Below are 288358 nucleotides of genomic sequence, written 5' to 3'. Positions count from 1 at the left end.
ATATTTTAAATAGGGCAGCCAGAAAAGGCCACGGTGAGAAAATGCATTGACCACCACCCTGAGGAGGGGGGGGTGAGTGGACCACATGGATTCTGGGGAAGGAAAAATGAAAACAGCCAGCAATGCTAATGTGCTGGAAGCAGTCCCAGACAAAGTGTGCTCTGTTTCCATTTAGATGAGTTACCTTCCCTCTCAGAGCCAATATCCGTCTTGTAAAATGAAGGGGTGCCACTCAATTCTCCAAGCTCCTTTTCTAGCTCTAGCATTTCTGAAAGTCTGTGTTCAAGGAGTCTCTCATGTCTTATTCTACGTAGAAGCATATGTGTATATATATACACATATGTGTGTGCATGTCTGTATGCAAATATATATAACATAAAGATGGTGGAACAAAATTTCCTAAACAACACTACCCTAACTGCATACAACATACTCAAATATTCTCCATTAGTTCTCTTCTACCCTATTTCATTTTTGAAAATGCTGGTTGCTCCCACTAAATTGATTTAACTATCTACTAAGAGATCGTAAGAAACCATTTACAAAAAATGAAATCTTAGTTCTGGAGCCACATTTAGCTCCACAATCAGACACGTGTCCAAGACAAAGAAAAGCTTACTCAGTGCCAGAGCCTTCCTCTACCCTCAGCTTCCCGGCAGCCCAGAAAGCCCATATGCCCACAGAGGTCCTGGCACTAGAGGCAGGGCTTAAGTCGGATAGCCCTGGCTTCAAAGCCCAGCTCTGCCACTGCTTTCCTTTTGACCTCATGCAGGCCACATAACAATACTAAGGCTGAAGCTTCCTGTCAGTATAATGAAAAGTGCAATAAGGATTAAATTATAAAAGATAAGTGGAATGGTTAGTCAAGTACCTGGCACTAAATAAACACCTAATAAATTGGTGACAGTGGTGGGCATGGAAGTAAACTAGAACAAAAAGAACAGCTTCATCCCAGGCCCTTAGAATCTAAAATTTTAGACAAACAGAGCTAGATATTGTAAATGCCAGTAATTATTTTTGTAATAAATGCCACAGTAGGGAGATTGCATGCTTCCAAACTGTTTATTTCAGTTCCTTCCCTTGCTAAATCATCTCTTCTCCCTCCTTCAGCAAACTATATAAAAATGGATTTGAAGAAATACAAAGTCATGCATTCAACGGGACAACACTGATTTCACTGTAAGTATGTGCTTATTTTCCCAGCCTATAAATAAAAATGAAATATTACTCTGGGAACCAGATCATATTCAGTCTTCAGCAACTAACTCAGGGCAAAAAAAAAAAAACCTTTCAAGTGGCTAGTCCACCATGCTTCACACATGTTACTAGGCAACTGGCCAGTAGGAAACCCCAGAGTACCCTGATTTCAAAGATAGATGCAGCCTCAGCACACTGAATTTGACAGTTTTCTGAAATATTCAACACTCTATACCTCCTCCATCTTGCAGCCTCCCTCTCTAACTGCCTCACTCAGGTTGTTGGTGTGTTAGAGGCTGCACAAGTTCAGAAAAGAAATAAATTCTCTGTATGGTGAAGAAATCAGGTAACACCTTTTACCAGCTTAATTAGTCACAACAGGCCCAGTCAGAGAGTCCCCTCCTCCTACAGAGGAAAAGGAGGGACCCTCAAGTTAACTTTACATAACATGAGGGTGTTTTGCATATTCAACATGCCATACCCCAGTCACCAATATTAACAACTTTTGCCCACCAATAGTAGCAATTAATTGGGAGCATCCCTATTGTTTCCTTCATCATCTCAACCTCTTTTTCTTTTTGTGACTCCTCTTCTTAAAAGAGTGACACATTCACAAAGCCTGGGGTGCCATTTGAACCTAAATAGGCACAGGAAGAGGAGATGATCTCCCCACAGCGGTATATATTAAATGTATATTAAAAACTAAGAGCTCACATGAAAAGCTCAACCAAAGCCAAAATTAAACAAGCAAAAAAGCTTTTATAATAAGTAAGTCATATAGAACATGATCTGGATCAGTGCTTCTCAAACTTTAACACACATAAGACTCGATTTAAGATTAAGAGACAGGTTCCTGTGTCCTACCCCCAGAGATTTTGATTCAGTAGGTTTAGGGTGGACCTACTGAATTTGCAATTCTAACAAGCTCCTAGGGGATGTTCTTGCTGCCAGACTGAACTTGAGTAGCAAAAGTCTATACAATATACTGTTTATTTTGATTTTATACATTAACCAAAGTTCTTACTACACAGACTCAATGCTAAATAGCTTGATGACTAAAAGGACAGGCTTTAGAGTCAATAACTTGGACTCAAAATCCTGCCCTACTGTTTTATCATCTTGTGTGACTTTGAGCAAAATACTTGCCTATCTAGGGCACTGTGTCCTCATTCATAAAATGGAGCTGCTAACAGGCTTGTTTTGAGGATACCCCCATCAAATGAGAAGATATGTTCTCTAGCGTCAGTACTTAACACTGCCTGACACACAATGGGTGCTTGTTTATTTATTACATTAATTATGGATGAACATATAATTAAATAGGATGATATTTTTGTATGCTTAGCACAGGGAGTGGCACATAGTAAATGCTCAAGAAAGGATAAGTTTAAAAAGTTGCTCTTCCTAACATGGAGCAAATTTTATCCCATTTTCTTGCTGGCTGCATTTTATTGTTGATTTTATTTTAATGAAGGGTTCACTCTGGCCAGTTCAATCTGTTCCTGCTAAACTTAAATCAGAGGCATGTACATCCTCTCCAGCACACTACTCTCAGATGCCTCATTCCATTATTCACTTATTAAGTGTTTGTCAAGCATCAACTGTGTTGAAGGAAGCATGCTATAGTTTGAGAGAAAACAGATAAATAAGTCACAATACTTGCTCTTTCAGAGTTTAGAGCCTAGGAATAGTCATTTCCAAATGGTATATAAATTGTATGCTAAATAGTAACTAAAGTAGAAGGCAAAATATGGCATCTGTCCTCAGAAAGGTAAAGTTGTCGGACTGCAAAGGCAGGAATGAGGAAAGTTAGAGAAGGCCATGTGAAAGAGGCAGACTTTGTGCTGGACAAAGAAGGAAGAAAAATACTTTTGGGTAGAGGATGGCAAGAAGGGCCCAGAAGAGGAGGCATGGGCTATTTTCAAGGAACAGCAAGTAGTTCCTTTTAGAAGGCTCTAGATGTAAGTTAGAGACAAAGTAAGAAGGGCCTTAAATGTCAGAGCAAAGAATTTGGACTCCTTTCAATAAGAAGATGAGACGCTGTTGAAAGCTCTGGGATGGGAAATGTCAGAGTGGTGCTAATCTGCACAGAAAAACAAGTATTGTATGATTCCACTTACATGAAATATCTGCAATAGGCAAAGTCATGGAAACAGAAAGTAAACTAGAGGTTGCCAGAGTGGGGCAGGGGGAGGAAAATAAGGAGTTATTGCTTGAAGGGTACAGAGTTTCTGTTTGGGGGAATGAAAAATTTTGGAAATAGTGCTAATGATTGTACAACATTGTGAATGTAATTAATGTCATTCAGTTGTACAATTAAAAATGGTTAGAATGGCAGATTTTATGTTATATATGTTACCATCATTAATTTTAAAAAAAGTCCATTAGCAGGGAGGACAAAGGGCTGGAAGTGAGCAAGACCAGAGGCCCAAGGCAAAGTAGGCTGTCAGGCAGAGTGGAAGTAAAAATGGATAGGAAGGCGCAAAGTTGAAAAATACTGTGAATGGAGATGGAATTAACAGAACAAAGCAAATTCTTGGATGGAGATAAGCAACAAAAGAGTCAAATGTATAATGCAGATATTTCCAGCATGGATCATAGGTAAAGTAAAAAGAACTTTTGACAGTAATAAAAAAGGAACTAAGGCATATTTGGGGGCACAGGGAGAGTAATGGAGAGAGGACTGTGCAGGGGTCAGGAAGCCCATGTTTTAATCCCCAAGGTACTTGGACAAACCCATACATTTTTGGGCCTCAGTGTCATCATCCAAAAAGAAAAGGATTGAAAGAGATGATCCCCTAGGTCTCCTCAAGTTGAAATGCCCTTGTAGGATATCGTTTTAAGAGGGCCAATAGTTTCCAAGGTGGAGTGACACAGTGGACTAGGGACACAGACTTCAGGTTACTTGAATATAGGTCCTTTGTGGGTGAGGTCATGTGGACAAGAGGAAAAAATATGAGGGCTGAATATAAAATTGGGGGTAAATAAGAGATATGAAAGGGAAGCCAAAGCAAAAACAAACAAATGGGAGGAAAACCAGTAGAATTCATCTTTGGGGGGTCAGGAAAATATGTCTTCAGAAAGGAGGGCTGACATCAGCAGTGTCTCAGCCACTGCAGAGAGAACAGAACATGTGTAAACTTTTAAAAGTCCAAGTAGTCAAAACTCTGGACCCCTCTATACCTCATTACTGAAAAAAAAAAAAAAAAAGGAAAGAAAGAACACAAATCAGTTTGCCAGGAATACAAACTGATTTCATTCAATTATTCATTCAACAAACATTTATTAAGCACCATCAATATGTCAGGTGCTATATCTGGCATTGGGTCTTCAATGGTAAAACAGACACAGTCCCAGCCTCCATGAAGCTTCTGTGCTGGCAGAAGAGATAAAAAAGTAAGTAACTAAAATTATATCAAATAGAAATATATACTATGATGGAAATAACCCATTCTTGAGCTCTGAGAGAATAAGGTGGGTAACCTTGATAAAATAGATAGATAAAGTGCTTGGGGTGGCCCCACCAAGGACATGATATTTAGGTAAAGGCAAAAAGATGACAAGGAGTCCGCTGTGGCAAGAATGAGAGAAAGAGTCCTACAGGAAGAGGGGTATGCATGTACAAGTGTCTTGGAGTGGGATAGAAAAGAAGTTGACACCCTCTAGAGATTGAGAGGACGTGAGTATGGATGGAGAGTCATCAGCTAGGGGAAGACTGGAATGAGCGAAAGGTGGAGCTGGAGGTAGGAGCCAGTCACACAGGACAATGGGGCAAGGGTAAAGTGTTTGCATTCTGTTCTAAGCATGGGGAGACCCCCTGAAGTGTTTAAGCAGGGAGGGCAGAGTAGATTTCAAAGCTGTCAAGCAAATTTTTTTAACTAAATATACTTTCATCCTAGGCTTTGACAAGCCTTCTCACATGTAGGGTTTTCCAAAGTTGTTCAGAACAATGAAATTGAAGTCCTACAAAGTTCTTAAACACCCTTCTTACTAAGGCAGGACAGGGAAAAGAGGGCTTCTGGTTGCCCTTGGGCGCTTTTGAAGGTCTAGTAGTCAGTCCCTGCCATTCCCAGAACAGCCCAGTTAGGAAACCTTGAGCTGGAGTTTTTGGAAGTTCTCCCACCATGCTTCAAAAAGTCATCCAGCCTTGTGCTTCTCACACCTGGAGAGGTATGGTACCTGGGAAAGGGCCCAAAAGTGCCCCTAGGAAAGTGTGGCAGATGGATTTGACTTTATTTTTTATCAAGTTGCATAATGCATTAGTTATCAGTATACAGAAAGATCTGAGTTTTAATAAAACATGTGAAAAGCTCTGTCATGATATCTGAGCAATTAATCTGACCTGGCTGTCATGAGGATTACTTACTCATAGATCCCAGTTTCAATGATTTATGACCATAACAGAAAATAATTAAAACAAATTGACACAGGAAGAAGAAACACAGAAGTTTAGGAAGGGAAATTTCTTTTGATTTAGATTTTTAACACCAATTGACTCTGACAACCTCATCTCTTTGAAAATGGAAGTGCACCCAGGGGGTGGAACGATCTGTGAATGACAGGTGCATTCTGATAAAAGGACTGGGTTTCCAGGGAAAATGCTTAGTTGAAGCATGTGGAAAACAACTATCCAGGGTGTGAGATGAAGGGGCTTTTGCAGTTTTTAAATGCAGGCATGATTTGGAGATGCAGAAGACAATGAAGATGGAAAGCTATAAGATGAGCAAAAGTAACTATTAGACAGGGTATTGGAGGAGGTGGTTCATTGTTGCTTGGCTGGTTGATTGGTTGATTGCTTTGTGAATTGGTTGGTTTTGCCATGTAACTCTTGGTGCAGAAAAATCATGCCACCGTACTAGGAAACGTCTTGACAGCAATGGATGTGCACTGTGCCTACCGTCCAGGGTTTTCCTGGATGTTGTTTGAGGTCACCACCCTACTCTTGTCCACCCAGAGAAGAGCCTGTGCTTGGAGACAGCAGCATCAGGGTCCAGTCAGGGTCACTGGGAAACCTTTCTATCTAAGCAGGTTACTCAGCAGGGCCAGGCTGAGCCGTTTGGAGCAGTGTATCGGGAGCTGCTTTGGGCTGAAGTGTTGAAAAGAAGCCCTCGAATAGCCACTGCAATGGCTGCCTTTAGCTTCTCTCACAGCCTTGAGAGCTGTGGCCCTCAGCCCTTTTGTTTCATACGGCATATACCTGGTGATGATCACAATAGAGACCTGTAGAAATTTTCTACACAGGCTGTAATTCCTCCCCTTTCTCATGTATCTGAAAGCAAAAGGGTGCAAATAATGTTCTGAGAGAAACAACTTTGAATAGATCCTACTCTTTCTTTTTAACTATTTACAAACTTCAGGATATTATTACTTAAAAACTCTATGAGACCTAAAAGGTCATCATGGCTGAGAGACACTGATACAGAGCAGGCTGCCTTTAACCCTTCAAATCTGGCCAAACTACACAGCATTTTTATCCTTGCCCAGCTGTCTGGTTACTCACAAGCTGCCCCACCTGCTTGACCTTCCATTGCCTCTAGTCCCGGAGCACCTGCGGCCTGACCCTTCTACCCTGAGGTGTACACCACACACCTAGTCAGTGGCATCACACATGGAGTTTTTGGATAAAACATCTAGGCATGATTCCAAAATCCAAATTTCAAGCAGAGTCAGTTTCCTTTGCCTACAGGTATTGGTCCTCAATTTACAGCTTACAACAACTATTTGTTGCTTACAACAACTAACTAGCTGCATGCAAAACAAGGCCTTTTGCATAAGCCCATGGTTCTTAGCCCTAGTTATACACTCGAACCATCTAGGGACCAATGAAATTCAGACTCTCAAGAGGTGCGACCTAGGCATCAGACTTGTTTTTTAAGTTCCTCAGGTAGTTCTAATGTGCAGCCATGGTTGAGAACCACTGGTTTAAATGAACCTTCCCTAAGGAAGCACAGATTGAAACCAACTCACAGAGGTGACAATAGCAGGAGATTTATGGCAATTAGTCTCCTTATGGAAAACAGTTAAATTTTGCATGGATGGAGAGGGGTTTTGGAGCCAGTGCTGAGGGCCCACCACAGGGGAGGTCCCTGGAGCCAGTGTGCCCATTTTAAAAACATCAAAGTAACAACTGTGGAGAAGGCAGGGCTATAGGTGAAGACACCCCAGCCGGATGGGGCAGCATTCTCTCTGTCCACCTGGTCAGAGATGCCCTCTCAAGTTGGGCAACACAGTGACTTGGGTTGAGGCATGATGACCTGGTTTCTGCTGGGACTTCCTGAAGTAGACACAGCCCACAGAAAAGAAGAAGGAAAAGGAAAAGTGATGTAGCTGTAAAGAGGAAAAATAAGTTAATGGTCAAAGAAGTGTAATGAAGATAATCCCACAGCGATCACTAACCCTTTTCTTATCAAGATCATCCACACAATCAGCCCTGACACTGACACAGAAAACAATGCACCTACTGGGTGGATGGCAGGGAGGTATGATCTTTTGAGCAGGACCAAGCTTTGTAGTGAGACTGTAGGATTTAAATACACAGTTCCTCTGTAAGAGGAAACACGGGGACTTGAATTCATGGTAAAACTATAATAACTACAGGGGAGGAGGGCCGAGAAGGTGAGTATTTCAAGTTACAGTACAAGAGTTCTATGTAGTGAGGAGGGAAATTGCAGAAAAATAGGTAGAACCAACACACTCCAGCAATTTCACCAAAATATCTACAAGTTTACCCTTTTCCCCTTCTAACCCTGGTGCCAAAGAGATTGGTCCAAACACATGTGGATGCACCTATGACTCTACATAAGATGTACAAACTCCACTAAGGAAAATCTCCTTCTCCACAGGGAGTTAAAGGAAAATGTACACCTGGAGAAGATGCACAATGGAGCATTCCAGGGAGCTGCTGGGCCTCACATCTTGTGCGTACAGTGGTGCTGCCTCCCCTCCCCACCCCAGGGGGCCCCAACAGACCCGCTTGGGGTGTCTGGCCATCTCATCCCCAGTCTGGTCTAAAGAGCATCTGCCTCTCTATCTGAAAAGGCTATGGAAAGACCAAATATGGAGGGCGGCCTTGTGTGCCAGCAGAGGGGCTGCTGCCTGCCCAGCATCCACTGTGAAAGGCACAGCCAGTGATCTCATGGCCCCTGGCACTTAGCTGGACAGCGCTGACCCACTGTGTGTCAGTCAGAGCAAGTCAGTACCAGACGGTGCGAGGAGTGGAGCCAGGTTCCCTCAGTTCATGGGGTTTAGTGTAAGGACACATGGGAGAATTAAGAGGAACAAGAAACTGAACAAATAATCACCCAATGAAGTCTCAGGAAGCCCGAAACATCCCAGAGGGAATAACTGCAGTTGCAGCCAGGTTTCAGGGAGAAATGCAACAAGGTTCCTGACTCTCTGAAGCCTCAAGGCAGGGTGACCATGTCACCCCCTCCTCCGAGGCATCTGCCCCTTACTCCCTTCTCTAGCACACGGTGATTCACTCATTCATCAACACTAATTAAACACAACCCCTATCTATTAGGCAGCTTGCTGGAGAGACAGAGTTGAGCAAAATAGCCCTGGTCCAGGCCTTAAGGGATCATAGTCAGATAGGAAAGACCACAGTACACAGGCACAGAAGTAAACAAAAATGCAATGTTAAAATGAGAAAAGTGCTAGAAAATGGTGAACATGGTAACCGAGTTCACTAATGCATGTTCATTCATTCATTCATTAAATATTTTATAAGCCCACACTATGTGCCAGGTACTGTATTAGTACCAGGGAAATAATAGAGAATTAAAAAAAGACAATCTCAATTAAACTGTTATTAAAAAAAGAGAGAGAAAAGAAAAGACAAACATCTCTGCCTTCACAGAATGGGAAAAGTCAGACAAGCATAAATAAGTAAAATATATAATAATATGCCACATGGTATTCATTGTGGAGGATAAAAATTCAATTTGTTGGAGGAAAAGGGATAATGGGGAGGGGGAGTCGCTTGAAAGCGGATGGTCAGGGAAAACTACCCTGGGGAAGCAAGGTATATGGATGTTCTCAGGAAGAATATTCCAGGTAGAAGGAACAGGAAAAGCAAAGGCCCTGAGGCATGAACTTGCCTTGCATATTTGAGGAACAGCAAAGAGGCTAGTGTGGCAAAATGAGCAAAGAGGAGTGTCAAAGAACCGGATAGAAAGGCAGCAGTCAGGTCACGCATAGTCTTGGAGACCTTTTCCTCTAAGTGAGAAGGGGATGCTTTGAGATTTAAACAGGGAAAGGACATGAACAGACACAGTTATTCTATATCCTAGCTCCTGCCAGTATTTGACTACTTTCTACTTCCCACCACTACCACTATCAATCCAAAACTCTGCCTACTTGCTAGCCCATGCTTGCAACTCCTGCCACACAACTCCTACCACAGAATAACAAGTGTGATTCTGTCTACTTGCTAGCTCCCACAACTATCAACTCCTGGTTTTGTCTATTTCCTAACTCCTGCCACTATCCATTCCTGACTCTGTATACTTTCTAACCCTACCACTATCAATCACCAATACTGTCTGCTTCATATCACCTTCCAGTATCTTCTTTACTCTGTATACTTCTTACTCTCCGCTACCACCAACCTCCGACCCTAATTTCTAGCTTCTATTACTATCAATCTTCTCTACTCTCCACTTGACCATAACTCCAGCATATTATGGCCTCCCTGCCTTGTGGCTCATGTCACTGCCCTTTCTGCTATTTCTCAGTTTCTGCCCACCCGGCCCTAAGGGTCCTTCGCTATATGACTCATATTTGGTGTATGAGAATCATACATTTCTCATACACTCATATTCAGAGTATGAGAATCTCAGGATCTTAGAGGTTGACTGGATACTCTTCAGTCTAACATACATTGTGAGAAAGGCTCTTATAGCCAGCTGGCCACCTGCTAGGCCACCAAGAAGCAAAGCAAGCTGTGTCTGGGTCAGGCACAGAATAGGACAGAGCTTGTGAGTGAGAGTGTTCACAGGACACCCTCCATGACAGTCTTTGGTCAACCTACTTGAAAATGACTGAGGGCACTGCAGGCACCTACACTATCATGCCCAGAAGAAGGGGAACAGACCTACGGGTCTCTTACTTCCTGAGCAGTTGTTCTCATTATGCCCTTACAATCTGAATTTTGTCCAGAAGTTCTCCTTCCACCTACACCCCAGAAATACTCCCCTACTGATCTGTCACTGAGAAAGAAAATCCGTTCTTAAAGATATATTCCTTGGAAATGAAACCTTGCCTATTGTCCAGTTGGAAATGTACCCCTTCAAAAAAAAAAAACAGACAAAAAATGGGTCTACAGATTCGTATACTAAAACATTTGGGAGAAATAACTCTTTAAAGCAGAAAACAGAATGAGAACACTGATTATCCAAATAGAAAAGGATATAAAAGTGGAAAAATCCACAGCCCTGTAAGGTAGAGGCACTAAGGCAAATGCTGCTGCCTTGATTGACCCACTGTTCTAGTTTGCTAGCTGCTGGAATGCAATATACCATAAACGGAATGGCTTTTTTTTTTGTTGTTAATTAAAAAAAAATTAACAAAACATTTAGAAATCATTCCATTCTACATGTACAATCAGTAATTCTTAATATCATCACATAGTTGCATATTCATCATTTCTTAGTACATTTGCATCGATTTAGAAAAAGAAATAAAAAGACAGCAGAATAAGAATTAAAACGATAATAGAGAGAAAAAAAAACCTACACCTCACATGCAGCTTCATTCAATGTTATAACATAATTGCATTACAATTAGGTAGTATTGTGCTGTCCATTTCTGATTTTTTATATCCAGTCCTGTTGCACAGTCTGTATCCCTTCAGCTCCAATTACCCCTTCTCTTTTTTTTTTTTTTTAATTAACGGAAAAAAGAAATTAACCCAACATTTAGAAATCATACCATTCTACATATGCAATCAGTAATTCTTAACATCATCACATAGATGCATGATCATCGTTTCTTAGTACATTTGCATCGGTTTAGAAGAACTGGCAACACAACCGAAAAAGATATAGAATGTTAATATAGAGAAAAAAATAAAAGTAATAATAGTAAAAACAAAACAAAACAAAACAAAAACCTATAGCTCAGATGCAGCTACATTCAGTGTTTTAACATGATTACTTTACAATTAGGTACTATTGTGCTGTCCATTTTTGAGTTTTTGTATCTAGTCCTGTTGCACAGTCTGTATCCCTTCAGCTCCAATTGCCCATTATCTTACCCTGTTTCTAACTCCTGCTGGACTCTGTTACCAATGACATATTCCAAATTTATTCTCGAATGTCCGTTCACATCAGTGGGACCATACAGTATTTGTCCTTTAGTTTTTGGTTAGACTCACTCAGCATAATGTTCTCTAGGTCCATCCATGTTATTACATGCTTCATAAGTTTATCCTGTCTTAAAGCTGCATAATATTCCATCGTATGTATATACCACAGTTTGTTTAGCCACTCGTCTGTTGATGGACATTTTGGCTGTTTCAATCTCTTTGCAATTGTAAATAACACTGCTATAAACATTGGTGTGCAAATGTCCGTTTGTGTCTTTGCCCTTAAGTCCTTTGAGTAGATTCCCAGCAATGGTATTGCTGGGTCATATGGCAATTCTATATTCAGCTTTTTGAGGAACCGCCAAACTGCCTTCCACAGTGGTTGCACCCTTTGACATTCCCACCAACAGTGGATAAGTGTGCCTCTTTCTCCGCATCCTCTCCAGCACTTATCATTTTCTGTTTTGTTGATAATGGCCATTCTGGTGGGTGTGAGATGATATCTCATTGTGGTTTTGATGTGCATTTCTCTAATGGCCAGGGACATTGAGCATCTCTTCATATGCCTTTTGGCCATTTGTATTTCCTCTTCTGATAGGTGTCTGTTCAAGTCTTTTTCCCATTTTGTAATTGGGTTGGCTGTCTTTTTGTTGTTGAGTTGGACAATCTCTTTATAAATTCTGGATACTAGACCTTTATCTGATATGTCATTTCCAAATATTGTCTCCCATTGTGTAGGCTGTCTTTCTACTTTCTTGATGAAGTTCTTTGATGCACAAAAGTGTTTAATTTTGAGGAGCTCCCATTTATTTATTTCCTTCTTCAGTGTTCTTGCTTTAGGATTAAGGTCCATATAACCGCCTCCAGTTGTAAGATTCATAAGATATCTCCCAACATTTTCCTCTAACTGTTTTATGGTCTTAGACCTAATGTTTAGATCTTTGATCCATTTTGAGTTAACTTTTGTATAGGGTGTGAGACATGGGTGTTCTTTCATTCTTTTGCATATGGATATCCAGTTCTCTAGGCACCATTTATTGAAGAGACTGTTCTGTCCCAGGTGAGTTGGCTTGACTGCCTTATCAAAGATCAAATGTCCATAGATGAGAGGGTCTATATCTGAGCACTCTATTCGATTCCATTGGTCGATATATCTATCTTTATGCCAATACCATGCTGTTTTGACCACTGTGGCTTCATAATATGCCTTAAAGTCAGGCAGCACGAGACCTCCAGCTTCGTTTTTTTTCCTCAAGATGTTTTTAGCAATTCGGGGCACCCTGCCCTTCCAGATAAATTTGCTTATTGGTTTCTCTATTTCTGAAAAATAAGTTGTTGGGATTTTGATTGGTATTGCATTGAATCTGTAAATCAATTTAGGTAGGATTGACATTTTAACTATATTTAGTCTTCCAATCCATGAACACGGTGTGCCCTTCCATCTATTTAGGTCTTCTGTGATTTCTTTTAACAGTTTTTTTGTAGTTTTCTTTATATAGGTTTTTTGTTTCTTTAGTTAAATTTATTCCTAGGTATTTTATTCTTTTAGTTGCAATTGTAAATGGGATTCGTTTCTTGATTTCCCCCTCAGCTTGTTCATTACTAGTGTATAGAAATGCTACAGATTTTTGAATGTTGATCTTGTAAGCTGCTACTTTGCTGTACTCATTTATTAGCTCTAGTAGTTTTGTTGTGGATTTTTCCGGGTTTTCGATGTATAGTATCATATCGTCTGCAAACAGTGATAGTTTTACTTCTTCCTTTCCAATTTTGATGCCTTGTATTTCTTTTTCTTGTCTAATTGCTCTGGCTAGAACCTCCAACACAATGTTGAATAATAGTGGTGATAGTGGACATCCTTGTCTTGTTCCTGATCTTAGGGGGAAAGTTTTCAATTTTTCCCCATTGAGGATGATATTAGCTGTGGGTTTTTCATATATTCCCTCTATCATTTTAAGGAAGTTCCCTTGTATTCCTATCTTTTGAAGTGTTTTCAACAGGAAAGGATGTTGAATCTTGTCAAATGCCTTCTCTGCATCAATTGAGATGATCATGTGATTTTTCTGCTTTGATTTGTTGATATGGTGTATTACATTAATTGATTTTCTTATGTTGAACCATCCTTACATACCTGGGATGAATCCTACTTGGTCATGATGTATAATTCTTTTAATGGGTTGTTGGATACGATTTGCTAGAATTTTATTGAGGATTTTTGGATCTATATTCATTAGAGAGACTGGTCTGTAGTTTTCTTTTTTTGTAATATCTTTGCCTGGTTTTGGTATGAGGGTAATGTTGGCTTCATAGAATGAATTAGGTAGTTTTCCCTCCACTTCAATTTTTTTGAAGAGTTTTAGGAGAGTTGGTACTAATTCTTTCTGGATAGTTTGATAGAATTCACACGTGAAGCCGTCTGGTCCTGGACTTTTCTTTTTAGGAAGCTTTTGAATGACTGATTCAATTTCTTTACTTGTGATTGGTTTGTTGAGGTCATCTATTTCTTCTAGAGTCAAAGTTGGTTGTTCATGTCTTTCCAGGAACCCGTCCATTTCATCTAAATTGTTGTATTTATTAGCGTAAAGTTGTTCATAGTATCCTGTTATTACCTCCTTTATTTCTGTGAGGTCAGTAGTTATGTCTCCTCTTCCATTTCTGATCTTATTTATTTGCATCCTCTCTCTTCTTCTTTTTGTCAATCTTGCTAAGGGCCCATCAATCTTATTGTTTTTCTCATAGAACCAACTTCTGGTCTTATTGATTTTCTCTATTGTTTTCATGTTTTCAATTTCATTTATTTCTGCTCTGATCTTTGTTATTTCTTTCCTTTTGCTTGCTTTGGGATTAGTTTGCTGTTCTTTCTCTAGTTCTTCCAAGTGAACAGTTAATTCCTGCATTTTTGCCTTTTCTTCTTTTCTGATATAGGCATTTAGGGCAATAAATTTCCCTCTTAGCACTGCCTTTGCTGCATCCCATAAGTTTTGATATGTTGTGTTTTCATTTTCATTTGCCTCGAGGTATTTACTAATTTCTCTTGCAATTTCTTCTTTGACCCACTTGTTGTTTAAGAGTGTGTTGTTGAGCCTCCACGTATTTGTGAATTTTCTGGCACTCCGCCTATTGTTGATTTCCAACTTCATTCCTTTATGATCCGAGAAAGTGTTGTGTATGATTTCAATCTTTTTAAATTTGTTAAGACTTGCTTTGTGACCCAGCATATGGTCTATCTTTGAGTATGATCCATGAGCACTTGAGAAAAAGGTGTATCCTGCTGTTGTGGGATGTAATGTCCTATAAATGTCTGTTAAGTCTAGCTCATTTATAGTAATATTCAGATTCTCTATTTCTTTATTGATCCTCTGTCTAGATGTTGTGTCCATTGATGAGAGTGGGGAATTGAAGTCTCCAACTATTATGGTATTTGTGTCTATTTCCCTTTTCAGTGTTTGCAGTGTATTCCTCATGTATTTTGGGGCATTCCGGTTTGGTGCGTAAATATTTATGATTGTTATGTCTTCTTGTTTAATTGTTCCTTTTATTAGTATATAGTGTCCTTCTTTGTCTCTTTTAACTGTTTTACATTTGAAGTCTAATTTGTTGGATATTAGTATAGCTACTCCTGCTCTTTTCTGGTTGTTATTTGCATGAAATATCTTTTCCCAACCTTTCACTTTCAACCTATGTTTATCTTTGGGTCTAAGATGTGTTTCCTGTAGACAGCATATAGAAGGGTCCTGTTTTTTAATCCATTCTGCCAGTCTATGTCTTTTGATTGGGGAATTCAGTCCATTAACATTTAGTGTTATTGCTGTTTGGATAATATTTTCCTCTACCATTTTGCCTTTTGTATTATATATATCATATCTGATTTTCCTTCTTTCTACACTCTTCTCCATACCTCTCTCTTCTGTCTTTTCGTATCTGACTCTAGTGCTCCCTTTACTATTTGTTGCAGAGCTGGTCTCTTGGTCACAAATTCTCTCAGTGACTTTTTGTCTGAGAATGTTTTAATTTCTCCTTCATTTTTGAAGGACAATTTTGCTGGATATAGGAGTCTTGGTTGGCAGTTTTTCTCTTTTAGTGATTTAAATATATCATCCCACTGTCTTCTAGCTTCCATGGTTTCTGCTGAGAAATCTACACATAGTCTTATTGGGTTTCCCTTGTATGTGACAGATTGTTTTTCTCTTGCTGCTTTCAAGATCCTCTCTTTCTCTTTGACCTCTGACATTCTAACTAGTAAATGTCTTGGAGAACGCCTATTTGGGTCTATTCTCTTTGGGGTGCGCTGCACTTCTTGGATCTGTATATTTAGGTCTTTCATAAGAGTTGGGAAATTTTCAGTGATAATTTCTTCCATTAGTTTTTTCTCCTCCTTTTCCCTTCTCTTCTCCTTCTGGGACACCCACAACACGTATATTTGTGCGCTTCATATTGTCATTCAGTTCCCTGATTCCCTGCTCAAGTTTTTCCATTCTTTTCCCTATAGTTTCTGTTTCTTTTTGGAATTCAGATGTTCCATCCTCCAGTTCACTAATTGTAGCTTCTGTCTCTTTAGATCTACCATTGTAGGTATCCATTGTTTTTTCCATTTTTTCTTCTTTGTCCTTCACTCCCACAAGTTCTGTGATTTGTTTTTTCAGATTTTCTATTTCTTCTTTTTGTTCAGCCCATATCTTCTTCATGTCCTCCCTCAATTTATTGATTTGGTTTTTGAAGAGTTTTTCCATTTCTGTTCGTATATTCAGCATTAGTTGTCTCAGCTCCTGTATCTCATTTGAACTATTGGTTTGTTCCTTTGATTGGGCCATATCTTCAATTTTCCGAGCGTCATCCATTATTTTCTGCTGGTGTCTGGGCATTTGATCAGATCTCCCTGGGTGTGGGACCCAGCTGGTTGAAAGGTTTTTCTGTGGAATCTCTGGGCTCTGTTTTTCTTTTCCTGCCCAGTAGGTGGCGCTCGTGGCGGTCGTTTGTCTGCGGGGCAGTCGGCCTGGGAAACCGCGCGTGGAGGCGGGGGTCGCTGGCCGTGGCTTGGGGGAGTGCCGGTCCAAATTGCCCAGCTGGCCCGAGACGCCAAGCGTGACGGGAGGGCCCCGCTATCCAATGTTCCCAGTCAGACCGGGGAGCCACGTGCGTGGAGGGGACCCCAGACGCCAGCCACCCCAGCCGGGAAAACGTGCACCCCTCGGGTATCTCACGGCAGTGGATTCTCCCTACCCGTTCAGCCGTTCCAGAATGGGGTACGCTGTCTTTTTTGGTCTCTGTCGTGACTCCGGGAGCTGTTTTGTATTGTTTCTGTTTCTTTAGTTGCTTTTCTGGAGGAGGAACTAAGACCCGCGCGTCTTACTAAGCCGCCATCTTCTCCGGAAGTCCTCTCTTCTTCTTTTTGTCAATCTTGATAGGGGCCCATCAATCTTATTGATTTTCTCATAGAACCAACTTCTGGTCTTATTGATTTTCTCTACTGTTTTCATATTTTCAATTTCATTTATTTCTGCTCTGATCTTTGTTATTTCTTTCCTTTTGCTTGCTTTGGGATTAGTTTGCTGTTCTTTCTCCAGTTCTTCCAAGTGAACAGTTAATTCCTGCATTTTTGCCTTTTCTTCTTTTCTGATATAGGCATTTAGGGCAATAAATTTCCCTCTTAGCACTGCCTTTGCTGCGTCCCATAAGTTTTGATATGTTGTGTTTTCATTTTCATTCGCCTTGAGGTATTTACTAATTTCTCTTGCAATTTCTTCTTTGACCCACTTGTTGTTTAAGAGTGTGTTGTTGAGCCTCCACGTATTTGTGAATTTTCTGGCACTCCGCCTATTGTTGATTTCCAACTTCATTCCTTTATGATCCGAGAAAGTGTTGTGTATGATTTCAATCTTTTTAAATTTGTTAAGACTTGCTTTGTGACCCAGCATATGGTCTATCTTTGAGAATGATCCATGAGCACTTGAGAAAAAGGTGTATCCTGCTGTTGTGGGATGTAATGTCCTATAAATGTCTGTTAAGTCTAGCTCATTTATAGTAATATTCAGATTCTCTATTTCTTTATTGATCCTCTGTCTAGATGTTCTGTCCATTGATGAGAGTGGGGAATTGAAGTCTCCAACTATTATGGTATTTGTGTCTATTTCCCTTTTCAGTGTTTGCAGTGTATTCCTCATGTATTTTGGGGCATTCCGGTTTGGTGCGTAAATATTTATGATTGTTATGTCTTCTTGTTTAATTGTTCCTTTTATTAGTATATAGTGTCCTTCTTTGTCTCTTTTAACTGTTTTACATTTGAAGTCTAATTTGTTGGATATTAGTATAGCTACTCCTGCTCTTTTCTGGTTGTTATTTGCATGAAATATCTTTTCCCAACCTTTCACTTTCAACCTATGTTTATCTTTGGGTCTAAGATGTGTTTCCTGTAGACAGCATATAGAAGGATCCTGTTTTTTAATCCATTCTGCCAGTCTATGTCTTTTGATTGGGGAATTCAGTCCATTAACATTTAGTGTTATTGCTGTTTGGATAATATTTTCCTCTACCATTTTGCCTTTTGTATTATATATATCATATCTGATTTTCCTTCTTTCTACACTCTTCTCCATACCTCTCTCTTCTGTCTTTTCGTATCTGACTCTAGTGCTCCCTTTACTATTTCTTGCAGAGCTGGTCTCTTGGTCACAAATTCTCTCAGTGACATTTTGTCTGAGAATGTTTTAATTTCTCCCTCATTTTTGAAGGACAATTTTGCTGGATATAGGAGTCTTGGCTGGCAGTTTTTCTCTTTTAGTAATTTAAATATATCATCCCACTGTCTTCTGGCCTCCATGGTTTCTGCTGAGAAATCTACACATAGTCTTATTGGGTTTCCCTTGTATGTGATGGATTGTTTTTCTCTTGCTGCTTTCAAGATCCTCTCTTTCTCTTTGACCTCTGACATTCTAACTAGTAAGTGTCTTGGAGAATGCCTATTTGGGTCTAATCCCTTGTGGGTGCGCTGCACTTCTTGGATCTGTAATTTTAGGTCTTTCATAAGAGTTGGGAAATTTTCAGTGATAATTTCTTCCATTAGTTTTTCTCCTCCTTTTCCCTTCTCTCCTCCTTCTGGGACACCCACAACACGTATATTTGTGCGGTTCATATTGTCCTTGAGTTCCCTGATACCCTGTTCAAATTTTTCCTTTCTTTTCCCTATAGTTTCTGTTTCTTTTTGGAATTCAGATGTTCCATCCTCCAAATCACTAATTCTATCTTCTGTCTCTTTGAATCTATCATTGTAGGTATCCATTGTTTTTTCCATCTTTTCTACTTTGTCCTTCACTTCCATAAGTTCTGTGATTTGTTTTTTCAGTTTTTCTATTTCTTCTTTATGTTCAGTCCATGTCTTCTTCATGTCCTCCCTCAATTTATCGATTTCGTTTTTGAAGAGGTTTTCCATTTCTGTTCGTATATTCAGCATTAGTTGTTTCAGCTCCTGTATCTCATTTGAACTATTGGTTTGTTCCTTTGACTGGGCCATATTTTCAATTTTTTGAGCATGATCCGTTATCTTCTGCTGGCGTCTGCGCATTTAGACAGATTTCCCTGGATGTTGGATCCAAAAGTTTGGAGGATTTTTCTGTGAAATCTCTGGGTTCTGTTTTTCTTATCCTGCCCAGTAGGTGGCGCTCGTGGCACACGTTTGTCTGCGGGTCCCACCAGTAAAAGGTGCTGTGGGACCTTTAACTTTGGAAAACTCTCGCCATCCGGGAGGTTCGCTAGCCGAAGCGGCTTGGAAGAGTGCCTGCCGGCCCAGGGTCCGAACGCGGGGAGGGTCGCTGGCCGCCGCAGCCCGGGAAAGCACCCGTCCGAATTTCCTAGTCGGCCCGGGGCACCAAGCGTGGCGGAAGGGTGCCAGTCGCAGCGGCCCGCCCGGGAGAGTGCACCGTTCCCGGGGAGTCACGGGTTTGGAAGGGCCCCCCCACCTCGTCACCGTTCTCCGTGACCTGGGGATTTCCGATCCAATTCTCTCAGTTGTTCCGGGGGGCCACGCATGGTGTGGGCGCCAGCCGCCGCGGTTTGAAGGGACCACCTGTCCAATTCTCCCAGCCGGCCCGGGAAGGGGGAAGGGAGTGACTCCGGCCGCTTCCCGCCCCGCCCGGTGAGGCCCGCGCGCCTCGGCGATCTCACCAGAGCGGGTTCTCTCAGCCAGCCAGCCGTTCCAGGATGGGGTACGCTGTCTTTTTTATCTCTGTCGTGGCTTTGGGAGCTGTTCTGTATCGTTTCTACTCCCTTAGTAGCTGTTCTGGAGGAGAAACTAAGCTCCACATGTCTTACTAAGCCGCCATCTTCTCCGGAAGTCTCCGGAATGGTTTTTAACAAGGGGAATTTAATGAGTTGCTAGTTTACAGTTCTAAGGCCGAGAAAATGTCCCAATTAAAACAAGTCTATAGAAATGTCCAATCAAAGGCATCCAGGGAAAGATACCTTGGTTCAAGAAGGCTGATGAAGTTCAGGGTTTCTCTCTCAGCTGGAAGGGCACATGGTGAACACAGCATCATCAGCTAGCTTTCTCTCCTGGCTTCCGGTTTCATGAAGCTCCCCGGGAGGCGTTTTCCTTCTTCATCTCCAAAGGTCACTGGCTTGTGGACTCTCTGCTTCGTAGTGCTGCAGCATTCTCTGCTCTCTCTTAATCTCTCCTTCTCCAAAATATTTCCTCTTTTATAGGGCTTCAGAAACTAATCAAGACCCACTCAAATGGGTGGAGACATGTCATCCCCTAATCCAGTTTAACAACCATTCTTGACTAAATCACATCAACCAGGGTGATGATCCAATCACAGTTTCAAACATATGGTGTTGAATAGAGATTATTCTACCTTATGAAATGGGACTTATATTAAAACATGGCTTTTCTTAGGGGGCACACTTCCTTTCAAACCAGCACACCCACCAAGGGGCCTATCCTAGTCATCATATCATATTGCCAAGTCCATCTGTCCATAGTCACCTTTTGCTTCCCTCCCATGTTCTGAGCACTGGAGCTGCAGAATTCTGGGGTTAGTGGGGGAAGTAGACTTGGAAATAAAAAGAGCTGAAGTCAAGTTTGCAAAGAGGAAACATTTAATTATATCAGAAGTAGGTTTCCCAGAGAAGGTACCATTTGATGTATGCCCGGAAGCCTAAATTAAATTAATAGGGAAACATTAATAAGGATTACAAGGAGCAAGGGATTCTGTGTAGGGGATACCATGTGCAAAGGCTTAGCAGAAGCTTGGTGAGACAGTGAATCCTGTTCAGAAAGCCTTGTTCCTGGAAGGGCAGCAGAGGTGAGGCTGTCCTGGCAGGTGAACCCAGGAGGTGTCAAATCTGCAGTAGCCAACTAGCCAACGGCCATGCAGGCTTTGGCGTCAGGGAAGCCCGGCCACTGGAAGGGCAGCAGAGGTGAGGCTGTCCTGGCAGGTGAACCCAGGAGGTGTCAAATCTGCAGTAGCCAACTAGCCAACGGCCATGCAGGCTTTGGCGTCAGGGAAGCCCGGCCACAAGTTGCAGGAACTGCTGCTGACTGGGAGAACGCCAGTCCCCAGAAAGACTTGTAGAAGGGAAGCTGGATCCAGAAACTCGGAGAACTGTGCACTTGGCAGGATCCCAAGGCTGCAGACCAAGAACAAGAACAGAAGCTCCAGACAGGATCAAGAGCCAGGAAAGAGCCTAGTCCTGTGACCCCAAACCTACAACCAGAGGCCCATAATCTTGAGTCCAGAGACCTGATAGTATGAACAACCTTCAGTTTCCCCTGACTGGGAACAGCACCAAGACTAGAACTGGAAGGAGCTATGGTGGAGGTTGAAGGTCACGGGGCTGGGAACCAGGTAGGGAATACAACCCGCTTGGCCCCTGTGTCGTGCCAGCACTGGGCCAGGCTCTCCCAGCAATTCTTCCCAGCAACCTGGTCTCTCTTGCTGCTGTTTCCACCTCTGCAAGCAGTCAGGGCATATGGATAAAACCAGTGCTCTCCCACCCTCCCTCTACTTCCCTAGAGGCATGAGTCTCACAGACCATTACCACAGAAAAGAAACTGGTCTAGAGCCAACTTAGATTAGGCAGTAAATAAATAATGATTATCACCTATGGCAGGTCCCCTCTGTGTGTCCATCTGGCATAAGGACTGACCCTCTCTGTCCTCCCCATTGGACTAAACTACTCAAAGGTATGAGGGTCAGGCTTTAGTAAACTTTATATTCCTAATGCCAATGCCTGGCACATATGGATATTCAGTAAATGAGCAAGTGAGTGAGTGAGCTTTTCCAGACCAAGGTTTGGCCAATAACCACCAACATCTCTGACTCCAACAGCTGCCCAGTGTCATGTACTTGGGACACTAACCACACACAAATACTTTCCTCCCAATCTCTCTCTCTCTCTCTACCCCCTTACCTCTACCGCTACCCTCTACCCTCTCTCTCTATTCTCTAGCCTCTACCTCTGCCTCTACCTCATTTCTCATACTTAGGGAACCCCAAGTTGTAAAACACCAAAGAATAGGTAGCATTCAAAATGAAACTGGAAAATAAATAGGCAGGCAAGCCAAGGAAGGATGTAAGAAAAGATCAAATGTTCCCTGCTTTCAAAAGACCTCGAGGCCTTTCCCCGGAGGACCCTCCATTCCGCCCCATATCTCCTTCCTTCCTTCCGCTGAAATTCAGTCCTACTAAACTCCTGCAGTTTTTCTCAGCAGCTACACTCTCTTCTGCTGCCAGGTCTTTACATTCGCTCTTCTCTCAACCTGGAACGCCCTTTCTTCTCACCTCACTCACCTCAACCCCTCCCCTTTAACTGACACTCAACTCCTTCTTAACCTTCAGGACTCCTCTTAAATGTTACCTCCAACTGGAAACCTTCTCTGGCTCCCCCAAAACTTGATTAGGTGCCTCTCCTAGGTGCTCTTTCCTCAAGGCAGGGACAGTGTCTTAGTCATCACTGCATCTCAGTGCCAGGATGGAGCATGGAGCATAGTACATTCTCAATGAATAGCTATTATCATGCATGTAAAACATTAAAAAAAAAACAAAGCTTGGTGCCCGGCTGAGGAGGATTGAGGTCCCAATAAGTGGCACAGTACTCAAACCCTACCAGTATTGGGATAGATTGCTGAGGAGGGCTGTGCTGTTGGAAAAGCTTCATGGGATAACAGCAGCAGCCACTAGAAGATAAGAAAAAAATTTCAATTACTGCCGACTCTTCTTCCTGACATCTAACTTATTGTAATGTTCTTTGACATGGCCTCAAGTTTAGTAAAACTGAAGAGTTCAGGACTGAACTTCCCACACAGCTCTGCTTGCTAGACATGTTTGCTTGCTTTGGACAGATAAGTCCAATTTGCCTTAAGAGGACGTTCATTTGCTTCCCAGGTGGAAGATGGCTAATGCCACACAGCGGCTCTTAGTAACGTAACCAGCCTGGGCTTCATAGAATGTTCCCTGCTGGGACTGATCACTCAAAGGCTGAGCTATTTGAAACCCTGAATATTTCCTCCTGGGGTAGAGCACAAAAGCTGATGCCACTGCATGCACCTGCCGTCTCATAAAGCAAGTACTTTATCCTGTTAAAGTGGAGAGACAGAGAGGGAGGTTGAAGAGGAGAAAGAGAGAAAGGAAGAGAGAGGGCAGAAACAGAGAGAAAATCCTAATAAATGTATGCCAAGTACAAGGAGTTATACTCAACCTTGAAAAGAATTGGCTGCATGTGAGGAATAAAGCATGGCATAGCTTCTTTGAATTCAGATCTTAATGAATAACTGAAATGGAGAATTAAAGGGAAAGCAGGATGGAGCAAAGTGGGAAGATTCCTCAGAACCTAGACTGATCCTATGGTTGAGGGAAGGCTCATCTTATGAATCAACCATATAAAATAAAAAACCTTTCTCCCCTTTTTTATTTAGGGATATTTCTTCCACTAAACTGCAGACTCTGCCTAGCTATGGGCTGGAGTCCATTCAGACGCTAATTGCCACATCATCCTATTCTCTTAAAAAATTGCCATCAAAAGAAAAATTTACCAATCTCCTGGAAGCCACATTGACTTACCCCAGCCACTGCTGTGCTTTTAGAAACTTGCCAACCAAAGAGTAAGTAAAAAACAAAAGGCAAAACCTGTCAAATTGTGTCAGAAACTCAGATTTCAAAATAGCCAACTGGTCAATGGCGGTCTGCCTCCTAGGTTATGGGGCCACTTTGAGACAGACAAGAAGAAAATGAAATGTCCTGTTTCCTCCTGGGAACTGCTGCCAAATAGTCGATTTCACCCTGCAGCCAGAGGCCTTTGTGCCAACTCTGAACTAATTGAATTATAGTCCATTTGAGCAACTGCAAAATGGAGTGCAAAATAGGCACCTCAAAGATGAATTAGCTCTAATCCTTATCAACAGCAGCATTTGAAAGAAGTGGGGGGAGTAGGCTCAGGAGGGTAAAATGTACCCATTGTTTCAGTCTTCAAGAAGAAATAGACACAAATACTGAGAAGGTTTTTATTTTTTAAAAGCTATTTCCCTCCCAGTAGAAGAACACCTTCCATTTTAGAACAGGATCCCAGCTCCCCAAGAATTATTTTTGTACGGCAAGACAGGGGGCATAAGCTCCTGCCTGGTTTGTCTCCAGTAGAAGACATCTGATTCACTCCAATCTTGATGGAATGGCAGGGTGGCAGGACTTCATTCTTTCCTTAGAGTAGTGTTTTGCAAACTTTTTTGACTGACGTGTAGGGAGAAACACTCTTTTACATTTAACCCAGCACACATGTAACATGTGTAACTCAAACAAGACAAAGCAGTACTTAATTCTTATATGTAATACATTCTGATGTCTTCTTGTCCATTTGTTTTTAATGGGTCACCACTCACAATTGGAAAAACACTGCCCTGAAGGGTTTTTATTCAGCCAAAGGAGAAATTCTCAATTCCTGTTAATTCTGTTATTAGATAAGGCAATGAGAGAGTAACATTGGAATTCTACTTTGTTTGGAATCAACCTACTTATAATTAATCAACTAGCAAGTATTGTATACTTACTTTGTGTCTTGCATTGGTACATGTAGATCTACCTGAAGCTTTCTGTATAACTGCAAAGACAAAGTTACTCACTATGCTCAAAGACCTAGCACCATTAAACCCTAAAATTGAGCTTCAGGGAACACTAATTGAGCACTTACCATGTTCCAAACACTGTGCTAAAACCTGAAGATACAAAGTTGAGTGAGAGCTCATCCCACTCCCCAGGAGTCACAGAGCTTTGAGGTGGTGGGGCAGGGGTGTGGGAGGGACAACAAAAACAATATTTAAATACAATATGGAGAATATTATGATGAACCTGAAGCTATGAGAGCACAGGGGAAGAGCTTTAAACAGCAGCAGCATTTATGGAAGGCTTCCTGAGGGAGGTGACACGGGCTGAGCCTTAAAGAAGAGGTAGGGGTTGGTGGATGGGTTGCTAGACAAAGGCGGTGAATGCTTTTGCCAGATGTGCTCAAATGACCAATTCCTGAGAAACTGGGGTTTCAAAGAGGGAAAGAGTTATTGCTAGGTGTGAAACAGGAGATCAGATGGCCTATCGGCTGAAAATCTGTCTCCCTGAACTGTAGTATTTTTTATAGTTTTATAGTATCAAAAGATGGGCAGGTTTTGGGATAATGAATACAAAGTCTCCAGATAATGTAATTAGAGGTGATTTAATTTTTCAGCATGTGCAGATTGATTACAAGCATAGTCACAGAACATATGTAAGAAAATGGTAGCCTTAATATGATGATGTGCATGCTTTTTAGTGTTATAGTGAGGTAGAGGTGACTTATAGTTAATATCTAAGCTACTGCGCATATCAGGTGGGCCAATTTTGGTTAAATCCAGCTTTGATTATCAAGATAACTTTGGACTTGGGGTGGGTTAGTTCTGGGCTGACCCAAGTCCCATCATTAATAAACATTAGGGGCTGTCTTTAGTGATCACAAGACTCCAAAGTCAAAAAACCAGATAAAATGGGTTCAGGTGAGAGTCATTCACAAGGGTTTTACAATCACAAAGACATAAGATAAAGGCCATACAATCATTATCAGAGATCAAGATTTCAGGTATTTCTTCTGGTTTACTCCAATATACCAGAAAGAAAAAAGGAATATCTTTATAATGATTCAGCAACCATAATCATCCCTTAAATCCTCAATTACAGACGGGTGTGGGGAAAAGCGTTCCAAAAAGATAGAATTACTTGTGTTAAGGAATAACTGGAACAAGAATACTTATGAGTATATGGAGGAAGATGAATCAGGAGAGGAAGCAGGGAGAGGTGGGCTCTAGTGAGCTCTGAGTGTCAGGTCAAGAAATTTAGAGGATGGGGAACTGCTGAAGAATTTAAAGCAAGATTACTCAGACTTGTTTGTATAAAATGTTCTGGAAGCAGGGTGGAGGATAGGTTGGAAGTAAGGAAAGCTGATGAGAGACAAATTAAGAGACTGGTACAGAGGCTTGTTTATGATAATGCTAATTCCAGATACCTCTGTTTTCATGGCAGGGAGGTCACTTCTCTTCTGAAATCACTCCCATGTAAAAAGTTTAGTTTGGGGGATTTTAATTCCAGTAGATGAAAGAGATTGCCCACGAGGCAGAAAAAAAAGGGAGAGGGAAGGGGAATTATGTCATTGTGGGTCTGTATCAGAGTGAGAAAGGAATGTAGTTATATGGAGGATATCTTGATTTGAATTACAAACTTTGACTCTAAAGCTCAAAGCCTTGGGTGCCAATAAGGATGGACGGCCTCAAGGATGGAGTATCTGTGCAAATTATGAGTCACCCTCTGCCCTGAAATTGCTGAGTCTGGATAAAGCACACAGCTGCTGGGACTGCTGGCCCCAAAGGCCTCCTTGGTATCTATGATTAAAATTTCAACAAAGAGGGTAAATGGAACCCTCTGCTATTATCTTAAGGTCAAGAACAGTCACATTAAAAAAAAAAAAAGAATACTCACATTCCCACTAACCATAGATTTGCTCACACACAATAAATACCTCTAAGTCTCAGATGTGGAGCTAGCATCAAACACATCCATACACGCACACACACACACACACACACACTGTGCTAGTTCATCCAAGTTTGAGGATTTACAATCATGACCCAAAATAACAGTAGATTAATTTTTTTTATTTAAGAAAACAAATACACTTAGAAGCACCAAAAAATGGATATCTTAGTCAACTTAACCATAAGCATATTTAAATAAATATCCATATAATCATTGTAAAGCTTGTGTTTGCACAGTGTTTCATAAACCAATTTAAAATTAAGGCAACAAGGAAAAAAATCTACAAATTCAGATAGCAAAGTTCTTACATTCTAAGTATTAAACACTAACTTAGATACCATTTGATCAGCTGTCAAAACTGAATGTTCTCAAAATATCAAGTTGAAAGTTCTTACAAATAGATTAATTTTTGAAAGTGAATCCAGTAGGTCAATAATTCTGATATATTCCCCACCTTTCAGCTTTTGTACAAAGTTATTCCTACAAGGAATCATCTCATTAATATTGGAGAAGAATAAATAAAAACATGCAGTTTGAATTAACTCATTTCTCCTTCCTCCACAATAAATGTTGAGGTTTTCAGAGCCTGCTCTCTTTTCCTTTGTACCTTCCTTTGTTTCATCTTTGGAATGTAAGTGCAGGCATTCTTTTATTTTGACATTTGCCGCCCACCCCCCACCCCCCATTTCCATGGGATAATCTGCTTGGAGAGAAAAATGGAGCAGTAAAGAACACCTACATGTATTTTTTTCACATAAGCAAAAAGCATAAAATTCACATCATAATGATAGGTTCAGAATCTTCAGATCCTCACCTAAGAGTTTTCCAGTTAAAATTCAAAGTCATGAACTCAGAATGGTTATTTGGGAATCAAGGCCAATGGAAAGTAGAGCGGTGAGGAGTATACCTAATATACAATAAAGATAGCTTTTAATGAGCATTGAAAAAATCCATGATTCAATATGACAAATCTAAGTTTTTTCATCTTTAGAGCCCACACAAAACACTTAGCATTCAGAAGCATTTTATCTAAGCTGGAAGCACTCTAATGACAATTCAGAAGCCTTTACTTTCTCCCCAGGAAGCATTTCAGTTAGGACAATGGTGCAGAACAGGATGCCTTTGTAATAGGTAAAGAATTTGTATGAACAAAGCATAAATAGTCATGGTCAAGTTTAGTTTAAAGACCAAAAGCTCAACTCCTTTATTTTTCACCTCTTCTCTTTCAGGCAGAATTTTTCATTTTCTATTTTTGAAAACTTTTCCAAACAATGTGAAAGCACAGCAAGGAAACTAAATAATGAAACACTGTAAGTATTTGCACGCAAAGAAACTCAGGAAGTCATATCTTGTTCTGTGTGCAACTTATTATTATCAGTGCCAATGATTTTCTTTTGATAAGTGAAAAATCTTGGTTGGGGGGATGTTTGCAGACTATTTTTTTAATAGTTTTAAAATGGAAATTTTTCTTTGCATATGTCAACCAGTTGATCAGGTTTCTCTTTCAACTGTTGAAAAAAAAAAACTCTTAAAAATGTACCTAATGTTCATTCTGCAATTATATTAAACTCTCCTCAGAAATTAAAATTTTATTTGCATGTATTTTGATGTCACTGAGGGTATAAATGATAGCTTATTTTCAGGAATTTGCCCTAATAACATGGTCAGCATTCCACAAAGACTGTTGGATTAACTGACTGCAGACAGAGCTTCCAGAAGTAACCATTTCCCTTCAAAGAGACCTAAGCCATCTTAATCATTATGCTCCAGAGTAAAAAATTATTCAGTCTCGGTGTTATCACTAACATACACTGGACAAGAGTTACAATTCTATTCTATTCACTGCCTTTTAACATAAAAGCTGGCTGTCTTGGCATTTCTACTTACCTTCAAATGTAAAAGAGGATGCCTCAAATAATAATCCCCAGTGTTCTGGTGGCACATTTACCAAGATTTAGAAATGTTATTATTCATCCCTATGTGTCTTTCAGGCTACAAAACCAGATTGCCCTTCTAAGATACCTTGCCAATCTCTATTCCTTCTTCTAAGACATTTTTATTTCCTCTCAATCTCCAAGTTAGATAGGGGCAGAAGGTGGTGAGGTGGAAGGACTCCTGGGCTCTGAGGTTCCTCAGAACTCCAGATGAATCCTTGGCAGTAACATTTCTGTAACACTGAGTATCCCTGCACAATAACATCCTTTCTGTGATCTCTTTCCTCACCTCTAAGGAACAGCAAAAATATCATTTGGCTTTCAGAACCTTAAGGATCAGGGAGTTGATAAAGAACTTGCAAATAGCTAGGACAGACAGTAGTTTGCTGTCTCCTTTTCCTTTCCTTTCCTTAAGGTCTACGTCACTTGTCCTCTAGTGTTCCTTTCCCTCACCCTTTCTACTCCGCTCTCTCTCTTGATAGTCTCTCAATCACTCACCTTTCCACATAACTTTTTGGCAACCATATGCCTTATTTACATCAACAGGAAACCATTTCTGGGTACATTCAGCGGTGGCACCAAGTGGTGGTATGGGGAGAGGGAGGGCTTTAGCTTTCCCCAATAATCCTCATTGGTCTCTGCCACAAGCCTTCCCAAATGAGCATACAGTCCTGAGCTTGCTATGCTAACACTGATTTAAGTGCCCTAATCGCCAACATCATCTCCAAACTATCTAAAATTAATACATACTCTAAGTAAAAAGAGTGTGCTCATTGGAAAACATTTTTTTAATGATAAATCTCCTACCTCCCACTTCCCACCAGAATGCCATTCCTGAGTTTCTAGAGTACAAAAATACTAGAGCAGCCATTAAGCCTTACCTGCTCTCTCCAAGACATCACTGTTTCTCCACTATCTCTGGCCTCATTGTCCTCTTGAAATTCCCATCTTGCTCCTTTCTTTCTTCATTGTGCCAGGGCAGCAGTGCTCTGTCTTCTTCCATTAATTCAATATCGCTACCCATGCAAGCCCATTCACATTCCCCATCATAGCCTACATTGCTAAAGACAGCTCTGTACTGGACTTTGTCAATATCATGATGCTGCCTATAGCAGTCATTCCAGGTCATAACAAGTAGTAACAGGTGGGTATTTGGTCTGAAGACAGATCCCCAAGGAGAAAAACTGCTAGACATATACCCATTAGGGCCAAAAATGAAAGGGCAAAGGACTGGAGGAAAAACATGTTTGACCTTTTGTTGATATAAATTTATTCAGAAATCATGGCAAAGTTTTCAGAAGTTTTAGATCAGTGTTTCTAACAGCCGAAATAAGTCCTGATAAGGAGAAAGGAGAAAAGGAGGAAAAGGGAATCAAGGCTATAATAATTGGAAAGTTTCCACCTGGTTTAATAAAGGCTACTATTTTGTGTAAAGTTCATCCAGGGAATTTGCTTAACAGACAGATTCCTGGGTTTTGTCCCTAGAGATTATAATTCAGGGTTTGGGACAAATCCAGGACTCCGCATTTTTAACAAGCACTCTGAATGATTCTGATGGAGTGGTCCAAGGACTATGCTTTGAAAAGCACTACCTGAGAGACAGGGAAGTAAAATAAAGGCTGGATATGAAGGCCTAGTGGGGCCACACATGCCCCTTTCTCCCAAGGACCTTGGGCAAGTCACTTATCTTCTTTAACTTTGGTCTCCTTATCAATAAAATGAGAGGTTCATTCAGATAGTCTTTTTTGTATATTGATTGTTTTTATTTTTTATTGATATATAGTACATATTCACATACCATGTAATCATCCAAAGTGTACAATCAATGGTTCACAATATCATATAGCTGTGCATTTATCGTCACAATTTTTTCTTTTTTGTGAAAAATAACATACAAAAAAATCAATAAATTTCAAAGCACATTGCAACAATTAATTGTAGAATAGATTTCAAAGTTTGGTATGGGTTACAATTCCAAAATTTTAGGTTTTTACTTTTAGCTTCTCTAAGATACGGGAGACTGAAAGAAATATCAATATATATTCAGCAATCATACTCATTTGTTAAACCCTGCCTTCTCAGTGTAACTCCACCATTACCTTTGATTCATTCAGACAGTCTTTAAGCGAACTTTTTAATCCTAAAAAATGAATGAACTTTTGATTCAGTTTCCTAAGGCTGACATAACAAATCACACGAATTTGGTGGCTTCAAACAACAGAAATTTATTCCCTTACAATTCTGGAGGCCAGAAATCAAAGTGTCAGCAGAGTTGATTCCTTCTGGAACCTCTGAGGTAGAGTCAGTTCCATGCTTCTCTCGTAGCTTCTGGGGGCTCCAGCAATCCTTGGCATTCCCTAGCTTGTAGATGCATCACTCCAATCACTGTCTTCATCTTCAATGGCTTATCCCATGTTTGTCTTCATTTGTGTCTCTTATAAGGACACATGTCATTGTATTTAAGGCCCACATTAATCAACTATGATCTCATCTCAAGATCCTTACCTTAATTACATCTGCAAAAACCCTTACTCCAAATCAGGTCATGAGTGGACAAATCTTTTGGGGAACACAATTCAACCCACTACACCTTTTTCTTTAATAATTCTTTATAACCACCTTATCTCTTTAACGATAGAAAAAAAAATCTGTCATTATATATTGATGTCCATGAGATGAAAATGAAATGTGATGCTTATAAAGATATTTAAGAATAAAACTGGTGAGGTTCCTATACAACTTCAGCACCTAGCAACTGCCCTTCTCAAGATCAAAATTGGCCTCTAAAATATTCTAAAACCTTTTTGGAGTCCCAAATCACAGATTTCTTTCTTTTTTAACCTGCATTCTTGCACTTTAATAATTGTATTGGTCAAATACATTATTTCATTCATTCACTGTATTAGGTTCACTTCCTAATATAGAACATGAGAAGGTAAGTTTTAAGAGAATAAAATACTCTTGTAATGTGTGAGGAATCCTAATAAAATACATATTTATTATGGCCTTGAGCGGTAAATTATGCCCATTTTTCCAGCTTCTAAGATTGTATTAGCAGACCGTAGGCAAGAAAAAAAATTGTTGCGTTTACATGCATCATGTTAGATACTCTCCCTGCCCCTGTCTCCTCTCAGAATCAGAATCTTTATCACCTGGCTTAGATTTATTAGTTCTACAAACATTCATTGAATGGACACTCTGAGCCAAAACTGTGAGAGGCACTGGGATTTCAGAAATGAGTAAGATCCATTCTGCTGTCTTCAAGAAGTTAATAGTCTATTCAAGAAGAGAAAAAGATTATTAAAAAAAGTCTTCAGATAATTGCAATATGGTTTGATAATTGCAGTAGTAGTGAATGCAACCCTGGCCCAGAAGAGGGGTGATAATTCCTTAAATGAGTAGAATCAAGAAAACCTTCACAGATGAGTTTGTCTTTAAGAATAAGGAGGAATGCAGTACAGAGATGAAGGAGTAAGGAAATTTTAAGCAGAAGAAATAGCACTTGGCAAAGGAGTGATTAACATTAATCCTTAATCCTATGAGGGAAATATGATTGTTGTCCCTATTTGGAAAATGAAGAACTCAAGGCACAGAGATGTTAAGTAACTTTCCCAGGTTTATACAACCTGCAGGTAACTTAGTCAGGACTGGAACCCAGGGAGTCTCACTCCCTGAGACCAGTCTCAGGATTGCCAGCTCTACTCCTTCTTAGAGCTGAGACTGAAGAGATTGGCAGAGGCTAGACCAAGGAGGTCTAAAATGTCATTAAAAGGAGTCTGGATTTTATCCCACAACCAATGAGAACCTAGTAAAGGTTTGAGTTGGTTAAGTAAAACCAACATATTTGTGCTTAGGAAAGGTCATTCCAGAAAGAATATATAGGATGAGTTGGGGAAAGAGCTAAGAGTATATAAGGATGCTAGGAAGAAAACTAATATAAATGTCCCTTAGGGGAGGATGAAAACCTGAACTCAGAAAATAGCAGAAGGGATGGGAGTGGCAAGGAACAGACAATTCCTTCATTTAAGGATGGGGCCCATCTTCAATCTACCCTGTCTTTGACTCATACCCCTAAAGAATATCGACTTTCACTGTTTTTTCCTATTGTCTATGATATTTGCTTCTTCCTCTGACCCTAGGTTTCTGATAATCCATACTTGGTTTCTATTTCACAAATGAGCTATTTGATTACCCAGAGTCTTAAATGCAAAAAAGTACACCAGTAGCTGACAATTTTCAACAATGCTCATCTTACTATTTGTACTCTACTATAGACAAACAGCTTGGTAGCAGCTTGGTTGGCAACTAAATGAGATAAATAGCTAAGAAAATGCCAAGAAAGGATTCTTCTAGATTTAGCAAGCATATATTGTGTCTCTAAGTTTGTCTTCCAAAGAAAATCATCCTCTGTAAACAGCTTCATTAAGCCTTTGTATGAATGTGTAAAATCTGTTAAAAAAAAAAAGTTTAAATGACTTTTCGTTCCCTTCTTAAGGAACTCCTACATCAATTCAAAGTCCTGAGATAATTTAACAGATTTAAGGCTGAAGCTGTTGTAGCTGTGTTCCCTTTTGCTTCTTAATCTTTTTTAAAAATACTAAGAATAATTCTTGAAAATCTTAATAATTAACTCAGAATCACAGAAAATCTCTTAAATTTACACTGAAAAATATTATTCTTACAGTTATTCTGCCATCTTTGCTGAGAGTGAACTGAGTGGCTGGGATTATGACTATGGTTTCTGCTCACCTAAGACTCCCCGCTGTGCTCCTGAACCAGATGCTTTTAATCCCTGTGAAGATATTATGGGCTATGAATTCCTTAGGGTCCTTATTTGGCTGATTAATATCCTAGCCATCACGGGAAACATGACTGTTCTCTTTGTCCTCCTGACCAGTCGTTATAAACTGACAGTGCCCCGTTTTCTCATGTGCAATCTCTCCTTTGCAGACTTTTGCATGGGGCTCTATCTGCTGCTCATCGCCTCAGTTGATTCCCAAACCAAAGGCCAGTACTATAACCATGCCATAGATTGGCAGACAGGGAGTGGGTGTAGTGCCGCTGGCTTTTTCACTGTTTTTGCAAGTGAACTTTCTGTCTACACCCTCACAGTCATCACATTAGAAAGATGGCACACCATCACTTATGCTATTCAGTTGGACCAAAAACTGCAATTAAGACATGCCATCCCAATTATGCTTGGAGGGTGGCTCTTTTCTACTGTAATTGCCGCACTGCCCCTTGTTGGTGTCAGCAATTACATGAAAGTCAGCATTTGCCTCCCTATGGATGTGGAAACCACTATCTCACAAGTCTATATACTAACCATCCTGATAGTCAATGTAGTGGCCTTCATCATCATTTGTGCCTGCTACATTAAAATTTACTTTGCAGTTCAAAATCCAGACCTAATGGCTACCAACAAAGATACAAAGATTGCTAAGAAAATGGCAATCCTCATCTTCACTGATTTCACCTGCATGGCACCTATCTCCTTTTTTGCCATCTCAGCTGCCTTCAAAGTACCCCTTATCACAATAACCAACTCTAAAGTTTTACTGGTTCTTTTTTATCCTGTCAATTCTTGTGCCAATCCATTCCTCTACGCAATTTTCACAAAGGCATTCCAAAGAGATTTCTTTCTGTTGTTGAGCAAATTTGGCTGCTGTAAATATCGAGCTGAACTTTATAGAAGAAAAGAGCTTTCAGCTTATAATTCCAACTGCAAAAACTTCACTGGATCAAACAAACCTTCCCAGTCCACCCTGAAGTTATCCACATTGCACTGTCAATATACAGCTGTTGTAGACAAGACTTGCTGCAAAGAGTGTTAACTGTTGCATTAGTTAATTGTGCTAATGAATTGTACCTATACATACTCCTGTAAAATTATCTTATTTATAAGCACATAGAGCAAAAAAGGACCTCTACCTAGTTCCAAATGTTGTCCATGGACTGATATCTGAAGATTGCCTAGTACCCGAAAACATAAAATACAGAATTTGAAAGAAGTCTATAGAAACTTATAGCATGTTTAAAAACAATTTTATGTCTGTTGAACGTAATTTTAAAAATAAAGTAGTATTTTTTCATCTAGTTTTTTCTCATTTCATTTTTGTTGTAATTTTTATTGCACTTTACAAAATTAGTCTAGAACAGAGTGGAAATTTTTTTTTTAACCTGGTCTTTCACCTCAGTTTAAGAAACACACTCTACAGATGCACTCTCCAATCCAGTAGCCACTAACTAGATGTGTTAGTTACAATTTAAAATGTAGCCTAGCAATGTTCCTATCAGTCCACATCCATACCAGCATTTAGTGTTCACAGTGTTTTGGATTTTAGTCATTCTAGTTGATGTATGGTGATATTGTTGGTTTAATTTGAAGTTCCCTATTGATATATGATGTTCAACATATTTTCACATGCTTATTTTCCATCTGTGTATGTTCTTTAGTGAGGTAGCTGCTCAGACCTTTTGTCCATTTTGTAATAGGCTTGTTTTCTTATTGTTGAATTTTAAGAGTTCCCCATATATTTTGGATATAAGAACTTTATCAGATGTGTTTTACAAATATTGTCTTCAGCTATGGCTTTTTACATTATATTTACTGTGACTTTCACAGAGTGGATGTCTTAAAATTTTTATTAAGTACAACTTACCAATTTTTTTCTTTCATCAATTATATTTTGGTGTTGAATCTAAAAATTAATCATCAAAAACATGGACACCTATATTTTCTCCTGTGTTATCATCTATAAGTTTTATAGCTTTGCATTTTACATTAGACCTATAGTCCATTTTGACTTGATTTTTGTGAAAATATAGAGTCTGTGTCTAGAATAATTTCTTTTCGTTGGATGTCTATTTGTTCCAACACCGTATGTTTGCTGCAAATAATACCCTTCCTCCATTGAATTGCTTTTTTTTCCTTTATTAAAGGTTGTTTACTAAAAAAAAAAAAAAAGTAGCCTATCCATTGCACTCGTCATATTTCAAGTGCTCAAGGGTCAATATGATTAGTGGTTACTCTTTAAGTCAGTGCATATGTAGAACACTTTTCATCATCACAGATGATGGAAGCACTTTCTCCCTTGGATAGCACTTTCTCCTTGTCTAGCTTCTATTTATTTAAAATGTAAGGTAAGGTGAGCATCTTAAAGTATACTTCAATCTATTTGCTTACTAGTTCAGTGTTTAGCCTCTAAAGAGCAAAAAAACATTAACTTGTAGACTGTAAGATCTTTGCTCGTAGGGACCACGTCTCACGCAGTTTCATCTCCCTGTCTTGTAGTCCAGGTCTTTGGCAATGGTAACAACAAACGGCACTAAATTGCATTAAAGTTAATGAAATCAAAAGGAAAAGTAAGAAAATATTTAAAGACACAATAACTTTCATCATTTTTATCCTTTGGGGACATAGAAAAATATGCAATATCTGCTACAAAGTGTTTTTATTAGAATTGACTTCTGTAGGATAATGATATGGCTTTAATTAGTGCTTTTAAATACTGCTTTGAAACTTTTAATAACTTACTGAAAGTTCATTATATGCCAAATATCTTGGTAAATATTTTATAACAACCCATTTAATCTTCACAAAACACCATAATGTACAGAAATTATTCACATTTTACAGGAGAGAAAAACCTATTATAATTTGACCAAGATCTCAAAACTAATAAAACATTCAACTAATAGGATTCAACCTCAAGATTCTATGATTCATGGCTTCAGTCTTTTAATCACTGTTTTACCACCTTCCATACTGATAAAACAATCACCCAAAGGTTTAATGTGTGTTAAAGTTCCTTAAATTTTTCCCATTTTATTATGAACATTTTCAAACATACAGAAAAGTTGAAAGAACAGTGAACATCCATATACTTACCACTTATATTCAACAATTAATATTTAACTACATTGGCTTTATTATATATCTACCTAATCATCTATCCATTATTTATCTCTCTATTCACCCATCAATTCATCTTCTATGATACATTTCAAAATAAGTTGCAATACTATTAGCCCTAAAACGCTTCAGCATGTGTATCATTAAACAAAGTTCAATACTTGTTTTCGCTTTTAGGTAAAATTTACATTTGGTCAAATGCACAAATGTTAAGTGTACCATTCAGTGAGTCTTGAGAAATACATACATCCATGTAATCCAAACTCCAATCAAGACATAAAACATTATTACCCCAGCAAGTCCCCTCATTCCAAGTCAATGCCCTACCCTCACCCTTAGAGGTAACCATGACTCTAATTATTTTCCCCATAGATTAGTTTTGCCTATTCTAAAACTTCACCAAAGGAATCATACAGTATGTGGAACCTTATCTGAGGCTTCTTTGACTCAACACAACGTGTTTGCTATTCATTAATGTTGTTACTTGAATCAGTTCATTCCTTTTGATTGCTTTTGATAAACTAACTCGTATATACATGCAATAGAATACTATTGTGTATATATACCAGTTAGTAGTCCATTCTCATATTGTATATCTAGCTACTTTAACTCTATTGACATCAAACATATAGTCCTAACTAGACTCTACATATCCAGTCTGCTTTCAATCTTTACACCATTGTGCAAAGTACTCAAAATATATCAAGATGATAAACTTTACAAAATATCTCCTCTGGCTTTCTGACTTTCCTACTCCACAGCCAGTTACTTGTCTTTATTTGGATGTAGTCCTCTCCTCAGAAGCTAGTGTTCAAGAATTTATCTGAGATATGACAATACTAACCATATTTCTGTAAAAATACAAAATGAACTTTTTGATTCATAGATAATCCCAAAACCAAAACTAAGAAAAAAAGCAGAATGTCAAGGGAAAAAGTAATAAAATCTATTCTCACGGAGAAACTATTTAAAATATGCACCCTTGAGCCAAAGTGCTAATATATATAATCTGAAAATAACTTTCATGACCTTTTGCACAAATATTGCTTTGTTTTCTACGTTATAATCTTCTAAATTTTAATAGGAGTCAGATTTTACGGTTCCCCCCTCCCCTACTCTCATTCATGTACCCTTTCAGTCACTACGACTAACCAGTTTTTTCTTTGAATTGTCTTCCACCATCAGTTCTTTATTTTGCATTCCTAGTTCCACACCCACATGTCAGGCCATTCCCCCAACCCTGCTTTCCCTAGACTATTATCGAATCTCTCCATATCCAATCTGTCCCATGTTCACATGCTCGTACCCACCACCACCTGATTAATCTTCCTAAAATCCCATTTCATTACATGCCTGCACAAAAATCTCAAGTAACTTATCAGTACCTATAAACTTAAGTTTTAATTTAGCCTAACACATTCAAAAAATCTCCAGAATCCATCCTCAAATCTGCTTACTTTATCTGTTTCCTACATGAAACAAACTGTTTTACTACCTTTTCCTCAGCCATGCTCTACCTTATCTCCATACCAATACCATGCCATTCTGACCACCTGAAACATCTCCTTCCTTACTGTCTCTTATTCTGCATCCTTTTAAGCCCCAGCTAAAGGTATATCTTCTTTTCAAGCTCTGCTTAATCCCCTCCTAACCACTACAGTCAATCCTCTAGTCCTTTTGGAATTAAAGTTGGGCATAAATGATAAATACATCATCTACAATAGTCTCTCTCTTTGGAATTCTTAAGCATTTATCAACTGTATCACACATTTTGTCTTTTACCCTACACAGCTTGGTATTAGTAATTATCTTTATATGTACATTTCATATTTCACCTAACTATATTATAAATGCCTTTAGTGATAGATCAATCTCTTACTTTGTTTCTCCCACTGTATCTACTCTAGTACTTACACATGGTAAATGTTTAATGATTTTTTTTTTAGGTAATACACTTCTATAACTGAAATATGACAGTCTCTGTTAAGAGGCATCTCCCTTATGAGATGGTTCCATAGAGAGCTTTTGTATTCTTATTCTGTGTATCTCTTACACATAAACATCAAATGCTCAAGAAATTTGTATTTCTATTTTGTATTTTTCTTTTACCATGTTTAAAATGGGTTAATCAATCTGAAATAATGCATCTAAACTTACAAAATATCTTTAAAAGGCATTAATACTTTGTCGTCTATCATATTTGCTCTAAAGGTCTTGGTTGTAATTTCCTCAAAAATGTGTTACATTCACATGTAAATTAGGAATCTCTGTCTCAAAGATTTCAATATTATGTGTTTATACTTCAAAATAATTTGTCTTCAAAATGTGCAATATTTTTATTAAAATGCTTTCTTTCTCCTGGAGTTACTACCATGAGCTTTCTACTTATAATTTAGCTTTATAGCTATAAATCAGAAAGTACCCACATGGCTTAAAGTATATTTACAAGAAAATCAGCATAATATTAACCTAACAGGAGTCAAAATAAAATCCCCCACAAAACTCCCCTGCTCAACACCCCAATTAACTGTTGCTATCCCCTCTAAGGTTTTCCCACACAACTTAAACTGCTAAAAATGAGTGCTTCAGAACTGGAGTCCAGCTGCCCTAAGGAGTCTGAGCTATACAGGTTATTTACATGTATCACCAACTCAGGGTGTTCTGCACATTAAATCACACTAAAGCCAGCATGATTTTCTGAAACTCCTGTTTCAGCTGTGTTGGTATAGGTGCACGTAAACATATACTGGGTTAAGTGTGGATCCTGGTGGAGTAATTTTGACAACTGCTCCTAGAACTTCTCAAGAACTAGGATTTCTTTCTAGAATGATTAGATACTAAAAGGGAACCAAGACCAAAATAATTTGGGAATTTTAGTTCTCTCTTCAGTCACCACTGACTGAAACAGGTAAAGGAGGTATCCCAGACAAGGTCAGTTGATCAGTCCCTAAGAAACTAACTTTGTATAAAGCTCAACAAGTTCTTCTTGGCCTACAAGGAGAGATGGAAAACTTTTCAGAAAGTATTATAGGGCATAGGCCGAAAAATTTTGAGAAATTCTCAAAGTATACTGGCCTTGGAATTAAGAAACTAGATACTTTTCACAAATTTTATTTAACCCTGGGCAAACTATAAACTCTGAGACTTGCTCTGCCTATAAAAGCACATAGGACAACACTAGCCAAGGTATAGCATTTATAAGACCTTAGAAACCTACTTGATAATATTTAGAATTTTATAATGTTCATAAAATGTAACAGGGAATGTTTTAGCATGGACATGAAGAGGAGGTTCCTGAGAGTAAAAGCAACACAATAGTAAAGCCAAGTCTCAGGTAAACTTCCCTAACTTATATGGCTTAATAGATTATTTTCTCTTTTAAAATGAACCAAAATTTGCCCCACTTCATTAGTTACATAGGTTAAAAAATTTTTTTTAAACTATGGGTCATGACTTATCAGTAGGCAGTGAAATCAATTTAGTGTGTCAAGACCATCAATTTTTAAAAAATTAAGTAGAAGAAAATCTAATAGAAAACACAGAAGGGCATCATGTGCTGAGGCCAGATGATTTTCTGAAATTTCTGTTGATCCTATACTATATTGGAACTGAACTTGGAAATCTTTGCTGAAGCTACGATCCCCATAGTAGGGCTATCTGCCTCCAAGGAACCATTTGGGCTTCCACAATCAGTATAATACCAATAACCAATGCAGAATGAAGACACAAATAACCTTTCTTCAATATCTTGCTATTGAGAAGATTTCCCAGGATGTTTTGGTAACATGGTACAGGAGAGGTATAAAGAATATCAATCCCGGTCAAATTGGAGTCTGATTTAAATTTTACTTCAAGAAGAAAGAAATGTGACATTTCTTCATGCTCCATCACAACAAATGCATTTATGTTTTTAATGGTGTAGATGAGAGTGGAAAAAAAAGAAAACTTATTAACAATAAACAAGAGAAATACAAAAATGTACACTGGTGTCTGCGTTTGAATTATAATTTTATTAAATTTCATACAATGAACCAAAAATTTGAGCAACTCTCTGTTGGACCATATTTAAAATAAAAATAAGTTTTACAGCATGTAATATAGTCCCACTGATGTTTACAAAGTTGATACACTGAGCTCATAAAATTTACCACTCTGCATCACCGATGGCTTTTGCAAATACATAGTCTCTCCCTCCAAAACACATAACACCATCTTTCAAATAGAATTTCCATTTGTTCTTGCTTCGATGAATCTGGAAAGAGAACAACAGTCTAAATTGATTAATTTTACCAGTTAAGAGAATCATTTCTATTTCTTTGCTATATCACATGGGATTATTCAGACCCTAAATGCAAGTTCTTAAAAGTAAAACCATCCATCTGAAGATAGATTGTTCAGTTATTCAACAAATATTTCAGTTCCTTATGTGTCAGATACAGTTTTAGGCATTGGAGATTCATCAGTTTAAATATATATACATTAAATACAGTACACACACTTATTTAATGTGTGTATATAAAACAGACAAAACTAATGCCTCTGGAGAGTTTACATTTAAGTAAGGGGGAGGTGGAAACAAAATAAATGAGTAAATTATATAAAATAAAGATAAGTTGTATGAATAAAAAACAGAAAAGGATCACAAATATAGAGGTGGGGTTGCAATTTTAAATTGGACAGTCAGGGTGGGGTTGAATAATAAGACAACATTTAAGCAAAAACTTGAAGAAAGTAAGGATAAAGCCAGGCAGATATTGACTCAAGAACATTCCAGGTAAACAGAAAAGCAGCACAAAGGCCTTAGGGAGAAGCATGGGTGGATTGTTTAAGAACAGCAAGGAGACCAGTACCTCTGCAAACAAATAAACAGGGACATATGCTGTAATATCATCACATTTTTTAAAAGTGGTGTTTCATTATAAAGAAGAAAGTCACAATGCAGGCATACCTCAGAGATGTTACTCAGTTCCAGACTACTGCAATAAAGCAAATATCACAACAGAGCAAGTCCCATAAATCATTTTGGTTTCCAGTGCATATAAAAGTTATGTTTATACTACACTGTAGTCTATTAAGCAACTATATCATGTCTAAAAAAACAATGTATATACCTTCATTTAAAAATACTTTATTGCTAAAAAATGCTAACTATCATCTGAGCCTTCAGCTAGGTGTAATTGCTTTGCCAGTGGAGGGTCTTATCTCAACATTAATGGCTATTGAAGGGTGGTGGCAGCTGAAAGCTGGGGTGGCTGTAGCAATTTCTTCAAATAACATAACAAGGAAGTCTGCTGTATCAATTAACTCTTCATTTCACAAAAAAGATTCCTCTGTAATATGCAATGCTGTTTGATAGCGTTTTGTATAAAGTAGAATTTCTTTCAAAATTGGAGTCAATCCACTCAAACCCTGCTGCTGCTTTATCAGCTAAGTTTATATAATATTCCAAATTCTTTGTGGTCATTTCAACAATGTTCACAGCATCTTCATCAGGAGTAGATCCATCTCAAGAAACCATTTTCTTTGCTCATCCATAAGAATTAACTCCTCTCCCGTTCAAGTTTTTATGACTGCAGCGATTCAGTCACATCTTTAGGCTCCACTTCTAACTCTAGTTCTCATACTATTTCTACTGCAGTTACTTTCTCCACTGAAATTCTGAACTCCTCAAAGTCATCCATGAGGGCTGAAATCAACCTCTACCAAACCCTTGTTAATGTTGATATTTTGACACCCTCCTATGAATCATGAATGTTAACACTGATGTTTTGACACCCTCCTATGAATCACAAGGCACTTAATAACATCTAGAATGATGACTCCTTTTCTAGAATATTTTCAACTTATTTTTCTCAGATCCATCTGAGGAATTACTATCTATAGCAGCAATAGCCTTATGAAATGTATTTCTTAAATAAGACTTGAAAGTTGAAATAACTCCTTGATCCATGGGCTACAGAATGGATGTTGTTTTAGTAGGCATGAAAACAACATTCATCTCATTGTACATCTCCAGCAAGACTCCTGTGTAACCAGGTACATCGTCAATGAGCAATAGTATCTTGAAGGGAATGGGTTTTTTGAGGATTAGGTGTCAACAGTGGACATAAAGTATTCAGTAACCCATGCTGTAAAGCAATGTGCTGTCATCCAGACTTTGTTGCTCCTTTTCTAGAGCATGGATAGAATAGATTTAGCATAATTCTTAAGATCTCTAGAATTTTTGGAACAGTCAATAAGCATTGGCTTCAACATAAAGACTTAAAGTCACCGGGTGTCAGTATATTCTCTGAAGCTTTGAAGGCAGGCATTAACTTCTCTGCTCTAGCTATGAAAGTCCTAGGTGGCATCTTCTTTCAATTGAAGGCTTTTTTGTCCACATAGGAAATGTGGTGTTTAATATAGCCATCTCCATCAATGATCTTAACTAGAGCTTCTGGATAACTTGCTGCAGCTTCTATATTAGTACCTGCTGCTTCACTGGGCACTTTCATGTTATAGAGAAGGCTTCTTTCCTTAAACTTCATGAACCAACCTCTGTTAACTTCAAACTTTTCCTCTGCTACTTCCTCACTTCTCTCAGCCTTCATATAACTGAAGAGAGTTAGGGTCTTGCTCTGGAGTAGGCTTTGGCTTAAAGAGATGTGGTAGCTGGTTTGATCTTCTATTCAGACTACTAAAACTTCCTCCATAAAAGCAAAAAGGCTGTTCTACTTTCTTTTCAACTGTGTGTTCATTGAGGTAAAATTTTTAATTTCCTTTAAGCACTTTTCCTTTAGTGTTTCAGTAGTCTTGATTCTTGAAGATGATTGTATAACTATATAACTTGTACAATGTGACCGTGTGATTGTGAAAACTTTGTGTCTGATGCTCCTTTTATCCAGGGTATGGATAGATGAGTAAAAAAATAAGGAAAAATAAATAAATAATGGGTGGGATAAGAGGTAAAAAAAAACAAATTGGTAGATTGAAATACTAGTGGTCAATGAGAGGGAGGGGTAAAGGGTATGGGATGTACGAGTTTTTTCTTTTTGTTTCTTTTTCTGGAGTGATGCAAATGTTCTAAAAATGATCATGGTGATGAATACACAACTATGGATGATATTGCTAGCCAGTGATTGTATACTGTAGATGGACTATATGTATGTATGTGAAGATTTATCAATAAAAATATCAAAACAAAAACAACTTTGCCTTTATATTCACAGTTAAGTGACAGAAGAGGCCTAGGTGTCAGCCCATCTCAGCTTTTGACAAGCCTTCCTCACTAAGCTTAATAACTTCTAGCTTTTGATTTAAAGTAAGAAAAGTGTGACTCTTCCTTTCAGTTGAACACTTAGGAGTCACTGTAGGGTTATTCATAGACCTACTTTCAATATTGTTGTGTATCAGGGAATAGGGAGGCCAGAAGAGAGGGAGAGAGATGGGGGAGAAATACTCAATGGAACAGTCAGAACACACACATTTATTGTGCATCATCTAATACAGGCACAATTCATGGTGCTCCAAAACAATTACAAGAGTAACATCAAAGTTCCAGATCACTATAACAGATATAATGATAATGAAAAAGCTTGAAATGTTGCTAAAATTCTTAAAATATGACAGACACATAAAATGAGCACATGCTGTTAGAAAAGATGGCACCAATAAACTTGCACCACACAGGGCTGCCACAAGCCTTCAATTTGCAAAAATCACAATATTTGCAAAGTACAATAAAACAAAACATGCCTGTAAAGCACTGAGCAAGATCAAAAGATAGTTTATAATCTAGTAAATTCTGCTGGTTGTTCTTAGGATTCAATAAGTCAACTTAGACACAGACAAAATTAAAAAATAGTAAATCCCACCTACATTGAAAGTTATCAGTGTAGACTAAAGATCCAGAGAAACCATCTTAAATATCTTGCTATTTAGGAGATGCCCTAGGACCTTTTGAAATACGGTTTGGGGAGAGACGGGGAGAATACTGGCCCCAAACTAATAACTGATTTTACCATGAAAGGGAATTTCATGGTAAATAAATTCCATAAAGTTATTGCTATTATGGTAAAGCACAAGACTATTTAAAAGCCTTGGAAATATATAATAAAGGGAAAAATTAAACCTAGTTGTTGACTATAAATAGTCAAACCCAAGCAAAGAAGACTATGACTATTAGATGCATTTTGTGACACACAAGAATCAATAAAGTTTAAACCCCTACTTGTGTAGGGGAAAAAAAGTCATAAAAATGGGAAACTGTCTGAATTTGACTCCCAAATTTACACTTTCAGAGGTCTTGAAAACACCCTGGAACACAAGAGATACAGAAATCAGGAGAACAACAACAAAAACAAATCCTCATGCAGGTAGCTTTATTAAGTAACTACATTTATTCTAGATATGCAGTAAAGGTTCAATACTAGGAATTTGTTAATATCAAAAATAGTATTACTAGAGCTAAGAAGACAAATCATATGATGTTGAAAAAGTATTTGATAAAACGTATGCATTTTAGATTTAACTCAATATAAGAATGAAAAACTAGGTCTCACACACATGCACACATGCTCAAACATATACAGACACCCTACATTGTCCCAAAAGCCAGAAACATTTTTTTTTTACATGAGCAGACACTGGGAATTGAACCCGGGTCCTCTGGCATTGTAGGCAAGCATTCCTGCCTGCTGAGCCACTGTGGCCCACCCCAGAAACATTCTTAATGGGGAAAAAACTTGAAGCATTCCCACTAAAATCAAGACACAGACAAAGATCCCCACTATTAACCAACTACTAAGCACTCTAGAAGTTCTAGCCAATAGAAGTACTAGCCAATACAACTAGAGAAAAAAAAGTATTGAAAAAAAATATTGAAAAAGATGAAACAAATTCACAGATGCAATAATTGTATATCTGAAAAATCCAAGATAATCAATAAAATTTATTAAATAGAAATTCAGTATTAATACAAAATTAATAGCCTTCATGTATACAAGCAAACAGAAGATATAGCTGAAGACCCCATTTACCTCAGCAACAAGGGAAAAAATAGCTAAGGTAAACTTAAGAAATATGAAGCTTTCTCACTCCTTATACCATGGAAACTGGTATCCCTTTCACTTTTCCACTGTTCTCCACCAACTATCTTACTTCTCTCCTTCCCTCTATATTAACACTCGAAAAGAAATATCAACTCTTGCTAGTTTTTCACCTTTCATTCTTTCTTGAATCCATCCAAATCAGGCTAATCAACTCCAACACTATACTGAAATAGCAAGGTTACCAACAACACATCAGTAAATCCAACTGTCAACCCACAGTCTTCATTTTACTTGACCTACTGGCAGCAATCAACATACTCCTTTTGGAATGCTTTCTTCACTTGCTTCCAGAACACTTCCAATTTTCTTCCTAATTCTCTGGCCACTGAGTTTCCTTTTCTGATTCCTTCTTTTCTTTCCTACCTCTCAATTTTAGAGTGCACCAGGACTCTTTCTGTTTATATATTCACTCCTTAGTGATCTCATACAATCTCATGGCTTTCAACACTATCTTATAAATCCGTGACTCCCCAAATTTTATAACTGCAGCTCATACCTCTCCCCTAAACTACACATTCTCATTCAATTGCTTTGGCATCTTCTTATGGATGCCTAAAAGATATCTTGAGCAAGTTTAAAACTAAAACATTTCTCCCCAGATCTCACATTCTTAACTATCTCAGTAAATGCCACTCATTCTTCTAGGTGCTCAGGCAAAAAAGCCTTAATGCCCCTTCTTCATGGTCCATATATGGATCCAACCACAAATGTTAGGTTTACCTATAAAGCGTATTCACAGTCCAACTACTTCTACTACTATTATTCTTGTTTAAGCCACCATCCTAACTCCCCTAGATTAGCAGTCTCATAACTACTCTCCCTGTTTCACCCTTGTTCCACTGCAATCCTCTAGTAAGTACAACAGCCAAAATGATCCTGTTAAAAATATAGGTCAGGAATTCCAAGAAGATGGCCGAACAGGGTAGATCAAGTTCAGTTGTGCTCTAAGGAAACATTAGAGAAAGAAGGGGAAGGCAACTGAGACAGAGATTCAGGAGTACAGATGACCTAGGAGAGCATTCTGCACCACACAGGGCAACTCTGATTCCAGAGGCTGAGGAAATGAGAGACAGAGGACTGGAGCCGAATGGGGAAGCATGGATCCCAGAGGATTGCACCTACAGTGGGGAGACTGGACGGGAACTCGGAAGTAAGCCAAGCTGCACTCCTTGAATGCACTACCCTCATGAGTACAGTGCCATGACCCGCAATTCAGCCCACACCCAATATACCTGAACCCCATCACCCACCTGCTCTGGCACTCCAAGCACCCCCGCCCCACCAACCCCAGCGCTTGTACATGCCCCCCACCCCCAAGTGCAGCCCAACCCACCTTTCCTGTACCCCTCCGGAGCACTACTGCCCTCTCCCTGCTCCCTGTAGGCTGTTGCCAGTACATGAAGGCTATGGGCACAAACCTCCATACCCAGGCTATACCTGCCCCCTGCCCATAAATTTGTACAGCCTCATGCCACCCCACCCCCGAGGTCTGTATATCAATTTACAGCACTCCCAGACCCGCGCATGCACTCGGTCCCCAATCACACCCCTCAGCTCTGGGAACATCAGTTTACAGTACTCCTAAACCCTTGCATACGCGGACCCCAATCACGTCCTTCAGCTCTGGGAACATCAGCTTATGGCACTTCTAGATCCGCGCATGTGCATAGCCCTCATGAAAAAGCCCTGACCTGCATAGCTGGGTCATATCCACCCCCAGCCCAGGAAGGCATAACCCCAACCCGCAGTCTTGGCTCTGCGCATACGCACAAAGGGCCCCACACCCTAGACCAGCACACACCAGGGTTATAGCCTCCCAAGCCTGTGCACCTGCACAGTTACATCCTCCGTGATCACTGAGCACCCATGTTCACAAGGGGCATCAGCACAACATCCCCAACCTGCGCCTATAACTGCGCTGGGATGCATCACCACACCGTTATGCCCCACCTTGTACACTGCACCTTCTACACATCCACCCTGAAAACACAAGGCTTTAGACTACTGAAGGAAATCAACAACCAAAGTAAATCAATCAAGATATTTACATGCAATGAAAACAACAGAGGATCACTAACCATATCACAATCCACACAGATAGAGCCCAGCCTAACAAACAAATTAAAATACCAGAGGAGACACAGACATTGGAACAACTAATCAAAGATGTTCATATAATTCTACTTGATAAAATAAGTGGGATGGCTAATGACATAAAGGAGATCTAGAAAACGCAGAAGAGCATAAAGAGGAATTTGAAAGAATAGAAAAATATCAGATATCACAGAGATTAAAGATTCTGTTGACCAAATAAAAATGTACTAGGGGGCATGGGTAGCTCAGTGGTTAAATGCCGGCCTTTCATGAGGGAGACTCAGGTTCAATTCCCCGACCATGCCCCCCCCCCCCAAAAAAAAAATACTAGAGGCGGGCCGCGGTGGCTCAGCGGGCAAGAATGCTTGCCTGCCGTGCCGGAGGACCCCGGTTCGATTCCCGGCCCCAGCCCATGTAAAACAAACAAACAAACAAACAAACAAACAAAAAATAATAAAATTAAAAAAAAAAATTAAAAAAAAAAAAAAAATACTAGAGGCCAGGATGACCAATTTTAAACACTCAAAACAGCAAATGGCAAAAAAAGATGAAAAAATTTGATTTGGATTTCAGGGAAATGATAAATAAAACAAAGTGCACAAATATAAGAATCATTGGTGTCCCAGAAGAAGAGAGCTGTAAAGGCTATGAAGAGTAGTTGAGGAGATAATGGGGGAAAACTTCCCAACCTTATAAAGGACATAAATATACAAGTCAAAGAAGCCCAACAAATTCCAAACAGAATAAATTCCAATACACCTTCCCCAAGACACATTCTAATCAGTCTGTCAAATTTTGAGGAGAAGCAGAAAATTCTGAGAGTGGCAAGAGAAAAGCAATCTACTACATACAAGGGAAACTACATAAGACTGAACTCAGACTATTCAACTGGCACCATGGAGGCTAGAGGGGCCATATCAGTGATATAATATATTTAAGAACCTGAAAGAGAAACACTTCCAGCAAGAAGTGTTTGTATCCCACCAAATTGTCCTTCAAAAGTGACAGAGAGATTAAAATCTTCACAGACAAACAAATCCTGTAAGATTAAAGAGACTGGCCCTACAAGAAATACTAAAGGCAGTTCTGCCAGTCGGAAAAAAAAATACAGGAGAGGGAGGTCTACAGGAGGGCACAGAATTGAATACTACCAGTAAGGGTAACTTAAAGGACAAAAAGAGAGAAGGGGGAAAGAATAAATACTTCTGACAAATAAACTAAAAAAATTAAGATGGCGGATTCAAAAAATACTTTTTCAGTAATAACTTTGAATGTTAATGGACTCAACTTACCAATTAAAAGATGCAGACTGGCAGAATGGATTAAATATAATTTTACAAAAGACTCATTTTAGACACAAGGATATAAATAGATTCAAAGTGAAAGGATGGAAAAAGATGTTCCATGCAAGCTATAAACAAAAGAAAGCAGGAGTAGCTATACTAATATTAGACAAAATAGACTTTAAATGTACAGACATCATAAGAGACAAGGACACTATATATTAATTAAAGGGACAATTCACCAAGAAGATATAACAATCATAAATGTATATGCTCCCAATCAAGGAGCTCCAAAGTACATGAGACAGACAGTAGCAAAACTGAAGGGAGCTATCGATGTTTCAACAATAACAGTAGGAGACTTCAATATACCACTCTCCTCTATAGATAGAGCAACCAGACAGAAGATTAACAAGGAAATAGAGAAGTTAAACAACTTGATAAATGAATTAGACGTAACAGACATATATAGGTTACTGCACCCCAAAACACAAGGATATACATTCTTCTCTAGTGCTCATGGAACATTCTCCAGAATAGAGCATATGCTGGGGCACAAAACAGGTCTTTATAAATTTAAAAACATTGAAATTATTCAAAGTACTTTCTTTGATCACAATGGAATGAAGCTGGGATCTCAATAAAAACCTAAGAATGAGAATATTCACAAATATATGGAGATTAACACAATCTTAAACAACCAGTGGGTCAAAGAAGAAATTGCTAGAGAAATCAGTAACTATCTGGAGATGAATGAAAATAAGAATGCAACTTATCAGAACTTATGAGAGGCAACAAAGACTGTGCTGAGAGGGAAATTTAATGCCCTAAATGCCTATATTATAAAAGAAGAAAGAGCAAAAATCGAGGACTTAACTGCTCACCTGGAGGAACTTGAGAAAGAACAGCAAACTAACCACAAAGCAAACAGAAGAAGAAAAATTAAAATTAAAGCAGAGTTAAATGAATGGGAGAACAAAACAACAATAGGAAGAATCGATAAAATCAAAAGTTGGTTCTTTGAGAAAATCAATAAAATTGATGGGCCACTAGCAAGGCTGACAGAGAAAAAAAGAGAGAGGATGCAAATAAACAAAATCAGAAATGTGAAGGGATGCATTATCACAAGTCCTGAAGAAATAAAAGAAATCATATGAGGATACTCTGAACAACTATATGCCAACAAACTAGCCAACTTAAATGAAATGGACAAATTCCTGGAAACACACAAATAAGCTACGCTGACTCAGGAAGAAACAGAAGATCTCAACAAACCAATCACAAGTAAAGAGATTCAATTAGTCATCAAAAATCCTCCTACAAAGAAAAGTCCAGGGCCAGATGGGCTGCACAGGGGAATTTTATCAAACATTCCAGAAAGAACTAACACCAATCCTGCTCAAACTTTTCCAAAAAATTGAGGAAAAAGGAAGTCTACCTAACACATTTTATGAAGCTAATTACCATTTTTTTCTTATTATTTCTTTTACTTTTCTTTATTCTTGTATTTTTTATTATTTTTATTGTTTTTGAAGCTAATATTTTAATACCAAAACCAGGTAAAGATGCTATAAGAAAGGAAGACTTCCTAATGTTCTATGTACCTAATGTCCCTATGTTCTCCCTAATGAACACAGGTGCAAAAATTCTCAACAAAATATTAACAAATTGAATCCAACAACACATTAAAAGAATTATATGCCACGACCAAGTAGGGCTTATACCAGGAATGCAAGGATGGTTCAACACAAGAAAAAAATCATTTAATATAATACAGCGCATTAACAAATTGAAAGGGAAAAAAATCACATGATCATCTTGATTGATACTGAAAAAGCATTCACCAAAACTCAACATCATTTTCTGATAAAAACACTCCAAAAAAGATAGGAATCAAAGGTAACTACCTCATTTTAATAAAGGGAATATATGAAAAACCAATAGCCAACATTGTTCTCAGTGGAGAAAGACTGAAAGCTTTCCCCTTAAGATCAGGAACAAGACAAGGATTCCCACTGTCACCATTATTATTCAACACTGTGCCAGAAGTTCTAGCTAGAGTAATCAGGCAGGACAAAGAAATAAAAGGCATCCAAATTGGAAAGGAAGAAGTAAAATTCTCATTATTTGCAGATGGCATGATACCATAATGGGAAAATCCTGAGAAATGTACAACAATGTTACTCGAACTAAAAAACAAATTCAGCAAGGTGGCAGGATATAAAATTAATGTGCAAAAATCAGTAATTTTTCTATATGCAACCAATGACCTAACTGAAGAGTCAGTTAAGGAAAAAAACCCATTCAAAATAGCAACTAAAAGAATCAAGTACTTAGGAATGAACTTACTAGGGATGTAAAGGACTTGTACACAAACCTAAATAACATTCCTAAAAGAAATCAAATATCTAAATCAGGTGGAAAGACATTCCCTGCTCATGGACAGGAAGGCTAAATATAGATAAGATGTCAATTCTACCCAAATTGATCTACAGATTCCACACAGTACCAATCAAACTTCTAACAACTTACTTTGAAGATTTGGAAAAGCTAGCTACCAAATTCATCTAGAAGTGAAAGAGACCCCAAATAGTTAAAAAGCATCCTAAAAAAGAAGAACAAGGTGGGAAAATTAACACTCCCTGACTTTAAAACCTATTATAAAGCCACAGCAGCTGGAACAGCATGGTTTTGGCACAAAGATAGAAGCACTGACTACTGGAATCGAATAGAGAGTGCAGAAATAGACCACTAAACTGATTTTTGACAACCCCAAATCCTCTGAACTGGGACAAAATAGTCTTTTCAATAAATGGGCATGGATTGGAAGACCTGGATATAAACAGTCAAAAGAATGAAAGAGGACCCCTACCTTACATGCTATATAAAAATTAACTCAAAGTGGATCAAACACCTAAATATAAGAACACCACAAAGCTTTTTCAAGACCTAGTAATAAGAGGTAGCTTCCTAAACTTTACACCCAAAACACAAGCAACAAAAGAAAAAATAGACAAATGGGAATTCTTCAAAATCAAATGCTTCTGTACCTCAAAAGACTTTGTCAAAAAGGTGAAAAAGCAGCCAACTCAATGGGAGAAAATATTTGGAAATCACATATTGGACAAAGGTTTGATATTCTATATACACAAAGAAATCATACAACTCAACAACAAAAGAACAACCAACCCAATTATACAACAGGCTAAAGGTATGGACAGGCATTTTTCTGAAGAGCAAATATAAATGGTTCAAAAGCACATGAAGAGGGTGGACCACAGTGGCTCAGCAGGAAGAGTTCTCACCTGCCATGCCAGAGACCCAGGTTTGATTCCTGGTCCCTGCCCATGCAAAAAAAAAAAAAGAAAAAATCGTGATGATGGATGCACAACTATATGATGATATTGTGAACCTCTGAGTGTATACTTTAGATGATTATATGGTATCTCAATAAAGTTACATTAAAAAAAAACATAGGTCAGATATAATTTCTCTGCTCAAAACTCTCCAAAGACTTTCCATCCAAAAACGAAGCCCTTCCAGTGAACTATAAAATTCTCACTTCACCTCACTTACTGTAGTGGCCTCCTCACTGTTCTTTGAACACAAAGGCATTCTCCTACCTTAGGGCTTCTGTATTTGCTATTCCCTTTGCCTGAAATACTTTCCCCCAAATATCTTCATAGTTAATTTCCTTATCTCCTTCTGATCTTTACTCTATCATGTTCTCCATAAGGTCTCCCTTGGACAATCCAACTAAAATTGCAACTACCCTCCCCAACATCATCAAAATATTAAATTCTATAAACATGACCCAAATAAAAATTCTAGTAGGGCTTTGTTTGAACCAGACAAGCTTAATCTGAAGTTCATATGTAAAATAAACAAGAATATCCAATGAAGATGTACTATCCCTACCACATGTTAAAACCTCAAAGTAATTCTGTGTACTACAGGCCCAAGGACAGACAAACCAATGGAACAAAACAGAAAGTAAATACGCAAATGTATTTAAAAATTTGGTAGTTTCCAGTGCCTGCCAGTGCAAAAAAAAAAACCAATCGGTAAAAGATAAAGAAATCATCTCTTGTAAGTAGAGACGAGATAAGAGTTTTCAATAAATGATATTAGGACAACTAGGTAGCCACCTAGGAAATAAATCTGTAACCTATATGTCACATTATATACCAAGATTAATGCCAAATGGATCAAGACTTAAATATAATAGAAGAAACCAAATGTTTTATCTGATAGCATTAGCAAGGCTATAGGAAAAGAGGGACTATCAAATGTTGCTAATAGTAGTATATAATGGAACAACCCTCTTGGACAGCTTTTTTTTTAAAAAATATTTTTATTGACAAAACAACATACAAACACAAACATTCCTAACATACAAACATTCCATACATGGTACACAATCAATGGCTCACAATATCATCATATAGTAGTATATTCATCACCATGATCATTTTTTTTAGAACATTTGCATCACTCCAGAAAAATAAAGGAAAAAAAACCACTCATAACATACCATACCCCCTTACTCCTCCTTCTCATTGACCACTAGTATTTCCATCTACCCAATATAGTTTAACCTTTGTTTAACCCCTATTTTTTTAATTCATATTTTTTATTCATCTGCCCATACCCTAGAAAAAGGGAACATCAGACACAAGGTTTTCATAATCACACAGTCACACTGTAAATGTTCTATCTTCATACAATCATCTTCAAGAAACAAGACTACTGGAGAACAAACAGCTCTACAGTTTCAGGTACTTCCCTTTAGCCACTCAAATATACCATAAACTGAAAAGGGATATCTATATAATGCATAAGAATAACTTCCAGGATAACCTCTCGACTCTGAAATATCTCAGCCACTGACACTTTATTTTGTCTCATTTTTCTCTTCCCCCTTTCAGGTGAGTAGGTTTTCTTAATCCCTTGATGTTGAGTCCCAGCTTGGAGAGCATTTTGACAATTTCTAACCAAATACATTTCCCCTTTGACCTATCAATCCGACCTCTGAGGGTTTAACAGATGTACCTTAAAATATACAAAATTTCTTACGGACACAGTAATTCAATAGCAAAAGACTGTATTTTTCAGTCTTTTGATAACCCAAACAGCTACCAAAAGGAACTGTTAAAATAAATTTTAATACATCCTACAATGGGATATTACACAGCTGTAAAAATATTATCACAAGGATAACGTCCTTATATGAAAAGATCTCCAAGATACAAGAGTTAAAAAGGCAAGATACAGAATATAGTGTTGTCTGTGCTACCTTTTGGTCTTATACTTAAAAAAAGAAACAGTAAATATATTAAGAAACAATTACAACTGATTACTTAGTTGCACTCAGGCAGAACCAGGGAGATACTAATAGGAATGTGCATACAGTGAAGGGGTGGGAACCAGCCTTTTCACTGTATGCCTTTTTACAATGTTTGATTTTTTTTAACAATGTGACTGAACTATTCAAAAAACAAAAATACACATTAAAAATGTCTGCGCTACACACACTTACCAATTAATCATTGCACTGCCATCTAAGGTACAAAGCCAACAATAAAACAAATGTTTGATAAACTGTTAAATGAAGATACAGCATATTCAAAACGTTTTCACATCCCACTGTAAAGTGTTCTACAGCACAGAACACTCCCATCAATAGTAAAACGTTTTACCATTAATCATCCCTATCATATCATTATTAATCCTTTGTTAATCTTAGGCATTTTCTAGGCCTCTTGAATAACATTCCACACCTTTTAACTAATTCTTACCCAGGATGTATATCAGTGGCCTTCACTGGCCCTTTTCCATTACATGTTAATATTTTAATATTAAGCAATTAATATTGATTAATAAAAGCCATATGAAATTTTTAAAAAGTGCTTCTTAAACTTTAATGTGCCTACAAATCACCTGGTTGCCTTGTTAAATTGGAGTGGGACTCAAAATTCTGCATTTCTAATATCTCCCAGGGGGACTGATGCTACTAAAATATAAAGCTCTAAAAGACTATTCAAAAATATCTCAATTTACTTGAGTTCGGTTTCAATACTACTTAAAACAAGTCAACACATAGCTAGAATCAGAAAGCTTTTTTTTTATAAAAATTCACTGCCCTTTTTGACCTTTCAGATATATTCTCTTTATCTTACTTCATCATTCCTCTTTAAAACATTTTAATCAGAGAATAGGGCCAAAATGGTGGCTTAGCGAGTTGTGAGATTTAGTTCGTCCTCCAGAGCAGCTAATAAGTAGCCAGGAACAGTAAGCACAGAACAACTACTGGGGTCACAACAGTGACCAGACACATAGCGTACCCAGTCTGCACCAGCTGCAAGCCCACCCAGAACCATGAGTTCTGCAAACCACGGCAGCCGGTGCCCCTCCCCTACAGGCTGCTTCTAAGAAGGGAAAGAGTTTACCAGCAGCAGGGGCTGAGTACAACCAAGCTCCAATTGTGGAATTAATTAACAAATTCTGACTACTAAAAATACGCCCCCAGCTCAGCTGAACCTCAAGTCAAAGCGGAAGTCGCTGGTTTTTGCCCAGTGCAGAGGGGGCAGGGCTGACAGAAAAAGGAAAAAAAAAAAAAAGAGTTTTTTTTTTTTTTTTTTTCTTTTTTGGATTTGTAAAGGTCTGAGCCATGAAGGAAAAGAGGGGGCAAATAGGACCTGGAGATACACAGAGCAACGTACCAACTTAAGCTCTTGATCGACAAACCCAAGGAATTGGGGTCTTGCTCTGAAAAGGATTTTTCTCTTCCGTTTTGGTGGCTGTGTTTCTGGTGGGACCTGCAGGCAGACAAGATCCATGTACTGGGCAGGATAGGAAAAATGGAGAGCCCAAAGGCTTCATAGGAAAACCTTTCCATCTGATGGGTCTCACCCTCAGGGAAAACTGGCACAGGTGACTCTTTCCTCCTGACAGGAGGCCAGTTTGGTCTGGGAAAATCTGGCTGGAGTCTATAATACCTAAGTAAACCCTTCTAAGGGGGGGAAAGGGCACCATACAGGCAGGGCAAGAAACAAAACAAGAACTGAAAAATTCTGATCTGTTAAACAAAACCTAAGCTAAAGGTCCAGAATGAGCTGAACTGAATGTCAAAGAACAGAGGCAACAAAGTCATTGAGCAAGAAAATCCTAGGTAATAAAACTGAAAACAATCTCCAGAATAAACTAATTAAGGTAATTAAATGCCTAGACACCAGCAAAATATAACTAATCATACTAGGAAAATTGAAGATATGGTCCAGTCAAAGGAACAAACCTTTGAGATACAGGAGTTGAAACAATTAATTCAGAATGTTCGAACAGATATGGAAAACCTCACCAAAAATCAAATCAATGAATTGAGGCAGGATATAAAGAAGGCAAGAAATGGACAAAAAGAAGAAATCAAAAGTCTGAAAAAACAAATCAGAGAACTTAAGGGAATGAAAGGCACAGCAGAAAAGATGAAAAAACAATGGAAACCTACAATGTCAGATTTCAAGAGGCAGAAGTAGGATTAGTGAACTGGAGGACAGAACATTTGAAATCCAACAAGCAAAAGAAAATATAGGGAAAAGAATGGAAAAATATGAGCAGAGACTCAGGGAACTGAATGACAACATGAAGTGCACAAGTATAATGTTGTGGGTGTCCCAGAAGGAGAAGAGAAGGGAAAGGGAGGAGAAAAACTAATGGAAGAAATTATCACTAAAAATTTCCCAACTCTTATGAAAGACTTAAAATTACAGATTCAAGAAGTACAGCATACCCCAAACAGAATTAATCCAAACAGACATACTCTAAGACACTTACTAATCAGAATGTCAGATGTCAAAGAGAAAGAGAGAATCTTGAAAGCAGCAAGAGAAAAGCAATCCATCACATATAAGGGAAGCCCAAGAAGACTATGCATAGATTTCTCAGCAGAAACCATGGCAGTGAGAAGACAGTGGGATGATATATTTAAATTACTAAAAGAGAAAAATTGCCAACCAAGAATTCTATATCCAGCAAAACTTTCCATCAAAAATGAGGCAGAAATTATAACATTCACACGAAAAATCACTGAGAGAATTGGTGACCAGGAGACCAGCTCTGCAAGAAATACTCAAGGGAGCACTAGAGACAGATATGAAAAGACAGGAGAGAGAGGAGTGGAAAAGACAGTAGAATGAAGACTATCAGTAAAGGTAAAAAGAAGAAACATTAGATATGACATATAAACTCGACAGTGTAGATGAAATAGACAACTTCCAAGAAAGGCAAGAACAAACAACATTGACTCAAGAAGAAAGAGACAACCTCAAAAAACCAATCATAAGAAACTGAATCAGTCATTGACAAGCTCCCCAAAAAGAAAAGTCCAGGACCAGATGGCTTCACGTGTGAATTCTCCCAAACAGTCAAGAAAGGATTAGTACCAAACCTGCTCAAACTCTTCAAAAAAATTGAAGAGGAGGGAAAGCTACCTATCTCATTCTGTGAAGCCAACATCACCCTCATACCAAAGCCAGACAAAGATATTACAAAAAAAAGAAAACTACAGACCAAACTCTTTTATGAATATAGATGCAAAAATCCTCAACAAAATTCTTGCAAATTGAATCTAGCAGCATGTTAAAAGAATTATACACCATGACCAAGTAGGATTCATCCCAGGTATGCAAGGATGGTTCAACATAACAAAATCAATTAATGTAATACACCATATCAACAAATCAAAGCAGAAAAATCACATGATCATCTTGATTGATGCAGAAAAGGTATTTGACAAAATTCAACATTCTTTCCTGTTGAAAACACTTCAAAGGATAGGAATAGAAGGGAACTTCCTCAAAATGATAAAGGGAACATATGAAAAACCCACAACTAATATCATCCTCAATGGGGAAAAACTGAAAACTTTTCCCCTAAGATCAGGAACAAGACAAGGATGTCCACTATCACCACTGTTATTCAACATTGTGTTGGAAGTTCTATCCAGAGCAATTAGACAAGAAAAAGAAATTCAAGGCATCAAATTGGAAAGGAAGAACTAAAACCCTCACTGTCTGCAGATGATATGATACTGTATGTTGAAAACCCTGAAAAATCTACAGAAAACCTACTAGAGCTAATAAATGAGTATAACAAAGTGGCAGGTTACAAGATCAACACTCAAAAATCTGTAATATTTCTATACACTAGTAATGAACAATCTGAGGGGGGAATCAAGAAAAAAATTCCATTTACAATTGCAACCAAAAGAATAAAATAATTAGGAATAAATTAAAGTAAGGATAAAAAAAGACCTATACAAAGAAAACTACAGGAAATTGTTAAAAGAAATCAGAGAAGACCTAAATAAATGGAAGGACATACCGAGTTCATGGATTGGAAAATTAAATATAGTTAAGATGTCAGTTCTACTTAAATTGACTTACAGATTCAATGCAATACCAATTAAAATCCCAAAAACCTACTTTTCAGAAATAAAAAAACCAATAACCAAATTTATCTGGAAGGGTAGGGTGTTCCGAATAGCTAAAAGTATCCTGAGAAAGAAAAATGAGGTCGGAGGTCTCACAGTACCTGACTTTAAGGCATATTATGAAGCTACAGTGGTCAAAACAGCATGGTACTGGCATAAAGATAGATATACTAACCAACAGAATCAAATAGAGTGTTCAGATATAGACCCTCTCATCTATGGCCAATTGATCTTTGATAAGGCAGTCAAGCCAACTTACTTGGGACAGAACAGTCTCTTCAATAAATGGTGCCTAGAGAACTGGATATCCATATGCAAAAGAATGAAAGAAGACCCATCTCTCACACCCTATACAAAAGTTAACTCAAAATGGATCAAAGATCTAAACATTAGGTCTAAGACCATAAAACAGTTAGAGGAAAATGTTGGGAGATATCTTATGGATCTTACAACTGGAGGTGGTTTTATGGACCTTAAACCTAAAGCAAGAACACTGAAGAAGGAAATAAATAAATGGGAACTCCTCAAAATTAAACACTTTTGTGCATCAAAGAACTTCATCAAGAAAGTAGAAAGACAGCCTTCACAATGGGAGACAATATTTGGAAACGACATATCAGATAAAGGTCTAGTATCCAGAATTTATAAAGAGATTGTTCAACTCAACAACAAAAAGACAGCCAACCCAATTACAAAATGGGAAAAAGACTTGAACAGACACCTACCAGAAGAAGAAATACGGATGGCCAAGAGGCACATGAAGAGATGCTCAATGTCCCTGGCCATTAGAGAAATGCAAATCAAAACCACAATGAGATATCATCTCACACCCACCAGAATGGCCATTATCAACAAAACAGAAAATGACAAGTGCTGGAGAGGATGCGGAGAAAGAGGCACACTTATCCACTGTTGGTGGGAATGTCAAAGGGTGCAACCACTGTGGAAGGCAGTTGGGCAGTTCCTCAAAAAGCTGAATATAGAATTGCCATACGACCCAGCAATACCATTGCTGGGTATCTACTCAAAGGACTTAAGGGCAAAGACACAAACGGACATTTGCACACCAATGTTTATAGCAGCATTATTTACAATTGCAAAGAGATGGAAACAGCCAAAATCTCCATCAACAGAAGAGTGGCTAAACAAACTGTGGTATATACATATGATGGAATATTATGCAGCTTTAAGACAAGATAAACTTATGAACCATGTAATAACATGGATGGACCTAGAGAATATTATGCTGAGTGAATCCAGCCAAAAACTAAAGGACAAATACTGTATGGTCCCACTGATGTGAACGGACATTCGAGAATAAACTTGAAATATGTCATTGGTAACAGAGTTCAGCAGGAGTTAGAAACAGGGTAAGACAATGGGTAATTGAAGCTGAAGGGATACAGACTGTGCAACAGGACTAGATACAAAAACTCAAAAATGGACAGCACAATAATACCTAATTGTAAAGTAATCATGTTAAAATACTGAATGAAGCTGCATCTGAGCTATAAAAAAAAAAAAAAAAAGAATGAAACCCTATACAAAAATTAACTCAAAATGGATCAAAGACCTAAACATAAGATCTAAGACCATTAAACTGTTAGAAGAAAATGTAGGTAAATATCTTATAAATCTTATAATAGGAGGCGGTTTCCTAGACCTTACACCCAAAGCACAAGCATTGAAGAAAGAAAGAAAGAAAGAAATGGGAACTCCTCAAAATGAAACACTTTTGTGCATTAAAGAATTTCGTCAAGAAAGTAAAAAGACAGCCTATACACTGGGAGACAACATTTGGAAACGATATATCAGATAAAGGTCTAGTATCCAAAATATACAAAGAGATTGTTCAACTTAACAACAAAAAGACAGACAACCCAATTACAAAATGGGCTAAAGACTTGAACAGATACTTCTCAGAAGAGGAAATACAGATGGCTAAAAGGCACATGAAAATATGCTCAACTTCCCTGGCTATTAGGGAAATGCAAATCAAAACCATAATGAGATATCATCTCACACCCATCAGAATGGCCATTATCAATAAAACAGAAAATGGCAAGTGCTGCAAAGATGTGGAGAAAGAGGCATACTTATCCACTGTTGGTGGGAATGTCAAATGGTACAACCGCTGTAAAAGGCAGTTTGGCGGTTTCTCAGGAAGCTAAGTACAGAACTGCCATATGACCTGGCAATACCATTGCTACTCTGAGTTATCTCCTCAGAGGATGTGAGGGCAAAGACACAAACGGACATGTGCACACCAATGTTTATAGCAGCATTATTTACAATTGCCAAGAGATGGAAACAGCCCAAATGTCGACAGACGAGTGGCTAAACAAGCTGTGGTATATGCATATGATGGAATATTATGCAGCTGTAAGACAGAATAGAGTTATGAAGTATATAACAACATGGAGAGACCTTAAGGACATTATGCTGAGTGAGATTAGCCAGAAATAAAAGGACAAATACTGTATGGTCTCACTGATATGAAATAACATTAATGAATGAACTTGGAGAATTTCAGTTAAGAACAGAGGTCATCAGGAGATAGAAATAGGGTAGAGATTGGGTAATTGGAACTGAAGGGATACAGATTGTGCAATGGGACTCATAAAAATTCAGACATGGATAACACTACCTAACTATAATAAAATAATGTTAGAACACTGAAAAAAAAACATTTTAATCATTCTCCATTGTCCTGGTTTCCATTAATTTAATATTATTATTAAAATATCCTCTAATTAGAATACTCTCAGACAACTAGATCTGTAATCACTATACATATAATATCACTGCTATCTATATCCACAAGGTTGTTGCAAGAAGCAAAAGATGATGTATCAGGGGTGCACGGGTGGTTCACTGGTAGAATGCTCACCTTTCATGTGGAACACCCAGGTTTGATTCCCGTATCATGCACCCAAAAAAGAAATTAAAAAAACAAAAAAGATGATATATCAGAAAACATTTTGAAAAATACAAAGTACTATATAATTATGAACTATCTGCCACAATGCAGCACAATAAAAGAGACCATATCCATAAAGGTCTAGCAAATTATTTGTGTCTGTATGAAATTCATATAAAATTTAGTGCCTGTGCTGGTCTGAAATATCTATGTACCCTGGAAAAGCCATGTTTTAATCCTAATCCCATTTTGTAAAGGCAGCCATTTCTTCTAATCCCTATTCAGTATTGTATGTTTGAAACTGTAATAAGATCATCTCCCTGGACATGTGATTTAATCGAGTGGTTGTTAAACTGGATAAGGCTGAGGCTGTCTCCACCCATTTGGGTGGGTCTTGATTATTTTCTGAAGAGGATATATAAAAAGGAAATATTTTGGAGGGTGAGAGATTCAGAGAAAGCAGAGGAGAAAGGCATAGCCACGAGAAGCAGAGTCCACCAGTCAGTGACCTTTGGAAATGAAGAAGAAAAATGCCTCCCAGGGAGCCTCGTGAAGGGAAGACAGTAGAGAAAGCCAGCAGATGACGCCTTGCTTGCCATGTGCCCTTCCAGCCGAGAGAGAAACTGTGACTGTGTTCGCCATGTGCCTTCTGATTTGAGAGAGAAACCCTGAAATTCATTGGCCTTCTTGAACCAAGGTATCTTTCCCTGGATGCCTTTGATTGGATGTTTCTATAGACTTGCTTTAATTGGGACATTTTCTCGGCCTCAGAACTGTAAACTAGCAACTTATTAAATTCCCCTTTTTAAAAGCTATTCCATTTCTGGTATATTGCATTCCAGCAGCTAGCAAACTAGAACAGTGCCCTATAATGTTTTCTGTCAATAAAAAATTAAAATAAGTTTCAAACTGAGAACTAACACTTTCTATTGTCTATTCTTTCTTATGTTCATATTTCCCACTATCTAATTGTCTCTTCTACCTGTATAATATGTAATAGGTGAGACACTGATTTCATTTTGTAGAGAAAATTCTATGATTTAGATTCTCTAGAATTGTTACACAATTCAAAGCATTATCCTTGGTTTCCCCTGAGAATATTTAAAAAAAAACAAAGATGCAAATATGCATGAACAAGGACAAAAGCTGACCAATCCATCTTCTAGTACATAATCATAGCAGCAGTTTTTCATTTTCTTTTTACACAAAAGTAGTAGTATTGCTTTTTAATTGTTAAAGTTAAAATGCTACTAACTCAAAACCTGACAAACACTTTCAACTCTCCCTTGCCCATTATTCTCTAATATCCAACTAATCACTAAGTCTCACTGATTCTTCTGTCATAATCTTTGCCTCTTCCTTGTTCTACACTGCCATCCTTAGTCTGGACTCTTGTTATTTCATATCTGTAGTTTACTTACCATCTGCCTCTTCTAAACACTGTCAGTTTTTAAACCCAATTACAATTTGCTCAATAACCTGCTCAGAAGGGTAATGTCCATCAGACCAACTTTGGATTTCTTCCACAAGGAAACTACAAACTACTTCCCCTACTACCACCACCCACCCCATCCCACAAAGCTTCATTTCCTAATACATCCCAAAAGAAAACACTTCATTCAAGGCAGAGCTGTCTTTTCACTGTCCCTTGCACAGACTACATTCATTCAGTTCTCTGCCTTTTTATCAGGCTATTCTACTCTGAATGTTTCCTCTTCACACTTATCTATATCATAAAAATCATTCAAGGCCCATTTCAAAGCTCCACATCGCCCATGAATGATTTGTGAAGAACTCCAACTACAAATGATTTCTTGCATTTTCTGGCCACTTCTAGGACTTACTCTCTGTGTCACACATCTTACTATTCGACTTACATCCTACTTATCATAGTGTTTGATTTGTAGGCCAAAGTTTTACCATTTGATTTAGCAGTTACATATTTTAGCATTCAATTTACATGCCTTCTTATTGTATGCCAATATATTCTTTTATAGAGAAACATCTTCTTTCAATAAGACTGTCACCTGCTTAAGACAAAAGACTTCATTTTTTTGTATCATGAGGCACAGCACAGTGCTAGACCCAAAATATACCCTCAATTTATAGAATTAAATAGCTGTTTCAAGATTAAGTTATCTGTGAATTGAAATTTACCATCATATTTCCCATGATTTTACATACCTTTCTACTATGAAAGCAATTAAACCCAAAGTACAAGAGGTGAATACAGTACCTTTTCATACTGACAGACTATTACATTATCTGTGTCAAACAGGTCTGGCACATCCTGTTCACTAACATCATCTCCAGAATTTAAAGGGTCCTAAAGATGAAAGATGATCACATTAAAGAATTTCATGGTGCTTTGAATTTTTTAAAGAGTGACACATATAGAAATAAAAGAACCTGGTCAGAATGCAGGGTAAAGGATGATATTGTCTATATTTTCTAACCTCATCTTCTGTGTGAGACCAAAGGAAAAGATGTTTATTTGGTCCAAAAGTTAAATTTTTTTGTAGCACACTGACTAATTTAACTTGTCTGGTCAGTTTATTTAAACAACCTGTAGTAGTTAAGTTCAGGTGTCAACTTGGCCAGGTGATGCTGCCCAGTTCTAGTGCTGAGGACCTAATCAGCATGTGAAATTCATCTATAACTGATTACATCTGCGGATGGCTAATAGGAGTGCCTTCCACAGTGAGTAATGTTTAATTTAATTATCTGGAGGCTTAAAAACAGAGAGGTCAGAAGACAGTTCAGTACAATTCATTACAGCTCAGTACAATGCAGTTCAGAGCTCAGAGACAGCTCAGACCTAGACATTTGGAGATGTAGAAAGGATACACTCTTGGGAAAGCCATTTGAACCCAGAAGCCTGGAGAGAAGCCCAGCAGACATCTCCATATACCTTCCCAAATTAATGAATTTGTAAGTAAATGAATCTCCTTTATAAAAGCCATTTCATTTCTGGCAGCATTCGTCAACTAAAACACAACCTAATTATATGGAACCTAGAACAGGGAATGAGATCTTATTATTCTGTACAGCTTAATGAAATATCTGGATACATTCCTGAGTAGTATAGGTAGAAAATAAAGTATTTTCCAAGTCCCCTTGAGGAACTGGGGAAAAATGAGGAACAATTAGGCTTCCCCACTTGGGGAATTCCTGGTAGTTTCTCAAACATGAGGGACTTCCAATTTAATAGGCCAAGCCCCTGATCATGAAGTTTACCCTTATGAAACTTACTTCTATAATGGCAAAGCTAGGCCTGCTTATAATTATGTCTATCACCCCAGAGAGCCTCTTTTGTTGCTCAGATGTGGCTTCTTTTTTTTAAAGCCAACTCTGCAAATAAACTCACTGCCCACCTCCACCCCCCCCACCCCCCCACCCCCGCTCATCTGGGATATGACTCCAAGGGGTACAAGCCTCCCTGGTAGCAAAGGGCATGACTCCCAGGGATGAGTCTGGCCCTGACACCACGGAATGGAGAATGCCTTCTTAACAATAAAGGAGAAAATAAATGGACTAAAATAAAACTGCAGTGGCTAAGAGATTTCAAATAGAGTAGAGAAGTCATTCTGGAGGTTACTCTTATGCAAGCTTCAGCCAGATACAGCAAAGTACCACAGAATGCCAAGCCCAAACAACAGTACTCCTGAAATCCTAGGGAGTTCTCTAGGCTCTATCTAAGTCTCATCAAGGTTTTCTTAGTAAGTTTATTAGTAATCCCTGGAGATTGAGAGGAAAAACAAATGACAGGGAGGAGGTCTAACTGAGAAATTAGGATGTAACAAATGGCAGTGACTACAGACTCATCATAGAGATTTTTTTTCTTTTTGTATCTAGTGTTTTAGAATAGCCAGAAGGAAATACCTGAAATTGTTGAACTGTAATCCTGTAGCACTGGTCTTTGATAATAATTGTAAAACTATATATACGTGTGTGTGTGTGTATGTATAACAATATTATACTCTCTTATAAACCTACCTCTATTGTAAGTCTTAAAATTGGGTACAGTGCTAGTGGTCTTTTTCTACAGTAATGCGAATGTTCTAAAAATGATCATGGTGATGAATGCACAACTATGTGATGATACTATGATCCACTGATTGTATTTTTTGGATGGACTGGATGGTGTGTGAACATATCTCAATAAAATTACATTTTTTTAAAAAAGAACTTGGAGAATCCTTATGGTTTTGTATTATTTTTGCAATTTTTCTGTAACTTTGAAAGTATTCCAAGTAAAAAGTTAAGGGGAAAAAAAGAACTTGGAAAGACAGAATAGTATTGTACTTAAAAACTTGAGTTTTAGAGTCAAACAGCCTAGTTTGAATCGTAGCTTGGCCACCCAATAACTACATGGCTGACCATGGGCAAGTTACTACAACTCTCCTTATCTCAGTTTTCTCATCTGTAAAATAAGGACAGTAATAATAGCCATCATATGCTGTAAATATTAAATAACATAAGCAAAGTAAGACTTAGCATGGTACCTGGCATATATGTAAGGTCACCATAAACAACAGCTAATAACTATTTACACACTTCTTAATTATCAGATTCAACTCAGATTTTACCACATTTAAAGTAGATCCTATATGCTCTACATACAATTGTATGTAGAGCATACTGCCTTTTTTAATTTCCACTCCAACCTCCTAAATTCCTCCACTATCTATAATCAAGACCAAAAAATACAGAAGCCAATTCCTAAATATTCAACACAGGTCTTAATTACAGTTTAAGATTAAAAGTTTAAATCCTAACAAACAAACAAGTCTCATTTAAAAGGCTAAAGACAAGGTTAATCTTAAGTATTATTCCTCTTGGCTCCTAAGTACAAATATAAATTTAATAAAGAAAGTCTCAGCTCAGAAGTTATCCTTACCTCTTCCACCGTGTCTATTTGAGAGTCTTCATTATCACTGCTATTAACAGTTGAATCTTCATTTGATAGACTGTCACCTTCTTCTTCAAGTACCTTCAGATCTTCTACATCAATAATCCCTAGAAATTCATTCTCATCTACATCTCTTGTATTTCCTATGTCTTCTTTGGAAGATGTATCTCCAGTTCCATCTATTTGAATTATTTCATTAATATCATCAGGTGACTGAATTCTTAAATCCAACTGAGAATTAGAATCCTAACAGAAAAAGAGAGTCAAGGTTTGTCGGGGATTGAATCATGTCCTCAACAAAAGGCATGCTCAGCTCCCAATCCCTGACCCTGTGAGTGTGAATCTATTTGTAAATAGGACTTTTTAAGATGTTATTAGTTAAGATATGCCCAACCAAATGAACGATGGGGGCCTTAATCCAATATGGCTGAAGTTCTTACAACCAAAAGGGATTGATCACAGAGAAAACCCACAGGAGAAGCAAGAATCTGGAAGACAGGGAAATCCTGAAGACAAAGGTGAAAATACTACATGCATTGCCGTATGACAGAAAATCAAAAAAACCCAGACTGCTGGCCAGCCACAAAACAGTAACCTCAGGAGGAAGCAACACTTCTAATTTCTGAGGCCATAAATCAAAAAATTATTGTTTAGCCCTAAAAATTTTATAATTTTTAATTTAATTTAAATGTTCCCTGAAATTCCCCCTAAGATCAGGAACAAGACAAGGATGTCCATTATCACCACTGTTATTCAACATCGTGTTGGAGGTTCTAGCCAGAGCAATTAGACAAGAAAAAGAAAAATACAAGGCATCAAAATTGGAAAGGAAGAAGTAAAACTATCACTGTTTGCAGATGATATGATACTATACAGCCACTCACTGTATGGTATTTGTTTTAGCATTTAGGAAACTAAAACAAGGTTCTCCATATCAAACAAACCATGAAATAGAAAAACAGTGAACCACATAGAATTTCAAGTTACTTTATATCAAACCTTCCACAAGTGAGCCCTTAAAATATATTCCTGCTCTATAAAATGTTCCCTCCAAATTTTGAATCTTAGCATTCCTACATAATACAAGAATAATTTTTTAAAGTGTAAATAAATTAAACCTACTTAATCATATACAGACAGTAAATGAGTACTTTGCTTTTAGGTACCAGTTTTAGTATATAACCCCTTGAATATTTATAGTACATGAATTATATTATATAGTACATTTTAGTGCTTATCTACTTCATTTTAAACAATAACTTAAAGTAGAAAACACAAATAACATCATTCTCAATGAATAAATAAAAAGATATTAATGAAATTCAGTAGTCACCTTGGGCTACACAGATACCATTATCTTTATCTAGGGCAGCTAACAAAAGAGTATCTGCTAAGCACTTACAGGCATTTTCTAATATAAGCCGAGAAACAGCATGCAAAGAAGTAGAATGCTGTGGTTTAAAAAGGTCAGAAAGCTAGAAAGAGGTGAAGCAGGATTCAAACCCAAGTTTGATTTCTCAGATTACACTTTTAAGTACCAGGCCATACTGCTTTCCAAGTGGTTTGTCACAGGCAGGATAAAAATCAACAAAACTACAAAATCCCTTAGGAGCAAGGACATTTTAAACAGGGATATTCCACAGAATCTACATCAGTTCTCAGCCATTTACTGAGGACACAGACCCTTGAAAACTTGGTAAAAGCTCCAGTTGCAATAAAGGAATGTATGATACTATTAATTGTTTTGAAAGCACATACTCAGGCCAACACAGATTACTTTAGCTTTGAGGATGGACTACAGAGGTATAGCTCAAGGAAATGGAAAGGATAGCTTTAGAGCATTTAGTATACCTTCATTGTATCAGCCTTAGATGTCTTGGGAAACCGCAAGGTCAAAAAAGCTAAAGACATCCCCCATTAGGGCCCAAGAAATTCTAAGGTCTGAAGAGATGCCCTTTCTTTAAATTTCCTCTAAGTCTGAGAGACACATATGATGCTTAAAACAATAAGACATTTCAGTGCATCAACTTAAGATATAACTTTATTCAGTAATCAAACCAGCATGTTACTAGTATAAGGACAGATATTTAGATGAATGGAACAGATTTGAGAATCCAGAAATAAATCCATATGTCAACTGATTTTCAGCAAGGGTGCTAAGTACATGTGATGGGAAAAGAATAGTCTCTTCAACAAATGGCACTGGGACAAACATATCCACATGGCACAAGAATGAAGTTGGATCCCTACCTCACACCACACCTAAATATAAGCGTTAAAACCATAAAACTCTTGGAAGAAAACACAATATACAATTATAATATTACCCAGCAATTCCACTCCTAGGTATATATAGAAAAGAGATAAAAACGGGAACTCAAGCACATGTACAAAATACCAACAGGTGGAAATATTCCAAATTCCCATTAATGGATACATGGATAATCAAATTGTGTGTGTTTGTGTGTGTTATATATAATGGAATATTATTCAGCAATAAAAAAGAATTAAGTACTGATACATGGTACAACTTGGCAGAACCTCACAAACATTATACAAAGTGAAATAAGTCAGACACAAACGATTCACATACTGTATGATTCTAATTATATGAAATACCTAGAATAGGTAAAACCTTGAGACAGAGTCAAGATTGATAGTTACAAAGGGGAGGACAAAAGGGGGGAATGAGGAATACTGCTTAATGATTAAGGGATTTCTTTTTGAAGTCATAAAAGTATCCTAGATTTAGATGCCCCAACAAACCTACACAGAAAAATACAATTTAATAAACTACAAATAGCCAATCTTACATGCAATTAATTTTTACTACATTGGAAACAGATTACCTTCACAGACAGACTATAAGGAATATTAGACTTAAACAAAAAGTAATGGTTACATCCTCAAAATGGAAATAGCTCCAAATTGTAAAAAAAAAAAAAAAAAAAAGCTGAGAACATCAATACCACTCTAACAACCAGCAAAAGTTGAAACTACAAAATCACAACTTTTCTTGAATCCATCACAGATCTAGGGTCACAGGAAAGCCAAGTAACCTGAAATCTAAGGAATGTTAACCCTTAGAATGCAGGACATATAGACCTATCTCCCATGAGAAGAAAAATACGCAAATGAAAGTATTATTTACCTCAGCTTCTCCTTTTTTATATAAGATTTCTGGCATTCCATCAAAAATAACAAGGCAAACAAAAAGGCAAGAAAAACAACCATCAAGAAACTAAGCAATCAACAGAACCACACTCGGAGATGTTAGAACTGTCAGATTATGATTAATGTGTTAAAGGATCTAGTGGAAAAGGGGAACAACATGCATGAAGAAATGGGGAATTTCAGTTGGGAGATGAAAACTATAAGAGTTAAATGGAAATGCTAGAAATAAACGTCATTATACCAGAGATGAAGAATTCACTTGAAGAGGTTATCAGTAGATACAACATAGTCAAGAAAAGAATCAAAAGCAAGCAGAAAAAAAAGGAAAACAGAAAACTAACAAGTTTTTAAATAATGACATTGCATATATATAATTAAACACATCAACTAAAAGAGAGAGATTATCAGACAGGATTAGAAATGCAAGATCCAACCATATGCTGTCTGTAAAAAATTCAGTTTAGATATAATGAATTTACAGATAAATTAAGAGAAAAAAAAAAAAGAAAAAAGATGCACCATGCAAACACAAACAAAATAAAGCTAGAATAACAACACAGATACCCAAAAAAAGTAAACTTCAGAACAAATATTACCAGAGATAAAGAAGAACATTACATAATGTTAAAGGGATCAATTCAAAAAGACATCAATACTTATAAATGTTTACAAATCTATCAACATCGCTTCAAAAATACATGAAGCTAAAAGTGATAAAATTGGAAGAAACAAATCCACCACCATAATTTGAGACTTCAACATTCCTCTCCAGTAATAAACAACAAAAAGGACTGAACTTCAGTAAGGATTTAAAAGACCTGAACAACACAATCAACTAAAGATCAAAGAGACATTCATAGAATATTCCGCCCAAGAATCTCTCTAAATGCACCTTCTTTTCAAGTGAACACAGAATGTTTACCAAGATGGACCAAATTCTGAGCCAAAAAAAACAAAACTTAATAAATTTAAAATATACAAAGTATGTTCTCGGGCCATAATGAAATTAAACTAGAAGCCAGTAACTAGAAAATCCCCAAATATCTGGAAATTAACACACTTCTTCATGACTAAACAAGTCATAATGGAAATTAGAAAATAATTTTAATTGAATGCAAACAGAAATTCACTATATTAAAATCTCCGAGTTGCAGCTATAGCAGTGCCTAGGAGGAAATTTATAACATTAAATAATTACAAAAGAAGAACAATCTCATATTGATGATCTAAGATTCCAGATTAAGAAACTAGAAAGGAGGCTCAAGTTAAATCCAAAAGCAAACAAAAAATTAAAAAAAAGAAAAAAACAAAACAAAAGCAAACAGAAAGGAGATAAGATAAAATAGAAATTAATGAAACTGAGAACAGAAAAAAAACACTAAGCAAACCACACCTTGGTTCTTTGAAAATCAGTAAAACTGAAAAAAAGACAATATTGGGAATTAAAGACACATCACCATAGATCCCACAGTCATTGAAGGGATAAGGAAATATCATGAACTTTATTTCAATATATTTGAAGAAAAAAAATTCCTTGAAAGGAACTACTCAAAAAGAAACAGATAACCTGAATAGTCCTATATCTAAGATAGAAATTTAAAAACCTTCCCACAAGGAATTCTGTATTTTTATCTGTATCTATCCAGATAGATACATAAACCCTTGTAGAGGGTGGTGTGATGGTGGCTCAGTGGCAGAATTCTCGCCTGCCATGCTGGAGACCCAGATTTGGTTCCCATTGCCTGCCCATGTTAAAAAAAAAAAACTCTTCCAGAATACAGAAGAGGTACAAATGCCCTAATACCCAATACAAAAAAAGAGAACTACAGGCCAAAATTCCTCAGTAACACTGAGGCAAAATCCTCAACAAGATTTTATCAATTAGAACCCAACAATATATAAAAAGGGTAATATATCATGATTAAATTAGATTTATCCTGGGAATGCATTTGAAAGTTCAACATGTGAAAGTCAATAAATTTCATCATATGAACAGATTACAGAAGGAAAATCATTTGGTTCCAATAAAGAAAAAAAGCATTTGAAAAATTCAACACCAACTCATGATCAAAACCCTCAGAAATTTAGGTTAAAGAGAACATCATCCACCTGATAAAGAACAACTACAAAAACCTACACAATACTTGGAGGTGAAAGACTGAGTGCTTTACTCTGGGTTCAAGAACAAGATGTGTGTTCTCTCCACTCATACTTAACTTTGTACTGGTGTCCCAATCAGTGCAATAAGGGAAGGAGAAAAAAAAAGAGATGTACTGATTGGAAAGGAAGAAGTTAAACAGTTTCTATTCCCAAAAACATTAAAAAACATCCAGAGAAATCTACTGGGGGGGGGGGGGGAACCACTAAAACTAACCAGTGGCTTTAGCAAGGTTGCAGGATATAAAATTATTTTATAAAAATCAATTGTATGTCTATATACTAGCAATGAACTGGAAATTTACATTTACAACAGTACCCAAAACCATGGAAAACTAGGTAAACATCCAACAAAATGTGCATGCTAACAAATACAAAACACTAATGAAAAAAAATCAAAGGCCTAATTAAATGAATGATGCATCATGGTCATGTATTGGAATACTAAACATTGCAAAGATATTAATTTCCCCATATTGACCTATAAATACAGCACAAACCAAATCAATGTCCCAGAAGTTTTTATAGAAATTGACAAGCTGATATTTAGGGAAAAACAAAGTAATCATAACTGCAAAAACATTTTTTTTTAAAGAACAAAGTTGGAAAATTCATATTCCTTCATTTCCAAATGTATTGTTATAGATCTACCAAAACCAAGATCAGAATTACCAAAAAAAGACCAAAATCAAAACTAGATATATAGATCAATGGAACAAAGTTAAAAATCCAGAAATTAATCAACACAAATATAGTCAACTGATTTTCATTAAAGGTAACAAAAAAAACACATGGAGACAGGGTAGTCTTTTCAACAAATGATGCTGAAACAGTTATATATTTATATGTAAAAACATACTGATCCTAACCTCGCACCATATACAAAACTTAACCCAAAGTAAATCATGGACATGAATGTAACACCTAAAACTATAAAATTTCTAGTAGAACACATGAGAAAATCTTTGCGACTTGTGTTTAGATAAGACACAAGAAGCAGAAATCCAAATTGTAGGTGGCACCTTTTGATTAGATTATTTCCATGCAAGTATGGCCCTGTCCATCCAAGGTGGACACAGATGATTGGAGATGCAGACAGAAGACATCCCAGGAGATGCCAGAAGAATCCACAGGACCCAGAAGCCAGGCGAGATGGACAGCAGACATCACCATGTGCCTTCCCATGTGACAAAGAAACCCCAGACATGAGTGGCCTTTCTTAAGTGAAGGTATCCTCTTATTGATACCTTAATCTGGACATGTTCATAGCCTTAGAACTGTAAACTTGTAACTTAATAAATCACCTTTGTAAAAGCCAAAAAAAAATAGATAACAAATTAAATTCAATCAAAAGGATAAACTTCTTTACAAAAGACAGTGTTAAGTAACAAGGATGTGATGGAACTACAACTCTCATACATAAATGGTGGAAATGAAAAAAAGATACAACCACTCTGGAAATGAGTTTGGCAGTTTCCTATAAAGATAAGCATACCTGTATTGTATAACCTAGCAATCCTACTCTGAGGTATTAAATAAAATTAAATTAAAAACTACATGCAAATGTTTTAGAGACTTTTCACAAATGCCCAAAACTGTCAACAAACCAAATGCCCAACCAGTGAATGGATAAACAAACTGTGGTACATCTACACAAGAGAAGGTATTACAACATGCAATAACATGAATGAATCTCAAAGGTATTGTGCTAAAGCTACATATTGTATGATTCCATTTATTCAACTGGGAAAAGCAAAACTATAGGAAAAGGAAAGACTGGCGGTTACCACAAATTGGGGATGGGGGGAGAATATTAATTACAAAGGAAAGTAAATTGTGCGAGTGGCTGTATAACAGTATATGCTTATCAAAATTCAAAATACTATAGATGTAAAAACTAAACACCTAAAAAAAAAAACCAAAAAAGATGAACTTTACTTGTAGGTAAATTATACTTCAATAAATATTTAAGTAAATTATATAATGTTAATCTTAGACCTCAGTAACATGTTGAAAGTGGCTTTTCATTTTTTTAGCCACAAATAACTGAAAACTTAACCCACTAAATCTTTTGCTGCAAAATGAATCTGAACTCTCATGGTATATTATCAGATGAGTACAAGTTTGTAAAAGAATATTAAAAATTCCAAGACTCTTCTAATTGAATTCATGTAATATCTTCTTTTACACTCAAATTGATGAGGTCTTCTATATGTTAGGAGTGGAAAATTAGTCTCAAAATTAGTACCCTTAACTGTAAGAGTTTTGTCATCCTCAACTTCTTTCTTCAGAAGTGCTTCTGCCAAGCACTGAAAAGTTCACATGACTATCTGACTTTAATTTCCTCTTCCAAGATATCAAGCTGACCAAAATAGCTATCAGTTTTACAGCAACATCTATAATTGTTACTAAACAATCATAAATAGAAAGATTTAAGTTTTTCACATGGCAAACATCTACCACATAGATCAAGTTTCTCCAGGTCAAACTGTTATGACGGGGCTTTCATTCTCTCCCAAAAATATTAAATATCTCCCCCAGGATCAATCAGAGCTTCAAGTCTTGTTCTTTGGAAAGCCAGGAAAATTCTACATGAAGAAGAATTTCACATTTTACCCACATTTTTTGACAAACATCTTGGAAAAGATAATTAATTCAAAACCTTGGCTCTATTTGAATTTCATAGCAGCACACAAGACTTAATAATTTTTAAAGAAAATTATTTATTAGTGCTGAGTCTTAGCACTAATGCATGCCAGCGTGCTGAAACAGACAGCCATACTTTCTTTACTGAAGCAGCAAAACTATGTGTTGCCAAGTACCTCAAGATCTGAACAGGGTACAAAGCACCAAATTTTGCTAAGCAAAAAAACTTCATTATTTCAAACATATCAGCCTTTCCAGTTTCAAAAAAGGGGGCGGGGTGGGAACTTACAACATAGGAATCCTTTGATGGTGTCAGTGTGCAAATAGTGATTAAAATTGGATGCTAGCAGCACTGAAAAACAGCTGTATTTTTATCCTGAATGTTAAAGGAAAGTCACATAGCTGCTGATTCTTCTACGAACTGCTGCCAAATATGAAAAAAATGTCAGCAGTTCCAGTGAATATGATATCATCTGACAGAGGCAGTGCTTCAATTTCTTTCTCTGCTCTAAACCTTAAAAAGCTAATGATTTCCAGGGTTCTCAATTACACTAAGGTCTCTCCAGTTATATAGAGCTTCTTTTGCTGGGTAGTACAATCGGCAAAATAGGCAAATGCATAGGATGCTGTAATATGCATCTTTGTTCATCAAATCCAGCTTCCAATCTTTTCAATTTGATCTTTCCCCTAATGAAAGAGCCACAGCTTTCCACAGCTAGTCAGGGCTGATGGAACCTTGCACCCATGTATGGGAATAAATATATATAAGGAGACACCTAAAAATACTTAATTTTGACATTTTTCAACCTAAACTATGTCAAATTTATTTGGCTATACTCATAAATGCCAGGGCATATCTTTAATTCTTAACAGGAAATCAATCTACACATCTACTCATAGCATGGTGGAAATGATGACCATGTACAGTACCTGTACCTGACCACATACTGTAGCATCCCATACCATTCAACTCTTATTTGGCATGAAATAAACCTTAACATATTTGACATACAAAAAATAATTTTACTAAATTGATTTTCCACATACCTGGTTTAAGAATCCAATTTAGCCATTTTAGAGATGACCTATAGCAAACTTAAAAAGAAAGCATTCAAAATTGTAACCCATGTCAAACTCTGAAATATGTTCAACAACTGTGGTGCCGTGCTTTGAAATTTATAGCTTTTTTTCACCAAAAAAAAAAAAAAAGGAAAAAAGTTGATTGTGATGATAAAAAAATATTTAAGCCCTCTAGCCTCCTATATTCTTGAGCAGATAAAAGGAAAAATATAAAAGGATCGTATGATAGCCCATGACAAACTCTAGGATCTGTTCTGTAACTGCTTGTTGAAGAGTACTCTCAAAATTACTGTTTTATTTATATATTCTGCTTTGTATGTTATATATATTATATTGTATGTAGTATATAATAAAAAAGTTAAAAATAAAAAAAACATTAGGGACACCCAAATCAATAGGTCAGCCCTTGATATTGAGGCTTGCTCTTGTGAAGCTTATGTTTGTAGTGGAGAAGCTTAGCCTACCTACAGATGTGCCTTAAGGGTCATCTCTGCAGGATCTCCTTTGTTGCTCAGATGTGGCTTCTCTCTCTCTAGCCCCAACTCTCCAAGTGAAATCATTGCCCTCCCACCTACACTGGACATGACATCCAAGAGTGAACGTCTCCCTGGCAGCATGGGAGATGACTCCCAGGAATGAGCCTGACCCTGGTACCATGGGATCAACAATGTCATCCTGATGGGGGAAAAGAAGTGTAACAAATAAGGTATCAGTGGCTAAGAAAGTTCAAATAGAATCAAGAGGCTACACTGGAGGTCACTCTTACACATGTGTCAGTTAAGACACTGCTACCTATCATAGCTTGCCAAACCCCAACCAAAACCATTCCTGCCAATTTTAAAGAATATCTAGGGCATTATAGAAGATTCTACAAAGATTCCATGCACTAGGGTAACTTTCCAAAAACCTATAATCTCTTGATGGGTCCCTAGACCAGATATGTCCTGAAATGCAAAGGAGCTAGCCTCTCCAGAACATCATTATCCATCCCCCTAACCCACATTATCAATAGTCCCTTCCAAATGAAAAAGTTAAGAGTCAGCATATCTCAAATACCCCTAAAGAGTAGGAGAATACAGAGTTATACAGAGAAGGTAGGGTTGAACAAATGAGTATGACTGCTGAAACATATTGATATTTCTTTTAATCCTAAGCGTCTGGGAGCAACTAGTCGTAAACCTAAAAATGTGGTATTGTAACCCATACCAAACTCTGAAATCTGTTCTACAACTAATTGTTGCAATTTGCTTTGAAATTCATTGCTTTTTTGTATATGTTATTTTTCACAAAAAAAAAGAAAAAAGTTGATTTGTGATAAAAAAATTAACGAAAAAGAACCACAAAATAACATTTTTTTAAAACTAGGAAAAAAATAATAAGTGTTCAGTTTAACTGAATTCTGAATTCAAAGAACCACTGATATGACATTTTAGCATCAGAATGGATCTGGAAAAAACATTTTTAATCTCACATGAAATTATTATTCTCTTATGCCCTCCCTCTATCCATTTTTTTCATTCACACATTGATTTTAACCTAGATCAGTGGCCCTGGCTACAAACTACAATCACCTCAAACACTCTCAAAAGCTGATGACGGATTGGTCCCTGGACTAGATAAGTCCTGAAACCTAGAGGGCCCAGCCTCTCCAGAACCTTAGCTAATTCCATCTCCCTACCCCATATTGCTGGCAGCTGCTTCCAACATGAAAAACTTAAAATGGCCATAGCCCAAATACCCCTAAAGAGTGGGACAGAAAGATCAAAGATGATGCTGGAGTTATATAGAGAAGGTAGGGTTTAACAAACAAATATGATTGCTGAATCATTACACTGTTATTTCTTTTAGTCTCCAGTATCTTAGAGCAGCTAGAAGTTAAAACCTAAAACTGTAGAATTGTATCCCATACCAAATTCTGAAATCTGTTCTACAACTAATGGTTGCAATGTGCCTTGAAATTTTATTGCTTTTTTTGGATATATGTTATTTTTTGCAAAAAAAAGCCAATTGTGATGATAAAAAAATATTCCTTCTAGCCTCCTATATTTTGGAGCAGCTAGAAGGAAAAATCTGAGATGATGGTATGGTAGCCCATGACAAACTCTGGGATCTGTCCCGTGAGCGTGTTGAAGAGTGCTTTGAGAACTATTGCTTTTTTCTGTCTTTGCTTTGTATATTTTATACTGTACAACAAAAATGTTAAAAAAAAAAAAAAGCTGATGATGGCTTAGGGCCTTGTGTTAAGCAATAGTTCCTTAGACTTTACACACAAAACAGAAGAAACAAAAGAAAAAATCAGCTAAACGGAACCTCATCAATATTAAAAACTTTTGCACCTCCAAGAACTTTATCACGAAAGTAGAACGACAAGCTACACAATAGGAGAAAATATTTGGAATCCAGATATCCACTAGAGATTTAATATACAGACTACAAAAAGAACTCCTTCAAATTAGCAAAAAGACAATACAATTTAAATATGGGCAAAGACTCGAACAGACATCTATCCAAAGATGATATACAAATGGCCAGAAAGCACAGGAAAATATGCTGACCATCATTAGCTATCAAGGAAATGCAAATCAAAATCACAATGAGATATCATTTCACACACATTAGAATGACTGCTATTTAAAAGGAAAAATAAGTGCTGGAGCAGATGCAGAAAAATATCCTCTGCAATCACTGCTTGTGGCAATGTAAAATGGTACAGCTGCTACGGAAGACAGCTGGGCCATTCCTCAGAAAGCTAAGTACAGAACTACCATATAACCTGGAAACCCCACTTCTAGGTATATACCCAAAAGAACTGAAAGCAGGGATTCAAAAAGATATTTGCACATCAATGTTCACAGCAGCATTATTCACAAATGCCAAAAGATAGAAGCAACACAACTGATGAATGAATAAATAAAACATGGTATATACGTAGAATGGAGTATTATTCAGCTGTAAAAGGAACTCAGTGCTGATAAACATGATAACATGAACAAACCATGAAGATATCATGCCAAGTAAAATAAGCCAGAAACAAAAGAACAAATATTATATGATCTCACTTGAAATACCCGAATAACAAGCTCAAAGAGTCATAATCTACAATAAAGGTTACCAGGGACTGGGGTGGGGATAAGGAATGGGAAGTTCAGGCTTAAAATGTACAGAGTTCCTATTCAGAATAATGAAAATGTTTTTGTAATGGACAGTGGTGATGGTAGCACAACACTGTGAATGTAAACATTTTTAAAAATCCATGAAACTGCTCTTCACGAATAGTGAACCCTAAGTTAAACCATGAACTATAGTTAATAATGCAACTGTAAAAATGTGCTATCAACAAATATAACAAATGTTCTACACCAATGTAAGCAACAACAATGCAAATTGTTAACACTAGGGTGGTATATGGGAATCCTGTATTTTATGCATGATTGCTTCATAATACCACAACTTCTCTAATAAATGAAAAAAAATCTGATGTTGAACCCCACCCCAGATTTAATAGTTCCAAATCTTTAGAGATATCTGAGCATTACTGTTTTCTAATTGCCCCTATGATTCTAATGTTCAGTCAGGATTGTGAACCCCCAAGCCAAATAAGCTAAGCTTTGATCCTATTCTTTAAAAACTTATTATCAAGTATACGTAAGTGTATATACAATCTTAGTTCTGGTATAGAAAACGAATAAAGTATACCTCTCAATGAATGCAGTTTTTAACATAGAATTTAATTATATCTTGACAAACACATACTTAGGGCGCTATGACAACACAGAAGAGGTACATCCAACCTAATCGTGACTGGGAGAGAAGGTGGGTAGAATGATACTTAAATAACATTTCTGGAGGAGGTAATAAATGGCGAAGTAGAAATTAACCAAGGGAAAAGATGGGGAAGAAATTCAAGCACCAGGCATGAGAGAAAACACAGAGAAAGAGACTGAGACAACAAGGTTAATACAGAATCCTCACACTCAGATGCACCAAATAGAGTACTAGGCAGGAAATACAGAATATTACGTAAGAAATTTTAGCAGAGAAAGAACATAGAGGTCCTTGCAATGTTAAAAAGTGTGAACTTTATTCTGTAGGTGATGGACAGTCAGTGATGTTTTAAGGTGGGAAAGGTCCTGGTCACGTTGCATTGAGATAGATCTCTGGTAGCTATGAGGAAGAGAGATACGAAGTAACAAGCACTGAGCACTCAGTATGTGCCAGACAATGGGCTGCTGAGCACTTCACATTGACTATCTCAAAGTTGATCCTCCCATCACAACTCTGTTAGATACCATTATCTTATTTTATGATTGATGAAACTGAGTAACGAGTCTGTTACGTCCAAGTTACAGACTGATTAAGGGATAGAGAAGGGATTCAAAACAATTTTGACCCCAAGACCTAAGCCTTTAACTTCTAGGGAGAACGACTGGGTGAGACGGAATGAAAAACAGCAGAGGAGATATCTATATCTATACATATCTGATAAATTAGTTTAGGAAACTATTACATAAGCTCAAATGGGGACAATTAGGGCAACAGTAGTAGGGATGGAAAAGAAAGGACATATTCCAGAAATATAGAAGGAGTATAATGGAAAAGAAAAAGCCAAAATATAATTCCATTCCTTAGCTCAGGAGACTGGTGTGTAGTGACACTCTGCAGCATCTCTGATGAGGAACAATGAATTGAGGCTTTTAGGTGGAGAGGCACATAAGGCATCAGACACAGAAATGCAGCTCAGGGGAGTAATAGGGTTGGAAATGTAGTCATCAACAAACAGTTGATAGTTAAAACCATGACAATGTATGAGACTGCCCAGGGAAGTCAGGAAGAAAAATAGGCTGGGGATAGAACCTGAGGAAACACTGGGGGCAGTTAAACAGGAGCTCATAAAGAAGATAAGAGGATGCCGTCAGAAGCATAAGATAATTAAAAGATAAGGCAACAGAAATGACAATATTTGGAGGTGGGGTAATGAGGGTGGTGGTGAGGGCAGGTAGGGGATATAAAGGAATTAAAGAGGATATAAAACTATATGAATTTCTCTCCTTCTACTCTACTTTTCAGAGTTCCAAAGAACTGAGGTTCTAGTTCTCTACAGCATTTTAAGATTAGAAAAGAAAATTCCTAGACCAAGCAAAAAGTTAACATAGTAATATATAATTTACAGTCAGAGCAAATCAAAAATTGTCAAGAAAATATTTTATAAAACAGCTCTTAAACCCACACAGTCCCTAGTTTTTAAACTTGTATCGATCCTGAAAGCTCTCTGGGAGTCTACAAAGGAAAAGTAAACAAGAATAACTAATTGCAGCTTACAATAGAAGTTCTGAAAATCTTATAAATTTTTTGAAAATAGTATCAGCTTAAACTGTGCCAGATTGTGAAATCTCTTAAAGGTATGTTTTAGTTTCCTGGCTGCTAAAACAAATACCACTCAGTAACTTGGCTTAAACCATAGGAATTTATTGGCTCACAGTTTTGAGCCTAGGAAAAATCCAAATCAAGGCATTAGCAAGGCAATGCTTCTTCCTCAAAGACTGTGACATTCTGGGGGGCAGGCTGCTAGTGACCTTCAGGTCCTTGGCTTTTCTGTCGCATGGCAGTGCATGTGACAGTCTTCTTTCTATTCTGGGGTCCTACTGACTCCCAGTCTTCTCCTCGAAGTGGCTTTCTGTGTGTCCAGTTTCCTTTCCTTAAGACATGCTGAATAAGGCCTATCCTTATTCATTTTGGGCACACCTAACAACATCTTCAAAGGTCCTATAAACAAATGGATTCACATCTACAGGACCAGAGGCTGGAACCTGAGCAAGCTTCTTATAGGGGACATGATTCAATTCCCAAATGTATCCTACAGTAAATTAACAGAGAAACTATAAAAGCAAATATTATTATAAGTTTGGATTTTTATGTCTTTGCTATAGATCTTTTTTAAGATTATTATACAAGTTATATGGAAAATTGCACAATACAGCACAAGTCCACAAAGCATAGCACTAACCTAAAGCTATGATGTCAGCAGCTATTAAATATTCAATGTTCATCATCTCACATAATCCTAAAAATTATAAGGTTGGTATTATTCCCAGTGTATAGACTTTAATTAAATTTCAGAGACTAACAGTGCCAGGCTTGCTTGTAAGAGGTGAATCTGAAATCTCAATGTAATTGTGGCTTCAAAGTTCATGCTCTCAAACACTACTACCAACAAAAATCACTATCCTAAATAACCTTCATTATTCTCCCTTTACCAATCACCAATCTTTCCCCCCTTATGAACAAAGTACAAGATGACATCTAATGAGTAATAGGAGCATAAATCCTTGACTCATCACACCAAAAATCTGCAAAGCTCATACAGAGTCCAATGGGAGGATACATCTAAAATAAGTGCTGAGAATTAACACTTTTTTTTAACCTCAAAACCAAATGTTTCATAATTTTAAGTTTAGCCTATACTGATTTTTAAGATTTTTATATTATTATATGGAAGTTATCAGGAAAAATACTCAAAATAAATCTTAGTATTTAACACTAAAACTAAAAATAGACTTGCAAAAAATCTTGAACAGGCATCTTCGAATACCTGAAATATTCTAAAACAGATCAAACAGTTTCTGACATTTTCTCTTTTCATTGTACCCTATAACACCTTCCCTCATCTATCTAGGACATTTAAACATTCTTAGAATAACACGGTATGATGGCACTTAACTACCCATTACTACAGATATGTACAATAATTCTAGAGAATCAATAAGCCAGCAGCTAGACCTTTATTTGTCAAGTATTATTAAGTCTTATAAATGGAATCAGCTATAAGGCATATTTTACATCTGAACTAGATAACGCAAGTTGTTTTTTTTTTAATGTTCATGAGACAAAATTCTCCATGAATTTTCTGTCATCACAATGAATTCCTTGGAAATTAGTATCTCTGACCTATTTTCAGTAAGGAAAGTTAATTAAAAGCTATTTTTTAGTGGTCTGTATTCCAAACAATTTAAAATCAAGTAAGACTAGTATTTTATCAGGCAGGGAGAAGCAAAATATTTACTAGAAAGATAATTCTTCACACAGGGAAAGCTTTCATATGGGATTTTAGGAAAATTAGGTAGAATAAGAAAAAAACACTTTGGGCTTCTTTTGTATATTAAGTACGACAATAAAATTACCTCAAAATACTTATTTACTTACTGGGACGTATTTCTAGGTCTTTTTAATTTTGTATACAGGTAAAAAAGCAATTCTCATAATGTAAAGCAGAAGTAAAACAGACTTCCTTAAATGGATTTTCTTTTAAAAAAAATATTCTACCTCATTGAAATAAGTTTAGAAATGCTAAATATGAATACTTTAAGAAATGATGGTTATATTAAAAACAACACTAAAGAAGTAATCGCCTAGAGAAATAAAAAACATAGTTCTGATTAATCTTACACCTTAAAAAGAAAAACTCAGGAAGTCTAACCACCAGCTACTGTCTGTCCCCTAATACCATTAGTTGAACACAGAACTACCTTTTCCGAGATAGGTAGGCTGCTGGATGCCTCTGTATTTCTTTGCTGCTTCACAGAATCATATCCATACATAGTATTTTTAATAACATGAAGCTGAACATCAGACATATGTTGATGCAGAGCTCCCTGAGGGACCATGGAGAAGGGCCCACCATGCATATTCTGAGCCACACTAGCTGAAACACTGAGCATTGGCTCCAAGTTAGAACCTGTTTGAGAGACTGGTGGAGCAATTACAACACCTGGAAGATTGATATACTGAGAGCTATCCTGAGGATTCAATAAAGCTTTGGACATGATTCTATACTCATTTTCAGGAGATACAAGTACATCACTGGTGGCATTTTCTAAGTGTTTCCTATCTACTGTTCCAGAATGTAGAATTGTGGGTTGCTGTAGTACAGTTTCCAATCTCTGTGATTTTTCAGTAGTTGATTGAACAGAAGATGGGTTCAACTGTGGAACACTGGTCTGTATTATTGAAGGCTGCCCAAGTTGATGAACTATTTGCTGAATTGGCTGCTGAAGAATACTTGCTCTTCCAGAAGTCTGTGTCACCATAATTGGTACATTGATTTTATAAAGGTGACCTTTAAAAGGAAAAAGCAAAACTAAGCATAACAGAATCCTAATTTCTTGGAAAAAAAAAATTACAGGCACAACAGGCTTACCAATATGCTAACAGTGATTATCTCTAGGAATTTTTATTTTATTCTTTGGACTTTTTGTATTTTCTACAATGGATACATATTATTCTTATTTTTAAATAATTAAATGTTTTCCTTTAACTCTAGCCTTTTCCAACTACTGTCTGTCACATTTCATGATAAATTTATAATCACCAATATTAATCTGATGGGCTTCTTTCATTATTTAATAAATAAATTAGTGTTTCCAATTCAAATGGGATTTTAAACAATTATATACAATATATTTCACATATTTAAGATACCACACAACTGCAAGTCTATCTAAAAAAAAGTTTACGAATTTCAAAAGTTATGAAATTCTTTTTTCCCCTCTTTCCTCTAAATTACTAAGAAGAAAAGAGGAATTTATTTTTGAGCATCAAGTTAGGTGCTTTCCTTAAACAATAAGTGTTATACTCTTCCACATCTAGATCAATGCTCTGAAAGGCAAAGGTTGGTTAACGTCTAAACTTATGTGTGTTCTACTATACCATACAGTCTCTGATAAGGAAGGTGATAAAGATTATCAGTTAATCTTATTTAATTTCCCTTGATTAGAGCTAACAGATACCAAGATGTGTTAGTTTATTTTGTATTTGTTAAAATGTATATAATTGCCTTAAATTAAGAGAAAAAACATACATAAAGCATTTTACACAAAACTGGGAAAGAGATATGGGAATGAAATACAGGATAGGCCTCATCTATGATCTTTGTGAAAGGTATTTCCTTTGCAATAACCATTTATTATTACTTTATAAATATGTTTAAGACTTCCTATAAATCTAATATATACGTCATCAAAAATTATGAAACTTAGTATCCAGGAAAGTCAATGCTAAAAACAAAATATTCTTAGAACATACTCTCACCAGATACAGTTTGCAGCGTTGCACCTGCTGGTACATGAATATGATAACCAATACTAGAAGGAAAAGTCAAGTTTGCACTGGAATTTGAGGTACCCTGGATAGGAAACAATTACAGGAGAAAGTCAGAAAAGGACTTGTACTTCTATTTTTATTTCCCTGATCTCACGGGGGCCAAAAAATATAATTCAGGACAGGAGGACAATAGTTTTTGACAAGTTCATTAGGGCTGAGTTCTTTGAACAAAACAGCTTTTTTAATATTTGATTTAGGTCATCTCATTAAGGATCAAGAGCAGTTCTGTTCTACAGATATTAGCAATGAACCAGTAAGTCTTAATAAATAGAACGCACATTAATTCATAAGATTTTCCCACTGTATAACTTTACCTTGGCCAGTGATTATCAAAGTGTCAAATATAAGGACCCCTGCTATTTATAAGGCTCTCCTAGTCTGTAAGTCCATCACTTATGGTTATTTTCATGTAGATAATATGATAGTCCATAACTTTGATTTTGGTATAATTAAACCCAGATTTAAAAACAAGAACTGCTAAATCAAAAGACAAACATTTTTGCCTATCAGACTGGCAAAAATTTGAAAGATTGATAAATAATACCCAATGTTGGAGAGGATGTGATTTCAAAAAAAAAAGTTCTTTTAAACTACTGGTTTTTGTAAGTGTATATTGTTACAATCCTTTTGTGTGGTTATTTTGCAATATCTATCAAAACTGAAAGCATGCATGACCACTTGGCTCAGAAATTCTACCGCCAGGAATTTATCCTGATTGTCACACAATTAAACAAAGACCTATGGGCAAGTATATTCAATGGAACGCTACACTGGAAAAATGTGGAGATAATTTAAATGCCCATCAATAAAACATTGGTTAAACCAGAGTTCATCCATAAGGTCAATTTATATTTAACAACATTGAAAAGGGTCCAACTATAATTGTTAATAAAAAAAAAATTACAGAAATAGTACAGAGAGTAATCCGATTCCTATTTTTACCCTAAAAATTAATATAATATTCACAAAGAAGTCCAAATGGATATACATAAAAAAATTATAATAGCTATCTTCAGAATGTTAAGACTAGAAAACGCTTTTCACATTTTCTTATAAATCTTTTCTTTTTTTTTTTTTTACTTTTTACAAGTATATATTATTTCTATAATCGGGAAAAATATTTTCATAAATTTAAAAAGCAGAGATATTTTTTCATTGGTTTCCTATCAAAAGCAGGATCATTCTCTATATCCTGGTAAGGGGGCGTGGTTTTGTTTTTAAAAAAGAAATGGGAGTAAATGGCCCCCCAAACACTTTACCCTAGAAAGATAGCCCAAGGGCTGAAAAAATGAAAAACTGGATAATAAATCATTCAATGACGGACAAAAATGGAAAGAGAAAAATCACTAATCTTCCTCACCTGAAAATCCACTAAATTTTCTATGCACAAGTTGTAATTATATTTAAAAATGGCTAATCTTCCTCACCTGAAAAGCCATTCAATTTTCTATGCACAAGCTGTAATTGTATTTCCTGTTTCCAAATCCTAACAGGGAAAAAAATCTATAAACTCTACTTCACAAAACATTTCACTTAAAAGGGAAAATTATTGTTTCAACTCTAAAAAAAAAAATCAAAAGAAGATACCATCTCAAAATTACTTATTTAGGATCCACTAATTATATAACATTACATAGGACATTAAAATAGCACATAACTTCAGACCTGTCCTAACCTTGTAGCTATAATCTTTGCACATGCTAACAACTACCCTGGAAGATAGGAAAAGTTGGTTAAGAAAATGTCCATTCTGCAACTCCTGAGTTTTTGCGCCATCTATGTTCTAGAAGCTATCCCTGTCTCCCAACTCCTCACCACATTTTTTCCCATTCAAGATTACAAATTACATTTATGCTCAGCATTCTTTCATCATTCACTAAAAGTGGGGAATATCTTTTAAAGTATATTTTAAATAAATTACATACCAGTTCTGTTGTGGTTAGACTGGGGATAGTTCTACCAGGAATAACTAAAGATGCTGTACAGAAAACATAATAAAAATTACATATTCATTAGAATTTACCAATTTAACACAATTGCAAAGTACGACTTTATATATACCATATATATTTCCATCACTAACTTGGTTTGATCACAGTAAATTCAAAACTTCCCGATTCCGAGTGATACAAAAAAAATAAATTATATCCTTTCAACTTTAAAGATTTTACAACTAAATTACTTTAAGTACCAAAAGAAAGTATCTTATAATCAAGTATTTTAGAATTCCATAACAAAAGACCTAGGTTGTCTTTCAGTAAGTTAATGTAGCACTAAATCTCTATTAAAACTTTTCATCATATATGCAACTATGTGATGATATTGTGAATTGCTGAGTGTATGTGTTGGGAATATTTGTTTCTTGTAATTTTTTTTAATTAATAAAAAATTTTTAAAAAAAAAACTTTTCATCAGGTGCCCTGATATCTCTTGGAGTAGTCTGAGCAGAGAATAAAAAAGTATTTGCAAGGTTCCCTTGCAGGACTAGGAAGAAAGGAGTAAATACCAAACGTCCCCATCTGGGGAATTCCTGGTATTCTTGTAGGCAGTGGGGGTGACCAATTCAATAGACTGAACCCTCAATCTTGGGGCTTGCCCCTATGAAGTTTGCTCCTGCAAAGGAGAGGCTAAAGCTACTGATAATTATGCCTAAGAGTCACCCTCACAGAACCTCTTTTGTTGCTCAGAAGGCAACTCTCTCTAAGCCAATTCAGTAGGTGAACTCAATGCCCTCCCCACTGTGTGGGACATAACTCCCAAGGGTATAAATCTCCCTAGCAATGTAGGACCTGACTCCCAGGGATGAACCAGGACCTGGCCTCGTTGGAATGAGAGGGACTTCTTGACCAAAAGACGGAAGAGAGAAATTAGACAAAATAAAGTCTCAGTGGCTCAGAGATTTCAGAGTCAGGAGGTTATCCTGGAGGTTGTTCGTGTACATTATATGAATATCCCTTTTTGGTTTGTGGTACATTGGGGCATCTAGAGAGAAGTGCCTGGAGCTGTGTTCCAGTGACCTTGGTTCTTGCAGAGGACTGTGTGATGGTGTAGCTTTTGCAGTGTGACTGTGCGATTGTGAAAGCCTTGTGTCTGATGCTCTTTTTTACCAGGGTATGGACAGGTAAGTAAAAAAATAAGGATAAAAAAGAAATGAATAATGAGAGGAGATAAACGGTGGAAGTTGGGTAGTTTGATAAGCTGTGGGTAGGTAAGAGGGTTGGGGTGGAGGGTATGGGATGTATGAGTTGTTGTTTTTTTTCCCCTTTTTGTTTCTTTTTCTGGAGTGATGCAAGTGTTCTGGAAGTGATCATGGTGAGAAATGCACAGTTTTCTGATAATGCTGTGAGCCATTGATTGTATAGTATGTTTGGACTGTATACATGTGGATATTTCTCACTAAGAATATTTAAAAAGAAAAAAACTTTTCATCAGGGAGATAAAGTAATAATTATTAAAGCAGCACATTTCTAAGACACTATAGTATTGAGCAGACATATGTAACCCAATGCAGACCCATTCTAAATTTTATAGGTTCAAAATAAATTTCAATTCCTTCATTTCAGGAAAAGTTATTCTGGCCAATTAAACAAGAATGGGTACACAGTTTTAGGAATAAAAAAATAAAAACATGACTGCATGAAACAGATAAACCTGCTAAGAAAAATATGAGAGAACAAATTCTCAGGAAAACAACTCAACCTATATTGTAGGTGCAATGCAATATATCTTTCCTTTATTTTCTATCAATTTTTATGCTAGCTCTCCCTTCATCTAGAAGGTTTGACCAATTGGTGATAAATGCAATCTATCATTAAAACACAAGTTTAAAGAACAAATAGTAACCACAAAGAATGATCTCAGTTGATCAATGTAACCATAATTTTTAATGCTCAAGGTTAGTTTTATTTAGCTGAACTTGACTTTTATAATGTCATTTTGCCACTTATAAAAAGAACTTTTTAGCATATTTATACAGCACATATATATTAAGTATAATGTTTATTATGCCCTGTTTTTCACATGCTGCATCAAGGAAATGTTTCTGATGCTAAGATGGCTCCATTATATACAACAAACAGCTCAGAAGAAAAAACATTTTTTAAACTAACCATTCTTTCCACGTTAAAACAACAGAAGTGAGGCTGTAGAGACTGACGGTTAATGAAGCACAGAATTATTTTTATCCTCTGTTCATCTATGGCTTTGCTTATTAACAGGCATTCTTTCAGAAAGGCTAAATTAGAAAGAATTGGAGTAGCAAGAACACAATGGTATTAGTCTTAATTAGCTGGAATGAGCAAAGCTTAAGCTGCTCCAGTTTAAGCCATAGCCTGAGAGGAAACAAAAAATCTGTTAATACACTGTCTAAAGCAATTAAATGAATTTCTTGAGGAAAAATAGTAGCAATCCTCTTTTAAATACCTTGCAATAGATTCTAACGGCGAATGCTCTATATTTAAGAAATCAGATCTATAAGAACATTTTAAAATTCTTTATAGCCATCAGAATAAAATCACTGAACTAACAGTTTTATAGTGAAGTTTCACTCAGCTCCCACTTTATTTTGACACTAAAATCACAAATTATATAATCCATTTAAGTTCACAAGTTACATACACCATTAAATGTGCCTGAAACACACTTTTAAAAAACATTCAAGATGGTTTTAATAACTAAATTTCAACCGAATGTATCTTTTACCAAATCTAAAAGTGGGAGAATATTAGAATATACACATATTCTGGAAACATTAACCTTACATTTCAAGCAGTTTTATAACGCATAAAAAATCAACAAACACATTTTAAGAAATGTACACGATTATATGACAAAACAGTATTCACATATAAAAGTATTTTTCTCTACCCACCATCGAATATTCTTTGACATTGCGGCAGGTAAATTTCACAATTCTCAGTCCTGCTTTTCGAACCCTTCCAAATCCAAGTCACATGATTCAAAAGGTGAAGAGAATGACCTGGAGTCAATTTCTTCTTTGTGACTAATCATTAGTCACATTGGTCCCAATGACCAAACAAAATATTCTAACCCTCGAATTTCCTAAAGAACCACAACACTGTTGAAATTATCACTAAATAGAAGTTCAAGAACAATTCGACATACTGTATTCACAGTTTATGGGTATTAATGATCAAAAATGAAAGCCTCACAAACTTTGCAGTGTTTCTGTTCTGCCCCCCATTTCTCCCATGATGACTTATAGTTTCATTAAAAATACTATTTAACATGAAGATTAAATAAAAGAAGCCTATTCAAAATCCAGTTTGCCAGAATAGTCCTGCTTTGAATGCTATTCTGGGGAAATTATTAATAGAGCCCTGTTTCTCTTTCAAAAGTAGGTTGTAAATTATACATAATCACCTTAATTACGGAACAGCAGCTCTCAAAGTGGAGGGTATAAACTCCTGAGGGTCACCAAGATATTTGAGGAATATTCAGAGGTCAAAACTATTTTCCTAATACTAAGGCAATATATGCCTTTTTGCTATGTGGACATTTGCACTGATCATGCAAAAGCAATGAGTAAAACTGCAGGCACCTCAGCATGACAAAGCAGTAGCACCAAAACTTGCTTGCAGTCATTGTACTCTCCATTGCCACTCAATTGCAGTTAAAATAAATAAATAAATAAATAAAAAGCAAAACAAAAACAATTTCATTTAAGATGGTCCTTTACGTAATAGTTAGAATTACTATTTTTACAATATTTCAACAATCAAGTACAATTGTTTTTTTAATATTCTGTGTGATAAAATGGGAACAAAGCACTTCATCAGTATGCCAAAGTAAAAGGAAGTACCAAGAGAAGCTCTGTGGTATTGTTTCAAATTGGGAGCTGACCTGGCCTCTCTTTCCATAAAACACCATTTTTATTTGAAAGAATAACCAACAGAAACTATGGTTATTCAAATTTGGATATATGGCAGACATTTTTTCAAAAATTAACTAAATATGCCCATCACTTCAAGGAAACAACTAACAGTAATTTTTCGCCAATGATAAAATTCAAGTTTTCAAGCAAATATTAGAATTTGGTTAAATGTGTATCTACTACAGTAAACCTAACCGCTTTCTAAAACTTCCACTCTTTTCTAATAGATGTGAAGTGATATTAATGAATGTGATTTTCAAAATCTTACATAACAGTGTGTTAACAGTATAACTCAGTGAACCAATATTTTCCAAATAACTAATCACATAAAACAAAATTACATGGGGCGGGCCGCGGTGGCTCAGCGGGCAAAGTGCTTGCCTGCTATGCCGGAGGACCTCGGTTCGATTCCCGGCCCCAGCCCATGTAACAAAAAACGGAAAAACAAAATACAATAAAACAAGAAAATGTTTAAAGATGTTTCCCTTTCTTCCTTCCTTCCTTCCTTCTATCCTTCCTTCCTTCTCTCTCTGTCTTTCCTTTAAAAAAAAAAAAAAAAAAAAAAAAAAAAAAAAAAATTACATACAGAATGTGAAAACCTTGTGTCTGATGCTCCTTTTAGCTACTATATCAACAGAAAAGTAGACCATATGGAATAAAAATAAATAATAGGGGGAACAAATGTAAAAATAAATTTAGTTTGAAATGCTAGTGGTAAATGAAAGCGAGGGGTAAGGGGTATGGTATGTATTATCTTTTTTTTCTCTTATCGTTTTATTTCTTTTTCTAAATCAATGCAAATGTTCTAAGAAATGATGAATATGCAACTATGTGATGATATTAAGAATTACTGATTGTATATGTAGAATGGAATGATATCTTAATGTTTTGTTAATTTTTTTAATTAATAAAAAAAGTTAAAAAAAATTACATACAGATTTAAGAACCATTCAAAACGCAAGACAGACCAACGGGTTTTAATGCAACATAAAAAGTTCAATGGTATGGTTTTAGACTACACCTTACAAGCTAACCTTGTCTAATTTTGATGTACTATCAAATTATCCAAAAAGACTACTGATTCCTCCCTTTTCCAATTATATACTCAAGACTACATTTTCTTCACATATTTTAACCAAAACAACATATTCAACTGTCTTGTATTAAGCCAGATATTAATAAGATTTGTAAATAATTAAAACAGTGCCATCCTCACTACATATTTTTGTTCTGGAAAATAACATGTTTTTTATTAAAAATAACTATGTTAGCCTGTAATCTGATTTAATTATTTAATAAGTCAACCTTTAAAACAATTTCTCAGTTTTAATTTCTAATATGATAAATAGATACTTATAATCTACAGAAAAGAAAGCTCTTTGGGGTGCCCAATTTTTAAGAGTATAAAGGGATCCTAAGACCTAAAAAGTTGAGACCAAAAGACATAGAAAGTTACTAAGCAAATGGATTTTACAGTAAAAGAAAATATGGTAAGGCAAACAAATTCTCAAAGTCGAACAAACAAATTCAAATGCCTTATTTCCATTATACAGTGAATTTGAACTTGTCATCAAAGGAGATAAGGTTGTAGACATAAATTAGTTTAGGTTATTTTAATCAAGCTTTTAAAAGCATGCAATGTGGAGATATAATTAAGATGTATTTCAATTTTATGAGGATATTTACTTTGAGAATCTTATTGTGCGATGCCCTAAAAGCCAAGAGGGACAGGAACAAGGCCTGTAATGTACTCTTCAAAGACTACATGCACTTCCTGAACCACTTCGTTATAAATGATGTAGAAAATAAGGAAAACTGTCTTGTTTAAATATAATTATTTCTATTATTCCAACTTCTAAGACAGAGTAAGGTACTTACTGATTGAAAACCAGCTAACAGATCTTTGTGATTTAAATCACTGGTAATAATACCATCTTGTGGCAAAATCACGTACTGCAATTTTGAATGACAAAGACCCTGAGATGTGCTAACTATGCTTTGAATAAAAGATAGTCAAGTATTTTCCTCTTACAAGCTCACGCTCAGCACCTCCATCCACTCCTCAGCAAAAAAAAAAAAAAAAAAAAAAAAAAAAAACAAAAACTTTGTCCTTTAATAAATAAAATAGAATTAGAGGAAAAAAGTTCAAAATGATGTTAAACAGGCAAGTAAAATGGATGTCCTGATAAAATTGTAAAAGTTCAAAATGAAAGCACAGGTAAAAGCTCAAATGATGAAAAATGTTTCAATATGTTAGCTTCAATACGTCAAATTCTTACAGAACAAAGTTATAGTTCATAGGCACAATATTAGATAAAACTTGTGTTTAATAATTCAATGTTCATTATCAATTTATTTCATTTTTATAAGCTGTCACACTTGTAACCTGGAAGCTAGGATTTAAGAAATGACTATGATTACTAAATAATTATATAGATATTTTTTACTTTCTAGTATATTAGAATAGTCAGAGGGAAATACCTGAAACTTCTGAACTGTAATCCAGGTGCTCTGATCTCAGATAATGACTGTACAACTATATAGCGTTTATTTTGATTGTAAAAGTCTTGTGTCTGACTCTCACTTGTATACCCTTCATTCTGTTTTTCAACTTTAGAGTCCTATGATCACTAAAGACAGCCCCTAATGTTTTATTAATGAAGAGCCTTCTGTAACCTTGTCATCTCAAACCACTGTGCTCATTATCCTAAGACCTGCCCAGTTTTTGATACTATAAAACTATCAGTTACTGCAGTTCAGAGAGACATTTTTAGGCTGCTCGGCGGTCTGGTCTCCTGCTTCATACTTAACAATAAACTCTCTCTTTGAAACTCCAGTGTCTCAGTAATTGATCATTTGAGCACACTGGGCAGAGAACCCACTGCTTTTAGTTTCTATCACACTTACCTTACTGTTTTTTATTGATAAAGATACTACTACCTAGTCTATTTTCTCTTCACTTTGACCCAATTAATTTTCATGTGAACTTACCCTAGCATATAATGAACAGTCTAGATATTACTGACAACCTAATTCAAAATGTTAGCCCACACTTTTGCAGACACTAATCTATCTCAATTACACTGTGTGTGTGTGTGTACACATATATATAAATACACTAGAGTGTTAAAGGTTATAATAAGCAGAGGAGAAAAGAAGGACTAAAACTTTGAAAGACAGAACACTATCAGTTTTATCTTTTATCAGTTAGTCACTTCCAGTTTTAAAAGATGCACATGAAATGGACAAATATTTCCTTTAAAAGGAGAGGTCTAGATTCAAGAAGTTCACTAATATAATATGCATATAGTCAATTTCTAGTCATCATTTTAGCTATCCAAAACAATGAAGTAGCCTGAATAATATCCATATTCTTGTTAATGTTCCATGTCTTTCCAATATAATAATAAATATATAATACATAAATAGGTGTGTGAGAGAGAGAGATTGAGATTGAGAGAGAGAATGCATAACCATGCAAGAACCCATCTTTCCCTCTGCTGCTTCAGCTCAATGGCAGCTGGATCACTCCTTAAATAGACCCAAACAATTTAAGATAATCAATGGGTGCTCCCAATAACTCATACTATACAACATGTTTCTCTAAAGTAAGACTTTATTACCTTTACAAAGTTCGATATAAAAAAACTACTAGTTTGAGTAATCCAATTTTTTGAGCTATAGCTATAAAGTGTCTGTTTATTCCATGTTCATTTAAAATAACTTTGAAGTACAAGCCCTTTCACCTTAAAAACATTATACTGTTAATTACAAAACACCAGCAAATGAATGTGTTCTGAAGATCCAAATAATACTAATTTACTAATTGTATCCAACCTGTTGATGTCTGCAAAGTTTGGTGCAAGCTATGTGGCAACTGAAGGGTGAACGAATGGATGGTATTACTGAAAAAGTCTTCTGTTGCTTTAGACTGCAAAACCTTGGTTTCCCAGAGCTGCAGAGAGGAAAAAAAAAAAGTTTGATTTTAAAAAACAAACAAAAAAAGCATTAGGAAATTGAGATGTTTTTAAAAAGCTTTTTAAATTAAATTGTCAGCTGAAGGCACAATGAATGGGTAAGCACAATGAAGGTGTTATAACTATAACTTATCAGTTTAGCTGGGAAAAAAAGAGAAGAAAAACTTGTATTGTTTACAAACCTGCTTCAAGTCCTTTAAGACTTGTTCCTCTATACCTTCTTCAGCAAATAGATCCCGTACTCCTTCAATTACATCTTCAATTACAGATCTGTAGAGTTTAGGCTACATAAAAGCAATAGTTAAAAATTAAAATTCTCAAGTTTGAATATATTTAGGTTTAAAAGTTTGCAGTGTACTCTAATTTTTAGGTTTGCAGTGTACTCTAATTTTTTAGTTTAAAGAAAAGAAAACCACCATAATGATTTTTACTAAGTACCTCCTATTCCCAGTACCATCTTAGCTTACCATAAATTGTTTTAGCTTCAGACCCAAAGTCTCAGGCTATCTGCAAGGCTGAACTGCAGGACTACAATAAAATATGAGTAAGAATCTCCATAAAGATATATGGGCTCTCATGTTAGTTGTCTTTTGTGTTAATATTTAACCTCCTCAACTCCTTTGTAAAAAGGCAGCAGAAAATAAATCTTCTGTTTTCAATTTACCTTTCTCTCTTACAGAGTTACCTTCTGTAACTCTCTCACAAAGAGATCAAAAGAGCTTTCTTAGGGGTTACTATATTACTTCCACAAATGTATATAAATCCCAAACCATAAGGGGGCAAGCACTTATGATAGAATAAACAAAGCCCCTCCCACTGCCAAAATATGCATGTTTCCAAAAAAAAATGTTCTGAAGCACTGTCAAATAAAAGTACTACTGCAACAAAGTAGATTTCTATCAGAAACTAAGAAGGACCTGAATTAACCTTACCCTTCCACAACCTGCACATTGCATAGACTAAGTAATATTCTAAAACACTTCCCAGGGGGGAAAAAATGCCACGACAGTAACACTGAGCAGATTTCTACTAGATTAGACATTGGTTTGAGCAATAGAATGGTGGGCCTGCAAAATAAACTCAAGACTTTCAAATCTATGAAAATTGTGCTCCACTCTCTCTGGCCCAAAAGTGGCAATGCTAAGTGGGCTGACAATACTGACCCAGTGGAAGTTCTACTGATACAGACAAAACAGGAATTTATTTGAGTTACTCATTGCTTCATCAAAATGAGAACTGTTCTTTTTTTTTTTTTTTTTTCAGGCTACCTGATAAATACTCTAGAAACACCTGCTCATTTCAACAGCAGCAAGGTTTTAAATTAACCCTTCCAAAGAGTCAGATTAAGTCTATGAATAGGCCAATGAGTAATATTTAAGTAATATGTTATTTTTCACAACCATATCCATTAAGACTAAGTGTCCCTAGTGTAGTTGCTGCTTCTAAGCAGTTTACCCTGATAAAGGCAAACTAAATCATTGTCAGTGTTAGTCCCGGTTAAAGTGACTGGATTTAAAGTTAGGGGAAAACTCCTAGGAGTAAAACATCTTTGAGATCTGCCCTCAAAGTGTAACAGCAGTGGTCAAAAAGAACCCATTAGAACACAATTTCTCAAATGCAAAATAGGTGTTCAACATACTTCTCTTCTGGGACTAGGTTAAACCTTTTATTGCTTTCCCTTCCTGGTATCTGTATTAGAACTATGTATAGTCCAGGAAATCCATTTTAACCCCTTCACTATTCAATGAAAACAATCACACACACCTTTTTCCCCTCAGATAAAATGGTACACATGGTAAACTTATATTCAAACATAGAATTTTATCTCAAAACACATTAACATCAGAAATTGGTACACATTAAAATATGACCCTAAAAGTGGAATCTTTTATGGAAGCACATGCACACACAGAACCCATGAAATAACACAGATATGAATACATTGTCTTTCCCAAAATGTGAAATTTGTTTAGATCAACTGAAAATAAAGGTGAATCACTGATTTTTTTTTTTTTTTAAAGATTGATAGAAAGTCTCACACGTGCCATTTATCCTGTAAATTCTGTGAGGTTTACACAGCCATTAGAGGTGGGAGGTCAATGTTTTGTGTTTATCTTTTATTCAAATTGTACACGAAGGCATTAAGATGCTAAAGGATGGGAAAAACCTGGAGTGAGGACAGTACAAATAGTGGCTGACTAACAAGAAATGTCACATTATCTGTTATTTCATATTAATAAATAATACAGCTTGGAGTCAAAGCTCGCACTAAAATTTTAGGATAAAGAGTACAACTGAACTAGGGAATTTTCTAGACATATAAGAGAACGGGAGGATGGAGAGTCATCACATTCCAAGCACCCCAACCTAGACAACCTAACTTTGGGTGAGGTACGTTAGGGAGCAAAGGGGTACCCTTGTTCTTCCGGTGGGCCACGCTCACTTCCGGTCGAAAAAACTACCGGACCTCCTAGGCCTTCCTTCCACACAGAGGTGGAAATGGGTCAGAGCCAGCAAAGGAGAGGAAGTCTGAGAGAGGCCAGGAGGAAGAAAAATGTGTGCTGGAGTCCGCTAGAGAAAGTCCTGATTCCAGCGGGCCGGGGCTCTCCCTCTACACAGACCACAGGCCGAGAGGCCCGGAGTACCTTACCACGGGGTTGACGTAGGCCATAACCGCTACTTCAGCTCTGAGCGCCTCAGGCCTCCTTGGCGCAGAAGTACCGCGCGCCTCTGGGCGCGTTTTGAACGCCGAGTGAGCCTGCTGCGCAGCCGCAGAAGGATGTAGGGGCGGGGTTAGCGAGGTAAATGAATTGCGCAGGTGCGAGGCTGGGACGAAGTGGGCCTGAGAGAGCCCGGGGAAATCTCGTGACTCAGGGGGTTTTAGACCAGTTTGGGGCTGTTCATATTACTGTTAGCGCCTTTATATTCTCCATCTGTGAAAGACTAAGCAAAAAAGGGAGGAGCGATGGAGTGCTTTGAAGGAAAGTGAGAGGGAAGACTGGTGTTTTCTCTCCTCTCTTTGTGTCCCAATTTTCATTCTTCCTGCAACACCCCACACTCAGCTGAACTCCAGTAAAAATATCCTACAGCCAAACTCTTCTAAAACAATAGTTTACAAGGTGTAGTCGGGAGACCAGAATCCACAGCAGCATCTGGGAACCTGCTAAAAATGCAAATTTTACAGACTTAGAAACTCTGAGACTAGAACCCAGCATTCTGTAATTTTTAATATGCTGTCCAGGTGTTTCTGATGGACACTAAATGAGTCTCAGCTAAATTGAACATTAAAATCACCTGGGAAACTTAAAAATTAAGTTTAGTGTCTGAGTCTCATCCCAATTAGTTTGGGATACAGCCTGGGCTTCGGAATTTTAAAGGCTCCCTAAGGGTTTCTAATATGTGGCCACGGTGGAAAACCAAGAGCTGTGCTAAAACAGTCAACACTATCATTACAGGCTCCTTTTCTCCCTCAGGCTGAAATTACCATCTCTTGACCTGCAATAATTCCCTCCCTTGAGGTGCGACATTTAGGAGCTTAAATTGCCTGGGGTTGAGGGTGTGTGTGCATAGATAATGTGGAGGGTTAGAAAAAGGAAGAAACCTTGTATTGCTACTTCCCTGCCTTTAAATAGCCTTTCTAGCCAACAGATGGGTCTTGACCTAACTAGATGGCTAAATTATTTGATTATTAAAAATCCTATTAGTTTTAAAATTGGTTATTTATTTGTGAAGATAACTGCAACAGAGCTATTCATACACTCTGTTTGCTTTGCCTGGTTCATGTACCTTATGGTTTGTGAGTTTTGAACAGCTGATTTGTACAGAGCCCCTTGGAAGACGTTTTTAAGTTAAAAAGGACCTGAAATTTCTTTTTTGAAAAAAAAACAAGAGTTTTTATATAGTAATTTTTAATGGTTGTATCTCTACGTGGCAGTTTACTACTAAAAATATTCAAAGTGACTTATCTTTCACCCAAAATAGAAAAGCTAAAAGAGTCATTGATTCCTACTCATATTATAAACCAATTAAATTATTCAAGCTGAGATACAAGACAGCTGAAAGATCTCGTTTTCTGTCTTTTCCCTAGGCAGGTTTTAAACTTTATTTCTAAATGCATAGGTTGATAATCACGTTTTTGTGACAGCAGTTTTATTTTACTTTATATTATACTACACCCTTCTCATGCATTTTTTCTAAATTAAATTTGAACCGTGATATCCATGAAAAGTATAGCAAAGAGTTGCACTGTTATTGCTTAGTGACTTAGTGTACTCAGGGTACAGAGATTATGCACCTTTGGCAAAGAAATGCCAGCAAGTTTCCCAATATCCCTTGGGGTCTGCCTGAATGATCACTAGTAGGCTCAGCAGTAATTTCTTCCCCAAAATAGACAATGGTCATTAGATGAGGCATACTTTAACCCAAGTTCTAGGTGAATTCAAGTTGCAAACCTACCCTGAACCTGTGGCAGCCCGCCTCCTATTATTCTCAGCCTGCTAGAGACCCCTCCTACATTGTATTGTAGCGCGAAGACCAGGAACGAGGCCGCAGGCCTCCAGGAACATTCTGCGAAGTTAGAACAGGCTGAGACTAAGGATCCGCAGTTTCGGGAAGCAGGTTTTATTAGCTCGTGCGCACGAGGGCCCAGCTAAGTCACCTCAAAAGTCTGAGCCCCGAACAAAAGGCAACCTTAGCTTTTATAGACTTTTTGACATGATAAAGACAAGGTACACAATTGGCTGATTTAAGTTAAGAATGGCCCAGAGCTGAACCGTTGAGGGGCCCCCACCCCAGGAATGTCTTCTTTTGCCCATGTGCATTTTTACCAGTTCCTGAAGGCTAGGGGAGGGGGTTTCTATACCAGGAAATGTGCTTTATCTCACTTGCCTGCAAGGGGAGGGGATTTTCCACAGAGAGCACAGTTAAACCAGAAAGAGGGCAAGGCCTGCCTGCTACAGTATCAAGGTTTATCTGTGTGACCAATAGACAGACAGAAGTTGTCTGTATATACTATCACTTCTGAAATTAGCTTATAAATGGCTGTAGCTTTTTTCTTGGGCATCTATCTTAGATCACTTGTTCAGGGGAAAGCCAGCTGTCATGTCCAATTAGCCTCTGGAAAGGTCTATGTGGTAAGAAACTGAGGACTCCAACCCAAAGCCAGGAAGGATCTGAAGCCTACACAAAACCATGTGTGAGTGAGCTTAGAAGTGGATCCTTCCCCAGCCAAGCTGTCAGATGACTGCATCCTTGATTGGCAGTCTGAATGCATCCTTGTGCAAGACCTTGATCCAGAACCACCCTCCATGCAGCTCCCTAAATGCTGATCTTCAGAAACTGCATATGATAATAATATTTGTCATTTTAAGCAGTTAAGTTTTGGGGTAATGTGTTAAGCAACTTTAGATAACTAACACAGGAATCATTCCCTGATTGGACTCTGTCCTTCAGGAAAAGGGAGACACCAAAGAGATGTCAGCCCACTCCAAGACAGGCCACAGGGTCGCCAAAGGAGCACGATTCATGTAGCACTGGGTGGAACAATGTTTGACTCACATAGAGAAGAAACAGGGAAGTCAGCTTCACTAATGGGCACTGGTTCCCCAGAGCCAGTGGGTTTCAACTGTGGCAGATGCAAGATGTTCTCTGCACAGCACCCCCCTCTTATGTGTGTGTGCACCTTAGTATAAAAATCCTGATCCCTCCCTGTCAGGAACAGACATGCCAAGGGGGGCTGAGCTGGATGCCATAGTTCATGCCCACCTTAATCAGCCTGTCTCCAGTGACTATTTCCATATGCTCAGGACAATAGGGGAGAAATGCACCTGCAGTAGATAATGCATCTCTTATGTGTTTTATCTCCTGCAGAGAGATAAAAACAGATCTGGTCCTGAGTACAGGATGTATTTGTGAATCCCAGAGAAAGGCAGAAGACTGAGGACTCTCTCTTACCACAGACTGTAACTAGAGGAGGCTTAGTTTTCCCTCATTGCAATCTCAGTATTTAAAATTTTTGAGCACCCTCATCAGGTACAAGAGCATTTGAAAAGTCTTAAAGGAATCTTTACAGGCCGATATTTGACAGTGTTGCCCCAAGATTATCATGAAACAAGCAGACTGTTGTACTCATGTAATGGTCACATTTCTTTTGTCAATTTTTCAAACTCAGAGGGGAAGAGTGTTGCATACAGAAAGCACTTTTGATGTTAAAGCTGAAATTTCAAAATCCCAAAGCCTCAGTGAAGCCATTTGACACAGACAAATTTTTTATATCAGTACATAGACAATAAAAAAGGAATGCTGAGCTTTGGCCCTTCAGTATGTAGTTCTTTGAAATTACACTTGTGCCAAAGCATAAAATTCTTCCCCTACTGCCCATCACGGTTCAGAGCATCCACTTTTCATTTCTCCTGCTTTGTTTAGAGGATTGTAATAAATATTTCAGGTAGCATTGGTAATCAACACCAGTTTTGCAACATTTAACCAAATTTTAATAACCAGAATAATTATTTTGCATTCTGTATGTCTCATTACTTTTGCAAAGAGTTATCAGTGATTCCATTAGAAAAAGTAAAGAAACAATTTCACTTTGCTTATTGTGAGAAAAGGCCATTTCTGTGAAGTCCTTTTTTCAGATAAGAATATAAAAAAAAAATTGTACATTGGAGAAAGACCATTATCTTTTACATATTAAATTTTAGTCATATGCAGTATGTTTCAGTAACTGCATAGACTCTAAATAATATGTTTATCTGTAATGAAAAATACAAGCTTGCCTATGAGCACAAGGCTCAAGGCAGCAAACATTCATAATTAATTTCTAGACATTTTGCAACCAATGCACAAACCCAGCAGTATTGTGTTTCTTTGCCTCTGTTTCATCCTTAACATCTTCCAGGAAATGAAAATCCAGATAATCCCGACCTCACCCTTTAACTTTGAAACGGTTACAGAATAGTTCTGCTTTATTTATACTCTGCACCTTTTGTAACATTTTCCATTTTCTGATACAACTTCAAAATCAACTTGCATTATTAGAACATCAGATACAGTTCCACCATGATGGGTCCCTCTACCCACAATAAGATTTCAGTTAAAGTGACTTCATGACACAATGTTAATGATCACATTTCTGCCTGTTTCAAAATATTTTAATATTAAAGGATGCATATGCTGTATATATATGAAATGTGCTTATAATTACCTCATGGAACGTATACAGGATAATTTCAAATATATTTTACCCCATCACCATATTTTTCATATTCTCACCAGGGTTTTAATAAATAAGGATTCAGTAATTTCTTAACTAACAAATGATTCTGCTTCCATTTCTTTAGTCATGATATGTATATTCATACATGAACATGAAACATTATCCAGTTTAATGTTCACTCTCTCCAGCTAATTTTTCAAACTAAATTTCTACTAGAGAAGATGGAGGTAAAGGGCAATAAAAATGAACTTGAGGAGAGAACCAACCTGATTTTTTCCAAAATAACTACATTTCTGCATTACTAATTTGTCTTATTTTAGAAGAAGTAAATGGGAGCATCTTGAACATTCTATATTGTTGTCTTAGGTGCTTTCAAATATCAGGAGAGGCAGGAACAACATGGAATAAACACACCTTTCCCTATTCCTTTTGCCAAGTACAGCTGAAAAGCCTGGCATCCTATATAAAATAAAGATTAGAAGATTCTAAAATGTGGAAAGAACAAGTCCATATCATAAGGACCTCCAGACCTGGGAAATGGCACATCAGTTAGTTCCCTTGGTTTTCTCTTTGGCTCCTATAGCCCAGACTTGGAGCAGAAGATGGCAATTCATAAATGCCAGTGGTCACAGATTAAAAAAAAAAACAAAAAAAAAAACCCCAACAAAAACCTGCTCTTTTCAGGCAAAGGCCAAGGAAAGGGGCTGCCTCTCATGACAGAAAACTTTTAGACAATAACAGTTCTAATCCAGCCAAACAGGAATGGAAAATGCTGCAGCCCCACCCTAACCCCTGTCAGCAAAGGCCAAGTTGGGAGTTCAGACTTCCACTCTTGTCCAAATGAAATGGGGTGCCACCCCCACACAAACTGAAGCCACATGGGAACCTGGACTTCCTCACACACACACACATAGCCGTTTCGTTTTGCTAAGACTGTCAGAATGCAATATTCCAGAAATGGATTGGCTTTTACAAAGGGTATTTATTAAGTTACAATTTACAATTCTAAAGCTGTGAAAATTTCCAAATTAAGGCACTAGCAAGAGGATACTGTCTCAGAGGAAAGGCTGCTGGCAACCAGGGTTCTCTGTCACATGGGAAGGCAATGGAGATGTCTTCTGGTCCTTCTCTCCAAAATGTCTCCATGGGCCTTTTTTTCTCTCTTAGCTTCTTTCTGTTCTGAGCTCTCTCCAAAATGTCTCTTCTTTGAAGAACTTTAGCAAGCGGACTAAGACCCACCTTGAATGATGGGGTCACATCTCCATGGAAACAATATAATCAAAAGGTCCCACACAACACTAGGTCGGCTTCCACAAGATTGAATTAAAATAATATAGGCTTTTCTGGGGTACATAACAGATTCAAACCAGCACGTTCCACCCTCTGGACCCCCAAAAGATATGATCTTTCCATATGCAAAACACATTCATTCCATCACAATATCACAAAAGCTTAAATCATTTCAGCAGCAATAAATAAGTACTAAGTTTTATCAAAATCAGTTACAGGCATGGTTTGTCCTAAGGCAAAAATCTTCTCAGGCTGCGGACTTATGAAATGTTGAATAATTATCTGCTTCCAAAAAAAAAAAAAATAGGATGGACAGTCCTAGGAGAAATATTCCCATTGCCATAGGGAAAAATTGGAAGGAAAACAGGAGACAAAGATCCCAAACAGTTCCAAAAAAACTGCAGGGCAAACACCATTAGATATCAAGGACATTTTATCCATGGGTCTTGAGAGAGTAACTCCAAGGGCTTATGCAGTGGCCCTGCTCTCTCTAAACATGGGTGAAGTCTGCAACATTGGGGAGCATTGGGAAGACCACCTTGTTCTCCATTCCACCCTCATCAAGCTTCTGGGTGACACCCGGATTCTCTGCCATCTTTGGAGCACAGGTTCAACCTCTTCAGAACAATGGGAAGGTGGCCAGGCTCTCCCCAACCCCCAGGGAATGTGCTCCATCCTCTGAAAACTCCAAGTCAAACTCACCCTCTCCATGTGCATGAGTGAGTCCACTCTCCTAGCCTAAGGTTTTTTGCTCCACACCTCAGTTTCCATTGTTCTGCCTTTGAAGTTATTTCTTCTTCACTCTGTCCCTTTTCTGTCCCTTTTAGTCTAGACTGGCAATGGTTCCATTTCTACAGATCCCACAGCAAACCAGTCAGTTTTCCATGTAGCAAACAGGGATCCCAACCATAAGACAATAGGACTTTCCACAGATCCTTCCTGGATAACTGCATTTCCTCCAGGCTTTTCCCAAAATGGCTGACTCTTTCCATGTTTGGTTAAATCCTCACATGAAGTACTATTCTCTGGGGTCTCACTTTCTGGAAGCCCAGGATTTTCCAAATCATCAATTTCTAATTTCCTTATACCCAAGAGTTCGGTTCACAGCTTATCACTTTCCTGTCACATTTTACTATAAGTTGCAAGAAGAAGGATGCATTTTCCACATGTAATTTGGAAATCTTTTCAGCTAAGTATCTCTGCTTGTCACTTTCAAATTCTGCTATTTGTCCAATACCAGTACTCAATTTTGCCAAATTCCCTGCCACTTTAAAACAAGGGTCAATCTGTTTTGGTTTGCTAAATGCTGCCAGAATGTAGTATACCAGAAATGGAATGGATTTTTAAAAGAGAATTTGTTATGTTACATGTTTACTGTTCTAAGGCCATAAAAATCTCCAAACTAAGGCATCCAGAGAAAGATACCTTGACTGAAGGAAGACCAATGTCTGTCACATGGGAAGGTACATGGCTGTGATCTGCTGGTCCTAGTTCCTGGTTCCTTTGCTTCCAGCTTCTGCTGCCAGTGGTTTCCTCTCTAAGTGTCTGTGGGCCTTTACTTAGCTCCTGTGAGATACAACTCTGGGTTATGGCTTGCTTAGCATCTCATGGGAAGGCACATGGTGATGTCTGCTGGGTTCTGCTTCTCCAAATGTCCATGTCTAGGTATCTTCTCTCTCTATCAGCACTCCAAACATCTTCAAATATCTGCATTTCTGTTGGCTCTGAAGCAATTGTTCTCCACACATCTGCATCTCCTCCTAGCTTCTGATTTCAAATGGTTCTCTCAGCCCCTGTGGTTCTTTCTGGATTCTGAGCTCTCTCTGAAATGTTTCCCCTTTAAAGGACTCTGGTAAACTGATTAAGACACAACTTGAATGGATGGAATCACATCTCCATCTAATCAAAGGTCACACCTACAATTGGGTGTATCACATCTCCATGGAAACAATCCAATCAAAGTTTTCACCCTACAGTAATGAGTCAGGATTAAAAGAAACATGGCTGCCCCCACAAGATTGAGTCAGGAAAATGGACATGCCCTTTCTAGGGTACATACAGCTTCAAACCAGTACACCTTCTTTTCAGTTTGCAATGGCATGGTCACCATTTCTGTATAAGGCCTCATTGAAAATATCTTTAGAGTCTACATTTCTACCAATAGTCTCTTAAAATATTCTAGGCCTTTCCTATTTAGCTCCTCACAATTCTTCCAGGATCTTCCCCTTATCCATTTAAAAACTCATTTCAGCATTTTTGGTATTTGCAAATCGTAGCACCCCACTTATCTAGTACCAAATCTGTTTTGGTTTGCTAAGGCTATTGGAATGCAATATATCAGAAATAGATTAACTTTTACAAAGGGGATTTATTAACGTACAAGTTACAATTCTAAGGTTGTGAAAATGTCCAAATTAAGTCACCAAGCCTTTTCTCGGAGGAAAGCTACTGGTACCTGGGTTCCTCTGTCACACAAGAAGACATATGGAGAAGTCATCTGGTCCTTCTCTCCAAAATTTCTCTTCCTTGAAAGGCTTCAGCAAGCAGGTTAAGACCCTCTTTGAATGAGCAGGGTCACATCTCCATGGAAACAACCTAATCAAAAGCTCCTGCCCAACAATAGGTCTGCCCCTACAAGATTGGATTAAATGAACATAGGCATTACTTTTATGTATAATATGTTATTTTCACAAAAATGAAAAAAAAGCCAATTGTGATGATAAATGCACAACTATATGATGATATTGTGGCCCATTGATTATACACTTTGGTGACTATGTGATATGTGAATATATAATACATATCAATAAAAAAATAAATAATTTTTAAAAAGAACATGGACTTTTCTAGGGTACATGACAGATTCAAACCAGCACACACACACCTACACACACAATGAGAAAAAGAGACTTAAAGAAAAGTAAGATATTACACTTCACGCAAACTGGTATAAATGTTAACTAAGAAAGTTATGTATAACAATCCCTGAAGCAATTGCTTAAAAAAGCTACATAAAGAGATAACACTGAAAATCACTATATACAAATCAAAATGAATTCTTCAAAAAGATACAATGACCAACAGGAAGACAGGAAAAAGAAAAGAGAAATAAAGAACAGAGAAAAACAATAAGAAAATGAAAAGACAGGCAATAGCAAGTATGGGCAATGATGTGGATAAACTGAAATCTAGTGGGAATGTACAATAGTGCAACTACTTTGAAAACAGTTTAGCAGTTTTTTTTTTTTAAGTTTAATATAAATTCACCATATGAACCAGCAATTCCACTCTTGGGTATCTATCCAAAAGAAATAAAAATCTAATTCCACACAAATAATTGAACATAATGTTCAATGCAGCACTATTGGTAACAGTTAAAAAGTGGGGAAAAAAGTCCTTCAACTTATGAATGGATAAATGAAATGTGGCATATTTATACAATGGAATACTAGTCAACAATAAAACATTATGAAATATTGATACATGCACGAACCTGGGTGGATAAACATGGATGAATCTCAAAAATACTATAGTAAGTGGAAGACAGTTGACACAATAGGCCATATAGTGAATGGTTCCATTTATGTGAAATGTCAAAAATAAAAAAGCAAATAAGAGAGAGACAGAAATTAGATTAATAGATGTCTGGGGGCTGGGGTGGGAACATAGAGGGACTGAAAATGGGTATGAGGAATCTTTTGGGGGTGATAGGAATGCTCTAAAATTGATTATGGTGATGGCTCCACAATTCTATTAATATATTAAAAACTATTGTTTAATATACTTAAAACAGGTAAATTTTATAATATGTAAACTAGTCCTCAATAAAGCTGTTTGAAAGTATCAAGGAAAGCTCTTTCTCTAGAGTGGACCTAAGTATTTAATTCCTTTAAAATAAATAATGAGAGGGGGAATGTCAGTACTCCAAGAGACCTTGAGTGCCTTCTCACCTCATTGGGAGACTAATCTACAGAGTCTGGCCCACAACTGGGCATACGCTTCAAATGGGGGAGGTATTTGGAACAGCTTTGGTGGTCAGTCTCCTTTCTTTAGCAGCAATATTAAAAAATCATGCTGGATGTTACTGTGTGATTATGAAAACCTTGTCTGATGCTCCTTTTGTCTACAGTATGGACAAAGAGTAAAACATATGGAATAAAAATAAATAATGGGGGAACAAATGTTAAAATAAATTAAGTAGATTGAAACGCTAGTGATCAATGAAAGGGAGGGATAAGGGGTATAGAGAAAATAGGGGAAACAAAGGCTAAAATATATTGGGTAGATGGAAATACTAGCAATCAATGAGAGGGAGGAGTAAGGGGTATGGTGTGTATGTGGTTTTTTTCTTGTATCTTTTTATTTCTTTTTCTTAATTGATGCAAGTGTTCTAAGAAATGATCATGGTGATGAACATACAACTATGTGATGATATTGTGAGTTACTGATCATATACCAAGAACGGAATGATCATATGGTAAGAATGTTCATGTTTGTATGTTGTTATGCTCTTAAAAAATTAAAATAAAATAAAAAACATCAAGTAAAGAAAAAAAATCATGCTGGGTGGAGGTGCGAGAGTAGTTCAGTGGTAGAATTCTCGCCTGCCATGCAGAAGATCTGGGTTCAATTCCCAGTCCATGCACTTCCCAAACAAACAAAAAGACAAACAAAATACACCAAAAAATAAAACAGTAACTCAACAAATGATGCTGCAATAAGAGGATATTCATATGGAAAAAGAACCAAATATGACCCCTGCCATAGAGCATACAAAAAAAGAAATCATGCTGGCACTGTTTGGGGCTATCTTTCTGAGAATGATACACATGTTTAATAGTTAAATTTTGTTATTTCTGCCTTTTACTCAAGAGAGATGGGGAGAAAATGGTAAATGCACGATGGTGAGTTTGGTTAAAGGGGCTTCAGGCCATAAAGGGGAATGTGACCTAAGGTCTGCTAAAGCACTAAGCCGTCTCAAGCTCCAGTTATTCACTAAGGATTTCTTACTCACCTAGAATTTATCTTATTTATTGACAATATACCTGGGTTTTTTTATTGTTGGTCGATTTATAATTGCGTTTTGCTTTGGCTTTTGTAATGGCCACCATCTGGTCCCATAAGTGTACATACATTGTGATCTGTATAATTCTATCTGTTCCCTAAGTGATAGCACCCAGCGTTGTCCTGGCCCTGTAAGAAGTTCCTAACGAATACATATTTGCATGAGTGTGTTTACTTGGATCAGCTTATCTTAATGTTTTTCATTAGGGGCTACATTTTATCCTTATATGAACAGGTCAAGAGAAATTAAGCACGTGTAATATTTCAAGTGCAGAGAAAAAACCTTCTCCACCTACATAATGGTTCTAAAAAACTTTTAACAACAGGTATCTTCATTTCACAATTGAAATAACACTTACCTTACTTTACCGGCATTAGATAGGAAAATGTAATAAAGTATCCAGCACAGCCCCTGGCACATACTAGGTGCTAAAAAGCTGAGGATGCATCCTTTCCACTTTCAGCAGCTTTCAAAAGTCAAATTTAAAAACAAATGTTTTAATCTTTTCAATCCCTTGAAGACATGTGTGTGTGTTTATTAGGAGAAAGGTAGATTTCTAATCATATTAAGCATGATAGATTTTAAATTTCTTGTGGCTGAATCTATGTATTATTCATTTGTATATGCCCCCTGAGTTTCTAGCACAGTACCTCAGATGTGGCAAGTATTCATTAAATGTCACTGATTTGAATTTATTGTTAAACTTCTATAAACTGGAATTTCTAGACTACTTGTAGGAAAAAATTAATGCAGTAAAATGCAGCTATCCTTGGGAGAAGTAGTGCATTGGTCTAAGTTCATCCTCTCATTTATTCATTCATTCGATACTTCTTATTCAACATACAGGTCATGAGCTCTAGCCAAAGGATCAGAACCACAGCACGGATGGCTACCACCATCTCCTGCCACCACCCCCATACATGGGCCTCTTCCCAGAAAATGGGAAATCACTGTGGGCAGAGACACCCTTGTCAAAATCCCAGATAGGGGAGGAGAAATAAAGAAAATAAAGGAACAATTGCAATGATAATAGTTAGTAATAAAACTAAAAATTACTTATGAGGGGCACCTAACCTGAATGAGGAGGGTCAGAGAAGGGTTCTTGAAGCAGGAACCCTAAAGTTAGATCTATGGAATAAGTGAGAGACCAAGGAAGGGGACAGGGAAAAGGGTTACAGGCAGAAGCCCTGCCTGGGCCAAAGCTGGGCATGTGAGAGAGGACATGGTGGGTTTGGGAAATGACACAGCTCAGATTGACCAGAGGATAAACAACAAGGCAAGCTGTGGCAAAAGCTAATGCTGGCTGATAAGCAAGCTCCAGACAAAGTGTGCCTCATCGGGGGCAGCATGGAGGGTGACAAGCAGTTAGAAGTAGGCAGCGTATGGAAGAAGGAGCAGCTGTGCTAGAAAGAGCTACAGAAGCAGCAACATCCACAGGGAAGAAGACTGAGATCTAAGTCACAATGCAAGTCCTTTCCTGGGACTCCATCTTATAAGGCAAAAGGGAAGAAAGGGGGAAGAACGCAAGAGCCCTGAGGGGGCAGGGGATGAAGCATCCATTGATGAGAGAAAAGGCAATAAAAAGAGGGCTTCTGTCTAGTTCACAATTTTACCCAAGGCCATTTCTGATCCCAGTGTGAGTTTTATATAGAATTTGTCCTTTTCCACAATGAGGACTTAGCAAAGCCTTTGAAAAGTGCTCCAGAATGTCTTAAAATTATCCACTGGAGAGGCAGGCTATTGGCATTTAACAATGCTACTACTGTTCAAAGATACTCTTTCCTTGTCCTTTTCATGGCACTTGAGGAACTTTGGGTGGAATTCTCTCTGAGCAGTGTGAAAATACAAAAATAAAACCCTACAGAAAAGGACAAGCACTGCAATGAGGAGCCATCTCCCACCCCTACCCAGCCACTCACAGATCTGTAGCCAATCACTTAGAACAGAAAAAGAGACTTTAAATTCTAAAGTGTTCACAATTATATTTCCTGAATCAGAACCACCTTCACCATTAATTTCACTTCCAAAATCATAAGAATGTCCCTGTTTGGGTTAATATAACTAATATTCAAGTATCATTGCTTGTAAACAGCACATAAATTGGAAACATGACCTAAGTATTCAAGAACATAAAAGTGAAGTCATATAGGGCCCTGAAAGAAACGGGTCCCTGTGACTGTTGGTGGTGGAAAGTCTCTGAATTCAGTTTCATTATTTGGAAAAGAAACTAAGAAATAATACCTTGGATATATAGGCTACCTGTATTTGTACCAAATTTTAGTCTTCCCCCTGTTGCAATGGGTGAACCATTCATGCACTTTTCTAAGTCATCCCCTCTACTAGCACCTTGCGTCCCACCCCTCTCATCTACTCAGGTATGGCCCTATTAATTCATTTTCTCTCTCTCTCCTTTACACCAGCAATATTCCTTTCTCTATGGGGACAACAGCAGAAATATCCACCATCCAGTGGTGTATCAGGGATGGGGTGAAGGGGACAGTCAGCCCTGGCCAGGCAGGCAGTAACAGGGTGCACTGTCTATCGATAATTTAAATATAATAGGAAACAGACTGAAAGCCAGCCTGTCTTTTATTATCTAAGCAATGTACACATAAAATCCTTGCCCACCTGCCCCTCAATTTATTTACTGGCATACATCCAAACAACTGCTGTAATTACTGCATTCTAATGATGCATATATGTAAGTTTCAAATTAGGATATTTTAATTTGATAAATACTGCTTTCTAACTATAGATTAATTTGGATAATTCCCAGTTATACAGTTGAACCCTCCATGCAAATGAATGAAAAAACATGTACTCATTTGGGGAATAAGTCATACCGGGCCATGATTGTTCAAACTTGCTTCAGGTAGAGTTCATGTCTCCAATTCCTTTGGAACTACATATTCTGGGTTGACCATAGATTTAAAATAAACAATGACAGTACAGATGAAGAAATAGAACTTGTTACTTTGATTCTACCATTCTATGTGACCATTTGGAGTTTTTATTTGTGTCATTAAATTTAAAAGCGTGAAAATAGAGTGTGAATTGCAAAATGTAATATTTTTGTTTGGTTACTTTATACATGAAATATTTACTGTATTTGGATAATAATAGCTTTAAAATAGAAGTTTATTCTCTATTTTAACTTTTGCTTTAAAACTAAAGAATTAAGAAAATAAAACTCTACATAACAGTGTGATTTAGCAGTTGCCTAACTTGTACCTTTTGCAGATATTTTAATTTTACTAAAATTCACTTAGTTACTGGACAACTATTTACATACACTATTATTTTTATCAGACCATAAACAAGAATCAAAGTTCAATCTTTTAGGTAGATATAAAACTATTGAATAAATAGTTGTGCTTTTTTATCTTGCAGAAACTTGGAGGAACTTAGGCATTCACAACATTATTGTAAATTCAGCAACTGGTTCAGAATTACTCTGAATTTCATAACAATATTCAAAGTGGGGTCCCTATACCAATATGAAATGACAGTGTTCCAGTGGTGCAAAAAAAGGATCAAATTGAGCAATGGCTTGATTTATTTTGAAAAAAAAGTAATGCTTTCAATACCACACATATAGTTAATGACAACTCTAAAGAAAAGCAAACTGTCACATCCAAAGAAACACAAGTCAGATAACAAGGGGCCAAAAGATGACAAGGAACCAATTACTATAAGCATTCACAATGAGGAAGAGAGAAAATATCAGCAAGATTTGACATCGGTAGGATAAAAAATATATATATGAAGAAAGAGACACCAGTAAAGACTAAGACCAAGACTTGTGCCTTAAGGGAGAATGGTATTGAAAATATATCATACTCCCAACATCTACTGTCCCAACATCCACATTTACAGAAAAACTCAAAAAAGCCATCTATGCACTGTCTCCACACCCACCAGAGTTGGCTTCTGTGCCAGTTTGAAACTGTTGTATACCCCAGAAAAGCCATGTTCTTTAATACTGATTCAGTATTATTGGGTGGGATAATTTTGATTAAGTTGTTTCCATGGAGATGTATGTGACCCACCCAACTTATGATTAGGTGGTTTCTATGGGGATGTGTCTCCACTTATCCAAGGTGAGTCACTTACTGGAGTCCTTTAAGAGGGAACCATTTTGGCCTTCCGGAGAAGATGTCGGCTTAGTAACACGCGCGGGTCTTAGTTCCTCCTCCAGAACAGCTACTAGAGAAGTAGAAATGATTCAGAACAGCCCCCAGAGCCACGACAGAGACCAAGAAGACAGCGTACCCCATTCTGGAATGGCTGACTGGCTGGGAGAACCCGTTTCGGTGAGATCGCCGAGGGGTGCGGGCTTCCCCGGGCTGGAGTAGCAGGCGGCCAGAGCCCCTCCCTCCCTCCTTCCTGGGCCGGCTGGGAGAAGTGGACAGGCGGTCCCCTCAAGCAGCGGCAGCTGGCACCCCCTGCCCACATGCGGCCCCCCGGACCAGCTGGGAGAATTGGATCGGAGATCCCCAAGCCGCGGAGAACGGCGACCAGGGTCCCTTCCAAACACGTGGCTTCCCGGTCCGGCTGGGAACGGTGCATAGACACTTCCCCAAGCCGCAGCAGCCGGCGCCTCCCCGCCACGCTTGGCGCCCTGGGCCGGCTGGGAAATTTGGACAGGCGTTCCCCCAAGCCGCAGAGGCCGGCGACCCTCCCCGTGCACGGATCCCCGGGCCGGCTGGGAGATTCGGATTGGCACTCCCCCAAGCCGCTTCGGCTGGCGACTCCCCCCTACAGTGAGAGTTTTCCAAAGTTAAAGGGGCCACAGCATCTTTTACTGGTGGGACCCGCAGACAGATGAGCGCCATGAGCGCCACCTACTGGGCAGGATAAGAAAAACAGAGCCCAGAGATTTCACAGAAAAATCTTTCAACCTGCGGGGTCTTACACCCAGGGAAATCTGATTAAATGCCCAGATGCCAGCAGAAGATAACGGATCACGCTCAGAAAATTGAAAATATGGCCCAGTCAAAGGAACAAACCAATAGTTCAAATGAGATACAGGAGCTGAGACAACTAATGCTGAATATACGAACAGAAATGGAAAACCTCTTCAAAAATCAAATTCATAAATTGAGGGAGGACATGAAGAAGACATGGGCTGAACAAAAAGAAGAAATAGAAAAATTGAAAAAACAAATCACAGAACTTATGGGAGTGAAGGACAAAGTAGAAAAGATGGAAAAAACAATGGATACCTACAATGGTAGATTTAAAGAGACAGACGCTAGAATTAGTGAATTGGAGGATGGAACATCTGAATTCCAAAAAGAAACAGAAACTACAGGGAAAAGAATGGAAAAATTTGAACAGGGAATCAGGGAACTGAATGACAATATGAAGTGCACAAATATACGTGTTGTGGGTGTCCCAGAAAGAGAGGAGAAGGGAAAAGGAGGAGAAAAACTAATGGAAGAAATTACCACTGAAAATTTCCCAACTCTTATGAAAGACCTAAAATTACAGATCCAAGAAGTGCAGCACACCCCAAAGAGATTAGACCCAAATAGGCGTTCTCCAAGACACTTACTAGTTAGAATGTCAGAGGTCAAAGAGAAAAAGAGGATCTTGAAAGCAGCAAGAGAAAAACAATCTATCTCATACAAGGGAAACCCAATAAGACTTTGTGTAGATTTCTCAGCAGAAACCATGGAAGCTAGAAGACAGTGGGATGATATATTTAAATTACTAAAAGAGAAAAACTGCCAACCAAGACTCCTATATCCAGCAAAATTGTCCTTCAAAAATGAGGGAGAAATTAAAACATTCTCAGACAAAAAGTCACTGAGAGAATTTGTGACCAAGAGACCAGCTCTGCAACAAATACTAAAGGGAACTAGAGTCAGATACGAAAAGACAGAAGAGAGAGGTATGAAGAAGAGTGTAGAAAGAAGGAAAGTCAGAGATGATATATATAATACAAAAGGCAAAATGGTAGAGGAAAATATTATCCAAACAGTAATAACACTAAATGTTAATGGACTGAATTCTCCAATCAAAAGACATAGATTGGCAGAATGGATTAAAAAACAGGATCCTTCTATATGCTGTCTACAGGAAACACGTCTTAGACCCAAAGATAAACATAGGTTGAAAGTGAAAGGTTGGGAAAAGATATTTCATGCAAATAACAACCAGAAAAGAGAAGGAGTAGCTGTACTAATATCCAACAAATTAGACTTCAAATGTAAAGCAGTTAAAAGAGACAAAGAAGGACACTATCTACTAATAAAAGGAACAATTAAACAAGAGGACATAACAATCATAAATATTTATGCACCGAACCAGAATGCCCCAAAATACATGAGGAATACACTGCAAACACTGAAGGGGAAATAGACACATATACCATAATAGCTGGAGACTTCAATTCACCACTCTCATCAATGGACAGAACATCTAAACAGAGGATCAATAAAGAAATAGAGAATCTGAATAGTACTATAAATAAGCTAGACTTAACAGACATTTATAGGACATTACATCCCACAACAGCAGGATACACCTTTTTCTCAAGTGCTCATGGATCATTCTCAAAGATAGACCATATGCTGGGTCACAAAGCAAGTCTTAACAAATTTAAAAAGATTGAAATCATACACAACACTTTCTCAGATCATAAAGGAATGAAGTTGGAAATCAATAATAGACGGAGTGCCAGAAAATTCACAAATACGTGGAGGCTCAACAACACACTCTTAAACAACAAGTGGGTCAAAGAAGAAATTGCAAGAGAAATTAGTAAATACCTCAAGGCGAATGAAAACGAAAACACAACATATCAAAACTTATGGGATGCAGCAAAGGCAGTGCTAAGAGGGAACTTTATTGCCCTAAATGCCTTTATCAGAAAAGAAGAAAAGGAAAAAATTCAGGAATTAACTGTCCACTTGGAAGAACTGGAGAAAGAACAGCAAACTAACCCCAAAGCAAGCAAAAGGAGAGAAATAACAAAGATTAGGGCAGAAATAAATGAAATTGAAAACATGAAAACAATAGAGAAAATCAATAAGACCAGAAGTTGGTTCTATGAGAAAATCAACAAGATTGATGGGCCCTTAGCAAGATTGACAAAAAGAAGAAGAGAGAGGATGCAAATAAATAAGATCAGAAATGGAAGAGGAGACATAACCACTGACCTCACAGAAATAAAGGAGGCAATAACAGGGTACTATGAACAACTTTACGCTAATAAATACAACAATTTAGAGGAAATGGACGGGTTCCTGGAAAGACATGAACAAACAAACAACTTTGACTCAAGAAGAAATAGATGACCTCAACAAACCAATCACAAGTAAAGAAATTGAATCAGTCATTCAAAAGCTTCCTAAAAAGAAAAGTCCAGGACCAGACGGCTTCACATGTGAATTCTATCAAACTATCCAGAAAGAATTAGTACCAACTCTCCTAAAACTCTTCAAAAAAATCGAAGCAGAGGGAAAGCTACCTAATTCATTCTATGAAGCCAACATCACCCTCATACGAAAACCAGGCAAAGATATTACAAAAAAAGAAAACTACAGGCCAATCTCTCTAATGAATATAGATGCAAAAATCCTCAACAAAATTCTAGCAAATCGAATCCAACAACACATTAAAAGAATTATACATCATGACCAAGTAGGATTCATCCCAGGTATGCAAGGATGGTTCAACATAAGAAAATCAATTAATGTAATACACCATATCAACAAATCAAAGCAGAAAAATTACATGATCATCTCAATTGATGCAGAGAAGGCATTTAACAAGAATCAACATCCTTTCCTGTTGAAAACACTTCAAAGGATAGGAATACAAGGGAACTTCTTTAAAATGATAAAGGGAACATATGAAAAACCCACAGCAAATATCATCCTCAATGGGGAAAAATTGAAAACTTTCCCCCTAAGATCAGGAACAAGACAAGGATGTCCACTATCACCACTATTATTCAACATTGTGTTGGAGGTTCTAGCCAGAGCAATTAGACAAGAAAAAGAAATACAAGGCATCAAAATTGGAAAGGAAGAAGTAAAACTATCACTGTTTGCAGACGATATGATACTATACGTCGAAAACCCGGAAAAATCCACAGCAAAACTACTAGAGCTAATACATGAGTACAGCAAAGTAGCAGGTTACAAGATCAACATTCAAAAATTTGTACCATTTCTATACACTAGTAATGAACAAGCTGAGGGGGATATCAAGAAACGAATCCCATTTACAATTGCAACTAAAAGAATAAAATACCTAGGAATAAATTTAACTAAAGAGACAAAAAACCTATACAAAGAAAACTACAAAAAACTGTTAAAAGAAATCACAGAAGACCTAAATAGATGGAAGGGCATACCGTGTTCATGGACTGGAAGACTAAATATAGTTAAGACGTCAATCCTACCTAAATTGATTTACAGATTCAACGCAATACCAATCAAAATCCCAACAACTTACTTTTCAGAAATAGAAAAACCAATAAGCAAATTTATCTGGAAGGGCAGGGTGCCCCGAATTGCTAAAAGTATCTTGAGGAAAAAAAACGAAGCTGGAGGTCTCATGCTGCCAGACTTTAAGGCATATTATGAAGCCACAGTGGTCAAAACAGCATGGTATTGGCATAAAGATAGATATATCGACCAATGGAATCGAATAGAGTGCTCAGATATAGACCCTCTCATCTATGGACATTTGATCTTTGATAAGGCAGTCAAGCCAACTCACCTGGGACAGAACAGTCTCTTCAATAAATGGTGCCTAGAGAACTGGATATCCATATGCAAAAGAATGAAAGAATGCCACTGATAGCTTCAGCCGGGCCCGCGCGACCGGTACACTGGGTGGGTTTGGGGCGAGCTCGCAGGGCATTAACCTGGGTAAGCTGGAGCCGGCGCTTTCCCCAGCCGGCGGTCGCGAGAAAAGTCTTCACTGAGGCCAGATTCGGGTTAACGCTTTTATTGATACACACCGGGATGGGCCACCCGGGAACCCGAGGAGTGAGACGTCTGGGGTCCGAAGACCCCGGGGCTCGGACGACCCAGAGCTCGGAAAGCGCAGGGCTTAAGTACATTCGGGGAAGGGGTGGAGTTTTGGGCTCACACGTCAGGAGGTGACAGCCAATCACACAAGCTAGGAGGCAGTTGCTAAGCTTCAGGCAGGTGTAGAGCTAGAATTAGGGGTAGAGAAGGGAGGAGAAAAACAGGAAGGGTTGTGGGTTTGTGGTGAGCTACGGAAATGGGTGGTCTACAACAAGAGGGGGAAGGGGGGAACAGAGAGGGGGGTTACAGGTACGGAGGGCAGAGAGTGAATGTAGAGAGGGAGAGAAGGATTAAAAAATTTTAAGCATGGCTAGGCTCCAGTCCCTGAGAAATATGCCACAAAAGAAGACCCATATCTCACGCCCTACACAAAAGTTAACTCGAAATGGATCAAAGATCTAAACATTAGGTCTAAGACCATAAAACAGTTAGAGGAAAATGTAGGGAGATATCTTATGAAACTTACAATTGGAGGCGGTTTTATGGACCTTAAACCTAAAGCAAGAGCACTGAAGAAAGAAATAAATAAATGGGAGCTCCTCAAAATTAAACACTTTTGTGCATCAAAGAACTTCATCAAGAAAGTAGAAAGACAGCCTACACAATGGGAGACAATATTTGGAAATGACATATCAGATAAAGGTCTAGTATCCAGAATTTATAAAGAGATTGTCCAACTGAACAACAAAAAGACAGCCAACCCAATTACAAAATGGGAAAAAGACTTGAACAGACACCTATCAGAAGAGGAAATACAAATGGCCAAAAGGCACATGAAGAGATGCTCAATGTCCCTGGCCATTAGAGAAATGCACATCAAAACCACAATGAGATATCATCTCACACCCACCAAAATGGCCGTTATCAACAAAACAGAAAATGACAAGTGCTGGAGAGGATGTGGAGAAAGAGGCACACTTATCCACTGTTGGTGGGAATGTCAAATGGGGCAACCACTGTGGAAGGCAGTTTGGCGGTTCCTCAAAAAGCTGAATATAGAATTGCCATACGACCCAGCAATACCATTGCTAGGTATCTACTCAAAGGGCTTAAGGGCAAAGACACAAACGGACATTTGCACACCAATGTTTATAGCAGCATTATTTACAATTGCAAAGAGATGGAAATAGCCAAAATGTCCATCAACAGACGAGTGGCTAAACAAACTGTGGTATATACATACGATGGAATACTATGCAGCTTTAAGACAGGATAAACTTATGAAGCATGTAATAACATGGATGGACCTAGAGAACATTATGCTGAGTGAGTCTAGCCAAAAACTAAAGGACAAATACTGTATGGTCCCACTGATGTGAACCGACATTCGAGAATAAACTTGGAATATGTTATTGGTAACAGAGACCAGCAGGAATTAGAAACAGGGTAAGATAATGGGTAATTGGAGCTGAAGGGATATAGACTGTGCAACGGGACTAGATACAAAAACTCAAAAATGGACAGCACAATAATACCTAATTGTAAAGTAATCATGTTAAAACACTGAATGAAGCTGCATCTGAGCTATAGGGTTTTTTTTGTCTGTTTGTTTGTTTGTTTGTGTCTTTTTTTTACTATTATTATTATTTTTATTGTTTTGCTCTGTATTAACATTCTATATCTTTTTCTGTTGTTTTGCTAGTTCTTTTCCTAAATTGATGCAAATGTACTAAGAAATGATGATTATGCATCTATGTGATGATGTTAAGAATTACTGATTGCATATGTAGAATGGAATGATTTCTAAATGTTGTGTTAATTTCTTTTTTTTATTTAATTAATAAAAAGCAAAAAAAAAAAAAAAAGAGGGAACCATTTTGGAAAAAGCTTTAGAGCCAATTCAGGCAGAGACATTTGGAGATGCAGAAAGAAAATGCCCCTGGAGAAGCTGTTTGAAACAAAAAGCCAGAAGACCAGCAGTCTCCTGTCACATGTCTTCCCAGCTGACAGAGGTGTGCCAGACCCATTGGCCTTTCTTGAGTCAAGGTATCTTTCCCTGGATGCCTTCATTTGGACATTTTTATGGCCTTAAAACTGTAAACGTGTAACATAATAAATTCCCTTTTTAAAAGCCATTCCATTTCTGTTATATTGCATCCTGACAGCGTTTAGCAAACTAAAACAGATTCCGTTACCATCATGTCACTGACACTCTTTTTGTCAAGGTCACCACTGGTTCCCATATTGCTAAATTTAGTGGGCAATTCTCAGTGCCCATCTTGTGTACACTAATATCAGCATTTGAGATAGCTAATTACACCCTTTTTCACTTGGCCTCTGGGATACCATTCTCCTACTTCTTCTATTCTACCAACTCTTCCTCACTCTCCTTTATAGGGTTATCCTCATTTTCCTTACCTCTAAACTTCAGAGTGCCCATAGACTCAGTTGTCAGACCACATCTATTCTTTATATGCATTCCCAGGTGACCTCATCCACTCCCACAGCTTTAAATGCAGATATCTCTCAAAAATTACATCACTAGTCCAACCCTCATCCCTGCATAGTAGCCTTGCATATTAATTTGCTATTTACTCTTAAATGTCTAATAAGCATCTCAGAGTTATACATCTAAACCTGAATTCCGATCTTTCTCCCCCAAACCTGCTTGCTCCTACAACAGTCTTTCCTTCTCCATAAAAGATAGCTCCTGTTTTAGTTCGTTAATGCTGCCTGAGTGCAATATACCAGAAATGGGTTGGCTTTTATAAAGGGAATTTATTAAGTTATAAGTTTACAGTTCTAAGGCAATAAAAATGCCCAAACTAAGGCATCCAGAGAAAGATACCTTGATTCAAGAAAGACTGAAGGCACAGAACATCTCTATCATCTGGGAAGGCACATGGCTGGTGTCTACTGATATTTGTTTCTGGTTCCTTTGCTTCCAGCTTCTTATTCCAGTGGCTTCCTCTCTAAGCATCTGTGGGCTTAGCTTCTCTGGGGCACAACTGTGGGTTCCATCTTTTAACTTAGTATCTCATGAAAAGGCATATGGTGAAGTCTGCTTGACTCTGGTTCCTGTCTAACTTCTGTTGGCTCTCTCAGCTCCTGGCATCTCCCAGGGCTTCTGCATTTCCAAATATCTGTGTCTCTGTCAGCTCTGAAGCAACTATGTTTTCTCCAAAATGTCTCCCCTTTTAAAGGACTCCAGTAAACTAATCAAGACCACCTTGAATAGGCAGAGTTACATTTCCATCTAATCATAAGTCCACACCCACAATTGGGTGTACCACATCTCCATGGAAGTTATCTAATCAAAAGGCCATGCCCATAATTGAGAGGGTCAATCTCCATGGAAACAATCTAATCAAAGATTCCACTGTAAGCATTAGGTCTGGCCCCACAAGACTGGATCCAGATTGAAAGAAAATGGCTTTTCTGGGGCACATAACAGTTTCAAACCAGCACAGCACCATTCTTTATTTGCTCAGGTTAATAATCTAGAAGTCATCTTTGGTTTCCTTCTTTCCCTCCCATTCCATAGCCAATCTATTATCATAAACCATTAGCTCTATATTTCAAATATGTTCTGAGTCCAACCATTTCTCATTTCCTATTGCCACTCTTTGCCACCATCACCTCTTTCCAGGTTATTGCAATGGCTTCCTAACCACTCGCTTGGCCTCTGCCATGGCTCCCTTTGTAATTCAATTCATGTTATTCCTCTGCTTAAAATCTTCCAGTGGCTCTTATGTCATGCAGAATAAAATTCAAAATCCTTATCACGGCCTACAAAACTCTATGTTATCTACCTACCCTAATTACCCACTTTCTTTCTCATCTCCCAGACCTGTCTCCATTCCCTTGCCAGCACTCTGCTCCAGTCACCCAGCTGCCATCTACCGTTCTTGGTGTTCCTCTGACACACCAAGCACACTCCGATTTCAGCACCTTTGCACAAGCAGTTCTCTCTCTACTGAATAGGTCTTCCCTCAGGGATCTGAGTGGCTGCTTCCGTACTTCTTTCAGATCTCTGCTAGAATGCCATCTTATCAGAGATGACTTCCCTGGCCAACCCATCTAAAATAGTATTCTTCTGCTGCTTTTACTCACTCTACCCTGCTTTATTTTTCTGTATAGGAATTACCACTACTTAATAAGTTATATGTCTGTTTATTATCTGAATTTTGCAATAGTTAAATATCCTCTTTAAGAGCAAGAATTAAATGTTTTTGATGTTGGCTTTCCTCAGTGCCTAGAACAATGCAGGCACTTAATACGTACTCAGCAAGCACCAGAACAATCAAGAAGATGACCAATTGCAGCAATGGTAAGACTGTATTTTTAGGTGACTCAAAGTGGTAAATTGTGAACCCCAATGTCTTAGCAAGCCTTCTGTTCTTCAGATTGTGAAACCCCATATTTGGGAATGCCTCATGTTTCCCAGAACACTCACAAACTTACTCATGTGTGAGGTACTTGAAGATTTTTTTGGAACATACTGTTCTGATAGGTTTTATAAAAGAAAGACAACATCCATGTGTGAGGTACTTGAAGATTTTTTTGAAACATTGTTCTGATAGGTTTTATAAAAGAAAGACAACATCCAACAGAAAAATTTCTGAGAGGAATATCTTGAAAGGACAAGTGCATGTTATTACTTTCTCAAGAAAAAAACAGGGGGAAGGCTTGCCCCAAGTCAAGGTAGCATGGAATTTTCCTCCTCAAGCACATATTTACTTGTTCTTACCTAAGAATCTGAAAGTACAATCTCGGGTTGGAGATTTTTAGAGCCCATATTGACCTTCGACATATACAACTGAAAGCTCAAAAGACAAATGAGTTAGATTAATTAAATTTTACAAATCTTTAAAAGTAAGCAGATTTAGAGCGTATTAATTCCCATTAGAAAATGTTTGTTTGAAATCAGTTGAAAAGGAAGGCACTATTATTCTGCCTCTATAGTAGACAAGCATGTTTAGAGATAAGCACACTATTTAAATCTTTATGTGTAAAATTGTATTTAACAGCATTTTTAGATGAGGGCATTAAGAATACCTTAAGGTGTTTATCTACTGCATTGATTTTAATTATACTCCACTGGACTCACAAGTCTTTGAAATGCTTTACAAAATGACCCCAAGATCTTTTATTAATCACAATATAAGCACCTAATTCAAATGCTAATGTTTCTAAGTCTGGGTAGCAGCAGCTTGCCTGCAAATGCCCTCTTCTGTTTCAGGAGTGTACTGCAAATTACATTTCATGGATTTCACAATTTGGGTAGTACATTTGCTTCTACAGAAAATGTCAGCATCTAATGATCATGTAATTTAAATAAGACATGCTCTCCCCTGAGGTCTGGGAGACAGTGCTGGAGCAGGTACCTGAAGGGAAGATGAGAGGAAAGTAGCAAACTCTGAGTTGTGATAGTGATTTGCATTTCTCCAAACCCTTCCCCAGGGAAGTCGCACAAAAATGAATTTTAATTGTTTTAAACACAGGGCAATTAATTTAATCATTTTCATTTTCCTTATAGATGAAACGTGATTTAAAGGCACAATTTTTTGGTCTTTATTTTACTACTTATCTACCCATACACTGGATAAAGGAAGTGTCAGTCACAAAGTTTTTACAATCGCATGACCACATGATAAAAGCTATATAGTTATATAATCATTATCAAAGATCAAAGTTACTGGATTACAGTTCAATAATGTCAGGTATTTCCTTCTAGCTATTTTAATAAACTAAAAACAAAAGAGGTATCTATATAATGTGTCAGTAACCATAATCATTTGTTAAGTCCTAATTTCTCAGTTACACCTCCTCCCTCTCATATGATCATTCACCCAATCTTCAGGAATATCTGGGCAATGACCATTTTAACTTCTTCATATTGGAAAGGGTAATTTTTATGGGATAGAGAAATGAAACAGGTTGATATTCTTGGAGAGACTGGTACCTCTGGACTTCAGGGATTACCTGACACAGGAACAATCTGGAGGCAATATGTTTCTGAAAAAAACTAAGCTTTCTAAGAAAAACTTCTATGGAATCTTAGATAGAGCCCAGGGTATTCTCGAGGGTTTTCAGAAATAATGTTGGCTGGAGCTTGGCATACTGTGACGGTGTTGTAACATCTGGCTGAAGCTTGCATAAAAGCAACCTCCAGAACAATCTCTCAACTCTAATATGCAGTATCTTTCCTTGTCTCTTATGACATCTTTACATTTAAAGTCTATTTTGTTTGATATTTGCATAGCTACTCCTACTTTCTTTTGGTTACAGCTTAAATGGAACATCTTTTCCCATCCCTTCACTTTCAACCTCTTTCTTTGGTCCTAAAATGAGGCTCTTGTAAGCAGCATATAGATGGATCAAATTTTTAAATCCATTCTGCCAATCTGTATCTTTTAATTGGTGAGTTTAGTCTGTTAACATTCAAAGTTATTAGTGTAAAGGCAGTTCTTAAATCCACCATCTTTTCCTTTGGATTTTATTTGTCAGACCTATATATTCTTTTCCCTCTTTCTCTTTCTATCCTTTAAAATACCCTTCCTGGTACTCTTCAATTCTGTGCCTTCCTCCAGACTTTCCTCTCCTGTCTTTTTCAACTGGCAGAACATCCTGTAGTGTTTCTTGTAGGGCAGGACTTTATTGACAAATTCTCTCAGCCTTAGTCTGTCAGTGAAAATTTTAATCTCTCCCTCACTTTTGAAGGACGAATTATCTGGATAAAGAATTCTTGGCTGGAAGTCTTTCTTTTTCAGGATCTTAAACATATCACATCACTGCCTTCTCGACTCCACAGTACCTGTTGAGTAGTCTGAACTCAGTCGTATGTGGTTTCCCTTGTGTGTGAGGAATTGTTGTTTTTGCTCCTGCTTTCAGGACTTTCTGCTTCTCTTCAACATTTGACGGTCTGATTACTAAGTGTCTTGGAGTAGACCAGTTGGGATTTATTCTATTTGGGGTTTGTTGGGATTCTCTGATTTGCATATCTATGTCCTTTATAAGGATTGGGAAATTTTCCCACATTATGTCTTTGTTCTAGTTTGCTAGCTGCTGGAATGCAATATACCAGAAACAGAGTGGCTTTTAAAAAGGGGAATTTAATAAGTTGCTAGTTTACAGTCCTAAGGCTGAAAAAATGTCCCAATTAAAACAAGTTTATAGAAATGTCCAATCTAAGGCATCTAGGGAAAGATACCTTAGTTCAAGAAGGCCAATGAAGTTCAGGGTTTCTCTCTCAAGTGGAAGGGCACGTGGTGAACTCATTCAGAGTTTCTCTCTCATCTGGAAGGGCACATGGTGAACAGTGTCATTTGCTAGCTTCTTCTCCTGGCTTCCTGTTTCATGAAGCTCCCCGGGAGGCATTTTTCTTTTTCATCTCTAAAGGTCAGTGGTTGGTGGACTCTGCTTCTCATGGCTGTCATTTTGCTCTCTCTCTCTGAATCTCCTTCATTCTCCAAAATGTTTCCTCTTTTATAGGACTCCAGAAACTAATCAAGACCCACACAAATGGGTGGAGACATGTCGTCACCTAATCCAGCTTAACAGCCACTCTTGATTAAATCACATTTCCAGGGAGATGATCTGATTACAGTTTCAAACATACAGTATTGAATAGGGATTATTCTACCTTTATGAAATGAGATTTTGATTAAAACATAGCTTTTCTAAGGTACATACAACCTTTCAAACCAGCACAGTCTTCAACTAATCTTCCTAGTCCTTTACTCTTCTTTCCTTCTGGGACACCAATGATTCTTATATGTATGTGCTTCATGTTGTCTATCATTTCTCTGGGATCCAATTCCAATTTTCCATCTTTTTTGCCATATGTTCTTGGGTGCACTCAAATCCAACTGTCCTGTCACTAGTTCACTTATTATTTCTTCCACCTCTTCAAATTTGCTGTTGTCTCCATATATTTTTAATTTGATCTACGTATTTCATCTGTGTGAATTATTTTTCTATCTATTCATTCAAAGTCTTCTTTATGCTTGTCTAGTGTTTTCTTGATATGCTTTCTGTCATCAGACAACCCATTGAACTTATTTAGAAGAGTTGCATGAACATTTCTGATTAGTTGTTCCAGCTTTTGGGTTCCCTCTAGTGTTTTAATTTGAACATTTGGCTGGGCCATATCTGTGTGTATTTTCATGTGCTTTGTGACTCTCTTTGCCTTCTAAGCATTTGATTATCTTGATAAGGTTATTTTGAAAGTTGATTGCCTCACTCATCTAAGGATTTGTATTTGCTTAAGTTTGTATTGAAGGTTTCCTTTTGCATTTAGTTTGTTAGCAATTCCCTGCCAAACCAAGGCCTAGACTTCATTCACAGGACGCAACTCTACTTGAGAATCTATTAAAAGCTAGGCAGATAAGCAATTTGCCACACTGTGTTTTCTGCTTCTCTCCAACAGACAGCACTCTTGAGCCACATGTTCTGCTCAGGCCCACCTCTCCCCAACTGCAGCAACTGGGTGAGCTGGATGGAGACCTAGCACAATTACAGTCAGGGACACTGGTCTCAGTGCATTCTGAAAGTCATCAAAACTGGGGCTGAGGTGAGCATTGTGCATCTTGGAGTCTGCCTGTGGGCCTGATGGGTCTGGTAGCTGCCGGGCTCTTGCTTGGGATGCCCTTGGGCTGTGAAATTGGGATTTCAGCTACTCAGGTCCAAAGTCAACCTGGAAATGCCTACTGGCTAGTCATGAGGTATGCAGCTGGTCACACCCTGGTCATGAGGCACATAGCTGGGCACATTTCCTCACTCCCACCTCTCTGTCTGTGCACAACTGAGATCTCTGGGCTTTCATGGGGAAAGGGGATGGTTTCGGGACCCAACAATTCTTTCACTGGCCAGTTTTCAGACTGGCTCCACTCTGCATCTCCCCCACATACCAGAGGGACGGTCCCCTAGTCTCTGCCAAAAATCCAGGCTCCCACAGTGGCCTGTCTCAGGGTTTGGGTGCAGGCATTATGCACTAGCACAGGTAAGCATGTCTGCTGGCTTCTGGATTCCTCATAGGAGCTCCCAGCTGCAGAGCTGTAAGGGAAGATCTCCCAAGCTAGCTATGGGGTAGGCTGGAGTTCACGACCGCTCCGCTCCTTCAGGACCTGCACTTTCCTGTGCACTGCCACTTGTCCCTGGTGGAGTCAAAACCAAGCACACTCACCCCCTTCTCTCTGTCCCAATGTCTCCACTTTTTCATCCAGGATCTCCCTATACAGTGTAGAAGACCCTCCCTTGGTCAGTTGCACCCTGGAACTACAGTCCCAGTCATTTTACTATCTCTTCTCTCATTGGTCCATGGAGGAGGGATGAACTCAGCCTATCCTATTCCATCATTTTCCTAGAAATCTCAACCTCTCAACTCTATTTGAAATCACTTAGCCACTGAAACTTTATTTTGTTTCATTTCTTTCCCTTTTTGTCAAGAAGACATTGCCAATCTCATGATGCCAGGGTCAGGCTCATCCCTGGGAGTCATGCCATGTTGCCAGAGAGACTTACACCCCTGGGAGTCATGTCCCACATAAGGAGGAGGGTAGTGAGTTCACCTGCAGAGTTGACTTAGAGACAGAGGCCACATCTGAGCCACAAAAGAGGTGCTCTGAGGGTGACTCTTAGGCATAATTATAAGTAGGCTTAGCTTCACCATTGTAGAAATAAATATCAAAAGTGCAAGCCTGAAGAGCAAGGGCTTATTTTATTAAATTGGGAGTCCTAACGTTTGAGAGAATAACAGGAATTCCCCAGGTGGAGAAGTTTAATGGTTCTATATTTTTCCCTAGTCCTCAAGGGGATTTTGCAAATAGTTTTTTATTCTCTATCCAAAAGACTCTGGAATGTATTAGGGTACTACATTAGCCTATACAGAATAATAAGATCTCATTTCCTATTCTAGGTTCCATGTACTTATGTTGTTTAAATAAGCTGGCCATACAGGTAAAATTAGAAGTATGCTACAAAAAACTTAAATTTTAGACCAAATAAACATCTCATCCTTTGGTCTCACATAGATGAGGTTTTAAAATATAGAAAATATCAACTTTTACACTGTATTCTGATTTACCTTACTCTTAACCAGACCCATTGCACTCATGTCTCTATTTGAAGTCTGATTTCTTTTTCAGCTTCTTTAACAATTGCTGTATGGAGTAATGCTGACTTTCAGAGCTGAAGAACTCAAACTCTGAGTCTCAGGTGACACACAGATACTCAAAGTTCCAGGGAACTACTAGATTATATACAAAGAGCACAGATCTAAGAATTTAGAAATAACAGTTAACACTCAGGAATAGATGCGACTATTTTACAGAGCTTCAAACTAGGAACTTACAATGAGCATTATCAAACATCCTGTACTCCTCAATCATTGATTGCCCAACCTCTGCCCACTTTCTGTTCCCTGATACCCTGTGCTCTCAAAATTCTCAGAGCTTGCTCATTATAGTTAGTTTATATTAGTGAGACCATAGTATATTTGACCTTTGGTTTCTGGCTTATTTCACTCAACATGTCCTCAAGGTTCATTCACCAAGTTGTATGTCTGACAGCTTCATTCCTTCCTCTAGCCATTCAATATTTTGTCATGTTTACTCCTCAGTTTGCCCTTCCATTCCTCAGTCAATGTACCCTTAGGCCACCTCCATCCACTACAAATCAGGAATAATGCCACAAAGGTACAATTTTAACTACAGCTTCTACCTAAAATAGTTTTTGCAATTCAGCTAGTCCATTTTGACCAGCAATTCTCTCTTGCTTTAAAGAATATAGTTAAATTCATATTTCAATGCCAATTCTAAGCAGGAACTTATTGATACAATTATAATAAGAAAAATCATTTGTTCATATAAACCGCAAGTATTTGCAAAGTCCCCTTGGGGGACTGGAGAGAAAGGAGGAAATATTAGACTTCCACATCTGGAGAACTCCTGATATTCTCACAAGCAGTGGGGACAATCAAATCAATAGGCCTAGCCCTCGATCTTGGGGTTCACCTATGAAATTTATTCCTGCAAAGGAGAAGCTAAGCCTACTTATAATCACACCTAAGAGTCACCCCCAGAGAATCTCTTTTGTTGCTCAGATGTGGCCTCTCTTTTTAAGCCAATTCAGCAAGTGAACTCACTGTCCTCCCCCCTATATGGGACATGACTCCCAGGGGTATAAATCGCCCTGGCAACATGGGGTAGAACTCCCGGATGAGCCAGAACTTGGCATCATGGGGTTGAGAAAGTCTTCTTGACCAAAAGGAGGAAGAGAAAAATGAGACAAAATAAACTTTCAGTGGCTGAGAGATTTCAAACAGAGTTGAGTGTTTATCCTGGAGGTTATTTGTATGCATTATATAGATATCCCTTTTTAGGTTATGGTGTATTGGAGTGACTAGAAGGAAGCATCTGAAACTGTTGGACAGTATTCCAATAGCCTTGATTCTTAAAGACAATTATATTACTATATAGCTTTTACAATGTGATCATGTGATTGCAAAACCTTGTGTCTGATGCTCCTCTTATCCAGGTTTTGAACAGATGAGTAAAAAAATAGGGGGAAATAAATAAATAAATGATAGCAGAGGGGATAAGTGGTAAAAAAAAAAAGTAGGTAGAATGAAATAGCAGTGGTCAATGAGCAAGAGAGGTAGAGGGTATGGGATATATGAGTTTTTCCTTTTTTAAAAAAAATTATTTTTCTAGAGTGATGTAAATGTTCTAAAAATGATCATGGTGATGAACACAAAACTATGTGATGATAATGTGAGCCACTATTTGTATATTGTGCATGAACTGCATGTGTGTGAAGATTTCTCAATAAAAGTATATTTTTAAAATCAAGTGGGATCATCCTGGGTCTGCACAAAAGAGAGGGCAGTCTAGAGTGGAGCTGAGACAAAATAGGAAATAAATAATTGATGGGAATTTGGGGAATTTTGCTACAAATATGCTGAGCTTAATGCCACTCAATACTCTTATCGTTCCTGCAGAACTGGAACCAAGTCTTGCTGATTCTAGTCCTGCCTAAAACAGTGCTTGATGATCTTGTCTTGAAGTCCTAATACAGTTTGGAAACTTCAACTTTGATAGCTAGATAAAATTTTAATTTCAACACATAGCAGCTTTCTTATAAAAAGTAGAGCAGGGACATTCTCAAATTGGTGGTTTTTATCAGAGTTGATAACCTTCATATCTAATTTGGCCTCTTCCTGCATATATACACCTTAGCTGAAAAATATTGAACACAACTGTTTAAAAAAGTTTTCTAAACTTTAAAACTTCTGCTTTTAAATGCTTAAAATCATCACCTGTGGACAAAATTAGTCCTCATTGTCAGGAAAATTTGTGAAAGACTGAATAGGGGTGTCCCAGCTCACTTGCTCATTGTGGTTCTCAATGTCTTTCATTATCTTTGAGTTATTTTACTACTCTGTAAATTGTAGGAAAATGACAATAAAGCTCATGATCCTTATCTACAGAAATATAAAACAATTGTGTTGGGGTAAAGAGGTCTTGATTATTGCCCTGTGGATAGTCCTATATTGCAACCATTTGTATATTAACTTCTTACATATGTCTCTGCTCTTTAAATTCTCCTCTGAACCATTAAAACATCTTACTGGTTTCTTCATTAGTTAATAACTTAAATAAAATATTGGACATGTTCATTTCATATTTGAATGAGAGTCATGATTACATCCTCATTTAAAAATCATCCTTTTGCAGGAGACCTGGGTTCAATTCTCAGCCCATGCACCAAAAAAATAAAATAAAATAAAATAAAAAATCATCCTTTGACATCATCAATTGTAGTTTGATGGTGTTTTTGTTTTTCCAAGCATGCCAAGATGCCACATTCACTGACTTCATTAACAGTGAAGCAGTGTACATATGTGTGCTGGTCTGAATCTGTGGTGGACCCTAGAAAGGCCATGCCCTTTGATCCTCGTTCAGTGTTGCTGGGTGGAGCATTTTGATTGTTTCTATGGGGATGTGACCCACCCAATTGTGGGTGGTAACTTTTGATTAGATGATTTCCATGGAGGTGTGTCTCCACCCACTGAAGGTGGACTTGCTTGCTGGAATCCTTTAAAAGAGGAAACATTTTGGAGAGAGTACCTTTTTGGTAGAGCCAGAGAAAGCCAGCAGACGCCGCCATGTTTGCCATGTGCCCTTCCAGCTGAGAGAGAAACGTTGAACGTCGTGGGCCTTCTTGAACCAAGGTATCTTTCCCCGGATGCCTTACATTGGACATTTCTATAGACTTGTTTAATTGAGACATTTTCTCGGCCTTAGAACTGTAAACTAGCAATTTATTAAATACCCGTTTTTTAAATGCCATCCAGTCTCTGGAATATTGCATTCCGGGAGCTAGCAAACTAGAAAAAAAAAATCCTCAGATGTTGTGAAAGGAGGTATAAGTCCACAACACAGCAACAGTCACTTGAAATACATCTTTAATTATAGAAAAATCTATATGCAATTTACAAAATATTGTTACATGATTATTAAGGCTGAATCTGTTTTATATTTGTATTGACATGACATAAAATCATATTTTGAGTAAGACATAATAATACTTAGTTATTGTTAAGGAAGACCTTCAAACTGAATTTATAAGAAAAATGGGTGTAATCCTAAATACAGCTCCAAAATTTAAGGAACCAAATCCATGAACTGTCTCATCTGTAAATCAGGTAAAAAAAAAAATCCATCCTTCATTTATGTATTGCAAAGTATCTTTTTTTCATTACTTTTTTCATGGATAAACTGTTTCAATTCTCACAGAAAAAGGCAATGTCCTCAAAATCCTCAGATCTGCACACTGACCAGGTAACTATCAACCCAAGAAATCATTTCCATAGTTAATATGAACATTTGACTGGAAAGCAGCCAGACAGAACAACTAGTTCCAAACTAATCAACGACCTGAAAGTCTTCCATTGTGTAAATCAAGGACGGATCCCTAAAAGGTCAAGCTCATAAAGGAATGATCTAAAAATTAACTAAATTAAAACGCTAGAAAAGGAGCACTTCCTCCTTCATTCTCTTCCTCTCTCTCTTCCCTCCCTTCTGAGAAGGGGTGTTTCAAAATCATTTACCTTCTGGCAGAGGAGATTCCAATTCTTAATTTGTAAGATTAAATAGACCCTTCGGATTTTTCAGTTAGAGCTCCATTGTCACATTTGACCTCCTGCCATTTCTGAGGCCAGAAGAATTGTATTAAAAAGCTTCTCTTCCCTATACAGAATGTTAATTTAACACTGAGTAATGAATATTTAAAGATCCTAATAGATGTGCAAATTAACAATTATGCTGTAGCACCCCGCTGTTAATGCTATCAACCTTTGCTTTGCCTCAGAAACTCAATTTGGGCTTTCTGGAGCCTTTTGCTAACTATATTTTCAACACTGCATCTTGAGATTGCTCCTGAAGGCTGGTGAGTACACAACCTCAGCAGTGAGGTATGCACAGATACTCATCAACCTGAGAAACATGAGAGGCAATTAATTGAACCCTTTGCTGAATTTATTTTGTGGTGTAAATATTCATTAAGTTCATCTAAATCAGATTCTGAGTTCTTATGGGCATACACCATACAACAAGCTAGAAAGGAAAAGCAGTAATTAATGCAGCTAATTTACCTGGCTGAGGGCTGGGGGCTGGGTCAGATTAGGCCTGCGTCCATATTTGTTCTGAACATACTCAAAACCCTCCAGGATGTGCACACAAGATGATAAGGAAAGATGAGGAATTTTAAAAATAAGACACTCAGAGATTTGCTCTCCTATATGTCAACAGTGGGTCTCAAGCGTATGCTATTATGAACAATTGTATCAAGTGAAATTGAAAGAGCAATACCAGTCCATTTTAACAGTTGATTTTTGCATTCTTTACTGTATAGTAAAATAACAAAAGCAATAATATCTGATTGATACAGATCATCAGAAAAGTCTGTCAATCTTTTTTTTTTGAACAGGTTAAAATGAATGTAACACAATAAATAAAATATGAAATAAACTCTCAAAAAATAAATGATGTTAGAAGAATATGACATTACATTAGTTCTGATTCTATTCAAATTAAGTAGAGAAAAATACTTCCTAATATTTAAAATTCAACATAAATTGAAGGTGTATTAATACCATACGGAGACCTTGTTTTTCAGACTGAAAATACCTTGCCTATAGATTTCATGAATTTGAAAATTCTGAACTTTCACTGTTCATACTAAAATAAAATGACTAAACAGAATTACAACTACTAATGTTGGCTTTTCATTAAAAGCCAGATTACTATAGTTATTTACCTGACTTTGAAGAATAGAAATGTTGCCTCTTGGAAATCAAGGCAGAATAATCTAGTGTCTTTTACTTTGCTCATCTGTTAAAGAAAAATACTCTAAATTAAGAGGAACTACTATAAAATAACATTACAGAACTAGCATAAAATAATCATGATTTAGACTTCTACTCAAAGAGCCTCGTGTTACATACAAATAACACTATATCAAAAACATTCTTAAAATCTGAGAAACAATATTCATGAACCTTAAAAGTTTATTCCTAATGTACATAAATATTTTAACTAGTGTCCAATACTGGGATTCCTTTTGAATGGAATTCCTCCAAGGAAAAGATGACTTCCTTAGTGAATCATACTAAAAACAGACAGACTTTCTTTGTAGCACCCACCATAATTCAAAGACATTTTGGAAATAATACAGTGGGGGAAAGACAAATACCAAATACAGCTGATGATTACTTAGCAATGTGGTCAGAGGAGAGCAATATATATAATTCAAAATCATTGACACTTTCAAATCTCCAGTTTAGCCTGTGATTTCAACATCATTCTACACTTAGCCATGTTTCAGACATGAACAAAAGGGAAAATTAAGTATTTTGGTTTATGTCTCCTTTGATTGCCTCACTTCTGGTATAGACGCTAACGCAGCAAGAAGAAATAGGGACTGAAGGATAATAAATACAGCATGTAGGGAATCCAGAGTGCAAAACAATCAGCCACTGGGTAATCCAAAATCAAAACCCATTAGCCAAACTGACTGCTGGGTCACACATCAAATAACAGTGCCTTTGGGTGCTGATAGAAAGCAAAAACATCACACAAATTATAGATACATTCTAGACCAAACCCCCAGGGTACAAACATACCAAAAGTATAAAATACAATTTGGTTGGTTTCTGGTCTAAACGGCCATTGGTCCTAAGCCCTCTATTCAGAAGTCATTTCTATCGTGCAGTAGCAGAACTTGGCATGGTTTCTATGAATTACACATTTGAAAAGTGGGTCGTTTTCATTTCTCTTGCTACGCCTACTGAGTCATGCAGTCACCAGCTCTGTCTGGGTCTTCTCCATCAATTTTAATCCATTTCTTTTCTATTTCAATCTGTTGTTCAAAAACAAAACATGGACAACATTAACAACTGCAACCTGGCAGTAAGACTTGTTCAGTCCTAATTCATATATTAGACAAGGACAGTAGGAGCTATACAAACCTTTCCCTTCAGGGTTGGTTCTGGAAAAGGACCAAAACCCTCAACTCTTCTTAGTCAAACATAGTTTTCATAAAATGCACACAAAACACAAATATTGATAAGACAATTGCAGATGTGGCTAAAGATATGATTAAAAAACGTGGGCCAATTGCATGTGAAGACTTCATTTATACCTATTTTCCTATTTACAGATGTGCCAATTTTCATGTAGCTTGAACAATCATGTACCAGCCTTGGGCCCACCCAAGACTTATAACTCACCCAAAACTCTCTCTAATTAGCCGGAACACAAAACAGTAAAGCAGCTGGGCTGAACCATCTGCTACCCCTCCTGTTTTGCTTCTCAGGTCAAACATCACCCACTCAAGGCAGCCCCCTGACCACTCAAGATAAGGAAGCCCCCCATCACCCTCTCTCTCTCACCCTGTATTATTCTCAAAATTTGTTACTATTTGAAATATTTATTGGTTTCTTAATTTTTTTGTCTCCACGCCCTAGAAGACAAGCTTCGGGAGGACAGGGACCTCGTCTCTTGTTCACCACTGTGTCCCCAGTTGCTAAAGCAGTGCCTGGCTGGCAATTAGAAATTGCTCAACAGAGACTTATTAAATGCAAGAATACCAATTTGACACTGACTGCCACCAGCCAGTGCAAATCAGTTAGTCCATGCTACTGAAGCTACATATACTTTGTTATATGATTTTGAGCTGTGCTTTAAAATGGTATGAAGCTGGCACATCTGTAAATAGGGAAATAGGTATAAATGAAGTCATTGCATGCACTTGGCCCACATTTGAGCCATATGCAATACTTACATATCTAGCGTTACAGATCAGGTTCCCAAAGAAGCAGACTCTAAGATGGAGATTGTGTGCAGAAATGTACTGGAGAGTGCTATGGGAGTCAACACTGTGGCAGAAGGAAGGGATAGGAAGGAAGCAGAATGGGCAGGGAGAAGTTGGGGTATAATGTAATCACAGTAAAGGGCTCAGCCAATCCCAGCATTATCCCAAGTTGAGGGAAAGGGGTCTTTATACCCCTGCATCCACCAGTCACTGGAGCCCAAGAGGAACATCAGGGGAAGCTCTCCCAGCAGCTGAGACAGTAAGTCCTTCGGTCCAGAAGAGGCACAGCACAGCAGCTACCTATTAATTCTATCAGCAGAAATAAATCACAAGGCCCAAGCAGACTGACTTCTAAACAGATGGCTCAAAATAAAGGGAAAAAACCTCACTTTCATCACCATACGATAGGACACTGGTTGGTTAATGATGTATTATATAATCACACTCTTTTTAACAGGAATAAATGAGTAGACAATCAGGATGGCATTAATCACGGTTGAGATTCAAGCAGTATGTAAATGTAAGTAAGTTTAAAGGCTTCTTTATTGCAGGACTTTTTAGAGCTTTTATTTAGCATTAACAGTGTATAACAGCCTCTAACTTATTTTTTACTTGGATTGTCATACGGCACAAACCACAGAATACGTTTTGTGTAGTGCTATTCTAAGATTCTAATTTTACTATAAATATGCTTCCAAAAGGTAACTTCCTTTTCAGTGCTCTGTTTTTCGTTGAGAGCTAAGTTATTAAGTGCACGACCCTGTATGTTCAGGTTCCCTTCTAAAACAGAGGGGAAGAACAAAGCTCACTAGTGTTTCTCTAAGGCAAATATCAACACACACATGGTCACTTAAGATGGCAAAGTAAATATTTAAAGCCAGAGCGGCACAGCTCTGGAAGCCCCAGCCTGACCCCAAAGGAGGTTTGGGATGTAGTACCTGGATGTTGTAGCAAGCTCGCTGATGGACGTGCTTCTGTGGCTGGACGTCACTCTCCACACCCAGGGACCTGACCTCGGTCTTTGAGGCACAGGTCTCAAGCATGACAAACCGAACAGTAGCAAATGGATACCAATCCGAGGGAATTTCTTGATCCGATCCAAGTTCCAGTTTATATGACAGGCAATGGGGATGATCAAAATCTTGAGGGAAAAAAGCAAATGGTCAAATTATTTCAATGGCTGTTGAACATTTCTCTTGAATATAAAAGACACTCATCTCTCTCTTTATTAAGTAAATCCATTATGTGAATTCCATTTAAACAACGTACTATCTAAATTCACAATTTTGCTCTAAGGAGGAGGGAATTCACCTTGTAACCTAGAGATCAGGATTTAAGGGATGATTTTGATTACTGAATCATTATATAGTTGTTCTTTTTTTTTTTACACGGGCAGGAACCGGGAAACTGGTCTCCAGCATGGCAGGCGAGAATTCTGCCACTGAGCCACCGTGGCCCACCCTAGATATTCCTTTTTGCTTTCTGGTGTACTGGAGCAGGCAGAGGGAAATTCCTGAAATCTCTAAATTGTGATCCAGCTGCCTGGATCTCTGATAATGATTGTATAGCCCTATTCTTCTGCCCGTGATGATAAAAACCTTATGATCAACCTTCATTTGTACCTAGTTATCCAATTTTTCTACTTCCAAGTCTTATAATTGCTAAAGACAGCTACTAATGTTTATTAATGAAGGGTCTTGGGTCAGCCCAGAAGTAACCCACCCCAAATCTAAAGCGGTCTCGATAATCGAGATTGAATCTAACCAATGTGGGCCCGCCTGACATGCGCAGTAGATTAGACTTTAAACTATACCTCTCTGCCATTTGCTTGCATACATTCTGTGACTAAGCATGTATAACCAATCTGCACATGCTCAATAATAGATCACCTCTAATTACATCATCAGAGGCCACTGAGCTCATTATCCTAAATCCTGCCCACCTTATCTCTAATAAAACTATCAGAATTACTGGAGTTCGAGGAGACAGATTTTGGGCTACTAGGCCATCTGCTCTCCAACTATGTGCCTAGTAATAAACTCTTTCTCTCTTTGAAACCCCAGTGTTTCAGGAATTGGCTACTAGTGCATCAGGCAAAAGAATCCACGGTCTTTGTCCAGTAACAACCTGCGCTTTTAAAGTACTAGCTTTAAAAGAAGTAAATAACTTTATATATACTGCATATATTAACTCCTAAAAAGGTTTTCAATTAGTAATTCAATTAGTATTACTAGGTTTTCTTTAATTAAAAGATGAGTAATATTCACGTTAAACATAAATATTTTGCTACAATGTGCTGAGGACCTTTACAAGCCTCTTTCTCTTAAGCTCTTCTAATAATTCTTATATTATTCATTCACTTATCATTCTATTGATTTGCAGATAATGCAATGGTTAACTTCAGCCCAAATTAGGTCCCATTTATAAAATTCTTATTTTTTAAGGTTCAACTTAATAAAATTTTATTACATTTCAGAAAATATTCCAGACCAAGAATTCTTTTTTCAGGAGAACCGATTATTTTTTACTACTATAATTTTCACCTATCCTTCTTAAAAGCTTTGACTGGAACAGTTGTAGAGTGTAGAGTGTAGAGGTGGGTGTATTGAACTTTATGTTTCAATCTATTAATTTTTTTTCATTTGATCCAATTTGCCATTTATTGAGCATCTATTCTACGTCACGCCAGATTCTGTGCTAGGGGTATGAGATTTACAAAAAGATTTTAAGTGGAGTCATGTAAACAAGTGTGTGTGTATGTATCTAGGTGTGTATTTGTGTGCTATAATGAAGTAAAACATATTTTCAATGTAATTCCTGGAGAAGGTTTACAAATGTTCCACAATTCTGTTGTGTCTTTTCTACTTAGTGAACACAGCTGTTCTCTTTACTTAAATAAATATATCAGATGACAGTAATTTCAAAGGCCAGATTAAATCATTATACCACTGACAATACTCGAAAAAAAATTACGTGAGAATAGAGCTGTAAGCACAAAACCAAGATTTCAAAGAATTTCATTTAATTCTTTAAAGATAAATTACCTTTCATCCCTTGCAACCTGTTTCTTGTATAGAGACTAACAGAACTCTAAGTCTATAAAGGGCCTTGAAAAGCCGCCCATCACTTAACCAGCAGATGCTCACTAGCCATCTGCACCACCTACATGGAAGGAAGGACCACAGCGGCCTCTGCTGAGAGCTGCCACCCACATCACGGCAGGAGGGTGACAAATTTTACTTACACACATATACCCAGAGGAGATTCCACAACCCATTTTCTATCTAACCTTTGGTCTACAGCAAAGATACAGTATGTTCATTTAAACTCAATCCAGGCCTTCTTTCTTTCTTTCTTTTTAACGTATAGGGGTTTCTGGCCATAGAGCAAAGAAATCTGGGGACAGCAGTGGCCGGAGACTGGCTTTCAGTTTAGGCACTGAGTTCTTTTAGGGCACAGCAGTTAAGAACAGGGACTCTGGACCCAGCCTGCCCAAGGTCCAATCTCAGCTCTGCTATTTAATAGCTATATAATCTTAGGAAACAACTTGATTTTTCTGGGCCTCTGTTTCCCCATCTGAAAATGGGGGTGGTGATGATAACAACGTGAACGTTCTAGGGTTGTTATGAGATTAAACCAATTGTTACACACAGAGCACTGGAGCTGTGCTAACACACAGGACCACAGGGGTGCTGGATATATTATTATTTTTGCAAAGTTCCATTCACTTATCAATCCACATCATATTTAATTACTACAATTTTGATGACAAAGGGACTGAATTCTACACATTTAGAGGTGAAAATAATACTGGAGATTATCCCATCTGAAATCCCAATTTTATAGGAAAAAATAAAACTGTTTTGCAATGTAAATTCTAACCCAAGAGGAACTCCTAGCCCTCCAAAAAAATAAATAAGAAGGAAAAAAATCTTTCTGTCAGCCTTTCTTAAAAAAAAAAGATAAAGGGCAGCATTTTTCAAGTTTCCTATGAATTTTTCCACAAGGGCAGGGACCTTGTCTACCCCCTGGCAGGTTCGTGGTTCATTTGTTGAATTCATGAATAAATGGGCCTAGAGGGAAATTCTGTTATTTATCCCAGTGCCAACCACCAGGGGGCACTCTCTGGCTTTGCTAACTCTTATTCTCGCAGCCTAACTTCTTATTTTCTTAAGAAAACGAATGCAAATCACAAAATCTACTTAGGTCTAGTTGATATCCAGTCCCTCTTAACCCCAATACTTCACATCTGAAACTGAACAGCCGAAAAGCTGGAAAGAACGAATGATAGGATGATGCCAGAGAAGGAGAGAGAGCAACTGAATACCCTGATGTTGATTATTTATTTTCTTTTCCCTCTCTCCCTCCTTCCTTCTCCTCTCCCTCCCTAACAAAGCCCAAGCTCTGGAAAAGTCATACCTTAGTATGAATGAAGTCCATGAGCTGTGTGCCCCAGGCCTACTTTTATTGTAAAAAGAAAGACTTGACAGTTAAAGAATACTAAACATTGTCATTTGATTAGCAGAGGGTTGAAGGGCAAGTCCCAGCTCCCCTGAAATCACAAGGAAATGATTTCGCCAAAATGGAGGGGTCAAACCTGAGTTCACAAATCCCCAGAAGCAGAGGCAAAAATATATATATATTTTAAAAAGGGGGGGGGGGTGGGCACGGTGGCTCAGCAGGCAAGAATGCTTGCCTGCCATGCCAGAGGACCCGGGTTCGATTCCCGATGCCTGCCCATGTTAAAAAAAAAATAAAAAAAAAAAATTATATATATATATATATATATAATTAATGCACAGTAGACCAGTTCCTATATTGTCAGTTTCCATGTTTGAAATATTTTTCATAATAGAGCAAGTTTTTCAGAAACTAGCTTGAAAACGGCAACTCTTTAAAGATTTTTTCTTTTGAAGGTTTGTTTGTTTTCTCCACACACAACTGATTAAAAAATTCTATAGAAAGGCTGAGTGTGTTCTAGGACCCTGTCATTCTAATGTCCACTGGCCAGTAGCAGCAGCAGGCAGGCACCCGTTAGAAACCATGGGGCCCCACCTCCGAATCTATATTTTAACAAGATCCCAAGGTGATTTGGACACATTCAAGTTTGAAAAGCATTGCTTCAGGACAAAGATTTACGCTCTGCCCCAAACTTTATCTATATGTCTCCCCAAGAGGCAAACTGGGCAGTTGCCTGCTCAGGGCATCCACTTGTTCTCTGAAGTTCCTTCCCCAGCCCCATAATGAAGAAGCCTCATTGATGGGGCCGCAGATCCCAGAAGTGTCCTTCCCCCAGCCCAGCTCAGAGCCCAGTTGGAGACCAGCACGCCCTTAGGGCTGTTCCCAACACTGCCACGCAGGTTCCTTCCCCTGACCTCAGTTCACAGACCGGATCTGAACAAAGAAGCTTTGATCCCAAAAGATTTGTTCGGGGAATTATTGCTGCAAATTTGACTTAAAAGGTTTGTAAAACCTTGTGCAATTGGTGCTCTGGCAGCCTTCCAAAAGAATCCCTGGAGTCTGAGAGAAGGTCCAGCCGGCCTCTGAGAACGTCCCTTCTTGTCACTGTTCCCAGTGAAGTCAACCGCTAGTGAATACTTCATTAAGTCAGATACGATGTGTACTGCACGTGTGTGTGAGCACCCGTGCTTGCACACATGGGGCAGTAACAGGGTTCTGGGAGACCTAGAGATGCCCAGAGCAGGTACAGTCAGTAAAGCCAGAAGCTCTTACCCTGGCTGCATGGGAGAATCCAAACCTGGGCCCCAACCCCAGAGAGCCTGACTGCAGGGAATGGGCATGACTTCAAAGCTCCCTGGGCAATTCTAATGTGCAGCCAAGGTTGAGAAACACTGACCTAGATGTTAAAAGGATGAATGATGAGAGAATCCCAGCCTAACTCAGCTAATGGAGCCACAGCCCATCTATTCACCCAAACCAGAGTTCTCCGTTTCCCCCACGCTCCAAGACAGTAATGGACACGTCATCGTCGTGGGGCCACCTCTTTCGTATGCTCTTCGCCGTGCTCACCTCCCTGCCTCAGTGTTCCCATGGCCACGGCCCTTGCTCAGCATCTCTCACCTCCTCCCAGTCTCCCCTTATCTATAATCTCCTCCTAAACCTCTCCCCACATTCCTTTCCTGCCTTTCAAAGCAAGGCGTGGTTCTGCTGCAGGCATTCCTGAAAACCTTCCTGAGACTCTGCTGGCCACAGATGAAGTCCACACCCCACAGCATGACTCACAAGGCCCGTCACAGGCTGGCCCCTGCTCCCCATCCTCCCCTCTTCCACAAACTTAGGAAGCTCCCCCACCTACACGCCTGTGCTTCTGCTGCTTCTGTCCTTGGCATCCTCATCCTTCCAGGCCAAGCTTAACCACCACCTCTTCAGCAAAGCCTTCCCTCACACGCCCAGGCAGCTCATCCCTCCTTTCTCTGAGATCCCTCTGGTACAGATTTGTACATTCCTGGAACAGAAAACATTTCCATGGGGCACCTGGATAGTTGCTTTCTGTATATGTCTTGCCTGCAAGGCTGTTACATTTGGGGAGAGGCAATAATATTTGTGACTCTGTCTCCCAAACACCCAGCACAAAGCTTTTACCTAGAGGAAACTTTAAGTGGCAGATTGTTAAATAAATGAATGGATGTTGATTGACTACATAAATTGATTGAACCAATTAACCTGGGAACCATTAACTCTGTGAAAACGCAGTGTCCCTTTCACCAGAAGCTTTATAGTTTGTTCCACTTTCAGAATGGGAAAAGAGTGATTTGCACGGGTTCTCAGTTCTGGAAATGTTCCACACCCCTGACCAGGTTTCCAGTCCGGGTGCCGCGTTCCCTCCGGGTGCCGCGTTCCCTCCGGGTCCTGGTGCACCTGCGCGGAGGAGAGCCGCGGGAGGGGACCCCTCCGGGAGCCTAACGTTACCCCTCCTAACCCACCTGGACAAGCCAGCAGCTCAAGCCCTTTGTCCTCCTCTCTCGGGGGCATAATGGTTATTACAAATCTAGGGGCAAACTACATTTGACCTTTTTTGGGGGGTCCTAGGACCAAAGGAAAACGTCAGATCATCACCTAGACCTCAGTCCGGGTCTATGAACCCAACGACGTGATAACAGACATTCCTGCCTACCTGCCTTTTTCTTTTTATTTAACAGAATAAAAGGCAACACTCTTGATTTTTATAACCCCTCTTTTATAACTTAAAAATAGCACAGCAACTTTTAGAAAACATCATTTGGAACCTCAGTTCTCAAAACCCCAAAGTATGTTTCTCTGGAATGAAGATAATTGGAAACTTGCTTCCCAGGCAAATGTATATGCAAAAGGTAGTACACATTATTCCCCATGGATTTCAGCAAGGAAGGGCCCTTGACCCCCTGACACTGGACAGGGCCTGGGGCCGTTAGAGGCCATCCACGGTGATGGACTGTGCTCACACCTGGTCACCTTGCCGGGTCTTCTCGCGGCCGCGGAACAGGTAACCTAATGTAGGTCAGGAGAGTGAGGACGCCGTGGGGCAGAACTTGGAATGAATGAGAGTGTGGGGCATCTGGGAGGTCGGGCCATGGCTTCGCTCCTGCGCGGGGGCCACCAGGCCTGCACTCTCCCCTGCAGGACACTGTCTAGAGCTCAGGCTACTACCCATGGACAGATTCTAAGCCGCAAGCTCTAAGTCGCAGACAAGGTGGTCCCCTGGCCTCCCACAGATCCATGCTGCCTCCTCAAGTCCAGTAGTCTTGGGGTTTGTTTTTCCTACCTGGAACTCTGCAAAGCCTTCAGAGCAGTGCTCCTCAACCCTCACCCCACATCGGATTCTCCTGGGAGCTTTTAAAAAACACTAATGTCTGCACCCCACACCCAGAGATCCTGATTTAACTGGTGTGGAGTGGACCCTAAATGTCAACATTATTTCAAAGCTCCCAGGCTATTCTATATATGCAGTCAGGTTTGAGAAAATGCTTTTATAGGGTAATTCCAAATATAAATGCTCTCTGAAGACCACACCTACAGTACCTAAAGATGAGTTTAAATTTTCCTGGAGGATTTACCATATGCAGTAGTGAGCTATTTGGTAGCAGGGATCAGATCTTACTCATTCCCAGCAACTGATGTGGCACTCTTGAGCACAGTAAGTGCTCAAGAAAGAATGAATGAATGCAACTCAGATCTCCCAAACCTGCCCCCAATTCAGCTCCAGAGCCCAGTAATCTGCTGGAAATAACCCAACTCAAACAAGGAGCGCTTTCAAACATCTGTTTTCCCTCTATTATATTATACCCACTACTAAGTTGTTACCCTAAAATTGATGTGGAGCTAGAATCACCCTTTCAAAGTTCTGAATTTCTACATTAAAATTTTCTTTGCAAAATTAAAAAGATTAACTGAATTCTTAACACTTCGGCTATGTCTACCTAATTCTAAAACAACCAGTTGAGGCAGTTGAATTGGTAAAGTCAGCCAGAGAAATAACCTTTGGTAAAAACAAAAGGCTGCCATATTTGAACTAGTAGGGAGCAAACCTGAAGAAGAAGGTGGGACAGGCTGAGAATATAAGAAAGTTCAGGTAAACTCATGGATGACAGCTCTTAAAAAGTTAATAAGGCAATCTAAATGTTAGCAACATTTTAAATATTTGAGGTTGATGTCAACAAATGTCTACAAATGCATGTTGACAAACTTCACCTCAATGCTGCCATCCACTATAAAATTCTAGCCAAGGATGGATTTTTTCTTTTATGATCATTTTTTTTTTAAAAAGGTTAACCAGGTGGTGAAAAAAAACAACCACCCAGCTGTGTAGCATGAGATGGTAAGTATGGCCTCACATGATCGGAATCACCATCAATGTCAACCTGGTTTCAACCCAAGGAGAAGGCAGAAGCATTTAAGTTATTTCACATGAAAATTAACATAGGGTGTTGAATATTTACTTGAATTTTTATCGGGAAGCCGGTCTATCTTCCACACCACGGCCCGGTAGGCACTCTCATATTTTGCCGACCCCACCGTGACCTGAATGACAGGTTCTGATTCAGGTTCATGTAAACTCCCCAGACATGCCCGGCGGTTCATTCTGGCTTTCAGGGACCTCTGCCTCTGGAGGTTCATGGTCCAGAGGGCCTTGATCCACTGAGCTGGGACAGGAAAGTGTATCATTATATTCTCACAGGACCTCAAGGAACCAGCGTGGGCAGGTCTCTGAGCCAACGCAGCCATGGTGACAAAAGCCTGAAGCTCCACATACGCCCCCTGGACAACCACTACAGACTTCACGGAAAAGGGAAGATCTTCCCCATGATACAAAGTCTTGAAGCGCATCAGCTCAAACCGGCAGGCATCCGGGGGGACGAGCTTAATGATCCTTGACTGCTCAAATTCTTGTGCTTTCACACACTTATGAAAATGGTAGACAAGGATGTCAATCCCCTTCTTCTCTGGGTCTTTTTCAAAATAGCGGTCATCTCGCTTCTGCAGTTCAAGGTCATTCAAGGTTAAAAAGCATTCCGTATTCCCATTCACAAAGCAGAGGCAAAAGATTTGCGTTATCACAGCACTTTCAACCAATTTCCCTTCTTCTTTAGTGATTTTACCCCAAAAGTTGTCCACAATTTCCAGGGAAATTTCTTGCTCCTCATAGCTCCTTTTTTGTTTCGAAACAGCTGGCAGCTTCAGCAGCTCCTCCTCCACGGTTGTCAGAAAGTCGAGGAAGTCACGGTACTCTGTGGATCCCAATTTCAGCATCTGTTCTATGTCGGGTTCGTGAACTACTTCTGTCTTGGAATGGTATTTCCTTTTCTCTGTGTAAGACACATGCTCAATCTTCACAGTATGGATTTTTCTGGCCACACTAAAGTTCTCAACTTTGGGTTCAGAAAGCCTGCAATGCGAATCAAGTTGCAGCTCTTTAAACGGTTTCTCTAACCCCTTCTCATAAAACATTTGCAAAATTCCTCCAGGTAAGACTTTGAGAAAAATTGGTCCCCACTGCCGGGAAGACATCATGTTCTTCTTCTCAGGAATTCTCAGCATGAAAGACCATCCGGCTTTTGGCTGACTCCTGAAGAGGAGATGGGGGACAAAGGAAGAGGCAGTGTCTTCAGCATATAGGCACTGCATAGACAAATTTCCAAGTGAGTCTTGATTCTCAGCTGATTGGAGATGTTCAAGCTTCTCGCAGATGTAGTTGAGTGAACACTGATTTAAGCTTTTCTGATCAATGGGCATCTCCTTGTCTCTTAATGAGAATGTCTTTCTGCTTCCTGGGTGGTCAAAGGTGAACTGGGAAGCACTGTCTTCATCTTTCCAAAACGGACTTGAAAAGGCACAGTCCTCCCGAAAATAATGAAAGTGGGGAGTGTCACTTTGGAACCCAAGGCTTTCAGCCTGGTGAGGGCTGGCTTCACTTGGAAGACCCATTTTGGGAGCCGGATGTGTACACAAGGGGTCACTGGGCAAGGAAGCACGGGACAAACAGGCTGGTTTAGTAGACGATAAGGAAGACCCTGTCCCTGGGGTGGTGAGTGGACTGTTTGAAGATGATTCTGGGATAGGATAAAGCACATGACTTCCTGCTTTGGGGACTCCAGGAAAGCCTGGAAAGTCTTTGGTAGGTGTAGAAAGAGGAGAGTTACTTGGAGGTCCTGGACTGAGGTAAAAGTCCACGATAGGGGAGGAGAGAGGTGTGCTGCTAGTGGAGGAAGAGCCACTGGAGAATTCCTTGGGGCCAGAAAGGTTCAGCTTCAGCCCATTTGGTCTACAGGCACCTTGATTCTCTAGAGGAAAATTCTTTGACTTTTGAGGAGATTGAAAAGCAGAGTCATCATCAAATGTGACCCAGTTGCCTGGGTTTGTGGAACACATCTTTGGGATCAGATTGTGGTTTTGTCAATGGATCAAATATGTTGTCTCTGTTAAAGGAGAAAGAGAAAATAGGAATATAAAAATGAAAGCAAAAACTCAAGTTGTTAGGGATCTTTAGTTCTGAGAAATACTCAATGTAACAACACCCAGATTTGATTCATCAAGTTCAAAGAAATGCTTAATAACTGTGGCACTTTAAAAAATATTTTTAGAGGTGAACTCTATTTTGTTGTTGTTTGTATTTTATTTACACACACTCCATATCCACCAAACATGTACTCACTCTCCCCACCTCCCTCTATCTCCTGCTAAGCCCTAATCCATTTTATATTTCTGCAGATTTGCTTTTTCTAGACATCTCTCATAACTGACATTTCTGTTTCTTGCTTATTTCCCTGAACACATGTTTAAACTGTAGTACTTCAGATTCAATTAAATAAGTATTTGAGTGGTTCCTACATAGCCAGACCTCAATAGTGATGTGGAGAATAAAGGAGGAAAAGGAAAAAATCCAACTTATAATGAATTTATAACCTATTGGCAGCTCAGAAATTTGTGAGGTTTACAGTTAGAAGCATTTTCAAATTCATGATCTCAATTATCAGTGACCCTGTGAGGCATATATTATTATCACTATTTCATAGCTGAGATTACTTGGGTTTATGGTTATTGCCTAAAGTCACATGGTAAGAGCCAGAACAATTATTATTTTAAGTAATAGCTCTATTGATATATATCATAAAATTTACCCTTTTAAAGTGTACAATCCAGTCTTTTCACATCTTCAGAGTTGTGCAACCATTACCACTATCTAATTCCAGAACCTTTTCATCATCCAAGAAAGAAACCCTGTGACCATTAGCAGTCACTTCCTGTTTTCCTCCCCTCCAGGCCTTAGCAATCACTAAACTACTTTGTCTCTATGGATATGGTTTTCTGGACATTTCATATAAATGGAATCATATAGTATGTGACTGTGACTGGATTTTTTCATTCAGCACCATGTATTCAAGGTACAACCCAAGTGGTAGCATAGATCAGAACTTCATACCTTTTCTATGGCTGAATAATATTCTTTTGTGTGGATATACTACAGTTTACTTATCCATTCATCAGATGATGGCAATTTGGATTGTTCCACTTTTTTGGCTATTGTGAATAATGTAGCTATGAACATTGGCATACATGTTTTTGCATGGTCATTTCTATAATTGACATTCCAACTGAAGTTTTTTTCAAAAGCAAAAATAGTGTTGCACCAAGTAGACGAGCCATGGCGCCAGGATTTTTAGCCAAGCTTCCAAAGTGACAGAAAGAAAACCCCTATGAGCTCTACTGATGTGATAAAGTAAACCTGCTGAAATAACACCCATGGGAAAGGCACGTAGCTCTGCCTCCAGCCCACCATCTCGCCTCCCCTTGTGGATAATCACATTCCACAAATGCAATCATTCAAGCTTGGGAAAGAGCCAATGCAAAGAGAAAGAGGGCCTGGGGCTGCACTGGAGACATGGTGCACTCCATGTTGTCATTTGCTATGTCCACACATTCCTGACGGCACAAAAACACACAGCAGAGAAGCAGCTGAGGCTCGCTGGCTCTTCTCCGGAAGGCATTTCACTGTCATTGCCCATTAGGGCCAGAGCTGCCATGAAGCACTTTCCCCCCAAGTGGAAAGAGCAGTGTTTCAGTAGTGATATTTCTTGACCTACCCCATCTAGCCCTCCTCAGAAGGAAACCAACCAGAAAACTCCTCATTTAGGGTAAGAGCTTATGAACATATTAACTTTAGTTGGGTTTATTAAAAAAAAAGGAAGATAAGACCGAGGGAATAATTCAGCTTCAGACTGAATCTTACTCTGATATATACAAAACATTTTGCCTCATCAGTTTTACCTTGGTAGTTTCAAAATTTGGAAGTGATGTCGATTTCTTCAGACTTTCCTTTTTATGAGACAAAGTGATTTCCATAAGCTCAGTAAAGAAATCAATCTCATTACTCTGAAATAGAGCCCTGAACTTTTTCACAGCAGACGCTGCTAGGTCTTAAAACCCAAATCTATGCAAATCGCACACCCCATTTCCTACGTAGAACTCCCTAGAAGGTACCCAGCAAAAATAAGAATTTGACATCCAATAGGCACTCAAACTTTTGTTTCTATTTAAAAGGCTGGCAATTTGAATGTTAATGTATAGATGTAATAATTTAGGAATAATTACCTAGCTTAGAATAAAGGTGGGTATGTTAAAAATGGGTATCCTGTCCTGAGATGATTTTAGGACAAGTTTTCTTACTAAATAACAAAGTGCTTTACCAAATGCACAAATTAAAAGCTAATTTGCACATGATGAATACAGAGTATACTCATAAAAAAAAAAGGGCAGGCATTAGAGACTAAGTGAGTAAGTAGCTAAGGCTCCAATCTCTGGTGTTAGTGGAGGGTTTGTTTCCTCAAGTTTGTCCCATGTTCTCCTCCTTTCTCCGCTTCTCTATCCCTTTTTACACTCACTTCCATTTCTCTGACCCCTTTACCCCTTCCATCTGTATCATGCCATCTTTTTACTCTGATCTCAAAGCCTCCACCAGTTAGCTCAAGGTCAACAACTAGGAACAATTCCACCCACCACTTTCCTTCCCTCCTAATCCTCCCTCCCCCACTCCACAGAGAGGGGTCATGACCTGTCCAGAGCTTTGGTTTGTTGAATGTCCATTTGATCTCTGGAAGGGATGAGAAGGCTCAGAGTTGAGAAGGTAATATGCATCTTCCTTCATTTATCTGTAACTTCGCCCCACCTCTTCAAGACATTGGAATCCAAAAGTATTCAAGCATCAGCATCTATTTCATTTTTTTTTCCGAATTGTAAGTGGGTCTGTGCCTCCCAGTGGAACCATTTACAAAGCCACTTCACAGGCAGCATCTCATTTAAACTTCATAACAATCCCAAGAGGACCAGAGCCTTCTCCAAGGTCTGGAAGACAGGGCAGAGCTGGGAATCCAGGACTTCTGATGCCAAGTCCCCACCTGCTTTCCTCTTAAGCAAAGATTCCCCTGTCTTTTTCCTTAGCTGTGGATTCCATCCCACAATTCGTGCCCAATTCTTTCATTCAGAGTTCTGTTTTCAGTCGATATGGATTGTGCTACAGCCCTTGGAAGGAAACCCAGGCAAAATTTAGAGAAAGGGCAAGACACCAAGACTGTACATGAGGCAGAGATAGAAAAAAAGAAAAAGTATTATGATAAAAATGTCTAGACATCAATATCTGAGGTTTGAATGTTGAATAGTCTTACTCTCCTTAAGACTATTAGACTTCCTTTTCAGCTGGCTATAGTAAATGCAGCATAAGAATACATTTAACTCAAGAACAAATTAAAAGCAATTGTGCATGCCCATTCACACTGGAAATAACAACTATATAGATAAACAGTGATTTTAAATCTTCTACATCAACACACATGACATATTTGGAAGCCAGGCACATTGTACTGGATGTACCCAAATTTCAACAGCTCCCGAAATATTTAGGGAAGTCCCAAAATATTTAATTCTATCCACCATTCTAAAAGGTGGGTCAGCAACTAGATGGCACCAAGCAACAGAAAAATGAGAAAGGAGGCATGTACATACAATTCCTGCATGCCACACCTTTCTTCCAAAGTATGAAATCATTCTTTAGAGTGACATCACCAAGTTGGTTAGCAAGAAAATCTGCTAGCAAAAACTGGCAGAATCATGTTTCTCAGAGTTTGAGGAAAGAGTTAAAGGTGTCCAGTAATTGGGTGAGTGCCAAATCAAGAAAGGGACAACTTTAAAATGATAGGAAATCCTCACGGTGCTATCACTGGCCTGACCACCCATCCCTGGCTCAGTGTGAAGCCAGTCTGCATTATCATGGCAGACCCTTGGTCCTGGTTCTGGAGGAAACAGAGAAACTCCCACATATATACTGAGGTGTGTACACATATATACACACATATATATCTGTGTCACTTTGTCTGGTGGCAGCCTGAAGGACAGAACATTCATATCAACCGAGTCATTGCAGAACTTGCCCTGCACACAGAAGCAGCATGCAGACAGCTAAATCACTATAAGAAATAATTAAACTGCAGTGGTAGAGACAAAGGAGTACCAGGTGTAAAACATACAATAGAGCACTGAATATCAAGAGGGAAAATAGTTTCATAGGGAGAAGAGGGAGCATTCAGATCTGTATAAAAAGAGGAATTCTCGAGGCCATGAACATATACCCAGAACAAGATACATACTCAGAAAAGATGGGAGAGTACCTCACACTTCTGTGTTGGGTTGATCAGGTTCATTATTAGGAGGATTAAACTCAAAACAAGAGCACTTACCAATCTGTAAAGACTGAAAGGTGTTTTTTTGCATTTTTTTTTTTTTGGTTTTGTTAGCTCCTGGCATTCAAAGAAATCTCTGCTATATCACAAGTCAGACACAAAATAAAGGAACAGACACTTCAGAGACTAAATTCAAGAGTGAACATACTTAAACGGTAAAATCTATAATGTGCAACAAAAGATTATAAGGCATACAAAGGAATAGAAAATGATAATCCATTCCAAAGAGCAAGATACAATATCAGCAACCATAAATGAAGAAAACTAGACTTTGCACAAAAAACAAAGACTTTTTAAAAAATGGTCCTAAATATGCTCAAAGAACTAAAGGAAAACATAGATAAAGAACTAAAGGATATCAGGCAAATGATATATCAACAAAATGGGAATTTCAATAAAGATAAATATAGAAATTTATAAGGGAATGAAACAGGGGTACTACAACAATAATTAAACAAAAAAATCCCTAGAGGATTCAACAGTATACTTGAACTGGGAGAAAAAAGAATCAGTAAATGTGAAGATAAATGTGAAATTATCCAGTCTGAGGAACAGAAAGAAGAAAAAAATGAAAAGTGAACAGAGCCTAACAGACCTGTGGAAGCATCAAGCATACCAATATATGCATTATGGAAGATCCAGAAGGAGAAGAAAGAAAGAAAGAAAGAGGAAGAAAGAATATTTGAAGGAAAAAAAGCTGGAAACTTCCCAAATTTAATGAAAGACATGAATATAAACATCCAGGAAGCCCAACAAACTCAAAACAGGATAAATTCAGAGATATACAATCAAACATATTAAATCAAACTGTCACTATCAAAGCAAAAAAGAGAATCTTGACCACTGCAAGAGAGAAGTAATATGTCATGTACAAGTGAAGCTCAATGAGATTAAATGCTAATTTCTCATCACAAACTATGGAGGCAAGAAGGTATCAAGATGACATATTTAAAGTGCTGAAAGAAAATAATTGCCAACCAAGAATTCTATGTATAGTGAAACTGTCAAAAATAAGGGTGAGATGAAGATGTTCCAGATGTAAAAAAGCACAGAGGGGTTGTTACCACAGGACCTGCTTTGTAAGTAATACTAAAGGGGGTCCTTAGGGTAGGTCAAAGCGGCATAAAGATATCTGGTAAAGGTAACTGCATGGGTAATTATAAATACTAGGACTGTTGTATTTTTGGTTCATAACTCCACTTTTTACTTCTTACTGGATTTAAAATTCAAATGCATAAAATATAATTATAAATCCATGGTTTAGGGCACACAGTTTATATAAATGCAATTTATGACAAGAATAACATAAATGTGGATGGACGTGGGGTAGAGGAACATGGCTTCTGGATGCTTTTAAAGTTATGTTAGTATCAAATCAATGTTGGTATCAAATCAGGGTAACTCCATCTCCAGTCCTTGCTTGTCTTGAATGGCTGACTACTTCCATGTTTGGGTAAATTCTCATGTGGGTCTCTATTCACTGGGGTCTCACTTCCTGAAGACGAGATTTTTCCACATCATCAATTTCTGGTTTCTTTTTACCCAAGAGTTCAGTTCTCAATTTATTTCTTTCCTCTTGCAATTTACTAAAAGCTTCAAGGAGCAACCAGGCTTCCATTTCCACATTTAGTTTGGAACTTTCCTTAGCTCAATATTCTGGGTTGTCACCTTTAAATTCCAACCCATCCAACAGCAGTACACAATTCAGCCAAATTTTCCGCCCCTTTAAAACACAGATCGCTTCCCTTCTAGTTTGCAAAAACACATTAATCATTTCTGTTCAAAGCTTTATCGGAGTTATCTTTAGAGTTCATATTTCTACCAACAGTCTCTTCAAATCAATTCAGGCGATTTCTATCAAAATCCTTCCACAATCTTCCCTTATCCATTTAAAAAGTTGTTCTAACGTGTTTGGTATTTGCAAACCACAGCAGCACCCACTCATCTTCCCAAAATCTGTATTAGTTTGTTAATGCTGTCAGAAAGCAATATATCAGAAACGGAATGGCTTTTTAAAAAGGAATGTAATAAGTTACACGTTTACAATTCTAAAGCCATAAATGTGCCCTAACTAAGGCATCCAAAGAAAGATACCTTGGCTCAAGGAAGGCTGATCTGGGAAGGTACATGGCTGGTCTGCTGGTCCTTGTTCCTAGTTCTGTTGCTTCCAGCTTCTGATGCCAGTGGTTTCCTCTCTAAGCATCTGTAGGCCTTCACTTAGCTCCTCCAGGATACGACTCTGGGTTCTGGCTTGCTTAGCATCTCATGGGAAGGCACATGGCGATATCTGCCGGGCTCTGCCCGTGTCTCGGCATCTGTTCTCTCTGTCTGCACCCCAAACATCTCCAAACATCTGTGTCACTGTCAGCTTTGAAGCAACTGTCAGTTCTAAGCATCTGTACCTGAGGTTTCTCCAAAATGTTTCCCCTTTTAAAGGACTCTAGTAAACTAATCAAGACCCACCTTAAATGGGCAGAGTCACATCTCCATATCATCAAAAAGGCACACCCACAATTGGGGGTGTTACATCTCTGTAAAGATAATCTAATCAAACGTTTCCAACCTATAGTATTGATTCAGGATTAAAAGAAACAGCTGCCCCCACAAGACTGGATCAGGAAAAAGACATAGTTTTCTTGGGGTACATAATAGTTTCAAACCAGCACATAAGGAAATTAAACAATACATGCAAAACACCAATGGGTCAAAGAAGAAATCACAATGAAATTAGGAAATGTCTTGAGAAAAATGAAAATAAAAACACAACATACCCAAAACTTATGAGATGCAGCAAAGGCAGTGCTCAGAAGGAAAATTATACCTGTTAATCCTTACATTAAAAAATAAGAACAACCTCAAATGAGATACCTAACTTCATTCCTGGGGGAACTAGGAAAACAAGAACAAACCAAACCCAAAGTAAGCAAAAAGAAGGAAACAGATAAGAACAGAGATAAGTGAAATGGAGACTAGAAAAACAATTGAGATGCAATGAAACCAAAGGTTGGTTCTTTGAAAAAAAATCAGTAAAATTGAAACTTCTTCAGCTAGATTGATAAAGAAAAGAAGAGAGGAAACAACAAAAATCAGAAATGTAAGGGGGACATTACAGACTTCATAGAAATAAAGAGGATTATAACAGGGTACTATGAAAAATTGTATACCAAGAAATAAGATAACCTAGATTAAATAAATTCCTAAATACATTCAATTTACCTAAAATGGCTCAAGAAGAAATAGAAGACCTCAACAAACCTACCACAAGTATAGACTGAATCAATAATCAAAACTTCCTTCAAAGAAAAGTCCAGGACCAGATGGCTTCATTAGCTTTACTAAACCTTCAAAGAAGGATTAACACCAATCCTGCTTGAACTCTTCCAAAAAAACTGAAGAAAAGGGAGCACTTCCTAACTCACTCTGTAAGACCAGCATCACTCTCATACCAAAGACAGATAAAGATATAACAAGAAAATAAAATTACAGATGAATATCCCTTCTGAATAGAAATGCAAAAATCCTCAACAAAATACTTACAAACCAAATCTAACATGACCAAGTGGCCTTTATTTCAGGAACACAAGGGTACAAGGGTAGACTGACATAAAAAAATGAATTAATGCAACAACCACATTAATAAAATGAAGAAAAAAACACATTATCATCTCAATTAATGCAGAAAATGTATTTGACAAAACTCAGCATCTATTTTTTATTAAAAAAAAAAAACTTTAAAAACTAGGAAAATAAGTTAAAGAAGACCTAAATAAATGGAAAGACATTTGTATTCCTGGATGGAAAACTAAATATTGCAAAGGTATTGACTCTACCATCTTGTAAATGGGTAAAACTGGAGAACTTATGCCTCCTTATTTCAAAAAGTATTACAAAGCTACAATAATTAAAACAGTACGGGTAACATCATCAACATAGCAACGTAAGACATTCACTGGAAAAGCCTCCCCGGAGACTTAGCAAACAAAAGGATATCACTTGCTTAGACCCCTGTAAGACAGTAGAGACTTGAGAAGGACTCCATAAGTACAGAATCAAAGAAACAAAAACTCTTAGAAAGGAGAATTCCTTACCAAACTGCCAGTCAGTTCCCATTCCCCTCCCCTCATTCAGTTCCACCCAGCTTGGGAGCTACACAAAGGCAGCACAGCTTGGATCCCTCCAACTGTGGACAGAGACTGCAGGGCAACTCATAGCAGCAAGTTAGAACTCTACGTAAATCCACAGGGACCTAAGTCCACAAAGATCCAGGGCAGAACACAAGCCCCTGAGGAGTAGTGCTACACACAAAAGGGTCCCGTGGAGGTTAGGTGTAGAGAGGCTGTCATAGAAAGGCTGACAAGAACTGTTGCGCCCTCACTCAATTTAGTTTCAGTTGATTAGTCTACCTGCAGCCACAACAGACTTTTCTGAAGTGACCCACCTTTCTAGATTGATCCCATCTGGCTCCCTGGGGTGGTATACCCTAATGAAGAAGAAATTAGAAGCAGGGAAGCCTCATAGAAAAAAAAAATAGGGGAAGGAGGGTTAAACTGAACTACTATAAGATAACACAGACCAAGAACAGAAAAGTTTGATGAAAACATGGTACTGAGTGAGGGAGAGAATTTAAACAAATCATACAGCTGAGGAGACAAGTCTGTCACTAAGATTCCCAGTGAAGGAACAGAGGAAAGAAAGCTCTTTCTTTTTTCCAGGAGATAAAAAATTTGCACAAAAAGAATAATCCTAAAAACTGCATTGCAAATCCAGGACAAGAATCAGATGACAAAGAGTTGAAAATATCTGAACAGTTAAACATGGGCTTTTCAAAACCCCTAGAATAAGTTAGACCAGGAATCAAAGAAGAAGCTTAACACAAAGCTAATCAACACTAAAACCCTACACAAGAGGGAGAAACAGAATGTCAGCGTAAACTCATCAAGATAATCAGATGCCTAGATATCAAAACATAACAAGCAATAATTCATGTTAAGAAACAGGAAGACATGGCTCACTTAGGTAACAAATTTAAACTTCAGAAAAGACTCAGATGTTGGAACAACTAATCAAGATGTTCAAATAAATCTCCTAAATCAATTCAAGGAGATGATGGAAACTATGCATAAAGAGGTAAAGAATATTAGGAAAACAATGTGTGTACATAAAGAAGAATCTGAAAGTATTTAAAAAACAGAAATTATAGGGATGAAAAGCACAATATGAGAGTTTAGGAATACACTAGAGGCATACAATAGTGTATTTAAAGAGGCAGAAGAAAGAATAACAAACTAGAAGACAGGAATAATCAAAATCATACCATCAAAAGAGCAGATAGAAAAAGCAATAGAAAAAAATTGAGCGGTGTCTAAGGAAAATAAGTGACAACATGAAGCACGCAAACATATGTGTCATGGGTGTCCCAGAAGGGGAAGATAAGGGAGAGGGGGCAGAAAGGATATTTGAGGAAATAATGGCCAAAAACCTTTCAACTCTTATGAAAGACGTAATTATACATGTCAAAGAAGTGCAACATACTCCAAACAGAATAAATCTTAATAGACCTACTCTAAGACACATACTAATCAGAATGTCAAATGCCAAAGATAAGGAGAGAATCCTGAAAGTCGTAAGAGAAAATCAATTTGTCACAGTCATTTATAGATATTTCCTCCCCAGGACTTGAGAGAAAGGCAGTCTGACCCTCTCCAAGGGCTTATGCTATGACCCTGCTCTCTCCAAACACTGGGATGAATGTTTTACCATATCCAAGCATTGGGGAGAACACTTTGTTCTTGGTGCCACCCTCTTCAAACATGAGAGCAACACCTGGACCCTCTGCTCTCTCCAGGGCACAGACTCGGTCTTCAGAACAACTGGGTGGTGGCCAGGCCTTCCCTGAGCCCCAGGAAATTTGCTCCACTTCTCTGAGGTCTGGGAAAGCAAAACTCTTTTTGAACAATGGGGCAGTCAGGCTCTCCTCTGTGAATGCCAGGGCAAACTCACCCTAGCCACATACATGGATGGGTTTGCGCTCCTGGTCCAAAGTGTGCTAGCTCCAGAACTTGGCTTCCATCCTTCTGCCTTTAAAGTCATTTTTCCTTCAATCTGTTCCTTTGCTGTCCCTTTTAGTCCAAACTGGCAGTAGTTCCATTCATACAGATCATACAGATCTCATAACAAACTTGTCTATTTCCCATGCAGCATACAGGGGTTACAACCATCAGACAGTAGGAGTTTCCACAAATCCTTCCTGGATTTCTAATCCTGGCTTATACTGAAATGGTTGGCTGGTTCCATGCTTGATTAAATCCTCATGTGGGGCAATATTCTCTGGGGACTCATCTTCCAAAAGCTCAGATTTTTAAATACTATCAGATTCTAGTTTCTTTGTATTCAAGAGTTCAGTTCTCAGCATTTCCCTTTCCTGATACATTTTACTATAAGCTGCAAGGAGAAGCCAGGCTCCATTTTCTACAGTTAGCTTGGAAACTTCCTCAGCTAGACATTCCAGCTAATCACTTTCAAATGCTGCCTTCCATCCAAAACCATTACTCAATTTTTCCAAATTCCCTGCCACTTCAAAACAAGGGCCACCTTCCTTCCAGTTTGCAAAGAAAGAGTTATAATATCTGTCTAAGGCCTCACTGGAAGTATCTTTAGAATCCATTTTTCTATGAACAGTCTCTAGGCCTTTTCTATCAAGTATCTCATAAGTCTTCCAGAATCCTCCCCTGATCCATTTATAAAGCCACTCCAGCATTTTGGTATTTGCAAATCACAGCACCCCACTATTCTGGTACCAAAATCTGTTTTGGTATGCTAAAACTGCCAGAATGCCAAAGACCTGAAAACAGTTGGGTTTTTTAATGGAGATTTATTAGATTACAAATTTACAATTCTTTGGTCATGAAAATGTGCACATTAAGACATCAAGAGGAAGATACCTTGACTCTGAAGGAACATTGCTGGCATCTGAGGTTCTTCTGTTACATGGGAAGGTACATGGCAACATCTGCCAGTCCCTTGCTCCTGGACTCCATTGCTCTCAGCCACTGTTCCCTGTGGGTTTCTCTCTGAGCATCTGTGGGTCCTTGCTTCTCCAGGGACACCTCTCTGAGCTCTCTGTTTCCTGTGGGTTCCTTTCAACATCTCTGGGGCATCTCTCTCCCTCTGTGTCCTTCACTTAGTTTCATCTCTCTGTTCTCTGTATCGGTTGTGAGTTCTCTCCATGTTTTCTGTCTTTTATTCCCTTTATGCAGGACTCCAGTAAAAGGATTAAGACGTACCTTGAATTGGGTGGGTCACTCTCCATGGAAACGATTTATTTAAAAGGTCCCACCCAACAATATGTCTGTACCCACAAGAATGGATTAGAAGAACATCTGGGATACATAACAGTTTCAAATCAGCACATGGAGAAACAGGAACATTTATTCACTGCTGGTGGGAATGTAAAATGGTTCAGCCACTGTGGAAGACATTTTGGCAATTCTTCAGCAAGTTACGTATAGAACTGCCATATGATCCAGAAATCCCACTAATAAGTATATATCCAGAAGAACTGAAAGCAAGGACATAAACAGACATTTTCACAGTAATGTTCATAGGCTTCCACAAGATAGAATGAGGATAGAGAATGGGGCATTGATGCTTAATTTGAGCAGAATTTTTAAATAAGTTTGATTGCAACTTTTGGAAATGTATAGAGATGATGGTAGCACATTACTGGGTGTGTGGAAATAGAGCTGAATCATATGTGTGATTGTGATTGAAAGGGGGAGTTTAAAGTCATATCTATCACTAGAAGGAAAGTTAGAGGATGAAATAAGGGATTGTGTAACAGTGAATCCTTTGGTGGATGATGAAGGTGGTTAACAGTATAAATAAAATACAATTCTTTGATGAATTAGAATAAATATATGCCACAATTATAAGGTATTTAAAATAAAGTGGTATATGGGAAAAATGTACCTAATGCAAAGTATGAACTATAGTTCACATCAGTAATATCTTAATATTCTTCCATCAAATGCATCAAAGGTATCACACAAATGTATCAAAGGTACCACACAGAAGCTAAGTGTCAATAATAAAAGGGTATAAGGGACATAGAAGTTTTTGCTTTTGCAGCTATGAAAATGTTCTAAAATTGGTTGGGCTATGTAAGCACAGCTCTGTGATTATACTGAGAGCCAGTGATTGTACTCTTCGTTTGGACTATGTGGTGTGTAAATAAAATTGTGTTTTGGAAGGGAGGGAACCTTCCCAACAAAGAAAAGCCCAGGACCAGATGGCTTCACAGGTGAATTCTACCAATCATTCCAAGAAGAATTAATACCAATCCTGCTTAAATGCTTCCAAAAAGTTGAAGAGGCGGGAACACAACCTACCTCATTCTATGAGGCCAACATCTCCCCAACATCAAAGCCAGATAAAGATATTACAAGAAAAGAAAATTACAGACCAATTTCTCTTACAAATGTAGATGCAAAAATCCTCAACAAAATGCTTGCAAATCAAATGCAACAGCAATTGAAATAATTACACACCACAATCAAGTGAGTTTTATCCCAAGCATGCACAGGTGGTTCAACACAAGAAAATCAACTAATGTAATGCAAAACATTAACAAATTAGTGGAAAAAAAACACATGATCATCTCTCCTAACAAAGAAAAGACATTTGACAAAACCCAGCATTCTTTCTTGATAAAAACACTTCAAAAGATAGGAATAGAAGGAAACTTCCTCAACATGATAAAGGGCATATATGAGAATCCCACAGCTAACATCATATTCAATGGTGAAAGACTGAAAGCTTTTCCTCTGACATTTGAAACAAGACAAGGATGCCTACTATCACCACTGTTATTCAATATTATGCTAGAAGTTGTACCCAGAGCAATTAGACAAGCAAAAGAAGTAAAAGGCATCCAAACTGGAAAGGAAGAAGTACAACTTTGTCTATTTGCAGATGGCATGATTCTATATACAGAAAATTCCAAAAAATCTACAACAAAGCTATTAGAGCTAATAAATGATTTCCACAAAGCAGTGGGGTACAAGATCAACAGTAGTGTTTCTATACACAAGCAAGGAAAATCAGAAGAAGAAATTAAGAAAAAAATTCCAATCATAATAGCAACCAAATATCTAGGAATAAATCTCAACAATAATGTAAGGGACGTGTACACAGAAAACCACAAAACTTTGCAAAAAGAAAATTTAAAAAGACATAAACAAATGGAAGGACATTCCATGTTCATGGATAGAAAGACTAAATATTGTTAAGACATCAATCCTATCCAAAGCAATTTATAGTTTCAACAGAATCCCAATCAAAATTCCAACAACCTTCTTCACAGAAATGGAAAAGGGAATCATCAAATTTATATGGAAGAGTAAGGGGCCATGAATAGACAAAACCATCTTGAAAAAGAATGAACTAGTTAGAGTCACGCTTCCTGACCTTAAAACTTACTACAAAACCATTGTAATCAAAACAGCATGTTATGTGTTCATGGCAACAGTATTCGAGATTTGCAAGGGATGGAGGTGGCCTAAGGGTACATCAACTGAGGAACAGAAAGGCAAACTGTGGTATATATATTCAATGGACTGCTGAGTGGCTGCAAGAAGGCATGAAGTTGTGAGGCATACAACAAGGTAAATAAACCTTGAGGACAGTATGTTGAATGAAGTGTCAGAAACAAAAAGACAAATATTATCATGCCTCATTTATATGGACTAACTATAACATGCAAACTTAGAGAACTGATCGAGAGCATAGGTTATCAGGTTAAGGCCTATTGTAAAGGTCCTAGATTGTAAGCTCTTACAACAGTCACATCTATTCTGGAGTTTTAACTGTAATTTCCAAATTCTGAGATGTTGTGCTCTTTGTGTATAACTTGGTCATTCCCTGGAACTTCAGGTATTTCTGTGACATTTGAGACTCAGATTTAGAGCTCTGAAGCTATGAAAGGAAGCAATACCCCATACAGCAACTGCTTAAAAGGTTGAAAAAGTGATCAGACTTCAATTAGAGATATGAATGAAGCTGATCTGGATAGGACTACGGTAAATTAGACTAAAGTATCTTAAAACTTCAACTTCTAAGATGGAACTATTAAACCTCACCATCAGGAAATCCTCTGATACTGAGTCAAAATTCAGGGACACCCAAATCAAGACCATGCCCTCAATCATGAGGCTTACTCTTGTGAAGCTAATGTAGGTAGCATAGAAGCTTAGACTACCTATAGATATGTCTAAGAGTCACGTCCGGAGGACCTCTTTTGTTGTTCAAATGTGGCCTCACTATCTCTAAGCCCAATTCTGCAAGTGAAATCATTGCCCTCCCCGCTATGTGGGACATGACATCCAGAGGTGAAAGTCACACTAGCAGCATGGGAGATGACTCCCAAGGATGAATCTGGCTCAGGCACCATGGGATCAACAATTCCATCCTGACCAAAAGGGGGAAAAGAAGTGTAACTAATAAAGTATCAGTGGCAGAGAGAGTTCAAATAGAGTCGAGAGGCTATTCTGGAGGTTGTTCTTAAGCAAGCTTCAGTTAGACCTTGCTACCTATCATCACCTGCCAACCCCCAACCAGGACCATTCCAGTCAATCCTAAAGAACACCAAGGGCAATATATAAGATTCCACAAGGGTTCCATGCACTAGAGTAACTTTCCAGAAACCTACAACCTCCAGATGGGTCCCTGGTCCAAGTAAGTCCTGAAACCAAAGAGCCCAGCCTCTCCAGAACATCAGAGAGTTCCATCTCCCTACTCCATATTAGTGACAGACCCTCCCAATATGAAAAATTTAGAATGGCCATACCACCAAACACCCCTAACAAGAGAAAAGGAAAGATCAAAGGTGATGGTGGAGTTATACAGTGAAGATACAAATTAATATGAATGCTGAATTATTAAACTGATATCTCTTTTAGTCTCCAGTATCTTAGAGCAGCTAGAAGTAAAAACCTAAAATTATGGAATTGTCACCCACGTCAAACTCTGAAATATGTTCTACAATTAATTGTGCTGCTGTGCTTTGAAATGTATTGTTTTTTTTGTATATATGTTATTTCTCACAGAAAAGGGGGGAAAAAAGTCAATTGAGATTATAAAAAAATATTTATGCCTTCTAGGCTTCTATATCCTGGACCAGCTAGAAGGAAAAATCTGAGCGGGTCGTAAGGTAGCCCATGACAAACTGGGATCTGTCCTGTAAGTACTTGTTGAGGAGTGCTTTGAAAACTACTGCTTTTTTATTTCTTTCCTTTGTATATATGTTATACTATACAATAAAAAAGTTAAAAAAAAATTTCAACTTCTGTGTGAGACCAAAGGAAGAGATGTTTATTTGGTGTAAAATTTATATTTTTGGTAGTACACTATCTAATTTAACTTGTATGGTCAGTTTATTCAAACATCATAATAGCATGGAATCTTGAATAGGGAGAGGGAGCTTGTTGGTTTGTGCAGGCTACTGTGATGCTCTGATACATCCCAGAGTAATTGGGCAGAGAATAAAAAAGTATTTGCAAAGTCCCCTTGGGGAACTGGGGAGAAAGGAAGAAAATTCCCTACCTGGGGAATTCCTGACCAATTTAAAAAGCCAAGCCCTTGATCTTGAGGCTCGCCCCCTATGAAACTTATTCCTACAAAGGAGAAGCTAAGTCTACTTATAATTATGCCTAAGAGTCACTCCCAGAGAACCTCTTTCGTTGCTCAGATGTGGCCTCTCTCTAAGCCAACTTGGCAGGTGAATCACTGCCTCCCCACTATGTGGGACATGACTCCCAGGGGTGTAAATCTCCCTGGCAATGTGGGACATAACTCCCAGGGTTGAGCGAGGACCTAGCATCAACCCCTTCTTGACCAAAAGAAAGAAGAGAGAAATGAGACAAAATAAAGTTCTAGTGGCTAAGAGATTTTAAATAGAGCTGAGAGGTTATCCTGGAGGTTATTCTTATGCATTATATAGATATCCTTTTTTAGGTTATGGCATATTGGAGTGGCTAGGGGGAAGTACCTGAAATTTTTGAACTGTGTTCCAGTAGCCTTGATTCTTGAAGCCATGATTGTATAGCTATATAGCTTTTACAGTGTGACTATTTGATTTTGAAAACCTGTGGCCAATGCTCCCTTTATCCCGGGTATGGACAGATGAGTAAAAAAAATTAAGGACAAAGACACAAATAAATAAAAGGTAGGGATAAGGCGTAAAAAAAATTGGATAGGGTGCAAAATAGTGGTCAATGAGAGGGTGGGGTAAGGGGAATGGGATGGATGGGATTTTTCTTCTCTTTTTTTTTCTGGAATGATACAGATGTTCTAAAAGTGATCATGGTAATGAATACACAACTATGTGATAATATTGTAAGCCACTGATTGTATATTTTGGATAGATTGTATAGTACGTGAAGATATCGCATTAAAATATTAAAAATAGTTTTTAAAAAACAAGTAACACATGCATATACTGTCATGAAAAATTAAAATGCAGAGCACTACATTTAAATAATGCATATCTCCTCCCCACCCTTGCATCTCCCACTCCTTAGGGCTCACAACTGTTATCCAGGTGGTATTTTCATAGACCAGACATACGTAGTGTCATGAACTGAACTGTGTAGCTTGGTTTGGACATGTTCTTGGTCTTGGGCTGCATTCTGGTGGGTGTGGATCCATTGTAAATAAGATCTCTTTAAGATGTTACTTCAGTTAAGATGTGGTCCCACTGAATCAGACTGGGCTTTAATCTGGATACAAGAGTCCTTTATAGGCAGAGTGGAAGTCAGACAGAAAGAAAATCCAGGAGAGGCCTCCAAGTGCATTGCCATGTGACAGAAAAGCCAGGGGTCAAGTATTGCCAGAAGCCAGCCTGGAACACTATTGTCTTCTGGAAGAAAGCATCTTCTTGCTGACGCCTCAGTTTGGGGCTTCTCTTTGCCCCCAAAATGTGAGCCCATAAATTCTTGTTGTTTAAGTAAACAAAAAAAAGCAAAAAAAAAAAAAAAACAACAGCATGGTATACTGGCACAAGGACATGTATAAAAACCAATGGAATCAAACTGAGAGCTCAGAAATCAACCCTCACATTTATTATGGTCAACTGATTTTTGACAAGGGGACAAAGACCAATCAATGGGGAAAGAAAAATCTGATCAACAAATTATGCTGGGAAAACTGGATCTTCATTTGCAAAAGAAAGGAGAACCCTACCTCACACGTTATACAAAAAATCAACTCAAAATTAATCAAAGACCTAAATATAAGAGACAGAACTACGAAACCCCTAGAAAAAAATGTAGGATAGTATCTTTAGGACGCTGTATTAAGCAATGGTTTCTTAGGATTTACACCCAAAGCACAAGTAACAACAACAGCAATAACAAAAAAAAAAAAAGATAATTGGAACCCCATCAAAATTAAAAACTTTTGTGCCTGAAAGGACTTCATCACGAAAGTAAAATGACAACCGACACAAATATAAAAATATTTGGAAACCACATATCCAATATATAGGCTTAATAGCCATGATATTCAAAGAAATCCTTCAACTTAATTATAAAAAGACAAACAACCCAATTTAAAAATGAGCAAAAGACTTGAATAGAAATTTCTCCAGAGAAGATAAACGAATGGCCAGAAAGCACATGAAAAGATGCTCAGTATCATTATCCATCTGAAAAATGGCAAATCAAAACCACAATGACACACCATTTCAAACCCACAGAATGGCCACTATTAAAAAAACAAAAGAAAATCAGTGGTATTAGAGAGAATACTGAGAAACAGGAACAGTCAATCATTGCTGGTGGCAATGTAGAATGGTACAACTACTGTGGAAGATATTTTGCTGGTTCCTCAGAAAGTTAAGTATAGAACTATCATATGATCCAAAAATCCCACTACTAGGTGTTCGGTTTGAAGCTACTATGTACCCCAGAAAACCCATGTCCTTTAATCCTCATTGAATATTGCTGGGTGAGATCTGATTATTTCCATGGAACGTGACCCACCCAACTGGGGGTGGCATCTTTTGATTAGATGGTTTTCATGGAGATGTGTCTCCAACATTTCAAGGTGGGGTTGCTTACTGGGACCCTTTAAGAGGGGAACCATCTTGGAAAAAAGCTTCAGAGCTAGCAGAGCCAAGAGAGCCCACACAGCCTGAGACCTCTGGAGATGCCTAAGGAAAACACCTCCAGGGAATCCTTATGAAATGAGAAGCCAGGAGAAAAAGCTAGCCAAGGTCACCATGTGCCCTTCCAGCTGAGAGAGAAACCCCAAATGACACTGGCCTTCTTGAGCCAAGGTATTTTTCCCTGGATGCCTTAGTTTGGACATTATTATAACCTTGCCTTAATTTGGAGAGTTTCACAGCCTTAGAACTGTAAACTTGCAACTTAATAAACTGCTCTTTTTAAAAGCCATTCCATTTCTGGTATATTGCATTCTGGTAGTTTTCACAAACTAAAACACTGGGTATATCCCCAAAAGAACTGAAAGCAAGGACTCAATCAGATATTTATGCACTCACGACCATCAAAAGATGGAAGCAACTGAAGTGTTCATCCACCAATGAATGGATAAATAAAATGTGATATATACATACAATAGAATATTATTTAGTCATAAAAAGGAATGAAGTTCTGGATCATGCAACAACATGGATGAACCTTGAAGACATCAAGTTGAGTAAAATTAGCCAGATTCAAAAGGATAAATCTTATATGATCTCACATATAGGAAATAATTAGAATAAGCAAACTCAAGGAGTCAGAATCTAGAATATAAGTTACCAGGACAGGGGATGAAGATAGACAATAGGAAGTTAAGGATTAAAATACGCAGGGTTTACTGATTGTATATGTAGAATGGAATGATATCTTAATGTTTTGTCTGTTAATTTTTTAATTAATAAAAATAAATAAATAAATAAATAAATAAATAAATAAATGCACAGGGTTCCTATTTGGAATGATGGAAATGTTTGGTAATAGATGGTGGTGATGGTAATTACACTGTGAATGGAACTAACAGCACTAAAATATATATCTGAATATGATTAAAAGGGGAAATGTTAGATTGTATATATGATAACAGAACAAATTTTTTTAAAAATCCATAGAACTACACTACATAAATAGTGAACCCTAAGTTAAACCATGGACTGTAGTTAATAGTGCAATTATAGATGTGTGCTGTCATCAATTGTAACAAATGTTCCATACCAATTGAAGGTGCTAATAATAGGTTAGTATATGGAAATTCTGTATTTCATGAATGATTGTTCTGTAAATCCACAACTTCTCCAAGAAAGTGAAAAAAAAGGAAAGAAAATAGAGGTATGAAATAAATATTTATTAAGTGATTAATATGTGTTCAGGGTATGCTGGGAGCTTACATGCATGATCTCATCTAATCCTCACAACTCTGTGAGATCACTCCACTATCATCATTTTGCAGATAAGAAAAAAAAGGCTCAGAAAGGTTAGGGTACTTGCCTAAAGTCACAGCCAGTGTGAGGCAGAGCCTGGACTGAGACCCAGGTCTGTTGGATCCCAAAGGCCATACTCAATACCATCAACCACTCCAGAAGTTCAGAGAGAGCTGACGTCTTGCTGGTGTCAGGTCTCCTAAATGTCACTGCCTGGCACTTTCCACCACCTCCTTCAGTATGGAGACAGCCCGGGGTAGGTGCCAGGAACTTTCTAAACCTGAAGGATGCTGTACCCATCTGAAAAGAGCTTCTTTTTCCACAGACACCACCACACGTGGGTATCACGTTGTGTGAAAAGCAAACCCTCAAATCAGTTTTGCCCAAAGGCTACCATAGAACAACAACAGCTTGGTAAGGATTAAGTCAATTTTGAGAACAGCTTTCATAACTCTACCTGCCATTTCCTCTCCCTCCCTGACTGCATCAATGGGCCGTCCAACCCTCAAAGATTAAAAAATTTTCAGAATTGCAGTCTGGCAAATATGTTCAGGTGTGGCAATCTTGATACGTTGTCTAATTCCCCAAACTTAATGTAACTCCCCTGAGAGGTTCTCCCTTCCCATGCCATCCCCTACCCCACTCTATTTTCAAAGGCCTATTGCTGCTGTTCTTTGGAGTTTTCCTTTGCTTTTCTTCAGATATCATTCAAACAAAAGACAAATATAGAGTCTACCTTTTCTTGCAGATTGTTTTTCAAAATCAGATTTGATGCATTTAGTTGTTGAATCAGCATACCATATCATTTGTAGCTGACGATTGTTCTTGCTTTGGCATAGATCTGTGCAGAAAAATGCCCTGTGATATGGTCAGTGTGTCCAGCTTCTCTGTATCTGAGATATTGGGGAGCACTGATGCTGACAGACACTCAGCAGAGCTCAGGGAGACATCGCCAATACCTCTCAGCTGCCTCTTGGTATCAGCCCCAACTAAACTGTCGGGCTGACTCCTACTCAAATTTCATGAACACATCTGGACCCCTAGCAACGCCCATGCTTTGATGGGAATCTCCCCAGCAGAGAGGGCTGAATGTAGTCCTTTATGCCATGACTTTTCTGCTCTGCTAACAATGCTGCATAATCTTGAGAAAGAATGTCTTAATGCCAGTGTCTGTGTAAGTTCATTAGATGTTCCCCAAATGAGGAATTCTCACTCTCCCCCATGACAGACCAGGCTCAAGCTGTATCTGCAAAGCCTCCTTACTGTTTTCATAAAGTCTGGGAGCTCTTCAGTTTGAGTGCCTTCACTGCTATCCAAGGTTGTGCATCCTAGAAACAAAACCAACATGAGGGACAGCCCAGAGTACAAAATGGGCCCATGAAGAATTTTCATCAAGGTTTGTCATCAAAGTGTTTAAAAAATCATTCCTATTGAGTATATCCCTTTAAATGGGAAACCAAAATATCTGAAACAAAAAGTAATCACGAAACAACACAAAATCCTAAGCAACTATGAAAAATCCTGCAGAGTACAGCCTCACCGTAAATCACAGAAGTGCTCACAGGCTGCATGTACCGTACGTACTATTAGCACATATGTTCTGTAGCCCATAATATTTAATCACAAACATGTGTGGTATTTAGTTAGCTATGTGACAGGAAATACCATTTGTAAAACATTTAACCACAGCAAAACCTACCCATTCCTTCAAACACTATCAGTGCTGGTTCCAACTCAACACCCCAAGCCTGCTTCTCCCATGTGGCATTCAATCTTCACATTTCCAAGATCAATTTGGGTCCTGGCTATTTTTCTACCCTTGTTTTAATAATCTGCTCATTTACTAAATTCAGAGAACAGCATGAACAGATGCCAACCCAAATTGGCTAACCCTAGGAGATGGTCTTTACATACCAAAGAAAGGATTTGGGGCTGTACAGGCATCCTGAGTTCACAATTTTGTTATTATGACATTTTTTATAGAGTAGCCAGGCCATGTTCATGTCCCTGTCACAGATGCTATAGAAATTTGCTCAGTAGAGGTCTTTGAGCTTCAGTTTCCTCATCTGTAAAATGATAGTATTAATATCTACCTCGTATGTAAGCTGCATCATAATGAGGTACTCAATATATGTTCATTGTCCTCTCTCCTCCTCTACCTCCTTTTTTGCTCCCCCTTTGCCCCCAACCCAGACCTCACTCACTTTCTCTAGTCAGGAGGAAATTAAAAAGGCTAGATTCTAGAGTTTGCTTTAGCACCAGGTCAACTTGTTAAAAATAATTTTCTAGAACTGCTGCTGTTCTCCCTAGCTCGTGACCATGCCTCCCTGTCCTCCTGAGCTGATCATGGTGTTTCTCTCTTGGGCCCTGTGCCTTAACCCCTGCTCAGGAATTCTCCAGCCAGAGGAAATCAGGGGGTAACCCTGGTGTATAGAGAACTGAGTTTTTACATGAAAGGCCCTATTAAAGGAAGTGAGCAAAGCACTTGAGATGTCAAAAGTAATCAGGAAAAAGACTGATAAAGTGATGTGGGCCCTTCTATGCCTGGCTGACGGACTGAATGGCTAAAACTTAAAAACATGGGATCATGTTTATTGCCCTACAACCCAGACTCAACATCACTCCTTACCAGTGGCTCTCAACTGGGAGTGATTTTAACCCCCAGGGGACATTCGGCAATGTCTGGAGACATTTTTGGTTGTCACAACTACAAGTGTGAGCTGCTACTGGCACCCAGCAGGTAGAGACCAGAGATGCTGCTGAATATCCTACAATGCACAGGATGGCCCACACAGCAAGGAATTACTTGATCCAAATGCCAGTAGTGCTGAGGCTGAAAACCTAGCTCTATGATGACAGCAAAACTGCATGGGAGCTGAGGGCATCCCAGTGAGCTGAGAGTGTGGTACTCAGGGGTGTCCACCTTTCTGGGGGGTACCTACTTTGCAGACAATGAATCAGAGGCTTAGGCTTGATGACTTGCCCGAGGTGGCATAAGTAGAAATCAGTGCTGTTAGAATCAGATTCCATGTCTGGTCCAAAATCTCATGTTCTTTCTACTATACCACTCTGACTCCCAGGGTGGAAATCAGGATAGAAAGAGCAGCCAAAGAAATATGCTTCTTAAAAGGACTGACAGATATTGGAAACCAAATGAGAGCTAGAAAACAAGGGAAAAGGGAGCATTTGGCACTTGGAACCTCAGAGCCATATGTAGGAAAGGCAGGATAAGGAGCTGGTTTTAGACACTGTGCTGGTTTGAAACTGTTAGCACCCCAGAAAAACCATGTTCTTCTAATCCAACCCTGTGGGGGCAGACTTACTGTGGGTGGGACCTTATGATTAGATTGTTTCCATAGAGATGTGACCCCGCCCATTCAAGGTTGGTCTTAATTAGTTTACTGCAGTCCTTAAGACTGTGGACATAGAGAGCTCAGAGCTGGAGATGCTTGGAGAGCCACACAGAGAGCAGAGAGATGAAACCAGACACAGATGTTTGGAGACACTGAGAAGAGAAATGAAATTCAGAGTTTTCCCTGGAGAAGTTAAAAAAGGATCCACAGGTGCTTAAAGAGAAAAAGCCATTGGAATCAGAAGCCAAAAGCAACGAACTGGGAGAAAGGACGAGACGATGCCAGTGTTCCAGATGCCGACTGTCTTTCCTCCACGTACATATCCTCTTGTTGGTGCCTTCATTTGGACATTTTCATGGCCTTAGAGCTGTAAGTTGTAACTTAATAAGTTCTCTCTCTGTAAGCCAATCCATTTCTGGTATACTGCATTCCAGCAGCATTAGCAAACTGAAACAGACACATCGGTCAGGTATGAGGCACACCCTAGTGGAAGCCTCTTGTGAGAGGCTGGAAATAGGAGAGAAAACCAGGGGCTACAGATGTTAAGTTGGCAAACTGCCAGAGTATACCAAGTCCCAAAAGTATTCCTAAAAACCCTAAAGAATAGCCCGGCTCTATCTAAGATTCTATAAAAGTTTTACCTATCAAGTTTATTTTTTCAGAAACTTAAATCTGGCTCGTATGCCAGATAAGCCAGTCTCTCCAAGAACATCAACCAGTTTCACTCCTCTACTGCATGAAGTTGACACCCCTTTCCAGCAGAAGGAAGTGAAAATGGTCATTGCCCAGATATCCCTAAAGACTGAGAGAATGATCAAATGAGAGGGAGGAATTGTAATTGAGAAGTTAGGATTTAACAAATGATTATGACCACTGACTCATTATATAGATATTTCTTTTTAGTTTCTAGTGAATTAGAAATTAGAATAGTCAGAAGGAATTAATGGAAATTGTTGAACTCCAGTTGCCTTGATCTTTGATAATGACTCCATAACTATACAGCCTTCATCTTGTGACCAAGTGATTGTAAAAACCTTGAGGCTGACAGCCCCTTTATCTAGTTTATGGGTATTTAAGTAATAGACATGCATGAAAAATTAATAATAATAATAGGCTGGGAATATAGGGGGAAAACCCTTACATAAACTATGGACAATAGTTAATAGTACTACTTCAACAATCTTTCATCAACTGTAACAAATGTAATTACTGTTTAAAAAAAAAAAAAGAATTGCCAAAAAAAAGTGCTATCATCAACTGTAACAAATTTTCCTTGCCAACGCACATGTTGGTGGTGGAGAGATATACAGGAATCCTGTATTTCATGCATGGTTGTTCTGTAAACCGACAACTTTCCTAATAAATTTTTTTTAATGTCAAGTTGGGGGGTCTTTCAGGGTTAAGCGAGAGTTGAATGCAGGAAAGAATGGGAGAAGCTACAGGGGGCCCAAAGCTGAGAACTGAGTCCCAACAGAGAAAGAAAAAATGGAAAGGAGAAAGGAAAACACACCTGGAAAGGCCAAAGTAAAATCTGGGAGATGCAAGGGCCCAGGACAGGAAGGAGGTCTCTCACACAGGCTGGGGAAGAGCCTTGTTGCTTTAGTGATTCGGTCAGTAGTAACAGGAGTGGGGGCAATTTCAGCAGTGGGTGGGGTTGAGGCCAGGCTGGCAGTCTGGAACAAAAGGAGCATGTGGCCCATTTCCCCCAGTGTGGATGTGGAACACAGGGGCAGAAGCAGGGTTAAGCTTTCGCTGTCTTGCCAAACCCACCCACCCCACCCACTCCACGTACTTGCTCCTGGATTTCCTTCACCACTGGTGTCCCAAGGTACGGTGCTGTTTCCCAGCTCAACCAGTTTTTGCCTCTTATTCCCCATCTATCTTTGGTCTCAGGAGCAGCATAAAGAGGAGCCGAGGGCTTCCCACTCTCCAAAAAATCCAGCCCACGCCTGAATGTGGAAGGACGCAGACAAGCACGCCGTCCTTCAGGCAGGAGCCTGCAAACAAGGCCTGCTTTCAGGGCTGCCTTCTGGTATTTATGTCCCCGTGGGTTCTTGAGTGGAAAGAGCAAAGCACATAGAGATGAGAAAGGGCATTATCCCCACACAGGCCCCCAGAGCAGGGGTGCAGCATCCTGCAATTACTTAGATGATGGCCTCTGAATTTTGATTCTGAATTCTCAAAAGAAAACTATGAAAATGGTTGTGGGATAAAGTTAGCTGAAGGAGGCCGGACTCAGATCATGCATTTTGAAATATGCAAATCCCCCCTTTCCCCTCTCCCCTGCAGGCCCACAGAGATATGCAGAAAGAAGTTTAAAGTACAATAAAGAGGAATTCTCTCTTAAATACTTAGTGGGTAGATAACTAAACTCAATCACTTGACTATGAAAATTGGTCAAATAATTTTTCTTAATTACCATGTAATTGTTTTTAGTGGTTTGAGAAGAGGCAAGTAGCCAGATGTCCCAGAAAGGATATTTAACACTCTAAAATGTAATTCCTTCCCACACACTAAATTCAGATTGGAATGGTCTATATGAGACGTTAAGACCCATCATTTGCCCAGAGGGCCAGAAGCTCTGCTCTTGCTGGGCTTTGGAAAATGTCTGCTAAATGTTGTACCACATTCCCGGCTCATTCAGTCCTCACTTAGTCAGATCTGCCTACGTGAGACACTCGGGCCTGGGTTCTGGGTAAGCACCGTGGAGCCCACAGAGATGAGTACAACCTGACGCGTGTGTTATATGGCGGGAAAAGAAGGGTTAGCAGTCAGGGAGGCTTGTGTTGGACTTCCAACTCTGGGGTATGGAACAAGTGACTTTAACTCCCTGAGCCCTAATAGTAATGTTTGAGGGTTTTTCTGCACATTAAATGCAATGACATATGAAAAACGGCCAGTAGCTGGGGGCAATCAGAAATAGGGGCTATTATTGCCATAAATTCTTGCTCCTAAGGTGCTCATAAACTGGCAGGAAAGACCAGAGAAAACAGTCAACAAATCAAAGACAAAACATGCTCATCTTCCTTGTAGAGGTGCACTGAGAGGTTAGGAAGGACACCACGGGTTTAGGAGCAGGAAAGTGTTCGTGGGGGCAGTGGCATCCGCTCGGGCAAAGACATGGGCAGTAAATCAGGCATTAGCTACTGGACTCCTTACTTGGGTTTTGGCTGGCTTGGGCCATGTGCCAGTTAACCCAAGTGTAAGGAATTTCTCCCCCCTGGATTTATTCACCCAGCAAGCCTACACAAAACCCAGTTACGTACACCTGATCAACACTATGGCAGGTCTCTCTCTGCCACAAACTTCAGAGCCAACCTCAGAGGCAGTCAGGGCTGCATGTCTTCCCCAGAGCCAAACAGAAATTATTTGGGAATCAATTGTTAAGCATTTTGGTTTATCCATGGTCAGTCCTAAGCTGTTGCCAACCACTCAGCTCACCCAGAAATGCTACATCACCGTGGGAAATAGGCAAGAACTACTGAATTACTGAGGAAAAGCATATTTGCTACTATCCACTCCACTACCAAGAAACCCATAGCCATATATGTGCATAAATTTATAACAATCTGAGTGATCCCCAAACTAGGAAAAGATTAGAAAACACATTTGTGGTCCTACTTACAACCCAATTATAAAAGAAGAACATTTACTTGGGGTTGTCATCTCAAATGCAGGTATCAGAACACAAAAATAATACTCATGTCTCTTAAGTCCCCAGACAGTGCTTGCAAACACGTGCAAATTTTCCCACATTTTAAAGGCCCAAAGGTTTTAATGAAGAATTTCACACTTTTAAAGCAAAGTCTGATTAAAAATGTTTAAGGGGGTATGATGAATGGATGGGCCAGCTGACATTCTCGGCAGTGGGCATCACCTATATTAAACCCACATGAGGTATGCAACTAGGTGAATGAAACTTGAGGACAGTATGTTGAATGAAATATCAGAAACAAAAAGAGAAACATGATCATGTCTCACTCATATGGGCTAACTATAATACACCAACTTGAGGAACTGAGTTCAAGAGCATGGGTTATCAGGTTGAGGCCTATTGTAAAAGGTCCTAGATTGTAAGCTCTTACAGCAGTCACATATATTATGGAGTTATAACTGTTATTTCTAAATTCTGAGATGCTGAGCTATTTGTATATAATCTGGTCATTCTCTGGAACTTTGGGTAATTGTGTAACAACCGAGACTCAGAGTTAGAGAACTGAAGTTATAAAAGTCAGCATTACCCCATATGCAACTGCTCAAAAAGCTGAAAGAGTGATCAGGCTTTGACTAGAGATATGAATAAAGCTGATCTGGATAGGACTAACGTAAATCAGAATACAGGGTAAAGGATGATATAGTTCATATTTTAAAACTTCAGCTTTCTGTGTGAGACCAAAGGAAGGGATGCTTATTTGGTACAAAATTTATATCTTTAGTAGTGCATTATCTAATTTGTAGATATAGTCAGTTTATTCGATCATAATTACACGGAATCTTGAACAGTGAGATCTTGTTTATTTGTACAGGTAAGTGTGATGCCCCAATAAATCCCAGAGTAATTTTGGCAGAGAATAAAAAAGTATTTGCAAAGTTCCCTTGATAGACTGGGGAGAAAGGAGGAAATATTAAACTTTCACATCTGGGGAATTCCTCATACTCTCAAAAGCTGTGGGGACAACCAATTCAATAGACTGAGCCCTCGATCTTGGGGCTTGCCCCTATAAAACTTATTCCTGCAAAGGAGAACCTAAACCTACTGAGAATTATGCCTAACAGTCACCCCCAGAGAACCTCCTGTTGCTCAAATGTGGCCTCTCTCTCTAAGCCAACTCAATAAATGAACTCACTACCTCCCCCCTACATGGGACATGACTCCCAGGGGTATAAATCTCCCTGGCAACATGGGACGTGACTCCCAGGGATGAGCTGGGACCCAGCATCATGGGATTGAGAAAGCATTCTTGACCAAAAGGGGGAAGAGAGAAATGAGACAAAATAAAATTTCAGTGGCTGAGAGATTGCACACAGAGTTGAGTGTTTATCCTGGAGGTTATTCTTATGCATTATATAGAGATTTCTTTTTAGTTTCTGGTGCATTGGAGTGGCTGGAGGAAAGCACCTGAAACTGTTGAACTTGATTCTTGAAGACTATTAAATAACTACATAGCTTTCATGGTGTGACTGTGTGACTGTGAAAACCTTGTGGCTGATGCTGCCTTTATCCCGAGTATAAACAAATGAGTAAAAAATAAGAACATAAAATAAATAAGTGGGGTGCAAGGGTAGTTCAGTGGTAGAATTCTAATTCTCGCTTTCCATGAGGGAGATCTGGGTTCGATTCCTGCCTGGCCCATGAACTTTCCAAAAACAAACAAACAAGCAAATAAAAGAAAGAAAAACAAACCAAAAATTCGACAAATGGTGCTGCAGTAACGGGATACTCACATGGAAAAAGAATGAAATGTGACCCCTGCCATACAACATGCAATAAGTAAATAAATAAATAATGGGGGGGATAAGGGGTTTTAAAAAAATGTGGGTAGAGTGCAAACTAGTGGTCAATGAGAGGGAAGGATAACAAGTATGGGATGGATGGGGTTTTTCTTTTTTCTTATTTCTTTTTCTGGAGTGACGCAAATGTAAAAGTGATCATGGTGATGAGTACACAGCTATGTGATGATATTGTGAGCCACCGATTGCAAACTTTGGACGCACTGTATGGTACATGAAGATTTCTCAATAAAAATATTTAAAAACAAACAAACAATAAAAATTACAGATCTCTAAGTCTCCACCTGGCATGAGCCCATGGCAGACTGACCTCCTCCATTTCAACTGAGTTTCACTTAAATGAGTAACTCCCAGTCTCCTCAAGAGCCTGCTCTGAGGCTGAGGCCATGCCAGCCAGGTGTCTGCACAGCCCCGCTGAGGCCCACGAGCTGTAGACAGACCCAGCGGAGCAGACTAAGGTGCTCGGCCAGCCTCGAAGGTGCTGGCAGTTCTCCATGGGACAGGACCTGGGGCTCTCCCCTCTCCCCCCCATACTCTCTCTCTCTGATGGACCTTCACACTCTTGCTTATGGCACACCGCGGGCCCTCTGGGGAGGCATCCACAGCTATGTAACTGGGCTGAAAGCAGGGAGGCTTGTGGGAGGTTCAAGGGCCTTCCTGCAGCCCAGAGGCTTTGGCTTCCGGCTTGAGAGAGCCCTGAACCTCCATGTTAGAAGCCCAGGCCACCCTGCTGGACAGAGAAGCCACACAGAGCAGTCAGGCTGAGACACCACGTGGACATTCCAGCCCAGCCGCTATCTCACTGCGACAACATGCAGACCCTAAGCAAGAACCACCCACCGAGTCTAAATCAACAGGGAAACACAATATTGAGTTGCTGTTTTAGCCTCTATGGTTTGGAGTGGTTGTTGTGCAGCAGTAGATAATAGGAGCAGTGGGCAGTGCAGCCCTGGGACCACAGGGCACGGCTCCCAAAGCAGATGCAGGGGCTGGGAGAGTCTGGCAGAAATAAGAGCACAGGGTCACTAACTCCCAGAGGTCCAAGATGGAGCTCCAGATAGCACTTTTTATTTACACCATCACAGTTCTTTTAACAACAGCTTGGGGGAATCCCAGACCAGGGATGGCCTGGATCTTATTGTGCCTGATCCCCTACCCTGGTCAGTACTGAGGGGCTGAAGCCCAATAAATGTTTGATGAATGAGTCAATGAAAAATGTACCTGACACTAAAACCAAGTGCTGATTCATCCCAGAGTTTCCTCCATGCTTCCTGTTGGGCAAGAACCATGCCAAGGAAAGTACAGGGAAGCAGCTGCTTCTGGCTGGGAAGTGGACAGGCAGAAGCAGAAGGTCATTTTGACAGGGAAAAATTAACTTCCAGGCCCAGGCTCCCAAGAAATCAAGATATTCATCAAAGCACCTATCCGAACCCCAGGCAGCTGCCCGGCCACACAGGCACCACTATCTAGAGATGAGGAAGCCCGATTCAGGAGGGTATTAAGACATCCAGCTGAGCCAAAGGATGAGGTCTCTCCAGAACCAGCCTCATACTGCTTGCTTGCCCAATTTCCAGGGCTCAGGAGCAATGGAGCCATCAGGACTGGGGCAGGGCTTGGGGGCAAGGCCCTTGGTCACAGCACTAACAAGGGGGATAGAGAAGACTTGAATTGGGAGCTGAATTACATATTTGAGCTCCTGGGAGCTTGGGGACAGTGGTCTTCCTTCACTGCAGGAGGAAGTTTGATTGCACTAGTATCCCTGCCTCCTTGTCGATAACCACTTTACCAAGGAAACCCCTACCTATAGCCCAACCCCTTCTCCCTGCTGCACTATGCACCAAGGCACAGACACTAATTTCAAGTCTAAACAGATGTGTTGTATACAAACCATCCAAACGCCCACTTGGATATTAACAAAAGGGGCTCAGGTTGAATTTCAACTCTGCATTTAGGCTTCCAGCCTCCAAAGATAAATGAAAACTTGAGCAGTAACTCCGAAGGTGTTTTTCTCTATTTCTCTTCCAAGCATAGACTTTGAAGACTAGGAACTACTCAACATGTGAAAAGCAGCTATAATTACCAGTAAAATAGATAATAAAACACAGATTTTGGAAGTGGCTCAGCTTCTGATTATCAGACTTTGAGCAAACCAATCACTCCCTTTGGGCCTCAGTTTCCTAATTCACAAAATGGCAGCTAATACTTGGTGTTCCCATAATTTGTGTATGAATAAGGACAAATTTATGAAGTATATATAAAAGGTCCACATAAGAAAAACTATAAATACGTAGAGACTAATTTACGTACAGCAGATGCTTGCTGACATCTTCCGGATAAATGGTCAAATAACCCACAACTGTAACAACATTAACAAGACACATTTGTTAGTGGAGGTCCCTCTCCACTAACTAGCTAAAAGTGGAGGTCCCTCTCTACCTTTCAAAATTCCCGGCTAAAGTACATACCCCCCAAATCCTAGAACGCCACCTCACTCCTCAAAGGGCCACTGCCCACCTTGCCCACGTCTTAATAACTGGCTCCTTAACCCTGCACTCTTACCTCCCATCTGCACTTACATTCTCCCAACTGGTTCAGATGGAACCCAGAGGCCAGGCCTACCCCACCACCCCATGCCCACACATAGAGGGTCTGCAGAGGAGGAGCCAGTACATCTGCTCAGGGCTCTTCCAGGTACAGCAGCCTGGACTATATCCTTAATCTTGACTTTGACCTTCACATGGACTCTCCCATCCATCTCAAGAGGCTGTGGGGAGTATCATGTAAGGGAGGGACTTGAATGTTTCTTTGAAAAACATGACACATTCTCTAAGTTCTTTTTTTCTTACTCCTGTGAATTCATTTCAGTGTGTTCTCAGACTATGAGTCTCTAGAGGCCTGGGATTGCTTTCGGGGTAAATTCTTTTGGTACAATGACCACACAAAGAGAAAAGCTTGAAGCTCTGCACAGCTCCAGTGCTACTAGCTGTGTGATCTCCAGTCTGGGAAGGAGTCAGGGGCCCTAGGTCTGGGTCTGAATCGTTATTGGCTCTGTCAATAAATTAAGCACATGACTTAACCTCTTGGGGCATTTTTCTTCACAGGCACAATGGAGCTTACAAACCACCCACATTCCTAGTCATTGGGACACCAGGAGAGCAAAGAATTTGACAAGAAAAACACTGCACAAGTGGAAATGCTGCAGTATTCAGTACGCATGGAGAATTAAGAAAGAAGAGATGAAAAATAAAAGTAAAATGGGAAAAGAAACAGAAGAGAAAGCAAGCAAGCATTTGGGTAAAGTATGAGGCTCTCAAGAAGGCAAAGAGAAAAGTTCCCAGGACAGAACGTGACCTTCTGAGTCCAAGAGTCAATGTCTGGTCAGAAAATTTAACCCAGAGGCATGTGAAATTTAGCCTCAGAAAAGAAAACTGGAGTGGAAGGAAATGAAGTCTGCTTACTACTTGAGGAGGCACATGCATACACCAGGAGAAGCCAGGGCTCCCTACTGCTTGCTTTTATAGGTCAGCTCAGGAGAGAGACAAATGAGGAACAAATAAGCCCACAACCTGGAAAATTTGTGCAATGTCCCCGGAGAGGTCCAATTCACTAACTCCCTTTGTGCGTAAGCATTCTATACCAAAAAGAGCAAGCCTCAAAGGGAAGAAGTAGGAGCCGATAAGATTAAGAGAGAACTGATACTATCCAAGGTCAGAAAAAAAGAGAAGGGAACAGTAATGAAATTATAGGAGTTCAAGCCTCCAGGACCAGAAGAGTTCATCCCCAGCCAACTGAATTAGAACTTGAATTGTGTGACTGTGGATCAGCTTTGACGGTACACAAATGATAGAAGAAAACCAGCAGACCAGACATAGGCAGATACTACTCCAATTTTCAAAACGGGGAAAACAAAGGACTGAAGAAACTAGAATACCTAATGTTGATTCTTAGAGAAGTTCTAAGCCAGGTTATGAAGTAGATGACATGTAAAAAATTAGACAGACGAGAAGGCAAATGATAAGTTCCCAGCATGAGTTTAGCAAGTTGTACCAAAAAAACCTCAATTCCTTTTGTGAGAGACCAGGAATTGCTGCCAAAAGGGCATTAGTGAGTGCAGATGCTTTCACAGTCAATCTGCAGAAATGAGAGCAGGCTGACGTGCAGGGTAAGCACATTCAGAGCTGGTTGAACAATGAGGCCTGGTGGAGAGACCAACATACACAGAGCGGGGCCTCCGGCTATGGACAATGGGGCTCAATCCTAGGTCCTTTTACCCTTGACTTGAAGGAAGTCAGAAATGAAGTCAAAGTCAAAAAGAAATATTCCAAATGCGGGAATCAAGAATCAAGGACCCATATGTAGAATGAAATGATATATTAATATTTTTGTTTGTTTGTTGTTAATTTTTTTATTAATTAAAAATAAAAATAAAAATAAAAAAACAGAAAATAGAAAATAAAAAACATTTTTAAAAAAGAATCAAGGACCCCCACACTAAAAAGCTGAATCTCATTAACGAACAAAGCTAAAGATCTAGGCATTGGTTCAAAAAATCCAGAGGGTCCATACAGCAGGGAGGAAGCCTGTCTTAATAGCAATTTACATGAAGAGGCCCAAGGAGGTAGAGTTAACAAACTTGCTCTGCATGGCACTCTAATAATTGCAGAGGGAAATAGTAGGCTTCGTTAATGGGAATGTACTGTCCAGACCAGGGTAGGTGTCTCTGCGTGGTCAGTGCTGGCCAGGCCACATCTGGAGGGTCAATCCCAAGCTACACTTTTATGGGAACATACAAAGACTCAAGAGTTTTCAAAGGCTGGTCACCAGGACAGCAGGGTGTGTTGAGATCATCTCACAAAAGAAAGGGCTACATGATCTGGAAGTGTTTACCTAGACATGTGCTAATGACAAAGGCTCTCTTGGCATAAAAAAAAACAAACTTTAAAATCATCCAGTCCAGCATTTGAAAACTCAGGAACCTCCAATATAAAATCCTGATAAGGAATTATCTAGCTGTTGCCAGCACCTGTCTGATGTGGTGAGACTCTGCCTGTCACCCAAATGGGTAGAGTACATTTGGGGCAGCCCATACAGTGTCCTTGGGAGAATGGTAAAAAGGCACCCTTCTCTGTCAGATGGGCAATACACGGCAGCTGTCCTGGTAACCACATGTGCTTGGCAGGGCCTGTGTGTGCACTTAAGTAGGAACATCTGGCAGGAATGTGTGGGTGGGGAGTGGCAGATCCCAACAAGCAGGGGGCCCTTAAAAGCTGTGTAAACCCCATGGGGTGTGGTAGAGAGCCATTCTCACTTGGAGTTTATTGTCAAAGATGAATGATAGAGAGGATGACATAGGAAGCCTAAAATAACAACGTTCTCCTTTGTAATGGGGGAAAAAGTGCTGACCTAGGTAAATGATCTCGGAATTAGAAAACTTTGGCATTATCATCCAGTTCCAAGGATACCGGAACTATCAGGAAAAAGTGAGCATTCACCTTACCCTACACCTTTTTCCTAAATAGATAGCTTTTCTGGAAATCAGACATCCCTGGCCAGCAGTGTGCTACTTAGAATACCCCCAGTGGGGCTCCTTCCACTGAACCATAACTAGTAGAAAAGCGCTGGGGATTTTCCCAAAATTTACGAGACTTCTGATGCAAGCCACAGACAAGCAGCAGGCCTAGAGCTGCACAAGAGAAGGTTCTCAGTTGTAAAGATCTGAGATGAAACTATTTCTCTAAATTTTGCATTAATGCTAAACTGAGGCCAACAAAAACAAGGTTTATAGCCTGTTCTAGTTTGCTACTGCTGGAATGCAACACACCAGAGACGGATTAGCCTTTAGTAAAAGGGGATTTATTTCATTAGTTCTTCAGAGGAAAGGCAGCTACCTTTCAAATGAGGTTCTTTCTTATGTGGGACGGCACAGGATGATCTATGCTGGCCTCTCTAGGCCTCTGGTTCCAACAACTTTCCCTGGGGTGATTTCTTTCTGCATCTCCAAAGGAGTGCTGAGATGAGGTATGCTGAACTGCTTGGGCTGTGCTACATTGAACTCTCTCATTTAAGTACCAGTCAATTAAATCAAACATCATTCATTACAGCAGGCATGCCTCTTAGCTGACTGCAGATGTAATGAGCAACACATGAGGTTCACATACCATTCGCTCATGTCCACAGCAACAGAACTAGGTACCTTCACCTGGCCAAGCTGACACCTGAACCTAACTACCACATAGCTCAATTACTGTCTTTCACCTCCTCCCAACTGACCCTGAATATGAGTTACTGTTAGCAGGGAGCAGGCCGAAGGGGATGAACAGAGGCCAACAAGTCAGTCCTTCCCCTGCACTCTGGGCCACTTCTGTTTTAAATTAGATTCTCAATGCTACTTCCATAAAACTTTTGGCTTAGTGCACCAATGGAAAAACTAATTTTGGGCACTGATATTCATATGGAGAAACATCTATAATTCTAAGTATGTTTTGTTTTCATGAGGTTCTTTTCCTTTATTTAAGAATAGTCACAGCTATTGCTACTATTATTTCTGAAAAGACACTTGCAAAACACAGCATGCTCTGAGCCCAGGACAGATTCCACAGGGCGCAGGTAAATGAGAGCTGTAAAATAAGCAGACTTTAGGTCTTAAGAAATTCTCAAGGAATGTGTTCAGTTCTTCCACTCCTCTGGCACTCTCCTCCACTAGCCCTTCAATCATTCTGGTCCTTTACAATCCTTCACAGCTAGGTCAGATATTTATATCTTAAATCATCTCCCTCTCTGGGGTCGATGCAGTAAATGTAATCTTTAATAATGAAATGAAGGGCTTTCACCTCCTTAAAGGATAGGAGCAAGAACAAGAGAACAGAGACATATTTCTGGCTAAGAGGGGCATGGTTCGGAAGCAGCAACATAGCTATTTTCTAGAAAGTTCTATCCACAAGCTGTAACAGCTACTAAAAGGTAGTACAGAGGCAAAATTAAAATGGTGGTCTAAAAGCTCTGAGTAAATTCATCCAAGAAAAATCTAAATTGATTAAAATGAAAACATAAGAAATTAGAAGGTTTAACCATGGCCTCTCCCCGTAAGTCGGTCTGATCAGACCTTCAAAGCACAGTCCCCGTGTGAAAGAACCAGAGCAGGGGGGCAGAAATGGCTGGAAGAGACTAATAAGGTTTGTGAGACTAATAAGGTTTGTGAACATGTACATATGTCAAGCACCCAGTTCATATTGTTTCATGTTATCGCATTTAACCTTCAGAACAACCTATTGAGGTAGGTTTTGTTATTACTGTTGTAAAGAGAAGGAAACAGCCTCAAAGATGTTAACTAACTTGCCCCAGGGCACATATCATATTTGTAACTGTGATGGTTAATTCTGGTGTCAGACTGGCCAGTTGATGGTGCCCAGTTTTCCGGGCAGGCAAGCACTGGCCTAACCATTATTGCAAGGGAATGTCGTGGCTGTTTTATTAAATCACCAGTCAATTGACTGCAGCTGTAGCTGATCACATCTACAATCAATTAAGGGTGTGTCTTCCACAAAAAGAGAATCTAATCAGCTGGGTTTGCTCTGATCAGTTGAAGGCTTTCAAGGGAGAAGAGAAAATTTTCACTTCTTCACCCAGCCAGCCTTACCTGTGGATTTCATCAGGGATGTTCATCAGAGTTGCAGGCTTCTTGGTCTGCCCTGTAGATTTTGAACACTTGGATCCTCTCTGGTTGCCATGAGATACTTTTATAAAGCTCTTAGTTGGTTCTGTTTCTCTAGAGAACCCTGACTAATACAGCAGTAAAGCTTGGATTCCTGCTTGGATCTGCCCAATTCCACATTCCATAGATTAGGGCTATGGGCTGATATGGGGGTCACAGAGAAGACCAAGGCCAATTGCTGGTTTGGGTTCCTTAAAAGAACAGTGTCCGTCAGGTGGGTGTACAGAGGCTATCTTTGTACAGATTTCTCTAACTTTGAAAACAGGCTCCACTGATATGATCAACATTTCCTGAGATGTTGTCAGCCACAAATACACAGAAAATCAATTGTTGGAGCAAACTTCTCTGTACTGTTTGAGACACAGGTAAACAAGGATGCCCAGCAGAGAGAGAACATCAGCTCCGCGTGCCAAGGGGAACAGGAACTACTGCCTTTCCACAACGGTCTTTTCTTCCAACGTAGATATGGGTGAAGATATTGGTCGGTAGGTAGTTTTAATCTACTACAAAGACTAAGGGACAGCATTTGGAGACTGCAGCAGGGTGTATGGGAAATTCTCTCTGGACTGGGAACATGTGGCCAGACAGAGAGAGATACCTGGGATGGTGGGGCTGCACACCGTGCTGTCAGGTTCTCACCTAGGCTGCATTTGCTCCAGTTGCAGTGCAGGCTCGCATCCCAGAGTTAAAATATGTATTTCCCTGCTTATAGCCTACCTTACACGTAACAAAATAAACTTTAAAAGTAATAACTAAAGACTTCAGTCAGATGATGGACTGAGTTGATACAAACCAAATACCTCAAAACCCTGAACAAAAGTATGATAACAATGTCTAAAACCTAGATAAACAGATAAAAGAAAAATAAATGGAAATCTGCAGGAACCAGAAATGAAGAGGAAAGATTTTTGAAAAGTTGGAAAATTCATTAATCCATGGATTAAAAAGGAAATAACCAAAGTATAAAATATTTAGAGCCAAGTGGTATGGAAGTAACTCAAAACTTCTAAGACGTGGTTAAAGCAGTACTTAGGAGTAAATATACAGCTTTAAATGCATTTATTTGAAAACAAAACTAAGAGTTAACTCAAGTAGCCAGAAATAAAGAAAAAATATAGACAAGAGAAAAAAAGAAATGAAAACCAAAAAAAAGAAAAAAACCATTTATTCGAAAAGACTAAATAGACCTATATTAAGAAATGGCATAAATAAACAACATTTAGAATGAAAAAGGGAACATAAGATCATTTTAGAAAACCATAAAAGAAAATTATGAATAACTGGTTATGATAAATTTGAGAACACATGAAATGGATACTCAAATACAAATTATCAAAATAGAATCACGAAGAAATAGAAAGCCTAAATTCATCAAAAATTATTAATGAACTTGCACTGGTAGTCAGAAACCTGACACACATATTTGATAAAAGACAAGAGATTCTAATGATTTTATGGATAAGTTTTTCCGAACTTCCAAGGAACAAAATTTATCTCTGACAAACTGTTTATGAAACATATATATGAAAGAGGAAAAGCTACTCAATTTATTTAATGGAGTTAACAGAAGCACGATAACAAACAATATAAGAACAGTATAAAAAAAGAAAATTATTGACGATTCCACTTCTGAAAATAGGCAAAAATCTAAGTAAAAATACTAGCCAGTTTCGGTTCCAGGACCCTGCACTTGCCAAAAAACAATACTAGCAAGTGACATCCCACAGAGTAAAAGTAAAAATACTAGCAAATATCCTACAGAATAAAATTATACACACACATACAAACACCTGTGGCAGTATTATAAAATATTATTTATAGTAAAGACTTTGGCCTCCAAAAAAAAGAGGTCTGGCCTTTTGCAGGACTCCTGCGGAGGGTTCCTCTAAATCTTTGGAATTTCCAGTGTTATCAGAGTCCTTTGTTCTTCGGGGTGGACCCAAAACCCCACCTGAAACTTCATATGCTAATGAGATGGCAGGATGGAGAAGTCACACCTGCGGCCACAGGGTGGGGGCTGGCTACCCCAGATCCAACCATGTGACTAAGGAGCTATCAGTCAGATTAGGGGGCAAGTGGGAGGGTAGGTAAGTCGCAGACTGGGTTCACCCATATGGGCAATGATTCCATTGGCTATGTCTACAGAATGAAACCCCACATAAACTCTAGCCACTCAAAGCAGAAAGTGCTTTCACAATTAATAAATACATCGCTGTACTGGGAAAATAACGCCTAATTCCCTATAGAAAGGACACCTAAGTTTGCTTTTGAGACCCTCCCAGACCTTGCCCTATGTGTCTCTTCCTTTGGCTTCTTCTGATTTATATCCTTTGCTATGATCGTTGAGTATAGTATTTTCAGTGAGTTCTAGAAGTCATTCTATTGAATTGTAGAACCTGAGGGGGTGGCTGGAACCCCCAAATCTGTAGCCAGTTGGCCAGAAGTGAGTTACTGAGCTTGGAACTCGTATCTTTCCAAGAACTGCCCTAACCTGTGGGATTTGGCCTGACTCCGGGGAGTTAGAATGAGAATTGAGTTACTGCATATTTGTAGTCGGTGTCAGAAGTTGAAGTTTTTGCAGTCTTTATATGATCACATTGGAATATTAAGGGAGAAAAATATATTATCATCTCCATTTACATACGTTTAAAGCATTAAATAAAATCAACACTTATTCATAACATTTTTAAATTGCTAAAAACTATTAACAGTGGGAAATATCCTGAATTTGATAAAGAATAGCTACCAAAACCTTAAGTAACTTCATGTTCAAGAAGAAACTTTAGAGTACTCACTAAAGAAAATAACAGCACAAGGATGCCCTCTACCCTGTGAAGACTGTGTTAGGGCCTACCCAATATAATAAAACAAGAAAAAGATGTGTTATAGGAAATGAAAAAGAAAAACCAAATTATTATTCTGTGATTATCTGTGCTGGTTTAAAAGGATGTATGCCCCTTAGGAAAGCCATGTTTTAATCAAAATCCCATTTCATAAAGGTAGAATAATCCCTATTCAATACTGTATGTTTGAAACTGTAATCAGATCATCTCCCTGGATGATGTGATTTAGTCAAGAGTGGTTGTTAAACTGAATTAGGTGACGACATGTCTCCACCCATTTGGGTGGATCTTGACTGGTTTATTGGAGTCCTATTAAAGAGGTAACATTTTGGAGAATAAGAGATTCAGAGAGGGCAGAGCAGAACAACATAGCCACGAGAAACAGAGTCCACCAGCCAGCGACCTTTGGAGATGAAGGAAAATGCCTCCCAGGGAGCTTCATGAAACAGGAAGCCAGGAGAAGAAGCTAGCAGATGATGCCGTGTTCACCATGTGCCCTTCCAGATGAGAGAGGAACCCTGACCATGTTCAGTAGGTGCCTTCCAGATGAGAGAGAAACTCTGTGTTCGCCATGTGCCCTTCCACTTGAAAAAGAAACCCTGAACTTCATAGGCCTTCTTGAATCAAGGTATCTTTCCCTGGATGCCTTAGATTTGACACTGCTATAGATTTGTTTTAATTGGGACATTTTCTTGGCCTTAGAACTGTAAACTGGCAACTCATTAAATTTCCCTTTTTAAAAGTCATTCTGTTTCTGGTATATTGCATTCCGGGAGCTAGCAAACTAGAACATTATCTATATAGAAAATTCAAGAAAATCTATATAAAGATTAGAATTAATGAAAGTAGCTCAGCTGGGGTATTGGATATAAGATCAGAATTTAAAAATCAGCAATGTTTCCATCAATTAAAAAATAACTTAAAAATACATTTAAAATATCGACAAAATCTTTGGTATAAATACAGCAAACATTATGCAAGAACCTTACATAGAAAAGCACCAGTCATTATTCAACTACTAATGGAAAGATGTCAGTTCTCTTAGAATATATATAGAACAGAATTTCAATCAAAATGTCAGCATTATTTTCTTCCATAACATTTCAAATATTGTCTACTTATGGAACTAGACAATAGCATTTATATAAACTAGTAAACTCCAACAGGTCAAAAAATTCAGAAACATTTATAAGTAACCATAATTGCTAACAATTATTAAGCACTTTCTTATAAACCAAGCATTGTTCCAGCATTCTACATGATTATCTCCCCACAATAATCCTTGATGTGGATGCTCATTATCTCTCTTTCATAAATGAGGAGACTTTGAGAAGGTATGTACATCGCCCAAGATTACACTGCTAGGAAATCAAAACTGCTCACTGAGTGCTGAGTAGGCTAAACCTCTAAATCCACACCTAGACAAATCTACAGAACATTTTAGAGAAAATACTAAAACTACCAGTGAGAAGACAGATTATAATGAAGTGATAATCATTTGTGTTTGAACAACTTCTTAGTAGAAGTAACAGCTGCAAGAAGACTTTCCTTCTGACAGAAAACAATTGTAAGTGTAGAATTCTATACTGACCAAATTCTCATTTGTGAGCAATGGCAAAATAAACATTTTCAGGAACATGAAAACTTTAAAGTTTACCCAAGACCCCCTTCATTAAAGAACTTCTAAATTTACATTAGCATTAAAAACAAAAAAAGAACCCAGAAAGAGCAACAACCCCTACACTGCAGCAACCCTTAAAATGTAATAAGGGTTTGTCACACACACACACACACACACACACACACACACACACACACACACACACACACACACACACACACACACACACACACACCATCCCCATAGGGCACCTCCCAAGGCCCCAGGCAGTTCGATCCTGAAAGATGTAGTAGCATATGTTGAAGTGTGGTCATCCAATGAAACAGAAAATTGTTCAAAGACAGTTACAAACTAACTTACAGTTATGGAGCAAAGGTTGCAAAACTTTTAACAAGCAAGTAACTCACAGCTGTATTCCAAGATGGGTACCAGAGCACATGGGACAAAGCACAGAAGAAAGGGGTAAAGCTTGTCTCAGTGCTCTGGGTTGTAAAATGCATGAGAGCTGGAGCACACACTGATAAATCATTATTCCTTTCAGGTAATACTAATGAACAATTACTATACCTAAATTTAAAAAAAAATGTATTTATTTCCAAAACACCAGAAAATGATAAAAGACTTCAAAAGAAATTTGAGAAAATGGCTAAAGAGCTACAAAACCAAAAACTCTAGATAATGATACACATGTCCTCTTATTTGAACCTAAGGTTCATTCACGTATAGTCCTACCAATAAAATTAATAGTAATCATCACAGTGCAAAGGAGGAGATTATAAGCGATGGAGAAAAGGAAAAATCTTTCTCTATATCTTCACAAACGAATGAAAAGGTTCATGATAATCTAGCTAACACTGTGTGAAAACACCTTTGAACATTTCGCATGACACTTCTTGTTCAACTAAATCCTCTGTTGGTGTTTTACATTCATCTTTCGATGATCTTTGTGTAAACTCAGGATGCAGAAATCAGAAAATGAAATTGAGACAATTCATTACAAAAATTAAAAATATTTGTATTTCTTCACCCGTATTGAAAACAAATAGCATTCAGTCATCAGCATCTTGCCATTACCTGAATGAGCCAACTCCTCAGAAATTCATGAGTAATCTTTCAAAGGAAAAAAATAAATTGGCAAAGAGATAAGTGAAGTGGTCATCCCTGACAAAAACAATCTGAAGGAACATCTAAGGAGACAATGGACAAGAAATATAGTTTGTCTTCTACTTTATCTACAACAAAAGATCACTCTTAGCTAAATTCAATTCCAAAAAGTTCCTCAGCACAGAGAAAAAGAATGTCAGAGTGCTCACATTCATCTTCAAAAGAAAAATGGCAAAAAAAAAAAAAGTACGGCATGAAATATACCATGTCAAACTTGCAACTTTTTAAAAAGTTGGTAAATAGCCCATAGTTTATGGCCAAGCCTTTAAAGAGGCTCCTGATTGTGGGGAGTCCCCATGTGATGATTATCTTAAGGAAAGGGATCTTCTTTCTGAATGTCAGACAACCTCGAGCTTTGCTCAGCTCAAATGCAGAAGTCCTTCTAATAGTGAGAAAATTAGCACACTGGAAATGTTTGATTTTTCCAGTATTGGTAAAAAATGTAGATCAGTTAACATAACCAATTTAACAGCAAAAACTAGGTTCAGTCTTGAGAAACCTACAAATTGTGAAGGAAATACAACTTTGAGTTACAAGACTTCTACAGAAATATCTGCAGCTGAAGAAACTCCAGTGTGTTGTAGACAAGCTAATCCTCAGAAAGGAAGACGCATACCCAGATGGAAATAACTTTTCCTGTATCACTGATGAACTTGTTCATCAAAAGGAATGCTTAGGGAAAGGGCATCATGGTACTTTAACTTCTTTGAAAGGAAGCACCAGAGAAAATAAAGAATTGATTGATGTTAAAAGCAGGCAGAAAGAAGATACCACTTCTGAAGGTGGAATGCAAAATGATGATAAGCTAAATTTTGTGGATGATTGTAAAGAGGGAAAACCTATACAGAGGGCAAAACTTATGCAGAAGATACAGTGAAAGGATATGAATCTTCTCCAGATGCCTTTGTTATAGGAATATGCAATTATACATCCATATTTTAAATATATCACAACTTTTTCATAATTAAACAAAAAATGTAACAAAGAAAACAAAATAACATTTACCAAAACTAATAATAATAATATAAAACGGGTGAGGAAATTAGAACCAGAGAAAAACATAGGTAGGAAATATAAGGCTTTCACTGTTATTAATTATCCAAACTATAGGCTATAAAGTCCTATGTATATATGCTTAGAAGTGAGCTTCAAAGTTAGCTCTGAGCTAAGTATTGACCAAATGAGAAATGGGAAACACCATTGGTTAAGGGGTTCATAACACCCATGTGCCAGTTTGAATCTGTGGTGGACCCCAGAAAAGCCATGTCCTTTAATCCTCATTAAATATTGCTGGCTGGGAGCTTTTTGATTGTTCCCATGGAGATGTGTCCCACTCAATTGTGGTGGTAACTTTTGATTAGATGATTTACATGGAGGTGTCCACCCACTCAAGGTGGGGTTGCTTACTGGAGCCCTCTTAAGAGGGAACCATTTTGGAAAGAGCTACAGAGCCCACACAGCCAGAGACCTTTGGCGACAAAGAAGGAAAACACACACACACACATACACCAGGGAGCTTCATGAAACAAGAAACAGGGACAAAAAGCTAGCAGATGTCGCCATGTTCACCATGTGCCTTTCCAGTTGGGAGAGAAACCCTGTACATCACTGGCTTTCTTGAACCAAGGTATCTTTTCCTGAACGCCTCAGACTGGACATTTCTATAGCCTTGCTTTAGTTGGGACATTTTCATAGGTTTAGAACTGTAAATTTGCAACTTATTAAATTTTCCTTTTCAAAAACTGCTTCATTTCTGGTATATTGCCCTTCCAGCAGCTAGCAAACTAGAACAACCAACAAGACAAAAAAGGTCAAGTTGCTCATAAGAACTATTCCCGGGCACTCTGACCAGAAAGAAATTTCTCATACAATTAAATAAATTGGTGAGTATGCCCTGGAAAATAAGTAAACAGTTAATTGGTATTTACTAACTAGGTGAGTGGGTCAGGAAGGTAAAAGTGGATCGGGAAGTTAGTACAGAGGTTCAAGTCCACCGGACCTGGGTTTTGAGGCCTGGGCCCCACTTTCAGAACGACCCCCCTTGGCTCTGACCCCTACACCATTTTGTTTCCTGAGGATCATCTGTACAGAGTTCAAGGCTCCGAACTGAGTTTGTGGAGTTATACTCCTGAAAAATAAGCAGTCCAACAATTAGTTGGTGTGTTAGATACAGTAAGTATTTAATGCCTGTTTAATTGATGTGTTCGGTTTTATTAATTGATGCATTACTTAAATATATAGCAAGTTTTAAGTGTCTGTTTAAATTCTTAGTTGGGGTGCTAACTGCATTTTTTTGTTCAAGTGTCCCTAATTGGTTATAGATTACTGAAATTCTTAAAATGACAAATTCTAATTCTAATAGCATTCCTGAATATGGCTCTTTGAGCAGTATTTTGAAAAAACTGGAAAGTTTTTATTTACAAGCCTATGGAAAACCAAAAAATAGTTTATTTCTATAACACAGTCAGCCTCAATATGATTTAGAATCAGAAGAGAAATGGCCTGAGAATGATTCTATTGAAAAAACATCTATATAAATGATTCAGTAATCATAATCATTTTGGGGGGGTGGGGAGTGCATGGTCCAGGAATTGAACCCAGGTCTCCCACATGGAAGGTGGGCATTCTAACCACTGAACCACCCGTGCACCCAATCATGATCGTTTAATTCTTAATTTCTTGGTTTCCAGAAATCTCTTTCCTGAGGAATAGAAGAGATAAAGCCCCTTTCTTAAGGTGTGTTCTTTTAACTGACAGGAGTTTCAGAATGGACAGCACTTCTGGGGACATTTAGGTGTAATCCGGGGACCTCTTGCCTGTGAAGATGGTACTCATGGCGGTACACAGCCCTGTGTTTTCTTCCCAGAGCTACCCCCAGAGTCACTCACACTATTTCCATGTCCACCGAACCAGTTCACTTGCCAATGCATGGGCTACCCACATAGCCAGGCCTACAAAGAAATAGTTTATTATTGTGTTTTCACGGTAATAAGCACCAAGAAGCAATATGCTTTTCTTTTTTTTTCTTTGGCATGGGCAGGCACCAGAATCGAACTCGGGCTTCTGGCATGGCAGGTGAGAACTCGGCCTGCTGCACCACCATAGCCCACCCAATATGCTTTTCTTTTATTCTATCATTTCATAGTAAAATCCTTGACCTATCTTGGCATTCCATGTAACATGCAGATATGCGGGAGCCTGGGTACTTCCACAGGGTCTTCCTACCCATCACACATGCCTGGTACTGCCAATAATAGCAAAACCCCAGTATTCACCAAACTACTTTAACAAATATTGCCTGAACGGGGACTGCTCCAGAATCTCGTGGGGTTCTGGAACCCCAGGTACGCTGGGAGACTTCACTGGAATTCCATATACTTCTGGGTAGATCTGGTTCCAAGAGTAAAGTGATCTACCTCTAAGTCTGGAATAATTCCCAAGGATCTCCAGAATGGGAAACATCACAGTGTGAGCCGGAAGAGATGGAAAGACAAAAGCATTTTGCAATTAATCAAAATATCAGTTCTTATTAAAGTATGAAATATCTCTCCTTTCCTTTTCTATTTTCTTTCCTTACAATTAAAAAATAATAATCACATGTGCAGGGAGACAGTAGATTGTAGAGATTAAAATGCACAGACTTTGGCCACTGACTCTGGCACTTTGCGGTTGTGCAATGCTGGGCAAGTTACCACTCTGATTCATAGTTTCTGAATTTCCATAATGAGAATAATAGTAGTACTTACCTCAAAGAGTATTAAAAGGATTACTAAAATAACACATGTAAGTGCTTATTACTCAAAAATGTTAGCTATCATTGTTGCAGAACAGTTGAGAAATACAGGAAAGCACAAAGAAAATCAAAAGCACCTATACCACCATCATCCGTTTCAACGCATACTCTTCCACTATTTGGGGGATGTACATTTAAAGAGTGAAATTACAGTGCTTTCTACTTTATAACTTACTTTTAAAATTTAACACTATACACCATACATCATTCAGTCTTCCAGTAAAAGATTTTAAAAGGCCACAGGGTATTCCTTTGGGTTATTTTTCTTCTTAATGATCCCTGCCCTCTTTCCTCTCTGCAGGTTCCACACGTCACGTGTTTCAACTCATCTGACCCAGCCAGGTGAGTATTGGCTGCCTTGTCTGGCTATTTGGGGATGCAGCCTTCCTCTCACCATCCAGACCATCTGCTCTTTAGATCAGAGACACCTTGATGGCCTTGGTTACATCCCCAGGATTCACAGCAGCCTACCCTGGGGATGTTCAGCAAATCTCCAGTAATGGCAACCAGCTCACTTGCCCAAGATTTCATGCAGTGGAGCAAAAGCCAAATAAGGCAGAAAGGCAGTTTCTCTCCTAACAGTATTATAAGGTTGACTTACAGGGCATTAAGTACACTATTAAAAATCTCAGGAAGAGGAAGAGACTGAAGATTTTTATCTGAGTGCACTGTATTTCCAAGCAACAGAGCCCAACAAATTCCAAACTCTAAATCTAAGTCAGAACACTTCCTTATCACTGACATTTGAAGACCACGGTAAAATCTTATTAATTCACATTAATGGGGATCTGTCAAACCCAATTAATGGAGAGAAGAGGCTCACTTCGTTTTTAGATAAACTCTTTTATTTCCAATGAAATACACTTTTAAATAAAATCTTCATTTCTGAATAGTTCAATACCTTGACCTGTTTTGACAAGGCTTTGCCAACCATAGGCTGCGCAGCACCTGATGTAACACAATTGTTAGGAGCACATTCATTGATTGTATATAAAATGTGAATGGCTAAACTTCTTGGAAAGTGTGTTATTCTTAAAACCAATAAAAGTTCAACATCCCCTTCAATTCTGCTCACACAGCTCATTCCTTAGTAAAGTTTTTTTCTTCCTAGGTCATGTGGAAGTAAACCCCAGCTCAGGCTGCTGCTCCCTGCTGCTCCATTTCTAAGCGAGCTGGCAGAGGTTTGCAATATCAACACAGATCAAATCAATCCTTAAAGAAAAAAAAAAAATCCAGACTCCAGACTTGATCTGTCCTGACCCATTTGAGAATTAACAAACTCCCTCTCAGCACCCAGAGAACCAAGCCTGTCATGGAAATACTGATTCAACCATAATGAAAACCAACATCAAAACCACACAAATGAACTCAACATTTTCCCACCCAATCAAAGTCAAGTTGAAGCAAGAGCCTCGGGATTAAAAACAAACCAGGCTGTTTTTCCTTTATTGGTCCTGCTCATTTAGCCTCTTCAATTGCCTTGTTTTCACAATTCCTGTTTATGAGAGAAGTCGGAGTGGGAGAGTTGGGAGAGAGATGGAGAACTAGAGGAAGGGCAGAGAAAAGCCGAGTAGCCTTGCCAGGCTGAGGAATGCCAACAAACATGGTTTATGTCAGCAAATTAAAACTTCCAGCCTGCCTGTCTGGGCAGTCTGCAAACAAGCCGGACTGAAGCTCAGTGTGCTTGTGGACTGCCGGTCTTCCCTTTCCAAACATCAGGCTCTGGACACTATTTTTAGCAAGTAGTCCTTTTTTATCTCTTTTTTTTTTCTTCTCTTTTCCTGATTCTCCCTGAATTAAAAAGGCTAATTACATGAAGTACCATTATTAGAAAAAACTAGCTGGAGAGGTTAAAAAAAAAGATGCCAAACGAACAAAAATCGGTACTTTTTAAAGCAAAATCCTAAGGGGAAAGATATTTTCATTTTTCCCTGGACCCACAGGGTTCAATTTGTGGGTCCCGAAAAGCAAAATCCGAAGCTGAAAGATATTCTAATTCTTCCCCGGACCCACAGGACTTGTGGGTTCCCCAAATCCCAGAGTACGTCGCTCCTGCTGGGAAGGTCTGGGTGAGCGTGGCGGTCCCTAGGCTGTGGCCGCTGGGCCGGGCTGGGTCGGCGCCCGCCAGGACTGGAGCCGGGGCCCGGGGGCCACGCACCTCCCGGGGAAACGGGGGTGGCAGGAGCGCGAATTAACAGGAGCCAGCAAGCGGAAAGTGAGAGTCCCGGGGTTGGGGGGATCCAGGCCCCCTAGGAAGGGCTGAAAGACCGAGGCTGGTGCCCCGCGCTGGGGAGGCCGGGGGGGGGGGGGGGGGGGGCGGGGGCGCGTGGGTGTGTCTGAACCCCTGACCCCTGGCCCTCAGAGATGATTCTAGATTCTTTTTGGTCCTGTTTACTCTTTTTCTTCCTCTTTAGAGCGAGTCCCAGGTTCCAGCAGCGCCCCCAGGGCAGGGGTGCTGGGGTGGGGGCCTGCAGCGCCTCCGGGGCGGCGGGGGTGAGGGGATGCGGGCGCCGCGCCTCGCTGCCCGGCGAATCCCAGAGATGCCCGAGCGCGGGGACGCCAATGCTCTGGCCCGCAAACTCTCCCAGCGAACGGGGGGGGGTCCCCACCATGCAGAGAGGGCGCCCCGTGCCTCCCCGCCCCTGTCCCCTGTTCACTTACGGGCCGCACAGCTCCGGCTCCGACTCCGGCCGCCGCCATCCACCTCGCGAGGAGCAGCGGGAGCGCGAGGCCCCGAGGCGACCCGGGCGGAGGGGCGGGGAGGGGGCGGTCACCGCGCCTCGACTCCTCCCGCTCCCACCGCCACCCTTCCCCTACTCCTGCCCCGCCTGGTCTTCCCCTCGCTCCGCTTTCCTGCCCGGGATCCCTGACTTTTTCTGGTGTCTGATTCCCCAATCTCTTTCCTCCAGTGCATCTTCCGTCCGCTGAGGCTCCGGCCCCCAGGAGGCGGAGAAGTTCCTCTCTCCTGCAGAAGTCCGGGTTGGGTCGGGAGGAGAAGGGAAGGAAGAGGCAGTACGGTATCTAACTTAGATTTAGACGTCCCCTTAAGTCACAGCCACTCCTTACACCCCTAGGGACCCAGTCTGGGTGGTGGGATGATGGGGGGACTTTGTGTTTGTGCTTTGCAAGTTACTTTTTGGAGCCTCTATTGAGCACCTCTTCTCTTCCCCTTAGGCCAGACCAACGCTGGTCTCAGGGTGATGAAAGGTAAAGATGGGGTCCCCCCACTCCTCACCCAGCTCCTGAGCAACTCAGTGATAAGGAGGAGGAGAACTCAGCATGACTTAGGGAAGGGCCAAGCTGCATGGACAGGAGGTAGACATTTATAGACGCCTCCTGTGTGCCTCCTGAAGAGTGCGGGAGAAAGAGGCAAGCTGCCTTCCCTAGGAGAGCTTATCTTGGGTGGCTTCTAGTCCCCACCTCATCAGAGCTGTCATTTGGTGTCTCAGCCTCTTCCTCAATTGCAGCTGCCTCACTGGGAGCCATTTAGTATGAAAGAAGGGCTGCCTGTGACCTGTCCCAGGGGACACGCAAATCTGGAAAGGAAAACTGGACCTGGATTTGAACAGGCTCCAGAGGGGAGGGGCATTTCGGGGCCTGGGACATAGTGCTTTGGAGGCTGGCAAGACTGGAAAGATTGTGTAGGAGAAGATGGGAAATACACTTGAATGGGGAGGTAAAGTTGGCCTCCAAGGCATGAAACAAAATAGGGAACTAGTGAAGGTTTTTAAGCAAAGGAATGTTTTAATGCAAGTGGTGACCTGTTTGCCTTTGAATCCCTAGAACCTGACACGTAGTCGGCACTTAATAAATCTTTGTGGACTCAAAATGGTGATTGAGGAATATTGGTTTAACAGGCAAGGTGGACTGCCTGGGAAGAGAGGGCTTAGGCCCAGGGAAAGATGGTGAGCTTGAAGGGCTTGATGGGCTGTGCCTGGATGATGGAAAGGCAGTGAGGGGATTCTGATTGAACACTTCCTTGCTTTTACAGAGCAATGTGATTCTCTTTTAAATGCCCTTGCAGATGTAGTCTTGTTTTGACCTTGGAGTTCTCTGGTGAGTAGGAAAGGCATTCAATACCCCCACTCAAATACCATCCAGTGTTTCAAACCTGTGCCGAGGGCTCTGAGGAAAGTGACATTCAGAGAGGCCATGGGAGTGCCTGAAGTTACACAGCTGAGATCTATTTAAGGCACTTCATATCTCAGATAGCATTTCCAATTGTGCTTATGCTTAAAACACCCTAAACAAACAGAAAAGGGCACCAGGCTTCCTCACCTCCCCATGGACAAATCTCTTCCTCCAGTTACCTTCCAGGAGATGGTTAAAGACTGAGGTCAGGGCAAGTGGGAGCCCAGAGAATAAGAAGTCAACAGACTAGTTGGTTGGTAACTTTTCAGAGCCTCTTCTAGGCAACGAGAGAGGTATTGGGCCAATTCAATCTTCTGGTAAGGAGCTGAGAGGAGCAAAGAGCAAGAACAAAGGAGAGATGGAGGAAGGGAAGGGAAAGAGAAGTGGTGACCTTTTGCCTTTCCTATGCCTTGACCTCAGACCCTCTGGCCATAGCCCCAAAGTGAACTTCCTGTGTCCTGTGTTCAGTCCACCCTTCCCCAGTGGGCCTTCTTGGAAGACCAGGCCATTCAAAAAAAAAAAAGCCACTGCTAACAACTACAGATACAATAATGCACTTTCGGCATTTAAATAAGAGTTCTGAGTACACCTTTTAATTCTGTCATCTTTGAATAAACAGCATGGCCTTGATGAGTAACTATCCAAAAAAAACTCTTTTGGAAACTGACACTTCTGCAAAACAAATAGGCCCATACATTTCTAAAGACAAATACAGTTGGTTGAAAACCATTTGTTTTCTACAAATAATGGGATCTCCTCTTCTGTGTGAGGCAACGTTGCCCCAAACATTGCCACTTTCATGAATGCTGATTTATTTTTTGTAACTCTACCACACATTTCCAAACTACCACTTTCAGGAATATCCCTTTGTATCAAAATCTGGTGGCAAACAGCTCAGCATGGCCTCAATAGCTAAGCTTCCGCAGCCACTTATGGCCAGCTGTGACCTCATTTGCTCCAGTTCCTGTCTTTCCCCTGGCTCTACAATAAGTAGACCCTTAGACTATGTCATTCTCCTTTTATTAACAGGTGTGCCTTTCCTGGCAGCTTTTTCACAGAAACCATGTAGAATTTAATGTAGTCACACTGTTTAAAAAGGCATCCCCTCCTAACACAGGGAGCCCAGAATAAGAATGAGCCCCTTTAATCCTGTATAGCATAATGTAATGCCCGGATACACCCCAGAGTATATTAAGCAGATAATTAAAAAGTATTGGCAAACTTCCTTGAAGGATGGGAGAAAAAATATGGAACTATTAAACTTTACCACCAGCAAAACCCCAGATACTGTGTGAAACATTAGGGACACCCAAATCAATAGGCCAAGCCCTTGATCTTGAGGCTTGCTCTTGTGAAGTTTATGTATGTAGTAGAGAAGCTTAGCCTACCTATAGGTGTGTCTTGAGTCACCTCCAGAGGACCTCTTGTTGCTCAGATGTGGCCTCACTCTCTCTAAACCTAACTCTGCAAATGAAACCATTGCCCTCCCCCCTACATGGGACATATCTTCCGGGATGAAAGACTCCCTGGTGGCATGAGAAATGACTCCCAGGTCTGAGCCTGGGTCTGGCACCATGGGATCAACAATGCCATCCTGATCAAAAGAGGGAAAAGAAGTGTAACTAATAAAGTATTAGTGGCTGAGAGAGTTCAAATAGAGTCGAGAGGCTACTCTGGAGGTCACTCTTACTCAAGCTTCAGTTAGAATTGCTACCTATCATAACTTGCCAACCCCCAACCAAAACCATTCCTGCCAATCCTATAGAATACCTAAGGCATTATATGAGATTCTACAAAGGTTCAATGCCCTAGAATAACTTTCTAGAAACCCACAACCTCCCTGGACCAGATAAGACCTGAAATGCAGAGAAGCCAGCCTTTCCAGAACATCAACTAGTTCCATCCCCCTATCCCATATTATCGACAGTACCTTTCAACATGAAAAAGTTAGAATGGGCATAGCCCACATACCCCTAAAGAGTGGAAGAAAATTCGAAGATGGTGGTGGAGTTATATGGAGAAGGTAGAGTTTAACAAATGAGTATGAGTGCTGAATCATTATACTGATATTTCTTTTAGTCTCCAGTACCTTAGAGCAGCTAGAAGTAAAAATGTAAAATTGTGGAATTGTAACCCATACCAAACACTGAAATCTGTTCTACGACTAATCATTGTGATTTTGAAATTTATTGCTTTTTTGTACATATGTTATTTTTCACAAGAAAAGAAAAAAGAGGAGTATAACAGAGAAGATAAGATTTAACAAATGAGTATGACTGCTGAATCATTATATTGATATTTTGTTTGGTGTCCAGTGTCTTGGAGCAGTTAGAAGAAAAAAATGAAAAACTGTAGAACTGTAACCCGTACCAAGCTTTAAAATCTGCTCTAAAACTACTTGTTAAAATGCACTTGGAACTTTATTGCATTTTTGTATATATGTTATATTTCATAGTTGAAAAAGGGGGCCACCTAGACTGTCTATAGATATGACATAATATATTAACTTTGAATTTCTCAAAATCAAGTCAGTCAAAATTGTCAGGACCAACTAGTATAAATTCAAATCATCTTGCAGAAATGCCATATTTGAAAGGTGTCTTGGTTGGGAAAAGTGAGGAGTTCAGAACAAGCTTAGCCTTGAATACTTGATGAGAACATTCCTCTCTAAAAACTTTAGAACAGTAAGTCTCTATTTATATTGCAACATTAATTCCTTTCCATTGATGATAGAGGAAGGGTGTTTTATGAAAACCATATTAAAAAATATATTACACAACAAGAGTGAAAATGAAACAGGAAAGGAAAAAATCACTTTAGGTTCATGAAGCATTCTGGCCTGACCTTTGAAGAATATGCTGCTGATGAACAACTTTCTCCAAGAGGAAACCCAAATACTTATTGGAGGGATGTTTTAGTTTGCTGAAGCTGCTGGAATGCAGCATACCAGAAATGGAACGGCTTTTAAAGGGGAGGATTTATTGAGTTGCAAGTTTATAGTTCTAAGGCTGTGAACATGTCTAAATTAAGGCGAGGCTATAAAAATGTCCAAATTAAGGCATCCAGGGAAAGATCCCTTAGTTCAAGGAGGCCAATGATGTTTGGAATTTCTTTCTCAGCTGGAAAGGCACATGGCAAAGTCTGCTAGCTTTCTCTCCAGGCTTCTTCAATGGCTTCCCTGGGGTTTTGTTGGTGCTGGTCGCTCTAAAGCTTCTTCCCAAATGGTTCCTTCTGAAAGGACTCCAGTAAACAATCCCACCTTGAATGGATAGAGGTACATCTCTATGGAAACCATCTAATCAAAAGTTGCCACCCACAGTTGGGTGGGTCACATCTCCATGGAAACAATCAGAAATATCTCATCCAGCAATATTGAATGAGGATTAAAGGACATGGCTTTTCTGGGGTATATAATAGCTTTAAGGGATATTTCCAGGGATAAAGAGCCCATGTCTTTATGCCAACTGAAATCGATGATATTTAGGAGGATGCCCTCATGCAGAATGACCTAAGTTTGATTGCCCTCTGTGCTGGGGATGAGACATTCTCTGGTGTGACTTAAGCCACATTGGTCATTGCTGCAGTGGGCCGGTCCCTTAACCTCCTCCCCAAATTGTATCCACTTAGCATTTATTGAACAGCTAGTATGTATAAAGACATTCTGCTGAGTACTGTGAAGGACTAGGTTTAAGGCATGGTTCCTGCCTCCATACCATTCAGGGATATGTAACATCCGTGAACATGACTACACGAGATATATTAACAGTTTAACACAACAGAAGGGGGCCCTAAGGAAATACAGTGTTTTCGTTTCCTTGGCTGCCAAAGCAAATACCATGCAATGGGTTGGTTTAAACAATGGGAATTGTGGCTAGCAAAAAGTCCCAATCAAGGCGTCATCAAGACAATGGTTTCTTCCTGAAGACTGGTGTTTTAGGGCTTTCTACCTGTGAACCTTGTCCCTGGGCTCCTCTTTCACAGGGCAGTGCACATGCCTCCTAGTTCTTCCTGTTGAATTTCAGCTTCTTGTTTCTTGTCGCTTTCTCTGTCTGAATTTCCTTCCACTTATAGACTCCAGTAATAGGCTTAAGACCATTCTTGATTGAGGTGGTTCTCACTTTAACTGAAGTAACATCAGAAAAAGGTCCTACTTGTAGTGGATTCACACCCATAGGACTGGACTAGATTTAAAAACATGTTTTACTTGGAAAATACAGCCCCAAACCACCACACGCAGGACAGCCTGAAGAGAGGGAGGACTTTATTTGGCATCTTAACAAGACATAGGTGAGTAACATTTTGTTCTTTGTTAGTTCATCGAATTGCTGTGTTGTTTCTATTCTTGGGCCTCTCAGGTGTCACCACTCAGCTATTCCTCTACTCCCCGGCGTTGACATCAGAGGTGATTAAAGCCCCTGGTAAAACAAGCACAAATTTTGAAGTGAAGAGGTGCTTTTTGAAGCCCCTGCACCAGCAAAGGCAATAGCCTCCAGCATATTTCCACTGCGTCTAAACCCCTACATATGAAAGCAGTTATTCTAATGCTCCCTGGACCTTTTCTTTCAAAGGCTTAGAAGCTCTGTAATGGGTTTTCCTTGTCTAATGCTTTGACTGCCGGTTAATTTCCCAATTTGGAGCTAATTACTAAACTGCTTTAAATTTTAAGGCAAAGAGACAACAAACTTACTGACAAGCTTTCCATTTATCACCATGGTATCTGCGGACAGGGCTTGTAGCCAACAACAGAAGTTTCCTCTCTATAGTTGAACAAACTATTCCTTGTCAGTGTGACTTTGCCTGATGTTTTCATAGCAAATAACAGACTGTGTTGCTATCTTCATATATTAAAGTTTTAGAAGCGTCTGAAGCCTTTAAAGACCTGGGACCTGCTTCCAGATAATAACACAGAAAATAAAACTATAAATTGCACATTTTTCTGTCTGGCGATTTTTATTATAAAAGGCTTAAATTCATAGTCATTTGGACAGAGCCTTTTGCTCCAGCTTTGTGTGTGTGTGTGTGTGTGTGTGTGTGTGTGTGTGTGTGTGCCTTTCTTAGTTGATTCCTCATTTTACTTAAATTTATTTTCCATAACAATTTTGTTTGGAAGGGGCTGAGTTTTTGTTTGTTTGCTTTTTCTCTTTAATGAATCATGAACTTGGAATGTGAGCATGTTGTTTAAAAGTATCTTGTTAGGTTTAACCGATAGACTATTTCTTACCAAGAGTAAGGAAGAACCCACTTCTATCACCTTTTTAAAATGAGCAGTATTACATATGTTGGGTTGTGTTTAAAAATTATATGGGTGATATTTTAAAATGATATGACAGGGGGCAGGCCACGGTGGCTCAGCAGGCAGAGTTCTCACCTGCCATGCCAGAGACCCGGGTTCAATTCACGGCGCCTGCCCATGCAAAAAAAAAAAAAAAAGGATATGACAGGACATGTGCTGTTTATCAGAGCTGCTTAAACTGTATCTGTCTGAAGAGGTTTTTCCCATCCCCCACAGTCACTGGAAACGGTTCCCCCTGCAGTTGTGCTGCTAGATAACCTAACCTGTCTCTTCTTATGAAAGAACCTTTTTTTCTCATGTGGAATTTCCTTTGTATATCAACCCAATTTTGACTAAAACCATTTTTTTCATGTGCATGAAAGAAGAATGAGAACAAAAAAAATGCAACGTTAACAGTTGAATTTCTATAAAGATGTTCCTGACACTTTTCATCATTTAAAAAAATAAGCATATAACATATAAAAGTAGGAAATGTCATTTTAATAAGTTCAGAAAATTCTGTCTTCTCTAAGCAGCAATGCCTGATTAATTTTTTTTCTTTTCCTTCTTTTATCCTTTCACCCCTGTGTGTACTTCAGTCAACTGTCTGAGTCCCTACTCTCTGTCTAGCCTGAGATTTTCCTCTCATTTCTCACTTTCTATGCCATGTGGAGCCTAGTCAAAAGAGACAGCTCTTTAGAGAGGTGGGTTGCAAAGCGAAGTGGAGGGATGGGACAGTCACTGGAAGGGCTTGTGAGTTAAGGGTGACTTTAAGTGTGGGAGAGACTTGCTCCCAGGACGATGAGGAAAGGAGATCCCAAGGTGATACATGCGTGCACTGCCAGCCTGGAGGCAGCCTGCCAGACAAGTCAGACTTTAGCAGAGACTTCTTGGGGAAGACCGAGTTGGCTGAACATTCAGTGGAATTTGATGACATTGAGAGGAGAGTTATAAACCTGGGGTAGAATTTAGGGATAAATTAGTAATGAATATCACAGAAAACATAGACTTTTTTTTTTTTCAAGGCACATATTAACTCCAAGGAAAATAAAGAGTTGTGCAGGAAAGGAAAAATAATCAGCTATCAATAGTATTTGAATAGCCAAAATAAAGTATACACTGAATACTGACCTGATCAAAATGTTGATGTAACTATTTTGAAGAGAAGCTAAGAAAAACGGGGAAAAAAAGCCTATGTGTATATGTGAGTGATGGAGAGCAGGAGGTAGATGAAACAAGCAAATTCTCATCTTCCAAGTGAGAAGTCAGTTGATAACGCTTAATAGGAAAAGTGAACATAGTACACTACTTGAAAATAGGAAGATAGATGCCAAAATAATGAGTAAAAGTGGTCTCCAGGGAGCAAGAAATGGGAAGGAGGATCGGGGACAACTTTTTTATTATTATTATTGTTTTTTCTTTGTAGTAAGTGTTTTTTAGAATGACTTGACTCAAACTAAATTTGTAACTTTGATAAAAATACAGACATTTTATTTAAAAGTATTATAATCCTCATGTATTAGTTTTTGCCTCCTGCCTGTCTGAGGCAATCCCAGAGCAGAAGGGACAATAAATGACAGTTTGTAATTATGCATTCATGTGATCACTTCTTTGTCTCACTAATGGAAGCTCTCAAGGGCAGCTACGTGTCTGTCTTCTCATCTCAGTTTCCTCGGCACTGAGCACAGGGTAGGCACTCGATACACACTTATTGAATGAAATAACACATGACTAGGTCAACTTTAGAAGTCAGTGCTGACCAATTTTGTGAAAGTATTGATGGGGATTGAATCCCCTACAAAAGACTTGTTTGAATCTTAGTCTGCATTCCTATGGGTGTGAACCCATTTGTAAACAGTACCCTTTGAAGATATCCTTATTAGTTAAAGTATGGCCAAATTGAATCAGGTGGGCCTTAATCCGTATGCCAGAAAGCCTTACAAAGAAAGGAAATTCAGATGCAATTAGAAGAACCCCGAAACTAGAAGCCAGAGTGACAGGGGCCAGAGTGACAGGGGCCATGTGATGGAGGACTGCCATCAGCAGAAGGCAACCGACCTTGGGAGAAAGCGTGGCCTTGTTGACATCTTGATTTTGGACTTCTAGCCTCCAGTGAGCCAGTAATGCTGTTGTGCAAGCCAAACCATTGTGTAGTATTTGTCATAGGAGCTTGGGCAAGCTAAGAGAGGTATACAAAACTGAGGTGTTTATGGGTGAATTAACCCAACGTCTTGGGATTTGTCTTAAAATACACAAGGAAAAAAGGGATGGAGAAAAGATGAACAAGATTGGTAAAATGTCCATGAGTTTTGGGATCAGAGACTTCATATTATGCTCTCTACTTTTGTGTATTAGAAAATTCCTACTAAATATTAACAGCATCCCTAGAGTATATTAAGCAGATAATCACAGTATTGGCAAAGTCCCTTGAGAGAGGGGAGAAAGAATATGGAACTATTAAATCTTACCATTAGGGAATTCCCTGATACTGTGTTAAACTTTAGGGACACCCAAATCAATAGGCAATGCCCTTGATCATGAGGCTTACTCTTGTGAAGCCTATGTAGGTAGTGGAGAAGTTTAGATTATCTTTAGGTGTGTCTAAGAGTTACTTCTGGAGGACCTCTTTTGTTGCTCAGATGTGACCTCAGTCTCTCTAAGCCCAACTCTGCAAGTGAAATCATTGTCCTCCCCACTATGTGGAACGTGACATCCAGGGGTGAAAGTCACACTGGCAGCATGGGAGATGACTCCCAGGGATGAATCCAGACCAGGCACCATGGGATCAACAATATTACATCCTGATCAAAAGAGGGAAAAGAAGTGTAAATCATAAAGTACTAGTGGCAGAGAGAGTTCAAATAGAGCTGAGGGGCAACTCTGGAGGTTGTTCTTACTCAAGCTTCAGGTAGATCTTGCTACCTATCATAACCTGCCAATCCCCAACCAAGACCCTTCCAGCCAATCCTAAAGAACACCAAGGGCAATATATAAGATTCCACAAGGGTTCCAGGCACTGGACTAACTTTCCAGAAACCTACAATCTCCAGATGGGTCCCTGGTCCAAACAAGTCCTGAAATCTAGAGGGCCCAGCCTCTCCAGAACATCAGATAGTTCCATCTCCCTAACCCATATTAGTGACAGACCCTTCCAATATAAAAAATTTATAATTGCCATAGCCCTAACAACCCTAAAGAGAAGATTGGAAAGATCAAAGATGATGGTGGAGTTATGCATAGAAGATAGGATTTAACAAATGAGTATGAATGCTGAATCATTAAATTGATATCTCTCTTAGTCTCCAGTATTTTAGAGCAGCTAGAAGTAAAAGCCTAAAATTGTGAAATTGTAACCCAAGTCAAAGTCTGAAGTATGTTCTACAACTAATTGTGGTGCTGTGCTTTGAAATTTATTGTTTTGTATATATGTTATTTTTCACACAAAAAAAGGAAAAAAGTTGATTGTGGAGAAAAAAAATATTTAGGACTTCTAGCCTCCTATATTCTGGAGCAGCTAGAAGGAAACAAATTTGAAAGGATCATATGGTAGCCCATGACAAACTCTGGGATCTGTCCTGTAACTACTTGCTGAAGAGTGCTTTGAAAACTATTGCTTTTTTATTTCTTTGCTCTCTCTATATGTTATACTATATAATAAAAAAGTTTCAAAAAAGAAAAAGAACATGGCTTATGAGCCAAGACCTGGCATCACGGGACAGAGAAAGCCTTCTTGATCAAAGCAGGGAAGAAAGAAGTGAGACCAAAAAAAAGTTTCAGTCGCTGAGAGATTTCAAACAGAAAGGTTACCCTGGAGGTTATTCTTATGAATTATATAGATACCTCTTTTTAGTTGATGGTGTATTGGTGTGACTGGAGGGAAGTACCTAAAACTGTTGAACTGTATTCCAGCAGCCCTGAGTCGTAAAGATGATTATCTAACTATGTAGCTTTTACAAGGTGACCATGTGATTGTGAAAACCTTATATCTGAGGCTCCTTTTATCCAGGGTATGGAAGATGAATTTAAAAATAGGGATAAAAATAAATAAATAAATAGGGGGGATAAGGGGTTAAAAAAAAATGGTTATATTGAAATACTGGTGGTAATGAAAGGGTAGGGTAAGGGGTATGGGATGAATGAGATTTTTCTTTTGTTTCTTTTTCTGGAGTGATGCAAATGTTCTAAAAAGGATCATGGTGATGAATACACAACTATGTGATGATATTGGGAGACATTGATTGTATTTTTTGGATGGACTGTATGTGTGTGAAGATATCTCAAAAATATTTTTAAAAAAGAACATGGCTTTTCTGGGGTACATAACAGTTTCAAACCAGCACAGCCATATCATTCTATCTTCCTTCTTTCTTTCTCTTTCTCTCCCTTCTCCCTCTTTCTATTTATCAATCCATTTCTGAACACTTGAGCATGGGTTGTATACATCATGCTCCTTGAACACTTAATACTGTTAGGTACATTTCCCAAGAACAAAGATGTTCATTTATTTACCACTTTAAATGCTATTGTCAAGTTCAAGAAATTTCACATTGATATAAAACATATCATCTATATTCCAGTTTTTTCATATATCCCAGTAATATCCCTTTGAGCCTCCTCTTCTCCCTTGCTAAATCTCACCTGTGACCTTGTATTGCCTTTAGTTGTCATTGCTCTTTAGTTGCTCTCTCTTTTTAATTGCGGAAACATAAGGTTTCCCGTCTCAACCATTCCCAAGCATACTATTTAGTAGGATTAATCACATTACCTATATTAGTACCCTAACCACCTTCCATTACTAAAACCTTTCCATCTCCCTAAACAGATACCCTATGCTCACTATGCATTAACTTCCCTTTCCCACTGCCCACGGCTCCCAGCAATCTGTGCCCTAATTTCAGTCTCTATGAGCTTGCATATTCTCTGGTATTTTCTTTGCAGTTAAATGGAGCTAAACTATAACATTAGAAATCTTTAATAATGCTGTTTGCTTAATACCAGTTTAACCAGGAATATACACAAATTATGTTACTATAATCCTCCACCCCCCCCACATTTATTAGTTCTTGTCACAAATTATATGTTTATATTTTGAGTTCAAAATCATTCATTTATTATTACATTTTATGCATTTGCCTTTTAGATCCTTTGGAAGTGAAAAGCAGAGTTGCAAATCAAATATACAATAGTGCTGGCATTCATATTTACCTGTATTGTTCCCATCACTGGAGAGCTTTATTTCTCCATGTGACTGTGATCCATTGTCTATTGAACTTTCCTTTTAACCAGCAAAACTTTCTTTAGCATTTCTTGTAGGGCCAGTCTAGTGGTCCCTGAGGTCCTTCAGCTTTTGTCTATCTGGGACTGTCTTAATCTCTCCCTAATTTCTGAAACACAGTTTTGCTGGTCAGACGTTCCCTTATATGTAACGTGTTGCTTCTCTCTTGTGGCTTTCAAGTGCCAAATGTCTATGGCATTTGACAGTTTGATTACAGTATGGTGTAATGTGGGTCTATTTGGGTTTATCCTGTTGGAGTTTATTGGGCATCTTGTATGTATATCTTCATGCCTTTCATTTAATTAAATTTGTTTTCAACCATCATTTTTCTAATATAAGCTCTGTCCCTTTCTCTCTCTCATCTCCTTCTGGGACTCCCCAATGAACGTATGGGGATGCTTGAGGTGTCTCCCATGCTCCTCAGATGCTGTTGTCTTTTATTTATTCTTTTTTCTTTCTGCTTTTCAAACGGAATGATTTCAATTGTCTTATGTTCAAGTTCCCTGGTTCTTTTCTCCGCCAGCTCAAATCTACTGTTAACCACCTCACCCCCCAGAGATTTTTTAATATCTGGTACTGTAATCTTCAGACCTGTTTGGTTCCTTTACTTAATTTCAATTTCTCTATTGATTTTCTCTTTGTGTTCATTTATTGTTTTCCTGATTTTTGTTACTTCTCTGTCCTTTTTTTCCCTTTAGCTCTTTGAGCATATTAAGAACCATTTTTTAAAAGCCTTTATCTGGTATGTCCCAGGTTTGGTCCTATGCATTGATGGTTTCTAAAGCTTTAGTATTCTCCTTTGCTTGGACCATCACTTCTTGTTTTTTCTATGTTTTGCAACCTTTTATTGAAACCTAGACATTTTGATATTTTAACATGTTATCACTGGAATTTAGATTCTAAGGCTTGGATCCTTAAGATTCCTTAAACTTGGATACAGTAGTATTATGATAGAGTTTTCTTTGACCGCCAGGAGGGAAGGGGGGAAACAGCTTTCTAGTCTTTGAAGATTAACCCATTGAGTGCTCTCTTTCAGGGTTTAGCCACATAATGAGTTTAGAGAATAGGTCCAGGCTAAAGCATAGGGGCCTTCCTGATCCGTGCATGTGTCTTCTTGGGTATGTGCATGTGACCCTAGGAATTCTGTTTATATGTTTCTCAATATTTCCTCTTTCCTAAGAAACAGTTTCTTCATGGACCTGGGAACTGCATTGTATGTCCTACAGCCAGTAATTCCTTGCCTCAGGCAGCACAATCGGACTGCTATCACACAGCGTTCTGTATGAGAGTTCCATGACTTACCTTTTACATTTGGGGCAAGTTCTAGGATGGCAAATCCCTCAGGCCACCACCAGACAGAGTGGGCCAGATGTACCCGCTCCCACTACGTGCATGAGGGTGACTCTGCTGCTCTGCTCCTTCTGGAACTGGGACCAGGGGTCTGTACTGGGTATGTGGACTGACTCTGTGCTGAGCCAGCAATGGTGGGGTCAGGGGCCAGCCAGGCACGAGATCCTAGCTACTGCTTTCAATAGCCTTTATCTTGATTCAGTGCTTAAACTGTTACTCCAGCCCTTTAACTGTTTTCTGGAGATTTGAGATTCTTTGCCATACTCAGTGAAAGTGGTTGAATCTTGCCTTGGGGATCTCTAGCAGAGTCAGTTCAATCTCACTGTTTCCACCCTTCAAGTTGCAGCCCCTTTGTACTTTCTTTCATCAATTTTCTGTGCCTTGCCCCTTTCCAGTTCTCTGTCAACTGAACCAGCTGTTTTCACTGCAGCTGTGCCTGACCTGCCAAGTACTGTCAGGAAAACATCAAATAACCATGCTAAGTTCCATCTCCTTCAGGCCTCCTGTTTTAAGTTTCCCAGGCTGCTGAAGCAAATACCATGAAATGGTCTGGATTAAACAATGGGAATTAATTAACTTAGAGTTTTGAGGCTAAAAGAAAGTCCAAATCAAGGCAATGCTTTTTCCCAGAAGACTGTGGCTTCTGGGGCTGGCTGCCAGTGATTCTTGGCCCTTAGTTTGTCACATGGCCAGACACATGGCAGTGTCTCTGTGTTCCAATAATGTTCAGCTTCTGGCTGCTCCATCTGTGACTTTCTCTTTCTCATGTCTGGATTCACTCATTGATAAAGGACCCAAGTATTTAAGACCCATCCTGATTAAGGATCTTAACTGAAGTAACATCAAAAAAAGGGTCCTACCTTACAATGGGTTCACACTGACAGGAATAGAGGTTTAAGAACATGTTTTTCTAGGGTACATACAATTTCAAATTACCACAGCTTCTGTGATGCATATAGTAGTATGCTTGATGATATCCCATATGATTCTCAGGCTCTGTTCATTTTTTTCCATTCTTTTTTTTGCTCTTCAACGTGGACAATTTCAACAGTTTTATCTTCAAGCTTGCGAAACATCTCTTCTGCTTCTGTCAAGCCATCCTTAAACCCCTCTATTGAATATTTTACTTCATTAGTTGTACTTTTAAGCTCCGTAATTTCCATTTGGTTCTTCTTTATAGTTTCTATCTCACTATTGTAATTTTCATTTTGTTCAATATTCTTTTCCTGATTTCCTTTAGTTCTTTGTCCATGTTTTCCTTTAGTTGAATGATTTATGAGAGCTGTTCTAAGATCTTTGATTATTAATTCCAGAGACTGCTTTCCATCAAATTCTTTTTTTCCTATGACTAGGTCAAACTTTCCTGTCTCCTTGTATGTTTTGTAATTTTTTGTTGATAAATGGGCATTCCGAGTACTAATGGAGGAGGAGGAGGAGGAGGAGGAGGAGGAGGAGGAGGAAGAGGAAGAAGGGAGGGAAGGAGGAAAAGGAAAAAAACACTAACAAACAGACAAAACACACACATACAAAAACAAAGGGGAAAAAATGAAGTTCCCTGCCTCTCCCTATTTCTTGTTATGTGCCAGTGGGAAGCCAGAAGGTACTGCTGTTGAGGCCAAAACCTAGGCCAGGATCCTTACTCATTCTTCAGGGACCTGAAAGACCCCACAATTCTAACCAACCAAACAGAAAAAGAGGAGCACCAGCTCTTTGTGTCCCAATAGATGCTAGTGTAAGGCCAGAAGTTGCCACTTCTGAGTGAAACTAAGCCAACATTTGCACTGGGCTCTCAGGGATTCACCCGACTAAGCAGCAAAGAAAGAGAAAGAAGAAACTCAACCAACAAAAAAAGTGCACTGAGTCTTTAAGTCTTCGTAGATGCTGGTGTGAGGCCAGAAACCACTACCATGGAGAGGGCTGAAACCAAGGCCAGAGTCTATGCTGAGCTGTCAGGGACATGCCAGGCTAAGAAATGCCCACACACAGAAGCAAAATCAAAAACAAAGACAAACCCACAAAAATCAGCCAGGACAGTGCAGAAGCTCTTTACATCCAGGTGGATTCTGCTGGGAGGCTGGAAGTACTGCCACACAGAAGGCCAAAAGTGAGGCCAGCTGCTGCATTGGTCTCTCAGGGACTACTCCAACTGACCTCATTCTCACCCCAACTTTTAGAGGTTTCCTCGGTCAGCCCTGGCCCCAGCAGGCTGCTCTTGGAATCTGGGCCATGTTGCCACAGCCATTTGTACAGCCATTGTCATACATGGGGCTGAGCATTGAAGGCTGGCCACTGATTTCTGCTTTCACTCACTAAAGTGAAATTCTTGGCAACCTCCTACTTCTTTTGTACTCCTGTAGTTGTTTTCAATGTCCATTCTGGTTTAAGGTAACCACCTCATTAATTCCAATCTCTTTTTCCAATTCTTTCATTTTTCTAGTGGAGGGAATGATTTATAAAACTTCCTACTTCCTCATTTTGCACCTGTGCTTCAGCATTCGCTCTGCTTGCAGGTACCTGCATGATGCCTTCATCTCCTTCTTTATTCAAATGACACGTCTGTGAGGGCTTCCTGGTCTCTGGATCTAAAAGCACAACCTCCCACCAACTCCATAACTCCTCTTCCTGGCTTTATATTATCTCTTTGGCATTTATAACTTTAATGCACATTTATGTTTTGCTTACCTTGTTTATTAACTATTCCCCACACTAAGATAAATCAATGAGGGCAAGTATTTTTGTCCAGTTTTGTATCCTAGCACTTGGGACAATGTCTGGCATATAAAAGGCATTTGATAAATATTTTTTTAATGAATGAATGAATAAGGTGAGAAACAGGTCTGGAGAGATGTAAATAAGACTAGAGAAAATGGAGAAATTTAGTGAATTTAATATTGAATGAACCTCCTGAATTGTGAGTTGCCTTCATAAGGCTATGGGAATGTAGCTCAGAAGTGGCCAAAGCTATAAAGATCTATTTGACATGTATCAGCACCAACTCACTGAAGTAAGTGAGGACAGAGCCCTGGGGAACATTCACAGTTAAAGGAAGGACAGATGAAAAGGAGACAAAGAAAGAGACTAAGTGGGAACTTTGGGAGGAAAAACAAGAATATAAGAGAAAGAAGTGGTGAAAAAAGCTAAGGGAAGAGGGGAAGTGGCTAAGAGGGTTGCACACTTTAGAAAACTTGGACAAAACACAAATGAAAGAAGCCACTGGTCCTGGCAATTAGGTGGTCACTGGCAACATTTGTTAGAACAATTTTATTAGAATAGAGGGCAAAGGGGCTTGACCACCACAGGTTAATGAACAAACAAGTCATAGTGACGATGGGAAGACAACAAATACAGACTATTCTTCCAAGAAGTCTGGTTGTAAAAGGGAAAGACTATGGACAAAGGGAGGAGAAAGTGAGGTATTTATAGTAGCAATAACAATAATATTACTCATAATATTTATTACTAATAAATAACATTTATACCAGATACTCTTCCAGGCAATTTACCTGGAAAAATTTAATATTTCATTTAATCCTCGCCAAAATCCTATGAGGTAGGTTTTATCATATCCTCATTTTTACAGAGAGGGAAACTGAACACAGAAATACTAAGTAACAGATCTGCAAGTATAAGGAGTCAAACCCAAGGAGTTTGGCTTCAAAGTCTACACTCTAAAACAGAGTCACAGAACGATTTTTTTTTAAGGATAAGGATAAATTCAATCTGTTTGTAAGCTGGGAAAAAGGAGTCTGCAGAATGAGAAACTGAAGATATAAAAATGAAGATCAAGCCCTAGAAAAGAAATGGCAATGTGAGCACTGGGAAAACAGTTGGCTTCACATGTAGCAGGGACACATCGTCCTCTGAAGCAGGAGAGTGCAGCAAGCACAGGGGAAGGTGTAAGCAAGTGTAGGAGGTGGATTAGTACTCACTGCTGACAGGCTCTGTTTTTGATAGTGTAGATCCTGAGAGTGAGGCAGGCAGGGTTTGAGAAGTGCTGTAGCCATTACTGAATTAGGACAACAATGATCTAGAAATGCCAAAGGACGATCATGAAAAGCGCTGGAAACCTGAAGTTTATGATGGAGCTTATTACGATGGTTATTGGATGTTTTTCAGACAGGACTGGGCAGGCTAGGCATAGCTGCAGCAAAAACAGCTGGTTTAGCTGACAGAAGGCTGGGAAGGGTGGAATTGAACTGACTGACCCAGAGATCCCCAACGCAGGATTCAACCACTTTCACTGCAGTGAGGACTGGGCATGTCAAACAATCTTTCTCCAGCAATCAACTGAGGACTCTGGGTAGAGGCCAAGGGGTTTATGCTGAGTCTTTATGCTGAGCTCAGAAGGAAGCCAATGATGGGCTGTCAGGTCAAAAGGATAAAACATTTTGGGGGGTGATTAGCAACTGCCTACAGAGTCTCAAGGGAGACAGAGCTGCAGGTGGGGACAAAGGGGTTTCAGGGTATGTCAGCTAATCTGGGACCTGAACGTAGGGTGAAATGGGCCTGTGCAAGTAACTCAGAAGAAAGGAATAATACATTTAGAAACTCAGGAGTAGGGGTGCTGGGAGAGGCACCCCTGAGGTGTACAGTGAAATAGCATAATATTTTATGAGATAAACTTGAGGAGAGCCTCGAAGGATTCAGTATTCTTGCTTGAAGTGTGATTACTAGCAGCTCTCAAGGCAAAACTCAAGAATTAACTTCACAATTGTTCCAATTTGAGGAACAAGAAAGATTACAGCTAGGTCAATTTGGATTTAGTAAAATTTGTAAATCTTACTTAGATAGGTTTCAGTTTCCTTTATTAAGTTTTCATAGAGACTGAAAGTTTGATATAAGTATGAATTTATTGACATCAATTTCCTTAACACAGAGAGGACTGAAGAGCTGAAGACAATGATAATAAACCCACAAGATCTGAAGTTTGCAAGGACCATTCCTCTCCCCACCGAGAGAGAAAGAAAGGTGAAAGGGAGAAAGGAAGAAAGGGAGAGGAGAGAAGCGGAGGAATCTTCAGAAACAATCTGGAGACTGGTTTCAATTATAGCAAGAAGTAATGACAGTTTTACAATTTAAGCATTTTATCCAGAAACATATATCTATTCCATAGATAGCAAATCGATTACCATATAATTGAGTTTGAAAATATACAAAATATTTGTTGTTCTTACATACTGAAAGTAAAACCTAATTTTAAAAAGTGCACAGTAAAAACAGCTTAAGGAAACTTACAATATCCATGTATATGTATTGTTTTCCATTTTACTGTCAACATCAAATTCTGTATTTGCTTTACTGGTTACAAATATATCTTAAATGTTTCAAAGCCACTGACAACACTGACTATTCGACCAGGTCCAACAACATTTCAGCTTCCCGAAGGCTGAGCCCAGCACTGGACGCTGAGTCTTGGTTCTGCACCCCACGCGCAGCTGCGGCTCTGCAAAGAACAGTCACCGACCAGCTCTCGTAAACTATCGACTCTTGTTCTTTTTAGAATTTCCCTGTACAGAGAAAAATACCAACAATAAGAATACAAATGCCCAGAAAAATAACTCACATAGTTTATAAACCAAGCTGTCTGGAAGCCATACTTCATTATGGGACAGTTTCGCTTCCAAGAGGAACAAGAATAGCTGATGAACTTGCACTGCTAATGTCTATTCAATAATCACAAAGCAGTTTGTTACTTTTAACTCTCCTTGCTCCTTCCTTCCCTGGACCCCAGCCCCATTGGAAACTAGGGTTAGGTGATAAAGAAAAAAAAAAGCTATGTATCAAAACATCAAAAATTCATTTTATTCCAAAGATGAGAGAACTTAAGCTCTCATGAAACAATAAAAAGTTCTATCCCAAACATGTTTGCTTTGTCAACACTTTTTAAAGGTCTTTATAGATACGAATTTTAAATATGTATCAACTAATACACAAATGGCACTGGTTATCTACAAAAGTAAGCTTGAGCATTGGTTGAGAACAAGTTAGAAGGGAGCTGCCTTCATTTATTCCTAATTTCCTCACACATGGAGAATTGGACTTTCCAGTTCTGCATAATTTTCTTCCTCCGAAGAAGTCTGCTTCTTTGGAAAACATTTTAATTAAATTCCTATACTCACAGCACTGGATTATTTATTTGAATGTAGTTAAAATGGGAAATTTTAGGTTGCATATATATTACTACAATAAAAAATTAAAAAAGGAAAAAACAAAACAAAACATAGGACTGTACATTACAATTAACTCTTAATGTAAACTATGGATTATAGTAAACATACAGTTATAATAATATTCTTTCATCTATTGTAACAAATGTACCTCATTAATCCAAGGTATTAATAATGGGGGGTATACAGGAACTCTGCTTTCTGCACAATTTTCCTGTAAACCTATAACTTCTCTAATAAAAATAATTATTTTAAAAAGTCCTATACATAACTATTAGGTACAAATACATTTTTTTCATGTAAGTGGGAAGTGCTTACAGAATACAAATATTAAAAGCAAGATAATAGCAAACAGATAGTTCAGGATGTTTACTTGGTAGCCAATGGAGACAAAGTCAATTCAGCCATAGGATGATGCCATAACAACTGAAATTACTAACAAATAGGGAGGTAAAAAAAACAAAATGCAGAGATTACAGAATGATTAAAGAAAGGTTAACAATAGAAATTATGACTTGAAGAGGGATTTCTTATTCAGGTTTATTAATGGTGGTGTTCTGAGGAATGGATTAAAAATCTTTGACAGGACTTACTTGAAAATTCTCTAACTTCTAAAGTAGCTGTAACCCTTAGCAACGATGAATTTTGCTGTACTCAAAATTTAACCAAAACCAAATACCTTCTGTATCTCTAGAGATGGAAAAGCTTCCCTAGAACACTGCTGCTTCTTTTCAAATGTTAGATGCTAAAACAAGCTTTCTCCTATTACCACTAAAATAAATCATATATAACCATGAGAAACAAAATACGGTCTCTTTAATATATGTGCTTTCTTACTAGGAATGTATAACCCTTGAGTTAGCTATTATTCTGCTGGAATATCAGGGAGCCAAAAGGGTTAAAAGAACAGTCTTCAAGAGGACCTGCCCCTCTAACTCCCCCTAAGCTCAAGTTTCCCTTAGCACAAACCATATTATTTGGTTAAAACCCAGAACCATACATATTATTTGCTTATAATCATCACAAAGATGTCCTAGAGAAACAAAGAAACAACCTCCAAAGTAACCAGAGGTCAACCAATATCATGAAAATATACAGAGAAACGAAATTATATAGTGCCAACTCCAATGCATTAATATGGCATATTTTCCAAGGAGACCCTGGCTGAGCAAGATACTACCCTGCCCACATACAAAGCTACTAAACTAGAGCTTTGCTGCATTCACCTCTATTTCCTCCCCAGTGCCAGGCTATAGCAGGGACTTAATGAACGTCTGCTTAGACAATAACTAGCAGCAGCAGATTCCAAAGAGCACAAAGGCCAGAGACAGTAAGTAAATCCAAATGGAATACACAATGGAATAAAACACTTTTATTTAGCATAAGAATGAAGTCCTGAGACATGCTGCAACAAGGAAGAACCTTGAAAAGACTATGCTGAGTAAAATAAGCAAGGCACAGATAGACTAATATTGTATGAAGTCACTTATAAGAGATGTCTAGAAATTATCAATTCTTTGGAGACAGAAAGTAGATTAGAGGGTAACAGGGATGGGGGTAGGAAGGAAGTGAGAGTGTATGTTTGGTGAATATGGAGTGTTTGCAATAAAATTCATAAGAATAAAAATAGCTTACTTAAAACCATGGGCCATCAGAGATGACTGAGGCACAGAAACCAAGTCTCTGGCCCCATGAAGCTACCTTTCATGGCAAAGAGTACACACATTATGTTAGAACAACAGAGAAATGGCATGCGGATATGTAGTTCCATAGAAACTTACTATCCAGTATCTACTGACCCAGGAAGACAAGCTGAGGTTTTATGGGAAATGAAATCAAAGGATACTTTTGGAGTTAAAAGAGTAAACTTTCCTTAGTTCTATGGATATTTACGACACAAATTCACTAAAGAAGTACTCCAGTAGCACTGTTTTAGAGTGTCATATAAATAAGAGTGGTCTTCATCCTGAACCCCTTTGTGTGTCCCCTATGATACAACAATAGCAGAAAGGACAAAAACAAAAAACAAAAAACTAAAACTAAAAAGCAGCAGACAGTATTAGGACCTCAGAAGACAAATCTCAGAAAGGTAATTTTACTTTTGGATAAGAGTATAAATGATATTAAGGAAAATGAATTCCAAACCCTTCAAAAATTTTAACCTTTTGCTCCTGAAATGCACAGTAAAGACAGACTGTATGGCCAGCCATATTGGATATTTTATTTCAGAAACCACTTCTCCTCCTCTTTCGTACCTTATTGGACATCTTCAGTGTGTCAATCTCTTCTCTCTGTTTCGATAATGTCTCGTTCATGCTGCACAGGTGATCACTCATCATACTTAACTGATCCTCATAACTCCTCTTGGTAGTTGTCAGCTCATCCTGCAAAGCAAAGGAAAAGAGAGAGAAGAGAAAAAGAAAAACCACACTATTCGTACCACTCTAAAGCACTTTTTAATATATTAAGAAACTATGGGAAAACAACCCTTCATGGATACTTCATATAACGTTATCTGCTCAGCTAACATGAAGTAACCAGCAGGCTTGGACTATCAGAAATCAAACAAGAGAACAAAGTTAAAAAAAAAAAAAATGGAAAGAAGTTTTTCTCAGCTTTCAAAATACATTCTGAATTTCTTTCCAAAATGCAAGGGCTACCTGACCAGGGTAGGCATATAATTCTGCCTCACAGAACGAGAGGACTCAATGGTCTTTCTGAGTCCCCAGAACTCCCCAGAGCTCTAGGAGAGGTGAGGAAGCCTGTCTCGGGCACACTCCCACCTCCCCAGGGCTGGGAGGCTCCTGGCCACACCGCAGCACCGCCCTGAAAGAAGCACACCTTCAGCTCTCTTTCCATTTTTCACACCCTCTGGTCCCCCAAAATCTAGTCCTGGTGCCTTGCTAATCTGATAAACTAATCGGAAACAAGGAGGATGTGGGTAACACTGCGTTAATGTGCTTTTTCTTTCCTCCAATACCGTGTTTATATTTAACATGGGCTTTCTGGAGACAATGCTTTAAAACAAAGCAGTGAGTAAGGAGGGATATTTTGCAGCCCTGCTGTTCAGTTTAGGTCAGTTGTTTGAAACAGAAAACAGAAGGAACAAAGTAATGTGTACCGAACAATCCTACAGCCCTTCAGGATTGGTATTTTGTAGAAAAGAGGAGGGAAGGGAAAGATTATGAGTAAATATTATTTAAGGAAAAGCTGACTATTAAACCACTGAAGTCAAGGAAACAAATAATACAACTACTGTTTGCCTGATATAAGAAAAATGTGACTTTAAAATGAGTTAGAAATAAAGTGGCTAGGAAAAAGTATGTATAGAGGTCAAGTGCTACTACTTTGGAGAGGAACAGCTGACTATGCTGCCCAATAAATTTCAGTAAAAATGAAATAAAACTACTAGTAGTTAACACTTATGAACTTACCTGAAGTCTGCTGATATTCTGGCTAGCTAGTTTCATCTCTTCTGTCAATGTCTCTTTAGATTTCTCAGCCAAGGCCAGTCTTTTAGAGAGTGCGCGGCACTATTAAATCAGAAAATATTCCATTAACTCAAATGAGCATCTTCCAAAACCAACTCTACCTGAGGGACGATTACTAGAAAACAATCCCCAGAACCAAAAGCCATTCATTCATTCATTCACTCCTGAATTCAAATATCTGTTGATTCCTACAGGCATTATAACACACATTGGGGTACACATAAGGAAGATGCAGTCTCCACCATTTAAAAGAAATTTTTTTATTAGAGCAACTGTAAGTATATAGAAAAATCAAACAGAAAATACAGAGTTCCCTTATCTTGCCCTTTTTCCCTATAATTAACATTATGCATTAGTTCCACCCTCATTATTTTAATAATAAAAAAGTCTGCTAAGGCACACTCATCAATGTTTTTTCTGCTCCTCTCTAGCCCAATGACTAAAGCTTCTACCATTAATCAGCATTAATTTTTACTCATATTGGAAGAGAATGGAAGTGTTTTTTTAAAAACCTATCAATGGCTTCTGACCATGCAATATGGACCCAAAGACAAACTTTTCTTGTGTTTTAAGTCCCTCGTTAGAGACCACATTACAGAAGCAATAAAGGCTTTCCAGTCTTACCTTGCAGATTATGTTTTATCTACACAGAAAAAAAAAATGAGATCAGGACTGTAGGGAACCTAGCTGTCTTCTTGGAGAGTTCTACCAAAATAGGCTATCCAAAGAAAGATTAGACTATCAGGAGTTAAAAAAAGAAAAGCTGTCTTTCATACTATTGTTCAAAGAGGGTGTACAATTGGATCACTAAACTTTCGGATAAAACCACTGAGATGGACAAAGAGGATCTACAGAGACACATTTAAATGCTGTATCGACATCAGATGCTCAGACTAACCATTCCAGTAAAGTCATACAGTCACCACTTCCTGTTTATAGACAAGGAAAAACTAGGACAATTTAAAAATTCTTGCATCACTATTATGTTGAAGCCATTTGTTAAGATAAACAAATCTTCTCTTGGAAACAAGCAGCCTTAAAAATTCTTTCAGTTATTCATTTCATTACTTATAAGAGTACTTCAGAACAGTTCAGCCAACTAAATCAACCACCCCCTATTAGCCAAACATATTCTATACACTCAGCACTGAACGTGACAAAAAGGAAGAGACTTGTGCAAGACACGAACCCTCACAAAGATGACAATCAAGTTTGGTACACTAACTCAGAAATCAGTTCAGGAACCAAACAAGAAGGATGTGATTATCTGCCGCACTGCATGGCTCCAATAAGAACTATGGCAGTTTCATTGCAAGTCAACCGTTTGCTGTCCTTCCTCTTTCTGCAGCCCAACAAGCACTGCCACTATTGATCAATTTATCAAACATGTATTCAATAGTTGCTTGGCAAACAGCACGGGGCAAGGCACATCATTTATTCTAGCAGGAAAAGAGAGAAGCAAGCCCTCTCAAGTGCTAGCAAGTGACCTCCTACTAACCTGTTAACCTCTTCAGTACAGGAGTAAAGTATAGATGAAGGCAGGCCCCACTAAATAGCGTTGCCCTTTCTTTTTAAATTTATTTAACAATTTTAAACATTATAATTCTCTCTCTGCACCCACAATTGACCCTCTAAGGTTTCAAAACAGACCCCCTTAAAGGTATTCTTGTGTGTAGGACTGTATCCATTCTGTCTTATTCTGTGTTTCTCAGTTTTTGATATCTATACTCTTTCACCCCCCACCTCCACACTATTCTGCTCTATATATCATGTATAATTTTGGGTGATTTTCTTGCATAGTATTTTTTCTAATTCTCTTTAAAAATGAATTATTTGGTGAGGGAAGAAGAGAATTGAGAATCTTACAAAAAGTAAGATTTTATATCTTTTAAAGGTTATTTTCTCATATAGGAATTCACATTCAACAAATTTATTACTTGGAAATCAGAGATAAAAAAAGAGAGGCAGACTTATTTTGCTTTTTAACTTTCCTATATGAGTGCCCTGAAAATTCCTTGATCTGCGAATGTCTAGCTCCTATAGCAAGTAATCTGTAATAATAATGTTCTAAACATAACTCTCCACTCACCTCAGCATAAAAATGCACCGACTTACTGTCAGCCAGCTGCAGCTGAGATGTAAGTTCCACTATCCTTGCCATGTAGTGATTTTTAATTAAATCTTCACGAGATTCCACATCTGGAATCTAAACAGAGAATGCATAAAAAAATAAATGCCAGTGAAATGAGGCACTTAAAAAAAGAAAAAGATGACGACGACATTATGTGTGTTTTCATTTGTAATTTGACAGAACATGATGGAAACCCTGTTTTCCTCCCTTAATAACTTCAGTCAGGGCAAATCAATGTATATTCCAAATGTCTTTTATGCTACCCCTTGCCTATTTCAGAATGAAGTTGCAGCTTCAGAGAATAAAAGAGAAGTACTGGGAGCCTACTGGGCCCAGGTCCCTCCATCTAGCCTGTATTAGCCAATAAACTGCCTTTTAAAATTTCCATTTCTCTGACTCCTATGTCTACCTCTCAGCTGGAAAAGGGAAAGGAAAAAAGGGGTATTTATTAGAACTCTTAAATTCTGAACATTCTCCCTCCTCTAATTATCTTAGAACAGTTCTAATGCTCTTACACATATTAACAAACTAAACTAGTTCTATTATTAACGACACACTGTTTAGTTTAGTTTCAAAATATATGGAGAAATTCAAGCTTATTTAAGTTAAAGTTCAATAAGGAAATCAAAGAATATACCAACCTACTAGAACTATATTTACCAGCTTACCATACAGAGTGGCAAACTGAATGACTTCAGCATTCTTTGGATGGTTATTTATAAATTTACAGCTTAGAAGAATCCAAAATTCAAAAGTACAAACTCATCTGGCAAGCCAAATCTGACCTAGTTCGTGTATGCACTCGAGTGCTGGGAGGAGCTACCAAGTCACTGCACGTCGAGGCCCTGAAGAGTCTTCTTCCTCAGCCTGCCCGCCGGGCACCGAGGTCGCAGGGGCTGGCAGGACTGGCACAGCTCTCAACCCCACATGCACTCCAATGAACCAGTGGCCGAGCTCATGCCACAACTTGTCAAATTGCCAAGTCAAGTCACTCAATGAGGCAATTACAAAACAGGGCTATAATTTGTTGGTGTCAGTTCAAATAGACCAGAGAGAAAAGAAACATGGATCTACCAATGAAGTGGAAAATACCGGCTCCACATTTGTAGGCACTGTCAGAAAATATAACTGGACAAGGATGACTTTTGCAGGACTTTGTCAACAAACACGCTGCCAGATATTTACTAGCAAACAATCCAATGTCAAGCACATTACCTTGCTGCCAGACGTCTTGGTTAAAATTCCAATCTAGAACATAAGGGAAAAAAAATCTTTAGAACAAACTTTTTACATTTCAAAAGTTATTGTTTAATGAATATGAACTGCAAAATACTGCACCTGCAATCCTTTCTTTCCTCAGTTCACACTGAGTTTTCAAGCGCATTGGGAATGGAGCCCTAGAAGGCCACCCCCAGATGTTTTTTTACTACAAGGATGATGTGGCTATGAAACTGCATTTGCTATACCTGTCATGAGGTAGTAATTTCTGCCATGGCATAGTAATGATAACAATCATCACAAGATACTCTATCAAAATGCTAATTAGCCTTTTTCACTGGACCCAACAAATCACCTGGGAAGAGAGAGAGAGATGATCAACTCTTGATCCCAATCTTGTTTTTCTTACACCTATTTCCAAAGCACTAACCAAGAAGGGGTAAAGATGATTTTAGGGTGACCATAATAACTATACACTACGAACAGAAAGCATGAATAATAAATACTCTGTCTGAAAACATCAAAGGGTAAAGAAGAACTACATTTTTGATATACCATCATGACATTAATAAGTATTAATTTCAAATTTAAATGAATAAAAATGCAATTTTAAACACATCAAAATTCTGCCAGATTTTTTAAAGCTTGCTTTCATGGATTAAGATTTCAAAAACTGATAGCCATGAATACTGAACTCAGGTTACTGTCTCATGTGGATGGGCACGCGCTTAGGCACAATGACTTAAGGAAACTACTGGAACTCTGTTTCAGTGAATTCTGTTAATCAGAAATGACTGCCAATAAACAGTTTTCACAGATTATAAACAATACCTTAAGAGTATGTGTGCTGGAAAGAAAGATAGACAATAAAGACTGAAATGGTATAATCTAGGAATGCCTAGAGTGTATAATGATGGTGACTAAATGTACAAATTTGAAAAATGTTTTTGCATGAGGAAGAACAAAGGAATGTCATTACTGCAGGGTGCTGAAAGTAGATGGTAATTAATATTTTAAAATTTTAACTTATGTGTGAGACTAAAGCAAAAAAATGTTTATTTGGCACAAAATTTATATTTTGACCAGTGCATTTCCTAATATAACTTATGTAGACAGCTTAACTGAACACCATAAGTACATGGAACCTTGAGTAAGGCATGAGATTTTGTTGGTTTGTCCAGAGTGATGCCCTGATAAATCCCAGAGTGATGTGAAGTGAATAAAAAACTATTTGCAAAGTCCCCTTCAGGGAATGGTGAGGAAGGGGAAAAATTCAACTTCCCCAAGTTGAATTCTTGATATTCTCACAAGCAGAGGGGACAACCAAAGCAATAGGCTGAGCCCCCAATCTTGAGGTTTGTTCATTTGAAACTTAACCCCACAAAGGATAAGTCAAGCCTACTTAAAATTAGGCCTAAGAGTCACCTCCAAGAGAACTTTTTTGTTGCTCAGATGTGGCCTCTCTCTCCAGCCAATAAAACAAGCAAACTCACTGCCCTCCCCCTGTTTACGTGGGACATGACTCCCAGGGGTGTGGACCTTCCTGGCAACGTGGGACAGAAATCCTAGAATGAGCTGAGACTCAGCATCAAGGGATTGAGAAAACCTTCTCGACCAAAAGGGGGAAGAGTGAAATGAGACAAAATAAAGTGTCAATGGCTGAGAGATTCCAAACAGAGTCAAGAGGTTATTCTGGAGTTTATGCTTACACATTAAATAGATATCACCTTGTTAGTGAAGATGTAGTGGAGAAGCTGGAGGGAACTGCCTGAAAATGTAGAGCTGTGTTCCAGTAGCCATGTTTCTTGAAGATGATTGTATAATGATATAGCTTTCACAATGTGACTGTGTGGTTGTGAAAACCTTGTGTCTGATGCTCCTTTTATCTACCTTATCAACAGATGAGTAAAGCACATGAAATAAAAATAAATAATAGGGGGAACAAATGTTAAAATAAATTTAGATTGAAATGCTAGTGATCAATGAAAGGGAGGGGTAAGGGGTATGATATGTATGAATTTTTTCTGTTGTCTTTTTATTTCTTTTTCTGAATTGATGCAAATGTTCTAAGAAATGATCATGATGATGAATATGCAACTATGTGATATTATTGTGAATTACTGGTTACATATGTAGAAAGGAATGATCATAAGAATGTTTGTGTTTGTTATATATTTTTAAAAAGTTAAAAATTAATAAAAAAGAAAAAAAAAACTGTAAGCTGTAAAAGAACAAAAAAAAAGTATGTGTGCTGGTTTGAAATGATGTATGTACCCTAGAAAAGCCATGCTTTAATCCTAATCCCATTTTGTAAAGGCAGTCATTTCTTCTAATTCCTATTCAATGCCATATGTTTGAGACTGTAATTAGATCATCTCCCTGGAGATGTCATTTAATCAAGAGTGGTTGTTAAACTGGATTAGGTGACAACATGTCTCCACCCATTTGGGTGGGTCTTTAGTTTCTGAAGTCCTATAAAAGAGGAAACATTTTGGAGAATGAAGGAGATTGAGAGAGAGCCAGAGAAGAATGACATAGCCACGAGAAGCAGAGAGCCTACTAGCCAGCAACCTTTGGAGATGAAGAAGGAAAATGCCTTCTGGGGAGCTTCATGAAACAGGAAGTCAGGAGAGAAAGCTAGCAGATGACGCCTTGCTCACCATGTGCCCTTCCAGCCAAGAGACAAACTGTGACAGCGTTTGCCTTGTGCCTTCTCAATTGAGAGAGAAACCCTGAACTTCATCGGCCTTCTTGAACCAAGGTATCTTTTCCTGGATGCCTTTGATTGGACATTTCTATAGACTTGTTCTAACTGGGACATTTTCTCGACCTTATCACTGTAAACTAGCAACTTATTAAATTCTCCTTTTTAAAAGCCATTCCATTTCTGGTATATTGCATTCTAGCAGCTAGCAAATTAGAACAGTATATCAAATGAATGTGTGCTAATGAATGTTACGCCCATCTAACTGTGAAAGAGTTCATTCTTTTTTCTCAAGAGCTGTAATTTTCTACCCACTGAAACAGGAGTAGCAACTACTCTTTCCCTTTCAGTAAAAAACTGCTTACAGTAACTCATCAATCATTTAGCCTTACATATTGAAATATGACTGGGTTTGGTGAAAAAACTGCAATGGTATATCCATTTGGCTTCTTCATGTCTCACCCTCTCAACTTGTCACCCTAGGGTACTGGTTTAAGAGTTCAAACAGCACACAACCTCTCAAAGGTTTATCATGTAAACGGAAGGAAAAGTTTTCCTAGAAATGCAAACAAAATCTTATGAATAAAAATGACATTTATTTAAAATAGCAAAAATTATAACCAATGTCCAAAATAGGAAAACTAAGGTGTATCCATATGAAGCATTATGGAATCAATAATTAAGTTTATATAAAGTCTAATAACAGGATACATGCTCATGTATGAACATTGTGCTCAAAGATTTGAAATGTTATCTTATAAAATCTCAATTTCAACCATGTAAAAAAATTTTGTAAAAAAAAAATGTTAACAGTGGTAACTTGATTATTTAAGAAAATGTGATAATTTTTTTCTCTCTTCACCCTTCCATATTTTTAAATTACCCATACTGGGTATGAATTATTTTTATACTTAAAGATGGAATTTTAAAATTCTATTAATACCAAGTAATACTTTTTGACTCCAGTAAAAGATGGAAGTTTGCATTGCCTGTTTTTTTCTTTCTTAAAGTTACTGCTATCTTTTATATTGACAAATAGTGGGTGAAAAAATTCAAATTACAGTACTAGGTACTTTAATGAAGAAATAGGCATTCAACTTTTGAAATGTTATAGGGTTAGAAATGAAATAACTATTTTCTATCTGATATTACTTTTTCAGCCTTCTGAACCTGAACCAAAGTAATCTGCTGGTGACTTGTAAGATGAGATTCCTTTGCTAAAATGTTACAGACCTGCCAACAATACCCAAGGGGAAGGAGACAGAAAGGAAACTCAGACATACATATATAATACAGCCACACACATAGTTCACTCAAATTCACTTAAGGGGAGGAAATAAAAAGCAAAGTTGAAAAGCAGAAATATCAAGGAAGGCAGAAAACTCCATCTCTTTTACTCTCGCTTGTCTACTATGTGCAAAGCAGCAAGTTACTGTGGGCAGGAATCCATCACATGCAAAAGGGAAGGAGAATTTTATGGTAATACACTTCTCCTGACCTGAAATAGCCTTCTCTTGCCTTGGACTCCTGCTTTTTTTTTTAATATATATTTTTTATTGACAAATTTTCACACCATACAGTCCATACATGGTATACAATCAATGGCTCACAATATCATCACACACTAATGTATTTATTCATCACCATGACCATTTTTGAGAACACTCGCATCACTCCAGAAAAAGCAATAAAAAGAAAAAACTCATACATCCTATACTTCTTACACTTCCCTCTCATTGATCACTAGTATTTTCAATCTACCCAACTTATTTTACCCCTTATCTCCTTATTGTTTACTTTTTATCCATATATATATATATATATATATATATATATATATATATATATATATATATAGCCACTTATCAATGACAAATTAGCAGGGCAGATCAATGGGAAAAAGAAGGGTTATTCAACAAATGGTGCTGGATAATTGGTGATTCATTAGGGAAAATAAAATTTAAGGCCTCCATTTTATACCATACACCCAAATCAATTCCAGGTAGATTAAGGACTTAACTGTGTTTTAGAAGACTATATAGGACAATATGTTTGTGACCTCAGGTCAAAAAAGAATTTACTAAATAAGACTTTTTTTAACCCATAAAGGAAAGAAGTGATATATTTAACTACATTAACATTAAAAATGACTATGTCTCAATAAGAAAGACAAAGAAAGTGAGAAGGCATGCCACAATCAGAAGATATTTGCCTAACTTATAATAATAAGTTAGGAAACAGAATATACATTTTATAAATTTCTAAAAATCAATAAGGAAAAGAGAGACAGCAATGGGGAAAAATGGGCATAGAAATAGCTATTTCATGGAAGATGAAACATGAAAGGCCAATAAACTTGTAAAAAGATCCTTAACCTCATCAGCAATTGGGGAAATGCAAAAGGAAATGGAACAGAGGCATCGTACTCTCATCAGGTTGACTAAAATGTTAAACTGCCTGGGCCATAAGAAAGTTGGTGAGGGTCTGAAGCAAAAGGAATGCTGCTGGTGGTGTTCACTGCTGGTCAACATATAAAGATATAACGTTTATAATGTGACTGTGTGATTATGAAAGTCTTGTGTCTGATGCCCCTTTTATCCAGCATTTGGACAGATGAGTAAAAAAAATAAGGGTAGGGCGGGCCATGGTGGCTCAGCAGGCAGAGTTCTCGTCTGCCATGCTGGAGACCCAGGTTCATTTTCCGGTGCCTGCCCATGAAAAAAATAAAATAAAATAAAATAAATAAAAATAAAATATATATATTTAAATATATTGGTGAAGTGGCAAAATTCTCAAGACTGCTCTTTATTCTCTTATACTGGTTGTCATGAATTTCTATCCTTCCATTTTCCTCTTTCATATCTAGCTGGAAAATGTTTTTAAAAATTTAAAACATTTTTATTTTGAAATATAACATATGCAAAAAGTGATAAATTTCAAAGTATATTTTAACAAGTAGTTACGGAGCAAATTTCAAAGTACTGTATAGTTTACAATTCCACAATTTCAGATATTTCCTTCTAGTTGTTCTAATACATTAGAGACTACAAGAAATATCAATATAGTGATTCAGTAGTCACAATCATTTGTTAAATTCTATCTTCTCTGTTATAATTCCTCCCTCTCCTTTGATCCTTCTCCCAACCTTCAGGGATATTTAGCCAATGACCATTCTAATGTCTTCTTGTTGTAAAGACATGTCGACATTATGGGGTAGGAGAATGTACCTAGTTGATAATCTTGGAGAGACCGGTGCCACTCATAGGAACAATATCAAAGTTTTAAGTTTCTGAAAAATAAACTTAGTGAGTGAAGTTTTTATAGAGCCTCAGACAGTGCCCTAGGTATTCTTTAAGGCTTGCAAGAAGTCTGTCGGTTAGGGCTTTGCTTACTGTGGCAATAAGCAATATCTAGCTTGCTAATTGTAACCTCCAGAATAGCCTCTTGACTCTATATGAAATCTCTTAGCCACTGATACCTTATTTTGCTACATTTTTACCCCCTCTTTTGGTCAGGTAGGCATTGTCAATTTCATGGTGTCAGGGTCAGTATCACCCCTGGGAGTCATATCCTATGCTGCCAAGGAGACTTACACCCCTGGAAATCATCTTCCACATAGAGGGGAGGTAATGATTTTCCTTGCAGAGTTGGGCTTAGAGAGAGAGAGGCCAAATCTGAGCAACAGAAGGGGTTCTCCGGAAGTGACTCTAAGGCACAATTATAGGTAGGCTTAGATTTCTCATTACAGAAATAAGTTTCATAAAAGCAAGCCTCAAGAACCAGGGCTTGGCCTATTTACTTGGGTGTCCCTAATGTTAGAGACAGTATCAGGGATTTCCCGGTTGAGGAAGTTTAACAGTCGCATATTTTTTTTCTTGAGGGACTTTGCCAATACTTTTAAATTATCTGCTCAGCATAATCTGAAATATATTAGGGTATTACATTAAGCTACCTAAAATTACAAGATCTCATTTCCAGTTCTAAACTTCATGTGTTTAGGTTATTTAAATGAACTGGTCAGACAGGAGAAGTCAGATTGTGTGCTACAGGAAAATTTAAGTTTTGGACAAAATAAACATCTCTTCCACTGGTCTCATACAGTAGGTGAAGTTCAAAAATACAGACACCATCATCCTTTACCCTGTATTCTGATTTACCTTAGTCCCAACCAAATTAGCTTTAGTCATATCTCTAATTGAAGTCTGACCTCTTTTTTGGTTTCTTTAATAGTTGTCATATAGAGCAATGCTGACTTTCAGAGCTGCAGAACTCCAACTCTGATTCTCAGGTGTCACATAGTTACCCAAAGTTATCTGGATAATTTTTTTACAATTTTTGTTTTTATTTTCTTTTAAAAATATTTCTCTCTTAAATATAACGTTTTATCCTAGAAAATAGACATTAATGGGAAAACTAGTGACATCCGAATGGTCTAGAGTTTACTTAAAAAAGAAAGAAAAACCCATAAAGTTGTAAAATAACTTGCCAGCATACTGCCTTATAAAACATAATAAATATGAGAGATGTCTGTATTATATGTATGTTATGAAGCTTTATACTGTCAAGGAATATACTGTGTAAATGGCTAAAATTTGTACCTATGGCCATTTCTATAACAAGTTGGGCATTTGGCCCTTGTTTAGAAATATACTTCATATTGTAAATGTGTGTGTGGAAAAACAGAATTGTCTTAAATTTGACTTACTGTAACTTTTCCAGGAACACTGGCCTCACTGTGGGAAGTCTCATATAAAATCACAGGGAATTCAGCTGCTTTTGGAAAAAATCATCCTGCTTACAACTTGCTTTTTCTAGAGCAAATGAATCGTCCCTTTATAAACTAGTGTGTGATTCTGATGGTTCACACTGAACATTTGGTAAACTCCTTACTTACACAGCACTGAAAAAAGAAAACCGAGGGCAAACAAGAAGACGCTCACCAAACTGGTGCTCTGAAGGGGTTCCGACACAGCCTTGGCTGCAGCTTCTTCAAGGCCCGCAGCATTCAAACCAGCAGCACTTTCCTGGGCCAGTCCAACCGACTGCCCGCTACTTGTACTCTTCAGCTTATCTGCAATTCGCTGGTTTTCCTTCTCTAGCTTGATTTTGGCTAACTGTGTTTCTAGCATCCAATGTTCTTTTTCCTGTTCCAATTTCGATATCTTCTCCAAACTCTGCTGAACCTTGAGAAGGAACAGAGAGTTTTATTCTTAGAAAATGATGAAACAAAATTTTATACTTTATAGAATATAAATCAAAACTATTTCACTGAGGCAAAACCAGTAAAGCTCAGCCTTGGAACAGGAAGTGACACAAAAGCACAACAAAAAATTGAGACTGAACTACAGTAAAATTACAAACTTCCACTTATCAAAAGGCATCATTAAGAGTGAAAAGGAACACCAGAGAGGAAGAAAATATCTGCAAAAGATGCATCCAACAGAGGATTTATGTTCAGAACATACAAAGAATTCCTACAAATCAAAAAAAAAAGGTAATAGAGAGATGGGGAGCACAGGGGGTCTAGAGCAGACACTTGCACAAGATTATAAACATTAAAAAGGTGCTCAATGTCACTATTCATCAAGGAAAAGCAATTTAAAATCACCCAAATAACTAAATTTTTAAAGAAAGAAAATATTAAAGGTGAGTATGTTTGTGAGGCAATCAAAACTGTCATATAGTGCTAGGAGGAGTGGAATTTGGGACAAACACTCTGAAAACCTGTTTGGCAGGGTCTTTTAAAGCTGAACATACCATAAGCTATGATTCAGCAATTCTACTTCTAGGCATATACCCAATCGAAATGCATATGTTTACCAAAAGACATGTATGAGAAAATTCATACCATCGCTATGTATAATAGCCAAATACTTAGAACAATTCAAATATTTATCAACAATAAGAACGAATAAACAAAGTATGCACATTAGCACAATGGAACACTAAATAGCAATGAAAATAAATAGGTTACAACCATACATAATAACACGGATGAATATCACAAATATAATGTTGAACGGGAAGCTAAACCTAAAAGAGTAAGTATTGTTTAATCACATTTAATAAAAGTTTGGTATCAGTCTACAGTATTAGAATTCAGGATAATGGTTATGTTTGGGGAAGAGGAGAGTAGTAACTGGAAAGGAACATAAGGAAGGTTTCTGGAATCTTAGTAACTTTTTTAGAGTTATAATTTCTCACATGGAGTAATGTTCTTTTTTTTTAACCTAGGTGCTGGTTACATCAATGTGTTCACTTAGTAAAAATTCATCAAGAAGTGATTTTAATGATTTTTATACTTTTCGGTAAGTATGGTACACCTGAATAAGTTGTTAAAAAAAAGTAATTTTCAAGGCAAGTAAAAGCTTTGAGAATTACATAAAAATTATAGCAATCATATAGTGAATTCTGAACACTTTAACAACTATCATAGTTGAGCAATTATAGTATACCTGGCATTGTTCATGGTACTTCCCCATATTATCCTAGGGAAGCCTCCTAGCAGTCCTTTGATTGTCATTTTCTCAAAGACTACCACTCAGGTCTCAACAGCTCAATCTCCGGCTGTGTTAGCCAAAGGCAGAGCCAGATTTGGGAGGCTCTATTAGGCTCACAAATTTGGTTCTTTTCACTATATCACACTGCCTCCCAATCTATCTTTACAAACCCCTCACTTTAGGCAGTTATTACTTTAGAGGGTGGGAAGTGTTGCAGAGAGTTTACCTGACTAGCCCGGAGCTGGTAAAGAGCAGACTAGGAAAAGCATTAGATTTGAAGTCAGGCAGTTCTGCCCCCTATTACTGTTTTACTTTGGTTTTAAAAATTTCTTAATTTCTCTGGGCCTTACTTTCCTTACATAAAAGAAGAAAATCCAAAATCAATTTTTAAGGTACTGCACTTTGTTGCTTGTCTTAGGATTTTTGTTTTTCAGGAATTATTTAATGAGTTAAATTTTCCGCTCCAACATCCAAGGGCATTAATGTCAAAAAGGTAAATGATATGTTTCCACTGAAAATAAGGTCTACATAGACAAAGAATTGTCTCGGGTAAATTGACTTGTGCTGGCTTTAAAAGAAACACTGCCAAAGTGTAACAGCAAACCAGGTACTGAATAAATCTCTGACAAAAGCTAAACTGGTATTAGTTTGTATCAACTCCTGTAAAAGATAGTATCTCCTGTGCACCCCAAAAATTTAACTTTCATTTTTGCTCATTTAAAAGCAAATAACTCACTGAGTCTCTAACCTTTCCCCATTTTTTTGCCTAATTTTAGCAGACATTTAAAACACTTGCCTAAAGAAAGAAGTAACCACCAGGGCCCAAATGAGCTGATAACTTGGTGGCACTTATAACATTGAATAAATCACAATGCCTTTATTTAGAGTATGAACAAAAGTTTTTAAATAAATTATGCCTGTGGCCTTTTTTGGTATGTTTTAAACAATTAATTTACATGTTTAATCATGTAGCTTTATGATTTGGTCTGCATAGCTTAAAAACCTCCAGGTGATTTAACATTTCTACTGTGTAACAATGACCACGCCTTTTCAGGTATTGTACCTGTTGTGCAAGACCTTCTCGACTTTCTGTAGAGCTCAGGAGGACCCGGCGGTTTGCCAGTGCTTCTTCATAAGGCACAGACTCCAAGAGGGGCTACAGAAAAAAAGCATCATCAGAATTAAAGGGAGAAGGAGGAGTTATAACAGAAAAGATTTAACAAATTAGTATGACTGCTGAATCATTATATTGATAGTTCTTTTAGTCTCCAATGTCCTGGAGCAGCTAGAAGGAAAATCCTGAAATTGTGGAATTGTGACCCATACCAAACTCTGAAATCTGTTCTCTAACTACTTGTTACAATGTAGTTTGAAATTTATTGCTTTTTTTGTACGTTTATTTTGTAATAAAAAAAAATGTTAAGAATATATTGCTCGAAAAAATATTGTACAATTCTCAGTAAAGCAAAGTAGTGGCTTAAGCCCTTGGTGCCTTTAGGATGGGTGAGTGCTCTGCTTATGCTCTCCCTCCAGATCTCTTAAAGAGCTACCAGGAAGCAGGTATTCTGTACCCTCAATGTTGCTTTAATATATAAAAGCATTCGCTGCCATGCAGAAGCAGGCTTGTCATTGCCCAACCCTTCCTGGCCTGTGTGGACAAATCTGCTTACTCCTGGGGTTCAATGTTAGGAGCCTCTTTGTTTCCAAACACCAAAACCATGTCACCCAATATATTTGTCAGCAAAAAAATCTGATATTTGATATCTATATAAAATTAAACAATAAAATAAACAAGAACTAAAGGGTAGCTGTGTGAAGAGGTGAGAACTACCCTCAGACTGACCAAAACCCATGCCCTGTTGCAGGCCAGTGTCAAGCACCTATGTCCCACCGCCCAAGAGAAAGGCTAAAGGGGATGCTAAAGGAGGTGAAGCCAAGGTAAAAGACGAACCACAGAGAAGATCTATAAGGTTATCTGCTAAACCTGCTCCTCCAAAGCCCTTGCCTAAAAAAGGTTCCTGCAAGGAAGGGAGAGAAGGGACCCAAAGGCAAAAAAGGGGGGAAAGGTGATACTGTCAAGGACGAGAATAACCCTGCAGAAAATTCAGAAGCCAAGACAGACCAGGCACAGAAATTCACTGGTGCTGGAGATGCCAAGTCAAGTGTGTACATTTTTGATAACTGTGTACTTCTGGTGACTGCAGTTTGAAATACTATTTTAAGTTTTATTAAAAGGCAGAATCTCATTTTACTTTCTTTTTTTTAAGCTATGGTGTTCAGCATATAGGACACTTTATTGTTGTTTTTGGGGGGAAGGGGCAAATGTCACTAACAGAATGTCTCCAAAGCTGGATTGATACCGAAGAAAACACCTTTCCCTCTAGTTTTGAGCGACTTCATCCTTACCCCCAGGATACTGGATTCTCTGATGTTGATACATATTAGCCACCTTGGCACAAATGCTTTGTGGTATGGAGAAACTAAAATTCGTTTTTATGTCATCATGTCCTCTTCTCCTTCTCAGCCTTTACCATAGACTTGACTCCCTTAAATCTGTTGGGGACTGACCCCCCCCCCAAAATTACCAGAATGTCAGGCAATCTGTACTTTACAGTGATGCCCCTGAGATGGCATCCCACACAAAAGCAGCGAGCCCTTGCTTAGGTTGTGGATCTTCAAATGATAATTCTGCTACTCTTATTTCATTTCCTGAAAGTCAGGGTCGGCTCATGAAAAGCTGTCAAACAACACGCTAAACGTGAAATGTCAACCCTCTCTCTAAACTTTCCCTGTTCAAAGCATCAGATGAAGATTTCACTGGGTTTTATAGTGGTTTCTGATTTTAGTAGTTCATTGAAGAAGGAAGTTGGACAGTTGTTGTATACTGTTAACAACTGTCTGCCCATCTCCTGCCAGAAATACCATAATTGTTTATGAAAAGTATCTTTACTAAAGCTGGATACAGTTTAGCTTGGGAAAAAAAAAAGAATTAAAGGAAAAATACTGCATCACCTGTTTTCCCCTGATCCTATTTACAGAAATAAGAGGGTTAAATGAGTTTTGATAATAGATTCATATGTATGCCAATACAGATTATTTCCTTTAATACATGTGAAAAGGGACTATGAAGGTAAGAGGCAAAAAAATAATGAAGGGGAACTTGTCATACCAGCTACAAGATATATTAACTAAAATCATATGATACTTCCATAACACACGAAGGTACAGAACAGAAAATCCAGAAACAGATAAAAGCGTACACAAAATTTATTATGTGACAAATGTTGCATTTTTAATAGAATGGATAAAGGATGAAATAGATAAATGGCTTGAGGACAACTTGATTATAATTTAGAAAAGTTAACATTTAGAACCCGATTTCAAACCTGTGTTAAAATAAATCTAAGATGGATTAAAGATTAAAATATAAAAATTTAGACTACAAAAATAACAGAAGAATATACAGGTGACTATTTCTATAATTTGAGAAAGTGCTCCTGGTTGAGAATCACCAACATCAAGAAAAAGACTGGCCAGATGACATAAAAATTAGAACTTCTATAATGAAAAAATACCACAGAAATATCAACACAAAAGGTTAAAAAATCTTAATATGGAGGCAACCCCCCCTTTTTTTTCTGGTATGCTGTATGGTAGGGGTCACATTTCACTCTTTTTCCATGTGAGTATCCCATTATCGCAGCAGCATTTGTTGAATTTTTGTGTGTTTGGTTTCTTGTTTATTTGTTTGTTTGTTTTTGGAAAGTACATGGGTCAGGAATCTAACCCGGTCTTCCACATGACAGGTAAGAATTTTACCACTGATTTACCCTTGCACTCCCTGCAGGGAGCTCTTTATACCCTAATTAAGAACATTTATTTAAAAGTAAGTAAAAGAACTGATATAATAAAGAAAGATAAATAATAAACTTAAGAAAGGATGTTCCCTTCACCAATAAGCATGGACATGCAAATTAATATAACAATAAGAAACCATTCCTCTTTGAGATTAGTAAATACTAAATTTATGGGTTAAACATTCCTTCTATTGCTGGTAAATGGTAAATAGGTAACCTTCCCAAAGTGTAGTTTGGCAAAATGTGCAAAAATCTGAAACATGTATAACTTTGAGACAGCAATTTCATTTCTGAGAATGAAATTCTTTATCTTTATCTTAAAGATAAAGTAAACAAAACTAGACAGAATATAGGGAAATAGGTACATTCTGATAAGTGTGAAATAGCATAGCCACCTTAAGAGTAATTTGGCAATAGCTAGTAAAACTTAAAATGTACAAACCAGACAACCTAGAGCATTCCGTCACACAGAACTGACCCCAGAGAAAAAACCACACAAAGGCTCGAAGAGGCATTTACAAAGCTATCCAATGCAGTATAATTTTAACAGTAAAAAAACTGGAAACAATCTAAATTTCCTTCAATAAAAGGAATACCTAGATGAATCAAGAAAAACCCATGTTATAGAATTCCATACTACATGTAATGAGATGGACTGACCTCTAAGACATATTTTAAATGTAAAAAGCAAGCTGTACAATTAAACACACATTTAGGTTAAAAAAAAAAAACAACAACCATATATTGTCTATAAATTTATACCGATATATATTAATGCCCAGAAAGATTCTGGAAGGTTATATATCAAATTGATAAATATGGCTACTTCTGAAGAGGAACAAAAATTAGGGATCATAATCTACCTGTAATGTTCTAATTCAATATATGAATGTGTCTCTGTATTATGTATAATACAAAATTTTTAAGAAACAGAAAGAAAAAAGTAACAAACAAAAAACACAAAGCTCCATATATAAAAATACTTGTTGCAGCATTGCTTGTAACCGAAAAATAGGAAACAATCTAATATCCATTAGCAGTGGATTAATTAATTATTAAATATCTATAGAATGAAATATTAAAGATGAAATATTATATAGCGGCTAGAGTAATGATAGTAATTTATACTTATACCTATATATTTATTGATATATAAAGATATTCACAATGCATTGAGAAGAAACAGATTCTAAAACAATATACACACACACAGATACATTTTGCTTTTTATAGGCTATGTATATATAGATGTGTATATGCATTAAAACAGTTTTTGAAAGATATACTCTAACAAAGATAACAATAGCTAATACCCTTAGGGTGGTGGAATTTAGCGTGACCTTCATTTTCATCCTCATGTACTGTTCTGTCTTCTGATTTTTCTTTACAGTGACCATGTATTCTCAAAAAATCATAAGCATATTTCGATTGTTTTTTCATTTCTACAAGTTTAAGGTTTGCTGAAGTTTGATATTTATTGACTGCCTGGATGCCTCACACCAGACACTCTGCCAGGCACCAAGGACACGTGTCCAACTTGGTCTACACTTCCAGGCAAAGCTGCTTATCAGGTGAGATTTGGGTCTTTGCCATCTTCTCCTCCCCACCGACACCCCCTTCTCTATCAACCAACTACCTACATCCCCAAATTGCATAAAACCTACACAACATGAACTGTGTAAAAACTCTTGCATTTTCTGGACTTATTCCTGATTTTTCTTCTGAAAAAGCTCACAAACCTTTTTCAAAGCCTTCATGTAGGCGGCAGCTTTTTTCTTGTACTGCAGCATGCATTCGGCTGAAAGAGGACTAATGAATCCACTCGCCGCCTTAGGCCCATAGCTCAATGAGGCAATGAAGTAATCCACGTTATTGCTGAAGAAAGACGCAATCTAAATGAAATGTGACAAGAAGACAGATTTTGTTTTCTAATAATATATCTAAAATATATATCTAATAGCTTTCAGAGAAAAGTTTAAAGATGCAGAGAATGGAAAAGAAATTTCAACACCTGCCCAAAAGCTCACATTTATTCATTTTAGAATATCTAAGCAATGATTTATAATAAAAAGTGGGTACTAGTATAAATATTGAGACCAGATTTCTCACACATCCCACTCTAAACAGTTTCTATTCTTCTTGAAAACCAAGACCGATTTTTTACTTATTCTCTGGATGACATTCATGAGGTGCTTACTTCATCAATTTCTGCCACTGTTTTCATCTGTATTTATACAGAAATATATATTCCATTTGTATTTTAACTTTGAGTATTTCCTAGTCCAACAGAAGACATGACACAAGCATCCTGAAAATGTCATCTCTACTTATTTATTCTGTAAATCCCAATTAGTGAATTACAAATATATTAGAAAAAAGAATGGAATTGCAGCAGTCTCTTGTTATTTACAGAGTTAACGTTTGTTACATCTTTTTAACGTTTGTTGACCACAAAGATCAGGACAGGCAGTTTTGCTGAGCCATGATTTTGAATCTCCAGTGCTATGAAATGGTGACATGAATGAAAATGTCTGAGAGGGCTCTTAGCCAGAAAAATTAAAGTAGTGGATCCATTAAAGAGTGTTCTATTCTTATAAATAAGAAAAACTGATTTCTGAAACAGAAAGCTCTGCCTTGGCAAAAGTTACTAAAAAGTAAGCAATTAATCACTAGTAATCTGAAGGGTTCTTTTTTTCACTGATACTTCACTATGACAAATAAAATTATGTTAGGTAATTTTCAAGAAAATTCCAAAAAATTTGAGCTAAATAGTCCTTGTGGGTAATTACATATTCAGTTTTTGCCTTTAGGTCATGGCAGTATGGTAAGCCTTATTTTCTTTTCTCTTTCTAATATTTCTACATTTTGCAAATTTTCATTAATATGCATGCTATACTTTCCTTTTTTTTTTTAGAATTACAAACTATAAAATTTAGTTTAATCAACATTAGCTAGGTATTAAACTGTCATCAACTAACATTAGTTTAGATATTTCTTTTAGTGAAAAAACATTTATAAAAATTCCAGAGTGAGAATCAGATACCTGTCCTTGAGATACATTCCAAGATTTCAGGCAAAGCAAATCTACAATAATCTATGACATTATGCAGATATTTATTATTTCAGAGTTCTCATAAACAGCAGCAAATGCTGAGACTCCTATAAATACCAACAATCTCTATTTGCAGAATTTTTCATAATTGAATAAAGGTGAGGATTTTCCTCAGAAAGCTTCTGCCATGCCTGTAGATAAAAGAGGTAGAGAGGTCATGTGGCTCAGGAATTCCGCAGGCACAAATCTGTGAGCTGACAGAACCTAAAAGGATTGCCTTTTAATTACGGCATCACAGCCCCAAGCTAAAATAAACTGTCACAAAGACCAGCCTGAGTTTGCAAAGTATGAACTGAAATCATTTGTATTTAATGTAAACTACTTGAAAAAAAATGTGTTTCTATTATATTCAACCTGTTTGAAAGATAATGATATATAAATGCAGATATAAAGATAAGCATTTTCTTGGGGAATTACTTTGGGTCTGCTAAAATAAATGGGTAGGTAAGGCAATTCTGAATATGGTCCTTGAGTTTTATACATTTTGGGTTGTTCTCAGAGAAATCTCAATCATTAAAGGTGCTGACAAAAGTCACATGAACAGAAGGTGACTTCTGTCTAAAGCACAACATCCATGACCAAAAGATTTTTCTTTAAAGAAATTGCAGTAATAATAAATGGTCAATGATAATAATTAAATGCTTAATGATCCATACGATTATTATCTAATATTAAGGGCTGAATGAAAAGACACCTGTTGAAGTCACTTTAAAAGTACCTGTTAAGATACAAAACCACAGACATGACAGCATCACAGGTGTTACCAAAAGAAACCCATACAAACAAACAAACAAAATCACAAAACAACTAACAAACTAAAGAAACAGAATCAAGGAAGGGAAAAAAAACCAAAAACAAAGTATTAACTAAAGCTATTTTGGTATTTTTTCTTTTTTCTCTTTTTCTGTATGCTCCCAATATTCTATAAGCCTAATTAGCAAACCTTGGATAAAAACAACAACCTATATTGAGACCATTTAAAATCTTCAAATTATCAAGTCATTGATTCACTCACTCAACCACAAATGCTAAATGGGCAGGGAGGGGGAGGGGGGAAATGGAGACAACTTTATTCTACAAAAACAGAGCCTGATATTCCCAAATCCTTTTACAGACCAACAACTACAAAACCATATGTAATAAGTAAATTTAATGTCAATATAAGCCAGAGAAAAATTACCTTTCCTGCTCCATTTGCTAATGCCACTATTGATGACAAGATACAGTCATTAGTAGTTATCAGCTTCTGTGTTGCTGTGGGAAGTTCACGCTCTATTGTAGCTTTTTGACTATAATGTTTGGAAATATCTATAAATACAATCAAATGAACACTCATTATTGTTTATATTCAAGTCCCATACAGTTAGTCTGTGAACTTCTCAAATTTACTCTTACAAATTTATAAAGAACAGTTATGAAGGATGATTCCAAGTGTGAAGATTATGCTGAATGTCAATTTGCTCATAAATGCACAAGCAAGAAATAGAGAGAACTGAGGAACTGAGGGTCTCTCCAAAACCTTCTGGCCACCTCTACTACAGCCACCAGTTTGTGGTTCTCACTCTCTCTCATCTGAGTATTGGCCTTAATTCTAGGATTAGGTAAATGACCCTGACCAGTACTTACCAGTTAAAAAACTGTGTTCACAGCCCAGCAGGTATTTATGAGAAATTACCCAGTACTTATACAAATAAACCATTAGGATGGAACAGAACAGCCAACAAAAGGTACACTGTCAACAATGCTACTGGACCCTAGCTGGTTCACTAGCATACATCCTAGACATATTCCAATGTCTTGCTATTGCCTCCAGGCCAAGGACATCACAACAAAGGCCTATAGATAGAAAAGCAAAGCAGGGAGACTTAGATATAAAAAGGTTAACAGAAATTGTAGTAGATGAGACTATGACCAACTGCAAAACTTTGGGGTTTTCTGGGTCACTGAGAGAAAAATTAATTTTGCCCTGGAAATAAGGGAAAATGGGGGGATCATTAAGACAATGCCTGATTTACAAGGAAGGGTAATGCTATTTTTAAATAATAAAGCATAAAACAATGCAGCCTCCTTTGAGTTTTTTAGGGTCATTCAGTTACAGAAGCACTAATTATGATTAGTAACAAAGCTTTAAAAAAAAAAAAATCACATTGTGGGTAGGCCACGGTGGCTCAGAAGGAAGCGTTCTTGCTGCCAAACCAGAGACCTGGGTTCGATACCCGGTGCCTGCTCAAGCAAAAAAAAAAATCACAAAACATGTAAATTAATTTAAAGCAGGAGTGTATGCAATAAATTTCCTTTATTTCGAATCAAGAAATTTAAGTGATTTTAGACTATAAATAATTTTTTAAAGGCCATAAGACTATTTGAGAAGAAACAGTATTGAGTTTTAACCTGATACGATCATGATATTTTAAAATAAAATTACCATGCTCTATAAGGAAGATTATTTTTACTGAAGTTTTAAAATTATGGAATTGTTTAATTTATTTATTATATACATATATACATTATACACAACTTTTAAGTTTAGAATAGTTCCTAGATTCATAGAAAACTTGCAAAGATATTACAGAAGAGTTTCCATATACTTCTCACCTTGTTTCCCTATTGTTAACATCTTTCCTTACTATGGTACATTTGTCACAGGCTAAGGACTAACATTGGTGAATTATTATGATGTCTCATATTTTAAAATAAATTATTCTCTATATATTCATAAGATATCCTGAAGTATATAAAAATTCAGTCAGAACACTGAAGATTTTTGTGTACTGAAATGCTAGTCCCTAAAATAGACATTTTTTTCCCTACATGTCACAGATAGTTTATTTTACTGGCAGTATACAATATTGCAGTTAAGACAACTTGATTAGTAGGCAATCTTCATTTGGTAGATAACTTGAGATACTTGTGAAAGAGGTACAATATAAGTGCTATTGTAGTTCGATTACAACAATTTTCCAAATCCAACAGCTTATTCTTTATTGAGTCTAAATATTTTAATTATTTAGGGTGTTCCTTGACATTAATTTTTTTTTGTTTGCTGCATGGTGGGGTCACATTTCATTATTTTTCCATTGACATTAAATTTTAACTCCCCAAATAACAAAGAAATCAGGTGATCTAGGCCAATAACTATGTTTTTCCTTTTCTGTTTCCTATGAGTCTACCTGCTTTAGACCTTTCTGTGAGACTAAATATCAAATAATTTCCACTTTCAATGTCACTTATTAAAAAGATTAATCCACTCCCACATTAATTCCATGTGGGATACACATTTTTATAAACCTCTATTCCTCTTTTCACACTGAAATTAATTTCCCTTCCTTCCTTCCTTCTTCTTTATGTCTTTTCTCCTTTCCCTCCTTGCTTCCAACTGAGACCCAACAATTATTAATTCAGGGCAAAGCTGGAAAGGAAGATGTTTGAAATAATAGTTTTCAATATTCTTGCTAGTTAATACTCAGAGTCTTCATGAGAATTCATAATAGTCTTCCAAGCTAAGTAAGATGACAGATTTTAACTGTAAACCTAGCAACAGGGTTTTATCATCCCACTTGCCACATATCCCTCATGTTTTCCAATACTCTTTCTTTATATTCCGTTCATCTTCAAGGGTCAGAAAGAGAGATGCAAAGGGGTCTTACAGGGCCTCTGACCCTCCCATGATCTCCATCACTCATGCCAAATAATAGCAAAAACTGATTTGGACCAACTGATAGCTTCTCAATCATAAGTAATACAGGAACAAAAGAATCTTTAGAAAACTATTATAGAGTAATTAAAATATCAATATAAGACAAGATATTTTAATTCCCCCTTTCAGTGGATAGGTTTCTTCTAACATTTTCACTTTCGTACCTCCTATATAGAAACTCTGGAAGAATTACTAGCTGTAATAAACCATGATATTTTAATATCAAACTATTATTTTCTATAAGTGAGATTTTTACTGAAATTTTAAAATTAGGGAATTTAATTTATATATTATATACATATATACATTACATATTATATACAACTTAAATTTAGAATAGTTTTAGATTCATAGAAAAGTTGCAAAGATATCAGCATAAAACAATTTTTAAAACAAAATACAATAAAAAAATTTAAAAACATAGCCACAGAGCTACTTATGATTTAGATGGCCTAGTTATAAGGTAAGCAAAATTCTGGCATGCAAGACTACAGCTAAGTCTTGGCTTTCCAAACCAAAAGCTGCGTAGGAAAAAGGCACCAGTTCCTTGGATTTTCCATAGTTTAGACTGGGCTCTACAGGGTTGGAGTTGACTCTTGTCAGCTGCCACTTAGGCTGCCTATCCAAGTTGTGATTCTTTCAACCAGGGCTAGCTCCAGAAGGACAGTGATTTTTAAAGTTCCTAGTAGTTGAAAACAAGCTACAGGAAGGTCCTTTCTTCACACTGAATGTTAAGGTGGTACTCAATAATACTGCTAAAACTAAGAATTATTCCCAGTGCCAGAGATTATGTGCCAATCTGTAGGAGGACCCCAAATATACCTATACTATGCAAAAAAATTATACAATGCAGTATTCAGTTTTTAAAAATTCTTTTCTGTGAAATTAGCAATTGGTCACTGTTTACTAAACACCATCGTGAATAACCTAGGCCCCTGGGGGCTATTTCCAACAGTCCCTCCTCCCACTCCTTCTCGCACCTCAAAGGTCTCTAAAAGGAAAAGAAAGGAGGGGAAACCTAGAGGCAATGCAGTCCTGCAGTCCTCTAAAGGACTCTGAATCACATGCTAAGAAGCATATGACATGTGTTCAAACACTTCCCTTTGCCCTACAAACTATTCCTATGAGCACACAAGCAGATGAAAACTGATCCCTTAAACTTTAAGAACAGACCTTCATTTCTTAAGGCTAAGCTAACCAATACAGTATTTAAAATGGGCACTTTGAACATAAAAACACACAGGATGGCAGAACAATGTTACACTCTTTCTTTAAAGTTAAGGACTTTAAACCTTAATTTCTTCAATTGCTTTGTGCTTATGCTCCAAAAAGTACAAAGTATTTTAACAAAGGCCCCTGAATATCAGACCTGGTTTGGTAGAATTCACACACCTGCCTTAAGTCAGGGTGATTTTGGCTAAAGTATCCTGCACAAGAATTTATCTTCACTACTTTGTTTACCTTCAGAGACGAAGCAAATGGGGAAAACAGAAGGTACTGAGCTGTGCACTTCAACATAAGCCAAATGCTACTAAGTCTTTATCTGTGGTTTATTAGCCTTGGCAGTATTTGTTTAACTCTCATTGAGGCAGATACAAGAACGTCGGACAAAGGTTTTAAGCTTATTTAGGTTCTTTTTCAAGCCTCACCTTTCACTACATCATGAAATCCGTGCAGGGCAGCACCGACGTTTGTTAAGACAGAACTATAATTTGTCCGAAGAAGTCCATCTGGCTCTGTACCTACAAAAACAAATCACAAGCCTAAATATTTTCCCAGGATACTCTGCCTGAAAAAGTGTCAGCCTACCATTTCTCTCTCTTTTAAGAAGAGAGAAAATGAAGACTGATTGTGATATGTTGAAAACAATGGCTCTAAAAACCTTTGCAGACACATTCAGTTATAACTGTGATAAACTTGGCTGTTCTTTGATTTGCATTCCCCAAGTCCATAAATATTTTCAATGGTTAAGAATGAAAATTAAATTGCTAAGCATGATTATGTTTTTCACTATCCTATTTGAAATGAAAAGTCTTAGTGAATTTTAGCCTTTTACCATACACCATTTCTCATTTTATTCTTTTTCTACACACTGGTATTTGTTCAACATCACTAAAAACACTAAAATTTCGACATCACAGAGTGCCACTTTGGCATAATGACATGAAGAGCTCTGCGAACCCACTCTCCACAGAAAGTGGTGAAAATGACTTAAAAGAAAAAAAAGACCCGAACAAACAAAAAACAACTGCCACCATTTAAAGTCTCTGGAAAGGTCCTAAAGGTATACACCAAATGAAGAAACATTTATTCAAGAAAATCTCTAAAAGCTCAGTAAGAACAGCAAGAGTCTATGGTATTTGGACCAAGACCTTCCCCCTCTCTCTGCCCTACCAGCTCAGTGAGAAGAAGCTCTACTCCAGACTGGTGAAACAAAGAACACAAGGCTTCCTCTTTCCCCAACTTGGAGAACTATTTTTAGCAGGGGTAGGGGTGGAAAAGAAACAGGCCTTAAAACAATTCTGAATCTCTTGCCAAATAAACTGTCACTTGCAAAAGAGTGTACAGAAGTTCAAACCTCAGGGTGTTCTAAAAAGCAATGGAGGTTGTAGTGAAGAGGAGATCGGTAGATTCAGAGGAGATCTAAACTAAACTTAGAGAGAACCAGGGATACAGACAGGTAAGGAGAGTCTTTTTAGTGTCAGAACAAATCTCAAACAAGATCTCAAAAACAATACTGGCTAGGTATATGCTAGGTCTATAGCAAAGGAGTAGGAATTTAATGGGATCAGTCTGTGGAGCAATTTATGCACCAGGGCACTGGTGAAAACTTAGAGCAAGCATCCAGTAATTAGGATTAACAGCAGGACATGGATAGGAAAAGAGACCATGAGAGCCCTACCAAAACCACTGCCATCCCAGGGTAACTGTGCACGTGCCCAAGGCTGAACACTCTGAGAAGCAACATCAGGGTGCAAAACTCATCCTCTGAAAACTACAAAATAGTGTTCTGCTTCTAATTTAATAAGAAATTAAAGAAGATGTACCTAAGTGGGAAAACATATCTTCTTCATGGATTGGAAGACTGAATATTGTTATGCAATACTCCCCAAACTGATTGACAGATTCAACACAATCCTATCAGAATCCCAGCTGACTTCTTGGTGGAAACTGACAACCTGATACTAAAATTCATATGCATTGGAACGGACACAGAAAAGCCAAAATAATCTAAAAAGAACAGATAAGAAGACTCACACAATATCAAAAGTTACTACAAAACAACAGTAATCAAAACAGTGTGGTATTAGCATAAGGACAGATACATGATTAATGAAATAGAATTGAGAGTCCAGAAATAAATCTATACAACTATCATCAATTGATTTTTGACAAGCGTACTAAGACCAATGAGGAAAGAATAGTTTCTGCTGGGACAATTAGATAAACACATGCAAAAGGATGAAGTTGGAACCCTACCTCATACCATATACGAAAATTACCCTAAATGTAAAGCTAAAACTATAAAGCTCTTAAAAGGAAACACAGAGGTAAAACTTTATTGCCTTGGATTTGACAATGGATTCCCAGATATGACACCAAAAACACAAGCAACAAAAGAAAAAATAGACAGGACTTCATCAAAATTAAAAACTGTCATTCTACAAACAATACCATCAAGAAAGTACAAAGACAACCTAAATAATGGGGAGAAAATATCTGCAAATCATATATCTGATAAGGGACTTATACCTAGAATACATAAAGAACTCTTACAACTCAATAATAAAAAGACAACTCAATTAAAAAAATGGACAAAAGATCCAGCAGACATTTCTCCAAAGAAGATATACAAATGGCCAATAACAATGAAAAGCTACTCAATATCATCAGACATCAGGGAAATGTAAATCAAAACCACAATCCTACAACAAGTAGGATTTTAAGAATGCTGTGTATTTCCTGGTACTATTTTGTTGTTTGTATAGTTTTTTGCTAATAGCTTTAATTGTGACATAATTTACATACCATATGATGCACTCATTTAAAGTATACAGTCCAGTGAAGTATAGTATATTCACAGAAATGTGCAACCATCCCTACAATGTTAGAACACTTTCATCACCTCGGAAGGAAACTATCCTTTAGCTGTCACTCCTCCTATATCCCCATGCCCCTCTGGCTCTAAGCAACTACTAACCAACATTTTGACTCTAAAAATTTGCCTGTTCTAGACATTTCTTATAAATGTAATCATAATGTGAGGCTTTTGTGATTGGCTTCTTTCACATAGCATAATATTTTCAAGGTTCATCTACACAGTAGTTTGTATCAGAACTTCATTCCTTTTTATGGCAAAATAATATTCCATTATATAGATAGACCACATTTTGTTTATCCATTCATCAACCGGTGGACATTGAGTTGTTTCACTCCCTCTAGGATGGCTAGAATCAAAAAGTCAGATAAGGGGAGATGAGGAGAAATCAGAACACTCAAACAGTGTTGAGTGTTTTACAGTGGAATATAAAATGGTACAGTCACTTTAGAAAAGAGTCTGGAAGTTCCTCAAATGGTTTAACACAGAGTTACCATATGACCCAACAGTTCCACTCCTAGATTTATACCCGAGAGAAACAAAAACATGTCTACACAAAAACTTGTACATGAATGTTTATAGCAGTATTATTCATAATAGCCAAAAGGTAGAAACAACTCAATGACCACTGGCTGATGAATGGATAAACAAAATGTGGTCTATCTATATAATGGAATATTATTTTGCCATAAAAAGGAATGAAGTTCTGATACAAACTACTGTGTAGATGAACCTTGAAAATATTATGCTATGTGAAAGAAGTCAATCACAAAAGCCTCACATTATGATTACATTTATAAGAAATGTCTAGAACAGGCAAATTTTTAGAGTCAAAATGTTGGTTAGTGGTTGCTTAGAGCCAGAGTGGCATAGGGATATAGGAGGAGCGACAGCTAAAGGTTAGTTTCCTTCTGAGGTGATGAAAGTGTTCTAACATTGATTGTAGGGATGGTTGCACATTTCTGTGAATATACTATACTCCACTAGACTGTATACTTTGAGTGAATCATATGGTATGTAAATATCACAATTAAAGCTATTAGCAAAAAACCATACAAACAAACCAAACCAACAACAACAACATAGTACCAGGAAATACACAGCATTCTCAAAGCATCATTTGAACTGAGATCTATTCAATTATCTGAAAACACTTTTCTCAAATTAAGACAAAGGAAAACAAATGGCAGTTTACTACTAAAGCTCCCTTATGCTACTTGTTGGATAGTTGATGCAAATTCTTTTGATTTGCCCTTCCATTTAAAAACAGGAAGGAGAGGGAAAGGTTTTAATATTTAGTACATGTCTTCTATGCCACGTATTTTACATGTTCAAAGTTTAACTTAATGGCAATATTTACATCCCTTTCATAAAGTGGGAAATAAAGGTGCAGAGAAGTAAAGTGATTTGTGCAAGGTCATACATGTATTATAAGGGGATGGATGATTGAATTCAAGTTTTCTCATTCTAGAGCCTAGGCTCGTCCCACTCTACCAAACAAAGCCATCCGTCTTTTTCAACTTCTTGTACTCTATGTCCTTCAAGTTGGACTATGAAAGACAAAACACACTCACTTGGCAAGGCGAGAAGAGCAACATAAGTCTGGAGCTTCTCAAACACAGCCGTCATCTTCTTCATGTCCTGGGACAGCTCTAGATTCCTGGCTCTCAACGCAGATGTGCAAAGAGAAGATTCACATTCTTCTTCTAAACTAGGGATGGGCAGATTTTTAAAAAGTAAGTTTTCCGGATGATTTTCTATTAGTTATAATAAACCATCTAAATACCCAAACAACTATAACCAAAGACAGACTTTGCAGAAAAAGGAACTTTATCTCATTTACAAGGCTTCATATTTTTTTTACACCATGATACACATAACTGCTTGCTGCAAATGCCAGTGGAGTAACAGAGGACTCATCTTTCCATCCTGAGGGCAGCACAGAAATGTGTCCCCTAAAAGTATTTACAGGAGAAAAAGACTTCAGAGACTGAATTCCTAAAAAGAATTAAACAGGAAGTGATACAGTTGCTACCAATGCTAGTGTTGAAAGAATCATTAAGAAACCTTTTTCAAGGTGTGTGTAGTTTCAAGTCAAACACTGGGGGAAAAATACGGCTTCAAAATTAAAAATAAATGCTTAACATCCATAAAATACATTTGACCATTTTCAACTTTAAATAATTACTTGAGAAGTCTTAATTACAAGGTAAAATAAAAAAAAAAATGCACTCTTACCCACATTTATAAAAAATGTGCAGTTAATCAAGTAAAATGTTTTCATACAAAGGCATAAAAGTTAGGATAGAAATCATAATCATTTCTATTCCCTTTCTACTTTTCGTCTTTTACTTTATAGCAGACAGTTTTTAAAGACTAAGCCCATTTACTAATAAAGAACAAGTCATCTTGTCAATCAAAGTGGCATTTAAACCAATGCCCCCCATACTGCCTAAAAACGTGAGTACCTCAGGAGGTAGGGCTGAAAGCATATGGGTCAGGGTATTCCAAGAATAGGAATCCTAGATCAACAAGGGACTTATCCAGTGTTTCTAAAAACGTAATAGTGAAAAATAAAGTAAGATAAAAGTGTCTAAGTGTTTCACTAATAAGTGCCATTTCTGCAATGTTCTTAATCAGATCCTTCTTAAATAAAAGCCGAATTAATACGGTCTATTCAATTTTAGCATTATTTAAACTTGCAGACTCTATTTAAAAACAAAACAAAACACTTTACACTGAACCAGAGCATATAAGGACTTAAATGAAACTATAATTCATAATTATTAGTTTAAATCATAATTTCCTAATTCCTAAAATTTTGTCATATGCAGAAATCACAGAATTTAAAATACTATACATAAAAAATATATTATACATAGAACTTAAAATACTATACATAGAATTTTAAATCATAGAAACATAAGATACTTTGTTAAGTTAGAACTGGGAAATTCAATGACTGCTAATGATTATTAATTAAAAAAAGAAATTTTATATTTTTGTAAAAAACTAAAACCTAATACTTAAGTTTTATAAGTAAAACTGACTATAATTAGTACTCAAAGAACTACAATTACTCATTTATCTTCAATACCTATAAATTTTCTAAACTTTATTTTGTAATATACTTTAATAAATATATATCCTTATTTCTCTAATGTTTCAGCTTTATTATTCTTTTAATTATTTAAAAAATACTACATTTGAGGATGAAAAGATTTAGATAAATTAGGAGTTTTGGTAGTTCTAGACCGCAAGTGTCTATAACTTAAAAGCAGTATTATCAAATTTCTAGTTACATATATTATTTTCTCTGCCTTTCCAGAACAGTCAATATTTAAGATTATTTAATGAGATATCCTATCAGGGCTTGAGTAGATTAAGTTTTTAGTTTAATAAGTTAAATAAATAAGTCACCTATTAAATAATAAAAACAAGAATATGGTACTTTTTAAAAACCTAAGGATCTTTGAGTTTCATGCTTTTATAGTCATGATTTTCCTTTTTCACAGAAGTCCAAATCAGCTATGATGCAAAAAGGTCAGCCAGATCACCGGAGGTACGCATTTCTATTTAATTCACTCCAGAGCAGGTCAGGTTACACCCCACAACTCCTAAAGGTCACTGGCCTCGAGAAGTAAGTACCTTCTTAACTGATAAGGAAGAATCTTTCTAAGAAAACATATGTAGGAGGTTAAATGTTCTGAAAAAGTTTTCAATTTCACAGTTGTTTCCTGGAAAAGAAGAACAATTTTAAGATTAATAGTGTTATTTGAAAAAGAGGAGCTCCTGCTTCCAGAAGTAACACAGAGAAGAAAATTACCAGAACAGTCACAGTATCCTCAGTAATACTTTCAAATAAATGAAGCATTCCTTCCTCAAGAGGGCGAACAAAGGACGCATTTTCATGAAGGTATTGTGAGAACTACATAGGAGAAAAAGAATCAAGAATTAAATCACTAGAAAATAACAGGTATCAACATGTTTGTTATTGGACCCACTGAAACCGTCTAGAAACTTTTTTGGGACATTGGGCTTTTACACAGAGATATTCCCTTCTAACAGTCCCAGATAAATCCCCAAATCCCCATCCTATTCCTCATTATGAAAAGAGGGGTTGACACGATTAACAAGGGGATGCTGTATTACATCCCAGCTCCAACAGGCCTCTGCCCTGAACAGTTGCTCCTGCAGTGTGTTTCAGTTTAAAAATAAAAAAGATTTGAAAATTGTCAAAACTGTGTGATACACGATTTTTACCAACCTCATTTTTTTGTTAGAGCATTTGTAAGTTTATAGAAAAATCATGCAGGAAGTACAGAACTACCATAAACTGCCGCTATTATTAACATTTTGCATTAATGTGGTAACTTAGTTATAACTGATAAATCAATATTATTAAAACAATACTACTGACTATAGTCCAAAACCTTACATTAAAGTTCACTCTTCATGTGTGTGCTGGCTTGAAAGTGCTGTGTACCCCAGAAAAGCCATGTCCTTTAATCCTGATTCAATACTGTAGGGTAGAAAACGTTGATTAGATTGTTTCCATGGAGACTGACCCACTCAGTTGTGGGTGTGTCCTGTTGATTAGATGGAGATATGACTCCACCTAGTCAATATGGGTCTTAATTGGTTTATTGGGGTCCTTTAAAAGGGGAGACATTTTGGAGAAAACACATTGCTTGAGAGCCAACAGAGATGCAGACATTTGGCGATGCTTGGACTGCCAACAGAGAGAGCAGACACCTGAACAGGGACATTCGGAGATGCAGGGCCCGGCAGACATCACCATGTGTCTTCCCATGAGAAGCTAAGCAAGCAAGAACCCAGAGTTGTGTCCCGGAGGAGCTAACTGAGGGCCCAGAGATGTTTAGAGAGGAAACAACTGGCATAAGAAGCTGGAAGGAATAGAAGCTGGAACAAGGACCAGCGGATGCCAGCCATACACCTTCCTGTGTGACAGATATCAGCCTTTCTTAAGTCAAGGTATCTTTATCTGGATACCTTAGTTTAGATACTTTTTATGGCCTTAAAACTGTAAATTTATAACTTAATAAGTTCCCTTTATAAAAGCTGTCCCATTTGTGGTATATTACATTCTGGCAACATTAGCAACCTAATAAAGTGTTGTCATGTTTGGGTGTAAAGTCTAAGACATCACTGCCAAATACAGCATCCTGAAGATGCTACTCTATGTTTTCCCCTAGAAGTTTTATAGAGTTCATCATTATATTTAGGTCTTTGGTTCATTTTGAGTTATTTTTTGTATATGGTGTGAGGTAGGGGCCCACCTTCATTCTTTTACATGTGGATACCTAGTTTTCCCAGTACCATTTCTTGAAGAGACTATTCTTTTCCTATTGACTGAATTTGGCACCCCTTTCAAAAATCAACTGACCAGAGATGATAGGTTATTTCTGAATTCTCAATTTGATGTCACTGGTCTACATGTCTGTCCTAATGCCAGTAGCATGCTGTTTTGATTACCGTGGTTTTGTAATATGTTTTTCAAATTGGGAAGTGTGAGTCCAAAAACTTCATTCTTTTCCACAATGGTTTTGGTTATTTTGGGCCCCTAACCGTTACATATAAATTTGATGACTGACTTTACCATTTCTGCAAAGATGGCTGTTAGAATTTTGATTAGTACTGCACTGAATATGTAAATCACTCTGGGTAGTATTAAAGTCTTAACAATATTTAGTCTTCTAATACATGAACATGGCATGTCCTTCCATTTATTTAGGTCTTCTTTAATTTCTTTCAGCAACGTTTTCTAGTTTTCCACGTACATGGCCTTTATATTCTTGGTTAAAATTTATTCCTAGATATCTGATTCTGCTAGTTGCTACTATAAATGGAATATTTTTTCTTCATTTCCTTTTCAGATTGTTCATTACTTGCATAGAGACACCAATAATTTTTGTATGTTGTTCTTCTATGCCACCTCTTTACTGACTTTATTAGCTCTAGTAGTTTTGTTGTAGATTTTTCAGGATTTTCTTATATATAGGATAATATCATTTATGAATTGGGAATGTTTTATTTCTTCCTCTCCAATCTGGATGACTTTTATTTCCTTTTTTTTTTTTTTGCCTAATTGCAACTTCCAGTACAAGGTTAAATAGGAAGTTTATTTACTGAAAACTATAAATTTATATGGCCTTGGGCAATGTCTATATTTCAACCTTCAGAGATATAAAACAGATAAGCACTACACTAACATTACTAAAAGTCTATTTTATGATTCTATGAACAAGTCTAAACACTCTAGTCATCTTTTAATAAAATGGTTTCTAAATTTCCTTCACTTTTACAGACTTATTAGAAAAATCACATAAGACCATTCTTTCATAAGTCAACACTTAAGTGTAAAATATTGAGAAATACATGAATTCTACAAAGTAATAGAATATTTCTGAAAAATTAAGATTAATAAATTTGATTCTCATTGTATGGGCATAATATGGCATGAAGCCAAACTTAAATTTTAATAATGGTCAAAGAACCAGTATTGTGTAGAAAATATTTTTTGATATTACAGGAAGTGTAAAGGAAAGTATAATACATTGAAATGCTGCAGTACTGTTTTTCCTACCCTGATCTTCTGAAATCTTTCCACACAGTAATATTAAAGAATATTTCAAATGACCCAAACTTAATTGCTATGAACTCAGGGAGACTGTGGAGTCAGACCACAACTGATGAAAATCCAGCATCTACTGAAGGCTTCCTATGTGTAAGGCATAATGATGATAATATATTTCTACTGAGCACTTACTATGTTCTTACAGTTTTTACTTGTATTATCTCATCTCATCCTCAAACACATGTACGTACCTGGGCGGTAGGTACTCTATCCCCTATTTTACAGACACGGAAACTGAAAAACAGAAGGATTAGCTATATTGCCAAAAGGGACACAGCTAGAAAGTAGCAGATTGGGGTTTGGAACCCAAAAGTCTAACTCAATCATTGCTATACTGATAGGAATTTAAGAAATCCAAAGATAAAGATTTTTCCTTTAAGAGCTCAAAATCTAGTGAACATAAACACTATTCAAATACTGCATGGCACAAAAATGTAAGCCAGGAAGCAGAATCAAGTATATAGGAAGAGAGACATGATCATTCCAGCCCTTCACATTACGGAGTACGTACAGCACACATGTATATATACCAAGATTTCTCAATTTCCTGTCTTTGGGGAGTCTGACTCTTAGTCAGTCCCCAGTAATTGCCATCTTCTGGTATTCTTGGTTTTGTGCAGACCCTCCCACAGTGTTTTAGGGTTAGTCTATGTGACAAATACTATATGGCAAAAGGTTGGTATGTGACTAACCAGGCTAAGTCAGAGGAGGCAGTGTGGCTTCTTCCTTGCTCTCTCTTAGATCACTTGTTCTGGGGAAAGTCAGCTGCCACGCTGTGAGGGCATTCAAACAGCCCCATGGAGAGGTCCACACAATGAGAAACCAGGACCTCCTGCCAACAACAGCACTAACTCACCAGGCATGTGTCAGTCACCTTGGAAGTGGACCCCCCAGCCCCAGTCAAGTCTTCTGATGACAGCAACCTTGGCCAACATCTTGACTGCAACTGTGCAAGACCCCAAGTTAGAAGCACCTAGCTCAGACGTTCTGGAATTCCTGGCCCACAGAAAGTGCATGTGATAATAAATGCTCTTTGTTTAAAACTGCTAAGTTTGGGGGTGATTTATTAAAGAGAAATACATAAGTAATATAGTCACTAACATTTTTTTCATCCCTTGAAATTAAATGCAGTTTGGTAAGTTACCTTCAACACTATTTTAGAACAAGCTGGAGAGAAAAACGAAAGAAATAAAAAAATTTTGCAAGGTACATGAATTGAAGGAAGTGATATTTAAACTTCTTATTTCTTATTTAAACCTCAGGAACTTTGAAAATGCCCTGGAAGCTCAAGTGAATAAGGAGTTTCATACCCGTTCTAAAACCCAGTTGGAAGGAAAAACGTCAATTCTAGTACACAGGTTTTATGGTTTTTAAACATACCCTATGATGAAAGTTACATAGTGAATACAAACAGGAAGAGAGAAAAACCCCAGCAAATTAACCTTTCTAATGATAAAATGCCACTTATTAGAATGCCACACGCTGGTGAAAAAGCTACAAAAGTCTCGATTCTATTTTCAAAGAAAAGGTCTACCACTCCGCCTGCCCTTAGGGGCCATCCAGAGTCTGGAGTCATTTTCTCTTTTAGCCTTACCTCCCATTCCTTCCAGCCAAAACAGGCTTAAAACACGTGCCACTATTGTTCCCCCCACCATCACACACTCCCTATCCTTCCTTACCTCCATGATTTTGTTCGTGTCTCTCCTTCTGGTGCAGAAAGAACCTACCCTGCTTCTTTTTTCCTTTTTAAAACCTGCTCATTCTCCAAGGCTCCTTCAATTCCGGAAGAATCGTTCCCAAACGCTACTCCCAACAGCAACTGCCCCCTTCCCTAATGACCTCATGTTTGCTTTTTTGGCTGTTCCACTCATTCACACTAAGGGTGCTCACAACTCCCCAAGTACTGGATTTCTCAAGGATTTCCATTTTTGCCTCATTTTATCATGAAGGTAAAGTCCTAACTTAATAGTTTTCTATGTCCTGCATAGCACCTGCCCAAACTTCTTATTCAGATTGGTAACTTCTTATTCAAAAATGCATTTCTGATGCAAGAAATGGCCCGATAACAAATAACATGTCTAGTTATTCAGGGCAAACAAAAAAAGTATTCTGACTTAAATTTACCTTTTGATTCAATGGAGATACAGTGTCGATGGCAGAATCAACAGGAAAAATCTGTATCTTCTGTTCTGTGTAAGTGTGGAAGTTCAGAAGAGCCGTCACAAGATCTTGAACAAATGCCAGGGCCTGCCCAGCAATATCCCGCATCTTCAGCTTTAATACGGAAATACACAGTGAAAGTCAACAATCAAAGCATTATCTTAAAACAAGTTTATTAAGTCTGCCTCTGGAGAAAATACTTGAATTCTAAAGTAATTATTCCTTAGCTTAGATTCATTTCCTCCCACAGGAATTTTAATATTCCTATCTAAGTAATTATAAAGCCATAAATTTTGGCAAAAAAATCTCCTCCACCTTACCTAGTTTATTTAAGTGCAATGTTTACCTACCTAGAAGAAAGTATATTTCAACAAATTAGTACATCCTATGCTTCTAGTGCCGTCAGTTAAGGCAGACAGCAAAAATCTATGTTACTTATGAATTTAATAAACATTAAGTTATACAAAGCCAAAAGAAACATATAAGAAAATGAAATATGAGCAAAAGACTTGAATAGATATCTGTCCAAAAAGGTATATATACAAACGGCCAGAAAGGACATGAAAAGATGTTGAACATCAACAGCCATCAGGAAATTGCAACTCATAACCTTCATGAGATACCAATTCACACCCATTAGAATGGGTGCTATTAAGAAAAAGGAAAATAACAAGTTCTGGAAAGGATGCAGAGAAATAGGAAAACTCATTCATTGCTGGTGGCAATTGTGATTCCTCAGAAAGCTAAATATAGAACTATCACATGACCTGGCAATTCCATTACCAGGTATATGCCCAAAAGAACTGTAAGGAACCTGAACAGATATTTACATGCCAATATTCAAAATGGCATCATCTGCAATGGCCAAAAGATGAAAGCAACCCAAATGTCCACCAATCAATGAATGTATAAACAAAATGCAGTATACGTGTGTGTGTGTGTATATATATATACACACACACAATGGAATATTATTCAGCAGAAAAAGGAACGAAGTCTTGATTCATGCAACAACATGAACCCTGAAGGCATCATGTTGAGTGAAATAAGCCAGGTACAAAAGGACAAATACTGCATGATCTCACTGATTTGAAATTATTAGAATAAGTAAATTCACAGAAGCAGAATCTAGAATACAGGTTTATAAGGGAATAGGGTGGGAATAAGGAATGTGAAATTAAGGCTTAAAATATGATTTGGTTCCTATTTGGAATGATGGAAACGTTTTGGTAATGGATGGTGTTGATGGAAACACAATACTATGAACATAATTATAAACAGCGCTGAAATATTTTTTTGAATGTGATTAAAAGGGGAAATGTTAGATTGTACATATGGTAATAGAATAAATATTTTTGCAAAATCCATGCAACTACACTACACAAACAGTGAATCTTTTTTTTTAGAGAGGTTGTGGGTTTACAGAACAATCATGCATGAAATACAGGATGAGTTTCTGGTCATCAAGATGACAGAGTGAGCCACTCGACGGCCGCATTCCCCAACAGAAGTTTTAAGCAACAAACAAGAGCTGGCAGAAACAACTGAAATCATCCAGTCTAAGGAATAGAAAGAAGAAAGAATGGAGAAAAGTAAACAGAACCTGAGGAACCTGTGGGATACCATTAAGCATACCAATATACACATTATGGGAGTCCCAAGAGAAGACAGAGAGAAAAGGGAAGAGAGAATATTCAAAGAAATAATGGCTGAAAACTCAAATTTAAGAAAAGATATGAAAATACACATCTAAGAAGTTCAATAAATTCAAAACAGGATAAACCCAAATAGCCCAAGACATATCACAATCAAATTGCTGGATGCCATAGATAAAAGAATTTCGAAAGATGTAAGAAAGCAGGCAACATGTCATGCACAAGGGAGCCTCAATAAGATTAAGTGCCAATTTCTCATTGGAAACCACAGAGGAAAGAAGGCAGCATGATGACATTTTAAAGTGTCCAAAGCAACAAACTGTTAATCCAGCAAATCTGTCTAAACGAGAGATTAAGATATTCCCAGATTTTTAAAAAAGCTGAGGGACTTCATCACCACTAGACCAACCCTCTAAGAACTGTTAAAGGGAGTTCTGTGATTGAAAGGAAAAGACATTAGGCAATAGATAAAAAGTCACATGAAAAAAGATCTACGGTAAGGATAACAACATGGGTAAATATAAATTCCAGTGTTATTTTATTTTTGGTTTATAACCCTCTTTTTACTTCCTACAGGATCTAAAATGCAAATGCATAAAAAAGTAACCATAAATTAATGGCTTTGGATTTATAATGTATAAATACATAACTTACAACAAGAACTACAAAAAAAATGGGGGGACAGTGGCATATATGAACATATATGTATGTGCTATTAAAGTTATCAAACCAAACGAGATTGTCATAGATTGAGGATAATAAATTTAAGCCCCATGGTAGCAACAAAGATATAGGAAAAATAAGCAAGAAAAGAGATAAGGGATTCTAAAAGGTTCACTACAAAAAAGGGCAAAGGACTTGAATAGACATTTCTCCAAAGAAGATATGCCAATGTCCAATAAGCACATGAACAGATATTCAACATCATTAGCCACTGGGGAATGCAAATCAAAATCACAATGAAATAGCCCTCAGAATGGCAATTATTTTTAAAAAATGAAACATAACAAGTGCTGAAGAAGATGCAGAGAAATGGGAATTTTAGTACATTGTTAGTGGGAATATAAAATGGTGCAGTCACTGTGGAAAACAGTTTGGCAATTTCTCAAAAAGTTAAATATAGGATTACCATATGACCCAGCAATCCCCCTTTTAGGTATATACCTAAAAGAACTGAAAGCAGGGACTTGATCCAAGTATTTGTACACAAATGTTCAAATACCCAAAAGATGGAAGCAAACCCAAACATCCATCAGCAGATGACTGTATAGATAAAATGTGCTATAGGCACACAATGGAATATTATACAACCACAAAAAGGAATGCAGTTCTGATAAATATGGCAACATGGATGAACCCTGAAGACACAGGTTGAGTGAAATAAGCTAGACACAAAGGGACTAACAAATAGTTAGAATAAATTCATTGAGATAGAAAATTTATCGAGATAGAAAGTATATGTTATTAGGGTAGAGAAGGGGGAGGAGGAGTTAATGCATAACTGATACGAGTTTCTCTTTGACATGCAAGGAAAGTTCTGGTAACAGATGGTGGTGAGGGTAGCATAACACTGTCAGTGTCATTAATCCTTCTGAACTGTGTGCATGGATATGGTTGTGATGGGAAAGCTCATGTTGTATATATTTCCACAACTAAAAAAAAGAGAGAAAAAGATTTAAAGGACCACAACAACTAAAGGTAATATGTGATCTTCATCTGGATTTGCAAACTAGATCTAATATTAGTGGAAAAAATGCCTAAAAGAACATTATTGGGACATACAAAAAATTGGAGTGCAGATTGTAAGCTTTATGTCAATGTGACATTTTTGAACTTGATAACTATACTTAAGGTGGTTAACATAAGTGACTATCCTTCTTCTTAGGAAACATACATGGAAGTATTAAGTATTCATGAAGTATAATGTATCCAACCTACGCTCAAGTATTTATAAAACGGATAAACAGACAGACAGATAGAAAGAATGATACAACAAATGTGACAAAAGGTTAAAAGCTGGTGGATCTGAGTGGGAGTATGCTGGAATTCTTTGTATGCAGTTGGTATTATTTTTGCAACTGTCCTATGAATTTGAAATTATTTCAAAACAAAAAAGTTAAAAAATAAAATTTTAAATTAATGATTTAGTGCACTAATCAGAAGCCCAATCGATTAATTCTCTAGTCATTTCTGAAAAATTTGACATGCACATTGCTGAAAATAGAAGCTTGCATTTCATCCTTTACCTGATGTCTCCGATTGTGCAGTGGAACGTTCAGAGCGTTATAATGACTATATCCTACAAAACAAAAATGGATGTGCATTTAAGTCTATCATTTTACATGAAGAATTATAAAAATAGCTTAACTGCAAGTTAATTCAAAGTAATGAATGCCCTACAGCAAAATCAGTTTTAAATAACAATCTAAAATGATAGAAGCCACAATCACAGTAAAGGAGAATAATGGACTTTACAGAGAATCGGTGCCTGTTTTTTGAGATTAGAAAAACACATAAAAACTGTGTTTCTGTTTCTAAGAAATCATTTCAAATACATTTCCTTAAGATCTTCTGCATGACCCCTGATAAATTAGCTCAAGCCTCCATGAAGGCAGGCGTACCAGGACTATCACCACAACAGTCTTGGCCTTCTGTTCTCTCATTCTAGTGTAATCGACACTCTGCTGCCAGATTAACTTTGGGAATCTCTCAGAAAACCGCATCATGACATTCCCTGGCTCAAAAACTTCTACCACTCCCCGCCCCTGCCACTGCCTTATGACCTGTGTGCCAAGACTTTCGTCTCAAACTCCACAGTCCTGTCCGACCCTCCCTTTCAGACCTTACTCGTCTCTGCCCCTCACCTCCCCACCTACCTTCTCCTTCTGTTGTACTAAATTAAATATCATCCCCAGACCATGATGGCACTTTTCATCCCAACATACCATGTTTCATGCAATTCCCTGTCTCACTCTCCCTCACTCTGTCCAATAAACCTACTTATGAATCAGGCCCAGCCTAAATAAAGCACATTTATTCCAAGAAGACTTCCATCAACAAACTTTCTATCCTCTGAAACTCTAAGAGTTCTTTATGGAAGAGACTATCTTCTATTTTAGACATTTCCGCATGCTACCTTTGCTCTCTTGGACTATAATCCAAGAGAAGAGATTTTGGTCTTATAAATTTTTGCTCTGTCTATGCTACCAAACCATTTGGGCACTCAGCAAATGGTCTCTAAATATTTCCAGACTAAAAGCATAGCCTACTTGTAAGGTGATAAGAACCTAAAACAGGGTGGACAACTTGTATTAGAAACAAAAGGCTAAATCAAAAGAGATTCTGAAGAAAATTATTAGAAGCTGATGACTAATAGACGTGAGGATTAAAGGAAAAATGAAACACATAGTTTTCAAGTCTAATGGACCAAAGCATGCTGGTGCTATTCTTTTCAAAGAAGAATTTAGGATTGAGATAATAATGACGTATGTTGATTTTCTTGTTAGATTAAAATGCTGTTTCTCTTTGGTTTCTTTTCTTTCCCCTTTTTTTTTTATATCTCCCCCAAGAAAAACTTAGGGGAAGCAAAAATTAATTTCAATCCTGTGGTTGTAGAAAAAGGAAACACATACTGATCTAAATATAAGTTTCAAAAATCTAAACAATTAAGTATTTTCTTTGCTTTTAAGTCTTTGACTTAATTAATGACACACATGCAAGTTGATTTTTTTTAAAGGTCTTTTTTGTTGCTACAGAGTGTGTAAGCTTACAGGCTATTCACAAGCTGAACAGGAAGCAGGGCTTGCCCAAGGCAGCTTCCTAACCGACACTGGGGATTGGAGGGAGGAAGAACAAGATACCAGGCTGAGACCATCGACCTCCTTAGCCCCACCATGAGCAACAAATTTACCTATACAAATATTTACCTTATATACAAGCTGGTTTTTAGCTTGGGATATGCTAAATACATGCAATTTAAAAATGTGGATTTGGGTTTTCATCAAGAAAACTGGCTTTGAAGTAGGTATACATTACTTTGATTAGAAATCAATTAGTTGTGCCAAAGAAGCAAATAAAGGAAAAGTGGAAAAGTGTACACAACACCTACTTGTATCGTTAAAAGGTACTTTTTCATTGATGATTGATAAGGATTCCTCTAATCTACCTGATAAATCTTCATGAAGAGTCTTTAACTGTAATTGACTGAAAAAAAAAATACAAAACCATATTATCACCCATTAGACAGTGAATTCTCATCTGCTTGTATCTCAATAACGACTATCAGGGAAGTGTGCTGACATCCAGGATACCCTGGTGGCAGACTACAAAATGAAGACAAGAAAAACATCTAGTCTCCATTCTTAAAACCCAAGACTTCTGTTAAATGATGTGTTCATTTGGAAGAATATATCACAGTTCGAGCATCTATACAACTTAAGTTTATTTCCGTAAGCTTTAGACCAATTTCAAAATCATAAACTTTCTTTTTATAACAGAAAAATGTTTAAAGTTCTTTTTTTTTAATATTGGAGCAGAGCTTTCCCTTGAGCAAAAAAGCTCATTTTTCTTTTTATGATTCAATTATAGAATAGGTATACATTTGAATCATGTATGTAATTTTGCCAGTACAACTAAATGAAATTAGAAATTCACTAGAATTGATGCTTTTACAATCTAAACTATTATGTTATCTGCTGAATAAATGTTGGAGTATGCTTGATCACCAACCAATAAATAACATTTTAATTTTAATATTTAGATATCTCCAAATTAAATCACATAACCTTTATTTTATTAAAAAGTTGTCATTAAAAGGTTGGCATAGAGATTTTGGCCAGCTTTTCTGCCTGGGACTACCAAAGGGTTCTTCTCTTTAGAACAGTTTGAAAAAGAAAGTATCAGTACAGAAACCTTGAATGGTATTGGCCACAGCCCAAAACATCTGCAGGCTGAGGACTAATACATAGACCACTCTATCAAGAGTGACTTAACTCTGAACAACTAGTAAAGACTGAAGAACCATTCTTCCCCAAAGCTCAGAAAATAGCTAAAGGGTTGCATTAAATGGGCAAGTGCCAAATCAAGAAAACCCAAGGCGATTTATAGATTCAATGCAATCCCAATCAAAATTCCAACAGCCATCTTTGCAGAAACAGAAACGCTAATTATCACATTCATATGGAAGGGTAAGGTCCAAAAGAGCAAAATCCATCCTGAAAAAGAAGTTGGAAAACTCAAACTTTCCAATTTTAAAACTTATTACAAAGCTATAGTAATCAAAATAGAACGGCACTGGCACAAGGACAGACATATAGACCAATGGACTTGAAGTGAGAGTTCAGAAACTAATCCTCACATCTATGGCTTATTGACTTTTGACAAAGGTGCCAAAACCACTCAATGGAGAGGAAGAGAGAGGCTGTCAGCTGCTGGGGAGTCCTGGCCCCAACTCAATCCCCCAGTATTGTGAATCACCCATCCTCCACAGCTTCCATCCAAGGCTCCCTGAAGAAGGAGAGGGACTGAGAGCGCTACCTTGTCATGTACCATCAAAAAAGTAAACCCAGCCAAAAAAAAAGATGAAATGGGACTTCATCAAAATTTAAAAACTTTTTGCATCACAGGACTTTATCATAAAAGTAAAAAGACAACTGACAGAATGGCAGAAAATATTTGGAAACCACATATCCAACAAGGATATCTAGAATATATAGAGAAATTCTACAACAATAACAAAAAGACAAACAACCCAATTTTAAAAATGGGCAAAAGACTTGAACAGAAATTTCTCCAAAGAAGATATACAAATGTCCAATATTCACATGAAAAGATGTTCAACATCATTAGCTATTAGGGAAATGCAAACTGAAACCACACTTTAATTCCATTTCACACACAATAAAATAGCTACTATTTAAAAAGTGGAAAATAACAAGTGTTGGGGAGGGTGGGGAGAAAAAGAAACACTCATTTGTTGTTCAATGGAAATGTAAAAAAGTACAACAGCTGTGGAAAATCGTTTGGTACATCCTCAGAGTCTGAAGTACAGAATTACTACAGGACCCTGCAATTCCACTTCTAGGTATATAAACAATAGAGCTGAAAGTGAGAACTAAAATAGATAACTGCACTCTGACATACATATTAGCATTATTCCCAACTGGCAAAAGCTGCAAGCCACCCAAGTGTCCATTACCAGGAGAATGGATAAACAAAATATGGCTATTATTCAGCCATAAAAAGGAATGAAGTTCTGATACATGTGACAACATGAATGAACCTTGAAGATATCATGTTGAATGAAACAAGCCAGACACAAAATGATAAATATTGTATGACCTCACTAAAATGAAATACTCAGAATAAGCAAAGTCATAGTCAGAAATCAGAATACACAATACCAGGGGCTGGGTGGGGACAAGGGAATGGGGAGTTAACGCTTAAAAGGTGCAGTTTCTGTTTGGGGTGATGGAAAAGTTTTGGTGATGGATGATAGCTATGGGAGCACGACATTGTGAATGTAATTAACTCTAAGAAATCACATATTTGAATGGGATAAAAGAGGAAATTGTAGATTTTATATATGTTACTAGAATAATCATTTTTAAAAAACCATAGGACTGGGGTGCACAAGTAGTTCAGTGGTTAGAATGCCCACCTTTCATGCAGGAGACCTGGGTTCGATTCCTGGACCATGCACCCCCCCTCCCCCCAAAAAAACAAAAAACCATAGGACTGTATAACACAAACAAGGAAGTCTAACGTGAACTACAGACTATAGTTAGTAGTATAATTATACTGTTTCATTAACTGTAACAAAAGTTCTACACTAATGCAAAGTGTTCGATAACAGAGAAAACTGGGTGTAAAGGGGGTATATGGGAACTGTGTGTTTTCTGCATGATTTTTCTTGTGAACCTATAATTTCCCCAATAATTTTTTTTTTAAGAATTGCTTAAAATTCCAAACATTAGAGGACTGAAAAGGACCCCAGAGATTAACTATTCCTATCTTCTCATTTTTAACCTAAGAAAACTTAGAGGAGCTGAGAACAACAAAACCCAGGTCTTAACTTCAGGGCCCCCTTGGAATTCATGTCCCACCTACCACTCTTCCGTTCGGAGTCGACATTCCTTGGCCTCCTTTTCTAGAGTCTGAGATTTTACCTGGATTTTAGAAGAAACAGAAAAGTAAATGGCTCAGGCTGCAGATGAAAATATTTCCAGGAGGCACTGCAGGTAACAGTCTCACCTGGAATACTAATGCAGTATTCTCTAAAGCACACAGGTGAGTTATAAGGCCTCGACTGTCCTCTAACATGCTCTCACAAATAGGGGGGCCTTACTTCCAGCTTAGCCTTGTCGTTCTGCAGTTTCTCGATGGTCTCCATGTACTTCTGCGTCAGGCCGTCAACCACAGCCTGGCGCTGGGCCGCCTCTGTCTCCAGCACAGCCAGCCGACTCCTCAGCTCAGCCTCCAGATGCTTGTGCTGCTCATCGGCTTCAAAAAACTGAAAAGAAAAGACCACTTTCTCATCTTAAAATATTCTAATATAGGGTGGGCCACGGTGGCTCAGCAGGCAGAGTTCTTGCCTGCCATGCCAGAGACCCAGGTTGGATTCCTGATGCTTGCCGTTGCAAAAAAAAAAAAAAAAAAAAAATCTAATACATATGAACGAAGAGGGAAACAACAGTAGCAAGTATCCGCTGAGCACCTTCTGAATAGTAGGTGCTGTGCATTATCTCATTTAATCCTCACTGTATATCGGAACTTTATCTTCCCTTTACAGATATGGACACTGAAGCTTAAAAAGAGTTATAAGTCTATCTAATGTCTCACAGCTAAAATAGAGTAGAAATGAGATTTGAATGCAGAAAATCCTCTCCAAAGCTACTGCCTCCTTCCTCTCAAACTCATGAATTTCCTATTTCCCACAATTTCTGGCACATGGAGAAGACAACTGATTAGGGCATAGCTTTTCTAGTAGGCTAACTTCACAATTAGATCATCACAATTAAAATAAATATTTTCCCTAAAATAGGTAAAACTTTTTCCTTCAGTGAAAGTTCATTACCAATGTAGAATTATAAATACTTAGACACAAAATGCATTAAGGTCAAAAGTTCATTTTTTAATGTTTTCAAAGAATTAGCACATGTTTTTACCCCACCATCAGATTACGTCCAAACAAAAAAAATTAGAAGATATAATTGGATACACTATACTATAGCTCTTACAATATGTTGAGTAGTTTGGGGGCAGTCATTCATTATTCAGCAACATTCCAGAAATAAATATGAGTGCTACCATGAGCGAAGGCCCGTGCTGGGGCTGCGCCTACAAAACAGACAGGGCCCATACTCTTATGGACCTTACAGTCCAATGGGGAAACAGAAAAACCAATTAAACATTAACAAATTAAAAAGCAAACTACTTATCGATAAATAAGCCCCTATCTAAATGATCCACCCAATCATGTCCTACATTCAACAAATACTACTCAGTATATTTCTGTACTGTTATGTTAAAAAGTTATTCTGTTGGCCTCTGAACAAATAAATGCATACTTCAAAGCACATGTTGGGCCACAGTGGCTCAGCAGGCGGGAGTGCTTGCCTGCCATGCCAGAGGACCCGGGTTCGATTCCCAGTGCCTGCCCATGTAAAAAGAAAAAAAAAAAGCAAACCAAGAGAGATAAACCTGGTTCAAGTGTCCCCCCACCCTCCCCTAAAAAAAAAAAAAAAAAAAGCACATGTCCACATTAAGGTGTGTCTGAGCTTTTAAACATGAATACATGACATATGATTTATATACATACCTAAAGAACATAGAAGACATTAAAACACACATTCACAAAACTCTCTCTGCACTGGTTCTTCAACATTCAAAGTCATATAAGCTGTGTTTTTAATTCATCAGGAAAAACAGAAAGATAAACTCACTTGTATATGCAAACGTTCATTCTCTTCTATCTTCTTCTGCAGATCTTCATCAAAGACACTCTTCTGCTCTTGACTCAACTGAGAAGAAGATTCCCCACTTTTCTGATGGAAAGAATAAGTTATGTCCACATAACTTTCATCCTTTAGAGAAACATCCTAAGGTACACAGATTTGCTATCACCTTAGTAGCTTGTCTCTTCTATGTGTTCACCATTCTCAAACAATCCTGCAAAAGGTATACAGTCCATCATTTAACTTTTCCTATGTGACACAAGGTGGAACTGCAAATATTGCAATGGGCAGGAAAGCTTAAAAAGAGAGAGAGAGAAAAGAACAGGTAAGACTCACTATTCTTTGTAAATGAATTCAGGAGTAGTTCTGTTGGAGTACAGACCTGACCCAGAAAGCCAGCAATATAAAAATGCTAATAAATTATCATTTTAATTTGATCATTTGATTTGGAAATGACAGTTTTAGCAAGTCCATGAATCTGAGTGATTAAAGTCCTTTAGGAAATTTTAATAAATTAATCAGCAGCATTTACCATGACAAGTTTATACAAAATTCACAGAAATACTAATTTTTTTAAAAATATGATATAAAATAGAGCAGTTAATAAAAGAAAGTTCAAAGATTATAAAAAATATCTTCCTTTTGCTTTTTTATTAACTTTTTCTAAACAGAAGAATAGCATTATGTAAAAGATCCAACAGTGAACATTTGTTTTCATGTAATAATAGAACTGAGATTACTCAAGACAGTCTAAATGAATCTGTGTTCATACATCAGTCACCACCCTTCCATGTCTCTCGTACTCTCATTCCTCAAGTAAAACAAAGTCACCATCTCACACAAAATGATCCAATGTGAACCAATGATTTAAGAAACTCTTTGAAAATGGAAATGCTATATTAAAAGCAAAACAAAACATGAAATATCCACTGTGTTTGGAACACAAGAGGTATGTAAGGAACAGTGCCAAGTAACAATCTGGGTCCTCTGCACTTCCAAATATAGAGAGCTCTAATTAAATTTATTCTCAAGTCCCAGGAAGGAATCTTAATAACCTGAAAGCATGTCTGAAGTACAGATGTTTATTACTTCCCCAAGGACTTACAGAATTCTAGAGCATGTGTAATCTGACAAAGTTTTCCAAGGGATTCTAATACATACCTGTTTGGTTCTCTGGTTGCCTTTTATTTGAAAACAACCAAGCTAGAAAATCCTCCCATGTGGTGGAAATTCATAAGGGAAGGGAACTAACATACAATCATATGGCAAGTACATTCTTAAGCACTCTTCCATCTTCTCATTTAATCCTCATAACAAACTAGAAAAACTGAGGTTATAGGCTAAGACATTTGCCTACAGTCAGACCTATAAATGACAGATCTGGATTTCAAGCCTGGGCTTAACTCTGAAACCTGTGCTCTCACCTTCTACACTGTTCTCCTTCAGTTCCTTCTTTTGGAAGTGTGCCTTCTTTTGCTCCCTCCTATCCATTCTATTATTACTGCCCCAATCTACACATTTATAGAGCATTACTCTAAAGACTTAATCACTAATCCCTAAGCTTTAAAACAAAACACCAAACTTCTTAATCATAGAATGTTCAAAAGTACCAGATCATCCATCTGAGAGCAGTATGAATCTTGCATAGTTATATAAAACCATAAAGGAAAAACTTATTTTTAAATCTCAGGACAAGAAAACCACATCAGCCTCAAAAATAAAACACTTTGAAAATGTATCTGCAATGGACTTCCAAACCTAAGGTAAGTATTGTGCATGATATGTACAGCAGTTACGCTTTAGCAATAATTTTTGCCCTACCTTGTGTTAATGGCAACCTGGCAAAGATATCAACATTTTTGACCAATGAGAGATATTCCATAAACTTTTCCCAGCCACTAACACAGCCATGTACATGTCTGCCTAATAAACTCTTTAAAACTGACTTTCATGTAAAAATGCCTCTAATACCTAGTATATATTTGTGGTAAATGTCTGCTTTCTTGATTCAGCATCCAGGTATAATAATGGGACATCAGAGAACTTGTGTCTTCCATTAAAACCAGGGCAGACTGTATACAGCTGTACCTAATGACAAAGTCACACCAAATTGCTTTTATTTGAATTTACCTTGTTTTTCTTGCCTCGGGGTTCACTTAGAGCCAGCTCATCTTGTAGTAGTTCTACCCTCTTGGCAAGCTGCAGATTTCGAAAGGTCAAACTGTCCATTTCCTGTTGTAGTTTTCTCAATGACTGATCCTTCATTTTCAGTTGTTCCTATATCAAAGTGAAAACAAGCCATTATTCACAATTTAGCCTTAAGGTTTAGAAATGATGAAAACAATTACTTTTGTTTCACCCAAATATAATCAGGACCTCTTGCTTTAGGGAATTTAAGTTGCATATCTATCATTTCAGTTCTTATGTTTATACCTATTTGCAGACAAAATCTTTTGGCCAAACTAAATAAACAAATAAAAAGTAAATATACAAAGGAAAACGTAAAAAAAAAGTAACTATACTGAAGTAACAGATAGCCATCAAATTAAAATAAAATATCCACAACTACATGTTGCTAAACCTATGACAGTCAACAGATATAAAGTCTTAGGCTAAAAATTCATAAACTTGGATGTTTAAAGTGAACCTCATACACTAATGATAACCCTTCGATGAGCAAGAACGGGAAAAATATATATATTTTTATTCATTTCTTTTCAATAAATCCTCTCTGAATTTAAATCAGTAAAAATGAAATATTTTCAACAAAATTAATTTTAAGTATTCTGTGCGGTCACCAATAAAAACCAATCTTAAAAATACACAAAAAAATTTTCAGGTATTCTGTTTCAATTCACTTTAAAGCTAAGTGAAAACAGAAACAAGATCTAAAATCTAAACAATACACCTTCCCCTGACTGCTCTGTACTGTTTATATAGTAATGGGACAAGAAAATGTCAAACTAAAGAGAAATATTTAGTTTCACTCTAGTAAAAAAAAAAAATTCGAATCATATTTTGCTCAGGAAGTTTTAAACAAGCTTGAGTTTGTTGGTAAACACAAATGGCCATTTTCAAACAAAAGGATTCTGACTTAAAATCTATCACTATACATTTAAAGAACTATAATTTTATTATTTTCACTGAAACAATCAATTATAAAGCTAAGAAGAGACCATGTTTTAAGGAACAGGTGATAAGGATATCTAAACAGCAACCTAAAAACCATGGCCATCTCCTGACATTATCTGCAGGTCAAGAGGCTGCCTAGAGGGCAGTATGTTCTCATTGAGTAGATTAACATTTTCCTTTTCTATTTTTTGTTTAGCAGACCCTTGATTTTTACTTAAAGATCAAAGGTAGACTTCGACCCAGACTGCATCCAAATTATCATGTATCTCAAATGAAAGAAATTCAAATCAATGAATGTTACTACACCCAACAAGTAATTAAAGGGGCAAACTCAATAAAATCAAGTAGAGGCACTATATAATAAAGGACAACCTAGCATTTCCTTTCAGGAAACTGGTAAACTATTATTAGTACTGTAATTATAATGATCACCAAAGTAAACAGTAAACAAAAACAATTTATTTACATTCTTATATTTAATCTGTAGCTGACTAACACTCCAACTCCATTAACCAATCATTATTTTCAGAACACATTTCTCCCCACCTCTTTAAACCCCAGTTTCTGCAATGGAGATAATGTTATCAACTCTTACAGAAGTGTCGTGAAGGCTAAATGCCTGTTACACAGTGAGTGCTCATAACTGGAACCTACTGTCACAGTCACCACCACCACTGCAGAGTTAATCAAACATAACCAGCAGCAGGAGAGGGTCAAATACCAGAGTAGGCTACTAAAGATGTGTTAAGAAATACTTTTCCCAGTAGGAGGTTTAAACATCATTGGGAGAGATAATCATCAATTCTTCAATGATTTAGGTAAAATAGTAACTGACTAACAACCATTCACTATAAAGCTCCTTTTTAGTAATCTTGGACTCAGAGAGGTGTGGAATTATGACTAGGGTATTTTGAGATATCTCAGCCCTGGGTCTGGGGGAACAGCACCTGAGGGGAGCTCTCAGAGACAAGCTTCTCTTGTGTAGGTTTCAACATAGGCCGAGGACAGGAACATAATTTCTGGATCTTGATTACCTGATTGGCCCCACCTGGGATAAATCACTGGGTGGAGCTATTCCAGAAAGAGACAAGCATAAAGGAAATCCTTTTTTTTTTTTCTAAAGAGAAGTGAGGGAGCTAGGGAAAGAACAAGAAAAGGAAGCAGTATATTTAACTTAAACTAGGCCAAGGAGGAATCCATATCCTAGAGTTAATTTATCCATTAAACAAAAAAGATCACTCAATCACCCTGGGCCCCATCCCCATCAAGATGGCACAATGAGAAATCGCAGGGCTTTGTCCACCCACAGCAAGACTAGCAGAAACATCTTTCTCAAAGCTTCAGAAATCAGTTAAAGGATTACAGTAAAAGGGCAAGTGCCAAAGCAAGAAAAATGCCACTCAAAAGCAATAGGATCTCGGTAATGTCATCAAGATGGTGGTCTAAGACATCCTTGAAAAAGTTCCTCTTAGAGACAGCTAAACAAAAGTGCAGATTCGACTTGCTTAGAATTCTGGAGAACGATAGAGGTTAGAGAAAGGCTCCATAAACACTGAATCAAACAGCTACCAAAATAAATAAATAAAAGGTAGTCAATCTATGACTTGGGGGTGCCAATCTGGGTCCCACCTCAATGTCTGATCCTTTGCAGCACAAGAGTCATACAGTGATAGTGCCCTATCTATCCCACGCAGCCCTGGGAGTGCTGATCACAGAGCCAGCACGGCAGCGACTTAGAGTCCCACACATATTCAGGAATGGAGATCCAAAGCCACGTGGACAAAGTGGGGCCATAGCAGTCAGCGAGGGTGCGTGTACAAAGAGGTACCTAGGAAACATAAGCAAACTGTGGTAGAACTGTGGGCAAGCTGTGTACACTTCCAGCCCACCCCCTACCTGCTGATACACAGAAATGAAAAATCAGGCGCTTTTAATAGTGACCCATCTGGCTCCGTGGGGTCTGATCCCCTAATATACAAGTTATTGAGGCAGAAAAGCCACCCAGAAAGAAGAAAACTGAACTGTGTAAGGAAGGGTGGACTCAGGACTTAAAGATGTAGTAAAAAGGCATCCCTGAGGCATTTGAAAGCAGTTGAGGAAATCAGAGCTGCTGGGGTGGAAAATCTGCTAACGTCAAAGAGAAAAGCCCTGGACTCCCCAGAGAAGGAAGAGAAGAAAGGAGAGCCTCTCCTTGGGGGGAAACAGGATAGTGTTGTCTTAAAAGCTGCTGTGCAGGTACTGGGAGACTAGGAAAATCTGTACTGTTAAACACGGGCTGCTCTAAAGGTATGTGTGGATCTGGGCATCTAGAGGCTGGAGGATGTCAGAGTTTTCCATTTGGAGTTTGCATTATTTTTGTAACTGTCCTGTTGGTTTATATTTCAAAACAAAAAGTTAAAAAAAACCACTCAAACAATATTTTTTAGGCTAACAGAATGAGGCAGAAGCAAATTCCTTAGTTTCCTATTGTTTCGCCCCTCAGTAAACACAGGTGCTACTGATGAAATCTATTAGTCCTGATTAACATAGTTTATTACTATTAAATAGCTCAAGCCTTAGGCAAGATTAATAGACTAAATGAGTCACACATACAAACCCACTTCTTAGGGGCCTACCATGAGCTGAATGCTGGGGACAGAAATGTGAATACGGCACAGCTCCCTTCAGAGAGCTCCATTTCGTGATGAAGACAGGTAAGAAACCTCATTAATCCAGAGGAATTTAGCTAAATACAGAGCTTCAGGTATAGGAGACATGCATTAAGGTCAAATAATACTCTTCGGTAATTTTTAGCTAAGGAAATCAAAATATCACATTCATATCTAAGCAAATGGGAAAGTTAAACATAAAAAGCTGCATCACCTTCCCCTATCCTTTGTGAATCAGTGTCAGAGTTAGGACTTTAATCCAGAAAACTGGCTGACTTCTGCGTCTTGGGCCTCACAAAACACTAATTTAACCCTCACAACACAAATACCCTGTTGCATACCTTTAAAGCAGCAGAATTTGCTTGTTCATCCACAACACCTTTTTTCAGGACCTGATTTTGAGCTCGAAGCTGAAAATAGAGGAAACGATAGCTAATTTTCAATATAAGCAATCAGCAAGGAAATCACCATTACTTTATTATACTGGCTAAATATCTCACATATAAATGAAAATAAAAAATATTAACCCCCACCAATGTTATAATGTTAATTAATCATAAGGAAAACTGTGTGTTTGAAGAGGGGTATGTGGGAACTTGGTACTTTTTAAATTATTTTTCTGTATACTTACAACTTTAATAGTTGGAAAAAAATGGAAAAATATATTAGCCTCAAGAATATCAGATAAAACATTTCTGTAATTTTACAGATGAGGAGGCAGAGGTTGAGCTGCCCAATGAAAAAGAAGTTAATCAGTGACAAAATTGGGACTAAAAGCTACACCTACCAACTTCTGGTACATCATTGTTTCTATGAAAGCAATTAGCTTCCTAAATAAAATTAATACAGTAAATAAAATTTTAAAATAATACAATAAATTCGTAAACACATAAAATTGCACTAATCAGGAATAAAAAATGTAGGGTGTCAATGCACCTGGTGGGATAGTGTGACTAATACTGGACAGTAATATTAGACAGATGACAATAATGTCATCACTGGCAACAGCCTCAGGGACAGTAGGCTTCTTATGAGGCATCAACTGATAGAATATGCAAAGAAAACAATTAACAAGCAGGCACAATTCAAATATTAATCATATTTATCTCATTAGGTACCGGATACTGTCCTAAGTGCTTTGCATGTATACCTCATCCAATCCACACAACCTCTGAAGTAGGTACTATAATTACGTCCATTTTACAGATGAAGAAACTGAGGCACAGAGAAGTTAAAAGGCAATATTTAGATTCAAACCCAGCAGTCCTGACTCCAGAGTCACAATGCCAATTAGACAATACTGGCTACTATTTTACAATGCTATGTTTAAGTGAGAAAAACAGTGGGTTAGGGAGATGGGGTTAGCCTTTGGAGAAGAGGTAGGAGTTGAGCCTTTATTTTTTTTCTCATGGTTAATTTATTTTTAATGAGGTATAATTTTAGTAAAGTATACAAATCAAATATTCCATTTGATGAATTTTTACTTATGTACACACTTGGACAACCACCACTAGCAGAATTTTTACAGATAAAAATCCAGTTCTGTAGAAAGAGGACCATATTCCCAGCAGGAAGAATAAAGAGCATATGAGTAAACATAAGTGAATATGATAAGTAAAAGACCAGGTTCTTCTCTGAGAAACTCAAAAAATGGGACAATCTATGAGCTTAAAAGAAAAAAAAAATCCACTTCTAATTCTGCACAAGAGCACAGATCTGTCTCCTGAGACCAGAGAACAGAAACGGCCCTTTTCTGAGTCAAGAGTAGGGATATTTGAATGCTAAACCTTAAGCTGAAAATATGAAACTCAATAAAAATTTTAGCTAAGATTCTAAGGCGTGAAGCAAGACAGTCAACAGCGTGAGCCAAAAACAGACTAAAAGGATAAACTTCTCCTATTTTTAGGAAGTTAATGATCCCTAGTTTGCTGCCACAGCAGAAAGAAGATCCAAATCTTGTAACAGGCATATAAACTTAGGAAATTCACTTAATGTTGCTAAGCCTCAGCTATCTGACCAGTAAAATGGGTTAGTACACCTGCCCTATCTTTTTTCTTAGGTTGCTGTGAGAACCAGATGAGAAATTATTGTTGAAGCACTTTCTAAACTGCAAAGAGGCCCACAAATGAAAGTAGAGTTTTTATTATAAGAACAGAATCAATGGGGCAACAGATATATTTATTATAATTTACCTTGTAAAAGGCATTGTGCTAAAAGATGCGGGGAAAGAAAGGAGTAAAAGACGTTCCTGTTTTCAAACAGCTTACACTTTAGAATGGAAGATAAAATAGTAAAAGATAACTTGCAATATTAGTATTTCCTGTTTTGGGTTTGTTTTTTTTTTAAGTGGCATTAAATTCTCTAGAACAGGAATCAGTGAATTAAGGCCCATGGGCCAAATATGGCCTGCTGCCAGTTTCTGTAAATGGAGTTTGACTGGAGAACAGCCACCCTCATTCAATTATGTGTTGACTGCGGCTGCTTTTGAACTACAAGGACAGAGCTGAGTAGTTGTAGCAGAAACTATATGGCCCCAAATCTAAAATATTTGTTCTCTGGCCCTCTTCAGAAAAAGTTTGGTGACCCCTGCTCTAGAAGGTCACAAGATCACCACTTTAATCCTGCCTTCCACCATGTATTATTCCACTTTTTATTCAATATCAACATACACTTTGAAAAAGTGCTGCCTAGACAACAAAATTCAAACCCAGCTAGCCAAAAGACAGTAATAGTATTTCAGCCTTCCCATTTCATTTCATACCCCTCCCCTAAGGTTAATATGTAATCTCTTACATAGCTTCTTTGTGTGATATTTAAAAGTTCCTAACGACTGCTTCAAGGAAAACAGATCAAGTGTGAAGCCTCCTGAAATAGTAATATCCTATAGGACCAGAACTGCAACAATTGTTAAAAAGGCTTCTTAAAGCAATTTGAAGAGCCAAGACTTTGTTAAAAAAAAAAAGCAAAACAAAACTTTCAAATTACAGCTGTTAAGAATTTGAGTGGTAGTAACAAAAAGTGATTTGGATTTTCCCTCGGAAAGTATTGTTTGCTCAACTGTTAAAAACTCAAATATGATTCAAATGAAGCTGCTTAACAGAAAATGTAGCTCTTTTTGAAATGTTTACCTAAATCACTGTTTTAATCATACTTTGTAACCGGTGATGTTTTCCTGTGTTGTTTCCTGCTTGTTTACAGTATTACTGAATGAGCAGCTTGTCAAATGTTGGAACTACTGTGGTCAGTGTGTTCTTTTAGAATCTATCTTTCCAACCTCACCAGAATTCACAACAGTGGGGAGGGAATGCACAGTGTTTCTGTTTTAGAAAAAGGTACAAGATCACCAGATGGTCACCAATGCCTCTAGGAGACAAGCATGGAAATTCCAAAGTATATGGACATAACTGAGAAACAAATATCCTGAAGTCATTAGTACAAAAAAAAATACTCTCTAGAAGACAATTATTGCCTATTTCCAGATCATTCAGAGGAATACCTCTGACTCCCAACCTTTCAGTCCTTTTAAAATCTATTTTTTGGTCCTAGAAGAGGGGTGGGTGTATGCCTTAATGCTGGAAAATAGCAACTCTGGGGTTGAATTTCCTCGAATGGATTAAAAATTGCATTGTTACAGAGTAGAAAAAATTTATGTATGAAAAATAATAGCCTTACACTGAGTACAAATATACTTAAAAGTATGTGAAGATGTGATTGTTTGTGATGTTACTTGCTAAAAAAAGTATATATACATATCTTTTGAAGTGCTGAAAGGAAAATAGTACTTCATATTCTTTATCACATTATTTTTTGTAAGTGTTCAATATATTTGTTTATTTTTCTTTTCTTTTTTTAAATTTATTTATTATTAAAAAAGATTAAGAACAATTACATTAACATGTAATTCCGTTCTACATATATATTCAGTAATTCTCAATATCATCACATAGTTGCATATTCATCATTTCTTAGAACATTTGTATCAATTCAGAAAAATAAAAAGACAACCGAAAAAGAAAACAATAACAGAAAAAAAAAAGATTATACATATCCTACCCCTCATCCCTCGCTTTCATTTACCACTAGCATTTCAAACTAAATTTATTTTAACATTTGTTCCCCCTATTACTTATTTTTATTCCATATGTTCTACTCATCTGTTGACATGGTAGATAAAAGGAGCATCAGACACAAGGTTTTCACAATCACACAGTCACATTGTGAAAGCCATATCATTATTCAATCATCATCAAGAAACATGGCTACTGGAACACAGCTCTACATTTTCAGGCAGTTCCCTCCAGCCTCTCCACTACATCTTGAATAACAAGATGTTATCTACTTAATGCATAAGAATAACCTCCAGGATAACCTCTCGACTGTTTGGAATCTCTCAGCCATTGACACTTTGTCTCATTTCACTCTTCCCCCTTTTGGTCCAGAAGGTTTTCTCAATCCCTTGATGCTGAGTCTCAGCTCATTCTAGGGTTTTTCTCAATCCGTTGATGCTGAGTCTCAGCTCATTCTGGGATTTCTGTCCCACGTTGCCAGGAAGATCCACACCCCTGGGAGTCATGTTCCACATAGACAGGGGGAGGGTGGTGAGTTTACTTGTTGTGTTGGCTGGAGAGAGAGGCCACATCTGAGCAACGAAAGAGGCTCTCTTGGGGGTGACTCTTAGGCCTAAATTTTAAGAGACTTGACCTATCCTTTGTGGGGTTAAGTTTCATATGAACAAACCCCAAGACTGGGGGCTCAGCCTATAGCTTTGGTTGTCCACACTGCTTGTGAGAATATCAAGAATTCAACTTGGGGAGGTTGAATTTCTCCCCATTCTCACCATTCCCCAAAGGGGACTTGCCCACTCACTGATCCAATCACTCTGGGATTCATCGGAGCATCACTCTGGACAAACCAACAAAATCTCATGTCCTACCCAAGATTCCAAGTACTTATGGTGTTCAATCAAGCTATGAACATAAGTTATATTAGGAGATGCACTAGTCAAAATATAAATTTTGTACCAAATAAATATTTTTTGCAAATAAATATTTTTGTTTATTTTTCTATGTTCTGTTTCGTAGCCTTAAGAAATGTTTCAAACATATCTGAATGTATAAAATAAGTAAATGCCCTACATGGTGTGATGCTACATTATACATATAAAACTGTGTGCATATATTAAATTTTCTCTCTTGATTTAAAAAAAAAATTTGATTTTTTGGGCTGGCAACAGCGGCTCAGTGGCAGAGTTCTCACCTACCATACCGGAGACCTAGGTTCAATTCCCAGTGCCTGCCCATGCAAAAAAAAAAAAATTTTTGATTTTTTTGTATTTCATTTTGTTGTATTATTCTGATTAACTTTATACTTACTCTGAAGGCACAGCCCTTCCTCATTTTAACTACCCAATTCCATCTGTTCTAGGAACTGACTTCCTACCTCTGGCCCCACTTCCTCCATAAACTTTCTCTAACCACTAGCTGTGGTCCACTCCAGTTCTCCCTCAGTGCCTTCAGTCCTTACTAGTAATAAGGCATCTTTTATTAAACCATTCTGTTTTAATTTTACTTTCTAAAGTATCATACTGTTCATTTACTAATTTATACATACATGTTTTCTATACTCATCTCCCATTTGCCAATGAAACTGTCCTTTAAGGTAGAAACTATATAATATACTTCCTTGTATCTCCTGTCTATAATGATAGCTCAATGCTATGGATAGAAAAGGTACTCAATAAAATTTTATATAATTAATCAAAATAAATACAGTCTATAAAAGGTACTAAAATATAATATATTTTACAGCTGAAAGGTATTGATATATTTTTTTAACAGTTCTTTCCAAGACCCTTCTCCAAAGGTTTTAAATCTCATGGTCCTTTTGGAGACCAAGAATCCTCAAAAGCACTGAGCTACCGCTCTGAGGACGGACATCCCAGCCTGCTATGCATAACTGATTCTGGATCAGCTTGGCTCAATCAGGCCTATCACAAAGCTGTTTCACTAGAGGAAGAGTGGTGGTACACCAACTTTTGTCACACCACTTTGACAATCTGTGACAGGATAATTGGCCAGGATTAGGAATTTACTACTTTAGCTCATTTACCAAACTCTTAGGAGGGTTTGTGGGGAAATAAGGATGAATCATCTATATACATTTTCTTACCTAATCCTCAACAATCTTCTGAGAACCATTCTGACTGGCTTCTTTCATGCAAAGAATATTCTGACATTTAGACATGTTTTACAACCCTATTAAATATATAGCTTTTTCTTATAACAAAGAGATGCAACAGGCAACACTAACCCCATCCCTAAACCTGACTCTAGGCTTCAGAGGTGAGATGGAAGCGTATGGTCCTGAATTTTAGGGTTTAATGGTTCGTATTTTAGGTGATGGCAAAACCTAAATTTAACGCTTCCCCATTTTACAGAAAGGAAACTTAAATGAGAAAAAGGCGAGGCTAGAATTCGAACCTATCCATGCCTGTCTAACTGCTAAGGCCAGTGTTCTTTCCACTACTGCCTCCCAGGGAGCCCGAAGTCCCAGGGCAAGCCGCAGGGGACTGCCATCCACAGAATCACAAAAGGAGAAATTCTATACATGCAGAAGAATTCTTTTTTTAATTGACATCCATACAGTTTGTTAATCCTTTCCAAGCAGCTTAAAGGTTTCACGGGACATCATCAATAAAACATAATCTACTCAGTTATTAAATGGGTGGAGAAACATGTTAAAATCTGGAAAATTCTATACATTCTTTCCTCTCATGGCCTGGGGTTTGGAGACAATCTTACTGACAATAAACCTCACCCATAGGTGAACAAAGTCTACTCTGATCTTATCGATTTAGGAAAAAAAATTATCCACTGGTTAAGGGAAAAAAAAGAAAACAATTAAAATAATTTCACAATTCAGGTACATTTGAGCTAATCTCCCATCACTCAAAATTTGTAGAACTCTGCTCTCTTTGTGATTCTGTAATGGAAATGCTCTCATAGTAAAGTCCTTCAAGAGCTAAAGGGTCAAAATTAAAGGTGTCTTTGTAGGTAAGTCTCTGTAATTCATAATGGACTTAAACCACAGCTGAATGAACTGCAGATGGCTGAATCCCCAAATATTACAAACCAGTCTTCCACACAGAGAAAGGTCAGAAATTATACATGCTGTCACCAGTGTAACTTAGGACAAGTCACTTCAACTTTCTAGGCCTCAGTCAACTCATTCACTAAATGAAGGGTTAGCCTGGAACCATAGTTTTAATCTCGTTAGGTCCTGGAAACCCTTTGGGATCTAGTAAGTTACGGGTTTTTACTCTAAAAAAAAAAATGTACTTAGGCATATAAACATAAACTCCTGCATATGGTTGGGGAGGGGTGTGTCCAGAGCATCTGAAGTCATCTGTGCACCCCACCTTAAGTGTTCCTGGCCCGAATGAACCTAAAACCCCTTCTAGTTCTAACATTTTGAGTATTCCAAAGTGCTGGGAAGACAGCCTACACTTTCTCTATGCCTATTTATTTGCTCTTTCCTCAAGAAGGTATACAAAGTATCTGCAGATGGTATCTGTATAGCTGTACTAGTAGCTGGGGTTACTTTGTCACTGAGGTAGGAAAAAGCTTCTCCTCTCAGACCTAGCCTCAAAAGGAACTCTCTCCTGCTCTTACTCCCATGCCAGGGAAACTCACTAGGACAAAACCCACCACCCGATCCTTGCAATTTAGCTGCCCCATGAGTGACTGGATGGGAACGTGGGCTGATTAAAGAGGAAAAGAGTATGGCACTAGTCTTTCTAGGGCCTTGTTACTCAAAGTGAGATCTGCAGACAGCTGCAACTTCACTACTGGGAGCAGCTCTCAGGCCCCACCCAGACCTACTGGATCAGAATTTGCAGTTTAAAAAAACCTTCAGGGAAGACAGCCAACCCAATTACAAAATGGGAAAAAGACTTGAACAGACACCTCTCAGAAGAGGAAATACGGATGGCCAAGAGGCACATGAAGAGATGCTCAATGTCCCTGGCCATTAGAGAAATGCAAATCAAAACCACAATGAGATATCATCTCACACCCACCAGAATGGCCATTATCAACAAAACAGAAAATGACAAGTGCTGGAGAGGATGCGGAGAAAGAGGCACACTTATTCACTGTTGGTGGGAATGTCAAAGGGTGCAACCACTGTGGAAGGCAGTTTGGCGGTTCCTCAAAAAGCTGAATATAGAATTGCCATACGACCCAGCAATACCATTGCTAGGTATCTACTCAAAGGACTTAAGGGCAAAGACACAAACGGACATTTGCACACCAATGTTTATAGCAGCATTATTTACAATTGCAAAGAGATGGAAACAGCCAAAATCTCCATCAACAGAAGAGTGGCTAAACAAACTGTGGTATATACATACGATGGAATATTATGCAGCTTTAAGACAAGATAAACTTATGAACCATGTAATAACATGGATGGACCTAGAGAATATTATGCTGAGTGAATCCAGCCAAAAACTAAAGGACAAATACTGTATGGTCCCACTGATGTGAACGGACATTCGAGAATAAACTTGAAATATGTCATTGGTAACAGAGTTCAGCAGGAGTTAGAAACAGGGTAAGACAATGGGTAATTGAAGCTGAAGGGATACAGACTGTGCAACAGGACTAGATACAAAAACTCAAAAATGGACAGCACAATAATACCTAATTGTAAAGTAATCATGTTAAAACACTGAATGAAGCTGCATCTGAGCTATAGGTTTTGTTTTGTTTTGTTTTGTTTTGTTTTGATTTTACTATTATTACTTTTATTTTTTTCTCTATATTAACATTCTATATCTTTTTCGGTTATGTTGCTAGTTCTTCTAAACCAATGCAAATGTACTAAGAAATGATGATCATGCAGCTATGTGATGATGTTAAGAATTAATGATTGCATGTGTAGAATGGTATGATCTCTAAATGTTGGGTTAATTTCTTTTTTTCCGTTAATTAAAAAAAAAAAAGAGAGAAGGGATAATTGGAGATGAAGGGATACAGACTGTACAACGGGACTGGATATAAAAACTCAGAAATGGACAGCACAATACTACCCAATTGTAATACAATTATGTTAAAACACTGAATGAAGCTGCATGTGAGGTATAGGTTTTTTGTTTTTGTTTTTTTTGTTTTTTTTTTCTTTCTATTATTGTTTTAATTCTTATTCTGTTGTCTTTTTATTTCTTTTTCTAAATCGATGCAAATGTACTAAGAAATGATGAATATGCAACTATGTGATGTTATTAAGAATTACTGATTGTACATGTAGATTGAAATGATTTCTAATTGTTTTGTTAATTCTTTTTTTAATTAATAAAAAAAAAATGTTTCAAAAAAAAAAAAAAAAAAAAAAAAACCTTCAGGGAATTCACATAGATAATATTTAAGTTTGTGATGCACTGATCTAGGGCCTGAGTTAGCACTGCTCCATTTGGTAGATATGGCTATAATGTGACTATTTAAAGTTAAATGATTTCAAATGAAATAAAATATAAAATTCCATTCTTGCACAAGGCATATTTCAAGTACACAACAGCCACATCTGACAATGGCTACCTACTGGACAGCATATATCCTTGATAGCACTGGATCACACTGGACCTAAGCTGTTTTCCAATCCCACTTTACTCATGAACCCTTAAATTAGGTTAAAAATAAGTAAATAAAAAGCTGAAATCAATTTTAGTCTTATCCAGCTCCTGAGTCTATTTATCCTAAGGAAGGGGATGATTAATCAGGATCCCCAAATCCCTGCTATTTGGAAAGCAAATACAATAAATCAAAACAGACTCATCTCCAATTTGAGTAGCTTTGTACTAAAAGCGTAAATCTAAAAAAGTTTCCAAAGGCAAAGATCTCTGTAGTAACTAAAAGAAGCACCAATGGTAAACTGTAAGAGAATTAAAGGCTGTTTGGCTTCTCAATGGTTTTCACTGCCTGAAAAGGGGCTTTAAAAAAACTATCTTTGAGCAAAAACAACCATACTGGAGCTGCTACTCCTACCTTGAACAAAAACTCTCATTTGAGCATGCATCTGAAACAATGGAGAACTCTTACTACACATATTGCTGGGTCCCACCCGCAGAGTTCCAGATTCAGTAGGTCTGTGGTAGGGCCTGAGAATGTGCATTTCTAAGCTGACCCCAGATGATGTCCCAGGGCCCAAGGCCCAAACTTTGAGAACCAATGACCCAGAGTAACAGAAACGCTGGGAAGACAATTACAACTTGAAACTTGCTTATACACATACCATGGTGCCAGACAGGAATTCAGAAGCCCCTGCAAAAAGAGCAGGCGGAAATCAAATGAGCCAGGTCTTTTATTCACTCTTCTCTTTTGAGACATACCAGAGATTCAGAAGTAGCTCAGGCCATGGAAGAAACACCAAGTAAGAGAGGGTCTTTAATTTTTAACCCACAATGTAGCGACTGAGGAAACCTTGGTTAGCTTTCCCTTACTTCCCAAAGAAGTTTCATCTATTACCTATTAAGTCCATAAACCTCTATAAATCTCTGAAAACGAGCCTCTCTTATTCTTCCAGCTCTACTGAGGAGAAATTTCAGAAGCCTCCCGTGACTCTCTCATTGTCCAAACCACCAGGGTCTTAGTCTCCACTCTTTCCATAACACTTTAAGCTTTTATGCAACCTGTCTGCCTCAGACATTCTCCTCTACCTTGGTCTTCTTGGCTCACCTTTTGTCTAACTAGGCCCTAAGACTCTTTTATGGGAGTTCCTTAGACCCTTTTTCCTTCTCAACAGGAAAGAAGATTATGACTGCAGTTCTTAAGCAAGAAACACAGGCTGAGATCTCCATTAAGGAATGAAGATTCTGTAAATATCCTTTGTTTGAGGATCATGTTTGCTGCTTTCCTGATATACAGGCTCCCTTCTACAGATTTAGGGGAAATCTTATTTCTTTTTACCCTAAATAGGGCTAAAGGAAGATGTAACTGGATTTCAACATCAGGCCACAATTTCTGCCCCAGGGAGTTATAAAAAGGTAGACCATCCCTTTCTTTGCCAGAATGGCCATTCTAGCAGCAAGCTAGAGGCAGCATGAATCCTATCTAGAAATCGCTTAGCGTCAGAATCAACACGGAAGAAAAAAGACAAAATCTTTTGAGCAGTCTGTTCTCTTAGCGTTTTGAAATTCCCATCATATTACAATTAAAAGAATTTTTAAAAATGGTCTGGCCTGATAGGGGAGCCACTCCCAGGTTTGGGAGCCACTCCTAAAGTCTCCTGAGCATCTCCTCTTTCACCTGTCATACTCTCCCGCAGGTATTCCCCAAAGCGTTCGGGCCTAATTAACTCTAGCAGTTCAACTATCACCTCCATGGGGAATGTTACAGAAGTTCTAGCCTTTGTCTTGACTTTAGCCGGTCTGCATTTTGTTCAGTGCCACTAGCGGCCCTGACCTCACAACTTCAGTCAGCTCTGATTCTCTCTCACTCACCACATCTAATTAATCACAACCTTCACAGAATGAATGAGACACAGGATGGGCGGCTTATACTTCTTTATAGCCTTCATAAATGTAGTACATACACAAAGCAGGCACTCAAAAACGAAACATTACTAAAAAGTAACAACATAATCTTTTAAACATAATTCCTAAATCTAGTCCCTCTTCTCCAACTCAAGTCACGAACTTTATTTAATCCTATGCTACTCTCCCCAAAACTATCCAACTGCTTACTGTATCATCTTTTCACCACTCTTTCCCTATTTCAATTCAACCTCCACACAGTTAAGCGTCCTTCCTAAAAAATAATGTCACTCCCTGCTTGAAAACCTTTGCTGTCTCCCCACAGCACAAAAGATAAAGTTGAAACTTATTTTACATCCTCAACCCTTGATGATCGAGTCCAAATAACCATTTCAACTTCCCATCACCACTCCCTGCCACGTAACTTAAAGCACTTTCATGTCAGCAAACACAGGCTGTTCCCCTTGCGGGGAATGCTACTACCCTGCCTTCCCTCCTCCCTAAGCCCCAGTCTAAGTAGCTTCTAATCGATCTATCACCTCTGTGCTCCCACTGAACTTGCCATACTGAATTATGGTTATGTGCCGTGTCTGAACATTCTATTAACAGTGGACTCTTTACGCTGAAACCCGTCTTAACAGACCCTCGCGGAAGGCTCACTGGAGGCACATAATAAATGCCTTTTGAACAAATGGGCTTACATATCCAAAAGAATAAAATCTTTCAAAGTTTTTATTACTTTGGGAGGCCACACAATTATTTCAACAATGTACTCATAGCTCAAAACATTTTTTAGCTTTTGCCTTTTAGAGTTGCCTTCTGAGCTTGTTGACTTAATGGAGAAGAAAATCAGTCCCCTAACTTCATACCCAATTCTATATTTTCAACCAAAAGTGGAAGAGCCAAGTTAGAGCACTACCACTGCTCCCAGTCCCTTCATTTTAAGGATTTGTTCCAAACAACTTCAGGCCCTTTTAGACAAGAAAACCCTTCTTCCAAGGATGAAATCTTGCCACCGCTGAAGAGACAGAAAACACCGCGTCACAGGCTCTTATGATAATTTATGTAGAATTGTTTAAAAGTGTTGCCAAAGGCAGCACTCTAGAAATAAGTGCATCTCAATGATGGAGAAAGGAATTTAAATGCGTATGTTTAGGGATACTCTCTTTTTTTCTTCTTCAAAGAATGTTTCTTTTCACCTTGCTAAGTATTTGTTGAATGAAATCAACATTTTCTTAAAAAAAAGTCTCAGTTTCTCCAAACTGTAAAAGGGGGACTAAGTATTACAGTTGTCTCCATGAATGCCAAGAATGAAAACTCTAGGCTTCAAGGCTGTTGAATCACTTCCACAGATGTAACATTCTGCTTCAATAAGTTCGTTTGACTATTCTTAAGGCAGAAACATCCTATCCAGAAGCAGCTCCGCCCTTTTCCATGTAAAGGGTTCCATCCATTAAAAGATTGAGGCCAAAAGCACGACAAAGGGGCAGATTCCTATTTTGCTTAATTCAATTAATTCAACATGTACTAAGCACCTGCTGTATGCTCTACCCCACTGCAAGTGCCTAAGGAAAAAGGAGAGAAAAGGACACAACCCTAGCCGTCAAGCTTTCGAAATCATTCTAGACAACATCTTGCCAAAGCCTCTAACTATCCGTAGCCGTCCAGTTCTGGTGAAGCAGTTTACATGGATGACGCTATTTCCCCAACTGAATTGATTCGGGGGCAAATAATGTCTCTTTATCCTCATGACATCCCTGTGGGGTGGGAGAAAGGTTGATTTTCCCCACCACTGGACTGACAACAGAGAAAGCAGAGAGGGAAGAGGTGGTGCTCACCTTTCCCTTTCCCTCCTGGCTAGCACAAGAGGTAGAAGCCGGGATTTCTGACAGACCACTCCCAAGCCTGCTAGTTTAGGGGGAAGGAAAAAACCAAACTCCAGCTCCATCCCGCAGAAACGCACAGGAACCCAGACACCGCCCGCCCCATCCTCTGGGAGCTGCAGGTGGAGAGGCACGGTAATGGTGGACAGAAAAGGCGGAGGGCGAGAGAGGAACGCTCGCTTGCCCGGTGCGCCGTTCCACTCAGTCCAGAGAAGTCGCTGCCAAGGTAACCTGAGGCCACAGGGCCAGGGACCCGTACAGCACACCGCCCACGACGGATACCTTCGAGTACTCCTGAGCCAGCTTCTGGTACTTCCCCTGCAACTCTGCCGAGGCCATGGCCTCCCCCGCCCTGTCCAGGCCAGGCTGCCCCGGCTGCTCAGCCCCGCCCCCCGCCCCCAACCCCAGACACGTTCCCGGCTTCGGCTCCGCCAGCTCCCGCCCGCTCAGCCACCGACTCCGGCCGCCGCGCCTCCTCCTCCACTTCCGGGTTCGCTCGGTGGGAAGAAGGAGGAGTGGGGCTGGGGGCGGGGCGACTACAGGGGGCGGGGAGACGTCGTGACGTCACCAACCTGCCCTCCCGCGCCCGGCACTTGCGTGCGCAGCCTCGCTGAAGCGCCTTGACTCTGCCTCAGGGCGCCATCTTGACGCATGGTTCAAGATGGCGACGTGGAAGGGGACGAGAGAAGGCGAGAGATTAGAGTCCACAGAATGGGTGGGGGACGAAGGAGAGGCGCGGTGGTTGCGAAGAGCCGGGAACCGGAAGAAGAAACATTCTAAGCGCGTCAAGAAGTCTGGCGGTCTTCCCCACGCTGGTTCCCATGGCAATCGCTTGGCGTTTGATGTTATAGCTTCCAGAACGAGGATGGAGAGAAAGACCTCTTTTTCCGCTATCGCGTTATCCCAATATGGTAGCACAGGGCACGCCCTCACTGTAAATTCTCAGCTCTCCAAATTTATAACCCTTGCTGCCGCCACCTTTCCCTGCTCCAGATCAGACAAGTCTTCATTGTCTTTTGTATTTTGAAATTGAGATTTTTCAACTCCATCCACGGACAGCCTGCCCCAATACGCACATCTCATCAGAGCTTTTTTCCGAGACTTAAAGGAAATTCCAGGGAATGACTTCTGCTACGCGTGCAGAATAGAGTGGCCATTAACAGCAAATAACTGGGGAGCTGAAGCAAAAACAAAAAAAAAAAGTTTGCCTGAGATATCTTACACCCTTTTGCATGAATGAAAAACCTCTTACCACTCATTAAATAGTATTTGAAGACCTCTTATACATCAGATGTTTTTCTAGGCATTGCATTCATTCCAGCATGAAAATGTTCATTGATAGAGGAATGGATAAATAAATTCAGGTGTGTTTTTGTTGCAAATTACAACATGGCAGTTAAAACTATGTGATGGCAAAACACACCGTGTTGAATGAAGAAAGCAAATTTCAGAGTATAGTAATATGAAAAGATACCTTTAAAAAGCAATGTAACATTTGTATTGTTCATGATCACAGGAACATGTACTAAAAATACAGAAACCACGAACTGGAAGGATACACATCACATTCTGAATAGTGGTTCCCTCTAGTGAGAAAAGAAGGGGGATATATAATGAAACTTGAGAATACCTTTTCTTCACGTTTTAAAAAGGAAATATGATAGAATGCTAACGTTTATAAAATGTGGGTAATTAGATACAGAAATGTTAGTTATGTTGACACTTCAGCATTGAAATTTTTCGTGATTAAACAACTGTTTGTACTAGCTTGGTTCCCTGTAACTATAAGTCTGGGCTTTTTATGGTTAAAAGTAGAATTTGTATTCATTTCCAGCCATTGTGATGTGTAAAAGAATTACAGTCTTCAAAAAATGATCTTTGTATTTGTTTGCTAATACCCAAGTCCTACTGTCCAGTAAACTGTCAAAACGATACTTTTTAATTATTACTAGTTTCCGTGGCACATCACACAGATTTAAAAATTGTAAGTGCATTTCTGTGGTTTGTAACACAAAAGAATCAACAATTATTTAAAAATAAAAAATGCTATCCCAGAAATATAACTCCAAAGAAAGAATGTGTAGCTTTGGCCAGAGAGCCAAAAGCTGTGTAAGTACCAACTTTCTGAATTGAGAACTTTATTTTCCAGTACCTAATCTGATTATTCAGTCAAGTGCCTTATTTAGAAAGCCCAATTAATAAATCTGAGCACATTAAAATAAGAATCTGTTCCTCAAAAGACACCATTAAGTGAGTCAAAAAACAAACCACATAGTGGAAGAAGATATTTGCAACATATATAACCAACAGAGGTCTCATATACAAATATGTAAAGAACTCTAACAAATCAAAAAGGAAAAAGACAGGCAACCAAATATACAAATGAACAATAATTCTTAATAGCCACTTCACAAAAGAAAATAGGCAAATGTCCAATAAACATGCAAAAGGGTGTCCAGCTTCATTCATAATTTGGAGGGAATTATATTAAAACCACAGTGAGATGCCACTCTGTAGATAAGTATTAGGTTATGGAACAAGAGAAACTTGTTAGTTTAAGGGATTGGTTAGATAACTGATTGAACAGTCACATTATAGAATATTAAACAGCAATGATAATAAGGGGAATACAGCTACAAGTCAATTAGATGAATCTCAAAAATAATCCAGACTGTGCAGTGCGATGGTGGCTCAGTGGCAGAGTTCTCACCTGCCATGCAGGAGACCTGGATTCGATTCCCAGTGCCTGCCCATGCAAAAAAAAAAAAAAAAAAAAAAAATATATATATATATATATATATATATATATATATATATATATATATATATATATAATAATCCAGAGCTAAAGAAGTTAGATCCAAAAATTTATATTGTGCCTTTTCAGTTATCTAAAGTTGAAAAAAAGGCGAAACTCAACTATAGGGTCAGGGATGTGCCTTGCGTGATGAAGCTGGAAAAAAAGTAAGGAGGTGATAACCATAAAAATCGGGAGAGTCATTGAAGGATTGAGAAAGCCTTCTTGACCAAAAGGGGAAAGAGAGAAGTGAGAAAAAAATAAAGTGTCAGTAGCTGAGAGATTTCAGAGTTAAGAGGTTATTCTTACGCATTATATACATATTGCTTTTCAGTTTATGGTGTATCTGAGTGTGTAAAGGGAAGTACATGAAACTGTAGAGCTGTGTTCCAGTAGCCTTGTTTCTTGAAGATGAGTGTATGAAGATATAACATTTACAATGTCACTGTGTGATTGTGAAAACCTTGTGTCTGTTGCTCCCTTTATCTAGGGTATAGACAGATGAGTAAAAAATATGGATTTAAAAAAATAAACAAATAGTAGGGGGAACAAAGGTTAAAATATATTGGGTAGATGGAAATACTAGTGGTCAATGAGAGGGAGGGGTAAAGGGTATGGTATGTATGAATTTTTTCTTTTTTTCCTTTTATTTTCTGGAGTGATGCAGATGTTCTAAAAAACGATCATGGTGATGAGTATACAACTATGTGATGATATTGTGAGCCATTGATTATACACCATACATGGAATATTTGTATATTAAGAATGTTTGTGTTTGTATGTTGTTTTATCAATAAAAATATTTTAAAAAATCAGAACAGTGATTACTTTTGGGAAGAGGCAATGGTAGTGATTGGAATGGAGTATGGGATGGACTTCTGGGGGTATTGGCAATGTCCTATTTCCTGCCTTATCATGATTACATAGATGTTCATGTTGTGGTAATTCTTTTCAAAGTTTATTTTTGTTTCATGCATTTTTTTGTGTGGGTGTTATACTTTACAATAACAAAAATTTAAAAATCCCAATTGTCTCATATGCTTGCCAGCAATAGTTCCCAACCTGTAAAGACAATGTACTTAGGGGGAGTGGAGTAAAGTGAAGGTCGCTTGGAATTATTGCAAATATGCAAGGGCTCTGGTGGTCATTAAAGCATTTAAAAGCATGACTGTTTTATGATTTTGTCAGCTGCAGGTGTCAGAGACTAAGCTCAGACTAGCTTGGGCCCAAAGGGAGAATTTACTGAAAGGATATGGGGATATCTGAAGAAAAAGATGCTGCAGGGTCTCTGGCACAACCTACGTAAGGGATCTGAAAGTTTCCGCAACTCTCATCTCTGTCTCTGTCTCTTCCTGCAGGTCTGCTCCTACTTCTACTGCTTCTTTGAGGTAGGGAGCATAGAGGCACAGGGGGCCTGAGCCTCCCATCTTATAGCTTTGCCTCCGGAGAGGAACTAAACCAAGTCTAGTTCTAGTCTGACCTTCCTTGGGTCAGGTGTTCATCCCTGTGTCAATCAGCTCTAACATGATATCTGAGTCACCTAGGACAGGTATGTCAGCAGGAAGAACCCAGCCAAGAGAGACTACACTACGTTTTCCCCAAATGACTATTCCTGCAAATACCAGCAGGGTAAGCAAGGGACACAACCACCACAGATACCAGTGAGGGCCAGGAAGCAGTACCAGGACCTGCTTGCTGTTGATCCATGGTTCCCTGCCCTGCTCTCGACCTGGGGCACTGTCCACGCACCCATCTTGGGAGGTGAGGGGGAGGAGATAAAACTCAGAACAAATGAGCGCTTCCCGAGTAGAGGGACTGCTGTAAATGAAAAGAAACCCATTTTCACTGGGAGAGACCAGAACATTATTAAGTAACAAGTCCAGCTTTTCACGTCCCATGGACAGGAGACTTGTGAGGATAACTAATACAGAAAGGAAAGGCTTTGTTTTTCTCTGCACATCTAAACATAGCATGACTCAACTGCACTCGCACAGGGTGAATAAGAAAAGTTTTTGTTTGTGTTGTTCATATTTCACCCTGAAAAATAAAAGATCTGTGCTTAAACAGGACTTGGGACTTCCTGATGCACAGTGGAAAGATAATGAGGGTGAACAGAACTTGCCAGCTGTGGCACAAGAGCCTGTGCAAATTAAAGGGGGGGTCTGGGGCAGAAAGGGAGACTGAGGCAGGAACCATCCAGGTGTTGTTTGAAAGACAACCTCCCCTTTGTATCCAGTAGATTCCATACCACAAATATTGGATCGTTTTAAAATAATACCTGGTGTATTATTTTAGAGAATGGCTGAGGCACAGATGAAGAAAGGTTAGCAAAATCCAACTTTTGCCCTTATTATGTGAAGTTTTAGAGATATGAGAGGACCCTGGGAACCAAGATTTTTCTTGGGTCTCAGATCTTTAAGCTAGCCAAGCTAGTTAAGATTGAAAACTAGCTTCTGACTTGAGAACCATGTTTAATGTAATACCATTCCCTAAATACCTAACCAAATCTCATAGCAAGTAACTCATATTTGAACACATTACATATTTAACCTCTCACGTCTCTAAAAATTCACATAATAGGGGCAAAATTTGGATTTTGCTAACCTAAAGCAGGCATTGGTATGTACTTTTTATATAGATCGAGAACAATGTGGAACTTCCGTTGGCAATACAGACAAGGACCAATTATGCAATCAATTTACATAGATGATATTGTCAGCCTGTGAATGAACATTATTTCATGGCACAGTTACAACCATTTGTTTGCTGTCTTTGCTGTGGGATGTGTTTCCCATCTTTGGATACAGCTGAAAAATCAAGAACTTCTTTCAAGCATCAATGCTCTATTCACATCCCTTACATAATACATTCCACGCCACTCAGCTACTACAGAGATATTGGAAGATCGGCGAATGTCACCAACACCTCCCTACACGGTCACTAAGACAATAAGAAAACATCCTTTCTAGCTGGTTTCACAATCCCCATGACTGCTCACCATTACTGGGATAATGGACAATAAAAATGTTGATATGGGTGGACATAGGGGAAGGATTAAAGAA

The 288358-nt window shown here is 38.1% G+C and overlaps 4 protein-coding genes and 1 pseudogene across 9 annotated transcripts in view; 2 read left to right on the top strand and 3 right to left on the bottom strand.

The window, feature by feature from the left end:
- Window positions 1-34545, top strand: part of LHCGR (luteinizing hormone/choriogonadotropin receptor) — a 69659-nt gene extending 35114 nt beyond the window's left edge. Inside the window, exons 7-11 of the mRNA XM_077134727.1 lie at window positions 1111-1179; window positions 8040-8114; window positions 23412-23597; window positions 27771-27851; window positions 33160-34545. Of these exons, the coding sequence (XP_076990842.1) occupies window positions 1111-1179; window positions 8040-8114; window positions 23412-23597; window positions 27771-27851; window positions 33160-34309 (1561 nt within the window). The 3' untranslated portion in view covers window positions 34310-34545. The remainder of the gene's footprint in view (window positions 1-1110; window positions 1180-8039; window positions 8115-23411; window positions 23598-27770; window positions 27852-33159) is intronic.
- Window positions 34546-40369: 5824 nt separating this feature from the next.
- On the bottom strand, window positions 40370-97036 carry GTF2A1L (general transcription factor IIA subunit 1 like). 2 transcript variants are annotated; one of them, XM_077134176.1, is made up of 9 exons: window positions 96909-97036; window positions 94441-94542; window positions 94119-94236; window positions 86314-86366; window positions 84317-84410; window positions 82756-83345; window positions 66164-66421; window positions 63500-63589; window positions 40370-40642 (listed from the first exon to the last, which is right to left on the bottom strand). In XM_077134176.1, the coding sequence occupies exons 1-9, from the start codon at window positions 96927-96929 to the stop codon at window positions 40535-40537; spliced, it is 1434 nt and encodes a 477-aa protein (XP_076990291.1). In that variant the 5' UTR covers window positions 96930-97036; the 3' UTR covers window positions 40370-40534. The 2 variants fall into 2 exon arrangements, with proteins under 2 accessions (XP_076990291.1, XP_076990292.1); XM_077134177.1 differs by lacking the exon at window positions 63500-63589.
- A 31041-nt stretch (window positions 97037-128077) lies between these two features.
- On the bottom strand, window positions 128078-193620 carry STON1 (stonin 1). Of its 2 annotated transcripts, none has more exons than XM_077134174.1 (4): window positions 193537-193620; window positions 143132-145108; window positions 135134-135336; window positions 128078-133241 (listed from the first exon to the last, which is right to left on the bottom strand). In XM_077134174.1, the coding sequence occupies exons 2-4, from the start codon at window positions 145059-145061 to the stop codon at window positions 133167-133169; spliced, it is 2208 nt and encodes a 735-aa protein (XP_076990289.1). In that variant the 5' UTR covers window positions 145062-145108; window positions 193537-193620; the 3' UTR covers window positions 128078-133166. The 2 variants fall into 2 exon arrangements, with proteins under 2 accessions (XP_076990289.1, XP_076990290.1); XM_077134175.1 differs by lacking the exon at window positions 193537-193620 and adding an exon at window positions 146958-147057.
- LOC143661109 (microcephalin-like) lies at window positions 180813-193745 on the top strand (annotated as a pseudogene).
- A 17611-nt stretch (window positions 193746-211356) lies between these two features.
- PPP1R21 (protein phosphatase 1 regulatory subunit 21) lies at window positions 211357-283167 on the bottom strand. 4 transcript variants are annotated; one of them, XM_077134170.1, is made up of 22 exons: window positions 283072-283167; window positions 269428-269496; window positions 265437-265583; window positions 263295-263396; window positions 261698-261862; window positions 261460-261518; window positions 258461-258555; window positions 256599-256651; window positions 252662-252811; window positions 247706-247807; window positions 247528-247616; window positions 245454-245590; window positions 241430-241522; window positions 237264-237391; window positions 234711-234863; window positions 230178-230270; window positions 227555-227797; window positions 219908-219940; window positions 218651-218767; window positions 216505-216603; window positions 215326-215454; window positions 211357-212410 (listed from the first exon to the last, which is right to left on the bottom strand). In XM_077134170.1, the coding sequence occupies exons 1-22, from the start codon at window positions 283150-283152 to the stop codon at window positions 212381-212383; spliced, it is 2367 nt and encodes a 788-aa protein (XP_076990285.1). In that variant the 5' UTR covers window positions 283153-283167; the 3' UTR covers window positions 211357-212380. The 4 variants fall into 4 exon arrangements, with proteins under 4 accessions (XP_076990285.1, XP_076990288.1, XP_076990286.1 ...); XM_077134171.1 differs by lacking the exon at window positions 283072-283167 and adding an exon at window positions 282782-282936 and having other exon boundaries at window positions 211358-212410; XM_077134172.1 differs by lacking the exon at window positions 283072-283167 and adding an exon at window positions 279377-282774 and having other exon boundaries at window positions 211358-212410.
- Between the last annotated feature and the right edge of the window lie 5191 nt (window positions 283168-288358).

This window comes from Tamandua tetradactyla, chromosome 17 (genome assembly GCF_023851605.1).
Source record: "Tamandua tetradactyla isolate mTamTet1 chromosome 17, mTamTet1.pri, whole genome shotgun sequence".
NCBI lineage: Eukaryota > Metazoa > Chordata > Mammalia > Pilosa > Myrmecophagidae > Tamandua > Tamandua tetradactyla.
The sequence above is the reverse complement of the archived record's forward strand: the minus strand, read 5'-3'. Positions and strand labels throughout refer to the sequence as shown.

Bases quoted from the DNA above. Each gene is read 5' to 3' on its own strand.
- GTF2A1L (XM_077134176.1), bottom strand. From the start codon at position 96,929: ATGGCCTACGTCAACCCCGTG. The intron at 94,543-96,908 runs GTAAGGTACTCC...GCTTTTATGTAG, and splicing joins TGGCCTACGTCAACCCCGTG to CCTAAACTCTACAGATCTGT. The intron at 40,643-63,499 runs GTACTGTATTCA...TTCTCTTTCCAG, and splicing joins TAGTCTGTCAGTATGAAAAG to ATTCATCGAAGCAAGAACAA.
- STON1 (XM_077134174.1), bottom strand. From the start codon at position 145,061: ATGTGTTCCACAAACCCAGGCAACTGGGTCACATTTGATGATGACTCT. The intron at 135,337-143,131 runs GTAAATATTCAA...TTTTCCCTCAAG, and splicing joins GCTTCCCGATAAAAATTCAA to ATTTTGATCATCCCCATTGC. The intron at 133,242-135,133 runs GTACTACATCCC...TTTGAACAACAG, and splicing joins GAGCTTGCTACAACATCCAG to ATTGAAATAGAAAAGAAATG.
- PPP1R21 (XM_077134170.1), bottom strand. From the start codon at position 283,152: ATGCGTCAAGATGGCGCCCTGAGGCAGAGTCAAGGCGCTTCAGCGAGG. The intron at 261,863-263,294 runs GTGAGTTTATCT...TTTTCTTTTCAG, and splicing joins ATGAACGTTTGCATATACAA to TTTTTTGAAGCCGATGAGCA. The intron at 258,556-261,459 runs GTAGGTGGGACA...TTTTTTTTTCAG, and splicing joins CGACTCCGAACGGAAGAGTG to TCAATTACAGTTAAAGACTC.